Source organism: Caloenas nicobarica, chromosome Z, assembly GCF_036013445.1.
Source record: "Caloenas nicobarica isolate bCalNic1 chromosome Z, bCalNic1.hap1, whole genome shotgun sequence".
Classification (NCBI taxonomy): Eukaryota; Metazoa; Chordata; class Aves; order Columbiformes; family Columbidae; genus Caloenas; species Caloenas nicobarica.
The window spans coordinates 51,749,820-52,038,177 of NC_088284.1; positions in this window are offsets into that span (position 1 = coordinate 51,749,820).

Below are 288,358 nucleotides of genomic sequence, written 5' to 3' on the forward strand. Positions count from 1 at the left end.
AACAAAGGAATTAAGTAGGCCATTTCCATACATACAACTGTTTATTTTATGAAATGAAGTTCACAAGAAATTGAGAGCTAATTGATTTAGAGGAATTAATGTTGGCAATTTTTTTCAACACTGTAGCAAAATCCAATTATTTTATTTTATGCAATTCCATTTCTTATTGTAGCATTTAAAAATGACAACATTGAGTGCTCAATGTATGTTCTGTTTCCATTGCAAAGCAATAGGGTTTGTCTATAAAAGAAGATGAAATGTTTTGTCAGATCCACAGAAAACAGCACATATGCTGATGGCATTTTTCATGGAATAGAAGAAACATCATCATTTTCTGCAAGATCAACTGTTTTTATCTTCTACTTTGAAATTTGTATGAATACTTCTAAATTCAGAATATTTGCTATAATTCTAGTAATCTCCACACAAAAAATGAGAAAGAACATTTTAGAGCTGCTTCAAAACTTTCCTTAAGAAATTGTGTTTGGTTGTTGCTGGGTTTTTTATCACATATGAATGAAATAATTTAAATTAGATGTATTCTAAAACTGTACATAGGGAAATGTTTTTGTAGGTTTCATCCTAATACCTAGAAGCTAAACGACCTTTCTTAGGAACTCATGATTTCTCTTGCCAGTTAAGGCTATTTGAAAATATGTTCATTTAATTCCATCTGCTTATACAACCACTGAAATGCTGAGGAAAAAAAAAAACAAAAACAGAATGCAAAAAATTCTGCTGTTCATTTTTACATTTGGTAAACCAATTTTTATTCTCTGCTTAAATGCTGTTTAGGATTGAAGCTGCCTAAACCAGCGTAAGAGACTTCTCTTTCGATTATGTAGTAATTTTTCAAGAAAAACAAGAAGAAATATCAGGTGCTGGAATTTTCATAGACTAAACATTCATTATCATGCTAATTATAGTATGCATCAGAGGAGATCAAGAGCGCATTGCTCAGTTCATTCAACAACAGTGATGCTTACTATTAAAATGAGTCCTTACAAGTCACACTTATACAAATTACAGCATAGATCCCAAGCAGTACATCTCAAAGCTTTAAATGGTACATACAACCTTTAAAAGTGTGCACTAAAAATGCTTTACTTCTATTTCAGCAATGTCATTGATATGGTGCCTAAGCCTATGGATGAAGGGAAGTTATGAATAGCATATATATGGTTCTGTAACTTCTCATTTTAAAGCAATCTCCGTGCAAAGCTTCAACTAAGCTGCAGTGATTTGTAATTATACGAGACTGAGCGCCAGGTATTGTGATGGTTCACTAGCCACTTCATTCAAAGCACTTTCATTCAGAAAAGCAGTAGACCTCCCTAAAAATAATTAGCTGTTTTGAAGACCACTAGAACAATTCAAGTTGTCATGCTTCACAGTGAAGCCAGGTACCAGCCTTACATCACGTAACTAGAGCAACATTAAATACAGGATAAAAATAAATTGGTGAAACTATTTACAAACGCCTTCTCCTAGCTCCACGCTTAATTTCTGCCTCTCTGTTGCCCCCTGCATAGTGGCTATACAATTATGTGTGTCACTTTATGATTAAAAAAAAAATTAAAATCCAGGTAAACTTAATCAGTTTTGTGCCATACAGTTTCTCAGTTGGACCTTACTCTGATCCTGTTCACTGTGAAAATGGATAAATAGTTCTGGCAGCATGAGACAAGTATGGAAGACAAGTACTCTCTAAACTGGCTTAAGTGCAACATTTGCTTAATATATTACTGTGACATTATGTAAAGCTACATATTGAACAAAAGTCTTAGGCAAGCTCTTTGCAATGACAAACTGGTCTTCTTCCACAATAACTTAGTTTATTTCATGCTCTTTAAGCTGTGCCATTTAATTCAAACTTTTCCTTTGCACGTGCATAGCTTTTAACTTATAAGACATTAACAATATACCTGGCAGACTTAAATAAAAATTAAATAAAGTATTTCAGGACAAAGAAAGATTAAAAACTAGAAGTTTGATCCTACAATGCTAAATCAAATAAGACCTACAAAAAACATAGCATCTTAAAAATCTGTTTTGAACGGAGCATACAGCTTAACAGAAGAATTTGCCCTTACTCGTCGAACCAGCAGAGACTAGAATTAAATTTTGTCAGAAATTGTAAATAAAGAAAAATCCCATTACTATCTTAAACTATAAAGGTATCTACATAATATACAGTACAGGGTGTTAGATAGGATTGTTAGCTCTCTGAAAGGATATTATCCTACTCCTCTAGCTGATAGTGCTAGATGTATCTCAGGGGACATTTTTTTGCCTTGGGTTGGGGTTTGTTTGTTTGTGAGGGTTTTTTTTTTTTTCAGCAACACGAAGTATTTTCTAAACAAAAAAGCAAGAGATGTGAAAGGAAAGAAATTATGAAGAATACAAGTTGAAACTGCAGAGACCTGATGAGACAAGAAACGAAAGGAGCAACAATCAGGAAAAGAACAGAAGAAAAGGAAGAGGGCAAAGATTGGTGGGTGGGGCAGAGGGAAGGAAAAAAGGTAAAAAGAAGTTTAGTGGCAAAGGCTAACAGAAAACTCGTAATGGCAAGGCTATGACTAAAGACCAAGGAAGATAATTTATTTGGCAGTTTGTCCATGAATTGCCTGGTTTTCATCCTGTTCTTCCAGTTTAAGTTCCTTATAGAATGAATTGTATTGCTTATATTTCTGGTTATATACATACATACATATATATATACAAAGTAGCTAAATGGAGTCAGAAATATCTTCTGGAGTCTACTGAAATGATGCAATTTGTCCAGACGTTATCCAGGTCTGATGTCCTCCCTTACTTGCCCCATGCCCGAGGTTCTGTTGTTATCTAACAGTTGAATGAATTCAGTTTTGCAGCCTGAAATTCACAGGGCCAGAGCTGAGCTCTTATTCCCAGGGTGCTCATTTTAATGATGATGCAGAAGTACTCATGGTCTATGCATTGAATCTATGCTGAGGAAAAGATGAGAATAAAAAGAAAAAAAAGAGATTAAGATGTCTTAAAAACAATGAGAAAGACAAGGAAAAACATAATATGGGTGAGAAAACAGCAAGTATTTCTAATCCCTGCATTCTCTCTCTCCTTTTTCTGTCTCACCAAAGGATAAATTAGTAGAAAAAAATTAATTAAAAGAAAAATAGATTTGAAGATATATGAGTAGAAAATAAATGAAGAAAACAAAAGTGTAACAAATGAAATAAAATGGCAAGAAAACAAAAAAAAACAACAAATAATAGAAGAATTGAATGAGATAGTAAAATAACAAAATGAGGAAAAACAAAGCCATAAAAGTAACACTGTTTGAAATAGGCTTCTATTGCCTGAAATTCCATGCATATCTTCAAAGAAAATGCAATTACATCACTGAAAAAGTAGAGCTAAACTTTAGAGAACAATAAGAATGTAAAATACTTACCTGGAGAAAACATTTGTTTACCACAAAAGAAAAGTGCCTAGAACAAATTTATGTGCATTTTTCTCAGCCATCATCATACTATTACTGAAGCATTGCCACTGACCTTTCCAAGGCCAGAGCTCACTATGTGGGAGCACATATTATTCCCTAGGTTTTCCATATCTGGTCTCCTAGCTGATAGGTTTTAAATATGTTAGAGAAGATACCATAGCTGTTTTCACTTCAGACAACTCTTTCCATCTCTATTGTCTCATTCTAAGCTTATTTCTGTAAAGATACCAATTTATACGTTTTTGTGATTATGATTAAAAGCTTTTTTTTTCATTTAAATAAAACTCTTTTTCCTTTAAATAATACTTTCACGAAGCTATTTTCAAATAATCTTAATATTTGCCCCTACTTATATGTAGAAATTGAGTCTTAGTTGACCTTTCTCTGACTCTCAAAAGATTCCCACCTCTTTGTTTTTCCCTCTCTTGCTAGTTTATTTTTCTATTTTCAATACATGACAGCATCAAAACCATCACAGATGCTTATTGCTACCAGCCACAGCCTATGACCTTACCTAGGTCTTTTATTATTTTCACTAAGAATTATTTGCAAGAAAGCAAAATTCTGCCAACTGGCATGTATCAAGTGAAACTTACTCATTTCTTCTCAAACACATTCCTTCCAGTAAAACAATCTCAAGCAGAAAAATGAATTTGCAGCTTGTCAAAAGTTAGCACTTGGGTGCAAAAACTGCAGCAGAATAGGATTTACATGAATTACCCACATCACTTTCTTTTTCCTTTGCTTTGTTTAAATTATTATTGGTCTTCTCAATATATTTCAGTGTCATGGTAAGCTGACTGCAACTTTTGTGAGGCAAGCACTAGTCTACTCTGCCTCATCTTTTGAAAACTTGATCAGATTAACCTTTGCCAGCAAGTCTTCAGTGGGCTCTCAAACAAATCTTCAGAGAACTTATGTCCAATCTTTTCCAGCTTCCTAACTGTGACTAAACTCTGTGGCATTTATGGCATTACTGATTTCTTCTGTTTCTGGTTTGCCTGGGATTTTTGTCTGCTTTTAAACCAAGCCTCTGGAAGACACACAAAAATAGTTTGCCTCTGTAAAAAAATTAAAAATTAAAAATTAAAATTAATGCTAGGAAAAATTATTTAAAAACCTGGTGAAATTACAGCATAAATTTATGAATCTGAAAAACCTATATCTTTTATGAATGAAAGTTCAGCATAATTAGCAGAGCAGGGAACAACTGGTTATTTTTCAAATTGTATACCTTTAGTACATGAGATTCTTAGAAGAAGGTATGGGAAAGCTGACATGATTAAAACCAGTAGACTTAATTCACACTCAAAATACTTCTAAATTTTTTAAACATGTAGTTTGTTAGAATTGATTATAGCAATTATGATTAAAATACCACATCAATATTTCAGTTATTACTATTTCAACAAGTATTAGAAAATAAAACTAAATTCACAAGGTCAAAATGATAGTAACTTGAGATATAATTTTTACTAACACATCTTCTGTGAGCTTTTGTGACATCCGCTTTTAGATTAGAACATTAACTTCATAATTTTAAAGTAGGTTTTTACATTTGAAAGCACAGTAAGTAATTTTAATTTTCTCTATACTAAAAACTGCATTCACTTGCAGTCACAGGCTGCAAGACAATCTGCTGCGGTGACTACAGCACCTCCTTCTCCTCCTTCTTCACTGACCTTGGTGTTTGCAGAGTTGTTTCTCTCACATATTATCATTCCTCTCTCTGCAATTGCCTTTGTGCAGGTTTGTTCTTTTTTATTTTCTCCCTTCTTAAGTGTTATCCCAGAGGTACTGTTGCTAATTGTCTCGGCTTTGGTCAGCAGCAGGTCTGTCTTAGAGCCTGCTGGCATTGGCTCTACCAGACATGGGGGAAGCTTCTAGCAGCTTCTCCCAGAAGCCAACCTGTAGCCCCACTCGCTACCAAAACTTTGCCACGCAAAGTCAATACAGTATGAAAAGCCTAGTTTTAAAAATTGCTGATCACACAGATTTTATTTATTTCAGTAAGAATTATTTTGTTCAGAATTTTTCTAAAAGCAGCAAGATGACAACAATTAATTTTAGAAAAGACTGTTCCTTTAAAAAAGTGATTAATAGTAGTTGCATAGGCTTTAAAATTGATAAGGGAAGATCGAAGAGGACAGGATACCTTCTGGAAATGAATGCTGCATCTACTTCTACACCTTAAAATTTAATACCTTTTTTCAATCTCTTTTTCTCTCTCTTAGAATCACTAACTCACATTGAAGTCCATACAATTTGTTTTTTTGTAATAATAATAATAACCAGAAATGTTTAGAAAATGTATGTCGCCTCTATTAGAATCTTCTTCAGTTATCTAATCAGGCGTTATCAGACTTTTGAATTTTTGGCTTGTGAGTTAAAGGCATTATTACTTATTGAAATGAAAGATTCTAAGACCAATGAGTCTGAGAAGAGCTCTACCCAGCAATCAGCTTCTATTCAGTCAAAGCATTTTTGTTTAGGAAGAAAGCGCATTGCATAAAAGATATACTTAAAGATATAGTTATTTTGTTAACACTTCAGAGAGATGATGCCATATTCCTATCACACCTGCAACAGTCTTGCTTAATTTGGAGGTCTGAAGGTGTGTATCTTGTTACTGTCATTTTTTCCATATCACTGCTGACACATCTAAGGGAGTTTTCTCATAATAGGTCACTTAGTGCTTGCATCATTACAATCTATTACAAAACAGTAGGTTTTGTAGAATGGTTAACTGTCATAATTCACAGACACACACCTCTCTCTCTGATGAGTAGTAAGTGTAGAATAAATAAAGCTTGGGGAAAAAAAAAAAAAAAAGAAAAGAAAAACAAACAAAAAACCAAAGCAAAACAAAACAAAAAAACCCCACAAAACCAAACACCACCACCAAATAAAATTATTAGTGACTGCTCAGACAAATTCTGTTCTCAGTTACACAGATATTTTGTATAATTACAGTTATATGGTAGACAGACATACTGACCCTTTGGGTACTACTCTGATTGTGGTTATTATAAGATACTTTTTATTGGCTGTCATCTTCAGAGACAAATTGTAATTTCAATATCTTACCTTTCACACTAAGCTCCCTCAAACAGTAGAATTTTTGGATAAAGTACTACAATATTTGTATCAGATTATGTAACTTTAAAACAGGACACATATTTCACTCTAACCTATATGCGAATTACTTGAATAAATTCCACCACTCTTTTCCTTATGAACTTTCTGAAGTATTAAAAACAGATGAGAGAAAAATCAGTTTTGCACAACTCTGTAGTCCAAGGATAGATCATAATTATTCCAGCACATGATTCCTCTCTGAAGTAAGATGAGTGGTAAGAGAACTCAATAGTGATTAAAATTAAAAAATAATAATAATTCAAAAAAATATAATGAAGAAACTATTCTATTAATATGTATTATTTATTATTGGTCACACATTTTGTTTATTATTTAGCCACATTTTTGTTCAGAGATGTATGCCAATGAAGTTAAATAAAAAGGAATATACTATCAGGAAAATTAATAAAAGGGAAAATATGAATGTTTAATTGTTTATAAAGAGGAAACAACCAAGACAGACATATGATTCCAAGTGCTTGGCCATACCTGGAATAAATTTGTGACATATTCTGCCTTCAATTATCCACAGAGATAGGAAATCCTCATGGTAGTTACCCATTGTGTTCAGCTGCAGCTATTGTTTGATCTTGCCTAAGAAAATTTATTTTCAGAAAAGAGTTAAAGAGAGACAGAAATTTTTGCTGTGGGAAGTGCTGCCTGTCTTCAGTACAGAGTAAAATGTTTGTTAAAAGCATTAAAAAAGCAATAATATGAGCCATGATTGTGCTAAATGGTCTCTCACTGTTACATACTAATATAAAACATCTGCAGTATGTGTACAGCTGGGGAGTAAAAATCTTTTTCAGTAAGTTTCTTCACACATTATAAAGAAATATATTCCTATCACCCACTGAGACAAAAAGACCAACGCAATCCATAATAATATAATTTCACCTCTGAAAATGAGATATTTAGATATTTTGTCTTTCAGTTCTTAAAAAGCCACAGTCATCATTTGTAGGAGTCATCTGTCTGGCTAATTTTCTTCCTTGATATTTTTTAAAAAACACTTTCAGTAAATGCAAAGTTCTACTCCACAAACAAAAGAGCAAAATAGGCTAGGTTAGCCTAGGCTCCAATGTCACACAATTTTCCTTGTATGCTTAAATTTATAAAGGAAAATAAATCAATTGAACATGTAGGACATAAAGGTGGGAGTTCATGCAAGTTTTAACACCACCATAGTTAGCAATATAAACTACTGTAAGGGAACAATATAAAAGAGAAAAACTATATCTTATGTTTTTTCTTCAGTATTGCAGGAATTTGACTATTAACCTAGTTCTCCCCAATAAATTTGATTACCTGTTTCAGATAAAAAACTTAAATATTTTATACTTTTCTCTACTAAGTCATTTTGGAATTTGTATTTGTAAATATAAACCCAAATACTTTACAGAAGAGTCCATGGAAGTTAAAAAATGACGTGGAAAACTTGCAGCTTCTTACTTTTCCAGTTCATCCTCTTCAGAGCAGGTATAAAGGTTGTGATCAAGTCCTACTCTTCTGTGCAAGTAGAAGATTTATCCTCACCCCTCTGCAGAATCACCTGTACCTTCCAATTTGCAGTGGACCCCACACAAGCCACCAACATCTTGTCAGCCCCAGAAGCACTCAAGCAGCTATATATTCTGCATGGTGGAACATAATGCAAATTCACACTCGCACAAATTTGTAATGATTTGCAAGAATGATAAGTGACAAAGCAAGTACATGTCTATTTATGTGAAAGATTCTTTGAATTTTATGTTCTAAAAATTGTTTTTAAATTATAAAGAAAATAATTATGTGTTTTAAGCTTTATGTATAAGAAAAACTGTTCTAGGACACAGCACCTCCAAATTGTTCAGATAGCTCTGAGGCATAGGTCAAAGGCAATAACAAATGCAAGAGATAGAGATGGAGATTTGTAGTTAACCTAAGAATTGGAATCCACACTCGTTTCCTTCATTAAATACTTAATAAGAAGCAGTAGAAAGTGTAAAAAGTGGGGTTGTTTTCATTATCTTCTCTGCTGGACTAGAAGAACTGGGCTGAATAGGCTCTTATAATTATCTCACTCTTTTAATAAAAAAGTAATGCTATACAGTATTTACAGCTACTAGGAACTGAGGCTTCACAAATGAACACAGTTTATGCTCTGTATTTCTTTTATTTCATCACAGATATAGTGTGAAGCTTGTATTATATAAAAATTATAGGTTTACAGTAAAGTTATTATTAATAGCTCCAACAGCTGTTCTTCAGGAAAAATAATTCTATGGTATCTTACAACCTATTTAGATGTATAGGTACAACTACAATAGTACCTATGGTACCCAAAGCCATTACTCCTTTATTTAGTGTCTTTTCTGTCAGCATTTATGTTTTGAACCATCACAATGAAATAATCAATTTAAATGCCAGAATAAGTACTTCCTGAAAAGTACTTTTCGGAAGTGAAATTAAGTCACACTAAATAAAATGTTCAGACAATTTTGTTGGAAATTCAATCCATTTACTACTAAAAGGTTCGTAAGTCTGTTAAAATATTCTTAAAAACTGTTGATCTTACCCAGAGAATTGCATGGCAATTTAAAACATTCTAATTCAAACAATAACCACCAGTATTAGGCAAGAGTTAAACACAATTATTGTCATAATTGTATAAACAGAAACAGCTGAGATTATGCATGTTCTTTATTAAGTACTATAACACTAAACCAGCACTACCAGTTGAAAACGTTTTGCTTTTAACTCAGCTCAAGTCTAAGCTTATGTAATTTTACTGCACTACCCTCTATACACTGCCAAGCAACACCAAAAGTAAGCCTTAAATTATGTGATTAAACACACACACACAAAAAGAGACAAATAGTGTCAAAGTAAAGAGTTTGTGAACAAGTTGATCTGAAAAAAAATGTTTCTAAATTCTGAATGTGTCTACATATGCTTGGGATCAGTCACTGACAGACAGCAGGAAGCTTAAAAGTTAATCTTTTTCTTCTTAATGAATAATTTAAGGTAAGCTTTAAATTTTGCAGACAGTTATACAATTCTGTAACTTTTACATTGTTCTGTATTCTTATGTTCTTATATGTTCTTTGTTCTGTAACATCATAAAACCTTCATTGGAAAATAAGAGACAAATTGTTCTTACTTTGTGGTTTTTAGTGTACCTTGATATTCATGACATATTTTTCTAGCAACTGTGTGAGACAATGCAAATTTTAAAAGACTCGTGCAAAATAAGATCTCTTTCCCAACAGTTCCTTTCAAGCTCAGGAGCAATTCCTTACCAAGTTAAGCATAGTGCAAACCCAGCGCCTATATATGATTATCATCAGATACTATTTAAAAACCTTATTTAGAGCTATTTGAATTGACAGGTAGAGCACCACAATGTGCAGAACATCACAATAATCATTATCATCATTCTAAATTCATCTCTTTTCTGCTCTCTCTTTGGCTACTAATTATTAAAGCAATAATTAGATCTGCTGGGGATTTTCCATTTAAATGGCTTCTGTCAGAAAATGCTGAATAATTGAAATGAACAGCTTTTGCAAGAAAGTAGAATTTTTCACCACACCGACACTGGAAAAGAAATCTCAATTGTCAAGGAACTGTCATGCAGCCTAAACACTTGCTACTCTGGCATGACTGTTTGTAGCTGAAGTGCTGAAAGTCTGGCACTGAAAAGCTTGAAGAAAATATACAAGTACATAAAATGGGGAAATGTAAAAGTTTCTACCACCATCAGACATAAATATTTAGATTTTTTTCTTTTTGTCATGTTTGAGCTTAGTGCTGACCTTGGAACATCTTATACTTCATCACGTAGTAGGCAGAATCTGTAAATAAGATCAGCAATTAGAGGGCAGAACAAGCTCAACAAATATCAGCTAAGCAATGGTGGTAATAAATAAAGAATCAAAAGCTACAGTCTTTTGATTGTCTTGAACTGCAGCAAGAGCTTGTGTGAAAGGAAACTTCAAAAAGACCAATAACCCAAATACAGAATGATCATTTTACCAAAAGATCAATAAGGAAGTCTTTTGGTGCTTACAATATTAGTTCTACAGATCACGGTCAAGTTCTGTTAAATAGACCTTTGCTTTTACAGGTGGCCCATAGTCTCAGCTGTCTCTCAGCTTTTGTCAGTACATGAGCAAGGCAGGGAAGGAAGTGCATCCTATGCCAGCAGCTTGAAGTACCTGGTGGTTAAACAGATTCTCTGAGACAAACCTTCCCTTTTCCATCCTCTTCCAGCTTGATAAACACAGGAAGGAGAGGTACGATTAATCTCCCTGATTGATTAGCTAATCAGTTATTTCCACAGAGTGCAACGCCTCAAAAATACTACATGCCACTAAGTAGCCATGGACTAGGAACACAAACAAATGAAGTACAAAGGGTTATGCACCTGCTCTGAATTTAGGCAGTCATCTTCTTTTTCCTTAGATTTTCTGCTCAAATACACCCATCAATATTTTAAAAATCCTTCAGCTGTGCAAGTGTTGAATGAGAAAAGTTGGAAATGTTCTAGTATTATGCAGAACAAGATAAATGTTTTCTCCTTATCTCCAATTAAGAACATAACATGATTTTTCCATAGCATTTGAGGGAGTTAATGTCTATGGTTTGATATTTTGTCTTGTGATGCAGGATTATCAGAGCCTTACTTTGGCTGAGAGGTAAGTATGACACAGACAGAGGCTGACTGTAGGGAACTGCAGCACTCAAGGCAATGCAACTGGAAACTGAGAGTGATGAGTCTTAGCACAGGGCATGGGTCACCACCAGACAGGAAAGCAGTACCTGAAACTGCTGGAAATGTACCCCGCTATGTAGACTGAGGGACTGACGGCCTGTGCTCAGACTGCTCTCTAAAACCCCTCAGCAGCAGCTGGTAGGGACAGAGACAACAGGCATGACAGGGAGGAAAGAATATACCTGGTCATCAGCACCACATAAGAGCTGAGTGCCCAAGGAGGAACCGCTGAGTCTTGGAGTAGAGCTGCCACCAGTGAGCCTGACACTGCAGTTGGCTGAAGAGAGATTATACTCGATTCAGTGTAGGAAAAAAAAATTGGTTTTATGCAAAAAATAAAATAACTAGTTCTGATGATGCAGGGTATTCTGATTAATTGGTTGGTTTTAAAGAATTTGTAGAAATATATTTTCAATATAACCTTACATTAATTGCAAGATTATTTTTCCATCAGAGTCATGCAGTCATCTTCATTGCTTACTAGAAGAATTATTATAGTTTTGCTTGTGCTATTGACTTGTAAACCAGCAGTAATAAAAATTATTTTCCTGTGTTTTTTGGGGGGAAAGAGAAAAAAAAATAATTTTCAATTTATGTTTAAAACTTGTAATGCAGTCTTATAAATTTAAATACATTATTCTCAGTTCTATATATCTTCTGCGTACTTGGAAATAAGAGTTTCATTTCCTTTTGCTTCCCATTATGATTTTCAATTACCAGTTTAGAAATACAGCATAGAGTACATTAAGTAACAGCAGCTGCATCTGAGAATAATCTGTAGCAAAAAATGTGTTATATTCTTGAAACAGAGCAGCACGTTAGCCATTCAAAAAGATTAACAGGTAGTTTTGAATTCAATTTTATTTCATCTTATGTTTTCAGTATTAAAAGCCAAAACAAGATGGCAGTTAAATATAGGCAAATATATATCTAGAACAACACTTGTTCTTCCTTTTTTTCTGAAAGCTTCTCTCTTGAAACCCAAAGATTAACACCAAATCTCCAGGTGCTTCACAGCAACTCATCTGAAATAAATTCTTGCTTTTCTTTTCCCCTTCATCTTTGTAGGCACAGCAAAAGTCTTCTCTTAGTCCCTTTGCAGTCAGCAGTAATTAGTGAATGTGCAAAACAAAACATTTAGTGTGTTAAATAAAGCATAATAAATAGAAATGAACAAATGATAAATCTTCAAACTTCTAAAATTATTAACTGTCATCAAAAGCTTTATTGAGCCAAATTAGCAGTCTTAACTCATATTTACAGAGGACAAATTCTCACTGTTTTTTCAGTAGAGATTTTATCATGGCGGGGGCTGGGGGTGGAAATATTTTCCCTTCCCTTACAAAAAAAAAAAAAATCCAAAGAAACCAAGGAACACCCAACAAACAAAAAAATCCCACCCCATACACACAGATACTTACTGTTTGCTTTAATATAGGGTTTTCCTAAATACTGAGAAACGTAGATGAGGGTGAATGTTTCTAAGTCTGTCATGGAATTTAGCCACTCATACAGCAGTGTTGAAGGTAAAAAATTTTAAGTGGTAGTACATCACAATGTTCGTAATTTCTATCCCTCACCACTACCTCCACTTCCATATACCTTACCAGGACACCAGGGGTGTTTGCAGAATTCAGTATATGTTTGAATCTAGCTGAGTGTAATTATATCTCTTTAGACAACAGTGTTTAGATTTTGCTTTTTTTTTTTCCTTTTCCCTCCTTTAACTCCCTATTTATGCAGCTGATGAATAAAAAGAGCAGGAACAATCTATCTTCAAAATATGAGCATATGATTCCTGTTACTGGAAGAATAGAAAACAATAAGGTTTTATAATAAAATTGAAACTATGGTCACACTGTAGAGCCCTGATAGTAAACATCATTGTGGTAGGCCACATGCTGCTTCAGTCTAGTGCATTTCTAGTCCTCAGCAGTGGTTTAATGGTGATTTCACAGGGTATTGACACAAACTGGTTAATGCTTGCAGAGCTAGAGGGTTAGCATCACAACCTGGGAGGAGCAGAGCGAACTAGAGGTGTTATGGCATTTATGGTTACAGTTCTGCAAGGTTGGTTTGCGATTAATGGATAGAGATTGAGATCCTGATAGACAATAAAACTATGATTGGAAAATGAAGTATTTTATTTGTTTTTATCAAATCCATTCCTGCTCAAAAGTGTCAGAGGAAGTGCCCCGTATGAAGGCATCCTGTCCCTCTCTCTCCCCTTCTGTTCTCCTGAAACAGCAATTTCAGAAATGCTGGGGGGTAGCGGGGAGGTGGGGGGGAGGAAGAGGAGATTAAAGGAATTCTCTAGCAGCAACAAGCTTTGAGAAAATTTGCATAAATATTGTTTATGTTATTCCAAACTGAAAGCCACAAAGTGAACGTAACATTACACTCCCCTCAGAGCCATTCACTACTTTCATACAAGGTAATTTCTTTTCCCCGAAAGTATGCAATTTTTTCTTTCCTGACTTAGTTATGTGCCCGCCTATTTTTTCCTTTGCTGCAACTCATTCATCTCACCCACAAAGTCTTAACCCGATATTCTGTCCAGTCATCTGCTTCTTACTACTGCTCTACTCCTTTAATCCTTCTTCCACTTCAAGATTCAGATTTAGATTGCGCTGTGGTTTAATCTGGCAGGCAGCTAAACACCACACCATTGTTAGCTCACTGCCACAAGTGGGATGGGGGGAGTACATTAGAAAAAAGTAAAACTCGTGGGTTGAGATAAAGACAGTCTAATAGGACAGAAAAGAAAGGCGAAAATAAAATATATAATTACAAAAGAATATACAAAACAAGTGATGCACAATACAATTGCTCATCATCCACTGACTGCTGCCCAGCCCATCTCTAAGCAGCAGTTGTCATCCCCTGGCCAACTACCCCATTTTATATGCTGAGCATGATGTCATATGGTATGGAATATCCCTTTGTTCAGTTTGGGTCAGTTGTCCTGCCTGCGTCCTGTTCCATCTTCTTCTGCGTCCCCAGCTTCCTTGCTGGCACAGCAATATAAGAAGCTGACAATCCTTGACTTAGTGTAATCACTTCTTAGCAACAACTAAAACATCAGTGTGTTATCAACATTATTCTCACCCCAAATCCAAAAGACAGCACTATACCAGCTACTAGGAAAAAATTAACTGTATCCCAGTCAAAACCAGGACATACTGGATCAAGGAAAACTCTGATTATGATAAGGATTTTCTCTGCTAACACTTTGTAGCTTTCATGTCAAAGTCACAATCTTATCAGTTGTAGCATTAGAGTCAAAGGGCAGAAATGGACCTTGAAAGGTCATCTAGACAGTGGTCTTGCCACAGGACAAACACAGCAAAATACCAACGTCATTCAAGACAGCCTATCCTCTTCTGAGAAACCTGCAGCAGTGGAGATTCAATAGCAGCCACAGGCAAACTATTGGAATGCTTAGCAGTCCTTTCTATTAGTACATTTTTCCCACTGTCTAACTTAAATTTCCCTTGCTGAAATTTAAGCCAATTACTTCTTGTCTTATCTACACTGGACATGGAAAGCTGATTATTTGCTCCTTCCTTGAATATGGCTTTTATAATTTTTAAGACTGTTATCAGATCTCTCTTCATTTGGTTCTGTTGCAAGCTAAAAATCTTCAATTAATTTACTCTTTCCTTCTGTTTTCTAGATGTAGATCTCTAACTTTTGTTGATATCCTCTTGACGTTTGTCTGCAGATCAATGTATTACTGACCAACGCTGAAGAACAATCCTTTAAAACTTCATTCCATTGGTGTAATCCAAAATACAAAATAATCATGATATTTCATTAAAAAACCAATTTGCTAGTGGAAATACAAAAGTGTAGCATATCTATTAGAAACGTATATGGAATATTTTTTGATACACATTGATGATTTGAAAAAGAACTTTTTCTTTCTGGTTATAGTCTGTCAACAATTACTTGACAGTTAAAAAAAAAAATTGCTGTTTTTCAAAACTCTGGGAATGCTTATGTGGTTATCTGAATCAAAATATTTTGACCAACTGATTAGATTTTCCTTGATGATCCATGTTGTCTGCCCATCATCCCACTGAGAAGGTTAACATCACAATCTTTCTTGAAAAGGCCTCTCACGTAACCTGTTGTGTGTAGTACACAAGGTAAAGCTCTGTAGTAAACCTTATTGATTTTAAACCATTCAGTAATGGTGTTTTCCATCACAGTTTAAAGCCTAAACATTGTGGAGTTCTTTACCAGAGAGCAACACTGAATCTAAACTGCCGCATTACAAGATTCTTTAGAATGAAATGCAATCAAAGAAAATAGAATTTAGATGGCACAATCAAGAAGGGACAGAGAAGAGAGAGAGTACTGTTGCTCCTTCTGGAAAAATCCAAGGCAAAATCTGCTTCCCCATCTGAGACGTGGCAGATGAAGAAACAGTGAATGGCTGCAGTGACCCCCTAGCCCCCAGGCCTGAGATACCCATCTGAGTACTCTTGAGGCATTTACTGACAGCCATGATCAGATGGTCTTTAACTCACAAAATAACAGTTCAGATTTAGCCTTTTTCTGTTATTATTCTGAAGTCTTGACCTTCCTCTTTGATTACTTAACACGCAGATGTAAGTTGTAGGAGTTAGAAGATATTTAAATAGTCTCCTAAAAGCATTTTTTAAAATCTTCTGAATATATTTGTAGGTCAGTTTGGGTCAAAAAGCTGTTAATGTGTATGATAAAGCCATTCCTCCCTCCCGACAATGGTAAAAAATAATAACAACAAGAAAAAATGATGCATTAAAATAGATATAAATTATAACACAGGCGACAAAGTGAGGGAAATATATAACCTGAAGCAAGGCAACTGCGGCCTGTTGACTCCACCTTCAAATACAAAAATACCTAACTCAGGAATAACAAACCTTTCTGATCCTACAAGGCAAATACCATCATCTCATATTTCTCTGACCGTCAAATTGCATATTGCACATACATCACAAGTTCCACAGTTAGGAAATAACCATGTCTGCATAAAAGCAGTACTGCTCTTTGCACTACTCATGCCTGTCATAGGAACCACTGTGGCCCACGAGTCTCCCTGGTGACCCACTGCCACTCCATGGCCCTGCCCCACCAGAGGGATTTACACTGTCTGCATACTACACATTGGATCTACGAGCTGCTCAACCCTGATTATATTTCATTTCCATACCTTGCTCCTGTCTGAAATTTTCCTTGGAAGGCTTCTCCCTTGCTATGTGTTTGCTTCTAGCTCAAAGCTCTGCATCTTTACTTCAGCAATAACAGTTCCCCTGAAGCTAGAGACTTCCCCTAATCCATTCTACTTCCCACAAGGACCGATGCTAAAAGCAAGGAAAGTTTTCATTAACTGGCAGAATGAGAGAAGAAAACAGCCCCTTCCTCTGTGTTCAGTGCTGGCAGACAGACAGGGAGAGAGGCTCAGCAGCAACACAACAGGCAGCTCCTTCTCCCCAGCCTCCCAAAATCTTTTTTCATCATCAACAGGGACAATTACAGTGTATTTTGAATCTAACTATTTGAGCTAGTATCCCAGCACCTTTCCTGATGCCTGCATGAAGACAAAAAAAAAAAAGAAATCACCTCCAGAGAGAACCTGAGTCCATCTATTGGACTACAAAGGAGATGGTTAGATTTATTTAACTTCGTATCTTCTGCAGAGGTGGGAAGCAAAAAGAAAAAAAAAAAAAAAAAAGAAAAAGAAAGGAAGATAAGGAAAGATCAGGATATCAATTCTAATAAAACAGTAAAAAGTCAGGTGCATCATTCTCCTTAGTCACAGAACTCAGTTCACTTAAGCTTTGTATGCAATTTCGCTCTGGTGCAGTAATGAAATATGGGACTTACTCTGTTAGCCTATTAATAATTATAATACTTAGAAAGCAGCATGAATTGAATACAGTAGAGTTAGGACTACACTGCTGTGCAGCAGGAAATATACTGCCTGGTTTCCTTGGTGATTTCTTCCACGTCAACAACAGAAGCAAACACTATCTGAGAGAAATTAAATTAACATTACCAAAGGATTACATTTGTTGTACCCCATCAGCAAGACGCGAAATGCACGAATATGAACAGAACTATTCTTAAATTATGAAATCCTCCCCAGGAGAAGAATTTGGCACCAAAAGTAACATTGCTGGAGTAGGATAAAACATATTTATCAATATTTGAAAAACCTATCAGATCACCTAATCAGCAGATATCTGACCAAATCTAATAATTATTAAAGAATAATGTTATGCAAATGTATAAGAACACATTCTATTTCATTATCTTCAGATTTATAATGTATCTTACCAAGTCTTAATTGGCTGCTGCATTAATTTTTAGAAATCAGCTACTTACACATAGATTAAAACCCGGATATTATTAAAGAAAACACAGATTTTTAGCTTCAGGCAAGCTCTTTTCATCTTAATGGCTTTAAAATAGACACTTTTTGCAATTCTTATTACAGCCTACAAAGAAACTGTAGCTTAATGACATCATATAAAGATTTATTATCTTTTGGAAACATTTCAACTGCAAGCAAATTGATACAGTTATGTTTTAAAATATCACAAATTTTATTACAAGGTACCTCTGAAAGTGATGTGCTTCGCTTAAAGAATTTCAATAAATTAATGAATGCTCTAGGGCTAAAGCCTCTTTCTAGATAAACATTGGTGAATTATTTCATTGAAAATGGATCTCTACTGAAGGAAACTGATCTCTGTAGAAGTCTATAAGGGAAAAACCTGTAATAGGATTTCCCTTTCAGTTGTTATGCCTGAAATCAGATGAATACCAAAGAATCATCAAAATAAAAACAAAGTTGATTTATTAATTAACCTTTTTTAAAGTTATTTTTCATTCATATTCTCAGATACTCTGGATGGGAGCAATGTTTCACAGCTGGTGGATCTTGTGAAAAGATCTATCCCCAGTTTTCCAAGGCTATGGCTACTAAGGAATTGAGCAATTTAAGTTCACTGACTGGTTCTGTAAAACCTAGCAAACATTTCACTTCTCTTCTTATGCAGTAACTCTGTAGACACACTCTCAACCACAGAGACAAAAATAAAATTTTAAGAAGATTAAAGACTTTAAATTGATTGCTTCAATGTGATACTAAAGAAAGGTACAGAAAACAAATACAAAATCATTTCATTATTAAGGCATTTCTTCTTTCTTTTAACAAAACTGTACGTAAAGTATGATAAAGTGTGTTTCAGGAAGTGGCTGCTGGGAAAAGCCCCCAAAGAAAATTACATTTTGAAAAAGAAGCAAGAACTGACACTGAAAAGGAACCATATGGAAGCAGAAAGCATAATGATGTATGTTCTTTCATACCTCATTACTTGCTATTGTTGTGTCAACATCAGCTTTTCAGCATTCACATTGGACATAGTCATCTCATTTTAATATATTTTTACAATTTAGCACTTCAGCTTTTGGACTATGTATTTCAAATATATTTTTAAAGTTCAATTTTGGTATATCAAGCAGGACAGCCAAGCAAAAGGATTCAAAATCCCCTTTCAAAGTCTGGGATTGTTCTACAAGCATCGTTATCCAATTCTTGAAGCATTTTACACACCATCTAAATTAAATCTTTTGCTCCTCATCCACTGTAGTTGCACTGGAAACATCTGAATTTTATTCTGCCCAAAAGACACTCCCTAACTTCAGCTGGCAAATAGATGGAAGTAGGGTGCGTTAGTGCAGCAAAGAATGGCTTCCCAGATGAAATAAGGTATCAGGAAAAATGAAAAACAATGTCTCTTTATGTAGTCCTTAGTGGTGTAAAATAAAATGAAAATGCATATTATTTCTAATTTCTCAGAAGAAAAATCTCTCTGTTGGTCAGAATATATTCTTTTTTCCCCAATTAATTTAATCAGTTTTAATAACATATTCTATGGAAGCAGGAGGAACCCATAAATCTTGAACAACATTAGAGAGATTTTATACCGAAAGGTGGAAACCATACAATGTGTAGGCCAATTTACAGCACTGACACTGTAGTTTACCCCACTTGCTTCATGAACTTCTTTCATGTGTGAGCGCAACTTTAATTTCCTTGTAAAATGTCTCTATTTTAGCAAATTAGGCCATGAATTGCAAATCAGAATAGATCCTACTTTAACATAGCAATCAAAACATGGCGAATTTATTAGTTATCCAGGAAATTTATAACTATTAATACTTAACTGAATTCATTTTGTTTGCCTTAAGATTACTGATCAGATAGATGAATACAAGCAGGATGAAAGGGTGGTTGATATAAACATTCGGAGAGCTATTGCCTCTAAGAATTTGCATGTTCTTCTTTGTAAAAGCTGGTGAGCATCATTTTAAGTGTCAACTAATTCATAGGTGTTGGCTATAAAGAAGTCAAAGAACAAAACAACAGTTAATCCCCCAAAACTAAAACAAAAAAGTCTTATTCCGCAAAATACTTAAACAATTTATTTGGCACATAATTGCAGTGAAGTCCTTCAGCACATGCTGAAATTCATAAAGCAGCTCCTTTCATTTTAAGGGACCAGTATTTTCTCATTAATGGTGAATAGGTCTGAGATTTAAAAAAAAAAAAAAAGAAAATATAAGAAAGGCTGGACAAAGGAGATCAAGCTTTTTACAAAGAGACTCAAAATGATCTGTATGTAGTACAAGCCAACATATCTGCAATTAAGACTAATACTATTTTATGTAGACATTATGCAGACAATAGAACAGTGATATTCAACTCTAGCAATACCTGTACAAAGTAAAATTATGTCATTTCTATTGTTCACATAACATATGAAAGATATTACACAGAATATAAATTATGGGAAAAAACTTCTCTCACCCTTTTTTTTTTTTTCATGACAACACTTGAAAGGAGGAGGTAAACTACCATGCAACCTAGAAATCACCTCTGGATAAATTTAGCTGTGGTTGACATCTCAGATCACTTCTAAATTCATTGAGAAAACCTGGAAACATAATTCATCTGAACAAATTTTGAATTCACAAGGAGGTACTCCAGATGCAGGCTGAACAGGGCACAGTAGATGGGGAGGATAAACTCCCTTGACCTGCTGGTCACACTCTTCTTAATGTACCCCAGGATACCATTGTCCTTCTTGGCTACAAGGGTGCATTGTTGACTCATGGTCAACCTGTCGTGGACCAGAACTCCCAAGTCCTTCTCTGCAGTGCTGCTTTCCAACGGGTCCGCCCCTAAGCTGTACTGGTGCCCAGGGCTATTCTTCCTCAGGTGTAGAACTCTACACTTGCCCTTGTTGAACTTCATTAGGTTCTTCTCTGCCCAGTCCTCCAGCCTGTCCAGGTCTCACTGAATGGCAGCACAGCCTTCTGGTGTGTCAGCCCTTCCTCCCAGTTTGGTATTATCAGCAAACTTGCTGAGGGTGCACTCAGTCTCTTCATCCAGGTCATTGATGAACAGGTTGAACAGGACTGGACCTAGTACTGACCCCTGGTAAACCCCACTAACTACAGGCCTCCAACCAGACTTTGCACTGTTGATCAAAACTCTCTGAGCTCTGCCATCCAGCCAGTTCTCGATCCATCTCACTGCGCATTCATCCAGTCCACACTTCCTGAGCTTACTGATGAGGATGTTGGGAGAGATGGTATCAAAAGCCTTGCTGAAGTCAAGGTAGCCAATGTCCACTGCTCTTCCCTCATCTACCAGCCAGTGACACCATCACAGAAGGCTATCATGTTGGCCAAACATGATTTCCATTAGGTGAACCCATGCTGACTACTCCTGATAACATTCTTTTCCTCCACGTGCTTGGAGATGACATCCAGAATGAACTGTTCCGTCACCTTTCCGGGGGTGGAGGCGAGGCTGACTGGCCTGTAGTTTCCTGGGCTGTCCTTCTTGCCTTTTTTGGAGACTGGAGTGATGTTGGCTTTCTTCCAGTCCTCAGGCATCTCTCCTGTTCTCCAAGACCTTTCAAAGATGATGGAGAGTGGCTTTAAAATAACATCTGCCAACTCTCTCAGCACTCGTGGGTGCATCCCATCAGGTCCCATGGATTTGTGGATGTCCAGTTTGTATAAACGATCTATAACCTGATCTTCCTCAACCAAGGGAAAGTCTTCCTTTTGACAGACTTTGTCTTCTGTCTCCAGGGTCTGGGATACCTGAGGGCGGGTCTTCGCAGTAAAGACAGAAAAAAGAAGGGATTCAGTAACTCTCCTTTCTCTGTGTCTTCCATCACCAGGGCACCCTTCTAATTCAGCAGTGAATGTACATTTTCCCTAACCTTCCTTTTGCTGTTGATATACTTGAAGAATCCCTTCTTGTTGTCTTTAAAATCTCTGGCCAGATTTGCTTCCAAGTGGAGCTTGGCCCTCCTCACCACATCCCTGCATACTCTAACAGTCTCCTTGTATTCCACCCAGGTGGTCTGTCCCTTTTTCCACATTACATAAACATCCTTCTTCTACCTGAGTTTTGACTGGAGTTCCTTACTCATCCATGATGATCTCTTACTCCCTTTACTTGATTTCTTCCTCATAGGGATGCATTGGTCTTGAACTTGAAGGAAGTGATGTTTGAATATTAGCCAGCTCTCTTGGATGCCCCTGCCTTCTAGAGCCCTAACCCATGGGACTCTTCCAAGCAGGACCCTGAAGAGACCAAAGTTCACCCTGCTGAAGTCGTGGTTTTAGTCCTACTTATTGTCTTGCTTCCTCCACACAGGAAAAACTTCTTTACCTTGAGAGTGACAGAGCACTGGAACAGACTGTCTAGAGAGGTTGTAGAGTCTCCTTCTCCAGAGACATGTAAAACCCACCTGGACACATTCCTGTGCAATCTACTCTAGGTGTACCTGCTTTAGCAGGTGGGTTGGACTAGATGATCTGCAGAGATCATCTGCAGGCTCTGTGAATATTCTAGACTTTGGGTTCAACACTGGAGCATTTGTATAAAAATCTGTTTTAAACACAGTGGCTTTTTCCATAAGGCCATCATCTTCTCAAACAGTTTTCCCTGGTTAAAGTTCCTGAGCGATTCGTAAGGAGGAGTCTTAGAGATAAATAATCTTATGTGCTAACTAGCAATTACTGATGAGGAGGAGAGGAACGGTAGCCTTTATTTTACAGCAGGTCTGAGCTGTCAAGTTGGCTGACAGCAGAACTCCACCATCCATATGCTCTCCTCTACTTCATCAGATACAGCAGTCTTTGACCACATGGAAAGACTGACGTAGGTGTGGTTTCTTGTTGTCTACTGTGTTTAATTATGTGTCTAAACCAGTAAAACTATATTATTCTGGGATATCACATATGAAATCAATTCCAAAAGGTATCCTTAGTCTGCTTGGGGATTCTTAGGAAATTTTCTCTCTCTTTCAGCCTGCAGTGGTTCTTAAAATAATGCCTTCAGGGAAAGCGAGTCAAATTTGTAAGCTTGGAGTAACAAGATGACACCATGTCATGTGTGGTAGGTTGACCTTGGCTAGCTGCCAGGGACATACCAAAGCATCCAGTCACTCCACCTCCTCCACAGAACACTTGGAGAAAATAAGATGGAAAAGCTTACAGGCTGAGGAAGACAGGGAAATTGCTTGCCAGGAAACAGACTTGACTTGAGGAAATTAACTTATTGCCAATTAAAAATAGAGTAGGATGGTGAGAAACAAAGACAAAAAAACCAAACACCTTCCTCCCAGTCTCAGGTTCAACTTTGCTTCTTTGTTCCTAGGTCTTTTACCTCCTCTGCTCTGAGTGACACAGGGGGATGGGGAATAGGGATTGTGCCCAGTCTGTAATAGCTCCTCTCTGCTGCTCCTTCCTCCTCACACTTTTCTTCTGCTCCAGCACTAGATTCATCCCACAGGACAGAGTCCTTCATGAACTTCGCCAAGGTAGGTCCTTCCCACAGACTGCAGTTCTTCATGAACTGTTCCAGTGTGGGTCCTTTCCATGGGGTGCTGTCCTTCAGGAACAGACTCCTACAGCATGGGTCCCCCACGGGTCACACGTCCAGCCAGGAAAGCTGGTCCTGTGTGGGCTCTTTTCCACAGGGCCACAGGTCCTGCCAGGAGCCTGCTCCAGCACAGGGTCTCTGTGGGCTGCAGCTTCTTTCAGGCCATGTCCACCTGCTGCAGCATGAGGTCCTCCACAAGTGGCAGAGTGGATATCTGCTCTAGTGTGGACCTCCAAGAGCTGCACAGGGACAACCTGCCTCACCATGGCTTTTATAACGGGCTGCAGGGGAATCTTTGTTCTGTTCCCTGGCTTCTCTCAGTTCTTGAACTCTGTTTTAATGTGGGTCAGTGAGGTTGCTTCTCCCCATCCTTCACTGGTGTTGGTATCTGCAGGATTGTTTTTCTCATCTTTCTCTTACTCCTCTCGTACAGTTGCCATGCAGCATTTTTCACCCTTTCTTAAATATGTTATCACATGAGCTCCACCAGGTTGGTTGGTGGGGTCAGCTGTGTCCTTCAGAGGGTCCATTGGAGGCAGCTGCGCCTGGCACACCCTGCAGCATGCCACCACCACCACAAAAATCTTGCCACTCAAACCCAATACACCATGTAAATTGGTTGTTTCATAGTTTTTGTGCCTAATCTCTGGGTTATTACGGTAGATATTATGAAAGTGTGGGTCCATTAGCACTCATGGAAATTATTCAGATAAATTTTTCATACCTTGCTGAGAGACAGGATTATTTTGTACAATTGTCTATAAGGAAAAATTACAAATTATGGATTCATAATACCAAATACATTGCAATTTTAAAAGTTGTTTGCATAAAATGCATCGTGCAAATTTCTAAATTTTATACTTCAGGTGAAACTGTTGGTCATTTAATGACCTTATCACTAAACACAGTGTTTAATTGAGTTTTGAAATGGCAGCAGTACAGCAAGTTTCTCAAAAATCAATCCAATTGATTTCCATTTATGCAGATGCAGAGAGTTTTACAGTAGGTTAAGTTTTTATTTTCAAGTAGATTAGATGTGCAATTCAGTCCAAATATTCTTGCTTATTTCCTCAATCTTATACAAATAGTTATGAGTCACTCTCTCCAAAAGCAAATTAAAATTGTTATGAAGACTACTGAAGCTCAAATTTGAACTAGGAGTTTTCAGCTTAAGTAATTTTGAAAATGTTAACTTAGATATTATATCCTCTATATATTTATACACACACATACAACATGCTTGCTATATATATTGAAATGCTTAGGTGTTCAAAATATAATTAAGCGATGTAGGGTATATTGTATATATACACTCTACATATACATAGAATCATAGAATCATAGAACTATTTTGGCTGGAAAAGACCCACAAGATCATTGAGTCCAACCATAATCTAACTCTAGCACTAAAACATGTCCCTAGGAATCTCATCTATACGCCTTTTAAACACCTCCCAGGATGGTGACTCAACCACTTCACTGGGCAGCGCATTCCAGTGCTTGACAACCCTTTCTGTGAAGAAATTTTTCCTAATTTCCAATCTGAACCTCCCCTGGCACAACTTGAGGCCATTTCTTCTTGACCTGTCGCTTGCTAATTGGGAGAAAAGACCAACACCCTCCAAGCTACACCTTCCTTTCAGGTAGTTGTAGACAGTGATAAGGTCTGCCCTCAGCCTCCTTTTCTCCAGGCTAAACTGCCCCAGCTCCCTAAGCCACTTCTCATCAGACTTGTTCTTTCGGCCACTCTCCAGCTTCGTTTCTATTCTCTGAACTCTCTCCAGCACCTTGGTGTCTTTCCTGCAGTGGGAGCCCGAAACTGAATGCAGTGTTTGAGGTGCAGCCTCACCAGTGCCAAATACAGTGGGACGATCACTTCCCTAGTCCTGCTGGCCACACTATTGTTGATGCATGCCAGGATGCTGTTGGCCTTTTTGGCCACCTGGGCACACTGGTGGCTCATGTTCAGCTGGCTGTTGACCAACACCCCCAAGTCCTTTTCCACCAGGCAGCTTTCCAGCCATTCTTCCCAGAGCCTGTAGCATTGCCTGGGGTTGTTGTGACCCAAGTGCAGGACCCAGCACTTGGCCTTGTTGAACCTCATATAACTGGCCTCAGCCCATTGATCCAGCCAGTCCAGATCCCTCTGTAGAGCCTTGGTACCCTCAAGAAGATCAAAACTCCCACCCAAATTGGTGTCATCTGCAAACCTACTGAGGGTGCACTCGATCCCCTCATCCAGATGATTGATAAAGAGATTAAACAGGACTGACCCAGTGCTGAGCCCTGGGGAACACCACTCATCACCAGCCACCAACTGGATTTTTATCTATTCACCACAGCTCTTTGGACCCAGCCAGTCAGCCAGTTCTTTACCCAGCAAAGAGTATGCCCATCGTTGCTGTGTGCTGCTATTTTCTCCAGGAAAATGCTGTGGGCAACACTGTCAAAGGGTTTGCTGAAGTCTAAGTACACAACATCCACAGCCTTTCCCTCATGCACTAAGCAGGTCACCTTGTCATAGAAGGAGATCAGGTTTGGTCAAGCAGGACCTGCTTTTCATAAACCCATCCTGACTGGGCCTGATTGCTTGGTCATTTTTTATGTGCTGTGTGATGGCACTCAGGATAATCTGCTCCATAACCTTCCCTGGCCCTGAGGTCAGACTGACAGGACTGTAATTCCCTGGATCCTCCTACTGGTCCTTCTTGTAGATTTGCCAACTTGATATATGTATATATATACCCTTTACAGATATAGATATACAGATAAAGATAGACATATATGCCATAAACATATATATACTTATAAACCCTATATATAGTGTGTGTACACCTTATAATACATAATTGTACTTTGAACAAGTAAGCATTTCAATATATTTGAAATTTCTAGGAACAGATAATAAAAATTAAAATAAAATAAAATAAAATAAACCCAAATTTAAAAAAATAATTAAAAAATAGCATTATTTGGAATACAGTGGGTTTATTTCAATTGCATAATCCAAGGAGAAGTTCTTGCTTCCCATGAGAGGTAAGCAGCAATCCTATCAGTTCACACAAGAATGTTACGAGTTTGGTTCAAGTTATCTTTCCACGGCAGTGAAAATAAATGCAGTAAATCAGGCAACCTGGCCCAAATCAAGTTTTTTTCACACATGCAAGAAGATGGAGGAAGCCTATCCCCCAGAAGACTTTCCACCTCAGGCTCATTTATATTTCTTTATGGGCTTATTCTTAGAAAAGTGGAAACTAAAAGAGATATAGGCAGGCAATTACACATACAGAGCACAATATTGTATGGCTGCTTGCTTCGCACTGTATCACATATTCATGCAACTGAATCATTAGGTGTGCCTATTGCAGATTTCCAGCTAAGACTAGGTGCAACTCATGGATAAACCCTTGAAGCTGAGTCCCACAGTCCAGCACAGGCTGATTAAATATCATAGATTGCAGTAACAGCTTTAGGAAACGGCATTACGCTTGTGAATATAGTGATTTAGACACTGGAATTATCAGAAACTGAATATAGAGTGACTGTGCGACTATGTATTCTTTATTAAATGTAAAGTCAGCAGAACTCACATTACCTCTATAAAATCACAATAAACAGCAAATGTTTCCCTTTGGGTTGATACATGCTGCTCTTAATAAGATTACCCTTGCAGGAGCTGTCTCCTACACTTGACAGAGATTAATGCAACGAACTGACCTTCCTTGGACAGTTTCTCGCTCTTTCTACTGTGTTTTCAAATATAAATGCAAAGTTAACTAGATAGAAGAAACCTCAAAATTTGAAATATGTACACAGCACGTGTAACACATATAGGAGGTAAAAATCTACTGGAGTGTTTAAGAAAGCTTCAGTCTCTGATTTCAATTCCCCTGAACTGCAAGTACAATGCCTTAAGTCCTTATCGACATCCAAACACATGTGACAAATGTACAGAGTTAGAAAATACCTGCACACTGTAAATCTTGAACTGGAAATTCTGTCTGTTTCTCAACTGTTCTCAATTCCACTCTCAGCAAATGGCATGACATGCTAGTAAGCTTTTTACAACTAACAAGTGATGGCAAGGCCTGTGCCATTTTTGACAAATGGTCTGGGGCCATTCCTGAATATAACCTGATAAGGCTTTAGAAATCAGTGTAACCAATTACAGCAACAATAAAATATTAAATTATGCTACTGCCCCTACCGCCCTTATATTTTACACACAATGTGAAGTAAACATGTAAAATGCATTTCCCTGAGATGGAAAGAAAAATAAATAAATAAAAATTATCACCTCACCATGCTCAAAAAAGCTAAACATTGGATTTCTATTTGCAGCTACTGCTTGTATTGGACCAGTTCTTGCATTTCTATAGCTGTACTTTCTTCCTGCAGTGATTGCAAGTACTTAGGAATTTACTGGAAATGCTGAGCTAAAAGGCAGAACAGTTTTTCTTACATCATAAGAAAAAAACGTTAAGACAGGTTCCCAACTGCCCTTTTTGTGGATATAACTATTGTTTTGACTATTCTGGTAATTATCATTAAGAAATGAAAAAAATCCATATTTATAATATTACTCTGCCACCTCTTATTTGCAAGTCAATGCATATATCCATGTATAAATTCACTGAATTACTCCCTATGAAATTCATAGAGTTACTTAATTCCTATTGTATCGTCACCCACATAAGAAGATTCAAAATAAAAAAGAGACCTGGTCTTATAAAATACAGCAGATGTTTTGTCATCAAAGCTGAAGGAACTAGGATGTTGCTTAAAGCTTAGGCTAACCTTGGTGAACTGGGCTGAGACTTGAAGAGCACGTTGAATGTTTGAATGTGAATCACCATTTGAAAATGAAAAAGTTTTCATTTGTGCACAAGGTTAAAGTGACTTAAGCAATTTAAGTATCTTTCCTTCCCTTGCTGACTTTTGCCTGCTCTGGCAAAACGTTCTGAAGATGATAGGGACTGGCAAACAGTAGAAAATAAAACAGCCCAAGTAAATGTGCTTTTGCATGTAGGATTGTATTTAAGATTTTTGTAATGTTCAAAAGACTTGACAATTATTTGCATAGGCAAGAACATTTTCAGGTCTAAGTCTTAACAAAGTCAATGAGAACAGTGTAGCCCTCTGTAATGGAAGATTTTGAACATTCTTCTCCAAATAAACAGCATTTATTATATTCTTAAAACCAAGAGGGGGAAATTGTACACTTAATACTCTGGTACATAAATTCCTTTTGCTATTAAAATACTATCAGAGGGGACACAAATTTAAAAGTGCTGAAGTCTCAAGTTCAAAAATTAGTCATCACGAGATCCTTGAAGGTGCCCTGCTTTTGTTCAACTTCCATTGGCAGCTATTATCTAAGTACTTCTCTTTGCCAGTTCTACTAGTGCTCTCTTGAGTTGCATTAGGTCCACATATAAACATACCTGAAAATGCTGAGCTTTGATAAGCTAGTGTCAATGAAAGCTGAGCAGTTAAGGAACAATGTGATTTTCTTAAAATGCCCCCAGATTAGTGGGTTTATTGTTTTTCTTTAAGATATCAAAGAACTCAGATATCTTGTTACAATATTAATATTTTTAAATATGTTTAGCAGTTCTAGCAAAATTTACACTTTCTGCAAACTGGGCCAGTGGCCTTTTAAGACATGGTATTCATCATCTCCTCCTGGTCTAGCCCTTTCACTGCCCAGGCTCTCCTTGCCCACCACTTGCCCTGGGAAGCAGGGCTTGCCGCTGAGACTACATGAGGTTGGAGGAGGGTGTTGGAGTTGAAGAAAGAACTAAAGCGGGTCTTTGCACTTGCTTCATCTTCATCTCCCTTCTCTCCCACCACTGGCTCCACAATCTGCACCAAAGCCATTCTCTGTCCCCAACTGGGCATGTTCCAGCATTGAATCCTGCTGCCGGGGACAGAGACTGCTCCATAGGCAGATACCAATGCAAGAGACAGGTATCACTTTAGTATCAATATCTAAAATTTTCTGTGTTAAGTACCTTCAGATTTGCTTAGGCACTATGATATTTCTGCTGCTAACTTTGAAATAAGAACTTATTTGAGAATTTTGGTTTATGAAAAAAAAACCCAGTTATAACATCTTATGTGTTATATGAATCTGAAAGGCCTCTATAATTTCTCTTCTGAGCTTTTCTCTCCAACCTACAAGCAGGCACAGCTTAGGTATTCACAGTCAGGATATTTTAAATCATGGGACATGTCCAAAATATATTTTCCAACTAAACTAATGGAGAAAAAATATACAAAACACTTTTTTTTGTTATTTTTCCTTTTTACATCTGTTAAATAGAAAGTAATTTTTATCCTAAACCCCCTATTTTACAAAACTGTTACCACACTTCTAGATTTCAGCCTCAGAAAACAATCCTATCTTTTAACCATACTGATATAAACTGGTTTTTATCAGGCAAAATGAGTGAAAACTGTGATGGCACACTTTAGAAGGTTATATCGATACAACATTTTTCAATACAATATTTTTTGGTGCTTCTATACTACCAATATAGAATTCTCTGTCATTTCTGAATTATTATTTTATTAATTATGACAAATAACTGACTTTACCAAGAACTGCATAGAAAAATAACTGATAGATTTCTAAAGGGGAGATATTATATTTATTATGCATGAACAGTTGTAGTTCAAAACATTAAGGCAATGCTACTATAAAAAGAAATATATACGGAGCATTTGGTGCTCAACTGAGGTAGGAAATGATTAAGAAAAAAATAAAAATGTGAAGGCTCTTACTTGTCATGAGAGTTAAGATAAATCTAGTAGAGAATAAAAGCCCAAAAGAGTCTGTCAAATTAACACTGACAGTGATGTATTTCTGCCAAGAGAACAACTGTTAATATGATTTCCAAGTGCCATAACATCACAAGTTCTGTGAAAGAAATCAATAGGAAAATCAAAGTGAGTACTGAAAATCGAGACACATGATGTTTTTTTCTAAGTTACTATATCATGTAACTGTTGAGAAAACAGTTACTTCATCTCACAGTTTCTCTGTCTCTCATTCCTTTTCTATGTTTCTTAAATGAACCATAAGTTTTTGATAAAAGTATTGCTCCAAACGGGTGTGCTACAGTCAGGCCCTTTTTGAGTTTCTTCATTTTTTATTTTCTTTTTTTCCTTAATACTGCTGACATCTAGTATAACTGCGTTCCTTGTACCCTTCCATGTACCATTCCCCCCATGCCGTGGCCAGTGCCTGCTTAGGGGCTCCTTTGCTCCCTGACGCAGATGTGCATGACAGGGACCTGTTCAGGTACAAAAGATTTCTACGGAGTGGATTAATAACATACAAAGATTTGATCAAGCAAACCAGGAAAGTGAGTATATGCTACTTGACATCATTAACAAAATGTAATTGTCTTTCAGCTGTATTTAATAATTACTTCCCCACAACGGAAACATTACATTACAAGTACTCTGGGAGAATATGGTAACCTTAATTATCTCATTACAGTTTGGACAAACAATTTCAATCTCCAATTGTAAAGGCACAGTTAACATATTGTTCATCTCAGCACACACACACACACACACACAAACCCAAAAAAAACAAAACAAAACACCAAATCAAACCAAACCAAAATAAAATAAAATAAATTTTAAAAAACCCACATGGGGCAATCAAAAATGCAGACACAAAATACAGTGCAAAACATGTAATAAAAGCTGGTTTTGTATACATGCCATCTTTACAGTTGGCAATCCACTTCTTCAAGCAGTCATTTATTTCTGAATTCTTATTGCTGCATACATACATTTTCCTATCTTTTCCAATTTCCAAATGAATTTATCAGAGAATATTGTATCATCCCTCTACAAGGTCAAAACTCTGTGAACCATCAGGAACCAAAGTCTCATGGAACTACTTTTACAATGTTGGATCATTACCACCTAAATATTATACTACTTCTCAACATGCCAGTAAAAATCACAGTTTTTGCCATATGTAGCTGATAGAAAACCTGCAGGTATTTCTTGTAGGCTTAAATTTACAACATAATGTAATGACTTAGTTTTTCCAATCCATGTATACCCACTGTTAGGAGTTGCTCTCCTCTCTTCTAGATCTTTTCCACTCTCCTGTTCACTCTTCTTGCTCTACTGAAAATGGACTCACTAAGAGCCTTATGTCCCTCTAACCCTCCCTGCAGTCTCTGCTGCATTATAGTGGACTTCCATCACTTTGTTCATTCAGCTTTCTTTGCCTATTCTTTCGCCATTTCCTTGAATTTCATATCTCCATGTGCCCATTCTTTCACCTTGTCTTTTCGTATCATATGGAAATAGTCATTTAACATATAGAAGTTTGCAGAACATGGTGTCTGGACATAACAATTTCTTCCAGTGTTAGAGCTTTGGACCCTACGTGACTGCTTCAAATTCTTCCCTGTTGCAGTTAAACAGTTCAAAGATATCTTTAAGGAGCAGAATGCTCTTGCAAGACCTTATTTTTGTATACTTTGAGTAGATATTTTGTGTCCTTTTTCCTACATTAGCCTTAAGAAAGACCCTCTGTTGTTAAACCTGCAGAGTTTTTTAAACCGTAGTTAAAGTGTAGCTCTCCATTCTCCTAAAAGTGAAGATAATTTATATAAAGGTAAAAAAAAGTTCAGCTCTATGCCAAAGGCAAAACACACAAACATGCAAAATCACATTTTGCCTGACCAACTTATCAGCAAAAAATACAATATTAAATGAGATCTCAATCTCATAGCTATCTAACTTCTTAGACAAGAAAATTAGGGTGATTGAAGGTAGGACATTAAACTCATACAGATGCCTTTTTTGTACATGAAGGTTCACTGTAGTTCTGATGGAAACCTCTGATCTTCATTTTAAAACAGCCCCTGCAAATGTGTTTAGTGGCTTAACTAACACAGTTGTCAGCCAAGTGAATTCCATTACAAAGGTGGATGAGTAATTTACTATTATTCATGCAGCCTAACGGTTTAGTCTTTTTCTGTTCATGAACTTTTCATGAAATTGTCTCCACTCTTTAGCCAGAACCACTCAAGCCTCACTACGGCATGCACTTCCTCCTCCTTATGTAGTCCTTTAGTGATGAATGCTCAGGCTTGGAGCTGTGCTCATTAATTGTATAGCCTACGTGGCTGTGATTTATGTAACTAACGAATGCCATATGAGGTTCAAGTTTCAAAATCAAATAAATAAATAGAACTTTGCTTTTAGCCAACATACAACTATCGAAGCTTTAAATTGAATTTAATCAGCATTCACATCAATAAGTGCTGAAACATTTGTGGAAATTAAATATGAAGAAGTTTGTCCCCTAAGGAAATGGCATAGCCCTACTTCTCCTTCCAGATGTAGCCTTGGAAATCTACTTTTCCAAGGGAGTCTTTTCCCTCAAGGAAACACAAAACCAAAGACTTCAAGAAGAAAAACCAGGTTACTTCGTCCTATAATTTCTTTCAGACTCTCTGCACTATTTGTAGAGAAAATAAAGTTATTTGCACCATCTTTAGGTAAAAAACTCTAAAAGAAGGGTATTTATTTTCTCTATACCATTTTCTACATTGCAGTTTATCACTCCTTTATTTTTATATTGTGTTATGGCTATGAAACAAAGACTAAAATACTTCACAGCAAAACAGAGGACATACCATGCTGTCCTAAATCAACAAATTTCTACCCTCCACCACTTGGGGTATTTAGGTTGGTTGGTTGGTTGGTTTTGGTTTTTTGGTTGATTGGGTTTTGGTGTTTTGTTCTGGGGGTTTTGTTCATTTCTTTGTTTTGAGTGCTCTTTTTTTATTTGTTTCTGTTTGTGAGGGGTTTTTTGTTTATCTTAGATTTGTGGGGTGTCTTTAACATATCAAACCTTGTCCAGTTTTTGTTGGCAATAGTTTTATACAGACATTTAATGGTAATTTGAGAAGAAGCAGATTCTTCAGTACTGGATCTGTAGGACTCCCTTATGGGGAAAGGCTGAGGGAGCTGGGTCTCTTTAGCTTGGAGAAGAGGAGACTGAGGGGTGACCTCATTAATGTTTATAAATATATAAAGGGTGGGTGTCACGAGGATGGAGCTAGGCTCTTCTCGGTGACAACCAACAGTAAGACAAGGGGTAATGGGTTCAAGCTGGAACACAAGAGGTTCCACTTAAATGTGAGAAGAAACTTCTTCTCAGTGAGGGTGACAGAACACTGGAACAGGCTGCCCAGGGGGGTTGTGGATTCTCCTTCTCTGGAGACATTCAAAACCCGCCTGGACGCCTTCCTGTGTAACCTCACCTAAGTTTTCCTGCTCTGGCAGGGGGATTGGACTAGATGATCTTTTGAGGTCCCTTCCAATCCCTAACATTCTGTGATTCTGTGATTCTGTGACTCAGTGTAAATCAACATGATAATACCCTTTATATTAACTGGGAATCTGGCTTTACGTTTCCAAATCAGGAGAGGAGAATATAATGTCCTCAAGACATAGCTCCAGGGCACCATTTTACACCACCATTCTGCAAAGCAGGATACTTCCTCCTTCGGTATCTTCTCTCTTCATCTTTTGTCTTATTGTTATTTTTGTGTAACAGCTAGATTTCAATCCTTGCTGAATATGAATATCAATTTCTTATGTAACCTGTAGGTTCAGGTCACCCTGCTGTGTATGAAATATCACATCACCTAAGCAGTCAGACTGTAAATTTTGTCCATTATACAAAAATAAAAGATTTGTCATTTTAAAAGGCTAAGCTGTCATGTGCCTTAGCTTTCATTTTTCTAAATTAATCAAGAACTACTCAGAATTGCTTTTCCACATAAACTGCACTTTTAATCACCAATCTGGATTATGAACCATAAAGTATATACTGAATTATTTAATAATAATAATTGACCCCTTCATTGGCTCCGTATTTGGTTGAGACTGCATACAGAAATTTATGAAACCATTTTAGAGGTTTCATTCAAATAGCAATATAGTACTGCTTGCTTAAAACTCAGAAGTGCTTTTAAAAATTATCTATACATTAAGTTCTAAATTGTAAAATTAACATTATATATATGTATTTTGAAGTAATAAACACACAACATGCATTAGCTAATATTCATTGTCAATTGCAATAAGTTTGAGTGTTTTGATTATAAACTAAGACCACTATGAATATTAGCAATTAGCAAATTTTGTATAAATTGTAGTATCAATACAGAAGAAAAATGAACTAGAACAAGAGGACTAGGTAATCAGAGTGTAAACACCACTTTTCACCAATAAAACTCTATAAATTTGGGGGAAAATATTATATTGATTCATTCAAAGATAATTTAGGGAAGACTAACCCAAAATTTAAGAAAAGAAAAAAGAGAAGGGAGAAGCACCTTACATAAATCAAAATTGAAAAATGCTTTACAAGTATTAATTATTATTTATCCTCTTAAAGAAGCCATTTTCCTCCATCAATATATTTTCTCATGTGGGGTATATGATATTATTACCAACTGTCTTATCTCTGAGTTAGTCAAAACCAAAATTAAATTGATGGAAAACTTTATAATTTACTACCACAAAACATACTTGATTTTCTCCTTAACATTTTTACCATCAGTCACTCCAAGGGCTAATTGACAATTTTTAGGCCAGGTTTTGAGACTGCAATATATAGTTTAGTTTTCCAGAGCCAATCCCAGAGACAGACACTTTTGTCTCTACTACAGAACAGGGAAAAGTCACGACCTTCATCATGGAAATCTAAACACAGACCCACTGCATTGGAGTTCAGTATTATTAATAACACAAAAGCTCTAAATTGACATTGTGTCTCACACTACTTACAGGGAAGCCACTTCATACATGTGAGACTTGACCTTCTCCCTCCACCCTTTAATGGTAGATGCCTACAGCTATTATTTCAAAGAATCACAGAAGACTTATTGTCTTCTTCCAAGCCACTAATGTCATTTTTTTATAATATAGCATAATAAAGTGTTTACCTAGTAATCTCTCCAGAAGACAAGAAGTGGTGAAGGTTCAAACAAAGAAGCAACAGGGAAGAAAATTCTCATGGTCTTCCCAACAAAACATATTCTCTCTCTTTTTTGCATTAATGTCTCAGGACTAAATTACAGAAGGGATTCAGAGAATTCCTGGAGAACTATGTTTGCTGTCATCAGATTTTGCACATTTCAGGGAAAAGGATAGAAGTTTCCTGCCCCTACACCTCACCTTTAGAGTAAGTGCTCTTAAACACTGCTAAATAAGAGGTGGACAGCTCATCATCACTCCTTTAAAAGAAATCAGTAATTTTGCAAATCCAACTTCAGACATTCACCTTTTACACTAGACCTTATTGGAGACCTGGAATAAATTACTTTCTAGATGCAGTTTAGCTTCAAGTAGTACCAGGCTATGAGCTTTCTCAGCCTGTAGTGTACATGGAGGCAGAACTCTCAGAAAATAGAAAACCTTAATCCAATACAAGTAGCACCTAACAGCAGCAGGAGAGAGTTTATGGACATTATCACCTTATACATCTCAAATACGAGTCACCCTGTATTATGTCTAAGTCTTTTATTAGATACAGGGTCACAGATGAAACCTTTAAGGACAGATTTTGATCTTACATTTTTCCAGCACTGCAAGTACATAAAGCAGATGGAGATATTCATAATTGTGCTTATTCTAGTTAAAAGATATTTCTTTAAAATATTTTGTAAAAGTGACAGATGAAAATTTCCAAAACACGTGGTAGGACAGGACAGGACAGGACAGGACAGGACAGCATAGGATAGGATAGGATAGGATAGGATAGGATAGGATAGGATAGGATAGGACAGCATAGCATAGCATAGGATAGAACAGAACAGGAATAGAATAGAACAGGAATAGAACAGAACAGAACAGAACAGAATAGAATAGAATAGAATAGAATAGAATAGAATAGAATAGAATAGAATAGAATAGAATAGAATAGAATAGAATAGAATAGAATAGATTTGGTCGGAAGCTACCCACAATGACCCACAATCTAGTGCAATTGCCTGACCACCTCAGGGCTGACCAAAAAGTTAAAGTATCATATGAAAGGCATTATCCAGATGCCTCTTTTTAAGGCACTGACTGGCATGGGGCATCAACTACCTCTCTAGGAAGCCTGTTTCAGTGTTTGATCACCCTCTCAGTAAAGAAATGCTTCCTCATGTCAAGTCTGAACCTCCCCTGAAGCAGTTTTGAACCATTCCTAAACATCCTGTCACTGGATCTCAGGAAGAAGAGCTCAGCACCTCCCTCTCTACATCTCCTCCTCAGGAAGCTGTAAAGAACAATGAGGTCACCCCTCAGCCTCCTTTTCTCCAAACTAGACAAACCCAAAGCCCTCAGCCACTCCACACAGGACATATCTTCCAGCCCTTCCACCAGCTTTGCTGCCCTCCTCTGGATGCATTCAAGGACCTTCTTAAATTGTGGGGCCCAGAACTGCACACAGTACTCAAGGTGAGGCCGCACCAATGCTAAATACAGTGGGATATCCTCCTTTTTTGACCAGCTTGTTATGCTGTGTTTGATGCACCCCAGGATCTGGTTTGCACTCCTGGCTGCCGGGGCACACACTGCTGACTCGTTGAGCTGCTGTCAGCCAGAAGCCCCCAGAGATCCTTTCCTGCAGGACTGGTCTCCAGTCACTCCCCTCCCAGTTTATACTTGTGTCTAGTGTTCCTCCCTCCCAGATACAGAATCTGGCATTTATTCTTCTTAAATTTCACCCATTGATGATTGCCCAATGGTCCAATTTATCTAAATTCTTCTGCAGGGTCTCTTGTCGTTTAAGAGAGTCAACAGCACCTCCCAGTACATGATTATTTCAGATCTTCTATGTGCTTCCAAATCCAGAAGCTGCTTCCTTTAGTGCAGTATGTGAATTACCGTGGAATTATAGAAGATTTTCTTTGTTTGCCCTATTTTAAAATTGTATTTTATAAGCTCTTCTCTGACAGCCAAATGTGAGCTACTAAGACAGGTCCGTACTTAATGTATTTTCAGAAAATAATAGTGTCTGTTTCATGTTTTCTTTTACTATATGCCTACCCCACCAGTGTTAGTGTGGAATAGCCTAAGATTTGCACTGGTACATTACACTTGTAAAACACATGGTTCAGAATACTCCTTTCTGACCATTTGCAACATATACAATTTTTTACATGTAGGAATTTTCAGCAAAGATTATCATTTCAGAAAACTGAATGTGAACTAGGAATGGAAGCACTCATATCTAAGCAGGCTGACAGAACAGGTAACATTCTCCATACCAACTCTATGTGTGACGCAGTGATTTTAACATCCCAAAATTTTTCTTTTGGATCACTGAGAGCTGATACATGGCTTATTACAGAAGACACGTTCACAAATCTCCCAAAGTAGATGGAATTCTTATTGTGAACACCTTATTACTGTTCCTCCCTTTCTCCTACACACATGAAAGAAAACTGCCAACACAGCAGAATTATTGTCAGTGGAGATATTTAAAGCTAGCCCATAGAGATGACAGTACTGATTAGGTTTAGTTTAGAGATAATGAACTAAATTCTTCCATGTTGCAAATAGATAGGCCAATTAGAGTCCCCTTCTTTTTGAACTGATTCTACAATTTAATGTGCACATGAAACTTCCATTAACAATAATGGGAGTTCTGTGTACGTACTGGGGGGAAAATAAAGCCCTGTAGAGTTTTTCCCTTATAAACAGCATGAAGCAAATGGAGAATGATAGTAATCTCAAAGAAGTCATGCAAATTGCAGTATCTTGAATGAGAATAAAATCTGGGAGAGCATTCCTGGGCAACAGGGAGGAAAATTAAGGAGTGAAAAATGCACAAAGCTAAACAAGACAACAGAGAAGATCAGCTCAGCTTAACAGTAATGTGGATGAGTGGTTCCAGACCATTCTGAGACAGAATATCTATAAAATACATAAACAGATACATTTAAAAAGTTTTAAGACTAAATTAAAGGAAAAAAAAAGAAATAATGTGCTTGTCAGTGGGCCGAAAATCAGATATGAAGTGAGTTCATTCACCTGGATCATACCACATTCAGTTACAGTAACCAGTAGTCTTCTGACTTGTAGATCAAATAGATAACTACTAGTGTTCATGTTCCATACTGTGTTCCATTTTTACATTTAATTCTCTATGCTTATGTTGCTGTAAATAACTAACTTGAGAAAACTTTATTCCCTTTGTGTGTCTTTTGAGGCTGAAGCAGTCTCTGGGCCTGGGCACCCTACCATGATGGTATACTTGCAAATAAGGCTCATAGGACGTGGATGAATCTACTAAAAAATATTGAGGTAAAGACTCCCAGGCTCAGGATGAACATATGTTATCTCAGCTCTTGCTAACACAAGTAAATCTGGAGAATTAATATACTTGCAGAAATCATTTTTATTTTATCATGGGAGCTCACCACCTACAGGGATTCTGCAGAGTTTCTCTGATCGTGCCATTGGGAAGTAATGAATTAAAAATTGAATCTGGCAGTATTTTATTTTCATTTTTCTCAAATGAAGCCAAAGAAGTCTACAGTCAATCAGTGCATAACATGCATAATATACTACATTCACATTTCATTTGCACAGTTTTCCTTGAATTACAGATTATAACCTAAATGTCAGTTATTGGAACCCCAAATAAAATGCTTAATTGCTACGTCTATTATAACTTTTATATTGCATTTCTATAATGACTTTCCATTTTGATGTATTTTCTAATGCTTTTTAAATTCAAAACAGTTATGGCTAAAATATCAATACTAAATAATTTGTCCTTTATATATCTCAGAAATGGTCTTGTAAAGGCCTTTTTTCTTTTTCCCTGTAGTTTTGGTTGGTTATGATCTTTTCCAACAGAACAGATTTGTATTTAGTGTTGGATTAGTGTGTTTCCTTTCCTAAATGGTTACTGTTACTACGATATTATTGTCCCTTCTAAAATATACAGAAAATAGGGATTATAAAGACTACTTTTCTACCCTTTGTACTTTTAAAGATCATTGGTATCCATTTTCTCTAAAACTGTGGTTAAAATCCTCCTAAAAAAAAACAGCCAACCAAAAAAACAAAACAAAGGACAAAAGAAAAAAACAAACACAACACAACAAACACCAAGCCACCCACCTTATTTTATTTTTCTGAAAATCTGATATATCTTTCCCATAAATCACAGGCATGAACAAAATTATATTCAAAATGCATACAATATACGTATTGCATATACACATACTTGCACAGGGTATGTGGGGGTTTAGAATATGTATATTTCTGTCTTTTATGGAACTTGATGATTCATGTTCTATGTTAAACCCTTTATGAGATAAAAAATGTTGTGAACTAAATGTATTTATTTAAAGTACCTATTCCAAGAGACACACTTTAACATTGCTCTCATATATATCTGAGTTTAGGATATGTTGAGACAGAAAAGGGAAAAAGTGAAAAAACAGAACTCTACCTTCACAATATTTCATTCCTTATATGATATATGGTCCTCTATATGATATTTGGTTCTAAAATCCTCTATACTTGTGCTACTAATTTTGTAGTTGCCATTAAGAGCTCCAGACCAAGAAACTTTTTCCATCTTTGTAGAAAATGATACTGCAAAAGGTACTGCAAAGTTTCTTGAACTCACTTAACTGTTTTCAAAGATTGCATGTAAGAGCGAGGCTGATACTTACAGACAGCTAAATTGCCATGCAAAAACCTACAATGCAGGATTAGAAAAGTGAACATATACCAAAAAAAAAACCCCCACACTTTAGAAGTAACATGGGAAACATTAGGTTTTGACTACAATTTTAGAAATTCTATGAACAGTACCTATGAATCAGAAAGCACAGAAAGTAAAATCTAATGTATTTTTCTTAAGAGACTATGAAATACCATCTGAAGGATAATGAACAAAGAAACGCTGAAAAGTGTATCACAAGAAGACAGATCAAATTCTGTGCAGGTTAGCCAAAGGGCTCACAGGAAGGAAAGAAAAAGAGAAAGAGCAAAGAGTGAAAATTTTATCTTAAGAAGGTGAAGATGGTATGATTAAAAGAGAAAATAAACAAACTGTGTGGGGTTTGGGTTTTTTTTGGTCATACAGTATGGGTGCACACATACAGTATGACACTATGTATTATATGTGTCTTTCCTTTTAACACCCTTTTCTCCCCTCACTTTTCACAACCTTCCTGCAACCTACATGCTGTTACCTCCTTAGAAGTTTCATACAGATGCTCCTAAAGAGCTGACATAATATATAACTACTAAACATGTCAAAGGAAGACCGAACCAACTTGTTTAAGATTCTATGTTTAAGGGAAAAAAAAAAAAACAAAAACATATCCTTCTGCCAGAGGTACCCTATTGCCCAGATGATGCATGAAAAACATGTGTCATTGTAGCTGAGAAGTGAGGCTGTGAACAATAAGGTTAATCACTACATCACAAACAGAAAATTTGCTGATGGCTCCCTGTACCAGGAGGGAGGTTTAGCAACCACAGTAACCCAGCTCTTTCATAGCAAGGGTTCAGACTGCAGTATGTCAGGACTCACCTACATGATGCATTCCTCACACTTCACTGCTCTAAAAAACCTGTAATCTCCATTAATGTGTTCCTCTGTAGGAAACATAACTACATAATACTGCCACACTCAAGCTTTGCTCTAAAGCAGATCATGTCCCACATTTCCCCAAACTCTTAATATAAGAATCATATCATAGAATGATAGAATAATTTTGGTTGGAAGAGACTCTCAAGATCACGGAGTCCAACCAAAACCAAACTCTGGCACTAAACCATGTCCCTAAGAACTTAATCAATACATCTTTTAAAAAACATTGAATATGTGTGACTACACTCACACACTCTTCCTTCAGCCATAGTCTCAACTTTCATGGCAATATTAGCCTGAGAACATAAAATTTTTCATGCCACAGAACTGTGAGCCATTAAGCCTATATCTACCCTGAGTCCTATAACTTAATATACTATAAAACACATCTAAATCCATTAACTGTATACCTTGGTCTGAAGCACACCAGACGTGGGGACCACATTTGGGAAACAATTAACAAAGCTAATACTTTCACACAGAGTTTAAGTTTTAACAAGTGGACATGTAGTTTATTCTTGTTTGGTTTGGTTTTAGGGGTTTTGGTGTGTCGTTTTGTTTGTTTGTTCGCTTTTTATCAAACAAACAAAATAAATAAGAATAAAAAATTGTCATCCACAAGTGCAGGATTGAAATAATAAGCCCATTCAGACGAATGACTGAATTCTGGGCAGTTTCAGTGGGACTGGTCCATACTGATATCTGCACAAGGCTACAAAATGTTCCTCTTGCAAGGAGAAGTCTGGTTAGAAAAAGCTGCAGATAAAGGGCAGAATCCACACCCTTCCTCATTGTCATTTTGAAATGAAACATTAAACAATCCTTCTAGAATAGTCTGTTACTGTAGTATGCAATTAAGACTTCGGCTTGCTTACTCTGCTCTATTTGAAGGCAGGGGACTCAGAAATCCCATTAGCCTAACTTTTCCCAAAACTTCATATAGAACAGTCTGCTTTGTCCCAGAGCTGCCCAGTTCCATGAAAAGAATGGGAATACACATGTTCTTTGCCTCTTGTCTCCACAAGAGAGACAACTTAGCCCTTAGCATCTTTAATTCTTTAAAATCAATTGCCTGTGTTACCAGATGAGGTAAGAGCACTGACTGTTTTACCTAGCCAAACACACCCAGGAAGGATATTTCCAGTGTCTCTAAACACAGTGATGGTACAGGGAGAGAAAGTACGAGAGAGGAAAAAAAGTATTTAACCTAGAGAATAACACTGGCTCAAGAAATTTGTCTAAAAAAGCTGGAAAAGTTAAGCAGAGACTAGTTACATTTCAGGAAACACAGGCAAATAAACCAACGGACTTTAAGTGACAAATTTATGATTCATATTATAGGAATCTGTTCCCTACAAAATACAAAATTAACCTTAGTGGTCCAGAAACATGCCCTTACAGTTTCTTGTCAAATATTTCTGTCTTAATTTTCTTAAAAAGAACTTTTTAGTGGTTACTAATTAAAGCCTGGCATGCCCATGTGTGCAAGATTTAAATGAATTAAGTCAGTTAGATTCCTTGTTTGGGGACTATCCACATAAGAGAATTATATAACATTACGGGTTATTTTTAAATAAAAGTTGTCATGGAGTTAGGGTTTATGAAGGAATTGCTGGTACTTCAAGGTCATGTCCATAACATAGAAGAAGCAAGTCAGCTGATGTAATACCATTACTAGTATTTGATTCTTTTCTTGTAATTCATCTCTGTGAAATCAGTATCTTCTGATTTAGGGTGATACTAAATAACTGTATTACACACATCGACCTACTTTGTCACAAGGCAAGGAAACTAGATTATCTGCAACGTGTATTCTGGGAAACACAGGTAGTTTATCCCCCAAAGGAGCGTACTTACATACAGGATTTAACATTTGTGAGGGTCAAGTTGAATAATTACAGTAAGAGTTTTTTTCTTCGAAGACTTCCTATTTCAAAAAGTACCATCCATTCACTTACAGCCCTTATAAAATTTTATATGTATATGTAAGTATGAAATTGGTAAATCTATAGGTTAATCCTAGGTTATAACTTGAGGTTAGAATTGTTCAGACCACATTAATTTATTTTTGTAAAATCTTGAACATCTTCTGGGAATATTGTGGGTTGGGAAGGGGACTAGGCAACTGCTGCATGACAATCCTGACTCAGAACATATGTCCACAGGTATTGTTTCTGGGAATCAAAGTTTTTTTTTTTCCCAAAAATAAATGGGAGGAGAAGAAGAAAAGCAAAAAAAAATATAAAGAAAAAAAGTGTTAAACTGTTTAAAAGGGCAGATCTGAACCTAAGAGGCTTGGTAGAATTTGTAACTTAGATCCAGAGAGAAGTTGTTTTATTGTGTGGCAGTTGTCAATCTATCATGCAAGCAAAGCTGGCATACTGAAAAATAGTGTCAATGTATATTTTAAACTCACTCTAAAAGAAAAAATTGGATTATTATTGACAGAAATTGTTTAGCAAGTACTGCATTACAATAATTAAATTCTTAAAAAATATTTGGGCTTTTAAATACATTGTTAATCCATATGAAGAGAAACACAGCATAGTATGAACCTTAGGAATATAGGAACACTGGGCATAAACATTGTCCTCAGAAACAGGTATGCAAATGGCCTGAGTGAAAGGAAGAGGAAGAAAAGCCATAGAAAGTTATATATCATATATCAGAAATAACTGCAGTCTTTACATTGGAATAATTGTCTCGATTCGCTCACAGCTACAGAAGAGCAAACATGGTAATTGTGCAGGAAAAACAGGGTGGTACAACCATAGTATTCTACTTACCAAGAAGAAATGTAATTTTGTTAAAATCAGATTGAAAATACTTAGTCTAGAAATATTTATATCTGGACATACTTTATTCCTATTATTTTTTGTTCACTCATTTAAAAATCAGATTTTTGCCACGTAAAGGGAAGTGTGCTATGGAAATAACATTGATTTTGACTGAGAGCTGGATGTCTGCTCGTGTTTGTTAAAAACCTTATGATGTGTCTCTAAACTTGTTGGAGTATCTTTCAAATAATGAGATCGATACAGTTTCAATGCTAAGTGCATTTGACTTTTGCAAAATTATATTAGTTTAAAAGGTATTCTGTTTAAAGAACTAGAGCTTAAATTAATATCTACTTCTTGAATGACTCCTAAAATAAGGATTTCTACAACTCTCACAGCCTGAAGTAATGCTTTTATCCATTCCAAGACTTTTCACAGATGAAAGTGTCACTTGTCTATAGAAGAATAAAGAAAGAGACTTGACACTATTCGTCCAACACACTTATGGCATTTTTGATGGGGAGAAAGTAATTACACTGAAGACATAAGAAAGGAGAGAAACATTGAGTTAGAATCTTGAAAATATAATGTATTTAACAAAATTTGATCGCTAAATAGTAATCCCAATGTCATGTCATTTATAAATCTATGATAATAATTTATTTTTTAAATCTGAATATCTTGTATAGAAAAAATAGGATGAAAGGTTTTGTAGCTATTGTACCAGTGCTCTTGGTTTCGAAGTTTAAAATGTTCTCTGGCCACAAACCAAAGCTCTCAGAAAACTTTTTAATCTAAAAATAAAGCAGCTTCCAAACTTCGTAAAAATGGAACAAAGAAGAAAGGATAAAAAGCTGTCTGTTCCATGGGTCAAATCTAAAGTAATTTTGTAGATCTTAATGATTCATGCTGTGAAATGTGTACTTTTCTTCTTTTTCATGTAGAAGTTCAATTTTAACTTTGAATTTCCTATATATAGATTCACATATGTATGTATCTCTGTACTGATATACATAGCTTTATATAGACACACAAATATATTCCTTAATGTCAGCTTAATATTTTTTACAAAACCAAAAAATAACCAAAATACCCTTCTGTTTTATCTTCAAATTAAAGCTAGTGTTGATATTTCTTTGGATAGCAAAATATTATTCATTAAAAATGACTATGCAGTGTGAAATATTAGTTAATTGTTTATTCACACATTTTCAACCTCGAATAAGACTCATTATCTAAACACATTCAATATCACACACACAGCATTTGTGCATGTATTACATTGTGCAGAGCTACATGCAGAAGGATATGATGCACCCCACTTCTCTCCATAAAAACATCTTACTATTAACAAAACTATATCCAGAATAATGGAACTGTTGTATTAAAGGTCATGGTTCCACTGGTATAAAATATGACATAGACAGAAACCCTACCAGCCATGATCTTTGTTCCTTCTAGAGCCCTCTGTAAGAAGAAAAAATCAATTAAAGGAGAACGATTTGTCCAATATTTTTTTTATATTACCTTTTTTCCTCTAACAAATTTTATAATTTTAATTTCAAATTGATATTTAATTCTAATTATTCTTTATATTTCAATATTACAGAGTTTAAATTATTGCGGTATATCTTATTTAGTCAATTTGTGCTTATATCACTTCTGTATCAGTACCGTGTGCATTTTTTTTCTTAGAAAGGAAAGACAACCAAATCCACACACAACTTGACTGCTATGAACTTCTCTCTCTTTCTCTTCCTTTCTACACTACGAAATGTGGGAATTCTTCCCAGCCTATGTCAAACACTCCATCACTTTTTAAAGACACGGCTCAGATGGTCATGAAGTACCCAAACAACCCTTATACTTAGATATCTATTTCAGGCACTGTTCTTCTAAAACATGTGGTTGGTGTTTCTTTGCTTCATATTTCTGTCCTTATGGACTCTGTCTACTTACACTTTCAGGATATATATGCTTCCTTTGGACTGTCACCTTGCTTTCTGCAGAATGCACAAAATGGGGGTAAATTTATTCCTCTTATTCAAAACTTCTATTTGTAGTGCAGAATTTTAAAATACAATCTACAAACCTGGAAATAAAAACTCACAATTATAACTTTAGAAATGGTCATGTAACACTAAATCAAGACATGTGGTAGCACCTTCAAACTGGATCCAGAGGCATTGTCTTTGTTCTGGTGAGATTGCTTTTCTCTTCCTATTGTATATGCACTGAAGTTATGGCTTTATTATACAGGAATGTGTTCTGTCCCACCCAGAGGTATGAGTCGGGGGAGAAATTGCTCAGGTTCATGGCTCCCCTTGGTTGAAAAGCAGTACACACAGTACTTAAGGTCCATAAACAAAAGGCTTTTATTTTGCAGCTTGGCCCAATTGGCATATGATTTGGTGGCAGAAGGATTTACGTTATTGTAGGTTCAATTGGTAAACATAAGATGTTTGCGGCATATGCGGGACTGTAAATCTTACGTTACTTACAAAAAGGGAAAAAAGGGAAGCAAAAGAATAGGAGTACAGGAAAGAACGAAAAGCAAGAGAAAGGTTTCACCATTCTTATGGCTCCAATTTATGTGTGATAAGAGTTCATAGTCTTGGATCCGGCAATGTGCGGCATCCTCCAGTGTCTTGTGCAGTTCATGCAGTGAGACTGGTGGGCAGAGTGGTCCTCAGGATGGTGAGTGGGTGCCACCAGTGCTTGCACAAGGTGGGCCTTTATAGCCCTCTGGGTTGCCCGCTTACGTAATTTTTGGTCTTTTGTGGAGATGTTATTTGGAAAGATAGAAAAGTCTGGGCAGGGCGGAGAGAGGAGTGATTGCGAAAGATTGACAAGTCTTGGGCCATCTTGAAAAGTCTCAGCTTTTCCCTTTGTGTCACGCTGGGCATATCAGAAGGTGGAGGTGTGTGCCCTTCAGCACGTCCCCTACCTCCTACTGTCAGCCAGCCAGCCTTTCTCTGTGGCTCCTTAGCTCATTGTTGGTATGTAAATCGCAATTCACCTTATCCTGAGTGACCCACCTCCTGAGGCTGGAGGAACTGGTTTTGGCACAATGTTTGAGACATAATTCTTTCCAGTCTTTGACAGAATGGGTAGACTTGCTTTTTGGCTGGAATTTGTTACACTGGATGTTCTCTGTACAGAAGAGAAAGTCCATTTATAATGTTCCCAAATTATGGTTAGAATAATGTGATGGATGCACTCGACCTCCCCTTAACCAAATCAGGAGCAGTTTGTGAAAGGCTCCAAAGTAGGTAAAGGCTTATGATGTAGCTAGGCCAATAACTCATTTTAGGAAATCCACAAAGGAGTGGAATGACACAGCGAACACTGATAAGTTGTGGGTACAAGGAATCTCATGCATACCTTTCCCACTGTATGCAATTTGACTATAAGCCAACCACTTTATTCCATAAATACGACATCCTAGCTAAGCCTACTTTGAGCTCTCCCTGCTAGACAGGTGTGGCTCTACGACAATGATCTTCTACTAATCACAAATCACTGGATGAACTCAATTTAAGTTTTATATTAATTCTCCAGCTTAAATAAGTATGTTTTAAATAGAAGGAATCACTTAGAATTATAAGGTCACATAATTTTTAGTATGCTATCCACTGAGCATAACTTAACAGCTAAATTTGCTGAAATCTTAAACTGCATGTTGTAAAGTTCCAGTCATATTTACCAAACTTGTGTCTGCTTGAGCAAAACAAAGCAGCTAGAAACTGTCAACAATACCTGCAGGATAAGGCCTGTTTTGTACCTTACTGAGCAAAACAGGATCTATTCAAGCAAAATAATGTCTTCAAGGCCAGGACAAAGCAGCTACAACCTGTCAATGACATCTGCAGCTAAGCAAGATAAGGGCCTCTCTGAAGACAGTGGAAGAATCCAATGAGAAGACCTCAGACTCAAATATTGCTATTGGACTGAATCATCACATGAGAGGTGGGTAAATTGTCTGTAAGGGTGTAATTACCTCAGGAATTTTATGCTCAGGTTGGCACCTCTTTGAGGGCACACAGCTCAAGCTGACCCTGATGCTGTACTATTGCATTAAGTTATGTATTTCTATTAAATTCAATGCTTAAGAGTTTGTCTCTAGACACCTAGGTTCCAGACTTCAGGGCAACCTGGCACCAGACCCCTAGAGGGGAGGTAGCAGGTTGAGATGCAGCATGACGAAACTTTGAAATCCTAGTCAAGCAATATAAAAGAATGAGTATACAAATAGAATCCTTGGGCATAAACACATATAATCCCTTACCTGATTACCCTTACCCCCTGTATCTCTTAAACATAAACCATTGACCAAGCCTAGGACTAAGTTCAGGTCAGATGTACATAGACTGCTCTCTGAGAAGGTGTTCGGAAAGCAACGGTTCCATTCTGAACCTTGTGACTCAATAGGAGGGCCTCCCTCTACCGTTTCACATCTCCTGTTCCTGTATAAATCATTCTAAAATGACTCTCACATGATTGTCCTTGGAAAATTTCCTCCATGCAGTAAGTAATATGTAAACGTTGCCATTGAACTCTGTTAAGTCACACGTTTCTGTAAGTGAACTAAACATTGCTCTCTGCAGCAAGCAGGACCCAAAATCACTTGTCTGAGATGCATAATAAGCAAGGTGTGAAAGTCCATACCTAATTGCAGCCTTTTCAACATTCCTATTCATGAATATGTATATCTTTGTCTCACAGAACCACCTTTGGGTATTTATCATCTCCAAAGAAAAATCCTTCAGAATTATATCTTCACATGTGAGAAAAATAGTTCATTAGAATTGCTATTCTCTGAAGATTTATGTGGCAACAGCCTATCACAAAATCATTTTGGCACCGTCCTTAATTATTTTGAATGTAGGAAAGGATTACATGCTCTTCAGAGGTTACTTGGAGCTTTTAAGGACCTACCTTTCCCAGCAGTATATGGTTGTCACAAATGTGATTTTTTTACACAGTTTGGGTTTAGCAGCAATTTAGGATTTATTAATATTTTTGAGATCGATCACAAGATTAAGTTGGTTAATTCTTAACAGCACTTAAACATAAGCCGATTTAACAGAATGATGCAAGAGAATTTTTGACTACTGACTAGTGACCTAGTTAAAGATTTGAGAACGGCAAGCATCACCAGAAACTTACAGCAGGGTTTCACACACAGATGGAGGCTAAATCACATTACAGATACACAGACAAACAGTTCTGAACCAAACTGCGCACACACACACAGAGGCTAACTTATGACTGAAATTTCCCTTCTCGTGAGTTTCATTAATTACTGAGTTTTATGATCCAGCATTCATCAACAGACTGTCAGTGAACCTCATAAAATCAGGCCTTTGAGTCCTCGCAAAATTTTCAGTGGACAATATTTCAGTCTTCATGAACTCTACCCTGAGAGACATCCCAGCTCTGGGGGAGATACTGGCTCACACAGCCCGCTGTGGTCGTGGTCCCGGAGAGCTCCAAAGGTCTCGCTTTGGATGGGTGTTTATAGGATCTCAAGATGATTGGCTTTGGTTAGTATTTCCCATTCTAGCTGCAACTCGAGCTGTGTTATTCTGGTATACAATTCACGCAGCAGATGGCCCAGGTGTGGCCATGGGGCGAATGGCCACCCCAGCTCCAGTCTACTGCACTTCTAACCAAGATAACAGTATAATGGGAGTTTTCCCAAAGTATGCATGGTACTTTCCACTAGAACTCATGGCTCAAAGTCTGATATATACACTTTCTTTCTCCGCTTCCCTTTGACAGTATCAGCCCACACCCTTCATATTGCAGTCACAACTTAACATGAGATAAACTTTTCATGAGACAACATTACTTCACAGGTTCTCATTATTGACTATGAAAACAGTCCTGCTGATTCTAGCAGAGGACTGTCTGATGTGGTATGAATATGCATATTAATTACTTCATACATTGTAGTAAAAGAGGAACTTACATATTAATAGCTTTTCTTCAAAAATGTGTGAAACACCTGAAAGAACGCACGTAAGTAATACACTTATTTAGTATCTGTTAATAGATTTTTGTTGTAAAGTCTATCTTCAGATCATTCCTTTTTACCGTTTTTTACCATTTTAAAATGTCTTATCAAATGAAAGCAAGATTGCATTCATTCCTGATTACAGATGAAAACCTTCATCCTCCATCATACTGTTCAGACCTTCTGCCCTTTCAGTCTTTGCTTCCCACCTACAAATTCACGACTTTCTGACATGATAAGAAATCTAGAATATATGTTACACATAAGAAGCAATCAGTCTGAATTTCTAGGATCACTTAGATGTGTTAAGCTACTTTATATAAGAAAGCTTCGTCTGAAACGTTATTGATCTTGGTGAGAAGGCTACACCTTAAAGGTTGATATTGCAAGTTTCAACCTCTGTTTTTGTTTGGTTGGTTGGTTTTTTGTTGTGGTTTTTTTTTTTTTTGTAATTCAAACTCTAAAGTTTTTAATAAACCATGGAACTAGAAGGCACAGAGACTAAATCACAGATTGATCCCAAAGTTTTTCATAAGGCCAGAAGTTTCCCTGAGAGTGTTCCATGAACTGAATATTCACATGGGAAGTAAAATGTATGTACTTTCTATTAGCTAATAAGAAGCAAAGATAAAGATTTCAAAGTTTAAATGTGTACAAATATTTTCTGCTCAAAGATAAGCTCAAAACATCTTCAGAGAAGCTTCAGATCTCTACATTTTTTGAAACACCTGTATAAGGAAGGAAATTATTTTATTCAATTATACAGCAACAAACTTAGAACCATACAAAATATAAAATAAAATGACCTCTGCTTTAAAGCATGACTTTAACAGTTCTGTTTGTAAATCTAGTTAAAAGCAATACAATGAAACCAAGTGTAAATTAACTCAATTAATCGAAGTGTTTTCTAGACATTCATTAGTACTCTGTTCAATTTCTGAAAAACAAACAAAAAAACCCCATGTTTCGAATGAAAATGAGAATGTCTTATCTAGCTAATCTTTCTGACAGAAGATTTAGACATGGGTTAATGCCACATCTATTATGTTTTCCAATATAGTGGTAATTCAAACAAAGCAGGGTGGATCATATGCATCATGGAATCATAGAATAGTGTTGTGTTGGAAGGGACCTTCAAAGGTTATCTAGTACAACACCCCTGCAATGAGCAGGGACATCTTTGACTAGATCAGGCTGCTCAGAGCCTCGTCCAGTCTGGCCTTGAATGTTTCCAGTGATGGGGCATCTATGGGCATCTACCACCTCACTGGGCAATCTGTTTGAGTGTTTTACCACCCTCATTGTAAAGAATTTCTTTCTCATGTCTAGCCTGAGTCTCTACTCTTTTAGTTTAAAACCATTACCCCTTGGCCTGTCATAACACACTCTTCTAAAGAGTCCTTCCCCATCCTTCTTACAGGTTCCTTTTAAGTACTGAAAGGCTGCAATAATGTTTCCCCAGAGCTTTCTCTTCTCCAGACTGAACAACCCCAACTCTCTCAGTCTGTCCTCATAAGAGACGTGTTTCAGCCCTCTGATCAACTCGGTGGCCCTCCTCTGGATGCTCTCCAACACTTCCATCGCTTTCCTGTTCTGATGGCTCCAGAACTCGATGTTGTACTCCCAGTGGGTTCTCACCAGAGTGGAGTAGAGGGGTAGAATCACCTCCCTTGACCTGTTGGCCACACTCCTTTTGATGCTGCTCAAGATACAGTTTGTCTTCAGGACTGCAAGTGCACATTGCCAGCTCATGTCCAGTCTTAAGTCCACCAGTATCCCCAAGTCCTTCCTGGCAGGGCTGGTTTCAATCCCTTCATCCTGCAGCCTGTATTGATACCTGGGGTTGCCCTGACCCAGGTGCAGGACCTTGCACTTGACAAAGTCATGAGGTTCACATGGGCTCACTTCTCAAGCTTGTGTGAAAGTGAGAAATTCTCATTTGTGCAGTTTCTAAGGGTCTTCAGCATATTACAAAATAAAAAGCTCCAGTGAGAACTAATATAAATCACTTCAATGTGGCTTATTAGGGGAAAAGATGAACTGTTCCCTTTACTTTTTTGTTTTACAAAGTTTATTGTAGAATGTTATTTTCCTACTGTACTCTGTTTGCAACATCTAAAAAGATAAAGCAGCCTAACACTGCGAAATTTATGTTGCACTTTAGTTCCATTCTAAAATAAATTTTAGTCTGGAGTAAGGCCTAGTATTTAACACTAAACCACTAAACCACACTAAACCACTAAACCATTTAATTAAGATTTTGCTGGGGTTAATTCCATAGTATCTCTTAAATATATTTCTAATTCATTTCTGTGTGAAAGAGTAAACTTAGTTGGAACAACTGATGCAAGAAAGGTATATTGTAATTAACAAAGCCCCAAAGGCTTCTCTCCATCAAAGAAAATCTCAGAACAGAATGGAGTATAGAAGCAGATGGAGAGCCAACAAATATTTCTACTGTGAAGGACAAACTGAAAGAAACTCAAGTGATAAGGAAGAAATTACAACTATAACTTTCATACAGTAACTAGAGATGGTAATTCAGAAAATCACATTTGGGGATGTGATTGTTTTAGGTATGTTTGCTCCCTCAGCAATGACAGCAATTTGTTGGTGGGAATCCAGTAGCAATTAATTGCTTTGGTTTAATATATGTTCATGTGATAAAATATTTACTTCTTTATTTGGCATTAGAAATCTGAAATAAAATCAAGAAGATTTTAATAAAAAATTAAAGAACAGCTTATTAATCTAGTGCAAATCAGAATAATATGAACAATATGTTAAAATACGGTTTTTTGTGAATTACACTAATTTTTTAAAAATACATCCTTACTCTTTTCATTTTTATGGTTTCTGTAGACAAAAAGTATTTCTTGAGTGCATTAATGTCACTACCACAAAAAAGAGAAATACATTTTAAGAGATTGTACTCAGAGCAAGATAATTATAAACCTGGATTTACTGTCTTATGTCCTAGGCAGAGGCAAATATTACAGTTTTTTTTTTTTCTGCCATAATTCCTGAGGAACAAGAAGGAGCTAAATCTTAGGTGTATGTCTGTCATAAAGTTAACATTTTCCTAAAATCATAAGCTATGCTGTGGGGTTGAGAAGACAGCAGACTAACTTGTATTTATGCAGCTGACTACTACTGAATTTGGATTCGTCAGAACCAGAACAGGCAGGTCTGGAGCACCACAGAAATGCTTTAGAGCACCTCAAATTATATTCACCAGAAGGACCTTGAAGCAAAGGTAGAAGTGAAGAATAATGAAACAGGTAAAATCATTATGGAAAAAAGAAAAAGTGGATATAAATTATAGATGCCTTCATTTGAAGCATCCTGGGAAGATAATATTCAGTGTTTCTCTGGGAGCCCAACAGAGTTCTGAGTGCATAGCTGAGGGAGTGAAAAGACAAAAGCATTTTTTGTGTTATTTTTTCTAGTAAACCATTAACAAATGAGAAGAATGTCAATTTCTCCACAGAAAGCAGTATTTAATGAAAAATTGTAAATGAAGTACAGGAAGTTTTTTCTGGCCATTTTCAAATACCATGAACCAAGAAAGCAGAAATGTCTAGTAGCTTACTTTGAAGAAAGATTTATCTATCTCAGCTATCATATTTTATTTACAGAGCTGGGATGCGATGGAATAGCACACAAGAAGTGTTCCTTAAAACAAGATCTGGTTAAGGTGTTTGGATCAGTGATTTTCCAATTGTTTAACTTCTGGGCTTGCTGTAGTTGTCACACTAATAGTCTGTAATCAACATTTATTAACATGGCATCAACCATATCAAATCTGCTATTTTTTCTGTATCAAGGCTGAACATTTCTTAAACTTCATTCAAATACTGTTTTTTAAACATTTTCCTTAAATATTTTAATGGTTTCTTTTTCAAAAAATCTTCTTTCAAATGAGCGAGTAGAAACTTTCTGAGACACTCTCTACAAGACCAGAGTATAAAGACATTTTTTTTTTAAATCTATAAAAATTTATAGCAAAAAAGCTTGTAGTTATACCCACTGGATTTTTCTTCTGCCACATTATGCTAAAATTCATCATGGTAAAATTAAGAACACAAAGGCCATATACTGCCATAAGAAATAAAGCTAACCCCTATGACCTATACCTTCATAGCCTTTTATGAAGACATAACCAGGTGGATAGATGATGGCAGAGCAGTGGATGTGGTCTATCTTGACTTCAGTAAAGCATTTGACACCATCTCCCACAGCATCCTCACAGCTAAACTGAGGAAGTGTGGTCTGGATGATTGGGTAGGGACGTGGACTGTGAACTGGCTGAAGGAAAGAAGCCAGGGAGTTGTGGTCAATGAGGCAGAGTCTAGTTGGAGGCCTGTATCTAGTGGAGTGCCTCAAGGGTCAGTTCTGGGACCGGTACTATTCAGTATGTTCATCAACGACTTGGATGAGGGACTAGAGTGCACTGTCGGCAATTTTGCTGATGACACAAAACTGGGAGGAGTGGCTGACACGCCAGAAGGCTGTGCTGCCATCCAGGGAGACCCGGACAGGCTGGAGAGTTTGGCGGGCAGAAATTTAATGAAATATAACAAGGGCAATTGTAGAGTCTTACATCTGGGCAGGAACAACTCCAGGTACCAGTATAAGTTGGGGAATGACCTATTAGAGAGCAGTGTAGGTGAAAGGGACCTGGGGGTCCTGGTGGACAGCAGGATGACCATGAGCCAGCACTGTGCCCTTGTGGCCAAGAAGGCCAATGGTACCTGGGGTGTATTAGAAGGGGTGTGGTTAGTAGTTCGAGAGAGGTTCTCCTTCCCCTCTACTCTGCCCTGGTGAGACCTCATCTGGAATATTGTGTCCAGTTCTGGGCCCCTCAGTTCAAGAAGGACAGGGAACTGCTGGAGAGAGTCCAGTGCGGAGCCACGTAGATGATGAAGGGAGTGGAGCATCTCCCTTATGAGGAAAGGCTGAGGGAGCTGGGTCTGTTTAGTTTGGAGGAGATGACTGAGGGATGACCTCCTTAATGTTTCTAAACATGTAAAGGGTGAGTGTCAGGAGGATGGAGCCAGGCTCTTCTCAGTGGCAACCAATGATAAGACAAGGGGCAATGGGTTCAAACTGGAACACAGGAGATTTCACTTAAATATGAGAAGGAACTTCTTCACGGTGGGGGTGACAGAACACTGGAACAGGCTGCCCAGGGAGGTTGTGGAGTCTCCTTCTCTGGAGACATTCAAAACCTGCCTGGATGCCTTCCTGTGTAACCTCACCTAGGTGTTCCTGCTCTGGCAAGGGGATTGGACTAGATGATCTTTTGAGGTCCCTTCCAGTACCTAACATTCTGTGATTTTGTGAGGATCACCTGTTTCATTTCAACACACCTTGATTTTACTGCAAGTAATTTTATTTTTTTAATGTATATTTTCATGGTGGTACTCAGTAGATCAGGATTTCCTGAATGGGAAAACGACTTTTAAAAGAAAATGAGGGCTGTATACAGTTCATTTAGAGCCATACTTTTGTGTGCAGCTCCCATAGTATAGTGTTCCTTTTTCTAGCATCACAGTATCAGTAAAAGTAAACTAAATCTGAGGACTATACATGTGCCTAACTTATTGCTGTTGAATCAACTGTTTTCATGGGTTCGCTGTCACAATCATCAGCTATAGAAACTTTACTCAGGTGCTTTGCGCTACTTCAACTTATCCCACTTGAAATATGGGATATCAGGTAAATTTCGCTTAGTTTAAAATATCTTTTTTGGGGTGTTGTTGTGACTCAGTTGAATGAACAGTCGGTCTCAATTACATTTTTAATGTACTGAGTCACACACACATTCATAGGATGTGAATCCTTATATATATCTTCAGCAGACAGGGTCTGAACTGGTATCATCAACTCCAGTATAAATACATATCTACTGCCCTGAAAATAAAATTGATTTCCTCTGATTTTTGAAAGTGATTTATGGTTATGTTAATCTCAAAAAAACTTGGTGCTAAACTGCCAGACAAACATTTCAACATTCATTCATATGCAGTAATGTTTTGGGATTTTATTGCATTCATTAAAAATTGTAAGAAAGGCCATATTTAAGAAAACAACTCTCTGGCTAGTGTTTATTATTTCTATTTATCTTCCTTTTCCTGTCAGTGTGTGTCCTTCCATGCGTTCTCTTACCAGGACAGCGAGCAGAAATAACAGGTTTCGTGCCATAGTGCTTACTATCTGTTGTCATATTCCACGTAGTTGGCTTATATTGATTAATATTCTTCTTTCCTTCCTTTTCTTATTCCAAACTTCCTTTATTGAGATTTTCTGCCTCATACCAAAGCAGAAGACTCTTCACAGCATGAATTTGTGCTTATCACTAGCTTTATTCAAAAAACATTTGGCACAGACATGTAAGTTACTCTCATTACTTCATACTCACAGAAATCAGATGAACTGCAGCATACGCTATTTTAACAAGGTGGTTTAGTAAAAAAGGCAGATTTTTTTCCCAGACAGTTGCAGTTAATGCCAACTACAAAGACCTCAACACTTGATCTGGGAACATACTCCCATACCAATTTGCCATCAGGGATATATAAAAATTATGTATTCCTCTACTTCTTTCCATCATTGGGATGAGTTAATGCTGTGGCTGTAGCTATACAGCTGTAGAGCTCCTTTTTCACATCATAGATTTATCCAACCTGTACAAATAGTGAGTGTTTATCTACATCGTTATTGTGGGTTCAAGCAAATGCATAATGCTGCACATACCTAATGATGAAAATAAGTGCTGACAGTTTCAAAGCTAACTGTAATAACCATCCTTCATTTTGAGGGTATTTTTTGTCTTGTTCATCAAATTTATATGTGAGTTATACCAAATACTAATATATGTTTGCTTTAAATCCAATGTCTGTGTTACATAAATGAAACAGTTTATGGGGACCTAGATGAAATTAAATCTTCTGCATTATAGATTTTAACAATGATTGACAAAATTAGCTCTTCAAAGTAAGAAAAACAAATAATAAAGAAAAATTCTCTGTCCTCAACATCGTCTTCATACAGCTACACACAAGCCATAACTAATAGCAAGTGACATGTCAACAGAATTAGTAACTGCCATTACATTAGATATTGCTATTTAATTAAAAATTCGTGGAAGTATTTCACTGTATGGATATCAGTGTACACAAACTGTACACATACTGTACTGTGCACAAACATACAAAACACAACAAAATACTGTTGGCCTATTCAGTCTTCCGTCCTCCCACTTCTCTTCCCAAGAAAAAAATGTTATGATACTTTATATTTTACTATATATTACAATAAAAATGTTTTCACATGCAGAAATACTGGTGCAATTTTCTTGCGTTGTCTTTGAAACCAATATTACATCTTTTGGATATGACTCAGCTTTACATATATCTCTAAATGAGTGGGAAGCCATCCCATTCTTCCCATACCCATTGACATCCATCAGTACGACAAAATACAGGCTGCTGCACATTAAGAAGTAAAGTGCAGTAAGAGAAGGCATCTTCACTGGCTGTTCAGTTATGCAGAATAAAAAAGATCAGTCTTTCTGTTTCTAGACACTCCTCAAAAGTTATAGCCAACCAAACCACATTTACAGTACTCTTCAGTTCATTGCATTCATTTACTATGCGTACATTATTCTCATTTGCTTTCAGAAAATGTGTTGAATTCTAAACAGTTACACTGTTGAATTTCCCCACTAGAAACACTCTGTACAGTGACAGCTTCTGAATGCACATATTATCCAGAATTTACTTTTATATTCATTTTGCATACCTTTTTTTTTATCTCCCCCCCCTCAGCAAAATACAGTTTGTACAGACTACTAACCCTGCTTTGCACTGAGTGCTTCTCTGGCTGAAAACAGTGGCTATCAGCCTGGCATTTTTCCTTCATCATACAATTTGTTTTCTTGCCAGTAAAGTTAAGAGCATGCTATACAAATTATCTGATGTAAAATTACTAGCTGAAGATAGATGTCATGCAAATATTAAATCATCTATCCTATTTGCATATTGGCAAATAACCTGCTAGAGCCATCTAAATTACTTTTAAATAGTTCAATGCATAAGGGAAGCAGCAAAGCATACCATGATAAAACAAGGATCCTGAGGGTTTCTACATCATTACATTTCAATTTTGGTTGGAAGAAGAGTAAATGAAACCTGAATTAAGCTGTTCTACAAACTTGTAAGTTGGTAGAACTTTTTCAAATCTTATGTCTAGATGCATTAACTCAGGAAAATATTTTACTAATTAATTAAAAAGAAATCTATGGACCTTCAGAGTAGACAGCAACCAAACCTTTTTTAGATTCTAGATATGCTATGTTAGCACATTTAATTTTTCAGGGTTTGTTCCATCCAATTTCTTCTTGCATGATTCTAGAAAAAGTATAGCCTTGGATATAGATTGCACATAGAATGACAGAATCATTTTGGTTGGAATAGACCCTCAACATCGAGTCCAAACATCAACCTAACACTGACTCTAAACTATGTCCCTAAGCACCTCATCTACGCTTTTTTTAAACACCTCCAGAGATGGTGACTTAACCACTTCCCTGTGCAGCCTATTCCAATGTTTCACAACCCCTTCTGTGAAGAAATTTTACCTAATATACAACATGAACCTTCTCTCGCACAACTTGAGGCCTATTCCTCTCATCCAATTGCTTGCTGTCACATGCAGTACTCCAAATTGTCAGACACAAATGAAGGCAGGAAAGAGAAGTTTTTGTCAATAAAAGCCATAATATAAAGAAATATGAATAAGATTGAACTCTGAAATGGCCAAATAGTGCTTTCTTGTATATTCTTCCATATAGAAGTGCTAAGTGAATTAATTATTTACATTAAACCCTAAATATTAAGAAATTAGAAAAATACAAGATATATTTATTATAAATATAGTCAGACAATATTATATATAATTAAAAATTTATTAAAACAATATAATATAGATAACTAGTATATAACAGAAAATGTATATAATTAGAAAAAATCTATACTTAGAAAAATATAATACCAACACAATAATTACTGAGATCAGAAAAAAAAAATCCTAGCAACACTTTACTGGAAGTATTATTCACCCAAGAGACTATTTTAATCTTCATTTTCTCAATACAACCACTTAGATGTAGAGGACCTAGAGAAGCACCTTGCCCAGTCCATTGCCCAAACCCAGCAGGCCAATGAATATTGTGTGCGCTGAACCATCTAGAGATTTACAAGGTAGAAGGAAATGATTTGCATGTGCTTTTCTGCTTTCAGTTTCAACTACAGAAACATCTCCACAGCTGAGTCAGTTGTTCATTATGTGTTGGCAGTACTGAGAAACTCTCAGCTTGCCTGTAATGAGATGATGGGAGTTTGTTTAATAGAGAAAGGAAATAGACTTCCCCTAAATCAGAAAGCATTTCTTTTGCAAGCAGATGTTGGGACACTAGAAAAATTGCACTTTATCTCAAGGGAGCACTGCATGCCCAGAGAAGCTGTCTTATTTCTACAGTCATCACCAATTTGTTTTCTTTGTTCCTGTGCTACCAGCCAAATATAGGGTCCAACAAGACAGTCAGCACAAGAATTTAATATTGTACATCCAGCAGCTATCCTTAGTGCACCCACATACCAAGGATAAACGCAATGCACATGTAATGGCTGGTGTAAGCTCTAAAAAGGCAGCTTCCACCCAAGATGAACTTAACATAGCTCCATCTGGTACCTTACTCACTGCTAATCAGCTGACTGGGCAGGAAGGGCTGCAAGGGCTGTAGTGTCCAAGAAGATTGCTTAGCGCGAATTATAAACTTGGCTACCTACAATTTCACACCCTGGGAGGTTCTCTAGGGATGATTCTTGTCCCTAGCAGCTGGCTACCTCCTTAGTCACAGAATTACTCACTTTGTTATTAAAGCAATTTAAGAGACGAAGATTTATTTAGTGTAAGGCAATCCTTTAATTGGTGCCATAAAATTTCCTTGAAGGGATGTCTGGATGCTAGAACTGGACCAGAATTCAATTTGAACACGCTATCTACAGGTTTCCTGGCAAAAGGGAAGTATGCAGAACATGCAGAAGGAAGAATATATTCTCAGGACGACCTTTATTTTTTCCAGTAGCAACCAATGTCTGGGCATATGCCAGCAGAAGAAAAGGAGAAGGACAGTCCTGAAGTAAAAACACAGGAAACATTCATGATGAGGACAAGTCCTGCCACATACTATTTTAATTATACATGGTCTAATACACAGTGCTGACAGCAGGAAAGGGGTTCTTTTAGGAACAGTTAGGTTCCGGGAACATTTTAGATCCAGCTGAGCATCAAAGTCAGTCAAAAGAGAGTTTTACCTTGCAAAGCACAGTACTAAAAGGACCAACTGCTACTGCCTGGTGGTTTTCAATAGAAATTTGAAATTTAATGGCTGGCAAGTGTTTTGATGGGTGAGGGGAAGAATCTTCCTCAGTTTTTCTAGAAATCTGAAGAGAAAACTGAAAACAGAATAAAAGGAAAAGAAAGGAAAAAAGTAACAAACCAAAACCAGCTAAGGAATGAGACGAATCCAAGCATCAGAAAACACCAAGTCACAGGCTGGAACTCACTTATCTCAACATTCTTCCTTGTGTGAGGGTATTCATTCTACAATTTTTACCATCATTGATTTTTACTAAAAAATTATGTAATAGAGGCCCTCAATTATGTTTATTATATTTTAATTTCCACAGCAAAATTTAACACATAACCTTGCATGTTGAGTATCCACTGTATTCTCACATACTGGAGCATAACTGATAAGAAACTATAAAAGGAAAAGAGAAATCTGTAGGTTAATGACATAGCCCTGCTAACATATAACAGCATAATACATTATTTTATGCTGCTTATGTTTAAAAGTTGTATTTGTTACAAACTTCCAAATTTCAAAGAAAACAAATGTAAACACATGTAAGTAAAAATACATTTTATTCCTTTTGTAAAGATATATATATAGGAAACATACTTAAGAAACTAAATAATTAATTTTCTGAATTAATATTACCCAAATCTAAGAGCATAGAAACAGACAATAAATATGTCCATATTTAACAAGAGAAACTAGTCACCCCACATCTCACTTCCTAGAGTAACGCTAGAATGAATGATTACAAGCGATTCACATGCAAGTAGAAAACTAGTAAGATTATAAAAAGCCCAGCAAATGTGAATTCATCAGAAAAAAAGAATCATGCTAAACAGCCTTCTTTATGACAGGTCTATTGCATTAGTTAGAGGGAAACATTACTTTTTTATCTAACTAAATTTAACAGAAAGGGCAGTTATGAATTTTAAGAATGATACTGACTTGAAATGCATTGTACCTACCTTAGAAAGCAAGTGTGGAATGAAGAAGGATTTTGGTTGAGATCTGACATAAAAACAGCCAGATGAAATTTAGTAAAGATAAATGGAAAGACCTACATTTGGAAAAGAGGTATCAAATGCAAGAATGGAAAATGAACAATTAACGACTGGTTTGAAGAGCTGAAAAAAAGAACTAGTTGTTGAGCAGATAAAACTGAGTATGAGTCAAAAGTGCAATGCTGTTGATAATGACCATGAGAGGCAACTATCATTGTGTGATGTACTAACAAAGTGTTATATATAAGACACCAATGATAGCTATTTTAATCTACATATACTCAGGAGTTATCATCTCAAGCACGTGTTCAGCTTTGGGTATAGCAGTTAACCATGTAAGCAAATGTATAGAAGAAAATATATGTTGCATCATGAGGCTGCATTCATAGTCTGCTTTAATGCAAAGGCAACTGTAGTTTTCTGTAAAGAAAGTGGAGGAATAACTGTCTTCTGGGACTACAGGTAAAAAATTAAAGCCTACTGAAAATAAAGCAAAAAGGGTAAAGGCTGGCCTGTAAAGGTTGTAAAATCTTTACTGGAAGTTTTTGAAGTGTAAAGTAAACAACAATAGCAGGGGTGATCTAAGAATACTAGTTCAGACCAGGAAAACAGATAACATGATCTCTCAAGGCTCCTTTCAACTCTACACTTCTCTTACCCCAAATACACGTTTCATACATGCTCTAATTGCAGCTGCAATGAGTTCCGTTGCTGGACATGATTTAGCAAGTGTTGCACAGCTCCTCAGGGACTTCCAAACTAATAATGTGAACCTGACTGGCAGAAAAAGCCATCAACTTTTCAAGGATAAAAAAAGACACAAAATTGATGTTAAAGCTTTTTTTCAATAGATTTGAATATATTAACTTTTTACTAACTTTTGTTACTGCTTTGAACTTTTGTCTTTTGAAATGTCTGATCTATAATACCTCTGAATACAGCTCTTCTCTTAACTGTACTTAGCTACACTTATAAAATCCAAATAAATGTACATTTCTGTTTCATATACAATTTTCCTTATGTTACAAAAGAAAGAAATAGGTTGCATAGGTTCTCAAATGAAAGTATTAAACCATTCAGATTGTTAGATTCTCTTTAAATCCCTTAGACAATTGTTTACTGTCCTTTTGATCGAGACCAAACTATTTAAAAAATGAGTTTCTTTGATCCCTACTCTTCCCAGTAAAATCTGTAGAGACAGAATAAATACAGTCCATAGACAGCCTGTATAAATTTTTATGTTTACACCTAGGCAGTCTAATATGATATATAATACCATGCTAACCAAATATTTACTTTGCTAGATGTTTCAAATACCAAAAATGTGCAAAGGGCTGCCTGCACTAAAACTGTGTTTTCAGATTTATTGTCTGGATGCACAGCAAATGCTGTCTTCAGGAATGCACCTGGGCTCTCCAAAAAGCAATACTCAAAAACCCAACAAGATTCAATTTCTTCAACAATAACCATCTAGACTATAATATCTTGGGGCATAAATGGTGCAATTATTTTGTGTTGAAGAATACCACACATAGTTTTTAAGCTTTTATAGGTTAATGTAATTCAAAACTAAAACACTGTAATTTTGAATGTTTTATTGACACATTAGATCCTATCTTGCCATATTTTCCTTCTGATCCCTTTTCTACATAAAATCTACTTATCCCATGGACAAGCAAAGCAGTAGAATGATAGAACTGGCCAAAATTACTCTATCTTGCCTTAAAACAAATTTTGAAAGTACTGCAGTCCAGAAACACAGTTAGCAAGGTATCTAACTAGTGATCTACATGCACAATTACTTTGTTTGCAAACATGCAAAATAATTTAAAGTGTAAATTAGTCAGAGATTCATATTCACAAAATTGTGCAGGTGCATTTTTTAATCCAGGTTCATCTGGATTCAGTTTCTCTCCTTCAAAGCAGAATCAGATTGGAGGGCTGAAGTCACTCCAGTTTCCCAAGACCACTGATGTTTGTTCCATGTAATGTATTGTTACGTGTTTTATAAACTATTCTGTATTTGAAAAAAAAAAAAATCTTCAAATTATATTAGCCATATTATTTCTTGTGCAGCGGTTTAAATGTACAGCAGGAAGTGACTCCCACTTTGGTTCTAAGATGGATGTGAGCCATTTCTTGGCACTGTTCATTTCCTATCACTGTTGGATGGTCTCACGTTTTTTCCTCCACGTCATCTGGGCTGACACCTCTGTGTCAGTAGAAGTTCAGAATTAAAATGGTCTAAACATCAGAACATTAGCTGTCTGCAGCTTGCCATTTTTAGCTGCAATACAGCCCTTTTACATTAATAGAAAATACAATAATGGTCTGATACCAGGTTGCACGTTAGGAATGCCTAAAAATTGGAATTAAGAACGTTTTGTGAAATCAGTAAACGTATTTACTAACAGTCACACAGGCATTAATATAATCTTAACTCAGTGCTAGAAGAGACAACACTATCATTAAAACAAATATTAGGCTGCAAAAGTCACTCCAGCGAAATACAGTGCTCATGGGCTCATACAGGACAGGGATAAAACCTTTTAAAAACTAAAGAAAACCCAGTAACCGCAAATGAGCTTTTCCATGCTAGAGGTTTGTATTCTAACATTTAGACATCTGTAAAGTTTTCACTGAGCTCAGAATAATTACTTTTTTTCAAAAAAAATAAGTCATGGCCTACCTGCTGTAACTCATTAATAACGACTTGTAGTGCAGCTGGCAGTGGTTCTTGGCTCTGGAGGTGTAGTCACTTGTATCAAACGTTAATTCTTAAAGACCACATTTATCCAGGAAGAACTACTTAATAACGTAAGACAGTGAAGACTCATACAAGAGCTCTGAGCTATTTTCTGGGCAGTGCTTACTCTGTGCAGTTATATAGTAGTCCACAGAGCAGTATTTTTGGAAAAACAAAATAATCCTGTTGTATTTGGTTTATGTGTCAAGTGTTGGTAGCAGGGAGGCTTCAGGCGTGGCATCTGTGAGAAGATCCAACCACCTGCACCACTCATCGCCTTACAAAAGGGACTTACTGTAACATGCAGTGATACCAAGGGAATGGAGACAAGAGATGTCTGGAGTGAATCTTGTCCTCTACACATAGCACCAATGATTTAATTATTGTGAAGAAAGTGAAACCTCCAAAATTAAACACAGAAGTAAACATATTTGGACAGACTAACATATCCAGATTCTAAACTGTACTCCCAGGGCTTACTACCAAGTGAAACTAAACACGGGAAAGGGAGAGGAAAGTTTAAATGTTTGTTGTCTCTGTTTCCCAATATTCATCTACAGATAGAAAATGACTAATAACAACCCACCATTTCGATGTGCAATCAGCTATATGGTTACATGCTGCCATTGCAACACTTGGAGCAGCCATCTAAGTACTGGACAACAGAACACAAGGAAACAAACTGGTATTTCAACAAGTATATGCACACTTTAGTTCTGCTAGAAAGTCTGGCAAGAGGGCTGATCCCCTAGAAACCATAAAATATTTCTTACTTCATTTCTACCAGATTTCTACTACTTAGGTAAATTCAAATTGGTCTTCAAGCAGCTACGTTACAAGAAAAGAATCAAACTTTAGATATATTTATCATTTTGATCCATTGTGATTTGTTTTGCTTATAGTACCAGTCTGAAAGCTATCATAATTGATTGTTATAATTGTCCTGAAGAGGCATCACCATTTATATTTATTTTCCTCTGATAAAAACTGCCTCATTGAGTAATTTTCAAAATGCAGTCTTCTAAAATGAAACATGACCTTCTTTTTAATTAAAGCAAGAAATTACATATGTTAGTAATAGAGACAAACAGCTAAAGATGACATAGATACATCTGAAAATTATTCTTAAAGAACCCTAAAAATGTCTTGACACTGCATTAAATGGATATAAAGGCAAAAATTATCAATCAAGACATACAAAGCCCATACCACAAACTTGTTTTTTTTTTTTTAAGTATTGCCATGTTCTAATGAAGCTCCCACAGTTTGAATAGGACTGTTTTATGCACAAAAATATCAGGGTTTTTTCTGTTAATCTCTGCTGCCATTATTGCACATGCAAAGCAGGTTCAAAAGACTTTTCTATTTGCAAAAACACAATGCTAGTGCATACTCCACTGATGGCTCATTTATACAGGCCTTCATTACAGTTACTATTTTCCTGTCCAATAGAAGAATTAAGAATAAACACTTTCAAGTTATGGAGTTCCAATAACATTGTAGCACAAACTCATAGCACATCATCAGACAGACCTTTCCACTATACATCGATTTCCTCCTTGAGAACACAGCTGCCTCTTTGAAAGAAATGACAGTACACTATAGACAATCTTAATATGATCAGATCAATCATATCATATTAACAAATGCAATAGAACCAATTTTCTTATATTAATTGAAAATAATATTGCAATAGCTGTAAAATAATGCACACTTGCTCCAGGAACATGCAACTATAATGAGTTCTCTGAAAAAAATACTGTATTTTGGTATTAGTTTTACAATTTATGGGATTGATGTTTCTTAAAACAAACGATGTTTATAAAATAAATTATGCTTAAATATTAAAGAATCAAATATAGCTTATTGCAATGCCTGCTTTAACATACACAAAGAACGATATGAATATGAAGCTGAATCTTCCATACTTTTTAATGCATTATTTTGGTGATAATAACTGACCACCCATTCCAAGAACCTTCTAAAGAAACAAACAAATTATAATGCTGGGCAAATTAATATTATTAAATATCTGCTTATCATAAAATGCTAGATTCTTTCCATTCTACTGTTCTATTCAAAGTTTAACAACTCGTTCCAGACTGACTTCTTACATTATGCATACTACAGCTGCAAAGAAAACTTCTGTAGTTCATACCAGCAACTGTCCAAAGCATGAGCACGTGTTTTGAACATTTTAGTCATTATTTGAGAGTACATTTTATTCCCACAAAATAAAAATATTAGCTTTATGTTGGCAGCTTCTGATATGGAGACCAAATACAGATTTGAGACACTTCAGACCTCTTGTCAATTTTGTTTAAAATTTAGGGGGGAGAAATCTGTTATCTTTCCATTTATATCATCTGACTATACCATCCTATCATCAGGTCACAAGAGATTTAGTGTTAGATATTATTGTTTAGGTGTCAAGTGAAAATGCAATTTGCATGTCTTTGGAAGGTATAAGTAAATATATACAAAAGTTACAAGTTAGATTTTAATATATTTGCAAGTGAAAAATATTCTCCAGACATACAAAAGAACAGTAACATTAGCTTCACTCTTTTTTTTAGGCTGTGTGGTTTTTTAGAAATGAAATTGAACATACTATGAAAGCAAATACCAGAAATCTAATAGATTTGAGAGAACAACAAAATAAATTCCAGTCCAGCTTTATGTATTCAAATTAACTGAATACAGAGAAGAAAGATACTTTCTTCCAACAGCTCTGGAACAACTAACCAATTATGTTTTACAATTAATAGCACACTTTTCTGGGAGATCTCTCAAAACTAGTAGCATATGACCAGAGAACTGTAAAGTACATGCAAGAAGAAAAAGTCAAGTACAAACCATTACGCTAATAATATTAGGGTACAAGGCTTAAAATCACCTTTGAAAGACAGACTACTTTAAAAAAAAAAAAAAAGTCAAGATAAAAAAGAAAAAAAGCAAGAAAAAAGACAGGGAGAGCACTGTGATAACCTAACCCTGATAGGTTTTTTGTTACAACTGATCTCCCAAACTAGAGAAATTCAGTAGGCAGCTCTAATTAGATTTTGGTATGTTGGCATTTGGTATGTTGTTACATGGAAAAATAGTGGTCAAACAAGAGAAAATAAGGGACTGGTATGAAATTTATAAGGTGAACAGAATTAAACTGGATCCATGTGGTGAAGCTCAAATGTTATATATAAAAATATATGCAAATTCATGGACCTTGAACCTATATTACGATTTTCTACATTTTACAGGAAACTCTGAAAATTTACCTCCATTGATGAAAGATATATATTTTTATTATGACTAAATCATGAATGAAGAATAGCTGTGATAAAGACAAATCATATCTGTAAAGGATATGTATGTAAGGATAAATCCTGTTTCAGAAGTCTTAGGTAAGACAATACCTTGCTCATATCATGCTTAAATCAAGTCTGCAGTCTGGACACCTTTTTTCAAGGTAGGTCAAGTTCAAATTGCAGTAATTGCAAATGAAGTTTACTAGAATGATGAAAGAAAACTCTATGCCCAGGGAAGAGACGAAAAGAGCTTGGCTTCTCTATTGTTGGCACTTTGTCTTGTTAAAGCAAATGTAGCAGAGAAACAAGAACCAAGGAGGAAGGAAAGCTATTCGAACTCAGTAACAAACAAATAACTGAATTTGAATTGGCCATTAATAAATTTAATTTTTATTCTAAATCAACCAAACAAGTTCCCTGTAAAATCACAATGGCTGTCATCCAGAATCTCTTTGGCTCTTTCGCTCCGATTTAGAGATGCTCTGCAAAAGAAACTATGCTGTCTTTATAGAACATATGTAATCATTTGACCAAAAGTCTGTTACATTAGTGAAAACTGAAGGGTTACTTGAATCTGCTGAAGGCAGGTTTTGGACCCTTTCTTACAATGCGTATTTTACTTCAGTGTCAACACATACATGTGCACCAATATACATACATGGTGTCCGGCTGTGGCTGCTGCCCTTGATCTCCTACAGCCAGAGCATCCCCGTGAAAACTGCACAGTCGGGTGTGTGTGCTGCAAAACCCTACACGCTGACTATATCAGCTGTACGAATAAACCACACAAGTAGAATTGGTGTTAATTCTTGTTCTCCAAGCAGCAGCACAAGCATGAGAAATCATGTTTTTATGTTTAAATGAAGAGGTAGTGTAGGAATACAGTATTACTTAATTTCTGAAAAGCAGACATATTCATCATAAGCAAGAATTAAGATAGATACATCAAATTCCAAGTTCTTTTTCTATCTACGAACTGCATGAAATTATTTGCCCTCATGAATACTTCCTAACACATACAAGCCAGTTGACTAAAAAAGAATAGTAAGACCCATCGCTGGATTTTCTGACAGGTTATGGGGGAGTGGGAAGAGCAAGCTATCATAATTCACTGCGAGTAGGGATTCGAAACTCTCAGATCTCAGCACACCCCAAAATATGACTTACCAATATTTTGTCTTAAAATTATCACTAAAAATAAAGTTCCAGGATTGAAAAATTTCTCAGAAGGAGACCCATACAAAGCTCAATCCTGCAAAAACTGCCACACAGCTTAAATTTATTGCTGTAAGCAGTCTTTACTATTCATGGTGGTAAATGTAAATACATGCACAACTGCTGGCAAATTAAGTTTTTATTTCCTGGATAAAAGAAAGATTGTATCTGACAAAAATGTATTAGTCTAGCTTCTTATGATTAGAAGGAAAGTACTTTTCTCTCAACCTAAAAATTCCATCAAAATCTGAAGCAATACCACTAAGAGTTTCTTCACAAAGAATGAAAAAATATTACAAGAACACATTCATTCTAGGCAAATGAAACAGTTCAAATGCTGGAGCTATACGAAAAACTTTTTCAGTGAGGAAACATCAACACCTTAAATAAGTAGTCCTCTTGAACACCACAGCAAAGGAGACAAAGGAAAACTTTTGCTGTAGAAAAATCTTAATGCTACTGAATGTGTGAGATGCAAGATTCAGTTTTTCTGATAAAAATATAGCTCTCAGCAACCTAATAATAAGCATACTTAAATACTCAAGAATTTTCCATGTTAACCTAACAACAATATGGTTATTTTAACAAGAGAATAACTACAGAAAAAATAATTAGCGAGCTGACAAAGCTATCATCCTAGGTAAGTTTCTCTCTAAATTTTATATGTCACTAGTCTCAAACTCACCTGCTCTTTTAAGAAAAATAATTTAAGAATGTGGAATTATACTCAAGTGGAAAATGTCTAGATTGGTCTCACACAAATGTCATAGATAGCACAGGAGGTTTCCCATAGATTAATGTTGCAGCTGTATGCCTGTGTTGTTTTTAAACCCCACTTATAGTTTGTTTTTTTTTTCTAAAACATTACTGCATATTGGAAAATCACACTCTTTCCTTGTCCACCTAGATCAAATTATACTAATCCCCGTGTGATTTTGCTCTGTATGAAAAGACATGTGGTAAACCTGAACCAATCTGCTGAGCAGAAAAGCAGTCAGGAAGAATGAGCAGAATTGTGTGATCCAGCTGCTGTGCTGCATAAAGTTTGAAGGAAGGTATGTTAAGCAAAAATGAGAATATACTCCAAAGGAAAAATCATTCCTCACTGAGGTAAAGCAAGGAGGATCAGACAAGGCATAGAAGCAGCCAGGAAAATCCCATTGATCCGTTCTTCTTTAATATGAATGATTAAGTTATTAGTACTTGTCCTCTACACATAGTACCAATGATTTAATTATTGTGAAGAAAGTGAAACCTCCAAAATTAAACACAGAACTAAACACATTTGGACAGACTAGCATATCCAGATTCTATACTGTACTCCCAGGGCTTACTACCAAGAAGCACGTGTCTTATTTTTTTACCTTTGCACATATTCATTAGAAAGTGTAAAGATCTCTCTTTCACTGTAAAACTCCCAGTAGGCTTCATTAGTCTTTACAGAATAAACTGAGAAAAAAACTCTCTTGCATAGACATCTTTTTTTCTTTATTAACAGTATCTGTAGAGATTGTATGCACTAGGTTCACTGGTATGCTGAGCCCAGACAGAGTAAATGGCGAATGTGACCTATGCAGTTGAAATCTGCTGGTACAAAGGTAGTGGAGGCCTTCTGCTGACTCAGTTGTCAAACACCTGCCAGTTTCTCTCTTCCAATACAGGGAAATACTGACCTTGATTAAACATGTAATGATGAATGACACCCATTTAAGTTAGCTTTGCTTCTACAGTTTTAACTTTTTTAGGCTCCAAGACCCTCTCAGACAGTTGCTGCTGACCCATTCTTCTTTGATTTCAAGAGTCTCTAACATTGTCAAAGTTATTTGACTACAGATAGTCTCATATTGACTAGTAACAATTCTTTCCTTAATTCCTGATGACATCTACTTTCCACTACTCTTTTACACTGCCCCATGAGTTCATGGCTGCCAAAATACATACACAGTATATTATCAGTCCCGTTATCCTCTTTAAATATTAGCATAATGTTGAGTTTGTCCAATCTTGGATAGTAGGTGAGATGTATAATGTATGGGAGATTTATTAAAAAAAAAGGAAAAAAAAAAAGGTTTTTGACATTATCACAATTGTGCCACTTAGCTTCAAAATTCCTCCTCGGCATCACTTGTTAAGAATTTCTGCTTCCATTTAGTCAGTTTTCCTACCCATTAGTCTGAAAAGACACTGAAGATTGCTTTTGTCAATTCACCAAATAGAACCAACCACTGAGATAATCCATCCTTGGGTGAGTTTTAGGTGATGTGCTTCTCTTCTTGAATACTCCTTGTGGCAGCCGCAGCTGCCTGGATAAGGTCTTAAGCTTAAGCTTAAGTACAGCAACTGCTGCCTCTTTCAAGCCTTGTTTATGCACTTTCGCACCCCATCATTCTTGCTGTCACGTATGCACTTTGGTTGGGCACTGACTCGGTCACAACCTCCATTGGCGCACAGTCACTCCAGTCATGCACAATGACCAGCTGGGGAGCGGGAGGGGCAGCACTCCCTGGTCAACAGACAGGGTCCTCAGCCAACAAGATGACTCAACCCAGAGAAGCTTCTGGATCATGGCCCACAAATGACCATAGCTCAGATCCAAGCAGGCTTTAAATGGGGCCCCTGATGAAGATACCTTTTGAGTGGTCTCCTCAGAGAAGCAAGACTGTGATCAGAACCTCTCCCCTTAGGTCAGGGATGCCACCTAAGGAAACTTCCTGGGATTGAGAGTCCTCATCTTCTGCTTGGTGATTTTTACTTCTGGATATATCCTTGAGTGAGCTCTTACCCATCCTGGGCAAGCAATTGTATCTTGGAGTGAGTGTGTGCATGTTTTAGATCATCGTTCTTGTGTGTTGTCACAGAATCGCACAAATCACAGAATGATTAAGGTTGGAAGGGACTTCTAGAGATGACCTAGGCCAATGCAGCTGCTAAAGCAGGTACACCTAGAGAAGATCACACAGGAAAGCATCCAGGCCAATTTTGAATGTCTCCAGAGAAGGAGACTCCACAACCTCTCTTAGCAGCCTGTTCCAGTGGTCTGGCACCCTCAAAGTAAAGAGGTTTCTCCTTATATTCAAATGGAACCTCCTATGCTTCAATCTGTGCCCACTGCCCCTCATCCTATCATTGGGCACCACTGAAAAGAGTCTGGTACCATCTTCTTGACATCCACCCTTCAGATATTTGTAAGCACTGATAAGTTCCCTTCTCAGCCTTCTCTTCTCCAGGCTGAACAGACCCAGCTCTCTCAGTCTCTCCTCATAAGAAAGATGCTCCAGACTCCTAATCATATTTGTAGCCCACCACTGGACTCTGTCCAGTAATTCCTTGTCCTTCTTAAGCTGGGGAGCCCAGAACTGGACTCAGTACTCTAGATGTGGCCTCACCAGGGCAGACTAGAGGGGGAGGAGAACCTCCCTCGACCTGCTGGTCACACTTTTCTTAATGTATCCCAGGATACCATTGGCCTTCTTGGCCACAAGGGCACATTGTTGACTCATGGTCAACCTGTTGTGCACCAGAACTCCCAGGTCCTTCTCGGCAATGCTTCTCTCCAGCAGGTCCATTCCCAACCTGTACTGTGCCTGGGGTAATTGTCATGTAGTAATAATATCTCCGACTTGGATATCAAACCTGCAGTTTGTTAAATCTTATCTTGGTGTCGACTGACTTTGGATTACCCTTGCTTCTCATTGGTTTCTGTTGTTCAGTTTCGAACTGTTGTTTGGTTTCAGTTTCAGCTGCGAATTAAAGTTGGTTTAAGCTTATCGTTTGCTTGGAGTCATTTTTGGGTGCCTCCATGACACTCCTGGTTTGAAAATTTCTAAATCACCTAAATATTTTAATGTATTTTTTTAACATAGGGTAGTTATGTTAGAACCCATCAAGCGTTAGCCCTACCAAGTGCAGAAGACATGTCCTTGTAGCCCATTTGAGCTTTTGAAGGTTTTCCCAAGCCAAATTAGATTGTGCTGTGTGGATCAAATCCATCTGCATTCTCCAGTTATGTTTTAGGAGCTGGGATGGTAACAACTAGGAGTAATGTAGCAGGAACAGATACCTTGCTCTGTTTAAATTCTTTATTCATTAAAGCAGTTCCAACACCACTTCTCTGTCTGTTGAATATCCAAGATTCATAATCAAAGAAATAACCAAAGGTGAACGGAAACACTGTTTTCAGTTGTATGCTAGAGTTGTTTTCAGGTGGATAGATTCAAATGACTGTATATCAACATTTTTTCCATATTAATGAAGGAAGATTCAGTCTTAAATATCTTTTTTTTTTTTTTTAATTCATGTCTTTGAACTAAAGAGCTTTAAAAAAGTCCTTTACATTACTGTGGATTGATGTTAGAAGTAAAAAGAAGTTTTGTTATAGTATTGTATTTATCCTTTGTAATATGAATACAATCAGAAGTAACTCTTGTTACAAATACAAATACAAAAGATTGTATTCATATTACAAAGGATAAATACAATACTATAATAAAACTTTTCTTTTTACTTCTAACAATCAGAAGTAACTCCAAAGAACTGTAGAATCCTGTAGATAGTAGTTGGCAATACTTGATGAATATTTCCAAAAGTTGTGGTTAATTAAGGAGTTTTCTCAATAGTATCTTCCTGTAACCAAATAATAACGAAAAAAGTTATTTCTTTGACAGCATATTGCTTTAACTCCTGATGACAGATAAATACCACACAGCCACTCACTCACTCCCTGCACAGTGCGATGGGGGAGAGAAATGAAAGGGTAAAAGGGCAAAAACTTGTGGGTTTTGATAAAGAGAGTTTAATAGGTAACATAAAAGCTGCATGCATAAGCAAAAACTGCATGCAAAAGAGAATAACACTTAGGAATGGCATTTCAGTGATGTTTGGAAATGTACACAGATCCTCTTGTCAACACCATTCTTTTTTTTCTCTTGCACTTTCACAAATGTTTTATTCTTTCAGATAGATGTACTCTTAATTTTTAATCCCTTCTGGAACTTCAGTCTATACAAGAGGAAGATCAACTCAAGGAGTCCAAATCTTCCAATAAGTAGTTAGAGAAATTTTCTTACCTTACAGAGACCTTTTTTTTTTTTCCTTTTTAAACATATGAATGGATATATAGATTTCATTGTTTCTTCTCTTGTGTGTTAATTAAATTTAAAAAAAAATTGTCATCTTTCCTTTGTTTTAATCAAACTTATCAAAGATGTTGCGATGACTATAACATCTTCCTCAAACTCTTCCTTGGTCTTCCATCTTACATGTTCAAACATGGCTGAATGAATCAGAGCTTCTCTATTCTTTTCACTATTAAAAAATAGCACAAACACTGTTGTACATTTTAGAACATTTTTAGTGTATATTTTCACTCTATTTTTCACACATTTTCTAGGAGAGTTTGAATAATCCTAGTCTGTCTCTGTGTCACAGTTTCCTTGTATGGTTTCTTTTCCCCGTACGGCCTTTTCCTCATATGTTCTCTTTCCCCATATGGTTTCTCTTTCCCTGTATGGTTTCTCTTTCCCCATACAGGCCACCAATTAATCTTTCAAGGTTTAATTGCAAGGTGACAATAAACTGTGGCAGATGCCCCCTCCTTAGATAGGAAAAAGTGATAAGAAGGATAAGGAGGTAGGAAGAGAGACTTTGCAGGGTGGAAAGGTTTTAAAGACTTTACTAATGCTACTAATAAATAGAGAAAATATACAAAATATACAAAACCAATCTTGAATGTCCCAGGGTAAAGTGGCATTTAACCCCACCTGGGGTGGGCAGAGCTGGCATGGCTCCAGCAGCTGCACGGCAGGCACCTGGAAGTCCTGGGTGGGACCTCACAGCAAACCGGACCTGGATTCAGGGATGCGGGGTCTCAGGCCTTGGATCACAAGCATGGGTGGCAGGGTCCTCTTTAGATGCCGGCCATGGTCAAAGAGATCGAGACCCTTGTGATCTTTCTCTTTTATAGGGTGTATGACATGTATGGGATGGAATACTCAGTTGGTCAGTTTTAGTCACCTGTTCTGTCCACTCCTCCTCGCAAATATGTCCTGTTATCAGTTAACCTTGGCTACCATAGTAATAAATCTAAATATGAGATTCTTCTGCATTCCATTGGTCATCTTATCAGTCCCGGAGTGAACAGCGTCTCAAAAAATATGCAGATAACTTCATGAAAGCGCAGTTACTTAGAAGAATTTAGCTGAAAGGAAAATTCACTAAAAGAGAACTGGTCTTGTTTTTAACAAAACCAGGACAGTGTGCTGGCTATGCAATACTGTATTACTTCACATTTAATTCTGGCTAGTACAACACGTTTTACAATCACCTTTACAAAATAACCTTTTAGATGTTGCATTAGAAATAGTTTTCCTTTGGTTTAAAAATTTTGACCTTCTTCCTCTTCTTTACAAGGAACATTGGTATACTGCTGTTCTTTCCTCAACTAGCATCAGAGAGTTTTATTATTATACCACTGTTTTAACTATGGGCACTCCTTCTTTGTGAGACATTTATTATATACGAAAGATTTATCTATTTCTTAAAATATTTCACGTGTATTCTGCATCCACATAAACGTGGGAGAACTCTTATTTCTATGTACCTGACAATTTCAGCAACAAGGCCAGGAGACATTTTTAGATAAAGATGCTGTAGCACCTCCATTCCCATGGTCTAGAAATTCTCTTCTTTCCTTGTTGCACTATGAATTTCCTTGCACACAATCTGCTATTCATACTTTCAATTATCAAAAAGGGTAATGAATAAGATAGAGTAATTATGGATGTAACTTACTTCCCTCTCCCATTCAATATTCAGGGGTATATTTAGGTCCATTAGCAAGCCACAGTAACAACATTATTAATTGAGGGATACTCAGAAAGAATAGGTGAACTAAGTAGCCTAAAGTGGTAAAACATCCTGTAGTGAATCTACAGTTCTATAATCCAGTGAGCATGGTGCTTTTTCCCCTTGAGGTCTAGTTAGCTTGGACTTACACCTCAGGAAGAACCAGCAACAAGTTTTCATTTCTTGTAAGTTGTAGCACAGCTATGGCATAAAATCTTTAGTACAATTAATGAATTAAGCAGTTAAGGTCCTAAAGACAGTTCATTTGACTGAGCGCAAAATAACTGCTTGGTACTTCATGGTTCTGAACTCTCTAGAAGCTGGACCACAGATGTTATAAGCTATACAGGGTCATGGGTTATGCTGCAGACTTTAAAAATTTAAGCAACAACTTGATTGTATCACATGCTCAGGAGCAAATACTAAATATCTGTACAACATATCTATCCTTATAGGTTTAGGCACCAGATCAGCTCTACAGTATGCACAAATGAGGCACTTTCTTCAAAGCTGGTGAAGCCACTGCACCTCTTGGTTTACCACTACAGCAAAAATAGGGCCACCACACATCTTCGAAAGAAAGCTACAAGCAGCAGTGGAAGACAAGCAATACTGTTGTATCCCAGTTGTGATGGAACTGTAAGATCCATCTAGCCCAATCTGATCATTCCTGCCAGGCAACTTCAGCATGTTAGGAAACTGGAAAAAGCAGACAAGCCTACAGTCCTGCTTCCTCTAGACCCTTCCAAAAATATGTAAGGAACCTCTCTAAATAGAAGTCTTTCTCTTCTCTGTTCTGCAGTTTGGGGCAACAAATGTAGAAGAGAAGAATCTGTGAACTCATGATACATTATTTTAATGTCACAATGAGATCTACTGATTTTCTCTTCCAAACCAAGTTGAATTATAAGTGGAATTATTAGCATCACCCATTGCAGAAATTGCCAAGATTTTCTTCAGAACACATCCTTGGTTATAGCTCTGCACTTGATTCAACTACATTTTTACTCTAGTTTTGCAAAGCTTACTTTTGTATAATCTTGCTCCAGGCTTGGGCTGATCAGGTCTTTACTTACATCACAGCTTTTCCATATCTCCCTGGTCCCAGTGAGGTATCTGGACCAGATCACAGAATCATAGATTCATAGAATCATAGAATAGTTTGAGTTGGAAGAGACCTTCAAAAGTCATCTAGTCCAACTCCCCTGCAATGAGCAGAGGCATCTTCAACTAGATCAGGTTGCTGAGAGCCCCATCCAGCCTGACCTTGAATGTTTCCAGGGATGGGCCATCTACTATCTCTCTGAGCAAACTTTTCCAGGGTTTTACCACCCACATATTGAAAAAAATTTCTTTGTTATATCTAGTTTAATCTCAGTTTGTTTAGTTTAAAATCATTGCCCTCTGTCCTTTTGCTATAGGTCCTACTAAAATGTCTGTCCCCATCTTTCTTGTAGGCCCCTTTTATGTACTGAAAGGCTGCAATAATGTTTCCCCATAGCCTTCCTTCTCTTCTCCAAGTTGAACAATCCCAACTCGCTCAGCATTTCTTCAAAAGAGAGGTGTTCCATCCCTCTGACCATTTTCGTGGCCCTCCTTTGGACCCTTTCCAACAGGTCTTTCCTGTACCAAGGGCTCCAGAGCCAGACACAGTACTCCAGGGGGAGTCTTATCAGAGCCCTCAATCCTTTTCATAGCTCACCTGTCTTTCCAATAGAGTAGGGCTTGCACAGAGTTCAGCAAATATGGCCTTGGACCCCAAATTCACCAACAAAAAATTCATTACTTGAACCCCATATATCCTATACAAATAAGGCAGGTATTTGGCAGAAAAAAGAATACAGTATCCTGTATTTAGAAAGTTATCTTTACATGTGTACAAATAAAATGGCTGAAACAAGGTAATTCTAGTTTTGTGTCTCTCAGCTCTTGAGTGATAGATGTTGGGGTTTGGTTTGGTTTGGTTTGGTTTGGTTTGGGGTTTCTTTGGTTTTTTGTTGTTTTTTGGTTTGGGGTGGTTTTTTGCTTTAATAGTACTGTTCTCCTAACTTTAGGCATGTATTGCAGGATACTTCCAATAAAAAGAGTAAGGTGGTCCTTAGCCTTAAAAATACACTCCAGATACGAGTAACTTTCTCAGCCTCCTGTGCGGTAAACATGAATGATGCTCCTGGAGGGATGGGTCCAGGGAGAGAGGGAGAGATGTTCTAAAAAAGCAAATGAATTTCTGTTATTAAATTTATAAAAATGATCTGGGCAGTCTTAACTTCCAAATTATGTTTTATCCTGAAGGTTTCAGAAGTGTCTCAAGCAAATTTCAGTGCATACTGAGAAGTGCTTTGGCAGAACATTTTTAAACTTGTTTGCATAACAGTTTATTTGGGGGATGCCAATACTCGTATTTCATCCACAAATGTAACGGAAAATAAAACAATAGCAACAGATCAGTAACTGAATTCACACAAGAAATCTTAGACAAGCAATGAGATACTTTAAGTATTGTCACAGTCAGAAAGAGCCAAATACAAAGTAAAAAAAAAAAAAAAAGAAAGAGAGAAAAATAGCAGAATTGTAATAGGGCATATTATAGAAGGAAAAAAAAAAGGAGAGATGACAACAGCAAGAAATGTATAACATAAGTTTAGATTCCTATAACGTTGCTGAAGCCTAAAATTTTCCATATCAACCAAACACTAAAGCAATGAAATTAGTCCTTATATCTTTTCAAAATTGGTGTGACTTCACCAAACCCAATGCTACGCTGAAGCTTCAGTTTCAGCATTGGCAATTAAGAATTGAAGAGAGTTTGCTGGACATCTGAACCCAAGGCTAAGAATTGACAGCAAGCCATTTGCCTCTGCCCATATTTGTATGCTAATGAGATAGAAGATGGTCAGTAATAAAAAAATATCTGAAAGCTTTTAAATCTGTTTTTTCCAACCTCTGCTTTCAACAAAACATTTGGATCTTAACTTTATATCAATTAAAATTCACTGTCTTTGAAAGCTGTTAGACGTCTTAATTAAACATACACACCAGAACATAATTTCCAGTTTTTCTCACTCTCATAATAGGCAGCATAGTTAAAAAACATAATTATCAGTTTTCAAGGGTGATCATTGCACATGTGGGAAATGTTTCCTTTTCATTGCTGTGTTAATTTGATGCAGATATTTTGTTTAATTTGTTTTCTACCCATAAGGGATGAGGATTATTTTAAATGAAAGCCAACCTCTCACTGGGTTGAAAAGCATTCATTGTAGAGATTCAGACAAAGCTTTTTGTTTGTTTGTTTGTTTGTGGTTTATTTGTTTGTTTGGTTTGGTTTAGTATTGTGGGATAGATGGGGAAGTGTTTGGGCTTCTTTTCTGTCTTGAGTATTGTTGTAACACTGTTTTCTTAGTAATGATACAGCACTTTAAAAAAATTGTCAATGTAAGTACCGCTCTGTAATTCAACCAAAAAAGAGAGTTCTAGTTTAACTGAGATTAACACATAAGGAACAGTTATACAACTGCACACTCCACTACCTGTACAGAGAAAGCAGTATAAAGCTGTTGTCAAGAATTTGTCGCCTAAGAATCCTTCTTCTCTACAGAAAGTCTACTTCATAGATATTGATTATTAGGAAGTCAGGGAAGACAGGAAGAAAAGACCTGATTCCACGTCTGTTATTTAGATAAATGAAGAATTTACCAATTCTATCTACAGACAGCATTTGTCTTATCGCAGATCAATTTTTGTATGTGGGGAATATGATTCCTGTATCTTGAAAGGAAACTCTATGCAAAGATAAATGAACAAGCTTACTCAACAGGAGCTTTTTGATCTCTCAGACGAAAAGGTGTCACAGAAATACACTGGTTTTGATAGCCAACAGTAGAGAATTGTAGTTTCAACAGCACAAAACTACTGTAAGACAGGGCTTCATCAAAAAAGTTTGGGGATCAAGGCCTTACTACCTGAGTAAAAATCAACTCCAAACTAACAGACTGCAAACTATGGTTCTACTAAAAAGTCAGAAGCAGTAATTTTGGTTAGAGTACTTCTTCTCCACGCCGAAACAAAGACAAAGAATGTTTCATTATTTAGGATCAACAAGAGACAAAAGTAATTTATCTAAGAATTTTATTCCTTTCAGCAATGTTTAAGAACCTAAAAACAAGACAATCAGTTCTGTTCCTAGCCCCCCAAAAAGCCACATCCATTGACTAATTTCATTCTTATTTGCAATAAAAACAAATTAATTAGAACAAGCTCCTTTGCAAGACATCAAAAGCAATTCCTTCAATTATTTCTTTCCAATCTGCAATAAAAAATTCATTAACCTCAGCTTCATTCTGAAATTTCAAAGCCATTTATTCAATAACTTCATTTTAATTCACAAACAAGTTAATTACCACAGGTCCTGTTCCACAGTTTTTCTAAGGCAACTGGCTCCCTTAATTGAATACACACGCCTTTCTCCAAGTAGAAAAGCTATAAATTTGTCTGTTGCATCATTTGAGATGCTGGCTGTGATCAAAGGGCTAGATCCTGAAACAGCACTTGCTGTGTACCAGGGGACTTATGAGCAACATTCACCTTTCAGGATTAGCCCCAAATTGAGCTGTTCTCGCAGCTGTAGTACTCTCAAAGAAAAATTTACAGCAATAATTGCTCCAGCTTGCATGAGTAAACAGCAAAGCAAAGCTTTATGTTTCTATCTCCAATTCTATTATGTTAGCATTGGTGATGTGCAAGCATTGGTGCTGCAAGTCAGACTGAGATACTAGCATTAAGTAATATAGGTGGTTTAATTTCCCCTCCGAAATACTTCACATAAAAATTGAATGTATTCTTAAAAGTTACAAGACCTTGTAATGTTTTTGCTATTTAAGCCTGACATTACGCATACCCATTTCTGTATCAAAATGAAGCATTTATAATTTCCTGTAGATTATGAGGGACTAAAATTTTGGCTTTGAGAAAGTAATTCCTATTGCCTAAATATAAGTTTAATGCCATTAAGATGATTAAAGTACATAGAAAAAACGAAACCTTGAACTGCATATCTGCACCCTAGCCTGAAAACATCTATGATTGCTCAGGCTAATGTTTCAGTACTGTGCAAGCAAGCAGGGAGAGCTGAAGCTGTCCTTTTGCTTGCCATATTTTTGCTTAGGAAGGGGAACACCTTACCACAGAAAATTACTACAGAGGTGCAGATTGAACCAACAAATGTTTATTGAGTCTAGCATTCTTTGCAGAGCATGATTTTCAGGAAGGACTAACTCTACAAAAAGTAGCCTACTGATATATTTGAAGGTAAGAAATAAACAATATCAGTTGCTCTTCCACTTTACCAAATGGCTAGTCCTAGACACTGTTAGAAGAATAGGGAAAAAAAAGCCATTATAAGATAGTGTAATGAAATGGAGAAGTCAAAGACTATTTTACGTAATTTTTATGCAAGATTATGATAAGCAAAGAATAATCCTGTCAGATATTACCCCTATAGATTCTTTTTCTCATTCCTTTAACATTCATCTTTCTTTCAAACATATATGAGCTAGTGTCATTGTGCAATTAAGAAGGTTTCAGATCTCCTTCCCTCTTTACTTTTTTAACTTAGCATTTTCATTAAATGATTATCATTCTGGTATCAAACAATAAGTGATCTGAAAAGTAGAAACAACAGAATCAGTGAAACCTTCCAGCTGCAGGCACAACCCTTGAAAAGCTCCACAAATATTTTTATTAATGCACTTCTCTGTGGGAGATTTGAGGGATTTTCTTGAAAAGAATGGACATTATATGGAACTGAACCGAACAGGCCTGTGAGGCCTATGTGAACAAGAGCAAAACAGCCTACGTGCCTTACGTGACTTCGAGCAGCCTTGAGTGAGAACAAGAGAAAGTGTGTCCGGTGAAGAAATCAAGAGTCAGCAAGTAAGCAATTTTGTAGTGAAGTAACGCTGAATGTTAGAGCTCGTGCTAACTGTTAAGATCCAATCCCTTGTTAGTCTGCAGCGTGTGAAAAGTAGCTGTTAACCAATTACATGCAGCCTGTAAGCGCGTGGACAGAGCAAAAAGATACTTAAGGAGTATTGTAACAAGTAATAAACGGCTTCAGCTGAATTCATATTGGATCGTGTGGAGTCCGTGGAATTCGTCCTCGCACTTCTCTATCAGGGCCAGAAAGCCAATATATACCCAAAAGCTATTTTCAGTGTAGAGGCAATTGGCATTAGGTCAACAAGCTCTAGTCATTACAGAGTCAAGGAATAATGAATCTCATGCCCAGACCTGAATAACTGAGAATTCATCTCCATACCAAACCTTTGCTCATGGGCAGGTCCAGGGACAGGACCTGTTCACTGCTCAGTAAATTAAGGGTACTCATAGCCCTTTGAGCCACTCTTGAGGCAACATGCCTCATGAATGTTAGGGGTTTACAGTTCTTCTGTGGCTTTAAACACACTGTTGAGTACCTTGGCTAATAAGAAACTTGCTGTTAACCTCTCTTTACCCGTCATTACTGAAGGTTACTCTGAAGTCACCAGAAGATAAGAAACTTGTTCATGATGATAAAAAACCTTAAGAGAAACATGATCTCTCAGGCAAATTGATTGATGTATGGACCATTATTCTACCTGAGAATACTAAATACTGTAATGTGTTAAGAAATCAAATTCTTAACCTAGGAAAGAGATCTATTGCAGTAAAAAAATATTGATGGGAGTCTTCAAAGGCATGGCAATAAAAAGCCTCTAATTTTTATTATTTGTACTGTATTTCAATGTTTTGTAATATAGTATATCAAATCCTTCGAATAAAGTTGCATTCTTTTCCTACTCCTACTGCCTTGATTGAAAGCCAAGGTTACAGTGAATAGATATTTATCACATTGCAGTGATACCTGAACTCTCACACTGATTGATAATCTAGCTAGGAATCATTTTGCCTAGCACTGAAATCTGGTTACTTTTTCTGCTCCAATCAACAGTACTCTGCAATAGTAAACACCACCACTGGATTGCTGCTTGCTAGAAGCCAGACACAGGATGTTGTGGAGAGACTGCCAAGGCCTGTCCCATCATATGACTATTACCTCCCACTGTTCTTCCACGTGGGCACTGATGATACTGCCAGAAGCAACCTGGATGATACCAAAAGTTACTACAGAGCCCTAGAGGTGATAATCAGTGCTATGAGGGCCCAGATGGTGTTTTCCTCAATCCTACTGGTAAGACAAAATAGTTATTAAGAAGGCACTAACACTGTGTGTCAACAACTGGCTACAGAGCTGACATCAGCAACAGGGTTTTGGTTTCTATGACTGTGTGATGCTACTTGAGCATCAACATCTGCTTGAGAGAGATGGGATCCACCTCACACAGCGGGGCAAAGGTATCTTTGCCAGCAGGATGGCTGATCTGGTAAGGTGGGTTTTAAAGCAGGAATGAGGCCAGCTGTTTATGAGAATTCACCATGCTGGGTGCCTCATTGATGTTCCTGCACACTAATGCACACAGGACGGGGAATAAAAATGAAGAATCTGTGTGCAGTTGCAGTCTTGTTGGGATCACAGAGATATGGTAAGATGGCTTGTGTGACTGCAGTGCTGCAGTGCAGAAATTCAGGCTCTTCGGGATGGACAGGATAGGAAGTTGGGCTTTATGTGAGAACAGCTGGAATGCATGGAGTTGTGCCAGAGGGCGGATGAGAAGCCAACTAAGAGCCTATGGGTAAGGATTCACAGGTAGACCAGTATGAGCAACAATGTACTGGGTGCCTGCTACAGCCTTTCTTATCAGGAAGAACAAGTAGATTATGGCAACTTGAAGTGGCTTCATGTTCACAGGCCCTGGTCCTCCTGGGGGACTTCATCATCCTGCTACCTGCCAGAGAAGCAACACAGCAGGGCATAAGCAATCCAGGAGTTTCCTGGAGAATATCAGCAAAAACTTTCTGATGCAAAAGACAGAGGATCCAACAAGGAGATGAGTTCTGCTGGACCTGTACTCACAAACAAGAAAAAAACTGATTGTGGGTGTGAAAGCTGGTGGCAGGCTTTAACGAGAGTATTTAACAAGGCTTTATCAAAAGAAGTCTACTCCAGTGAGCAAGAACTCAGGTTAAAATGTCAGGAGGCCTACACGGATGGACATCCTAAGAAAACTCAAACATAAAAAAGAAGTATAAAGAAGGTCAAAGCAGGGACAAGTAACCTGGGAGGACTATAAAGACATTATCTGACCATGCAGAAGAATGCATGGCTAGGAAAGCCAAAATCTACCTGAAATTGAAACTGGCAAGGGATGCCAAAGGCAACAAGAATGGCTTCTCTAAATTCATAAGTGGAAAAGAAAACAGTAGAGAAAATGTGGGCCCATTCCTGAATGTGGCAGGAAGCCACAGGATATGAAAAAAGCCCAGGTACTGAATGCCTTCTTTTTCTCAGACTTTACAAGTAAGCCTGCCCTTCAGCAAGTCCAGAGTTGGACCAGATGGACTCTAGAGGTCTTTTCCAACATCAGCCATTCTGTGAGTTTGTGAGTGTTAGCGCAGAGACGTAGAAATCAGGGAGTTTGGCCTGGCCTGGCCTGTTTACCCAAGACTCTAAACTGATCTTGGAAACCTGAGGAGTTAGCTAAAATTGTGCATAACTAGATATACGGAACAAAGGGTGACAATCTACTTGGAGTGCAGACCTAAGAAAGTCCTCAAAGGAGATGCCACCTAGCAGGGCTGCCAAAAACTTGGCAGTTACACTACATGTGTGACACATGGTGGCACAGGCAGGAGCTGGTGCAAAACCTGGAGTGAGCACTGTCATCAAATACCATCTTACTCATTATAAGAAAGACTGTCTTCAGTTGCTCTCTATCTTCTAAGACCCATGCTATGATCAGCTAGTGTATGACCAATGTAAATCCAAATTACTGCTTTGCAGGATTCACTGTTGTAATTTTGGATTAAACCTGGTGTCGATGGAGTGAAAGGACAGTGCAGCACATATAATGATATCAACATGAATTCCAGACATTAATTTATAATTTCTAAAAGCTTCTAGCACAGTAGAAACAAAGCTACAAAGCCAATCTACTAGGTATTGCCAGTAGAAAGGACATGACAGGACAAGGTATAGGAAAAAATGATCCATGCAAAGAAAGTGTGCTGCTTTTGCACACTTGATTGATAAAACCGTCTTTTTGCCATGGTGGCTCATATGATAATTATCGCTGAATTTTATCAGCTTTTTCTCGCGTGTACATCCTACTTATTTTCTCTTTATTTTAGCTTTACCAACACTGCAGCTGTCAGTCATTACAATGACACAACAGACTTAAATCTAAGCATAGAATGCAGCAGCACTTCTTGTTATTTATAAATAGGAAAAGAGAAGCCAGAGATGTAACCCTGTTAAATCAGCATTCAGCAACTGTTTCTTAGCTTCTGATATTTACTCTTCAATGCATATTCAATGGTGACAAGCCCATTTTTCATCCCTATGTTGAATGATTAGTGTTTATGAAAATGAACATGTAAGATACAGAGGTTTTTTGTACCTGACCTCATTTGTCAGGAGATGAGATCATTGAATGCAATTAGGGTGATGACAGAGACAGATGGTAAATGATCATACCAAAGGATTATAATAGTTTCTTTTTAGTACTGACACATAGTACAGTAAGATACATTAGCTTAAAATGTCTTTGGGAATTAGAATAATGAAATGTCAGTAATATGGAGTTCACCATCTTCCTTGTTTTCCTATTACCAAGAATGACTACCCTAACAGAAAAGACTAAAGAAAGTAAATAAAAAGGAAGAAGGAGAAGGGGAAAGAAAGGGTAAGGGGAAGAAGAGGAGGAAAAGTAAGGGGAGTGGGAAGTGGAAGGCAAAGGGGAATGGGAAGAGGTAGTGGAAGGGGAAGGGGAAGGAAAACGGGAAGGGGAAGGGAAAGAGAAGGATCCATGCTATCATTTGCTTGTGATACCTTTAACTGCTTATTACCTTGTGCCAACACTTGACATTTTCCTTCATTTTTTAGACTTCCTGCTTTCAATTCCAGTGTTTTGTAAGGATCAGCATTGAAATTAAAGGCTGATGAGAGCATTAATCACAAAATAAATGAACTTTCGACATCTTCAGTTTGAGAAGTAAGGGGATGAAATCAAGAGATTTTCAAATACCCTAAGCTTTGTCAAATCTTACTCAAAGATTTTACATAGCAATTAAATGAAGTTTTAATTTTAGGCTCAGATATAATCTCAATATTGTATATAACATATTTATCTTATTTAATAATTGAATTTTGTGTCATTATGTACCCAAGTATGGTTGTAATCAGACCAGAACTCTGCTAGTTAATCAGATAACAGATTTCCGTAGATATTTCCTAAGCCAATATGCATCTTTCTATGTTAATTATGCAGACACCAGTGAGAATCTCTCTGTTCAGATTTGTTGTTGGTCAAAATATGCACAAATACATGTCATTTCCTTTTACCTCTTCACTTTCCATTTTTTCCACATCTTGAAATGTCTAAGCTTTTAAACATGAAAAAACAACACCTTCTTGCAATATCACCACCTATATATGCTTTATATTTTAACAGAGAATTCTGCACTCTCAAATGCAGCAAAATATTTAGAAACACCATACCAGATGCCTATGATTCATGTGATTTGTCCACAAATTCTCTAGCAGTTGTATATATATATGATTTCCAGGCCAGGAAGTCCTGTGAGCACAGAGGAAGCACGTTAAGTATCAGTAGTGATTTTATACTTCTCTGCAGTATGGACGACCTCTTCTTACAAAAGTTACTATAAAATGATTCTTTCCTCTGGATTCAGAGGATGAGGGTCCACACTTTCATACTACTTTAATAAATACTGTCTGTCCATGTGACCATGCCTCCTGTGGAGTCCTTTGTGTAAGACAGAGAGTTGGACTTCTACCTTTTTCTTCCCTCTGTTACACTCTTCACTTTCATTCAAGCAGCATTCAAGTTCCCAGCACCAAGCTCTCTCGTCACCTTCAGACAACTTCAGCCATGCACATAAGCATTTATCTCCTTTGCCATAATAAGAGGCTTTCCCTGTTGCAGTTATTCCCTCTTCCCTGTTTTGCTTTCTGCCTGATTGTATTTGTAACAAGCTGAAAAGCAAGCTTGCTATTGTTCAGAATTTTTCAATACAAATGTTAAAATAACAGCACACTGCGTATTTATAGTACTATATAAACTTTGTGAGCAGTTTTCATTGATTATTAACCAGTTACTCTCCTTCTAGAAGTGCTCTTATATTTCAGTTAATATAGATAATAAGTAATTTTTATATGGAAGTTCTAAGATTTTAAGAGACTTTTAACATTCTGCGGTTGTCCTTTAGTTTGATGCACCTATATATACTCAGATATATCTCAGGAAGTATGAAACACTCCTGAGGGACAGGATGCCATCCAGAGGGACCTGGACAAGCTTGAGAAGTGGACCCATGTGAACCTCGTGAGGTTCAACAAGGCCAAGTGCAAGGTCCTGCACATGGGCAGTGGCAACCCCCAGTATCAACACAGGCTGGGGGATGAAGGGACTCTGCTCTGTTGAGACCCCACCTGGAGTTCTACATCCAACTCTGGAGCCCTCAGTACAGGAAAGACATGGACCTTTGGGAGAGGGTCCAAAGGAGGGCCACAGAAATGTTCAGAGGGATGGAACACCTCCTCTGGGAAGAAACGCTGAGGGAGTTGGGATTGTTCAACCTGGAGAAGAGAAGGCTCTGGGGACACATTATTGTGGCTTTTCAGTACTTAAAAAGGGACTTATAAGAAGGATGGGGACTGACTTTTTAGTAGGGCCTGTAGTGACAGGACAGGGGGTAACAGTTTTAAACTAAAAGAGGGGAGATTTAAACTAGATAAAACATAGAAATTTTTTTTACTATGAGAGTGGTAAAACCCTGGAAAAATTTTCCCAGAGAGATGGTAGATTCCCCATCAGTGGAAACATTCAAGGTCAGGCTGGATGGGGCTCTGAGCAACCTGATCTAGTTGAGGATGTCCCTGCTCATTGCAGGGGCATTGGACTAGATGACCTCTGAAGGTCCCTTCCAACCCAAACCATTCTGTGATTCTATGATTCTATGACAGCAAGATTAATAAAGGAAAATTTTGTGGGACCTCTGATTATTGTGATGATGATAAAAAGATTCCAAAGACAGGTAAGAAATATTATACCAGTGGACATCCTGAATGTATGAAAAATGTATGTCTTCTTTATATTCACTAAAACATTTGTAATAAAATCTTTTAAGACAGTAAATTCTAAATGAGCAAACAAAGGATTTTCATTAATTGACAATGTACTCTGAATTTCAATTTGAATTCAGAATAGACCTATTTCCGACTGGGCTTCACTTAAATGCTATTGCATACCATGATATATAGTGTGTTCAGATGTTAGCTTTGAAAGCTTTAAGCAGCTACTTCATCTGTATGCTGTTTCAGATATTTTTTTATCATGATTCAGAACATTACAGGCCAGTTATGTCCACAGTAGTAATGCTTTTGACCTTTTCAAGAGTTACCTTTGGCTGTCATTGTATCATTGTATTGTTAACCTGAGCTTTGTCTCCTAATTATAGATCAAGCCAAAATGTTTTCTTATGTGGAATATATAATTTTATTCCACTAATTACACTCTAAATTGAAAAGCAGTTTTCAACTGGCAATGTTTCAACAACATTTCAGAACTGCTGTCTAGAAACCAGTTCAGTTTTGATGAAGCCATGCTCTTCTGATCAAAAATTGTGTCAGAAGAAATCTTTATTAGTAAAACTACATAATGCACCTCAGGGCTGGCCTTGTTCTTTTCTGATTTAGTATTTCTCTTGATCTTACAAATGATGTCTAACTTTATGGCACATGAAGGAAAAAGAAAACAGTATATTCTTCTTTCTTGTGGAGACTGTACAATCTAACGATTTGAATGAAGGCCAGAGAAGCAAAAGACTAGAGATGATCTCCCTTCCTTGCAGAAATAAACCAATATAAAGAGAAAGAAATCTGTGTAATTCATTACTGCATTCTGGTTAACAACAGGAATTAAGTAGATTGTTCTAAATTTTAAAGAAATTACTTGATGCATCCCTTTCATTTGTTTGGGTGATTTTAACCTTAAAATGAACACTATGAGCAGTAGCTACTAGGAAGGTATACTAGCCACCTGTTCAAAACCTGTATTTAACCATAGTTACCAGAATCAAGATGTCACCACAATGTTTTCATACTTTCATAAAATTAGTATTTTTCTATAACCAAGTCTGTGATGGAGTAACTTTTCACGCTTCTTAAAAAGGTGCTTTAAGCAAAAAAAAAAAAATTTACAATTTTTCATCCAGGTTAAAATATGTGTTCCACTTATATTCATTTATAGTCATTAATGACCATACATTAAGCTAAATTTTTATGCAAGAGCATAACAAACATTAAAAATTAAGCCTGCTTTGCAGTCAGCATCAAATGTATTGAAATAGCTTACTGCATATTTATTGTGTTCTAATTTTAAGTCATCTAAATTTTGTCAGTCTACACAAATTTCCAGTCAAGTAAGTAAATAAATGCAGTAAACATCCACTGTTTTCACTATGCATTGATGGGTACATAACTTTGTCATCTCCATGCATTTTTATTTGCATGAGCTCTGAATTTGGTTTGTCAATTCTGTAGGGCAGGTTTCATACCTTTTTAATTGAAGAATTCATATTAAGCTTCAGCAGAAAAATCTATCTAACACAATACACAGAAAAGTGCATCTGTCTAAAAAAAAAAAAAAAAAAAAGATAAAAAATACTGGTTCCTTCTTATCAATTAGATCTCTCAATCTTGGTTTTGAGCCTAGTAGCGCGGAAGTTAAAACAGAGCTATAATATCACTAAATAGCCTAAACCAGATAATCTTTGTTGATTCCAGAGGTATTTATCTTAATTTTACCTGATTCTTCAAGTCACTGAGTTCAAATTCGGTACAGTCATGCAGACATACTGAGAATCAATAATGAAACCTAATAATCCTGAACCATTGCCAGGTTACCCTAAGCAAGGTAAAGCATTTGCTATGAAAAAAAGAAAAACAGGTAAATCACAATGATTGTGATGAGGCTGGTTGTTAAAGTCATAGATTTATCATGGCTTGTGGAGAAAAGTGGTTTGTACACATTTATGCAGCAGAAAGATACGGGTGAAAGCTCTGAAATGTTCTTAAATTTCATCCATAACCTTGATCGCTGTGACAGTATGGGGGACTAGTGGGCACTTTTTTCCTGTTTTCTGTGTTTGCAATGCAATAATGAGGAAATAAAACTGTAGAGAATTATGACTAAAAAAAACCTGATATGCAGAAGATAAAACAATATCAGCTCTGAATACATTGGAGAGGAAAGTTATCAGAAATAAAATATCTAATATGTTAAAAGATCATCCAAGGCAATATTATGCAATTACAAAATTCATTAATAATACATATTCCATTATTAATACAAATATATAACCTTTCAATATTAAATTAGGTGTGAATTGTGGAGATTTCTTTTTCCTCTGAAAAACGAAGAACCTAAGAGCTGAAGGAAAAATGAGACAATTACCTTCTTGTAATAGGAAATTTAGAAATGTATGGTGACAGATTCTGGCAAAATGCTGTGATTCTTTATTTTTATTTTTATTAAATGCAATATGGTATACTTTGAATAAATTAATTTAGATATTACAAATATTATTCTCTGTATAATATATGGAAGAGAATGTCATAGAGACAATACTAATTTTTAAATTAAATGTTGATTGCTAACATATGATCCAGAAATCTTCCAGTCACCAAAGCATCCAGCTGCCAATCTAAAGTTTAAAGTGCCAGAGCAGTAAACCTGATGATTGTGTCTCTACAGACAATATCCTCTCCTGTAATTTATCACTTACTTCATTTCCCACTTCTATGAAACATGAGGATGGTAAGCACAACCAATCCAACAGATGTTCAGCATTTTCATCTTTCCCTGAATTAAAATGTTCACATTGATGGTTTCAGGGCAGAAAGTGTTTTCTAATGTAACTCTGTATCAGAATGTAAATTATTAGATTGATGTTATTGCATTCTAATTTTTATACTGTGTGCCCACACTGTTGTTTATGGGGTTTTTTATTATTTCAAAATGTACAAACCATCTCTTAAAAGTTCAGTACTTTATGTTGGTTTTAAAGTTATAAAACTTCATATTTATTAAAAGGTGACATAAATTTAACATAAATGCATCTATAATACTTAATATCTTCAATTATTTATTTTGGCATAGTAGAGGAAATATGTTTTTAGTTTAATAAGTGTCTCTTACTGTATATTAAAATAAGCACATCCATGTGTTACATTCTAAACTACGCTGTTTAATTGATATGTATTCACTTTCAACACTCACTATGTGCCGTAAGATACAGTAATCTCTGCCCTCACCAATGACACACAGTGCCATACCTGCTATCTATAAGGCAAAGAGTCTGTGAGGAGATACTTTCTGGCAAAGGTAATCTGTGGTGTAATAAAGAATATTCAAAAAATGGAAACGTTGGGCTTTAATATCATCCTGAAATAAGTAATAGAGTATACCAGAACTTCAGAAATCAGATCATAAAAAGGTTTTGATCAAACAATTACCTTGGAATACACGTTACTATGGATACCTGGTTACTTAGGTTCCAACTAGACATGTAAAATAATATAAGGTCATGACATACTTGAAAACTCAGAATCACAGTAGGAATCTACACTTCTTTGATTTGAACAAAGATTTTCCTTCTTTGACTACCACTTCAGCCTTTCTACTGTTATCCTTTTTGTGGTGGTTACCATATCTTTTTAAAAAGAATGAATTTATAAGGCTGCATTTAAATGTGTTACCTAAAGCTCCTATTTATTATAATGAATACAACCTTTAAAGAAAATTGTACAGTCAAAAAAGGGATGTAGTTCCTTGATACAGCCTGGGCTGTACAGAAAAACATTGAGGTGAGAAACCCAGCATTGTCAAGCCCAAGAAGAAGGCACGAACACAAGGAAGACAAATTTGGTCCAGCATTTCATTTCCTTCTGACAAACCTATTTTCCATCGTTTTCTCTTAAGATTTTAAAAAATGTGTAGTAGATGCATATTTCAAGTTTTGCCAAGCACTGCATGCCACCAGGTTCACAAAATTATAGAACCATAGGCAAGTTTTACCCACCCAGGTGGTACTGTGAAGAAGTTAGAACAGATGCAACCAGTGGAAACAGCCATACCCATAGATACAGGGTTATTTCTGTTGTCTTCCTTCAGGGATTTTATAAGGATCAGGCTTTAAAATCTAGCCAGACATCTGTATCAATCACACCCTTTAAAATGCCCAAAGAAAGGAACTTTCTCCTGCAGACTTGCCCAACACAAAGCCTTTTACATTATCCAAAAATGTCTATTGTCTTTCAGGCAATTTTTACATTGCTCAGGGCCAAGTGGCAGAAGAACAAGTGTGACTAGATCCTAATGCTTGCCATTAACTCTGCTAGACATGAAGCTAGATGATATCAGAAGGGCTCTGCTGCAGGTCCTAAACCTACTTGTATAACACCTGTCAGTCTGAAAAAGATCCTACACTTCTTCAACCTCTTGAAATCTCTACGGTCAGCCAGTAGTGATAAAACTTACACACATTATGCAAGGTAATGTGTGTATGAACATCCATGCACCTGTACCTGTTTCTGTTGTTGTTGTTGTTGTTATTAATGCGAAGTGATAAGAAAGTTCCTTTTTTGAAGTCTGGGTTCTTTCCAAGCTAAAGATCTGGTGTTCACAAACCCATAAGGACAAAGGCTAGACAAGTTTCATTCATATCTCAAGGAGGAAAGAAATGTTCCTCTCAGTTAACAAAGTTTGTACAAAGTTTATCATGACTAAGGAAAAAAACATTAAGCAAATATTTTTAAAGGAAATACTTTAAAAATAAGAGTAGGAGTCTGGTCAGCTACCCAAAGTGTGAGGAAAACATCATCCTTATTTGAAAATCTTCTGAGTGAGGTATAATAGTTCAAATTGTTCATTATTAGAAGTCCTTTATAAAGTCTGAGTAAATTTAAGGTCAATTTATTAAAGTAAGTTGGAATTTATTAAATATTCTTAATCATAATTAAGCCTTAAATGACATATGAGATCAATGCAATTGGTAAGAAAACATGATAAATTGCTGTATACCACAGCTTAGATATTTAAATATTGGTAGCCTGTAATTTTATGGAACATTAATGACTAATGATCTGGGACAATAAGTATCATACAGCCTTGCTGATATGTATAAAGAAATAAAATATTCAAAACATAAATTAAGCAAATTAGCATATGCCACTAATGGGAACAAACTGAATATTCAAACCCCTGGAAAAAGAAACTCCTACAGAAAAGGTAAATGCAAATTAAAAAAAAAAAAATCCAGAGTCACTAAACCCTAATGGGAATATGATGGGAATTTCAATCTGAGTATTGGCTCCTGCTCCATAGCATGCTCAGCTCTGAAGCACAAATCGATTTATCTTTATTTTAGACAAGAAGTTATTTAAGAAGTTAATACAGTTACTCAGAATTTTTTTCATAATCGAGCTCTCTGGAAAAGAATCTGCGTTTTTGGAGACTGACCCTTTAAAGCTTTAAAAAGACGATAACACCTGGCTTAGATATCTGAGTTTCGATTTGTAGTCCAAAACTATTATTTTGTTTCAAAATATAAATTTCTATTAAACAAACTTACTGAAAAGGGCATTAAAAAAATGATTACTTTTTGTCTTCCTCTGAATTCAGATTTACAGTTTTCAAAAAGGATCTGTCTCCACTTGTAATCTACTCATGTAATCTCCTATCCAGGTCTTCTAGAAGATGAAGAATTGTAAAAGTCAAAAAGTGGGTTCTGTTCTGAGTTCCTCTGAAAGCTGTCTGCATAACCCAACCAAAGCACAACTTTTCCCATTTCTTTCTTTACCAATGTGAACTGCAAAACTGAAAGAAAAACAAGTGTTTCCTGCTTCACATGAACTCTAGTAATGATCCCAGGCATGTGTGGATACTTATCTTTGGGCAGCTGATTCTTTCTCTGGATGGCATCTGTGGAATAGAGCTCCGATGATGGCAGTGCCAAACCAGGCAAGTACCTTAGATTTAGACACCTATGTTTTAAATGTCTAAAGTTGGTTGACATCTTAACAAAGTCCCTGTAACATATTGCTGACACTCAGTGGCCTCAAAGCCTTTCCTCTCCCAGGGGAAAAGCATTTACTTAATTTCATCTATTTATTACTTATGAAAAATAAGTGTAGATTTGAGGTAGTTTAGTTTTAAGGAAGAGTGGAAATGTCTTCTCGTGGGAAGATTTTCTTTTTACATGAAAGGCCTTTTCAGCAAGATTGACAAGACAATCTACTTCAGAGATTATACAAAACATAAAATGTTCTGGTTCCTGCTCATGTAGGTTCTAAAATACATTTTGAAAAAAGGCTAGAAAAGTAGTATAATGATCCAAAGCCTATGAAATGATCAACCCTTTGATCATTTGCAGGTACACATACAGAATTTTTAATACACTTTGCTTTCAGAAGTCTACATTGATATATCATATTAAAACTCCCTGTATTTTGTAGTCTACTTGCACCAAAAGGAACGCTATGAAAACAGCAAACTGACCTCTTTACCAAGTAATTGTAACTTCTACAACATGACTGAAGACAGATTACTTCTGAAAAAATATATGCAAGCAGATTTACTTTATTAACCAGCACACTTCATTTCTTCTTAAAAATAATAAATAAATAAAAATGAAGAGGTTTTTTGGTAGTCGTTTCATAGTACATGATTTTTTTTTCCAATAGTTTTTTAGGATTAATAAGTGTTTTTCAGTGCAACCATTTCCCACTTGTAAAACACAGTCAAATTCTCTTAATAAATGCTGTGGAAATGGGCTAGGTAATATTACTAGGAAGATTCAGAAGGCACTATCAGTAATACACAAACTACTAAGCTATAAGCATAACTTGTGATACATATTTACTGTATCCTCAGTCATCAAATTCTCAGCTCTTGATACGTCAAGGAAAACAACAATAAAAACAACAACAAAAACTTGAAAAATGCCCAAAATTGGATAAATCTGAAAAGACAGATGTATGAAGGATAATAAGATAGATATCACAGAGATTAATGAGGCAGTTTGGAGTAATCCATTGTCTTTAGCAAGCTTACTTAAGATCTTTTACTTTATACGTCCTAACATTAAAATCCTGCCTTTTTCAATCATATAGTAACTGTACAGTAATGCCTGAGGGAAGAGGAAAAATTAAAGTAATAAAATTCGGAGCATCAGTGTTATTTAACTGATATGTGCCACCATCTCTTGTTTTCTGCCAGTTCACTTCACATTAGACTTTTGTATTTTTTTCTCTTCATAGAATGGCAGAGTAGAAGCAAAAGAAGGCTAATAGAAATCCTTACTGGGACTGGGTTTTGTGCACTTTTTCAGTGCTGACCAAATTTGACAGTGGAATTAACTAATGGAAAAAATCCACTTAGGACAAAGAATTGCAGACAACAGTTCCTATCCAGAGGGGACAATAAAATTGCCAAAGTAATTATCGAGACTGGCTCCAAGCTTAACAGCTGAGGAAAAAGAAAGCAGAATAATCCATAGTGTTAGAGATAGCAGGGCTAATAAACTGCGTAAGGTACTGCACAAAATATCTGTACTGATGTATTTGAATTGTCATTTAGAGTTCCACTGAATGGTAAAAACTATGCTGTGTGTACACAGAGGCAAACACAAAGAGTAGGGAGAAGAGGTAAAAGGAAAGGAGAATGGCAAGATCCTTCAATCTTACCCCATAATGAAATGGAAAGGGCTATTTTCCCTCTTGAAGTGTCACTAAAATACACTAAATACCTAAAGTGCACTATATCATTCCTATAATTGAAGTACTTGAGTCAGATAATTTCAGATGATAGGAAATCTGATATAATAAGGATCAAATTCATTTGTATTCAATGGTTATGTTGTTCTATCTTGATTTCATAGCAATAGTTGTGAGCCTTGCCTCAATATTTTAATTGCTCATTGGTTCATTACAAGTGGACAAAATTGCATAGGTATGATAATGCACATCAGATACCCGGTTGAGTTTCTCTTTGGAAGAGGGAGTGGTTTTGTTCTCGACTTCTCTTTTTCAATCTGGTGGTCAATCTCCACAAAAGGTAATCACTGGTTTGCAAATGGCATTTAAAAATTAATCTGTTCTCTCCATTTCAAAATATCAAGTGATGATGATCACAAATATACAGCTAATACATTAAGTGTTGAAGAACTCAACTGCGTTAACACTCTGGATTAAGTGAAAGTTTGTTTCAGACTTTGGCAAATGCAACATTCCCTTATGCCAAACCTAGCCTAATGAGATTTAACAAACTTTAATTACAGAGGTAGCTTACAGTGCTCCTCAAAAATATTGTCATTAGCAAAGTATAAAACTGAATTTTGCCAAATATCTTAGTGATGCTTAGATAATGTGACCTACTTTCTGCTTTTAAGAGACTGTTATCAAGGTAAATGTGCCCTTAAGCATAAGTAAATTCTAAATATCTAACAATCGCCAAGAATTATCATTGCAGCAATTATTTCATATGCAAAATAATTCTATTTTAAAATAATCATACTCATACAAACATATGGTAATTCACAGCAAAGCACAAACCTTAAGTAAAAACAGAGAATAGAAGTCTTTTACTTCACATTGAAAAATGACAATACATGGTTGTTTGAAAGGGGCTGAACTAATGTTGACATTTTTCCACAGTCACCAATATCCAGTGTGTAAGAGCAATAGCAAAAGTTGATTCTAGAGTACAGATTTTTACTACAGAGATTCATCTGCATGACTTTCAGGTAATATATTAATATGTTGTGAATGCCTCCATAAAATTTAATCTGACCTAATAGTATAAAACCTATAGTTTAAAATCCAGTAATTCAGTGTTTTGCCTCTCTCTACAGTCATCTGTCCTCTCAGAAGTGAAATGCTATCACTTAAAAAAGGTACGTTTCCACGGAGATAATAGATGCAGAGCGAGGCAATAAAAGATACTGTCAACAGTATTATAACACAAGCTAAACATCCTGACGCAGCATGACTTTGAAAGCTTTTGAAGCCTGCAGCTACACACACAAACACAAAGAAATAAATAACTCAATGGTGACATCAGCGCACATAGATTGAATGGATGCCAAATTTCCACTTTCCAGTATTCAAATCTTCAGCAATAAATCTGAGGAAAGCAGGGCACTACTACAGACTAATGTCAGTGTTTTATAAAACAAAGGTTTGACATTAAACACAACTAGACCTATTCATTCAAACAATATGACCTATGTTCGTGAAGTTAAACTATACTGAAGTGAGATACTGAACTTTGCCCTGTATTGGAATGTTCGTATTTAAAACATACAGGAATGTTGCTAAGAAGTGCCTGAAAAATATCTGTGTCAGAAACACTATAGGTTGTTGCTTTCTTATATTAGAGGGTTTTCTTAAATAGCCTTATGATTAGCTATATAGCTATTATCTGATCACCGTAAGTAATTTACATGCAAGTCAGGCTTAAAGACTGGTTAACACATTCACTTTGAGTATTACAGTTAAAATGAAATTCAGATGGAAAAACCCAGCCACCCTGCCCAAATCTGAAAAGCCAGACACTAAGAACCTTTGAACATATGCAGACTTGCAGTGCAAGTTTAACTTCCTCTTAAGTATGCGCACATTATCTTGTAATCTTCATTTATATTGTCGCACACCATTGTTTTCATATGACATGCTTCTTCAGTGCGTTGGCTTATTTATATCCTGAAAAATTTTCCCTTCTTAATTCCAGGTAGTAGCTCCCAGAGTAAAATACATAAACTTCAAGGGTACATACTGAAGAGAATAGAGAGGGAAAAAAAAAAAAAAAAACAACAAAAACAAATGTTTCTGAGAGCTACTTAAACTAAAAAATAGAAATAGCACCTGTGCAACTGTTTCTGAGGTGAAACCAAATTTTCATACAGGGAAATGTGCAATGGAGCACCAAATGCCTGATGAGGCTTTGGTATTGCCAGCAGCAACCGTGGGAGATTTAAATGGTTCTGGGGAGTGCAGGCACCCAGGAGCACAGTGAACAGGGTGAGCAAACAGGAGCGCAGCAGTTTGCCCAGCAGTTCATGCAGGAAGAGCACTGCAGGCTACACATAGTTCCACAGCTCAAGGTAGTACTCAAGATCTCTGCCATTAAGGTGAGTATTCACCTCAGAGTTAAAAACAGTGTTCATGCAAAGGAAAGCCCCTGAGACGTCTCATGCTTCCACCCAGACAGAACTGGTAAGGAAGGAGGCTTCAGTACAGGCAGTCAGTTGCAATGAGTGCCCAGACCCTATTCCTGGAAAAAAGGCAAGTTCCTATACAAAGTGCGCATGGATTGATGATCTGCTACGTCTAGTGGCTGAGTTGCTGGGAACAGTTAAAAGGCCGCATGGTTTTAAAGGAGCCAAGATGGAGATAGATAGGTGGTTTCAGAACTGTGCTCCTGTAGTGGACACCACAGAGAATGAGTCACCTTGTACTCTAGTGACCTGCAAAAGCAGGACTCCACGTCAATCTCCACCCTTCAGCATCACAACTGAAAACAGAGATGACGTTTTAACAGATCTAGACACAAAAGAACAAGGTCTGCAAAGCAAAACTGTATCAGCAGCACACAGTGAATACCATGAAAAGAAACAAAGAATGCTCATAGTGTGTTAAAGGGCACTGAAGCACCCATCTGCCATCCTGACAGGGAATCATGAGAGGTATGCTGCTTTCCAAAAGCTAAGATTCAAGATGTTGCTGGGAGAGTTCCAGAGCACAGACTACTATCCACTGCTGCTCTTTCATGTGGGCATGAATGACACTGCAAGGCGGAACCTGGGCAGAATCAAGAAAGGCTATAAAGCTCTGGGGAGCAAGTGAAAAATAATGGTGTCCAAATTATCTTCCAGTTGGAGGAAGGGGTGCAGCCAGAAATACACATGCAGTGCACATTAACTCCTGGCTTTGAGGCTGATGCCATCATGAGGATTTTGTCTTTTAGCACAATGGGACATTCTTCTTTGACTACAACCTGTTAGGGAGGGATAAAATTCACCTGTCTGGAATAGGCAAAGGAATCTTTGACAGTAGGCTGGCCAACTTGGTGAGGCAGGCTTTAAATTGAAGAGCTCAGGGAGTGGAGTCCGAAGTGGCGATGCTCACACCATCACATTCAACTGGGGGATAAGCCAGGCCTACCAAAGCAGTGATAAATATTCCTTAGCTGCCTCCCAAGACAGGAACCAGAAGGCAAATCACCTCAAAGGTATGTATGGCTATGGTGGATACTTCTGCACCCTTCACAGGAAACCCACATGCTTCATTACTTCTGTGAAGCGTGTGTACACCAATGAACAGAGCATGGGAATCAGCAGGAAGAATTAGAGACCTACATGTGGGCGCAGGGCTCTCATTGGTACTACATTGGTACTACAGAGACATGGTGGGACAGCTCACATGACTGGAATGTTGTCATGGAAGGCTGTGTACTTTTTAGAAAAACAGGTCAACAAGGCGAGGGGTAGGAGTTGCACTTTATGTGAGAGAGCAACTGGAATGTATTGAACTCTGCCTGGTGGGGGGAAGAAGAACATGTTGAGCCCTTATGGATAAAAATTAAGGGACGGGCTAACAAGGGGACACCATTGTGAGTGTTTACGACAGGTAACCTGATTAGGAAGAGGAAGTTGATGAGGCTTTCTACAGACAGCTGGAAGTAGCCTCGCAATCACAAGCCCTGGTTCTCATGTGGGACTTCAATCACTCTGACATCTACTGGGAAGAAAACACTGCTAAGCACACACAGTCCAAGAAGATCCTACCGATCACTGATGGTAACTTCTTGACTCAGTTGGTCAAGGAGCCAAAGAGGAGAGGTGTGGTACTGGACCTTGTCCTAACAAACCAAGAAGGACTGCTTGGGGATGTGAAGGTTCTGGGCAGCCTCTGATGCAGAGACTATGAGATAGTTGAGTTTAGGATCCTGCGTGGAGGAAGAAGGGCAACAAGTAGGATTACAATATAAGACTTCAGGAAGACTAATTTTGGTCTCTTCAAGGTCCTACTTGGAAGAATCCCATGGATTAGGGCTCTAGAAGGCAGGGGGGATCCAAGAGAGCTGGTTAAAACTCAAGCATCAATTCCTCCAAGCTCAAGACCGATGCATCTCTGTGAACAAGAAAACAAGTAAAGGGAGTAGGACACCAACATGGATGAGTAAGGAGCTCCTGTTAAAACTCAGGTGGAAGAAGGATGTTTATATAACGTGGAGAAAGGGACACATCACCTGGGAGGAATACAGGAGATTGTTAAGAGTATGTAGGGATGCAGTGAGGAAGGTTAAGCTCCGTTTGGAATTAAATCTGGCCAGGGATGTCAAGGACAACAAGTTTCTTCAAGTATATCAGCAGCAAAAAAAAGACCAGGGAAAATGTAGGCTGCTGAAAGAGGTGGGTGCCCTGGTGACAGATGACACAGAGAAGGCAGAGTTACTGAATGCCTTGAGTCTTTAGTGCTAAGTCTGGACCTCAGGAATCCCAGACCATGGAGGAAGGAGAGAAACTCTGGAGAAAGGAAGACTTCCCCTTGCTTGAGGACGATCAGGTTAGTGATTGTGTACACAAACTGGACATCCACAAATCCATGGGCCTCGATGGGATGCACTGCTGAGTGCTGAGAGAGTTGACAGATGTTGTTGCAAAGCCACTCTCCATCATCTTTGAAAGGTCTTGAAGAACAGGAGAGGTGCCTGAGGACTGGAAGAAAGTCATTGTCACTTCAGTCTTCAAAAAGGGCAAGGATGATCCAAGTAACTAGAGGCCAGTCAGCCTCACCTCCATCCCTGGAAAGGTGATGGAACAGCTCATTCTGGATGTCATCTCCAAGCAGGTGGAGGAAAAGGTGGTTATCAGGAGTAGTCAGCATGGGTTCACCAAAGGGAAATCAAGTTTGACCAACTAATAGTCTTCTATGATGGTATGACTGGCTGGGTAGACAAGGGAAGAGCAGTGGATGTTGTATACCTTGATTTCAGCAAGGCCTTTCACACTGCCTCACACAACATCCTCAGGAATCACGGGTTGGATCAATGCACAGAGAGATAGATTATGAGCTGGCTGGATGGCAGAGCTTAGAGGGTTCTGATCAGTGGTGCAAAGTCTAATTGGAAGACTGTAGCTAGTGCTGTTCCCCAAGGGTCTGTACTGGGTCTAGTCTTGTTTAATCTATTCATCAGTGACCTGGATGAAGAGACTGTGTACAGCCTCAGCAAGTTTGCTGATGATACCTAACTGGGAGGAGTGGTTGATACAGCAGAAGGCTGTGCTGCCATTCAGGTAGACATGGACAGGCTGGAAGACTGGGCAGAGAAGAACCTAATGAAGTTCAACAAGGGCAAGTGTAGCATCCTGCACCTGGGGAGAAATAACCCCAGGCTCCACTGAAGATTAGGGGTTGGCCTGCTGGAAAGCAGCACTGGAGAGAAAGACCTGGGAGCCCTGGTGGACAACAGGTAGACCGTGAGCCAGAAGTGTGCCCTTGTGGCCAAGAAGACCAATGGTATCCTAGGGTTCATTAAGAAGAGTGCAACCAGCAGATTGAGGGAGCTTATCCTCCCTCTTTGCCTTGATGAAGCCGCATCTGGAGTTCTGCATCCAGTTCTGGGCTCCCCAGTTTATGAAGGACAAGGAGTTACCAGAGGGAGTCCAGCCATGGGCTACAAAGATGATTAGGAGTCTGGAGCATCTTTCTTATGAGGAAAGACTGAGACCTGGGTCTGTTCAGCCTGGAGAAGGCTGAGAGGGGATCTTATTTATGCTTATAAATATCTCAAGAGTGGGTGCCAAGTGAATGGTACCAGACTCTTTTCAGTGCTGCCAAGCAGTAGGATGAGGGGCAACAGGCACAGACTGAAGCATAGGACATTTCATCTGAAGATGAGGAGAAGCTTATTTTGAGGGTGCCAGAGCCCTGGAACAGGCTGCCCAGAAAGGTTGTAGAGTCTCGTCTGGAGAGATTCAAAACCCTCCCAGACACACTCCTGTGCAATCTGCTCTGGGCGAACCTGCTTTAGCAGGTGGGTTGGACTAGATGATCTGCAGAGGTCCCTTCCAACCCCAACCATTCTGTGATTCTGTGAGATGAGCACAAGTAATGAATTAATCAAATTCAAGGAAGAATGTAGGGAGCGAATGAGTGTCACAAGGAAAGCTAAAAGTATCTCGATGGAAAGCTGGCTTTCTTCTTTATAAACTTCTGTATAAGTGGATTAACTGGTTATATCACCTGAGTGGTTCAGCTGGTTGTGTAAATGATGGCCTTCACTGAGTTCATCAATACACAGTATTGGTCCCCGAGCCAGCCAAGACCAGCATAGGGAAGTGTATAATTGGCTCAGCCTAACGAGGAGTACAAAAGTTAAAAAAAAATAAAATCTGAACTTTGAAGAGAGCAACAGGCTTGAACCATGCATTGCTTCCTGAAAGGTGAGAGTGTCTAGCATTGTGGTGGTGAGTATATGCAGCCCAGTGATGGGAATCACATTTACATTGTGATACATCTGCATACTGCAATTGCTATATTGTGCTGTATTGCGATTTCAGTACACTTCTGTATCGCTCTGCTAAATCAAAATCTTGTGTAACATGAACTAACTACTCACCAGTGCATTTGTTGTAAAACATTATACCCTCCCTCATGTGGAATATCTAAAAAATCTGGCCAGAGAGCACTGGACTGTGACAAAAGGTACCAAGATTTGCATTTGTCTGCTGCTTAGAGACAACTGAAGGACTCTTGGGGGTTGACTCCAGAAATCTTAATGTATGACTAAACTGTGAGATCAATGATTCAATCACAGTACAGCTGGTTATCTTAACTGATGAGGAAAACTACCCTGTTTACTTCATTCCCAGCTATCTGCCCAAAACCTCCATGTAATTCATGCAGAAGAGGTCTTTAAGTAGATTCCACCAGGACCACATCATTGACAACACAAGCAGAAAGATTAGCCACAAATTAAGCTAAATGTTAGTTTTATTTTTCTCTACAAGGTGAACTGCAAAAGAATATTGAAGCTCTGCTCTCTCCATGAATTCATGAACATAAAGTATAACTCTTAAGAAGGTGTTTTCACATGTTTGCATCTCTTTCATGCACTATGCAAAATTATTGCTGAGACTATTGCAAATCAGTTCTGGTGAAGGATCCTTTTCCAGGTGGACATCACACACGTGTCAATGACCTGAAAAAACAGTGGCAATAACTTTCACACAGGAAGTTCCTTCAGTCCTTTGGTGTGGGAACAAAACCACATTACCTGATTGAAGCAGCCTTGATTTAAGCAAGATTTCCAAACTTCACGTTGTTTTGTTTAACTTTAAAAATTCTGATATTTTAAACCATTTTCAGAATACTATAATGACCATAGAATAAGAAGTAGGTTCATTATCTTTTACCATGTCACAGTAACATTTTGCTTGCAATAATTCCAGGTTGCATGATATTTAAACCAGGACATTGGTTTAGTCACTCGAGTACCCAGAAACCTTGGTTTTGTTTACTTCCTTAGAAAGCTTGCTATTTATGTAATGACTTGGATGAAAATAACAATCCTCTTAATTCAACCCAACATGGAGTGATTCTTTCTTATAAAACAGAGATGATAGCCTTTAAAACTGATGAGAGATTCTTAGAAAACAGATGTTTTGGTTGGGGTTTTTAAAGTAAGCGGCAGACAGTTTTGTCTCAACAATCTACTGTTTACATCAATGCTTTTTAACCCCTTTTTAGTTTAGAGGTATATGAATAGTACACAGAGAACTAATTTTTGTAAGAGAAAAGTGTTGCCTGTAGAAATAACCGTCAGCTTGTATGAGCAGGAAGTACAATATAAAGAAGCATAATATTAAAATCCATTTCATTATTCAAACCTCAGGTACAAAGCTTGATTTAATGTTAACTTTATAAACGCATTTTGTATAGTGCCTGACATGCAGAACACAAATGCCAATGCCAGTGGCATCAAAATGGTAAACATCATTAAGTTACGCCTATGTGTTCCTGCTCCAGCGGGGGGATTGGACTAGATGATCTTTCAAGGTCCCTTCCCATCCCTAACAGTCTGTGATTCTGTAATTCTGTGATTCTGTGTTTGTTAAAATAGTACACTCTACAAGTTTATATATTTTTGTTTGCTGCCAAAATTTAAAATCAGCATGAAAAGATGTTTCTGCATCTATTTATAATCAGAATGGTTTTGGTTACACGGTATTTAAATAATTCTAAGAGCTTCTGGGCTGCTAGAACTGGGGCTTTTAAAAAGTAAAGACATTAATATTAAAAAATGAGGCTAGAAAACCAATATTAATGTAACTAATTCCACAAAGACCTTGACATAATTCTGTTACTTCATTAAATGAATAAGCTATTTCACTAAAAGCATAAAGAGATCCAAAATAAAATTAATACCATAGCAATAGACATTTTACTACCTATAAAAATAAATATAAAACCTACATACACTATAAATTGAAATTGCAGGACTGATTTGGAGACAAATATTTGTTACATTCTTTTTGGCATAGTATGTAGGTAATATGAAAAAAATAACAAAATGTTGTCTCTTCAGCACATCAAATTTCATCTTCACTAGAGAGACAAAAATGTATCCAGTCCTGACACTGAGGTACAACGGTTCAAGTAAGCCCACAGGTGAAGCCTGTGGACTTGCATCCCACTCATTTCAAGGCAGTTAAATTGTGAAGCTAAACATGTTATTAATGCTATTCTATACAGTGCACTTGCTGGGCTGGGAACATCAAAATACTTCCAGGACATAGGGCCCCCAATAATTTTTTAAAATTTTTCAATAGTTCACTCAACAAAAGGGAAGTATTTCCAGCACAACCACTTATGATTTATAAAACATTTAAGACATAGACACATTCATATGCCATAACAGTTCAGCACAACATGAATACTTAGTACACTAAGCACATTCTGCTTCTATCTTGAGGTAGTAGTTGCAGTAGTCATTTAACCTGTACTGATTTATGTATTTACGTACACTTAATCCATTTTCTTGTTAGCTACGCACACAGAAGATAGTAGATGTTGCTATATTTCTAAATAAAAACACTAAAAAAATCATAAGCACCTAATAACTTAAAATGAAATATTTTAGGTTGTGTGAGTAAATATAGTTAGTCTATAGTTTCAGACTTCAAACGTATATTGTCCTAGAAGATTTGATCAAAATAAATATTAAAAAAGGCCTTGTAGCATGTCCCAGGTTTCCAGCACTATGTTATGAAGACTGCTATGCTAATGCACAGCAATCTTTTTCAAATAACAAATTTATCATCTATCATGAGCAGTTTCGTAGCACTTCTAGCAGGTACATGCTGAACCTGGATGTCTGAGCATACGTCTAAAATTAGTTTCATAGATAGCCTATAGCACACACAATTTCTGAAGAAGACACAATCTTATGAATTTAAAAAAACTAAACTCTGTTGTAAAAAAATAGAAACTTGAGTCTTAAATTGGTAGCAGAAAATATTCTCACTTCTGTAATTTCTTTTTGCAGGAGTTTAAAGTGTCCATTCTTCTAAAGAGAGAATTTTAGTTAAAAACAACTTGTCAGAATTATAGTAAAAAACATAGTAAATTGTAACTCAAAGCTTTTCATTTCATGAGGCATCTATAAAAATTAAATTGCGACATTTTTCTAAATTTAAAAAAAAGTTCAAAGGAAAATTATAAATATGGTCTAAAAACAGCTCTTTAGGAATTTTTTAAATGTTTATTTTTAGAACTTCAGATCTGAAAACTCACAGTCCTTCTTCATAGGTTTCAGGAACTACATAGACTACAAAACAGTATTAAAAAATACCACAGTAACTTGGCCTTTAACATTTGACCTTTAACGGTTGGAAACCAGCAGTGACACGAGTGAAAGGCATACAAGCTACAGATATGCAATAAGAATAATGGTAATACAGAATTTATGGTTTAGGCTTAAAGTTCAGACTTAAATATTGTAGGCAATTTTAAACCTTTGCAGCTCACCCTTTGACTAAAACAAGGTCTTCACTACTACAGCTGTCACTGCAACATCTTTCATTATCAATGACGTCAACTTCAAGAATACGCTTTCAATTTTATCTTTGCAATCTGATTTTCTCAGATTTTAACTTTTTCCCCTCTAAAATGATTCTGTAGTTACCAAAATTAAAATTGATTTAACAGACACATGTTAACTTACTGTATTAGAGAGAAGTAAATTAACATTATTAGATTACTGTGACATATTTCTGTCACAGCTTTGTTGGGAGGTCAATAATCTTTAAATCAGTCAACAAAATGGTTACAATGATGCTAAACTCTAGCAATCCTACTGACATGAAACCAAAATACATCTTGTGGTTCCACAAAGTCTGTAGCTTCCAGAAATCAGCTTTCACAGTAGCCAACAACCTGGCTAAAGCTAAACTCACTTAATGGGTAACATTATCAATCCGACATCATAACACAGAGGAACATCACAGTGCCCTGGACAACACACTGAGCGGATTAAAAAAAACCCAAATCATCTTAGTCTCTGCTCTCACACTCCCTATATAAGTCATTTGACCTGGTGTTTGCATATTCTCATCTTCTTTGCAATTATATTAACACTTAACTGGAGCACCTGAGTTTACAGATGTTTAATGCTTTGCCAAGAACTGTTACAACCTTCAATAACACTCAAAAATGTATCCTACTTACACTTAAGAGAAATATGTTTCTAACACAGGATCAAGTACAAAGAAGATTTCCAGTTTCCCTGCAGCAAAAAATGAGAGCTTAGAGTTATTTCAAACTTTTCAAATCTGCATTAGAATTTTAAGGTGTCTTACATTACCTATTTAAAACTGTATATAGTGCTATAGTGTTATAAAAACAAGGCAATAAAAAAATTATAACTCTCCTCAAAAGTATTAAGTTCTGCTACAGGAGTTATGAGGATCAATCCTAACGTTTGGAGTAGAGTATGTACAGTAGCTTTAATACCTACAAGTGAACTCACTGATGACTTAAGGGAATCACAGAAGTCTTGACTAATAGAATAGCTACTTATCTCAAGAAGGTTTTGACACAGATCTTTGACTATCTGGACCTTAATTGCTTCTGAAAATGTCTGCTATCTACACATGTCCTCAAGTACTTTGAAAATAACTCTAAGTTTCAGGAAAAAAAAAGACAGTAAAAACCAAATTAAGAGGTTGTGGCTTTATCTCATTTTTAACCATTAAAATTCTGAAGTGCATATAAATATTCACAAGCCGTAAGCACATTTTTAAAAAATGTCTTTATAGCATGTGATGGAAAAGATATGGGCTTTATCAAGCAGCAGAATAGTATCATTTTTCCTCTGGCTCAGTTAACATTTCAGGACCATAATATGCAGCAGGTTAAAGAAATACCCACTAGACATCTGTAGGTCATGAAACACTGATCTCTAACAGTGAGGAAAACAAAACAATGAGTTAATATCATTTATATATTCCAGAGTCAAGAAATTGATGCTTTTAGAAAGAATTTGGAAATAAGAAGCATTTTGCAGACAGGCCCTGAAATTTCCAAATCAGTGACACTGAGTTATAGTACTATCACTGAGTAATTGTGTTTGCATAATAAATCTGTCCAGCCGCCAGCTGTTGGGACAATGTGAAATTTAATCAAAAAGGATCATAATAATAAATTTTAGGTAATAAATCCCCAAAATGCACCTGGTGTCCTATCTATCTGCATTGGGCTTACATGTAAATACTTATAACCACATTGTTTAGTCATGGCTAATGCTGATTCTTGACAGGATGCATAAATAAATCTTTTGAACAGAAGAATATTGGTTGAAATACTTGAAGAAAATATTGATCGCAGTACAATTTAAATATTTCAAATGTAGGAATTATTTCTACAGAATTGGAACTTTTTGGCTCTTGAGGTGTCATTCCTTTTTATAAATGGAGTTATTTTACATTTACTAATAGCATATGGCTATAGAAGTGTGTCACATACGCAAATTATTTGTGTTTTAATGGAAAGACAGAGAAGTGTTAAGGTACAAACAGACTCTTGCACTCAATTTCTACAAATACTGGGTTGCCGCTCATATGACAGATAAAACCCCTTAAATGAAATGTTCCATACATACCTCAACTTTGGTGCAGTACGTATCTTTAAAATTGTGACTATTAGAAGTATTTGCTGAAAGTGACACTTAAAAATTCATTTTGGCAGCAAATAATATAACCACCAACTCAGTAAGGGATTGTTGAATCTATCTGACATTCATTAATGCTACAGGAATGTCTATTTAGCATCATTTTCCACCAAAACCAATTTGGGAAAACATTGCTATTCAAGAAGCTACTTCAACTAAAAACATTTATTTGCAATTTGGTGGTGTTTTCAAAACACTTCCAATCCTTACTTGCACATTGTACATTTATGGAATAGATTTCTGTTGGTCTCTTCTAGCTTAAAAATTTAAATAGCTTTATTTTGCTTTACAGTTTTCTTAATTTGAACTATCTGGCCAGATCATCATTTTACTATTAGGGTTTACTTTCAAAACTATTACCTCAATATTAGAATTAAATTATTAATATTATCTCATAGACTTTTATTTTCTACTAATAGAACCAAAAAAAGCAGTTTTCGTGGTACCCATGCATCTGCTGTATTGAGAAAGCTACGCACAACAGAAAGAAATGAGGGACAGATGGTAAAATCTGTCCAGAGTACTGCAGCTATTTCACTATCCTAATCTGGAGAAATGGCTTTCTGGTAAAGATTGTGTTGTAACTGGGGAGAATAAGGAAGAGTGACAGTCAGAAAGAAAGAAAGAAAGAGAAATACATATTTATTATTCCATTTATAAGTAAGATAACAAAACAAAGTTAAAATAAATCTTATGGGGTTCTCATTCATTTAGAACAGAAAAAAGTCTGTAACATTTTATGAGAAAGCATAATTATTTTCTATTATGTAAGCAGTATTTGCTTTCTTCAGTCAATCCACTATTGCATTTTCTCAGAACAAATGTATTTAGAGCATGAAACAAATATCAAGTGATGAAATCTACATTGCTATTTATAGACAGGCAACACAGTTAATAAAAAGCACATGTATGCATGGCTTCCACTCGCTTCTCAGATATTACACAAGACAAGAACTGACAAAAACAAACAAAAAAGAATAAAATTTTGTTCTTGAAGATAATGAAGATGCAGTTACACTGAAAATCTATTAAAACTATTTCTTTGAAGAAGGATGAAGTCAGCACATTGTATAAGCATAAACTGATTCAAGTTTGTCCTTACCTGTGTTACCATTTATTGGCCAGCCTGCCTTCTAAAAGCCTCATAGCCTTTTTGATTTTTAACATAAATTTCCACTTTCTTAATTTAGATCCTTTACCTTGGCCATATTATCTCTTCTATTACATTCCCTTTCCTTGAATCACATTTTAATAGGTTTCTATTATAATAGCTTTAATCACATGATTTCAAGACCTTTAAAAGAGTGAACAGATGATCTCTAGATTCATTTTTCCACAGTCCATACAATTCCACCACATACCTTTGGCTGAAAAAGAGCATTAGCAAGGTTTAGCTGTTCAAACAAACGTAAATAAAGAATGTATCTACCTTTTCCACATCTGCAAGTCATAGTTGTTGCAAATACATAACCTTCTCACATGGCTTGTTCTTCAGTATGATAATTCTGATGCACAGAATTAGCAATTGGTCATCAATAATTCATGATTGCCTGTCATCTCAAGGTTTTCCTTGGTTCTCTTGATCTGGCCCTTACGCAGATATATCTCCAAAATAACAGAGATCATAAAACATCAAGTCTGACAATAGATATTAAAGTCTATTTAATTTATAGTCTGAAAAGTTCTAACACCCTTACACACAAATTTCATTATCAAGTTGGAGACTGAAGAAACGCATGTGCATTTTTTGTATTTCAGGAAAGTATTTCCAGTGTGTGCGTGATAGCTAGTACTGAAACTATGCAACTGGTTCTGTGCATATGGCAGATCTCATAGAGGATATAATGCTGCACATTATCAAATTGATATCCTTTACTGGCACTTTAAGACAGTATTGACGCTTAAGACTGGCAGCAGCAAAGTGACAGAGGCTATGTAGATAATTAAGTGGTTCAGGTGAAACTAACTTTAATGATCCATCGAAGAATGTGTGATTCACATGATGTTCTTAGCTCATGGACACTAGAGGAATATAGGTTTACTTAAAAAGGAAAATAATATTTGCTAATATTACACAAATCCTATCATAATCACTTCATTTTAGCAGCCCTTTGTGTCTGTGCCCTCATCGTCTATTTATTTACTTATTTATTTGCAAAGCTTTCCTTCTGCTCTTCACCTCTGTTGCTCTCTCAATTCCTATCTGTCTTCTTGAAGTATTGTCACACCTCTCAGAAGGTAGACAGAGCCGATTTCTGAGTTAGAAGGGCTCCTGCTGATGGTTGCACTAGCAGGGTACAAGGGCACATGCAGCTGACAAGCAGACACAGAACCTGGAGTTTTTCACATCCAAATGCAGGTGGATTAGGCTACCCACCACCCACAACAGATTCTCTCCTTCACAAGGAGCTCTTCTAAGCTCATCTTAGCAGATTTCAGGAGGGAGGTCTGGGACATCTATGACCACTCGTTTCTTCTGTGGCTTGATGTACATGCATGTCAAAAAATATGATTTTTTAGCATGAGGTCAAGAACAGAATTACTTTTGAACTGGTAAAACACTCCAGCATAAAGAGAGACAAAGACTGCAACACTGACACCTCCAGCTTCTGCTTTCAATATTCACATGCTTAATTGTTTTTTTGAATCAGAGTTTCCCAGTCTGCATTTGGTTGTTAGCAAAGTTTTATGGCATTCTTCTGAAAATATGATTAAATTATGTTTTCAGATGTTTGATGTTCCCCTACTTTATGTAACTTTTTACTGCCCTAGTCATCACAGGTGTTAAAATTAAGGCTTTCAGACCTTCTGCCTTCTATAAAAGAAAATTCATGCCAACTGCAATTTACTTTTGTTTGTAAAATGTGATGATGATAAGGAAGCTGGAGGAAGTCTCTCTTGAACTCGTAAATAAGGAGATTTGCCTACCTCCATAAGCCAGTATTTCTGATTCCCAACAGAGCTCTTTAATATTGAAATCCAAGTTTCACTAGGTTTCTAACAAATTCTGGAATCACTAGAGGTACATAGTTTAAGCTCCTCTTAGCATTACCAGTTGTCCTGGTTTTGTTAAAAACAAGTTTCTCTTTTAGTGAATTTCCCTGTCAGCTAAAGTCTTCTTACTAACTGCAGTTTTCCTGAAAGTTAGGTACATGTTTTGGTAGACATAGCAATGGAATGCAAGGTCATTGATAATGATGCATCTCGTGAGATGTGCAAGCAGGAGGTGAACTGAAAATTGACCAACTAAAGTATTCCATCCCATTCACGTCATACTTCATATAAAAGTGGGGGATCACGAGGATCTCGTCCCTTTTTCCTTATGGCCAACATTGGGAGAGGACCTTGCGAGTTGTCCCTGCGAACTGAGGCCCAGTGATAGACTGAATCCAGTTCCGGTTGGCTGCAGAGTCCAGTCCAGGACTTCGGGTGCCAGCCCTACATCTGCCAGTGCAGTTGCCGGGACTTTCAAGATTGGTTTTATATATTTTGTATTATTTTCTCTATTTTATTGGTAGCATTAGTAAAACATTTTTAATTTTTCCAACACTCTTCTCTCTGTCCTTCTTTCCCTCCCAATCGCCTGTCCTTAGTGGGAAGGGGGGAGAGGGAGGGGCTGAAGGAGGAAAGGGGAGAGAGAGAGGGTTAACAATACATCTGCCACGGTTTTATTGTCACCCCGCAATCAAACCACGACACCAGTATATCTTCCAAGGAAGATGGTTGCTAACAATTACAATGTTAGGAGAGGAAACTCTGAAAGTCCTTTGGAGGAAAGAACTTCAGCATCACAAGCATTGTTCTCTCCCACCAGCTTCTCTAAATGTAAATTCCAATTGTGATTAGAGACACCACAAGATGGAAAACCCACTGCAATTGTTTGACCATGTAGGAAGGTGGTAATGTATAGACATAGTAATACAGAATGTGTCATTTCTTCACTGTCCTGTAAGAATTCCAGAAAACAAGTCAGATGGCTACACTTCACTGGAAATAAGGATTAAGCTTAATACAGTGTTAAGCTTCTGATATTGCCATTTCTCTATATAATTTATCTAAACAACATAGAATTATTTTCTAGATCATGCCCTGTTAATGTTTCTGTGTACACAATAGTTTTGGTAGGGGTAGTTGTGTTTGGCCAAAATTCCCACTGCAATAACAAATCCAGAAGCAGGTTTGCCTTGCAAATGAGCTCAGTCAAGAAGGTGGTTGTGATGGTGGTTGTTCCTCCTCACCCAAGAAGGTAATTACACTGTGTTCCAGAAATGCTGAGGAAATCCGTATTTCACATGCAGCTTTTCTTCTCTGTATGGCCCTCTTTGTTGCTGGTTGAGGCTTACTCATGCTTTGATATACACTAATGAAACTTTGGGTTTAGACTTGAGTTCTCACTTCCTTCCCATCCCTCAAACACTGTCACAGAGTTTAACAGTCTTTAGTTCAAGGAATATATTTTTCCATCACTTCCCACATCAGTCACAAAGTAAGTTCTCAGGCTCTCAATACATTCCAGAAAAATGCTCCAGAGGATTAGCAATAGCACAAAAAGATCCTTAAATTTATAGTTAATAATAGAGATTAAGATAAAGAGTTCAATTTCCCCTTTGTTCTGCTGCTCTGAACCCAGTGAGCTATAACTTTGATTTAACCAGGGTGGGCAAATTGCAAATGATAACATAGCTATTCATAACATGAAACAATTTGATTTTGCATAACATTTTCTGATAGCAGTGCTGAATTTGACAGCATAAACCATCAAAACCAAAATTAAGAAAAAGTACATGATGTGCATAAGACCCATTAAGGACTGTGTAACTTACTTTTAATGTGTGCTGCTGAAAGCTAATAAAAAGCACTGTGTCTGAAAATCGTCATCCAGACACAGAATATTGATTATTGTCACAGCAAGGCCATCAGAAGGGAACCAGAGGTGGATTATATGTTTCACAAAGTTTACTCCTAACAGTTTTTGGTATGCTGTTGTTTCATTTCTTGCACACCAGCAGTGAGATCTTATCTACCCAGGTCAGAACACCAGATCAAAAGATAAAATGCAGGTTTTGTTTTAATATCCCAGTAGCACTACAGATTTTATGCTGTGTCATGAAAGGAACCGTGTCATGGAGAATCTCAGCAGAAAAAAATTTGAACATATAAGCAAGGATTTTTTTGTATGATCTATTTTGTGAGACCACGTAACAAAGGCAGGCCATGCATCACGTAAGCCAAGTCCATCAGCTACCAATTAGATGTTAAAAAAAGCAAATGGCATTCAGAATACAAGAGAATTGAGCCACACTTGCATGTCATGTGAAACATCTGATTTTCGTCCTTTTCATCCTCCTAAACCAAAAGTTATGTGCCCTGTAAAAAATCCCATGTTTCATACTAACATTCTCTAACTGAAGCGTGTCTGACACACTCTAAAATTATTTTTACTAACTTTTTTAATTGCTTTCAGCACAAATATGCTTATGACATTCAAAACTGTGAAAACAATGTTGCCTTAAAAACTCAGTGTCCGCTCACTGTGCCTTACCTTGGTCTTATGATTTTCTTCATAATTTATATGCTGATCAACAACAATAGTCTCAAATCTTATCTGATCCTGTAAATAGATTTATGACAAATAAAATGTTGGAGTGAATCTGTGTCTGGGGAATGAAAATAATTTTAATAAGAAAAAATAAATATATATTTTTAGAAGGGGATGAGTTTTTGCCTCTGCAAATATGCAGGGTAGTTTCCCCCCTAAACTCAGGCCATATAATTTTTTTAGCTAAAAACATATGAAGAGTTAGGAAACAATCATCTGTATGATAAATGCTTTATAAAGGAAGTGATGACTCTTTTCAAAATCTTATTCAGTTTAGTATTTTTATATATATGAAAGAACAACATTAAAAAATGCCCACAAAATATATTCGATATTTTTCCACCAACATTTACACTAAGAAAAATTTGTCATCTTTTTTTTTTACCTCATGAAAGTGCATTTCTCTACAGCCCCTTGAAAGCATTCCTGTTATACATTAAGTCATGCTTAATCACCAGATTTATACACAAAAGCTCAGAATTTCTTCAGAAGAGAAGGATATTTTGGAAATTTAAGCAACTGCTACTTTTAAGACTGCTGGAAGAAATACAAGAACAGCATTATTCTGTTTTCATTTGACACTTCAGCTTTATGGGGTTGGTTTGGTTTGGTTTTTTTTTTCTTAACTGGGAGTTCTGAGTAAAGCAACTTAAGACAGATACCATTCTTAGTTTTACATGAGGTATTCTGCAGAATCCACTATCAGTAGACATACAAATTATTAATTTGCGTAGAAAACAAGTGGAAAAATTGACCTTGGCCTCTTTACAATAGGTAAGTTGGAAGACACTACATCGAATGTGCAGGTGTAAAAGAGCAGAATCTCGTCCTGCGTTTCTATAAGCAGTCATCTTTTTGTAAAAGAAGCCTTGCTTTGTTTTTTGTTGTTGTTGTTTGGTTATTTTATTTTTTATTTTAGATTTTTTGTTTTCTCTGGATACTTAAAATGTCTACATCCTCCATGAAGCCTCCATGAAAAAAAGTAATTTGAAAAATTGTATAGTTTTGATTGGTTGAACTCACCAAGTCATTTCTGCTGGTTGTCTTGCAGGTTTGTACTAGCTTTGTTAACTTAAAGGTGGCTCCTGAGACTAGCGGCAAAGGTGACTGTCACTTGATAGTTCTCCATTCTTGTGGAAACAAAAATTACTAGAACACAGGTGCCAAATTCTTCCTAAATTTTCATTCTGCTCACTCACAGACCCCATTGACAATGTTTTTTAAACAAGTAGTCGTACTGTGTTCATTTAGTAAAGTGTCAAATTGGAGCAGAGAGAATGAAATATATTGGTGTTTGGTTAAACCAAACATACTGGGAACTCAAGACAAAGCCAACTGAAGTCAACAGGAATATTTCCTAAACAGTTCAGTGAGCATATACCCAACTCGGTATCTACATTTAATTCCGTTCAAGCCAAGGCTATTCCCAGCTCATTTTAAAAACCATTAGACTAGTAGAATTCTCTGACCTAGAATGAAAAGTAAAGTCATATCAAAATTATTGATTCACGGCCAACTGCCTGCAGTCACAGAAGTCCTAAAATCCTGCAGATTCATCCTATTGCTTAGGAATCTGAAGTTTTAGAATGTACAAGTATGACAAAAAGAACATAAAAGATAATAGTTTTACTAACAGGTTTGTCATTCATGAACAGAGATGGTCAGCACTATCAATGTAAATTATTTAATCCTTAATTAGAATGAATCTGAGGAACAAGTACCAGTTTCTCAGCTCACCAAACTAATATGCAAGTTCTCAATGAAATCACAGTGAGAAAGGTCACTGTTGACTGAAACTTAGCTGCAGATCAGAAAGAAGTTTATTAGTCCCAGGTATTACTGTAACATTAAAATTTAATTAGTGAGGAAGCACAGGATGGTGAAAACCCCTTATTTATAACAGACATTACAGTGAAATTACCTCAAAGGAGAATACAGTAAGGTTGATTGATGTCTACTAGTAGTAAATAAGTGAAACTCACAGTATACTGTTCTGTTTCTAAAAGCTTCTTCTTAGAACATGATATATTTAATTTGATATGGACTTTTCTAAAGAACAAAATAGAGGTAAGGGGTTTTGCTATAGGAAAGAGGTTTCCCCACACATACAAACTGAAATTGTGTGTTAACCCTTTCTCACTTTTGTAATACTTTTCAGATTGCCATTTTTTGTTGTTTTGTTTTGGTTTTAATTATCTAAAATTGAGGGTATCTGAAGACACATCTGCTGCATAAGTTATCTTGAGACCTCTAGTGCATCTATCAAGCTTACACGCAAGCAAGACATTTTATGCTGCAATTTTATTGATATTAATTTAACATAAAGCAAGAGATACTCAATATTTTGGAAGCAACATGTAAAATGAAAGCTGCATATAAAGTGACACGGAAGCATCCCTAAAATAATGGCAATAGCAGAGCTAAGTACATATCTAAGAACAAATCAGCAATAAGAAAAAAGATAATGCATGCAGAGAACTGGACAAAATCGCCTAAAGTTTCTCTAGTCTGATCCTCCTTTATTGGATTTTTCTCTAAAACAAAACAAGTAAAAATAGTAAAGGAAGAGAAAATTATAAAATTGAAATATTCCATAGTAAAGATAAAAAATAGGAAAAATATCAAATAGTATAGTCTAAAAAACCTAAAGATTTTTCTAAAGCTCTTTGTTGCCTTGTATGAAGAGGCTATAGATCTTTAGCAGTAGCTAAGGAACCCAAGTCACAGATGAAGAACCATTTCTACTACATGCTGTGTAAACACAGAGGAAAAGAGGAAGTAGAAAATGTATATGGATTATGCTACTAATTTGCAATTGCAATATACTGAAGTTGGAGCTTGCTGATCTTTGACTCGCAGCAATCCTACAACGGAGTGATCCTCCAAGAGGCCTGGCAAGGTATGTAGCTGTTTAATCTTCTCTGTATCCATGGTGGATACACCAAAACCTGTCAACACCCTTTCACATCCTTGAAGTACTGAGGTAGTCTACTTCAAGAAGGCTTGGGGCATCTAGGTTGGTTACAATAGGATGATTTTGCCATTTGTACCCTGTTAGGTTCACTTCAGCTTCCAACCCAGACAACTGTTGATATCTCCCTGTCACTTCAGAAATACAGATAGGCTCCTCATCACCATATTCTGATGGCATTATGGCACTACTGTGCACTGGTGTCCACTAAAGCTTAATACTCACATGGACCTGATGTGCCAGGACATCAGACAAATACACACAGCCCAGTAAACCCAGTTATCCCTTTCCTCCTCCTGGCATAAGGCAGAGACCCCCTATTCCTGGTCAGAGTATTCACTACCTGGCCATTGCAGTGCCAGACCTGAAGTCCTTTCACCACAATCAAGTGAGGCATTCTCAGGCCTTCTGTGTATGGGGAGTCATTGGTTGCCTTCTACCACTTCAGCTGGAGTGATAGCCTTCTTGGATGACCCCTTTCTCAGCAGCTGCCTTCTCACTCAGTTCATGTATGTGGGCTTCTAGCTTAAAGGTAGGTTCATCAACCCACTTCCTCATGTCCTCTCTCTTATCACAACAGAAGAAAACAACAGTGCCACGTAGCATGGTTAGGATGTCGCTAACTTTCCTCATAGCAGCTAGACTCAGTACAATTCCATATTCACATGGATTTTTTTGTTTCCACCACCTTGACTGCAAGGTCACATTAGTAAAGTTATTACAACAGCTTTAAATATAAATATATTCAGACAATTTCCTGCCAAGAAGGTAAATCAATACACTTATAGGTATGGTCACATAATAAATAGAAAGTGCATCACTGCCTGTCATTTCACATCCAATTTGATGAAATAAATGATAATGTCATGTATTCTAAGAAAATAAATGTGTCTAAATCCATTTCTCTTCTATTCCTTCCCCATATCTCTCATTGGGAAAACAGTAACAAATATAAACTACTTTGACTACCCTATGAGAAAATACAGTGCCACTTGACACAGTTCAAAATCCATACTGTCCTACTATAGTATCTAAAATTAACTTTCACTGTAGACAATGCTATTCACCCTTACTTAAAGACAATAAGAAAAAATATGTCCAACAATGACAAGTGATGCAATTTACCACACTGTTTAAAGTATATAACTGCCTATTGAAGTCTACAATCATGATTTAAGCATGGACGGTTTCGAGGTGCTAACGAATCCTGCAATTGTACAAGCAGGACCTTAGGTTGGCCTATAAGGAGGCTGGAGAACCTAAAAGCTTGAGCTGCACCATGTGAGGACTCAGGATATTAAACACTATTTAACTTTTTCATGATCATCCAGATTGAAACTTGCACTTTCTTCATCTGCACAAGGCGGGTGTGTTGATGGAATAGGAATAAAAATACAGTTTTCTTTAGTCGATGTTTTGCCTTTAGGATAGAGTAGTCTGGACTCAGTAAATACATCACTGAATCTTACTAATTACATTAGCTTATCCCACTTTGCATGAGTTATGTGCACAGATTTGTTGTGTCAGTGAATTCAGCAGTGAAATCATTCAGCTGGAAAAGCGACTGCATAGCTTTAGACCTCTGTTGCACTAAACTTGCTGGGAAATAAAATGAAATACAGATTTATATTGGCAAAACTGAAGGTTTGGGGAGGACCCAGCACCAAACCCATGAGTTCTCCAAAGGCAGAAGGGGTCTTCGAAAAAAGAAAATTAAGACCTTGGCTGGAGGAAAGATACTGGAAGTGAGAGAAGATGACTTCTAAGTCAGAGACCTATATGGAGACACATGTCAGAGATGCCCAAGAACCTTAATCCCAAATGCCTGAGACTGTGAGCAGGAACCAACACAACTTTCTCCCCAGCTATTGCAGGCCACCAATGACCTTCCTGCTGGGCAGGGAAGTCGAGACTTCTTGGACTTAGGGGCAGCTGCACATGAACAAACAAGTTAAGTAAGGTACAAGCTCTACTCTCGTTACTCAAATAAACTCCAGTATCCAGATTCCCTACGGACTGCTTATTCCCTACGGCCTTTGTGGAAAAAGCTTAAAAATATGTAAAAATGAGGAGGTACTATAAAAGTTGCTTTTATCTGCTAGAACATGAAATAAGCTACTGGATGAATATCCTTTTGTCGTGTTCCTTGAGTTTTGCAGTTCATCACATATGTGGTCTTTTATTTAACAAACTTTTAAAGGAAATTAATAAATCAACAAGCAGCTAGCTAGAGACACAAATGTCTCCTGTCTACAGGAGTTACATTTTTTTTAAAAAAGCACAGAGAATGTGGATTCAGCTGAACTGTAAAACAAACAAACAACAAACTCAAACACCTGCAAGATAGGAACCATGTAATTCTCAGCTCTCCAAGAAAAAAATGAGTCTTTAACCTAAAGAAAATTCAATAGAGTCATCATTTGAGTAATGAGATCTCAGATCTCAGGCTGCATCACCCTACTTGACCTGGGCTATAATCTGGCTTCTCTTGAAATGGAAAGGGTTGTTCCTGAGCTGAAAGAAGTTGTAAATCCTATGTGTGGATAATGTAACCTTATTAAAATACATAGAGGTTCATTTTTATCTTTTCACAGTGACTCACCAGTTCTGTGGACAATAATCAGACCCTCCATACTTCTGTAGGCTTAGCATTTTAAAGAATCTCATATTTGCATAAATAGCAATAGCTCCCACTGAGAATCCTGAAGCTTATTTTTAACACTCTGTTTACCATCAGTACACTATTCAAACCAGAAGAAAGTAATAATTTAATCTATTTCAATGAAAGAAATTTACTGACTCATTTTTTATTTTATGCAAACCACAAAAAATATACTGGTCACTTACTGGTGTCTAGCTTTCCAAAGACTTGATTTGCCTCTAGATTCTGTTTTTTTCCTTTATTTCGGTTTTGCTTCTGATTCCATAAGTACTGCAGGTTCCATGTCTGCAGATACACTCATTTAAAATAATTTTCAGAAATCTAGGCAAAGACAAAAATACCATTTGGCCTCAAGTTATAACTTTTTAGAGAGTCAGAAGTGGGAGGAGAAAGAAGGAAATATTTTTAGAACACATCAATAAGTTGTTCTAAAAATGCATTTTCACCTTTCATGTCTTTTTTTGCAGTATAGAGAAGGACACTCTCCAAATGTAATTTCATTTGTACTTATTGCAATGAACAGAAAACCAAAGGGATAGTTTGATAGCTGAAAACAAAGGAACAATCTTCACTGACTAAATTGGTGGCTACGAACCAGATGACTATTGTCATCAGGTAAATGTATAAAATAGAAACTCTATGTTAACATTCTTCATTAATTTAGTAGTGCTTTGATAGTCTGGGAGACTAGGCTCATCCATCAACAGAGCAGCTACTGCTTGGAGAAAAGGTGTGCAAACTTCTCCACACTGATACAACTTCCACAGTTACAGCAGTTAGCACTGAATTCTACATCTGTTACTATGTTATGATATCCTAGACACTATAATTTTGTAATCAATGCAAAAGGTATCAATAAATGCCAAGTTTATAATGACAATCACTGTAATTCTCTGTGGGTTACTGCTGTGGAATAGGAGTATATCTCGGTCTCCGTTCAGATATTGCTTTCTCTGCTATTTCTTCCATTCAGCGATTCTCCCATTAAACTACACAAATTTCTCAGAAGCTTTTTTCTGGTAACATTTTGATCAATACCAAGATTTGTTTGAGGAGTTAAAGACATTAAAAATCATTGGTTTTGTTGTATACAGCACACAAGCTATGCCAACAATTTATGAGAACTGCAGTACTTACAGAAAAAAAAAAGTTGCTCATAGCGAATGATTTCCAATTGCTTCTTGATTTTTTTTTCCCCCACTGTTTTACAGCTCCAAATATGTTTGTTTATTTCTATCTTGAATACTCCAGTCACACATGGTCCTGTATTTTTATGACCTCAGAGACAAAAATCATCTCTGGCTATGAGTTCATGCTATAAGATAACCTTTAAAAAAAAAAACAGACTAAAACTATTTCCACCCTGTTCAAGAGAGAAGGATGTTACAATATATGTTCACTTGGATATTATACTTGAGAATTACACACCACTTGAAGGTTTGTATCTCTTGAGCACCGCTTACTGGCATATCAAGTTATTTGTAAAATGTAAGTTACTTTAAAATTAAATTCATGCTGTCTTCCTGTACGCTTCATAGTCAAACACCAGTAATTGTTCCCCATGTGTAACTGTTCAGATGCTAATTTTAGATAGCTGAAAGACAAACTGCATATTGTTTAACTATGTCGGCCTATTTTTAAAAGAATGTTTATTGGGAAGATATGATAAACTGGTCAATAATGAGAACCAACAGTGGAGATGTAATTACACATTACTTTGGATAATTGATTACTGTGTAAACTTCTTTTCCTCCTTTCTTTTCTTTGGTTGATGAAGAAAGTCTATCAGTTACGTTTCAACCCCTCAGCCTCCCTTGTATACAGGAAAAATTCTAATTCATATATATATAGGTAAATAGATGTATATGGATGTTGTTATTTACAGAGAGTAGGACAGAAACTTGAGGTCCATTTCCCTGATGGGACCACCTAGGCCAGTTCCTTCCTAATCCACTGAGGCTAACAATGTACACTGGGTTTAGCCAGAATAGAGTTTATTTTCTTCATAGCAGTATCTATGGTGCTCTTTTACTCTTCCGATTCTCTCCCTATTTACACCATGGGGGAATAAGCAAGCAGCTGTGGGGGGTTTAGCTGTTTACTGGGGTTAAATGAAAATGGTCCTTTTTGGCACCCAGTGTGGATGAGTCCACAGCAGAGTAGGTACACCTCAAAGCCTTTTTGGCCATGGATATGCCTGTGCTGCAGCAGGTACACCCCTGAAGGGATTGTTGCCCAAGGATAAGTCCAAGCTGCAGCAGGTACACCTCAAAGCATCTGTGGCTATGCATAAGTCCACATAAGTCCTACCTGCTGTAGCAGGTACACCCCTGAAGGGACTGTGGCTGTGGGTAAGGTAGCACTGGAGCAGGTACACCACTGAAGGGATTATGGCCCATAGATAAGGCTGCAGCAGAGCAGGTGTACCGCAAAGCAACTGCGTCTGTGTCCACGCCACTGCAGGTAAAACCTGAAGAGACTGTGGCTCATAGACAATGCTCCACTGGGAGTGGGAACACCCCTAAAGACTGTGTCTGTGGTGAAGTAATAACTACCTACCAGAATTAAACCACGGCATGCTGCTATTCACTTAATTTCACAGAGAAATACACCACTCCAACATAGCACATTTAGGCTAAAACGGCAACAAAGAACATGATGTCTGGCCCATGCGGTTTGAATCAAAAGAGCACGGACTAGATAGCAAGTTCAGGGAATGAGAAAGAAAGACTATATAGGGAAACCATAAAAATAAACTGTAAAATTGAATACTTGGAGAAAAAGTAGGTACACAGTAATAAATAATACCTAGCTTGTTCAACAAGAGAAAAAGTCACAACTATGAGACCAAATGGGATATCAAAATGGAGGAAAAAAGATAAACCAAACATATTTACCCTTGAAATAGACCTCAAGGAAACACTTCTATTCACTGCCTCACATTTCCAAATACTTACCTATATGCTTGACTTTAAGCACCGGAACAGTTATATTTAAATAAATAGGATGAATATCCTCATTTCAGTAAATGGGACCACTCGTGCTTAAAGTTAAACATGCATCAGAGTGAAAATTATTTTCAATACTAGCAGAGAGATCCACTAAAAAATTAATGGGACGTTTCCTAGGTCATTATGCCACAGGGGTTTTTTGTTATTTTTAAGTATTTTAGATCAGTCGTTCAAAATCTGTAGAAATCTAACAAAGTCTTATTCACCTAAATCTTCCATAAGCAGAGGTTTTGTCTGGTTTGGGCGTTATTTTAGAATCATAGAACAGTCCAGGTTGGAATGGACCTTCAAAGACTATCTGGTCCAACATTTCATAGGAGAGGGAACCTAGACAAGATTATCTTTCAGGCTGTCAATTGCATCTTGAGAACCTCCAGTGACAGGGACTCCACCACATCCCTGAGGAGATTGTTGAGTGATTGATGGTTCTCACTGTAAAAAATGTCTTTTCTCATATCAAGATCAAACCTCTCTTCATGCCACTTGTACCCATTTCCCCTTGTGTTCCTCCTTGTCTTTTTTTAAACAGATATTCAGAATGATTTGGAATGGATTAGACTTTAGGAACAGATACTCCCATATGCCAACAAATTTATTTGGTTTGTTGCAGTTTAGTGAGAAACCATAGTGTAATCACTGTTATAAAGCAGCTTTTCCATAAATATATCTTAAACTAAGGCCTGTGCATCACTCAACCATGTCTAAAGCATCACCTTTTATTGTGTAATCTGGAAGTATTTGTCGCAGGAAGCAGTCAGTTACTATCTCAAGAAAGTTTATCTCTACATCAGCAGTGCCTCACTAAGGACATATACAGTCCCAGAGCACTCAAAGAGAAAAAGCAGTGTTTACTGTCACCATGACCAGACATAACCTCCAGATGGCTCATGAGGATGGGGAAAGTGATAGACAGAGCCCTGGCTGGAACATCAGTGCATGTGTAGGTTTCAGGATCAGGCCCAGTGAGGATACCCAGAGTCAGATACATATGTGAGATGACTAGGCAGGGTCATGGGAAGGGATGTGCTGGCAGTTCAGGTAAAGCCCATGGACTAGACTAGAGAATAGAATAGAATAGAATAGAATAGAATAGAATAGAATAGAATAGAATAGAATAGAATAGAATAGAATAGAATAGAATAGAATAGAATAGAATAGAATAGAATAGAATAGAATAGAATAGAATAGAATAGAATAGAATAGAAGCCAAGAGTCTTGCCTTAAAAAGCTACTTCCAAGTGAAAGGGTTCAGAACAGAAGCTCCAGCTGAGGCTTCTTCACAGCTTTTTCTTCACATTGACTGAACCAAAATTAGGCACCATCACTGTATTAGAGACCTTGCCTTGAGTGCAGGCAGATAAAAGTTTAGGAGGAGAAGGAACATGCTTGACACCCTTAACACTTTGTCATGGAGGTACCTCAAAAGTCAATTAAGTCAGGCAACAAGCTCCAGACCTTAGTCTAACCAGAGCTGTTTAGCAGAAAACCAACTACAAAAGGGGTTTATCTGAAATTATTCAGCACTCCAACAACATTATACAACACAGGTTCAGATATTAGTTAGAAGTTCAATTATTACACCACCAACTCAAAATCAGAGGGATCAGATCCCAAAACTCTAGAGTGATGAGTCAAAATGCACTTCTTCCCACTCTATGCCAACGTGAAGACTCAAGGGTATCCAGATGATCACTTACTGGGTCAGCAAGGTGTTTCATACCCCAGGAAATGTTCCTTAGATGGCCATGCTAAGGAAGAGAGTCATCAACCACTGACCTGCTGCTCCAGGAAAGACCAACTCAAAGGGGGTCTCTTGTGGCCTCTGTTTATACCCAGATGAATCTGAGATTTGTTAATTTATGGTAGTAGTCTAGAAACGTCTCTCAGCCAAGGCATCTCATTGGTCAAAGGCCCTGTCTGTCAACTAAGGGGCATGTACATGACCATAGTTGTTCATCAGCCTAGAACTTTTCTGTTGCTTTCAGGGGCAGGGGAGAGGTGGAGCTGTGTCTGCTACACAGTTCCTCATCTGTATCAATATACTAGTCAAACATTTGGTAGTATCAGCCAAACATTACATTTTTGCTATTAGTATTTAGATGCCCAACAAAAGATTCCATCTCCCTCTCAAGGGCTAGTCTGGACCAGGTCTTTCTGTTCACGAGCTTCAAATGCACGTGAATACGTGTGCACACATGCATTCACACAGGTAGACCTTCTTTTGAAGTTATTTTTAGAGCCAGTATCCTGTTTATTTTAAGGTACAACAATCCTTCCTGTACAACTTCTTTTCCTAAGAAGTACCACAGCTACCAAAATGCTTAAAATGCCATTCTACCCACCACTCAATTGTTCATACACTGAGTCATGAACGACTGAGATCGGAAGGGACCTCTGAAGGTCATCTTGTCCAACTGCCCCAGCTCAAGCTATATCAAGAATAAATAGATATTAATAAGCAGCAGATCTCTGAAATGAACAGGTATTACAGACTGTCTGTCAAGACCAGACCCTTTTAAGTTTTAATCCATTATCTGTGGATGTTTTCAGTGATTCCAAGGAGACAAAATTCGGAGAGTGATGAAGCTGTGTGCAAACACCCTGCTTTATCTTTCTTATTGTGCTATTGGCGACAGAACATGCCCTTAGGTGGATTGTGCTCTGAGGTAGTGTGGCATTTTTTATATAGTAGGTTACCTAAAACAAGTTTTAATTTTAAAGAAGTTTTGTTCTTTTCACACTGTTCCCTGCAAGAAACAGAAGTGGCATCCATCAGATTCTCTAGGTGCTACTGTGGAGATGACATGGAGTATGCCTCTTTTTAAGAAAATGTGGGAAGGTATTCAGTCCAGCATTGCTTGCAGTCCAACCTCCAGTCCCATGAAAGCAAGGTGGGATAGGATTTGCCAAGTGCTGTGTCACTCAACTCCCCCATGTAAAAGTGTCCTGAACAGCATCAAAAGGAGAGACCATAGATGAGCATCTTCCCATTTCAGGTCTCAGGACCCTCTCCATGTCAAACCTTCAATGATTCCCATTGACACACTTGGAGGAGGTAAACTAATGACCTGTATTTGAGACATAGGTTCCATTTGTGTGTACAAATTTACTGTACCAAATCTTTGAGAAAGGCAAGCATGTCTTGTATCATTTGTGTGCAAATAATACTGTACATCAGTACTGCAAAGTCAAGGGAAAACTCAGTGTTATACATACATGGAGTTTAATCCTTGAAAACATCACTTATTGCATCAAAACCCAGTTAGTCTAAAAGCAATTAGACAACCATCCTGAAAAGAAAGTTGTATAACCCGAAACCCACACAAAATACCATTGACTTGAGTGACAATTTCCAAATGGAAGCTCAGAGTTCTTCTAATGAGGTGTTCAGAGTCTAAAACTAGGCAGCAGTTTTATGGACTACTCACTGTTTCTTTTTAACATGTGTCTTCACTTAGGCTCCTTTTAGACTGCCTTGTGTTGAAGACAAGATATCAAATCTTAAATGTGTCCCTTTATTTATAAAACTAATTTCCTGTACACAGAATGACTGTGTTCTTTAAAAAATACGTAAGGAACTATAAAAAAGGTTTATCATGAAAAGTAAATAGTTGAAATAGGCAAATATTACAGCCAATGAACATCAAAATGTAAACACTGGATATTTATTTATTTAAACAGTGATGGATTAACAATACTTGTCTAACATGTATCATAGAATGCAAGGATAAAAATAAGGTTAAGTGTGTCTATATGTAAACAAAACCTGTTCTTGTTCAATTCAAAATATGTAGCATCCACTTCATTTCTCAGATAATGAGCAATGCTGCGTATAAATCAGTCCAATTCCAGACTAATGAAAAGCACAGAGGAGAAACTGACACAACTTTAGAGTTAGGCAATGAATGAAGAAACACTAGTTGAATAATTAACTAGAAAAATATCACAGTACACTGAATAGATTATTTTGTGAATATTATTCAGCTGGCTTTAGCAGTGAGACTAGTGCATCGTAGTCTAACACTGAAAATGACTGCTTCAATGAAAATGCATATTTACTAAACGTTACCTCTGAAGAAGTCTCTGTTAAGCAAGTTGCAAATCAAGAAGATCCATGTGAAAAAAAAAGAAATTGCTCAAAATACCTTGGTGGTAGCAGTCTAACAGAGGTAAACTCTTTAATATTAATGAAATTGCAGGTGTCAGAAAAATAAATGAGAGCTCAGGAAATAGTAACAATTATCCATTGACTAATAACAGAAACATTCAGTAAAGTAACTTGCTTAGAAACCAGGAGCAAATGTGACCTATTAAGGCTCCGACATCATGGATTACCCAGTCTCTGAATGACCCTCGCCAGAAGAATATGGATGCAGTTTGAGTCCTGTGTATGTGTACCGAATCAGTTACATTTTTAAACTATTCTCTAGGTAATAGAAGTAAGTCACTTTAAATAAGACCTACTTTACTTTGAGATAAAACTAACAAGACTACGACATGAAATTGCTACCATGGTATATACAACTCGTCTAATGCTTTAACATCACAGTCTTATGGGACTACATGCAAACTAGGTTTCCAAGTCCAAATGCTCTTGATGTTGTTTGGTCAATTACAGGTGTAGGCTTGCTCTCAGCATGAAAAAGCAATCTGAATCTCTTTTAATGCTAAGAATTTTTATTATGCAGAACACAGTAATAGAGACAGACTTATTAAAAACCATGTTAGGATCCAAGTTTCTTATAGTCTTTGACAAACATCCAAACAGTGCAAAATGCCATCACCTGTGCAAGTAAAAAGAAATATCTTAGTACCGAGGTGAGACCAGTGTCAGGTGATAGAAGATAAGTAGGCTGCCAGGTATTCATGAACAATACAGGCTTGTGAAAAATGTTCTCTCCTCAGTAACGCAACAACTTTGTGTGTTGAATTTTGGAAAACATCGCACATTAGAAAAACATAACTCTCAAATTCAGTGTCTTCAATGGGTGGTGGTAATAGACAGTAGAATAAACTTCACAATGTTAGTGGATTTTTTTTTGTTCTTGCTTATGATCTCAAACCTATTGTGAGGGCATACTCAAGGGAGAAGAGGAAGACAGCTGTTTCAAACTTTTGTTAATGTCCAGAAAGCTTTCAAACAGCTTAGTTAGTGCCAGTGTAGTCACACTGCTTGAGCAAAGTGATCGTCAGGACCCAGATTTCCATGCTACCCGATTAAACAAGTGGATCCATTTGAAACTCAACTTTTGTGTCCTAAAGCATAACCTTTATCAGAGAAGATTGTCATAGGCACAAGTAAATATGTATTCCCCTACCCTGTTGTCCACATATCTGCTCTGGAAAAAGATGTTTAAAGTCCTAGGATGTAAAAATGACATTTCACAGCTCATCATGAGGTACTATGAATGGATTAGCAAATTAACACTGAAGGAGAGAAAACAAAATCAGTTTCACAATTAGGGTTGCAACACTGGCCTTAATATGAATGTCTTTCCAGGATGCATGCTGTTCTGGACAGTATCTAGATTCAAGATCTTACAGAAGAGGCCATATGCAAGCAAAATATCCAGTTTCCCATTCCATGGTACCTTTCACAGAATCACACAATGGTTGAGGTTGGACAGGAGGAAGTCCAAAGCCTCTGTCAGGCAGGGCTACCTAGAGTGAGTTGCCCAGGACCATGTCTAGATGGCTTTTGAATATCTCCCATGGAGGGAGACTATACAACCTTCCAGGGCAACCTGTGCCAGTTCTCAGTCACTGTGTGTCAGTCTGTGCCCATTGCCTCTTGTCCTATCACTGAAAAGAGCCTGACTCCATCCTCTTTTCACCTTCCTTTCATGTGTTTATATACTTCAATTAGATCATCCTTCAGCCTTCTCCAAGCTGAACATTCCAGCTATCTCAGGCTTTCTTCATATGTAGTATTAAAGTCTCTTAACCATCTGTGTAGCCCTTCGTTGTACTCTCTTCAGTATGTCCATGTTACTCTTGTACTGGGGAGCCCAGGACTAAACACAGCACTCCTTGTGTGGCCTCGACAGTGCTGAGGTAGAGGAGAAAGATCAGCTCCCTTGATCCGCAAGCAACACTCTTCTCAATGCAGCCCAAGATCGCATTAGCCTTCTTTGCCACCAGGGAACATTGCCAACTCATGTTCAACTTGATGACCACCATGAATCCCAAGGCTTTTTCTGCAAAGCTGCTTTCCAGATGGTTGGCCCCTGGTGTGTACTGGTGCATGAGATTCTTCTTCCCCATGTGCAGGATTTAGTGCTCTCCTTGTTGAACTTAATGAGATTCCTGTTGGCCTATTTCTCCAGCCCATCAAGGTCCTTCTGGATGGCAGCGCAACCCTCTGGCACATTAACCACTTCTCCCCGTTTGGTTTCATCTGTAAAGTTGCTGATCATCCAGAACTTTAATGAAGATGTTAAACAAGACTTGACCCAGTATTGACCTCTAGGGTACACTGCTAGTTTCTGGCCTCCAACTATACTTTTTGCCAGTGGTCAACACCCTCTGGCACTAGCTGTTTATCACTTTTCAATTCAACACATCGTCTGTTCATCTAGCCCATGCGTCACGTGCTTCTTTCTGAGAATCTTGTGGGATACAGTCTAAACAAATTCCTTACTGGGCTCTGAAAGGTAATATCACGACATACAAGGAAAAAAATGGCGATGAGTCACAGTTTAAGATCATTCAAGTTCACATTACCACAAGAAAGGAATGTGATAATAGACTGTGGCTGTACTGGTGTATTACTGCCGCTAAGGGAGTGTAGTTCAGTGATCGTGATTTTATGTCACTTGAAGGACATTCTAGAGCTTGACGTTAGTACTTCCATTGCTACAATAAAGGCAATTTTAATGCCTATGTCAGCAGACTCGGCCAAAGTTATTTCACTTACGTTTTGTTATACTGTGAACTTGATGTCTCTGGCAATGACTTGCTACCTTTAAACATCTATTCAGATAGCCTTGTTAAGGGCATCTGGTAATATCCCGAATATAGTGGGTAATAAAAGCAGCCAGCTGAAGCATTTTACCTAACACTACCTAACTGGATGGTGTGCTGGTTTGACTGAAAATGAGTTCATTTTCTTCACACGGTTAGAAACCTTTCTTTTTCATAGCTAGCACAGTAATTATTTGGACTTAGTTTGATAACATCCTGGGACAGAGTTAATGTTTTTAATTGCACTGGTCTGAGAGCCAAGGATATTCTGAGCAGTTTACCCACAGGTGTGAGGCATCAAGGAAGGGGGACATGGATGGGGCAGAACTTGGCTGACATCCAGACTGATCAGTAAGAGTATTCCATCCCATTAGCATCACGCTTCATATTTAAGGAGAGTCAGGATCTTCTGATCCCTCTCTCACGTTCTTTGCCTTCTTCACTCTCTTGTGGGAGCTGGGGGAGTTCTGTTTAGGACTTTCATTAGTTCGGACTTTTTTCATCCTGCCATTTTGCAGAGACCTCTGGGCCTTTCTACTTTTTTTCCTCCTTTACCTCTCTCCAGGATCAGCTGTTGGGACCAGGTGCTGTTTCTTGGGACTGACTGCTCAGTGTGGATGAAGTTAATGAGAAATTGCATTGAGTATCATTTTATATTCTATTTCTATTTCACATATATATTTAGTATTTATTAGTATTTTGTTATTTTATTAAACTGTGTTTATCTCAATCCAATTCAATTCTGTCCCCTATTTGGGGGAGTAGGGGGGGTAAGGGAGGGGGGTGACTGAGCAGCTACGGTGTTTGTATTGCTAGCTTGGGTTAAACCATGACAGATGGTAAGGAAAAAACCCTACTAAAGCAACAATAAGGCAAAAAAAAAAATGCTTTGCAAGAAATGCCAGCCTATTAAGCTCTTGTGGAACTGAGAAGGTAGTAAGAAGAGGTGTGCGGAGACATGCATTCATGTTTTTACTTAACTTATATTTTTCTATAAGTATTACAAAAATAATGAGCTCTTTTCAACCATATTTGATGTACTTTGAATTCTGACCTAAATATTATTGCCACTATGTGTACTACAGGCATAAATTAATTGCATCCATAGCAGAGAACATGTTGAAAAGATTTGTCCTGATAACTTCTCATGCATTCAGGGAAGACAACAGATCAAATGTGAAGGATGCAGAATATTTCTGTCCTTAAGTGTGGAAAGACTTGAAGCATGGAGCAGTGTTAGAATTTCAAATAGAATGCAGAGCTGTTCTAGTCTGATATGTTTTAAGCAATTTTTTCTATCTCAGAAGGTGGAATTAGGTAAATGAAGGAATCTGTATAAATAAATACCTAGTCAAAAGTAGAAGCCTTTTTGACATTCTTAAAACGCAGTTTAGACTGCCTAGTCGCAGCTAAATGTATAATTTAAAACTCATAACTTACATAAAATTATTTACATTGAATAGTAATTGCTGTACACAAATTATCTAGAGACCAGTAATTATTTACAGAAAAAGATAGCAAATTAGTTAAAATAATAAAGATCTAATGATTTAGTTAAGTAGTTGCTGATGACCCACAAACCATGTAAAGCATTCTTAATAAAGTATTTTTGAATTATCATCAGCCTTTATGTTTGGTTTGATGGTTAAAGGGAACAGCTGTATTTACAAAATAGTTTTCTTAACAAATGGCATAGAACAGGAAAAGTGACCAAGAATCCTGAAATACTTGAATATTAAGGGGATTACATAAATACAAGTCATGAAGAAATCATTAGATTCTCTCACAGTGATATTTTTGTTGCAGTCTCAAGACTATTTTTATTTCATTTCAGATTATATTTGTTGGTGTTCTCCAACAACCGAGTGGGGATGCCTTATGATTTCAAATAGTGAGATAAAATGTCTCGTAGAAGTTTTCATGAAGTTTGAGGAAAAAATGTAGACATTTTAGCTTTTGAGAACTCTGCAGTACTCTTTCAGGAGAAAAATATATGTCTATTAGAGAGCAAATTCTGACTGGATTAATAACATGAAAATCCTTAATCCTGTTTCACAAAAATCTTTTGTATCACAATATTGAATGTGATTTCCCACTCCTATTATGTTATCTATCCAACAAGATTAAATAATTCTCCTTTCCTAAGTTTCTACAATTTTACGACCATAGAGCACAGTTTAGAGACCTGCTTATTGGCTGTTATGTCTTCTTATGTCCTATTCAGAACTGCTTTGATGGTGGGCACTGTAGAAATTATGAATGGCTCAACAGAAAATTATAGTGTGTCAAATATAACTATCCAAATTGACTCTCCACCAAATGGGCAGTAAGAACTTATTCAATCAGTATTGCTCTTACTTTTCCAGTCATTTCTTATCAAGAAGAAACTTTACAGTAAGTAAGTCGTAACAGTAAGAACTTATTTAATCTTCCTTCAGTACTGTTTCAGTAGGACTGAGTGGCATAGGAGCTTTCTAATGGAGTTTGTAAAAGAAACCAAAAGAGTCAATACTTTCTCACTTTGAGGCTTTTATATCTCCTGTTTGTATTTTATTTGTAAGACATTTTTAACTGGACAGGTGATCAGGTGGATCTCTTCCCTAGAAATGACAACCTATCTCTGTTTCATATGTGACTGAGAAAGCAATGTTTACTCAGCTTCAACACTGCACAAAAAGAGGGCAAAACTGGACTTTAGCATATCATTCTGATATAGTAAGAAGTCTCACTGGAAGAGTACATCCACCATGAAAGAGACTGTGTGGTAGCCAGAAGGATGCATGTAAGTGAAGCGTTATTGCAGACAGAGCAATTATACCCAAAAGACACAGAGGCAGCTTATAAATATTAACCTATAGAAGTAAACTATCAGAGAATCCATGGAGACAGCAAACACGGTTTGTGTCTTCAGGGACCAGGGGTGCAGCCTGACAGTTTGCAGACAAGAAGAGTAGAATGGGTGTGGAGGCATCAACCAGAGTCAGCCATGAATCTTAAGGACTACCAGCGAAGTCCACAATGATATGACATGTCCAAGGACAAGCCAGAAAAGACAGGATGAGCACGTCCAAGGCAGGCCAGAAGCATAACTACAATATAGCTCAATTCCTCAAGCAAGGAGCAAGAGCAATGATATTGATGTAAATGCAACTCCCAAAGCAGATGGAGGGTGCATGGGTTGTTTTCCTAGCTCTTTCTCACACAGGTTTTTTCCTCACATTAGCTCTTTTTCAAGCAGTCTGACCCCAGGTTTCACAGCTCCACCATATCAGAGCTTGAGCATAAACCCTGACAGGTGGGCAGAAGTTGCTGGGATTCTCAGTGCACTCTAGCATAAACAAAAGAAAATACATTTGCGAATAATATATGCAAAATGTCCTAATTCATTATCTTATTTTGTTATGCTACAAAGCCTGTGTTAAATGCTGTTGAACAGAAATAATCCATAGGTTTGTGGGCAATTGCTTTGGTAAACTAACCAGTCTATAACCTAGGAATCCTTTTGACCCTCCTTTCATGATTCTGTCCTAATTAACCTGCCTCAGAACAAAACTCACCAAGTTTCATTTTCAGTTTCACCAAAGCTTTTATTAACTGACTATTCATCAGTATAACACAATTTCTAACAAATGGATTAAACTATCATAAGATAAATTATTGTGTTCTTCATATTCTATACTGGCATATGACAACAACTTCCAAAACTTAACACTTCAAAAAAAGTTTTTATGGAAAATATTTGAGAGACAGTAAACCTTAGGCCAGTCCTTTTCCTAAGGAAAGCAATAAAATATGGAGGTCATCTAGTCCAATCCAATGTTCAAAGCCAGCAAGCCAGATCAGATTGCTTAGGACCTTCTCTGTGCTGGTTCTGAAAATCTCAAAGGACATTCCATTGGCTCTTTGAGCTACGTTTTCCAATGCTTAACCACACACTGCAAATATTCTAGTTTTTCTCCTGTATCTTAGAATTTCCTTTTTTGCAGCTTGTGACAGTTGTGTCTTCTCCATTTGCTTTTCATGTCCAAAAAGACTATATCTTCTCCACACCTTTTCTTTATTGAGAATTGACATTACAGAAAGAGTAGGCAGCATTCCGCAGATCCCCTCTTAACCTTCTGTTCTTCAGGCTAAACAAACCCATGTCCCTCAGCCTCTTGTACATCAGGTGCATAAGCCCCTGCTCATCTCTTACTGGCCCTCCACAGAGCATGCTGTGCTGAAGACAGGACCCAATACTCCAGATGTAGGCTCATGAGTGTTGGGCAGAGGAGAGTAGCCACCACTCCTGACCTGTTGTCTGCAGTCCTGTCAAAACAATCTAGAGTTTGTTAAAGTCTATTTTTCAAGGTATTTCTATGCTTGCTTGCTAAGAGAAACTACAGCTTGAAATACTGATGCAGTTATTTCTGCTAATCATTTGGGTTTTTGTTTTGGTTTGTTTTTTTTGCTGTTTATCCTGAAATTCTGAACACTGAAGTCCTCTGTGTTCCAAGCCTCAGACTGGTGTGTGCCTTACCTAAAGAGGTAGTGACTACGCAAATAAACAAAGTCAATGAAATAGCTGATGCTATAAATATTTGGAGACTGTTTATAAAGCAGATAATGTTTTCTTTTAACTAGGATTCAGAATTGTAACTCATGGATTAGGTGGTTTCCATTTGCTTTATTTGGAAACAGAAAAGATAGAGGAGGATATATCCAAAGGTCAAATATATAAAGAGTAATCTTAAGATGTATTTATTATGACAGATACAGTTGCAGCAGTGCTATTAGTTGATGTAATAGATTTCTTCTCTTTCAAATGCCAAAGATACTGGTAGGAGGAAGATAAGATATATTAGCCTAATTACAAATCCCTTTTTTTTTCTAATACACACTGAGAAAACTTCTAAAAACCCTCGTATGCCCAACTTAATATATGACAAAACCTTAAGTAAAATTTAAGCCGTTTATAATAGATCTGTATGTTGCGGGTTTTTAATATATTTAAAATTCTACCATGCACCTATTTCTTAGAATTTTCTCAGAAAATTCGTACCAAAAAAAGAAATTTCCGTCTATTTGCATTTTTTTCCCAATGCTGCTCTCTGTTATAGTTGATCATTTTTTCTACCTACAAAATAAACTAGAATGTTTCCTGCATGAGTCATTCTGGACAGAACTATAAATGTGCAGGGAACACTACAACACCAAAAGAATAACCATTTAATGCTACTTATGCTCTATGTGCACTCTTCATAAAAGTTGCTCTTTTTGTCTGGATTTTTTTTTGTTTCTTTCACTTCTTTTTTGTAAATGTATTCCTATATTGTAAAGAGGCAAAGGAAGTGTTGATACTAATCAGAAAAATGAGAGAAGTCACGATCATGGTTTGGGACAGAGAATACCATCAGAGGAGCAGATAGGTCTAGATAGGGAGATAAATAGGGAACTTGTAAATCTTCTGCTCTCATAGGGAACACATAGAAGAAGCCAAGAGAAAGTAAAGCACCAGTGAGTGTTTGGGTTTGTTTTTTGTCAAAATAGTGAACTGTAATATATCCAAATGATGAAATAAAAGTGACATTTGTTAATACCTAATCCTGGCACATTTTAGTAAGCGAGACACTGCAAAATATCATACTGAATCTGACTTCATATATGACCATATATGGAACATGGGACACTGAGAATCAGCTAACCAATATCTGCTGGCTTTACCAGTAGTATACATCTGCAGAATGAGCAATTGAAAATTGGTCCACAAAGCAAGAAGAATTTTGAGTCACTGCCATTGTGGACTCTGGCCCTGTATTTTGCTTCCTAACCACCCTGAGAGAGTGAGTGTGTATCTTGTGGAGTGTGACACAATGCCTGAAGGAAATCATTCAATTGACTTTGGTGAACCTTTAACTCTAACCTCAATGTTCCTTTCAAGGAAGTCCTATTGATATTTTCCTTCCTATATAATACATTATGGTGCACTTAGAACCAAAGTAAAACAGTAAATAAAGACACTGATCAATAATACAGGAAAACAGAATCTGCAGCACCCCAAACAGAAGTTAGTAAGAAGCCTAATCATAGCATAAAACGCTACAATAGCAAAACCAGAACTGATCTGGCAAATTTAGCAGCAAGGATTCTGAATTCATCAATTGCTGTACAAGTTGTCCCACACTGCAGAAAGCAGTTCCTCATTCCTTTGACAGAAAAATAAAGCAAGGGTATATGTGATACCGTGGTCAAGTGCGCATACACACACCCACACACAAAACCAAAAAAACCCAAAACGACAAACAAACCAACCAAACCAAACAAAACCAACCAACCAAAACAAAACAAAACAACAAAAAACCAACAAAAAAAAACCCACAAACCAAACCACACACACACACAAACCAAACCACACACACACACAAACCAAACAAACAAACAACAGCCATGTATAAGCCTAGGAAGCTTCAGAATTTGTACACATCATGTTCCATCATACTTGGTGGGGTGAGGGCAGAGTTAACTCTTAAATACTCTGACCAGGAGTAACCACAATTACTCAAGAGGTTCAACTAAATCACCAATTTACTTAAAACTCAGTGGAGTTACAGCAAATAGTGGCTTGGCAAAAGTTTGTAGCTATATCACAAAACAAGACTTGAATAACAAAACTCACAACAATATTACCCTTATGTGTCCAGGATAAAGCTAGAAAGAGAGATAAAAGAGAGATTAAAATATCAGAATAAAGGTAAGATTTCACCACTCTAAGGGTCTGCTGATCTGGCGACAATCTCTGTAGCTTTCTTGGTGGTGAGAGCAATGAAACTTCATCATTAGTGTCCCAAGTGAGAAGTTTTTATCACAGAATCACAGAATGTTAGGGATTGGAAGGGACCTCGAAAGATCATCTAGTCCAATTCCCCTGCCGGAGCAGGAACACCTAGGTGAGGTTACACAGGAAGACGTCCAGGCGGGTTTTGAATGTCTCCAGAGAAGGAGAATCCACAACCCCCCTGGGCAGCCTGTTCCAGTGTTCTGTCACCCTCACTGAGAAGAAGTTTCTTCTCAAATTTAAGTGGAACCTCTTGTATTCCAGCTTGAACCCATTACCCCTTGTCTTACTGTTGGTTGTCACCGAGAAGAGCCTGGCTCCATCCTCGTGACACCCACCCTTTATATATTTATAAACATTGATGAGGTCAACCCTCAGTCTCCTCTTCTCCAAGCTAAAGAGACCCAGCTCCCTCACTCTTTCCTCATAAGGGAGATGCTCCACTCCCTTAATCATCTTTGTGGCCCTGCACTGGACTCTCTCCAGCAGTTCCCTGTCCTTCTTGAACGGAGGGGCCCAGAACTGGACACAATATTCCAGATGAGGTCTCACCAGGGCAGAGTAGAGGGGGAGGAGAACCTCTCTCGACCAACTAACCACCCCCCTTCTAAAACACCCCAGGATGCCATTGGCCTTCTTGGCCACAAGGGCACAGTGCTGGCTCATGGTCATCCTGCTGTCCACCAGGACCCCCAGGTCCCTTTCCCCTACACTGCTCTCTAATAGGTCATTCCCCAACCTGTACTGGAACCTGGGGTTGTTCCTGCCCAGATGCAAGACTCTACATTTTCCCTTGTTATATTTCATTAAATTTTTCCCCGCCCAACTCTCTAGCCTGTCCAGATCTCGCTGGATGGCAGCACAGCCCTCTGGCGTGTCAGCCACTCCTCCCAGCTTGGTGTCATCAGCAAACTTGCTGATAGTACACTCAATTCCCTCATCCAAGTCATTGATGAATATATTGAATAGTATTGGTCCCAGAACTGACCCATGAGGCACTCCACTAGATACAGGCCTCCAACCAGACTCCGCCCCATTGACCACGACTCTCTGGCTTCTCTCCTTCAGCCAGTTTGCGGTCCACCTCCCTACCCGATCATCCAGCCCACACTTCCTCAGTTTTGCCGTGAGGATGCTGTGGGAGAAGGTGTCAAATGCTTTGCTGAAGTCAAGGTAGAACACATCCACTGCTCTGCCATCATCAATCCACCTTGTTACGTCTTCATAAAAGGCTATGAGGTTGGTCAAACACGACTTCCCCTTGGTGAAGCCATGTTGACTGTCCCTGATGACCCTCTTATCCTTGATATGTCTTAAGATGGCACCAAGGATAAGGTGTTCCATCACTTTCCCAGGGATGGAGGTGAGGCTGACCGGTCTATAGTTGCCCGAGTCCTACTTCTTGCCCTTTTTGAAGACCGGAGTGACATTTGCTTTCCTCCAGTCCTCAGGCACCTCTCCCGTTTCCCAAGACTTGGCAAAGATGATGGAGAGCGGTCCAGCAATGACTTCAGCCAGCTCCCTCAGCACCCGCGGGTGCATCCCATCTGGACCCATGGATTTATGGATGTCCAGATTGCTTAACTGGTCCCTAACCCAGTCCTCATCAACTGAGGCAAACTCCTCCATTGCCCTGCCTTCCTCTGGGGCCTCAGGGGTATGAGGCTCCTCAGGACAGCCTCCAGCAGAGTAGACAGAGACAAAGAAGGCATTCAGTAATTCTGCCATCTCTGTATCTTCTGTCACCAGGGCACCCACCCCATTCATCAGTGGGCCTACATTGCCTCTGGTGTTAGTTTTATCTGCCATGTATTTGAAGAAGCTCTTCCTGTTGTCCTTGACCCCTCTCGCCAGGTTTAACTCTAAGGAGGCCTTAGCTTTCCTAGTTGCCTCCCTACATCCTCTGACAACAGCCTTATATTCTTCCCAAGTGGCCAGCCCCTCCTTCCATGATTTGTAAACCCTCCTCTTCCACTTGAGTTTGCCCAGCAATTCCCTGTTTAACCACACAGGTCTCCTGGCTCCCTTCCTTGACTTCCTGCGCGTCGGGATGCGCTGATCTTGAGCTTGGTAGAAGCAGTCCCTGAATGTTAACCAACTATCTTGGGCCCCTTTACCTTCAAGCAGCCTTGCCCATGGGATTTCCTCCAGCAATTGTTTGAAAAGGCCAAAGTCGGCCCTGCTGAAGTCCAGGGTTGCAATTCTGCCTCGGTATTCTGCTCCCACCACAAGAGATTCTGAACTCCACCATTTCATGGTCACTGTAACCAAGGCAGCCCTCCACCTTTACTGCTTCAACCAGACCCTCCTTGTTAGCGAGGATGAGATCCAGCAGCGCACCTCTCCTAGTCGGCTCCTCCACCATTTGCATCAGAAAGTTATCGTCAATGCACTGGAGGAACCTCCTAGACTGAGGCTGGCTGGCTGAGTAGTCCTTCCAGCAAACATCAGGGTAGTTAAAATCCCGCATAACAACCAGAGCCTGTGACTGTGAGGCCACGCTCAGCTGCCCGTAGAAGGCCTCATCAACATCCTCACCCTGATCTGGTGGCCTGTAATAGACTCCCACAACAGTGTCACCCCTGCCAGCCTGCCCCTTAATTCTCACCCACAGACTCTCAACTTGCTCCTCAACCGCACCTGGACAGTACTCTATACATTGTAGTTGCTCTCTCACGTAAAGAGCAACTCCACCACCACGCTTGGCTGGCCTGTCTTTCCTGAAAAGGACATAGCCATCCATGGCCACATTCCAGTCACGTGAGCTGTCCCACCATGTCTCTGTTAATGCCACCAGATCATAATCTCCTGACCGAACGCAGGTTTCTAACTCCTCCTGCTTACTCCCCATGCTGCGCGCATTGGTGTACAGGCACTTCAGGGAGCGAGCCGAGTACACCGATTTCACCCTAGGGGCCTGAGGGGCCTCCTGGTCTTTATCGATTCCAGCATGCTGCCCCACTGATGCAAGCCCAGCTACAACCCCATCCCCCTTCAAATCTAGTTTAAAGCCCTCCAAATGAGCCCTGCTAATTCCTGTCCCAGCATCCTTTTACCCCAGTGGGATAAACCTTTCCCACATATCACTGACCGGACTGGTGTCTTATAAAACCAGCCGTTATCAAAGAACCCAAAGCCCTGCCTGTAGCACCAGTCCCGAAGCCAGTCATTTACGGACTTAATTTTTCTATTCCATCCCACATCATCACCCAAAAATGGAAAGAGGGAAGAGAAGATAACTTGAGCCCCAGACTCTTTCACCATTCGTCCCAAGGCCTTGAAGTCTCTCTTCATTCCCCTCAGACTACGGGATGCCGCTTCCTCCCCATCTGTCTGGAAGATCAGCAGTGGGCAGTAGTCCGTTGGGCGCACCAGGTCGGGGAGCGCCCTGGCGATGTCCCTGATCCGAGCTCCAGGTAGGCTACAAACTTCCCGATGCTGAGGGTCAGCTCTGCATATCGGGCCCTCCGTCCCTCTCAGAAGGGAATTGCCTACCACAATTACCCTTCTTTCTTTTTTATTGGAGGCAGTCCTGAGGAGTGGAGTCAATCGCCTCTTCCTATGTGACCTCGTAGGCGGCCCTTGCACCACATCCCCACCTACATCTTCTTCAATATCCAGGGCCTCAAACCTATTACGGAGGGGCACCCGGGGAAGCAAAGCAGGTAGGGAGGGGGGTTGCCTGCGACGCCTAACTGGAACTTGCTTCCAACCATCCTCAGCTGTTTGGCCCCCTACTTCTGCCCGACAGTGACAGGGCAGGGGCTCTCTCAGATCTTCCCTCTCTGCCCGACAGGGCAGGGGGTCCATCACCTTTTGGGGGGTTCCCCCTTGGGGCCTGTCTGCCTGGCACGCAAGGGAGTTACTCCACCAGTCGATCTCCCTTTCACATTCCCTGATGGACCTCAGTGTCTCAATCTCCTCCTTAAGCTTTGCAACCATGACGAGCAGATCTTGCACCTGCTCACACCTCACGCAGGCTGAATGCTGCCTCCCTCCCCTGGCAGCAGCAGGCTCTGGCACTCCCTGCAGCCGGACACCTGGACAGCCACGGTTCGAGGCAGTAGCTCCGTCTGAGTCGACACAGTCTTCTTTAGGCAAGCCCTCTTCCTGGAGGAGACCATGGTCGGCAACAGTCAGGGACACTGGCAGTAGGTGAGAGGGTCTAACAAGCGAGGAGTGATAGTCTCTGCGCCCTACTGCACGAGCTACTCCACCTGCCGCTGCAGCACAGTGTAGGTGATACTCACCCGCGTCACAGCTGGTTGCCTCTCCCAGCGCCTAGTCGCTGGGAGACACGTCGCTGCCCTCCTTGAAGCTTTTTCAAGGCAAGGGGCGGGGGTGTGATCGCCGTCCCCGTGGTAACGCCCATGCCACGTCAGCCGCTCTCGCAAGGGCTGCAGGGGGCTTCCGGGTCAAAATGGACTTTAGTCCATTTACAGGTGAGATAGGAGAGGGACAGCTCATCTCCTCCCTCTGCTAGCTCTTCATGCTAATTAAGGAGATTGTTGCAGAAATGAGTCAGTGGACCAGAATTGCCTAGAAGTGAGTTGGTTGGTCCTGTAGGGATAAGGGATAGCTGGTAATTCGTTATTTCCTCTAGATGGTCAGTGATCGCTGAATGACCCTGCTTTTTTGAAGCCAAATTAATGAGGGCTCAAGGAAGAGATACCATTAATGAGGCTTTTGTTTTGCAAAGAATAGGTGGTCCTCAAGGAAGACACAAGTCCTATCTCAAGAGCACTCACCTCTTCCTCTCTGGCAGAAGTTGCAAGAAACAACTGTTTAAGCCTGTTTAAGGTGCATACCATGTCCATCACACATCAAGGTGTAACAACACTGATTTCAGCTCAGGTACCTAAATTCTACTTCAGTTACACTTTATGTCTCTCTACCCTTCTTGGTTTCCCCATGACTAAGTCAAATCCAGATGATTCTACAAAGACTTTATCAAGTCAAGGATGTAAAATGGTCATAGCTTATGAACATATATTATACTTTCTGCCTGCTGTTGAAATTTTGGATTTCAACAAGATAGAAGAATAGGCTTGGAAGGTATGTCTAGTTTTCTTAATTAACTCAAGAATGAGAGAAATTTGTTTCAAAATCTTTAATAATACAAGTCTCGGTTTCTCTGTTTTAGCTATAATTTCTAAGTATACAATTTTCAAGGGATACTTTCAACCAGCTACTTCTACGGTTATGTTTTAAACAGCAGACTAGTTTCTTTCCCTGAGGAAAAATGGTCAGTATTTGGTCTTTCCGCCTTGTCTGGGAATTACTGCATGGTATAAATCCCAAGAAATTACAGTCTAATTGTCTGATGGCTTGTTTAGGTCTCCAAAAATGTAAGCAGGTGTAAGTTTCAGTGTTGCAAGAGGAATCACAACTGAATCTCTTTTTTTATGGGAATTACATTAAAATGTACAGGTAATCTTGGATGTTTCTACGTGCCCTAAGAAGTCTTTTTCAGGTCTTTGGAAATCTTTGGATTCATCCTAGGGACTCCCAAGCCACCTTTATGTCACTGATAGTCTTTCCAGAATGCAGTCTTGCAAACTAGCTACTTTATATCTTCAGAGAGAAGTGCAAAATCAATTAAATGCAATTCTTCTAAACAAGTACATTACTGTCTGAGGATGCCTATTGCAAAAGTAGTAACAACACTAATGTTAGGAAAATACCTTTATTCAATGATTTGAAGTATCTAGCCATATATTACAAATGTGATATCTTTCCTTGACAGCCTTTTGTGTTCACTTCAGTGTATGCTTACTGCTTACCCATACTTCAGATTGACAGTTCTTAATAGATCTCACGGATTTGCCAACTTGTTTAAGGGGAATAAATAATGTTGAGTAAGTCCAGCAAAACCTATCAAGATCACTAAATCTTTGTCCTACAATCAAAATATTTCTTAAACTGGAAAATAAATTTTAGGGGGATGGAGGCCCAAACAGCACATTTTTTTCTTTCATAGTCCTGTAAGACTTCCCAAATGTCATGCAATTCGAAATGTCATCCATTACATCAGCCAATGGGTCTATTCAACTCTTTCATAAAAAATGCTGAAGCACTTGCAACAGACCTAATCTGCATTTTGTAATCCTCCAGTTCACAGTATAAGCACCGGTAGACTCTTATGAGTTGATACATATTTGGGCTAGTTATGCATCTGCTGGTTGTGTAGTCTATGGCTACATAGACTGGTATGGCCAGTCTTGTGTATGAATATGCTCTGAGTGTAGCAAAACTGGCTCTCCTCTACTTTATTGAGCTGAAAGGAAAATAGTAAGTCACACTTGTTACTTTTTAGCCAAGATATTAATTAACATCATTGGGTAATTTAAAAATTTCTCTGTAGGCACAAATTTCTCTATATGGCAACATTGTGTTGCCATACATTTCCACTTATAAAAACAGTGAAACATCTTTCTAATTTAGCTCAGCAATGAAAACTTTTAAAATTAGAATTCCTTTAGAGAACAACTAAGCATTGCTGGTTCTTACTGTAGTAAAAGATGAGTAATTTTACAGCAAGAGCATGGTCTTTTACAGCATTCTAGAAGACTTCTTACATCTGATTTCTAACTACAGTCACTTTTTGTCTGGGTTACTAACATTTAAGGCAACACAATAGCCAGCTAGTCTCCACATACATACAATACAAAAAAAGCTTCAGCAATAAATGTGATTAGAAAAATAGAAAGAGAAGATGGCAAGAGAACACGAGGAAAGACTACTATTCCTTTAAAGGTTCAGGTGTTCTACCCAGGAACAATGACACTGACACATCTGCAGAGTCTATAAGACAGGGGGAAAATAAGCATCAATTTTTCAAGACTTAAATGCTTCCACTAGACCCTCCTGTTTCCTGGGGAACTGCTCATAAACTTGGTATATTCTGATGCCATGGGTTTTTGTTTAGAGAGGAAATAACAATGCTAGTAGTAACTCTCTCTTTCAAATATTGTCCTATTAAAAACAACAACAACGACAACAACCTTCTCACACGATCTTCAGATTTTTAATACCAAGAAGAATGTAACCTTTAGAACTTTCAGTATAGGTAAATCTTCTCATCAGTCACCTCGAAAGATCTGCATCCCTTTGGTTCTCCATCTCTTAGAGATGAAACTGTTATCAAATAATTTTAAAAATTCACGATATCACTGGGCTACAGAATGTATAAATCCTATTTCAAATACCTTTAATGTCATCACAGAACAATCCTGCCTAAAGATCCCTAAAAGAAGCAGAGAGTATCTTTTCTTCCTCCTGTACAACATGCATTTACATATGACAGAATTATCCTGCAGAGATAAGTGGCTAATCAACCAGTTGTATAATTCACACATCAGACAATCACCAGCCTCCATGAAGAGATCTCACTTTTTAATGGAAAATTAGTGTCAATCCTGCACATCTTTCCCTCACCCCTACCCCCAAAAAACCCAGCGAATCACAAACTGAACAAGAAAATGTTAATGATCTCCTCAATCCATGACTACCAGCTTCCTTCTTCACCTGAAAAAATGCAATGTGTGATTCCAGTTGCTCTTCCCAGTAGTGAGTGAGCACATCAAAATTCAAATTCCTTCAGAGAAACAGAAGTGAAGCTTCCTGAAATACATCATAGCCCTTTTGTAAATCTAATACCAGTACTGTGTTTTAACCTTAACTCTATAGATCTTTTGAATGCTTACGCAGAATAAATTTGCTTATTCTTAATCATTTTCCCTTCCCACCCTTAACTTTGCTTTTCAAAGGTCGTTCAAAGAGTGAAGAAAAAAAATTCTTAAGTGTCAGGTACAGTGGAAAACACAGAGATTCAAAGATAATCTTACTTAGATTTTGTCTTCTATGATTTCTATCTCTCTAAATGCAGGGCTCAATACTCTGTATGTGAATAAGGGAATTTTGAAGCCAACTTATCTTCAGAAAATAAAAATTCAGAAAATACACCACCAAAAAATGAATCGTCTTCCTCTGTTGTTTTAGACCTCTATCCATGCCCAGTGCTAGGCAGCCATAAGAAGTACCAGAGGAGATTTTAGCCCCAGTTGTCTGTATAGAAAAACTTTTTATCTACACTTACAGTTCCGTACATTGGCATGCCTAAATGAAATATTAAAATTCATTATATTTATTTTAGCTTATCATATCTTAATTCATTTGGTGATAAATGAGGTATGTGTTTAGACTAATTATTCTACAAAAATCACTTTTCCTCAGTCAAGACTGTGGGCAGTATATTAGAACTACAAATGTGAAACCAATAGCCTGCTTTGATTGAGTTGTTTACTGTAGGATTCTGAAGACATTTATTTCACAAAGGTCTGCATAATACTTAATAACAGACTATTCACATGGTCACATGCTCCAGAGAATGGGGAAAAATATTGTTTCAGTCTGGTGGAGATTCTGTGCATCTACTCAGGTTTAACTTCATTTTAATATACCTTTTTGGTGTAAGAGTACTCTGTTCTATCCAAATTTAACTTTATCCCAAAGAGCTAAGAGAGGTTCTGGCTTTTCAGATAAATACTGCCAGGGTAAGTCAACATAAGAGTTAATTTTCCAGCCTACAAAGGCACTGTGATGATCTCTGTAAGAATTTCTCTCACCAAGATTCTGGCTCATGACAACTAGCAGGGTAGCTAAAGACTCAGAATAAGCTCAAAGTAAGGTAATGATTATGAGGCTCCCCTTGCAGAGAAAAGACTTTTTTTCAAATATCTGATCAAGTTATTTAAATATTAATCTACCACTTTTCCACTCCTTGCCCTTTGAATTATTTTACTATTACAGCATGCAAGAATGTTATGAAAGAGAAGACAAAAAAATGACCTGATGGAGTACCCACCTAGAGAAGACGTGGGTTCAAATTCCTATTTCAGATAATGTTTAAATTATGTGTTCTAATAGAAGTTCAGTACAAGAGATTAACAGTAAAGCACCAGAATTCCCAACCAACTGATCCTTAAGGTGGAATCTCCTCTCTCAGAGGAATTAATTGAACATTTCTTTCCTGAGAACTCCAACAGTGTTCATCACTGGGAATTTTATCAATTTAACTCAAATGCATATAAATTGAACACGGTTCCACTTTTAGGTTCTTTTTGAAGCCTCTGGAGAAAAACCCCTTATTTTCAAAAAGGCCTATTTTTCTTTCAGTAAAACTGAAAGGCAGGAAAACAAGTCATTTAGCAACAACAATAAAAATACTTCCAAAAAGCCTTTTTAAAAGAGCTCGTGAGCAAATTTTACACTTTACGCTGTATACACGTTTTGGGTCCAAACATTATATCCAGCTCAACAGCTCTGCTCTGCAGCAGACAAAGAAAATCTTTCTCAGTAGAGATGATGCCTAAGGAGCTTGGTGCCTCCTCCACACATAGCTGGCTCCATCCCAATGAGAAGGAAACAAAGCATGACTTTCACACAGAACTATTAACTAGTAACTCTGGAGAAGGTAAAATTGAATCAGAGAATCCAGAGAGCCTTGAGTTTATGTTTGCCTAAAGTGAGAACAGGCCAAAGCAGGAAGCCAGTGTCCCACACAGCTGAGTCCTGGGCTGCTGACATGGGCAGGAGCATGACCAACACAAGGCTGGATTAAGGGCCCTGTGCCAGATGCTGCGAAGTCTTCAAGAGATGAGTTTCTCAGTGAAGCACAGGAAGGGAGAGAGCAGAAAACCATGCAGTCAAGAACAAACAGTACGGCTTTTAGCACCATAGCTTCTTACTTCCAGCTTTTTAATATTTGATTGCAAGACCAAGAGAACACCTAGAGGTATTAAAATGAAACACTTTCAAAATTAATGAGTTCAGCTGTTTTGATGTGTAAAATAGTATTAATAAGTAGAATTATTCTCTTTGCAACAGGTTATTGATTTAAGTAGTTAACTATACTTAGAAATATTAAAAAGGAAGAATGACTTCTGCACGTACCTTAAGTAGGGTAAATAATAAGTGCATACTATTTGTAAAAATATACTTTCCACTGTATAAATAAGGAAATGAAATTGAATTGTTAGTAATAAAAGACAGAACACTTCAGAATCTAAACTAATAATCAGCCTGACTTTTAAAAACATTCATTAATGCAATTTTACTCAATGAACTACATAATAGGAGTCTACACACACCCTTGAGATGATGGGCATGTCAGGTTTCATTAGCATTAATAAAGGAAAGTTTTCAATACTCCAGTTGAAGTCTTGAAAGAGAGGAAATTATTTTCTCAAACCCACCACTCTTGTTGCCCAATTATCTCTGTGAAACTTGAGTCCTGTGGATGTACCTGCATGTAGGATCTAGTAATCTCTAATCTAAGAGATACAAGCAGATGTGCTGGGGGGTATAAAATAAACATTAGGGTTTTAAAAAATGAAGCTTGCAGAAATTCAATGTCAGAATTCTTTCTTGCAAAACCATTTAATTCATATTTCTGCTAGATATGTGCAAGGTTTGGAGGTCAGTATGCTCCAACTCAGCTACAGTGGAGTTGTTTGTATACTGTATATTGGTATTTGAAGCATTTATCTGACTTTCTTTGGACTACAGCAAGATTTGAACATACCCTTCTTTTCCAGGATTAGAAACAAACAACAATGAAAACAGTTAAAGGCATATCCATGTCCTCTGAAAAGATTTGGTTTTCTGTATCCAGTCTGGTCAACTGTCTACAGATGTCTTTAGTATATTAGAAGATTACTTGCTCCCCACAGTGAATAAACCTTATACATTATCACATTCAAATCCTTCCTCTATTTCTCAAAAACTGACTCAGCATATATGTAAAAAAGACGAGGGCACAACAGAGGGAAAATCCAGACCTTGCAGCTTTCACTGTTTTATCAAACCTCTGAGATACATGCAAATTAAAGTTACCAACATTTATGTGCTCCTAAAGATATTCCAATACAGACAACTTCTTCTGCAAATTAGCCAGGTCACAGAGGGGAACAGTCCCTCAGTTTCCTCATTTAAAACCTGCAGCCTGTAGATTACTCATCAAAACACTATGTAAGGATATTTATCTAATTATTTATATGCCCTCCACCATCAGGAAATTTGAATCACTGCCAAATGCCTTGAAACAGACTTTCCTTAATACTTTGTAGAAAAAAAAAAAAAAGAGGAAAAAGAAAAAAAAATAAAGAGATTTCTGTATTTGTTCCCATTTTCGTTTTCTTAATTTTTGTGCATTCATGAAAAAAAAAAATTTCATGGAAAAGTTGACTGCAGAAATTAGTTTTCCTCTGAAAGTAAGGAGATCTCATTCTTAGCTCTGGCAGAAGTGAGACAACAAGCAATATTTTTGAAAGCGAAACAATTTTACAATTTATACAAAATTACTAATAAATTGAGTACTATAACCAAAGTGCAAACTGGCATAATGAGATCCAGTTTTACCACTTTCAAAAGAGCTGGGAATAAAAGTGAGCAGAAAGTTCAGCTTTATCTCAGTAGATTCTCTGAGATAATGTGTAGCTGCTATTACAAAATCAGTTGTGGTGAAAGATCAGCCTGAGCTTCTAGAGTTCGCAGTACACTTCTCTACTCAGAATATTTATTTACAAGGAGATTGATGTTGCCCAAACACATTTGATTCTTGTTTTGTCACTGCTTACACACACTCATATTTTTCTACACAATTGTTACTCACATTGTGTTCAACAGAATTTCACTTACATTCACTTTAAATTTGGGGGAATGAAAAATATTCCCCAAAAGTATTCACATTCCTGGTGAAACCTCTCCTTGTCCATTGACTCAGATGCAAGCTGAGGATGGGCAGGTTGCAGCACTCACAAGCGGTGGCAGTAATGGCTTCACCCTGTCTGCGTTCCTGTTCTGTGCATTGATGGAGTGGGTTAACTACCCACCTATGCTTAAGTACCTACCAGCAAATGCTGTAAATGACTTCATCTGCCACCACTAAAACCGTTATATCAATCCATTCAAGGGATGCTAGAAGTTGAGTTTTGTGTTGTTGCTGAGGGAGAAGCATGAGAAGAAGAGAATGACAAAGTATTTGCTTCTGCAAGTGCAACGGTCTCCCTTCATAAACAGAAACCATGCTTAAGACCAGTATAAATAGTGGTCAAAGGCATTCAGGGAACTTCAGGATCACAAAAAATACCATAGGACTCCTTTTGCAAAAGTGGAGTCTTAATGTGCAGCCTTTCCTACACTAATGTTTACCTTTCGTGAAATACAAAAGGCAGAGGAAAAGGAAGGTACCCTCACAAAGAATGAAGCCTCTGAGTGCTAGTTTGTTTTGTTAATAAAGTGTTCCTTGTTAACAAAACACGGGCCACCCCTGACCATTAATATATTTTGCAAACTTTCTCACCAGCTATTAATTTCTGCTACAAAGAGCAACTTTGAGGATTCCAATGTGGAATTTTTTTTCTAAGTGCTCACACTGTCATGGTTTTTTTATACTGTAAACACATGGCAAACTTCTCAATCCAAATAAGAATAGCTTCAAATTTACTCACTCAATAGGGCTGAGTGACACTCAGAATTTCTGTTCCAGAGAAAGCATTGTTTACCTTAAGAAAAGCTGCCCTATGCTGGCCAAAGAGCCTTGCAGCCCGCAGTGCTGCAGTTCCACCTGCCTAAGGGGAACCTGGCCTGCCTGTCACTGAGCTTTTTCTAAAGCCATTGCAAGAGAGAAAATATAGAAACCCAGGTCAGAATAAAAGGAACAGTACAGCCTTATCCATAGCATTTCTCGTCATTCTAATATGTAAATGCTGGACTTAAAACAAAAGCTGATATGGTATCAAATCTGTAAGTCAAAACCTAAATTCAAAATAACTACAGAAAAAAAATCATTCCTTCTATTCCACCTTATGGCCTGAGTCATTACCGAAAGCAGTCTTAAAATTTTCTTTGAACTTCTAGACCAATAAAAATAAAATTCTCCCTTAGCAGAAATTAGTTGATATAAGCAATGCACACATCTTATTTTGGCTCCCTGTGAAGAGAAATTTTCACCTCAAATGCTTGACACCTTGGTATACAGCTCTGTTTTGCAGGACGAGGTATAGCTGTTTGAACATCAATTGTATAATGAAATGTATGCCAATGCAATTAATGAAAGGGGAGACAATAAGACACTACTTCAGGAGAAATGATTCTTTTTCTTTAAATAAAGATGGCTGTTTTACAACGGTTAGCATATTCTGTCTAGTGCTGATGTTAGAAGTCCCATTTGCAGGGTCCTGTCTTAGTTTTGATTTGGGTAATGAGGCCCTCTTCTGGGAAATGAGAGAATAATATATCAAACAGGGGTTTTTTTCAGCCTTTTAAATAACTTCTCTTTGTCACTTCAAAAGGCCTGGTAGGTCATTCAGGCACTTGGGAGGTTTTTCCTATTCCATTTCATGTCTCTCACTAATTCTACTCCGTCCTCACTTGGAGGCTCTCATAGATATCAGTACATTGTCAATTCGATTTTTCTTTGAAAATAGTCAGGAAATTCTTCAGTGAATGAGGATCCTATCCTTCCTTTTAATGTCTCAATGAGTGAAACTACAATATGCTTTAAAACAGCAGGTGAATGGACTCCTAATCTGTGTTTAATAAATCATCACAGTATCTCACTGTAAAAAGGCTTGATCTCTTTTGAAGATGTCATCATACTTTGCAAAGTTCTTCAGAAGTTCTTGGAGAGGTCTGAGCGTATTTTAACTTAGGAGCCCCTATATCCATCTGTGTGTGACTCATGCTATTGATGCCCCTCTTTCAGAGCTCAAGTGATAAGTATTACAATTTGATTTAGCTAAAAAAGGAACACCTTTACAGCTGAATGCTGCCAAGGTGAAAAACAGGTCCTTCTTAAAATGAATGTGTTGAAATAATTACTGGTGAACTTTGCAAAACTCCAAGGGTCTCTGAGATCATACACTGATGATAACAAATGAGAGTACAAGAGTAAACTATGACACAATTGGGTTACCTTCATTGTTCCTGAGATTCTTTGTTAATTAGAGAACTCACAGGATTCTATCTCAAACTATTTTCTTTAGTAATGTAAAGTGGATGTCTGACTGATATATTTTGTTGCTTATCATTTATGAAAAGTACAGTCAGATGTCCCATGCACAGTAAAAGTTCTTGGTAGTTCAATGGGCATCACAGTCGCTTGACAGAAAGCTGGTCGTCTGTGAGAGTTCATGTTCTAAATCCTACTCAGCAAGTGACTGAAAAACAGAAAATGCAGCCACTATTTCTGACCTCTCATTTGTCCCAAATTACCAGACATCCTTACATTGGGCTTAGCTCTCATCTAGTACAACGTGCCTCAACTCATCAAAGCTGGACAGAGCCCTGCCAATAAAAATCTGGCACAATAGGTTCAACTGGCTGTCTGGTCACCGACAGCACCCCGATCTTCTATTAACAGTCCTCTAAGTAGTTGCCTCCATGTGGGGACCTTCTCTCTAGCTCTGTATGTCCTTGCACAGAGTGATGTTTCTGTTCTTCGTCCACCCTGTTTCTTTTTACCCGTCTTAGTGTTTGAAAACTCCAGAGCATGGTAAGCAAATCTACATCATTTACTCAGTTTGGGAGCTGTCTTCATGTGAATAAAATTGATTACTCTACAATGGGGTGATTTTCTGTAAGCCCACACTTACTTCACTTTAAGTCATATAGTCTTGAAATATCAGTGGACTTCATATTGTCTTGCAAAAGAGTGAGGACCACTGCTGTCAACATGACACCTTCCACATGTGGGCTGCTAATAGTCTCCATGAAAAACAGAAGGAGAATGGGATTCACAACTGTTTCAGGATGAACAGAAAGCAACGGGAGGGGAGCTAGGTGAAAAAGCAAGGTCATAGCTGATGGGATGCACATCTTTGGCACGTGGTAGTTAACCAGTATGTTTTCCACTGGTTTGGTTTTAGTTGGCTGGTTGGTTTTTTTGCCTCGTTTTCTTCCACCCTTTGTAAAATTTCATTTAAATTGCACATTTGTTTGTGTGTCTATCAAAAGAGAACCCTTACTTTGAACTATCTTTTAATTAAAAATACTGTCTTGTACCACTACTCGTCCTTCTGCCACTTTCTAAAACAATTAATTGTCATCATCAGCCTATTCATCCATCATTTAGGAAACAGATATTCTTCCCTTTTTAGCAGAGATATCACCAGTCTTTTTACTCATTCTTTCTACTCACTGAAAGATAAGGTTTTATTTAAATGGTGTCTCCCTGTCTAAAGCAGTGGCAGATGCCCAGCCTGTCCCACAGCAGTGATCACCAGCCCCTGACCAGCTCTCCCAGCATCACCTCATATGGCATGGAATATCCCTTTGGCCAGTTCAGGTTAGCTGTCCTCTCTGTGTCCCCTCCCAGCTTCCTGCATACCTCCTCACTGGCAGAGCATGGGAAGCTGAAAACTCCTTTACTTAATGTAAGTACTTCTCAGCAACAACATCAGTGTGTTACCAACATTATTCTCATCCTAAAACCAAAACATAGCACTATACCAGCTGCTAGTAAGATAATTAACTCTATCCCATCTGAAAGCAGGACAGTATAACAATAATCATCTATGTTGTGCATATATTAAAACGTAGTGACATGAAGGAAATTTATACCTAGATTAGCATGAATATGTTAACCACAATTTCAGATAGAATTCCTTGTGATAAATACAACACACAACAGAGGGCACTGGAATATGGGCAGGAGGCCTCACACTGCATTTATTGGACTGTGCGCCTGGAAGGAATAAATGAACTTGTTACCCTGGTCACTGCAGAGCACAATTGCTATATTTGCATTTCTAAAATTGTTTCAAACCTAGGAAAGGTTTTTCTCACTCAGGTACAAAACATATAATAACTTAATTTCTAAACACTGCTTAAACTCTCCGTTAAGAATGCACCATCTATCTCGTATATGATCTTAGTGAATCACACTGTATGATAATGTTCCACTTAGGCTCTGTAGCTGAGATGATCTTTTGCAAGTTGACTTTACCTTTCCTTTTTCTCTATTTTCTTCATGACTAACTCCTGCAATCGTGATTTGGCATTACACTAGAGTGAATCAAGTCTTCAGAAGTTGAATATAAATTCAATCCAATACTGCTCTTGCTTGGAGCATATCTGATTTATGGATAACAGTAGAAGAAATATACAAAATAAGCAGGGATTTTTGCATTCACTTGGTAAAAATATGATATTGGAGTGTTTAAAAACAGTTTGAGAAGAAATATGTTTTAAATCCTATAGCATACCAAACAAACCACTGCAAAATGCATGAAAGTCTTACAAGCACTAGGTTATGGCTTTGCTGCTTACATTACTGTAGCGAACAGGCTGTGAGCCTTTCCATTAAAAATCCTATTTTCAATACTTTATAAGTCTGCTGTAAAAATCACACTAGACTGAAAATCAGAATAAAAGATTTCAGCTTGGAGATATGCTTTATTTTTTTTTAACAGTCTCTAATTTGTATTTGTAAATGCAGAACAGAAATAAAACAGCTCTTAAGGCATTTTGCACACGTAGAACACAGAAAAGTAACCCTACATGCATTCAAATGTGATTGATACTGGCAAAGTCTAATTTTGCATATACAAGCTGCACATTCAAAAATATTAAAAAAAAAAACAGGCCAAATTTGATTACATCAGGGCTCAGTTTTGCCGCACCTTATAACCATGTTCCCTTCATGTTTAAACTAAGAGTACTGTTGTATGTATATTTTTGTCAGTGATAAAGTATTTTGGAATAACTATTCCATTAACATACAGCAGTAAGCTGTATCTAATCAGAGTTCCTAAAGTGTGTATCAGGATTTCTCAATGCCCTGATTTACATCATATTTTCATTGTAGATTTTAATGTCCTGCCCTTGACTTATTTCACATAGTTTGCTTTTCAGAGTACAGAAGTAATCTCATTTGTGATCCACCAAGTTCACATTTGATAAATTAAGATTTCAAAACAAACCTCATGTTCTAGACCACTTTCTGGGTACAAACTGAATTGATTACTTTCACCACTAATACAAACATGAAATCCAGAAGAGAAAAAAGTGTTTTGTCTTCCGTATCTGAAACACTTTATGTTTCAAACCTGGGGAAGTGATTTAAAAATTTAAATAATGAGGGCAAAATATTTTTACCAAAGTTATTTAGAGCATAAGGAAAAAATTTAGAGCATAAGCGAAAAAAAATGACATCAGCGTCAGTGTAATTCCCTTCAAAAATCCTTGAATGCATCTTTATCCTTGCAATAAGAAGCCACAAATAGAAGTCTTACTTTTCTCTCATTATGTTTCATTTGTCTCTTCTCCATCTGTTCATACTCTCCTACATTAAATTGCATTAGGTAAATATATTAAAACACTAATCCTTCAATTCTTAGAGACTTTACAGGTGTAATTACAATTAGCTATCCTAGATGTTGTCTCAGCTAAGCTACAGAATATTGACCAAATTATTGACTATCAGTATCAAATGTAATCAAAGTATTATTAAAAGCTGATTAAAATTCTGAAGTGATAATTATGGATGTGGAGTGTTTCTTTAATACCAAACACAGAACTTGTTAAAAGTTCCTTGTCAGCTCTCTTGATAATGCCTTAAGTGTTGTATCTGAACAAAAACTGACTATCACAGAAGTTCCCCAACATAAACTTCATATTTTCATCTGATTTCTTCCATACTTGACAGTGTCATTTCTCTTGCCCATTGCCACAGGCTACTACTCTCTGTAGTAATTCTTATGATAAAGAAGGAAAAAGGGAAACATAGCAAGTGTATAACTCGATTTAGATGCTTTTTCTAGTTTTAAAAATCGCATTGCTGCTGCCACTGCTTTTGCAATTGCAACCAGCTTGTTCACTAGCATTTTTTTATATTTTTGCTGTCTGTTCAGACATATCAATTTTGATAATTAGAGATCCAGTCAAACACTCACCGTAGAAAGCATTTGGTATCTTGATTACCTGAGCTCTATTTCTTCCTAGTTTTGAAGCAAAATGTTCTACACATCTAATTAGTTTCATGTCTCTAATTGTCATGGTTACCTCATGCACTTTTATATGCTACGCTGTAACCAGCACCATTTTTATGTGGTAAGCATTTTTCAAACTAATTAATTCTGTCAGATATGAGATGATATGTCTTATTACATATACACATAAACTGAGCTTTGACAGGAAATAATACTGTATTCTTTGTTCCTATCCCAGTTAACACCAGTTTTTACTCTCCATACTTACAGTATCTCAAAAGGATTAAAATTCTTTATTCTCTGGCCAAATTTCTGCCTTCATCTTTGTACATGAATAATCCTTGCAGGGTAGATTCCAATAAAACACATCTGTTACATTTATATTTCTACTTTAGTCCAGCTCTGTGCTCTGAACCATTGTGTTTTGATGCAATGCACTATTAAGAAACTTCTGTGCTTTCCAATAGAGGAAGCTATATATCACTGAATGATTAAGTAAGCCATTTATTGATGGTATTAATATCAGTATTAATACTTTGTCCTAGGGCCTGTATTGACCTTGTGCCTTGGTTAAATTCTTCCTCTGCTGAACTGACTGATGCTTTGATACACATAGTTATCTTTCACAATAAACAGAACACTGGCAAACTGTAACCAGAAAATACTGTGATGTTTCAGGGAGTTGTCAGCAGGGATGTGGAAGGCTGAAAAATAGGGTATACACTTTAAAAAGAACACAGAAGCTAAATGTTATTATCTTCCTTTAACAGGCACTATATTTTGCACCTTTTGTGAAAACATATAACTATTTCTGGACGTAGCTTTCAAGTTTCTTAAATAGGGCATTTTATTATTATTTATGTTGCAAGACTGACACCACTTTTTCTTGCTGACTGGATTACAGGTTCTTCTGTCAAATATATTGCTGCTTCCTGTGAGAAAATACGTGAATGCATTTATGGATTCTATCATAGCTGGCTTCCCTGGCATATTAAAAAATCAAGTTCCATAAAATCGGAATGCAATGACTAAACATGGAAAAAGCAAGTCAATAACATTTTATACTACATTCAGTTACCTGTGCTGTGGTTTAACAACAGACAGCAGCTGAGCCCTACACAGCTGCTTGCTCATTCCCCCCACATTGGGATGGGGCAACAATCAGAAAAGTAAAAGTGAGAAAACTTGTGGGTTGTGATAAAGACAGTTTAATGGGCAAAGCAAAAGCTGCACACACAAGCAAAGCAAATAAGGAGTTCCCTCGCTGCTTCCCATCAGCCAGCAGATGGTTAGCCATTTCGAGGAAAGCAGGGTTCCGTCATGCATAATTATTACTTGGGAAGACAAATACCATAAGTCCAAATGCACCCTCTTCTTCTCTCTCCTCCATCTTTTATTGCTGAGTATGACATCATATGGTACGGGTTAGCCTTTGGTAAGTTGGGGTCTGTTGTCCTGGTTGTGTCCCCTCCCGGTGTCTTGTCCATCTCCAGCCTGTTTGCTGGTAGGGCAGCATGAGAAACAAAAAAGACCTTGATGCTGTGAAAGTACTGTTCAGCAATAACTAAAACATCTCTCCTTTAGAGCACTGTTGTGGTCAGAAATTCAAAATACAGAACCGTATGACCTACTAGGAAGAAAATTAACTCTATCCCAGCCAAAACCAGTACCCTGAGTATCATAAGAAATCAAAATCTCTTTCTGGAAAATAGAATGCTGCTACTTAGAATGCTCTGCTGTTTGCCTTTGTCCGATGCTGAAATAAAATTACATTTAAAGACTGATCGCTCTGCAGATCCAGGGAAGGTGATTATAAAGCTTTTCTATGGACATCAGACTGACTTGGAACTGCAGTTATAGCCACAGGTCTTATTATAATCAAAGGAAATTATATTCCAACATGTCGAGGCTGAATTTTGCTGCAATTACTGTACATGTAAAACCTGAATAAGGCTAGACACTTTACATATGAATAAAGACTCAGTGGACAACCCACAGGACTTACAATTGAATCTTAGACCTTGTACTGTGAACGAGAGCAGAAAACAGTAGACAGAGAAGGCGAATAATAATAAACTTTAAAAGTTCTTTGAATTCGTTAGAACAAAATCATTATGCTGATATTTACTTTCTCATCATTTGTCTTTCTTTTGACTTGAATATATTACAGGTGTTATTGTGTCTTTCTTTCAGACAGAAAAAGGGATTTTTAACAAAACAAAACAGTTTTCACCAACAGTGTTTATTACTGCTGCGGAAATTGCACTGACTGACCAAAAGGCCCAAAGTTACTTTTTCAAATTGAAAATGATTTTGTTAGCATAATTCCAGGATAAAATTTTCAAATGAAAAATCATTTGACTTAGAATTGTCCCTTCTTCATAATAAAATCTCTGCATAGGGAAAGCTCTTGATCACAATCTCCTCTGATCATAATCTGTATGGGAAAGTCATCATTTGATCACTCAGAGAAAATGAATTCACTTGAACCAGTACCCTACTGGTTAATCAGATTTGGAACATGCTAAAACCAGAAGTCATGAATTTAAATCATTTCACCATCAGCCATTTGTCAGTGGTTTTGTTTCCTGTGTGTTCTGCAGACCCATGCTAAGGTGAAAAAAGCAGCTGTCAATACTTGCCATTATTTTTTCTTTATTAATTCAAACACACCATCTTTGTACTAATTCAGTGTTCAACATTCAGGCATGACTCAAAGGGGGAAGAAGGATGTCAAAGTAGAGGATGACTGCATTGTCATTTCAAAGTGAAACTTTTTCTGTCTTGTATTCAACATGTTATTTTCATCTCAGCTAAATTATGCTGTTCCAACTGATACAAGTATAATCCCCATCCTATTATATGAAGTAGTCATCCCAAATGAACACAAAACAACAATTAATAAACCTAATAATTATTTGCAAAGATGTCTACTACTTAATCCTTTCCAAATAACAGAAGCATAAAGGTGAAAGGAGAGACTGTGCCATCTCACAGGTTATTTAGCTGTTTGGTGGACAGGACTCTAGTATTGTCCAGGAACAGTTGGTTGCCTAGGGCAACAAAACAGCAGGGCTGCAAAGTGTTTGCTGGCTGCTCGCATGCCTATCTAGATGCCAGGCTGCAGAGATGTTTTCCTGTTTGCTTGTGGCATTAGGGCTCTTAGGACCAGACTAGGCAATAACTAAGCCTGCTTTTATTTGTAATGACCTCCTCTTCCAACAGCTGTTATACCAGCAATGTCCTTTCTCTACTCAACTAAGTTCATTCTCTGTGAAATTCATGTTGCCGGATGATGATGTATGGCTTAACTAAACATGCCTATGATTAGTGGAGCCATTTGTGAACATGCCATCTTTAATTGCACTGCATAGCAGTTTGCTGCAAGTCTCATGGACCTCAGATGATGCTGGGGCACCAGTAGCTCAAACTCCTGTAGGGATTACTCCCATACAGAGACAAAGAGACAATCTGCAGCATTTCTCCCTGTGCTGACATCTGCCCCAGCGGAGAAACAGATCCAGAATCTGCATTTGGTGCACACTTAAAACGGTCCTGAAATGCAAATATAAAACACACACCAGGGTGTTCTTAGTTATCGAATCCACACAGATCAAAGTCTTAAGCTCTGTAAAAGACTACAGCTACATCAGGGGTAAGTTTTAAGTATTAGAAAGCCACCAAAGTGTTCTCATAGTGTGAAAAATATCTTCCACCCTCACATTCACATATCTTCATTTGTATGCTTGTTTTCTGATCTCATGGGTAATCCACCTTTAGCCTGTATAAATATGTCAGATCAGCTTTGAGTTGTAAATGTTATTTCTCCAGAATGTTAAGGAACTCTCCTTCCAGAGCTTGCATGTTTAAAGTCTACTTGTTACAGCCTTCTTATATTGTAAAAAGCTCTCCTATAAAATAAGCAGAAGAATTATTCTGGTCAGTGCTATTTCCACGTATGTCAGCTCTGTTCTGGACAGGGTTTTCAATTTCAGAAGGTTTACTTGTTGCGATGGAGTTTATGTATATATACATACACCATAGAAAAATAGAGATAAAAAAGTGAAACCGGAATAAAAGAATCATTAAAAAACCCTTCTATGCTTTATAAAAATGTCACTTTTACAGGAAGATGAAACTTCCATCATAGCAACTTTCTAAATATGCTCAGCAGTAAATATATGTTCATATTATGTTTATAATTGTCGTAGTTTGATCGCGGGCAGACAATCAAAAACCGCGGCAGATGTATTTTCCTTAATCCTCTTCCCCCGTCCCGTTTTCCGCCCCCCTTCTCCTCCCCCTTTTTCACTAAGGACCGGCAATTTTGAGAGGAAAGGAAAAGAAGAACAGAGAGAAGAAAGATGGAAAATTTGAAAACGTTTTACTAACGCTACTAAATAAACATAGAGAAAAATAAAGCAGAACAAATATTATAGAACCAGTCTTGCAATTCCCAACAGCTAGTCCGGCAGGATCCTTCAGCCGAACGGAACTAGATTCAGTCTGTCACGAGGCCTCAGCTTGCAGGGGTAGCAGAAAAACACGGAGACGAAGCAAACCAGCAGGAGACCCAGCAGAAGAGAGAAAGAGTCCTTCGGGTCCACCTTTTATATCCGGGAAGTCGTGAATGGGATGGAATACTCCAATTGGTCAATTCGTGGTCACCTGACTCAGACCGCCTCCTCTTATTGCTCCCCGCAATGACCCAGGACAACGATGTAAATTTCTACTGTTGATTGATTGTACCAAATACCAGAGAGTACCTTTTTATCTAAAACTCCAAAACATGAAAATTATTAATCCACTTTAAACGCTAACAGCATTCCCAAAATGGAGAAAGCCTTCTGCTGAATCATTAGGTACAGCATTATGAAAAGGAGGCACTATTCTTTAAAAGCTTTATATTTCAATTCTTTCTTAAAGGAAAACCAGCAGTAAAAGAAAGAAAGCACATCATCTGCTTGAAATCAGAGCCTTCTTACAATACCCTAAGGCTATATTTTGTTTCCAATTAATGTTGGCCCTCTTGGAACCATATACAAATCGTTTTTATGTTCTCCATGCATAGTAAAGATGTCTAATGATTTTCTTATCGTATTCTAGTCCAGATAAAAGCACTTAATTGCTGTAACAACATTAACTTCAGAAGTCTAGCATTTGTGACTAGCAGCTACCTGTTTCTTAAACTGTACTATCACATACAAAGTGGAAAATGCAAGAAATCTAAATAAATAGAATACTTTCTACTTAAGTTATGGCTCCCAGTCCCTTAACACAAAAGATCAAGTAGCAGGTATTTAAACTGATGAGTTTCTTGCTGAATTTGCCTTTTTAGGAATTATGATTTATTTTATAGTTTGAATTCTGGAAAACCTTCTGTCCTGGAAGCCTTGCAGAAGACATTGTACTTAAGGAGTTATATCTGCTCTATTTGGTCTTGCACACAGGGCTTGAGAAACCTGTGTATTGTGAGTAAAACCTGTAGCTTACAAGATCTTTGTGAAAGTCAAACTGTGAGTAGTTCCAGGTGTGGAATGTAGTGATCGTAACCAGAAGACCACTGCGCACTGGAGACTCACTGATCCATGTTGCAGTTAATCTCTCTCCACAGAGGAGATGTGTGAAGTACAGTATAGAAAATCCATCTGGAGGCTGCAGGAATGCAAGGGTTACCAGTATCTGAAGGGAAAACAAGGAAGTATGTAGCCAGGGATATACAAATGTATATTTAAAGGAAATTCATTATCATGAGTTATAAATGTATTTTCTGGGTTCTTTTGGTCCTCTATAAAAAACAGTATCTGCAAATTTGTGTTACACAATATTTTACTTTTTTCTTTAGTAAGTTTAGTACCATATAATAAAGAGCTTAAAAGGGACATTTTCTTAACAGTGTCATTTTTTACTATTAATTTTTTTTATCCTATTTACTGAAGTACTATTGGATACTGACATTTGATTTCCTTAAATAGATAATGCAGAATAAGAATACACTAAATCAAAATTCATTGGTCCATGTGTATAGTCGAATTCTGAAATCACACAACCCTTCTCAAAAATTCTGTACTGACTACAGAGAGAATATTACCATTTTGATTATCTGAGTAATAATGCTTCTGTTCACAAATTTCGCCTCTGAAATCTCTGGATGCTTTGAGTAGAAAATGAACAGATGTAATCCAATACCAAATTCCATATTTTTCAAGTCTATAAATTCTTGTTTCTGGAAAGACATGACAATAAGTGACATTTTCCAGTCTGTTAATAATTTGAATTTAATCTTTTACCTGAAGCTGAAATCAGAGGAAAAAAGAGAACAGGAAAAGGGAAAAGGTAAAAAAATGAAATGAAATGAAATGAAATGAAATGAAATAAAATGAAATAAAATAAATAAACCTTACAAGATTGTAAATGTTACATACATCTTTTTTCTTTCTTATTTAAGTGAAAAACTTGCAAAGTATTCTTAAACACAGTCTTCCATCACTACTCAAGTAGGTCAGAATTATTCACACTTCACATAGTTTATACTAGTTCAAAACTGCAACCAAGCACTAGATGTGAGAATGAGAAAATTTCAGTGTATTATTGTTTAGAACAAACATGGTCAAATGTCTCATCTCAGCTAACATGAGGGGTTAAAATCACATACATACTTGAGATCAATGCTATCTAATAGCATTGTTCAACTCCAGCTTCTGAAACCTGTCCCAGTTTAAAAAAGTATTGTAGATATATCATAATCTGAGTAAAGTCTATACAACTCATACAAAACCAACAACAAAGAACAACAAAACCACGAACACATGTTATTACCTAAAGCTGGAGTCCAAAAAACAGAGTTGTGATGATAATCCTATGGTCATTTAAAGAAAGCAAAGTATCCCTTCCTGAAATAAATTAATACAAATGTAATGGGAAAAGCTGTCAAGCCTATTCTGGGAAATCAGCACACTTGGCTGCCTCTGTGAAGTGCCTCTACACTAATGAACATAGCATAGGAAAAACACAGCGGGAGTTAGAATTCTGCGTGCAGTTACAGGGCTGTGACCTCCTTGGGATTACAGGGGTGTGGTGGGATAAATCGCATGACTGGAGTGTCACAACAGGTGGCTACAGGCTCTTTAGGAAGCACACGCTGTGAAGAAAAAGAGGGTATATTACACTTCATGTGAGAGAGCAGTGGAATGCATGGAGGTGAGTGGAGTGCATCCGATCCTTGGGACTGTTCAGAAGCCAGTTGAGAGCATACAGCTCAAGATTAGCAGGCAGACCAACACAGGTGCTGTTGTGGTGGGTATCTGCTATAGAGGTCCTCATAAGGAAGATGAGGACTTTCTCAAACAACTGAAAGAAGCTTCACATTCACAGGCCATGGTTTACATGCAAGACTTTAATCACCCTGATATTTGCTGGAAAGTAAACAAAGATAACTGGACATGCTGGAGAAGTGGGCAGAGAAGTGACTCATGTAGTTTAACAAAGGGAAACACAAAGCCTTGCACCTGGGAAAAATAACCCCTGGCACCGGTACATGCTGGAGGCGTACCAGTGGGAAAACAACTTTGCTTTTCTTTCTTTGCAGAGAAGCACTTGAACATCCTAGTGAGCAAGAAGCTGATTATGATCCAGCCATGCACCCTCACAGCAGAGGCAGCCAACAGCCTCCTGGGCTGCATTAGCAAGAATGTTGACAGTACATAAAGGGAGGTGATCCTTCCCCTGTGTTCAGCACTGGTGAGGCTACACATGCAGCACCGTGTCCAGTTCTGAGCTTCCCACTACAAGCGATGTCTGGACATGTTGGCGAGAGTCCAATGAAGGGCCAGAAAGAGCACTTGCTGTATATTGACAGGCTGAGAGAGCTGAGACTGTTCAGCTTAAAGAACAGCCTGACTGGGGGGATCTTATCCATGTGTATAAATACCTCATAAGAGGAAATGAAGAGGAGATAGCCAGACTCTTCTTGGTAGTGTCCACTAACAGGACATGACACATATTTTGAAAAAGAATTCCATCTGCACATAAGAAACCACTTTTATACTGTCAGAGTGGTCTAACAGTGGAGCAGATTGCTGAGAAATGTGGTGAATTCTCCATCTGGGGAGATATTCAAAACCTGAGCTGGACATAATCCTAGGCAACCTGCTCCAACTGTCTCTACTTGAGCAGGGGCATTGGAATAAAGGATCTCAAGAGACCCTCTGTCAACCTCAACTGTTCTGTAATCAGACCCTTGTTCTGTCTTCTCTTTTGGGATTTTAATATCTTACTGAAAGTACATAACTTCCAGAAAATTAATAATTTGTTCAGTTGTCTTAACTAAAAGGTATGAGAAATAATAAAATGAACAGTGGATTTTCACATTCCTAAGAATGCAGGAATACTGTAAATTAAAACAGTGCAAACATTCTCAAGTTAAAATACAAACTTGGAGACCCGAATAAACTATGTAGTAATAACACTATTCTATGGTGTGGCTTATCAAAAAAATCATTTATTATTCATTCCAATAAAACTAATTACAATAAATTTATTTTCTGTGCCTATCAAAGTAACCTGATTTAGCATAAGTTAATAAATATGTAAATGAAAAGTTACCAAAGCAGGGCAAAAAATAATTGGATGTTAACAGCACTCCATCTCCTTTGGTATTTTGTAATTATGTTGACTTTTGGGGTTTGGAAACTTCATCACTTCCCAGTTCCATAGCAACTTGCCCTTGTTTGCTGGTCTCATTAGTACATCCAGACATCTGTACACAGGGATTGTAGACCAAATCAATACATCTACATGGCTAGAAATGGAAAAAAACTTAGAGAAAAGCAGTTTCATTGTCATCTGTGTGAATTACAGAAATATCTTTATTTGAACAACTGATCTGTCATAATCAATCAAAATGCTACCAGGTCTTTGGTTACATGAACTTTACCATTCTTGCATCAAAATTCTAGCTTCACTGTTGGACTTACAGCTAGAAAAACAACCATGATTATTCACAGCCAATATATTCTGGAAAAAGTACTGGTGATATTTTAAAAATAAGAAAAGAAGAAGAAAAAAAAAACCTAGATACTTTCATAAACAGGATTTTTATCATTCTGAAAAAAAATGTTGTGCAAAAAGAAATGACGGAACAGAGGTATATACTATCTCAAAGCAGGAAGTTTGAAGTAATTAGTAGCAATCAAAAAGAGGTTCCCTAGGCTTACAGCTAAGCACTGTATAAGGTGACCTCTAAAAATAGAAGTATGGAAGACACTAAATTGTGAGAATGTTTTCATGGAAGCCAAAAATTGCCCAGAAAAATTACTCTACAAAAAAGTTTATCAGGTGTGTAGCGTAGTGAAAAGTAGTGAAGTTAAAGGTATTTGTCCAACATTTACTCTACTTTCGTTGTGTGTATATATGCATACTAGCACAGCAAAAGTTATTAAGAAGTCCACTTCTATTTTTACAAAATTTCTTTACCATTATTTGTATTGCTTGGCAGAACACAGGCAGTAGAAAACATTCTTCCTCTTTCATGCTGGCCACAAGATCTATCGCTTGATGTCAACTACATACAATGATGTAATAGACAAGATTGGATTTTTATAGACCTTATTTTCCATGTCCATCTCCCTCTTGTAAGCTTTCTGAACTCAATTTAAATGTGGGTTTCAAAGACATTCCGTCCACCCTTGAAGTAAGCAGTACCGGGCCCTTTCTAAAAATGGCCTCAGCTTTCTCTTTTTGCTAGAAAGCCCTCAGAACACTCCACCACCTTAGAATGTGCACAAATTACCCACATGCCCAGCTCTAAAAATTACTTGAAATTTAGCACAGACCTCCTAAGAGAAAGGCCTTGCATTTGGTACCCAACATTGAAGTGTCAGGCAACCCTGGCAGTGTGAAACTGTTACCTTTTCTCTCACTGGGCTAGAATTCTTCATCTGCAAAAACTGAAACCTACCATTGTCTTTTTCAAAGGAGAACTGGCAAGATGAGTTTGTTCATATTTGCTAAGTAATCAGAGACCATGCTGATAAGCACCCCAGGAAAAAAGAAAATAAAAAGGAGAATTAAGAATTAATGAAATTCAGGATTCATATGATGTTCAACAAATAAGTAAAGCCACATAGTGAATAATGATGATCAAAGTAAATACTAAACTTCTTTCTCATGATGCAGTTTAGCAGAAAATACAGTATCTGACAGTGTAAATATAAATCCAAGATCATTATATTGTTTTTATAGAAGTTGTTGGCTAACGTCTCCTTATTGGTAAGTACTTGGTTTTGCAGTATTAATATCCTTCCTTTTTCAAGTGTGTGTTTTCCAAATGAAAATATAAATGTAACGCATTAGAAGGTACATTACCTTACATGCTAACTTTTAGACAACATGTCCTCTTACAGTGCTTATCCACAGCGAAACGAGTCTTTATTTGAAACTGAAGTATGTTCTGCTTTGAGCTCTGGAAAACCTGGGTCTCTGCTCATCCATTTCACAAGCATTGCACGTACACGTTCAAACACCTGTTTGTCTAAGAGATTTCCCCTACATGCATAATGCAAGTGGTAAACACCTGAAAGATGTTTTGTTAATTATCAGTAGCTAATTGCAACCTGGTGCAGAGAATGGGTGACACAACCATGCACTCTCTCAGAGTGTGGGAAGAAACTGTGCCTCAGCATGACTATCGCACGTTACTAAGGCATTGTAAGACAAAGAAAAACACAATAACATAATGACACACAACATCAGACTGAATCTTTAACTTTAATGAATTCCTATTTTTGGTGTATAATTTTTCAATGTTTCATTCCATCTTTCTTTGAGGACTCATAGCTAAGATTACATCTGGCACACAGAAACTTTATTGCATTGATATTCCTCTTTGATTATATGTCTTATGTTTGCCAGTGGAATCATTATATAAACAAATGGAAGTTTCACTGCATCTTATTATATTGAAAAAAAATTTTAAAACACACATTATTATGTTATTGGATCATTACTGCTGTATATGCTCAACTCATGATCACTGTCTATTCAAAAATGAGATTAGACCACTAGGTGATCTTGCATTGATTTACTATCAAAGGCAGGCTGCTTGAAGGACTGTATGACAACAAATTTTAATTCTAGTCATTACATTAACGAAACTGTCCACAAGAAATATTTTTCTATGCTTTAATCTAAATTTTATTTTTCCATTTCTATTAAAATATGTATTTTTACGTAGTAATCTATAACAAAGTATGTTTCATAAAAACTGAATTTCACAAACTTCATTAAATGGTCTACTAGTGACTAACAAAGCCAACAAAGTCAAATTAAACTATTTTAATTATGTGTTTTCCACTATGCTGTCTATGTCAGATTCCAGAGATTCAGGAATTACAAACAGTAATGGATTTGTTGACACAGAGTTTTGACAGAGAAGACGTGATTGTGTTTGCCCTTGAATTTGCTAGGGGCTGATCAATGCAACAAATTAAGGACTGTCAAAAGGAAGGATCTTGTCTTCAGTAATTAAATATAACGCTATAGTGTTGTCAGTATCCCATTTCATGATTGCTTAGTCAAGTCAGATTTCAGACAGACCTTTTCTAACACAGTGCATTAAAAAGGAATTACCAGACTTGCATGTGCCCAATATCCTAAGGAAAGTGAATTTGCTTTCTATTAACTTTTGAATGCTGACTGTTCTTCAGCAGAGAGGAAGTAATTCTGGAAATAAACATACACAACACACTGACACAAATATTCTATCAGCCATTAATGGCAAAAGGATGCAGTCAGAAAAATCAGCCACATGAGACGCTTGCTCGTATGTTTCAAAATACAAAACCAGATCTAGCTATGAAGAAATGAGGATGGGCAGGTTGGAGCGGGGGAGGAAAGAGAAGGCTTGGAGAGGTGCCATGGACACACCAAAAAAAGAAACATAAAGTATAGCAGTCTACGTTTGGAGTTGGAACAGCTCTACTGCTTAAAATTTTAAATATTTGGATGGCTGGACAGACCAAGTCTACATCGTAACATAATAAGGCTACTTAGCAAGTGTTTGGGAAGTCTGATTAAAGGTTTACATCAGACACTCTCAAGAGCCAAGTGTTAGGTTTATATTTCAGTACTGACTTTTCTTGAATCAAATCTCTCACATGAAACTCTGCTGTAGTAAAAATCTTCCTGCCCAAAAGTTCGTCCAAACATTTGGTATAGTCCCAAGGAAAAGGAAGGAAAAAACAAAACCAAAACCAAACCCACCATAATTCAACTAGGTGACATTTTCCTACCAAAACCAAAAGTGATTAAAACTTACAATCAATTACTATAGAGACCAACTGAAACAACAGAAATCAAATATAATGTACCATGTAGATGGAAATTATTAATCCGTCAGGTATTACAATCAAGGCAAGCGGAGACATTCATCACTGAAGTGACTTAGACCAGCTGATATGACTTCACACTAATATTAATACAGCACTAGGTGACTAGACTGCATTACTAAAGTTCTTCCTACACAATGCTGTGGGCCAAAATCAGCAAGGTCATGAAAAGAGAAAGTGAGTGATGTTTTTATTTTCCTCAGAATTCTCTGATACAAACTAAATACATAGCCCAAGTATTTTACAAGCAGAGCAACTGGGAATATGTAAATAATGGAACATTTAAAATGGTAAACATAACAAGTATCAAATCAGACAACAGGTTTCCTCAGAGATGAGAGCTCCAGCGGATTTTGCTCAGAAGACATGTTGTCTAGTTAAAGGAACAAGCTGTACCCAAGACTAATCTTCTCACAAACTTGATATATTGGGTTTTAAACTCTTCCTTGTTTTAAAGAGATATAGACTTGATGGCTGAATCTCTAGCCTTGCGATACTCATGTTGAGCTGCTTTTCATAAAAAATACCACATTTGACAAGAAAAATCTTTCTCTAGGCCAGCAAAACCAGCCAAGATAAACAGAACGCAGAAGCTTATCAGAAAAAACAAACAAACAAACGAAAACACACACAAAAAACCCACAAGCAAAAAACTCCCCGAACAAACAAAAAACCCTCACAAAAAAACAAAAACAAAAACAACACCAAAAAAAACCAAAAAAACCAAACCAATCCAAACCAAAACAAAACAAAAAAACCCCAACAACAACCAACAAAACCACCAACACCTTCTATAGATAATATCAACATATGTTTAGAAAATTAGATCTGCAGGTTGATTAAGTAATAGCAAGGCAAAATAATAAACTGACTTTAACACTTTTAAAGTGTACACATTTTTGGAAGGCAAATGTTGACCATGAGAATCACTGAGCATTAAAGGGAGAACTGGAAAACAAATACATCTTTCCAAATATTCTAACACCATTATTTATAATATATTCCTATAAAAGCTGAACATTCAAAAACACCCAAGAAATTTAAGAACACAAATGCCATTTAATTTTAGTTCAATTACTTCTCCTGGGTACCTTAGTGATTTTGAAAATCTTCCTTGTAGATAACTAGTCGCTTTATATTTGCATTCAACAGTTTTCTGCACTGATGATTTTTAAAAATCTTTGCGTGTGTGTGTGTGTCAGCTGCATACAGTCAGAAGAAATAATTGTCCACTTTAGTTGTTACTTTGGCACTCAAGCAATTTTCTGTCAGAGTGTCATAGCTGCAAACAGTGTTGTTGGTTAGTTTGTGGTTTTTTTAATCAAAAACGTGCGGAAATATTGTATAGTGAAAATAAAGATCCATTTTGCACATTTCTTCTTTTTGTATATGAATCTTTCACACTGTGTCAGCTAAATATTTTTTGATAAAAATAAAGGAAGTAGAAAAATTTACCCAACATAGCTTAGCATAAAGCTAGCCACCCTTTTCAGCCTCCAAGGAGAATATTCTCATTGTGAATGCATGCTAACTTCAATGAAACATCTTCGTTTTACATGTTGTATAAATACTTTGCTGAAAATGAAAGAACTCTCTAAGAAATTTTTCCCATCAATATCACGTCTAAACACAAGAGGTATCACCTACTAAGGACATAATTCAGTACTTCAAATTACATTTAAACAAAAAAATAGGAAGATACAAGTAACTGGTATCTGGTGGTAAATGGAGATCTTCTGCATATAGCTCAGAGGAAAAAGGGGTGACTACTAATATTGCGTATTTAATTTTGCATCAAAATCTTAAGAATGACACTCTAATCATTTACCTTGTTCTTAATTTTAATCTTTCCTTTCGTTTACTACAATCATCCATAGGACTTCGTCCAAGTTTTGTCCAATTAGCACTGAAACACTGAACTCAAGTTTTGGGTCATATTTAACAGATATCTGTCTGAATTCAGACACTTTTCTCATTTTCATTCGTATGGAGGAATCCCAAACTACCCTTTCTTTTGGTATATTATGTCGCCATCTCTCTGACTCTCTCTGAACAGCAAAAGTTAGAATCAATTAAGTGTTTATTACCCTGAGAACCTTACTGGGCCTCTTCAGCACCTGCAAAACAGAGACTGCGCAGTGGAAACAGCTGAACATTTCTACACACCAAACTATTTAATAGCTTTTCTAGACTGTCTTTAAGATGTGTTCTTACTATAAAAGCGAAATGTCACTACAGAGTTACAAAACAGTGAGAATTTGAACAAAAGAGACAACCTATGTTGCAGTGTCAAGTTAAAAACAGGGAGTGCAGAAGTCAGAGGTGGTTGTTGTGGTTTTTTCCTGTTGTTTTGAAACAAAGATCTTTTCTGGGTTTAATCTTTTATACAATCATTAAAATTCTATTCACAGTCACAAGATCTGTAATCAGTTTTGTTCTTCCGAATAAAGAACTTTTTAGAGCTGGTATTTAACTACGGCATATGAAAGAATCCACAGAATTAAATCTGACAACTGTCCAAAATTTTTTTTTTACGTTCTCCTCATTTTGCTCTGGTTAATAGTCCCAGATGATATTTGATTGACAACAGTAAGCCTGCACATCTGGGCTTCCATTCACTGTAGCATTTTGAATTAGAATTTTACTTAGTGATGACAAGATTGGATAATTCTATAATTCTTCAAATAGAACCATTATTTGCAATCTTGCATAGCATAGTGGTGATGAGTTACAGTTATTGCATGGGCTCAAAAACTCATTACCCAGCAGCTTCTGGGTCACACCTAACCAGGCTTCAAAAGATATGCACACTTAAGTGACTTTTCTTTCAATCTCTTAATAATCACTTGCTTCCATGGTGAAAAACAAACTTTCAGAAAAGCTATGAACCACATAGCCATGAGATACACAAAATGTTCTAAATGAAAAGGTTCGCAGCTGTGAAAGCTGTAGTAGGTGCAAGTCTTTCTTTTGGATATAATAAATTTGATGTTAATTTTAGAGCTTGCAGTGTCTTTGATACCGTCTCCCCACAGACATCTTTGAATTGCCTAACAGTCCTCAGTGATTAATTGCCTTTTCTCAAAATGCTGCATCACCTAAAGAAGGTGACACACGCTTAACACAAAGAAAGTGCAGAATAATAATTTCAAAGGCAGTGTTTTAAATAAGGTAATACTGCAATGGTGGTGTAGGCAGCTCAATGCAAGCCCACAAGTTTTTTGAACCAACTCCTGAATCTTAAGAGTTGACTGGAAAAAAAAAAAATCTCTTTGTTTATAATGGTCTGTTTTGTACAGTAAATATTTCATTACATAATTCCACTGACTTCACTGATACTGAGAATTTATCCAATATCAGACACTAAATACTATTTGTAATCAATGTTTAGGGAACTAATGACTTACTCACGGCAAGTTGATTCTAACCAATGGTTATATTAAATTTGCTATAGCTTAGGCAGCATTTTCACAACATATGAAATATGATATATCTAGTGGTTAATATCTAAAGCAAGCTGTGTGTTTAAGAAGAACCCAAAGTCACAGATTCAGATTAGAATCAGTGGAGTTATCCAGTATTTGGGTAAGTAAACTTAAGTTGCGAGGAAAAAGACATTAACTTCCTGGAAAAGAGACCATGATCAACAACAAAATAACATTTCTAAGATAGATCTCTATGACTGATCCAACCTGTATTTCTGTAGTACATTCAAAGCTCAAACTGCAAGCTTGTTTTTCCATGATTATATTTAAGATTAGTGCTGTGAAAATGAGGTATTTAACTTGATTCCAAATGTTTCACTGTGAAAGCCATAAAAATATTTTCAAGGCTCCTGTGGATACTTTAGCAGAGATATGCTGTCAGTGGCAGAGACTTATCAAGCTGCTTTTACAACTTATCGTATTTATTTTAAATCCATAGTTTCATTGTTTTATGCACATCCATGAAGTTTTTTTTGTCTTTTAAGGACTGCTCAGTCAACAAAAATACATTCCTAGTACCAATTTTATGATGTCAAATTTTAATGGTTCGACACCCTGCTTGGTATGTAGTTGTGGCATTCATTGGAGAAGCAGGAATCTACTTTCTTTATTTCATTCATTCAGTAACAGTGACTATATTCCACTAACAATGTAGTGTTTCTTTATAATAGTTTCTTTTTTCTTCTGAAGAACAGGTACATACATTAAAACATCCATGCACACAGGTCACCAGTGAAAATGCTCTCTGATATATGTTCATAGTCATGAAAGTAGGAGGCATGTATTACCTTCACTGCTTGTAATTTTTACTGCTAAAAAAAATCTGACATTTCCATTTAGTATATATGGTATCTTGACTTAAGTCATCTAGTGTTTAAAATAAGCTTTACATTAAGTACTTTTTTATACCTTATTAGTACAATAAAAGGATTTTTTTTCCATCTTAATCACTTCTATATACATCATGTGGACAGCTCACCTGACATTACATAGAGAAGTAATCATGCTGAAGGAGGCTCATTTATTTGGTAGGAATACCTTTATGTTTCCTTGTCAAAGATAATTTTTCTCTGTGGAGCAGTTTGCAACCTGGGCTCAACACAATGATGGGCAAATTTCAAATTCAGGGTTTGAATTCAGATTGTTACTTTTATTTATGTCAGCTCCTCCATTAAATTTATTTCTCTACCTCATCTAAATAATGTCAATATATATTAACACATATCAAAAAACATAGTCTGGAATCATTACTTGCACATCTTTCAAAACCTACAATATGATTTTCTAGCTTGGCGAAATCTCTGAAGCTGGAAAAGGGTTCATCACATAATCTCCCAAATCTCTTCTATGCAGTCCTAAATTGCATTTGTTGTTCAGAAATTTCCTTCTGTAAATTCAAAAATGGGTAGAAACCCCTTAACAGTATTAGCTTCCATAGCAACTGTCTCCCAACCATAACATCTATAGTCTTTTTCACAAAGCTTGTCAAGTTCTAATTTGTTTAGCTACTTTTTTTCTAACACATTATTTATAAGTACAGCGTAATAAATTGGAAATACTATATTACTCAAGAAAAAGCAGTCAGATAGAGATGTCTGTTTACCTACCTCTAATTCGTTTTCTTAAATCTTTACCTGTTAGGGATGCTGTAGGTGAGATAAAAGGTGACATCAGTCACATTTATGACTTATACCTACATGAGTAGTTTACACACTATTAGTGTGGGTAGATTTGTACATATGTTGTATGTATGTATGGTTTTGTTTGTGTGTTTGGTTCTTTTCCAACAAGTAAGTAAATACAGCAAAATTTCCTTGTAGGTTCTCCAAGGTATTGAAAATTTTCTAGGGAGACTAATTAGTTTTATACAACAGGTGCAGCTTTATAGTTACAGTTTTCATCCAGCCTGTGTTTATTTTGCACATGTGTGGGGAAGAAAAAAACAACAACAACAACAAAAACACGGAACCAAACAAACAAATAAAAAACAACAAACCCACCAACAAAACCTCCAAACACAAAAACTCCCCAAACAAACTCACCCTTCCCTGAACAAAAACACAAAGTGCAAAGCAGCAAAATGCTAAACCTGCAAAACCATGTTTTAAAGTAAATTAGCAATTGCTGATATAATATCCATGCACATTAAGGGGAAGCATACAGTAAGACAGCTGAGGCATTTGATTTTCTGAATAGAGCCAGGAAGAGTCCTTGTTAGCTAATTGTATGAAAGTGGGAAACAATCCTTTAAAAATTATCTGAATGATATAAAATTATCTGACAATTAAAGAAAAATATTTATTTCCTGATATACTCTACTTATTTAGAAGTCGTTTCATCTCACAGAGATCTTTTTAAATATATTGAGCTATTATCAATGTATACTTGAGTTTTCTAGATTAGTGTCATTGATAGTTACAAATTAAAAAACTAATTTTGGAAGTTAAAAAAAGAAGTCAGACATTTATGATCAGCAGGTACAAAATGGTACAAATTCTTACTACCTAGCAAGAACTCACAGACTTGTTTAGTTAAACTTTACAGGATTTATGAGTATTTAAAACTGATCCAGCTCTCGAAAGGAATTTAAACAGTTTTTGACACCATCACAAAAGCCCATCTTTCCTTTAGCAGAACAGGCATGCGTGTGACCCAGCCTATCTAACTCACATTTCCTGTTATAGAAAAAATTCTGTTTCAGTTGCATAAAAGTAGGTAAGGATGATGTAGTTACGTCACATTTACAACAGCAAAGATGGACCAGAATTTAGCTAATTTAGTTAATTCCAGTGGCACTTGCATTCAAATGTATACCAAACAGAGAATGACACTTCATAGTAAGAACATCAATTTGCTGAAAAATGGTAAACAGGTGTTCTGGGGCAGACAACATGAAAAGTTTTGAATGTCAGATGCTATACAAACAATCTTCACAATATATGACATAATTTCAGTTTAGGATTAATTTACAGGCCATTTATTCTCCTACATTATCCCTCTTTGGGTTTTTTGATACCTGGATAGGATAACTGCATATTATACCACAATAATACATAATAACATAATAACATATAGTAACAGTGCATACTGATTATTTTAAAGATGTTAGAATTACTTTCCTCCTTCTTCCAATTTTTTTCATTATTTATAGGTAAACAGAGCAAGTAAATACAGCTGATGCAAATTACTATGATATGCTGCTTTAGCTGACATCAAGGTATTCTTCCATGCAGTTAGAATCTTTCCTTCTTGGTAGCTAACACAGTCTTTTGGTTTGGACTTAATATGAGAATAATGTGATAACGCACTAGGTTTCCCAGGCTTTGCTGGGAAGGGCCAACTTCTTCCTTTCGCGTAGCTTTCCAGTGTTTAGTATTTGTTATGAAAATAATGTAAGAGCTCACTGATTTTTGGCTGTTGTCACGGAAACCAAGGACTTTCTTAACTTTCCAGCTGCAGGTGTACAACAGCTCGGAGAGGCCACAAACAGGACAGCACCTAGACTGACATTCAGGTTGAAATGAAATATTCCCTTCCATTAGTGTCATGCTCCGTATGTAATTGGAGTCAGCTTTTCCGGCTCGTTAATTCTGTTAGATTATTTAGTTCTGTTCTGTTCTGGAGTTCTGTTTGGAGCTCAGTGTTAGTTCATTTTTTTGCCATTCTGCTGATTTGCAGTTGGTTTTTCACCTTTCTGGTTTTTGCTTCTTTGCTCTCTCTGGGGTCAGCTGTGCTGGATCACGGTGCTCTCCTTTCTGGGACTTACTGTTTGCCACTACTGGAATGTGTGAGCAATCGCACTGGGTATCATTTATTTTTTTATATATATACACAGTAGTAGAATAATAATAATAGCAATAATAATAACAACAATAATAATTGTAACAATAATAACAACAACAACAATAATAATTGCAATTATTATTGGGGTTTTTTTGTCTTCGTAAACTTTTCTAATCTTGACCCACAAGTTTCTCCATTTCCTTTCAGTTTTCTCCTTCACCCCACCTGAGGGGTGGGGGGATAAGTGAGCAGCTACCATAGTCCCAGTTGCAGGCTGGGGTTAAACCATGACATACAGTTCTAAGGAGGTTAATGGGTTTGCCCTGGTTTAAGACGACAGCCCCTGGACTACTCCATAACACTAGTCATCTAGTATTCAGAAATGCACATGTGCATGAATCACTTCTTGCTCCAGAAGGTCAGGTGGAATACTCCAAATATTATTATGAAAAATTAAAACCAAATTATTTCAGCCTCTGAAATGAAGAAAACAAAAACTCCTATTTACCTTTTCCCTTTAAGTTCCATATATGTTCCTTCGACTTGACGACTCAGAAATTATCTTTACCCTTAACAACCACAAATGACATATTTAGAGTCTCAAGTTGCCTACACAAATGGTTTCATCTTTTGTAAACATAACTCACATTAATTTATAGCCATATTCTCAACAACTGGAGCATATAGTCAAATGCAGATTTATGATGCAAGAGTTCATCTTGAATTCTATATTATAGTACGCACTGTCAATGACACTGTTCAAACGAATCATTTTAATCGTAAAAAAAAAAAATGGACTCCACAGACTGTAGGATTTTTTGAAGAGTGCAAAATAAATATCCAAAATTTTGTCATGGAATAACCAAGAATTAGCAATCAGAATGCCTAGGGTCTGCTTAACTGTTGGATAATAGTGTTCACAAACATATGAAATAGCAGGCTCCACCTCTTTTAAAATAAATGCACTTTTCTTAACATAGTTTCAGTTAGAAGATTTTTTAAATAAATCGTAATCAATGTGAGTTACAACTACCATTGCCAGTATAATTATGTTTTGCTGCTTTTGAACATCTCACCTCAAGTGATAACGCTAGTTATGCCTCATACTGCGTATTCCAGTTTACTCTGCAAAATATCTGGATATTTGTGGAAATGGTCATTGTTCTCTTTCTCTGGGAGTTAAGGTGGAAGCAGAATTCAGTATCTCAGTAGCAATAAACTGGAATAGGTTTTGTCTCTGTGGAGCACCAAAACCACAATTGTACCTAGCCTATGGGCCTACAGTCTGTTTTGGTTTAGGTCTAACGTTAACAGATGGCTTGTAGCTTGGAGGTCATCTGAACAGACAAGGTACACAACTGAGGATCAAGACACAAAATGACAGTGAGCATGTTAGGTGACAAGATACCTGCTACACTATGTTGTTAAAACAGTGGTATAATATATCCTGATCCCTAAGACCTAAGATTCCAATTTGCAATCAAAATTCTTAATTAAAACCCTAGACTATCCTATTTCCAGGTCTTTACATCAAACAAAACTGAGAATTCCTTCCTCATGAGTTAAATTTCAACAAACATTAAGTAAGTGTTTCTCTATACCATGGATATTTTTCCTCTTGATTGGACTGGACTATCAAAGAGCATTATATAAAGCCATGTTATTTATATATTGTTATTATTCACAGACTCAAACGTACGATTTTTGTAGAGTCAAGAGTATTATTAAAATCACTGTAAGACAAATGTCCAATGAACTTCAGATATACAGAAGTGCATTCCTTAATTCTATTGAAGTCAGTGTATCTTTCCTTGGGACACAATCTTGAATCACATGAGATAAAGACTTTATTTCATTGTAGAATCACTGTGATCTGATTTAGCCAACTTTGTCTCCAGGTCTGTTCAACTAAAGGGACATTATTAGAAAAAGCAAACAAGATAAGGTCTAACACGGGCTTTGTCCTCTCTCCAACCTGTTTTCTGTAATCTTGTCCGTACTAAAACTTGGACTAGAATGCAATAGGAAATCTGTACAATTTTCTCTGTTGACACAGGGTACATATCATTTCATTATGGTTGAACAGTTTATCATGCCATAGGTTATGTATAATTTCGTTTTGGCTTGAGCACTTTTGTTAGATGCAAATTTTCACTACATTTTTCCAGCAGTGCAAGTCAATCATTAGATTCCTTATGCTATCTAGAGTTGTGACCTGAGTGTTTGAGTAGTGAGAAAAGGCTGTTTTGAGTTTTCTATTTTCTCTTCCTCATGTGAAAAAAAAAAGAAAACTATGCAACTTTCTTTTAATATTACTCTGTTACTTCATATTCAGAGTGTAGACCAACATATTAAAAACAAACTAACAAACAAACCAAACAACCACAATTTAGGAAACTAGACCAAAATTGCATAAACATCAGGTATGTTCATTTCAGGGTCAAATTGCTTTACACTGCTAATTCCTTCACCCTACTTTTAACAGTGGAGTATATGTTTTTCTTCATGCATCTTACAAGATATGATTGGTGATGACATTTACATGTTTTCACTAGTTAAGCTACATTGCCTGAGCTGTGCATGATTTGTAACAGATTCTGTGTTTTGTTTTTCATTGTCCATTTCATGGAGTAAATCACCTTAACATGAATTTTAGACATTGATCTGCCTTCCTCTTTTGTGTTGTCCTGTATTTCATGCTAGTAGCAGTGAAGAGTCCAGACATGACTTAGACTGAATTTTATAGTGCCATAATAAATTTGGAAGAGGTTAGATTTCACTTAAACATTTCTACTCAGCTACTCTGTGTTGAAAGGCATTACTGTCTAATTCTTTACCTTACCCTATGTATCCTAAAGATCTAGTGTCAAAGGTGACTGATGACTAGGAAAAAGCTGCATCATGTTGCCTCAGCAAGGTATATTTCAAAACAAGAATCTTTCATTCACGTGTGGTTGTGTGATGTCATATACAGTTTCATTAGGTTCTTGCTGGCATGTAACATCTACAGTGCTGGCATGCAACATCTACAGTGTCAAAAAGTCACTTGACAGGAAAAGCGGGGCACTGCAATGCTTTGACATCCTATCATCTGGTCCATGTTCCAATAGCTGTGATTACAGGATTTGTAAGTGAAGAATGGCTTTTGCACACAAATGTAATGAGACAACTACAACAGCTTTGTTTCTCCTGAGGAAGGGATTATCTCAGTTTGCATTTCGTAACAATCAAGCATAGCTGTTTTTTCAGATAATTACTAGACCCAAACACTTTAGGTACAAATTTTGACCTTAAAAAGTACCCATCTTTGTTATATTCTACTGGTTTAGTTTGCATCATGCATACCTTTGATGCATGTATGTAATATTTTTGTAATATAAGTGCCAAAGTTCAGGAACTGCAAATAAAAGACATGACCTTGTGGGGGGAAAAAAAAAAGAAAAAAAAAGAAAAAGTTCCATAAAGCAAATACTAATAACAGTGACATAAATAGGCTCCTGGCCTACCAGAAAGTGTGATGTGCTACGAAGGTCCATCACAACCTAAAAAATGTTAGGTGAGTGCTGCTGGTGATAAAGAAACAAAAAGGTCTTTCCTTAAACTTCATCTCTAGGGATTTTTTTTCTTTACAGAATTCTTTCTCCAGATGCAAGGCCACATTCTTAATGAAGGTTTTAGTTTACTGAAATACAAATATTACCTCTTTTTCTCTTTTCTTCAAGATGCAAATATTCCAAAATTCTTTTATTTGATATAAAATACAAATTCCAAGCCTCCTTCCAATAAATACTAAGTCAAAATAACTCATTTACAAAACAAGAACAGCAAAAATAACCCACACAACTGTTTTCTAAGGAGGATAAAATTTGCCTTCAATAACGAACAATTTTTTTTCTACTACCAGTATCCTTACTGAGAAATGCATCTGTAAGTGCTCCCAAGAGAGAAGACTGGACTACTTAGCTTCTTTGTAGAGAAAGGAAAAATATATCAAAGGCTACAAGAAGACAAACAGTCTTCCAGTCACTCGTCATTTAATTCTCTCCACAACTAATTTCAGAAATATTGCCTGGTCACAGTGTTTCTGAAAGCCCTATAAGGCAGCTGCGCAATGCACAACACTGTTCTCCAGCATGAGAAGGGACTCAGACGAGGCAGGAAATGATGGCCCCCAGCAGGTTTCTGTGCTTCGGTTCAGGTATCACAGGAAGAGCCTGAGAACTTCTTCTGCTCACTGTCCCAACCAGAAGAAGAAGCTGGGCCCACCCAAGAGCTCAATCAGTCAAGATTTTATACTTGAACAAACTATAGCAGTTATCCTTTCTTCCACTCCCTCCCAGAACTTATCCTACATCAGCAGGAGAGCAAGGAGGATGGGAAAGGAAGATAAATAAATATTTCAGAGGTTAGGTAAATAAATGGTCAGGTAATGCTCTGAATTTTCATTCTAATTTCACTTTCAGCAGCTAGATTCATGTCTAAATATTATTATTATTATAGCTGACAACTATGCACATAGGGGAAGCCTTCTAAAGCAGTTGTGGATAGCTCAAATTAAAAGTGAGGCAGGAGCTCCTGTGCTCAGATCCCATGGACACCTGTGAACAAAACAGAGTAGGCAATTAAGGCAGTTCTTCCTCTCTTCCTCAGCCCGGGCTTAGCAGAAGCAGTACAATAGCCATCTACACATTGTTTGTTTGCAGGTTTTTTTCCCACAGCTTCCTAAGTTTGAAGAGTCTTATTCCGTATTTATTTTTCTTCCTAATAAGTTGTTTGTCTTTCCACTCACCGCTTTTGTGATCTGACAGCAGAGTTTGCCCTGTCTCTCCTACTTTTGATTAGCTTACTTCAGATGCACTCAGAGCCTTGAAACTCTGGAGCCGAATACAAGGCAGGATGCTGCAGAGATGCCATGCTAACCTTAAAACAAACTTACTCATCCCTTCTTCCTAGAAGTGAAATTCAACCTATCACTTCAGCAAAACAAAACTCCAACAGTCAGAAACTTTATTATACTGTTTCCCACTCTCTTATAAAAAAGAATAAAAAATTTTGTAGTCTCTAATTAATATCACATTGAAACCATATGTCACCAAGGTGTAATGACACTACCTACAACATTACCCAAGACAACACACCACAGTTCAAGAGTGACAGTAATGTAGTGTAGTAGAGTTACTGTATAATGTGACAGATCTGGATTCTAGATCATTCTCCTATCAATGTACAGTATATATAGCGTCCAAACTTTCAGTAGGTCATTTTAAACTGTAGAATTTAGAGAAACGGTGTCAATATATGTATCTGAAGTATGATGCAGTTCTCAAACCACCAAAGAATTTCCATGACATGCAATGAAGATCTTGAGCTATAAGGTTTTGCTTGACCACTTCATTGTAATGGGCTACTTATTCTAACTTATGATATGCTCCCATATAACTGGTGAAATTTATCCTTAGTACAAAGCCAGCAGCTAGCATAACTTTGCTCCAAGGATAAATTAGGAGCCCTGTGATGTACTGTCAGCAGTAGCACCTTAAAACAGTTGTTTAAAATAAGAAGAAAAGTGCATTCACTGAGGATGGAACTGAAACACAGTAAGAACAAATAAATTCTTGTTCCTTTCTGATGGAAAAAAAAAAAAAAAATCCAGTTCCTTTTTTTTTTTAGATAGCAGTCTCTTCAACCAAGGGGAAAAGCAATGTTGTTTCTTTTGGTTGATTACAGAGCAATGTATTTTTTGATCCTTTTTAGAACGTTGTTATGACTTGGGTATTTAATCTGTTCATGCATATTTACCCCTTTTTTAAAGAACACCTAATGAAAATTGCCTCTCACCTTGATTAAAAAGACCTTTAAGTATCTAAACTTATACTAATAAATATTAATCTGCATCCCAACAGGAAATCAAAACTGTCTTCTCATGTTTAATATGTGTTCCCCCTTATTTCTCTAATTGTTATTTTGCAGACATTCTATAATTTATTTATTTTTTATTAGCAGAGTGATAGCATAGCCTTCAAACAGACAACTAGACTTTTCTCTGGCACTGCACAGCCCCTCAGTTTCATAAGCAACTCGAGTCTCACTCATAACTTCTTAACATTTCGTTTGTAGACTGTAAATGTTGTTTACCTGTTACTTCAAAAGGAAGAAGTTAAATGAAGTGACAGAAATGGGCTCAGTACTATACAAAGTGAGATCCTTCCTGCTTCCTAGCTAACTTTTTCTTAAAATCCAATTCTGCGTTCTTCTTATGAGATGTGTATTTAGTTGAGAGGGAATTAAACACTTCACGTGGGTTTAGAAGAAAGATTCAGCATTGTGCAAGGCTTCCCACAGAAATACTGCCGCAGGCTAGATCTTGAAGGAGGAGCTGTCCACTCAGGTAGTAACTATGACATTTGGTAGAACCTCTTGAAAACTAGTAAAAATGCAATGAAACATTTTTTTCTACATTCACTATTGCCTTCCACTTCTCTTAGGATGTAGTTTAAAATACTGAGAAATTTAGAATACAATTTTAAATGCTTTAAAATATTTAAAATGTAAATGGTCATCTAGAGAAAAACAAAAGTCTTACCTTTTCGTAAGTACACAAAGACCAAAATATAACAGGAATGAAAAGAGGGCAAGTCAGACAAGATAAACCACCACCAAGAGAAGAAAAACAGCTGGAGAATTAAAGAGTGCTCAGGAAGGATAGACCTCCATTGTTTTGAAACTCCACATGACTTTTCAAGGGCAATACTTAATAAAAATAACCTTTTGTCTATGGCAAAACAATACCTCCAACAATAGGGTAGAACATCATCACATTAACAAAACTAAGACCATTCTTTGACATCATCTGCTGTTTTGTTAGTCATCAGAAATAAGACATATTTCATCTGACTTCTAGACACTTGAGCTAGACTAGACACTCTATGCTAACTTGATGCTTCCATTTCTAGTCAACAGAGAGAAATAGGTACTTCTAAATTCCACGATTCATACAAATTATTTTAGTTATCACTCTTAAAATGAGATTAATTGCACTCTGAAAAAAAAAAAAGCCAGTTTCTCTCCACTGTTTACAAAGGGAATCTAGAAAACAAACTGGATTTCAACATCTACGTTGTAGATGCCTGAAGTTAGAGAAAATGTATCCATTCCTACATACAGCTAGCAAGAAACCAAAACACAACCTCTTATTTTCATTTTTTTCCCATTATCCCTATTTTATGCAGTATAAAACACTTTTTTTCTCATCACATTTGTACCAACAAAAAAAATTGCAACCTATTTACTTGCAAAAGTTATGTTGCATACATTTCTTTTTAATGAGTTTTTAAAAAGTATTCCAGAACAGGCCATAAACAGTGAATGACCCTGTCCTTGTTAGTCCTCAGCAATGCAAGCAACAGAAAACGAGACAGGAGATCTGAAACTTCTGACAGTGCTTACTCATTTACTTCTCATACCATGCAGCCACTTTTTAAAAAGGCCTGGTGGAGAAATAAAAAGAGATGAAACTTGAATCATGGTTGTTCCAAAATGAAAGGTCAGACTATTTGAAACAGGGGTAAAGAATAAAGGAAGGAAAAGGGTGGAAATTCAGTAATTCTGTGTTACAGACTGCAATTTCCTTTCATTTTATCTTACCCAATCACATTTTTCTTTACCATTTTGGGGAATTTTTGAAGTACGTCTGTACTATACATTTGCAAAACATTCAATATTTGGATATTTTAATGATGTAAATGATAATCATTCTAAGGTGATCTGTACACTAGAAGAATTAATGAGTTACAGTTAACAGAACAGAATCAAACAGAAACAGGAAGAGATTAAGGCAGAATCAGAATACTAAAGTATTCATGTGAGTTTACATATGAACCTTAGAAACAAGTCACTTATCTAAATGGACATATCACTGTATCATCTTTGACATATCAACACAACACTTTTGTGTTTCCATCCATTCTTTACACTGCTGGTGTGATTTTTACCACATTTTAGGATGAGTTCCAGGACAGACACTTCTACCTAGCTGCTATGTATTAACATATTGCTAGCATACTGTTCACACTAACACAATAAATATTCAGAATAAAGGTATCTGTTAGATATGGTTCTGCTACTCATCAGATGTTTCTGTACCTGTACAGAAAACAACTAAAAGTAGAGAAAGGAAAATAGTAATTAAAATTTTAAAATTCTAAATTTAATTGACAATTTAGTACATTAAATACTTCCTAGTCTAACTGTAAGAGTAATTATTTGTTAAAAAACAAACAGACATAGAAACAAACAAAAGCAGCTCTATAATGGTTTAATGGTGATCATGTAACACCAAATAAATTGTTTCTTTAAATTAAGTTTTCAATGAATAAAAGAGTAAGTAGGTCCATAGATCATTCTATATATGAACAATCTATGTGCTCTTCTTAACCAATCGAATCTTGGTTGTCTCCATCTGTATTCAGCATAATTCTCTTGTTTATGGGCTGTGGATTGACTTAAAGTGCTTTGAAAGATGAACAAATGAAAGATGGGTAACAAATTCACTCCACCGTGAAATTTCAGTTTCATTCTATCATTTTTTTTTTTTAATATATTCCTCAGTAAATGGAGGAGAGGAGAGTGGCGAGAGAAGGCAGTGAGGACGGAAACAGAAGAAGTGATCTTAAAGTGGTGCCTCCTTTCTCTTTACAGTCTTTTGGACTGTGGAGGCAAAAAGGTAGATGGCTTACTGTGTGACCATTCTATAAGATCGTCTTTTGTTCTCCTGAATCCACTATCAAAATGCTGTCATATTTTTTGACATTAACAGTATGGTTTCTTCAACATATGGGTATAGGTTCTGACCGCACTGCCTGCAGGTTACATAAGCATGGAGACCTTTTTCTCCCAAGCATTAAAACAAATGACACAATCTCTGTTACTAGCACAACTTTCCAACAACTTCACCAAGAGTCAGACTAGGTCCTTGACCGTTTTACATAAACATCAAAGAAAGAAAATTTATAACTAATTGTTTAACATTCTTATCTATCCTTACAGTCTTTGCCCTCTTAAAATAAGTTAAGGCAAATCGTTAAAAATTAGCATTCATGTAAGCTTCCTTCTCTAGATGTGTACATACATCTAAAGCACATAGAACGAAGATCTTTACTTCAGCAGGAATGCAGCCCAGATTGTTACTTATCACAGGAAATTTTACATCATCCTCTTTTAAAAGTACCTGCCTGGCTTGAAAAGGCTGTCGCTTTATGTGGAGAAGACAGCAAAGCCTTATAAGAAAATGGTGTAAGACTGATGGAAGAAGCAACTAAAAAAATGAAATAGAAAAACTGATATCTTATAATGAAATCTTCTCTTGGTAAAAGTTTAGTGGTGTTTTCTGCAGTAGCTGTTCCCAGGATCCAAAAGGAGATATAAATAATAAGGCTCAAGCTGACCGTAAAATTAGCATTTTCTCTAGCTACTAATCACTTCAGGAAGTGATGTGCCCAATCTTCATGCTGCTCACAGAATCACAGAATAGTTGGGGTTGGAAGGGACCTCTGGAGATCATATAGTCCAATCCACCTGCTAAAGCAGGTACACCTAGAGTAGATTGCACAGGAATGCATCCAAGTGGATTTTGAATGTCCCCAGAGAAGGACACTCCACAATCTCTCTGGGCAGCCTGTTCCAGTGCTCTGTCACTCTCAAGGTAAAGAAGTTTTTCTTTGTATTCAGATGGAATGTCCAATGCTTCAGTCTGTGCCTGTTGCCCGTCATCCTATCACTGGGCACAACTGAAAGGAGTCTGGTCCCATCCTCTTGACACCCACACTTGAGATATTTATAAACATTGATGAGATCCCCTCTCAGCCTTCTCTTCTCCAGGCTGAACAGACCCAGCTCTCTCAGTCTCTCCTCATAAGAAAGGTGCTCCAGGCCCGTAATCATCTTCATAGCCCACTGCTGGACTCCCTTCGGTAATTCCTTGTCCTTCATAAACTGAAGAGCCCAGAACTGGACACAGTACTCCATGTGCAACCTTATCAGGACAGAGTAGAGTGGGAGGATAACCTCCTTCAACCTGCTGGTCACACTCTTCTTAATGTACCCCAGGATATCATTGGCCTTCTTGGCCACAAGGCCACACTGTTGACTCACAGTCAACCTGTTGTGGACCAGAACTCCCAAGTCCTTCTCTACAGTGCTGCCTTCCAGCAGGTCTGCCCCTAACCTGTACTGGTGCCTGGGGTTATTCCTCCTCAGGTGTAAGACCCTACACTTGTCCTTGTTGAACTTCATTAGGTTCTTCTCTGTCTAGTCCTCCAGTCTGTCCAAGTCTCCCTGAATGGCAGCACAGCTTTCTGGTGTGTCAGTCCTTCCTCCCAGTTTGGTATCATCAGCAAACTTGCTGAGGATGCACTCAGTCTCTTCATCCAGGTCATTGATGTAAAGGTTGAACAGGACTGGACCTAGTACTGACCCCTGGCAAACCCCGCTAGCTGCAGGCCTCCAACCAGACTTTGCACCATTGATCACAACTTTCTGAGCTCTGCCATCCAGACAGTTTATGATCCATCTCACCATGCATCCATCCAGTCCACACTTCCTGAGCTTGCCTGTGATGATGTTGTGAGAGACAGTGTCAAAAGCCTTGCTGAAGTCAAGGTAGACAACATCCACTGCTCTTCCCTTGTCTGCCCAGCCAGTCATACCATCATAGAAGGCTATCGGGTTGCTCAAACATGATTTCCCTTTGGTGAACCCATGCTGACTACTCCTGATAAACTTCTTTTCCTCTGCATGCTTGGAGATGACATCCAGAATGAGCTGTTCCATCACCTTTCCAGGGGTGGAGGTGAGGCTGACTGGCCTGTAGTTTTCTGGGTCATCCTTCTTGCCCTTTTTGAAGACTGGAGTGGCGTTGGCTTTCTTCCAGTCCTCAGGCATCTCTCTTGTTCTCCAAGACCTTTCAAAGATGACGGAGAGCGGCTTTGCAATAACATCTGCCAACTCTCTCAGCACTCATGAGTGCATTCCATCAGGCCCCATGTATTTGTGGATGTCCAGTTTGTGTAAATGATCTCTTACATGATCTTCCTCAACCAAGGGAAAGTCTTCCTTTTGACAGACTTTCTCTTCTGTCTCTAGGGTCTGGGATACCTGAGGACCAGCCTTAGCAGTAAAGACAGAAGCAAAGAAGGCATTCAGTAACTCTGCCTTCTCTGTATCATCTGTCACCAGGGCACCCTCATCATTCAGCAGCAAACCTACATTTTCCCTAACCTTCCTTTTGCTGCTGATGTACTTGAAGAAATGCTTCTTGTTGTCTTTAACATTCCTGGCCAGATTTGCTTCCAAGTGGAGCTTGGCCTTCCTCACCGCATCCCTGCATACTCTAACAGTCTCCTTGTATTCCTCCCAGGTGGCCTGTCCCTTTTTCCACATTACATAAACATCCTTCTTCCACCTGAGTTTTTACTGAGCTCCTTACTCATCTAGGCTGGCCTCTTACTCCCTTTAGTTGATTTCTTCCTCACAGGGATGCATCAACCTTGAGCTTGGATGAAGTAATGTCTGAACTGTTTTCACAGTGCTTTATAGCAGTAACTGGCCACAAAAGATGTCTGTTGTTGATGAGTTCAGAATAAATAATCGAGTTGTCAACAACTGCTATTTAGATGAAGTACACAAATAAGACAATTATTGTAAAGTACATGAACAATTATGGTACATGAACAGTTACTAATGTGTATGCATAAGCAATCGTGTGCAAATAATAAAGAGTACCTCATCTCACAATAACAGCTTTAGTGATAAAAATTAGTCTACAGGACGCCTTGACAAAGAAGAAATATTATGTGAGGCAGCGCTAATCTATTTATAATGGTAGAACTTGCAGTTATAGCAGTAGATGGGGGTATGGCTTGTCATTAACAATTCCAAGCACTTTCCGTGAGGAAACATATTTATAATACCTTATAAGTTTCTCAAGCCATTCATAACGTCTTTCATATTATATCCCCATTGGGGGCTGGATTAGGAAAAATTTTCTAGAAAAAAGGCCACAGCTTTCACTCAAAACTCAACAGGATTTTTATGCTAGAGTGAGGCACATTGACTCTCATACTGCTTTTGTGTTAGAGAGGTCTATATCCCTTTTCCTTTGAAAATTTATTAGCAGAATTTATTACCATCAGTTTAGAAGTAAATTTCCCAGATGCTTAATAGAGCACCAGTAAATTAGATTCTGTTTGTAACAGGCATGATCCAGGCTGTACAAATGCATGACTTGCCATCCAGCCACATGAACTGAGAAAAAATGGACTGGTCAGTGATCTCATCTGAAGCTCAAACCCGACAGAAAGATTTGATGATTTGAATGTAGGAGGTACAGAGGCTGGTTATTGAATGCTTAGAATAGTAATAGGCTAGAGCAAGCTGCCTGAGTAACAAGAAAAAGGAAAAGAAACTAAGTTGGGTGTGCATATGGTGGGTCCAGAACTAGTGAAAGAAATCAGATCAAAGATACTAGAAGGGGCATAAGGGAGAAGGAGATAGGAAATGAAATGACAAGAGGAAGCAGGGGTATGTTTGGAATTGGGAGTCCTGTGCATGAGAACTACTGTGATAGCAGACAAGAAACTGAACAGAGAAGGATTGAAAAGACAGAATAGTTACCCAGGTATACCAGAAGAAATACATCTAGCAGTGAAAAAAGACCAAAATAAACCTACACAGTGCGAGTAAAGGAAGCTAATTCATAGATTTGGATAAGAAAAATCAGAAAGGAAATTAAAATGAGATCTGGGGGAGAAGGAATGTAAGTCACCATGAAAGTCATCTTGTGAGGAGAGCAAAGGAATGGAGTAAGGGCCACAGAATCACAGAATGGTTGAGGTTGGAAGGAACCTTTGGAGGTCATCTTGTCCAACTCCCCTGCTCAAGCAGGGCCACCTAGAGACACTTGCCCAGGACCATATCCAGGTGGCTTTGAATAGAGACTCCACCTCCTCTGTGTGCAACATATGCCACTGCTCAGTCACTCTCGCAGCAAAAAAAGAGTGTTTCCTGATGTTGGGACAGAACCTCCCATGTTTCAGTTCATGATCACTGCCTCTGGTCCTCTCACTAGGCAGCACTGAAAAGAGCCTGGTTCTGTCTTCTTTACAACCTCCATTCTGGTATTTGTACATATCAATAAATCCTCCCTAAGCCTTATCTTCTCAAGGCTGAGCAGTCCCAGCTCTCTCAGCCTTTCCTCCTATGTGTGATGCTCCAGTACCCTAATCATCTTATTGGCCCTTCGCTGAACTCTCTCGAGTGTGTCCATGTCTCTTTTTCACTGGGAAGCCCAGAACTGAACACAACACTCCAGGTGTGACCTCGACAGTGCTGAAGTAGAGGGGAAGGATCACCTCCCTTGATCTGCCTGCAACGGTCTTCCTAGTTCAGCCCAGGATACCATTAGACTTCTTTGCCACAAAAGCACATGATTGTCTCTTGTTCAACTTGGTGTCCACCATGACCTCAAGGGCCTTTTCTGCCAAACTGTTTTCCAGCTGGTTGGCTGCCAGCATACACTGATGCATGGGGCTGTTCATCCCTACGTGCAGAACTTCGCACTCCTCCTGTTGAGCTTCATGAGGTTCCTGTCAGTCCATTTTTCCAGACTGTGAGGGTCCCTCTGGATGGAACCCTCTGGTGTAACAACCACTCCTCCTGGTTTGGTGTTATCTTCAGACTTGCCAAGGGTGCACTGTGCCCCATCATCCAAATCATTAAAGAAGATGTTAAATATCTTCATTAACCTACCCCTAGGGTACATTGCTAGTTACTGACCTCTGACTGGAATATGTGTCACTGATCATCACTCTGTATGTCCAGCTAGGTTTCAATCCATTTGGATTGTGTTTGGCGAAGCCATGCTGACTTCTGATGATTTTCTTGTCATTAATGTGCCTAGAAATGGTTTCCAGAATCAGATGCTCCATTATCTTCTTTGGAATCAGGGTGATGTTGACCAACATATTGTTTCATTGGTTCTACCTCTTCCTTTCTTGAAGATGAGGGTGACTTTTTCTTTCCTTCGCTTTTCAGACACTTTTCCCAGTCACCATGACAGGTCAAATATTATCAAGAGTGGCTTTGCAATGGCATTAGCCAGATTATTCAGCACTCATGGGTACATCCCATCAGAGCCCATGGATATAGGTATACCCAGTTTGCAGAAGTATTGCCTGACCTGATCCTCTTCCATCAAGAGTACATTGTCAATTTTTGAGCCCTTCCTGTCCCATCATCCCAAGCCTTTTTGTCACTAACCCTGTCTATCACTCCTTCATAAAGATGCTGCTAACTCTCTCCCCCTCAAGTCATTCCTAATTTAAAGCCCTCTTTACCAAGTTAGCTATCCTACTTGCAAAAATAACTTTGAAGCCCCTTAGTGAGGTGGAGCACCTCTCTCCCAAGCAGGTAATCAGGTGGTCAGAAAAGGAATGGGGAACAGCTAAGCAGCCAAAAGCAACAAAAATACAACACCGAAGGACCACAGGAATAACAGGAGTACTTACTAGGCAAAAAAAGACTTGGAGAATATGCCAGAATTCATAAGAGGTAAAATAAACATCAGGATGCTTTAAGAGAAAGTTTGTCCACCCAAGCCTGCTTCCATCAATATACAGGCAAAAATCTGAAATTCTGAAGTCCTGCCATCTCTTTCTCATCAGTAAATTCACAACTTCCTGACAAATCAGGTTTCTCCAGAATTGTTCAGGTAGGTTACAGAGGGAATAAAGATTGAAAGCTTGGGAGCCTTATCACTTGATTCCTTAGCCGTGTGCCTTACTACTAGCAATACAACATGAAAGGTAGCTGGAGAACTTCAAGTTACTGACTTGTCCTCTCATACCTTTGTGGTAATCCAATCTGATTTGCTTATGGCCCATAATTCAGTGCTCAATGAAGGTGACATTCACTTCAGATATAGCGAACCATGTCATAAGTGTTTGTGTACTGATAACATTGAGATAATGCCAACCACTTCAGCAAAGAACTATAAGATATAAGTACCAGGTAACAAACCCTTGCACAGAGGTACAGTATAAGCATACCATCCTGCCAACATATCTTAACGGATGCCCTAATTCTGGCTTGTAATTGAAATCTTTAGACTCTACAGAAAAGAAAAAAAAAAAAAGAAAAAAAGAAAAAAAAAGAAAAAAGTAAAAAAAAGAAAAAATCAGCACAGGTGAAATAACTGTTCGCCTAATGTCTTTGTCCATTTCATTATGTCTAAGTACATTGGCCCTTAGTATTGTAACACATCAAAAATATTATAAACAACTTTATAATACTATTGTAAAATATTTATTTAAATTTATATTATGTTTCTATTAAATAATGTTTATATTATTACAAAATAATATATCCAATGTGTCAGTGTCAAACCTAGACAGGTAAGTGCACAAATCTCTGAGTGTTTCAGAGGGTAATTGAGAAGGCTCTCTCCCAAGATCCTAAATTGCAGAGATTCTAAGTCATATGTCAAGAGTTAGAAAGACGACAATGGCTTCTCCATCATCAATACATCATGCCTCACCAAAGCATGTTTGAGATTTGTGTTCTGACATAATAAGAGATAAAAGTCATAATCACTCCAGCGATTGGTAAAGTGCTGGGAAATAACCTTAGCTATCCAAGGAGACTGAGGCAGTATTAAATTATTTATTTGAATTGTAAATATGTTTGGAGTTACAGAGTCTTAAAATTGTTTCAAGCAAGACACGGGGAAGAAACATCCAAGGAACTTCATTTTGTTTTTAAGCGTATCACTGTTTCAGAGAATGTAATACTAAAGCCTCCTACAAAGACATATGAAACACAAAAATCAAAAATCACTGAGTTCATAGAGTGTAGAAGCTACACAGCCTATACCAGAGTCTACTAAAAAAATGTTTTTAAAATGTGTTGATTTTTCTTTTTTATCAGGCTGTGTTTTCCTGGTCACATTGACACATAATTAAAGGGTCACAGCTGAAGACATTTTGCAGTGAAGAGGAAATCAGCACATAGTCAGAATATGCAAGACAGCCAGGTGCTGACAGATTCATTAGAACATCTTTCCTCAGAATTAGTCTTAAAGATCAAGAGAACTTTTTTTTTTTTTTAAGGCAGAGGCACCTCTAGCCATCTCCTGAAGAAGGGAGCAGATGATGTGTGCTGGAGAGAATGACCTGCAAGCAGAATGATTTGTTAGCTATTAAAACTAAGGCAAGAAAGCATCAACTTGATTGTTTTCCTACAGTTAGAAAGAAAATCCACATAAAACATCATGAATTACTGTTACTGATGGTCTCTACTGGCCAGCAAGAGCAAATGGTCATTTAGTATTTTGTAAATAGCATTCCAAATTAAATTGCATGAATACTGAAAACAGCAGTTATATAACTGATCAAATCCTGATTATTTAAAGACTTTATTTCGTTACTGAATAGCCCAGCTTGTGACAGGACTTAGCATAAGCCTTTCTGTTTCCCCAGAAAGGCTGGGAAAGCAGTAACAGGCTTATAATGAAAACAATTCAGATCCAAACAAGAGGAGGACTGTAAATTCTCAGTAGTCTTTACAAAGGAAAAATAAAAACATACCTTTTTTTCCAAAGCAACTAAAACTTAAACTTGACAACTTTCAGGTGTAAAATGTGAATGCATAAATTTTAGGCAGGGTCGCACCAAGCTTCCAGCTCCCTAAAGTCATGGAACTGGACTAAATTTCAGCTCTTTGATTACACATGCTTGGTTTCATTAGAAAATAAAATTAAATTACTACTTTAGCTCTACAAAATTGTATTTTATCAGGAGTAGCCACTCTTTTCCCCTACATCACCTCCTCCTTCTACCTTCCTACTTTGCACAGCATCCTTCAAAATCCATTTAGTACTATAAAAACAGCATGATCCCTATCTCTCCTGAACTTTCCTGTTGAAATTGTGCTTACCCAGTAGACCCAAGTGCAGATGCAGAAAATGCTAGCAGACAATGCTCTTCTACTAGAACAGTTTCACACATGACCTAGTCATATACATTTAGAAAGTATAGCTCTTTTCCATAGGGCACAGTTGAACAGAATTACATTGGCAAAGAATCATTGAACAGACAGGTAAACAGTTCTGCTTTCTCCAAGCCAAAAAAAAATTCTACTAAAACTTCATACTGTTTAGGCTGAAGAGCTGTGGCAAGAATTGTCAACAACCTCATATATCCCACTAAACATGACACAACATTATACATTGTTCTAGACTTCATCACTGCAATTGTACTTAATTTCTGGGCTAATGGTCACAGCCCTTGGATGATGCATGAGATTCTTCTACTATGAATCCTACAGTGTGTTCAGGAAAAGAGGGCTACGTGTCAGTCATCCCAGGTCCACTCCAGGTTTACTGTAACTCCAAAAGCCATTCATTACAGTTTTGACCATGCACCATAAACCAACAGAAATTAGCAACGTATGTTTATGCCACTTAAAGTTTCCATCAGTTACGATTGTCTGTGTACAAACGGATATATGGCATAACAGATATGGAAGGATGCATTGCCCACTGTAAAACAGTGGCAATACGTGACAGCTAAATTGCTGCCCAAAAGGAAAATCCTCTTTCCAGTGCCTCATCACCAGCTGCAGGACACCTTCTCTGTGGCTGTTATCTGCTTGATTAGCCCAGCTATAATGGGAAACGTCAGCTGAAATGTGCAGCTGCACAAGAGTTGAGCCCATCTAGCAATATGTTGCTGCTGGGAAAAGGCTGTTCACTTTCCTTCCTTCCTTCCTTCCTTCCTTCCTTCCTTCCTTCCTTCCTTCCTTCCTTCCTTCCTTCCTTCCTTCTTCATATTTCCATTCTTTTCCTTTTCTTAAGCAATAAGGTAATGTGCTGCAAACTTTTTATGTTTACCAATTGAGCCTTAATAACGTAAATCCTTTTGTCACCAAATCATTTGCCAATTGGACCAAGCTGCAAAATCAGTATTTTGTTTACAGACCTTAAGTATTGTGTATACTCTTTTCCAACCAAGGCAACCAATGAATCTGAGTCATCTCTCCCCCGACCCATACCTCTCGGAAGGACATGACAATATTTGTTTCATTTTTACATAATCAAATTGTACAAACACATGTATCTTCATGTTTCAGGTATGAGCTTTGCACAAAGGTCTCTGGCTGAACTTTTACCTCCAGTAACTAGCCATGTTTTGCTCTGAATACTAATTTGCACTTTAGATTAGCTCAGCCTTCATTTTCATTAAATACAAACAAAATCTAACTTTTTTGCCTCTTTTAGAACCAAAAATTCATGGGTGTGTCACTTCACAGAGGGAGTTTTTTTGCCCCATTGTCCCAGAATTACATCTCAACTGTTCAACAATCTTTTCACTGTGTTGTACCACATACATAAATGCAACCACAACACATTATCTTCAGGTAGCAAGTCCTTGTTATTTTCAATAACATATGGCAGAAATCTCTCCAAATTCAAAATCTTACATTATTCCACACTGCTGGATTTATCCCATTTTAGAGCTTCTGTACTCACTCTGACCTGTTAACTATTGATTGTTATTCCTCTGCTTGTTGCTGTATCAGTGACCGTTCAATCACATATTGAAAGAAACATTCAGAAGCCTCCTCCTCACAACCAGAAAGTAGTAAAATGCCAGCCAGCTATATATTCATATCCATGTCACCACATCTTCATAGACCTTTTGTGTACACATACTTTCTTGCATTATTGTACACTCCTTGAAAGAAAGCACAAGAGATCAGAAAAGAAGAATTGATCATTCTTGGTTTCATTTCAAATCATTATCATTTTGGGACATCTTGCTGTATGTACTGGTACTAGAAAAAGCCAAATGTAGCTAAAAGCTGGAGATGATTTGGATTCAGAATATGAGAGCTCAGAAGCTTTTAGGATAATTGCATCAGATGTTATTTCTTTTAGACATCTGAATGAAAAGTTTTTAGATCTGTGGGATTTGTATAAAGTAAAATGAAATTCAGCAGATGCAGAAACCACTTTTCAAGTGAAATATTACAAGCGCTCAAACAACTAGTCAACAACTAGCCAGCCCTGGCTTTACATACGGACTGGGGAATGAGAGCCTGGAGAGTAGCTCTTCGGAGAGGGATCTGAGGGTTCTGGTTGAGGGCAAGTTGAACGTGAGCCAACAGTGTGCCCTGGCAGCCAAGAGGGTCACCCATGTCCTGGGTGCATCCAGCACAGCATGGCCAGCCAGGCAGGGAGGTGATTGTCCCGCTCTGCTCTGCACTGGTGCGGCCTCACCTGGGGCACTGTGTGCAGTTCTGGGCACCACGGTATCAAAAGGATATAAAGCTACTGGAGTGTCCAGAAGAAGGTATGAAGTTAGTGAAGGGTTTGGAAAGGAAGTCATATGAGGAGCGGATAAAGTCATTTGGTCTGTTCAGCCTGGAGAAGACTGAGGGGAGACCTCATGGTGGCTCCAGCTTCCTCACAAGGGGAGAAGGTGACCAATGACAGGACACGAGGGAATGGCAGGAAGATGCGTCAAGTGATATTTAGGTTGGACAGTAGGAAAATGTTCTTTACCAAGAGGGTGGTGAAGCACTGAAACAAGCCTCCCAGGGAGGCAGTCATGGCACCAAAGCTGACAGTGTTCAAGAAGCAATTGGACAATACCCTCAGACACATGGTGTGAATTTGGGGGTTGTCCTACTCACAGACATCTTTCTCTTACTGTAATGAGAGTTAGACACTTTATTCAGAATAATCAATAACCAATTGTCTTCCTAAATCCTACTAAAATTTTGTGGCCGTTGTAGTTACTATACTGGATAGAAAGTCAGTGGAAAAACTAAACTCATCAGAAGACTGGAGGAAAAAAAGGTCTATTTTCTCTTGTTAATAGTTAGATATGTGCTAAGCCGTAACTCAAACATTTCCTATGTCTGATCATCCATCAGCTTTGCATATCTTGGAGGCACAGGTGTCTAATTATAAGTGCTAGCCGCTCTAATTCAAGACACATGGTTCAGATAAGAAAAATCAATGCCATCATAAAGAAAAAAGATTTCGACTAGTGAAGCTAATTTACCAGCCAGTTTTTCCAGTTTAATTTCTAACATGAAAATATGTTTTAGAAAGCATTTCCCCACTTACCTTTATTTACAAATTTCTTCATTTAAATATTTGTAAAATACAGTTAGACAACTTATTTTTCCTAACTGAGAAATTTTATGTATTTTTATATTCCTATCAAGGTTTCCTCCAAACTAAAGACCTGATTTTTACCTATATGTTTTCCATTTAGTTAACGTATGGTCGTGATTTATCTATGAGATGTTAAATGAGTCAATAAACGCAACCTGAAGTTAAATAGATTATATATCAACTATAAGTCTGAGTTTATTCGTAGTCACGATCATAAGAAAATAAAGTTCTCATTAGATTATTACTAATTACCTGAAATCCAACGTTATTGTCCATTGCTATATAACACAGTAAAGTACATTCCTTTTAATATAAGAATATTGAGCTACAAATTCTTTGAATAAACATAATGTTTTACTATGAACATGACTCAATTATCCTGTAAAAACCTATTGTCTCTTTCTTAATTTAAAAGCATATCTAATGGAGATATGGTTTATAGTCTCCTCTTAAAATAAAAACAGATGAAACTAAAATCACTTCAAAAGTACTCTTGAAGAACAGATGGCTTCCATGTGAATATGAAGTATCTTGCAATTTGTGTACTATAAATTGAAAATTGATTTTAAGACTTCCCTGTGGTTTTAGGCTTACAATTTAAAATCAAGGGGGAAAAATACTTTTGTTTTCACAAAGGGATTATGAAGTTACTGTTTATATTTGTTTACTTCTTTAACACCAACCGCTATTAGTCTGCTTTGTTGCATATAACAGTTTTCAGCAAATTTTAATCTCTTCTGCCTCTGTGTACATGTGTGTACAGACAAAATATACAGTATTGGAATTCAGAAATATATATAGGACTGCATTCACAAAGGAGGGTAACATTCAGGACACATCTGACATCAGAGGGTACCAAATGGCTATTTTTAAAAATACAGCTGATGATAATCATTGGACCAAGTTCAAGATTATGTATGTCGGATGAGTAAGAGGTTAGTCTGAATTTGAAAGGGACAACGTGTGGTTTAGATCTGGGAATCAGTGGTTATATTTGGAAATAGGGCTCTCACATTAAACTTCAGCTGAGGTCAGAGCTGACAAGAACATGAGTGACAAACGTTCAGGATTAAGAGTGAATGTAGAGCGGAACAGTAGCTCAAGGCTGCTGGCACTAAAACCCTCACCAAGATGGGCCCCAGGGTACAACTATAGGGACGTGTTTTGGGCAGAGGAAGGGTGAGAGAAACTCCAAGGGCAAAGTCACAAATCTATAGGCATGAAGTTTAATAGCTCACTGGGACTACCAAGTGAGGTTATAGTTTAACCATGAAAAGCCAAAAAGACAGCTAAAGCTGAATAAAGTGAAAGGGGGTACAGGAGCCATCAGGCTGCATAAGACACCTTCACTCCAGAGACCAAAGAGGGCTGCTCAGCAAAGCCATGGTTAGGAACAAAGTTGAGGTTACTGTGACACTGATAGGTGGGATAGGATAATTGCATCAGATGTTATTTCTTTTAGACAGCTGAATGAAAAGTTTTTAGATCTGTGTGATTTGTATAAAGTTAGTATAAAGCAGGTACCAGGATATGTTTTAACAGTGACATTATTTCAGGCCAGATGCCTCAGTTAATATTTGTAGTTCAAATTTGATTTGCTACTGTGTCAAAACCAATGGTTAATTTAGAAGAGTCAGGAGCTGATGCTCTAGGAATAGAGCTTAGGAACAGTACTAGATAGACAACCTTGGTATTTCCACTGCTGTGGACAAAGGGGCCTGGGTCCAGAGGGACAGGGTGTGCCTGGGCTGGACAGGTGTGTTACCTCAGTGGTCACCTGGGCATTCTTTAACCAGACATTAAGCTAAGATTAGGATTGAGTACAGAGTAGAACAGAAATACCAGTTTAATTTTTCACACAGTGCTTCAGTGTTTTCCTGATCCAAGAGGGACAGGTCAGAGTAGAAAGGCCTGTACCTGTCCCATGTCTCATTCTTTGCAACTTGTGTTTCTTATTCAAATATTTGCCAAAGGTGCTGCCACATTTTATTTTAAAATAAAATACTTCCGGTGGCAAATCACTGATTCAGCTTGATAGGATTCTGCCCCAGCGTAATTACAGGCAAGAGCTTCAAGTGCTTCCTTCAGGTCTACTGTGACAATATTAGCTCAAATGTCAAACACAAAGATGAACAAAATAATCAGAAATTGCTAAAGATTCCGTCTACTAAAGCTGCTACTTCTACTGTAGCAGCTGCTCAGCTTTCTCCAGAATATCACTGGTTATGCCATTCTCCAACTACCCATTGTTTCCTGTGTAAAAAATTATAGGAAGCAAAACACATGCAAATTTCTAATAGAACCTTGATATCAAGGTCTTGGCATCTGCCACTAAATAAGTCTATTAAACTAAGATTCCTCGTGGTTTTCCCCTTTTCCCAAAACACAGATGTGCATCTGCTTGTGGCTTTGATTCTCTCTGGTTTGCATTTAATTTTCCTGCTAAGTGCTTCTCAACAACACCTATCCAATATTTGCAAGCAAGGGAACAGAATAAGACATTTTTGTAATTCCACATTTATAATTGCTGACACCAACATAACCCCATTGATATGACATACAAATTACTTCTCTGTAAGAGAATCACACCCTTTATTCTTTATACCTTAATAAAGGATAAAAGTATCAAAACAGTAAATGTTAATGACGGAAAGTGATTAACAAAATTGTTGAATTGTTTAAATGGAGGACATCAAATCCCAACATATGCTTTTCTTCATCTTATTTATTGCCAGGCTGAGTTTCATCCCTAGTGATGTTTGTATAGACAGCAAGAAAGTCCAGGTATTGAGTAGAAATCTCTTTTTTGCATCTAGCCTACAGCTGGCAAGCATTGGAAAATAAAATTATTTCCAGCTACAGTTGACAAACTTGCATCATATTGTTAAGAGGACTTCAGTATTAGAAGTGTATCCAATTGCAGTATATATATATATACATAAGCAACCAATGGGGCACTAACAGATATGTAATTGAGAACATGAACCAATGTCTTTGCTGAGACAAGTCAATGCACTTCTAAGTTGTCCTGCTCCAAAATGGGGTGTGTTCTCTACACGAGTGTGAAGAATTCCTTTGTTTGGCAGTTTACATGTAGACAAAATCTCTAGGGGCTCTTAGGGGCATTCAGTTAACAGAGGAGATGTTTAACAGCTTAGAGCACTTGAGAAACCTGGTTTCATTTTGCTAATAGCCTTTTCTACATACTCTCCTTTAATGTAATTTTTACACAGTTCAAACTTTTCTTGGATCTCAAATGGTTGACACAAAGATAGAAACAACGGTGCTAAATTTCCTCATAGGTAACTCGTTCCTACCTTTCCTTTGTCTCGTGTCCACTGTGGGAGATTTAATTGCATGGTATGCAACACCAGGAGATCACAGCTGCTGTGGTGGACAAGTATGGCACCAAAGCAGCATCAGCCTTCAGGGTAAGTTCCAAAATACTTACACATGATTTGTACTTTGGCTTGTGTTTGGAGATGGCAGTGAACATCAACTGAGAAAAATCTATGGAATGACTCACAAGGAGATTTGATCCCACGAATTGTTAGCTACTACAAATAATTTGTATCCATTACCTTGAGAATTCACAAGTTGTTCAGAAGTGTTTGGTTTATTCCTAGCTGTTTCTTTCCCCTGCCTTCCCGCCCTCCCTCAAATGTTTTTTTTTTCCCTTCCAAACCTGTTGTATTTGATTACTGCCGGCCAATTAATGTTACTATTCCTTTCACAGTATTATCCTCACATCCTCATTTAAATGTTATTGCTGCTCTGTTGCCACATGTCAAAAAAATAAAAGGGCACTCATGGTACCTTCTTCTCACTATTATAAGTTCGCCAGTTTCTAAAGCCACAACCAGACCTGCACATGAAACTTTTTAAAACATTAAGACCTTTTGCCAGCCACTATCGTAGATACCGTTTCAGCTCCCCCGTAGACCAAATCAGTCACTCGAACAGGAGCTGCTCGTCTATACTTACAGGTTGTTCCTTGCAGTTAATAGAGTCAAAATTCTCTTCCTTCATTCAATAATGCATAAAGGCTATACTCATTTGCAATGAAATCACAAACCTTTAGGGTAAATTAAACATTTGTGCTGTTGGAAGTTATAATTATCTTTTTAGGTCTCAGAAGGGTTTTCCCTCTCTTTTCCTCATCTGTGTCATGGACCTAACCCTTGGGGGTAACACATCTAGCAGCCACCATGCAGACAGTTTGTCAGCTCCTCAGGCAATCTGTCAGTTAAGTTTCAGTCATCTGATTTCCAGTCCTTTCCTAACCATGTTCCTTCTTGTAGCTGCCCAAAAGCCAAAACACCATGGCAATGACACACAGTCTTGAAATCCACTTTGTCATCTCATGCTTAGAAAAGTAGATTCTAACGTTTTCTTTCAAGCAGTTGTTTCTGCAGTAGGCTGTATGGGATTTAAGAAAATGTATCCAGGATTGTATGGCAAATAATCATGTATGAAATAGTATTGATTTTAACTTATTAATTTTCATTTTAAAACATTACCCAGTCTTGAACTAACTTGTTGATATTTTTATATCGAGAAACAGATATTTGGCATAGGAATAGGATGATAGTAGGAATTTCACAAAGCATAAAGAGAAATTTGAAATATTTTTTGAGAAACCCATGTAACTGAAATTCTCTCTGAATTACTCTGTCTGAAGTTCACACACACCTTTGATGCTAAACTGATATTTTTAGGTCCGTTTCCTTGTTTATGCTTTGGGATTTCTGTGTTAATCAACTTATAAATTGCTAAAAGTAAAAAATTATCTGAGTAAGCAGATTTAAAAAAAAAAAAGATCAATTACAGGTTAAACATCCATATAACCAGATAAAGCTGATATTTAGAATTATTAGTTCAGGGTAAAAAGCTACAAAGTAAAAAATAAGTTTCTGTAAAGCTAAGTAAGCTTTAAGCATAGTAATAAAGAAACAGGTTAAAAACTGAACTGTGGAATTTCAAAAGTGGTTTTCATAGGAACAATTTACAAAGCATCTTGAAATAAAATGACAAAACAATTACCCAGTGAATATTTGATTATTGCTAGTTAATAAATCTGTGTCTGACATATTTTCAATTTCTTTATGTGAACATCAGCATACTTTTGTGGAGGAAAATAAATTACTACTTTTTTTGCAACAATCTGTACTTCATAAAAATTGAGCCTAAAGAAAGTGTTCTTATGGAACTTACAGAACAACAGAAATTACTAAAATTACTCATTAAAAAATTAAATGTCTGAAAAATGAGGAAAATGCATCCTCCTTCCTAATATTTGCCATTTCATTTTTGAAGTGGAGGACATTTTCTTGCAATAAATGTCAGTGTAAATTTTGAATAAATTTTTCTCCTAATTATTTGGACTTTTTAAGTGAGCCTTTTTATTTGCAGACTTTTTTCCACTCAAAAGTACAAGCAAGAAATTGCTAGCTGAAAAGTATTACAAAAAAATGCTGTAGTCTCTTGATTTAGAACTAACCTAATCTGGAAATAGAAATGTGTGTAATCTTTCCAATAAAATAGATTTGAATTTCGTATATCTAAAATGTTTCAAATGAATTGTTTATAAGAAGGAGTTATTTGCAGAAACTACATTGAGAATAAAACTGAATAATATTATTAGAGCAATATCTTTGCAAATACAATTTCCAAACAGAAAATGAGGCAAAACATTCAGTATGAATAATTCATTCTATTATCGGAAAATTCAGTTTTAAAATTAACTTCTATGTCAACACTTTTTTATATTTTTGAGAGACCAGGTAGAGTACAATCTTTATTCTTGTGAAAGTTTGCAAGTGAACTAGAAAGAATTTGTACGTACATTCAAAGACCCCACCAAAACCCAAGCCTCAGAAAGCATAAGATCAGCTTCAGACATGTTCTGTGATACACATTTCACAGACATTTTCTTGTCTAAATGTCAGCAATGTACACACTTATCAGATAAACTGTCAACAACCAAAGAGGGTTTGCTATGGCTGAATGTCATCTGCAAGTTTTTAGGAGGCTAATCTCACCATGTGACAAATGTTAATGGTTTGGCAAGGCAGCAGATCCATTCAAGGAAGAAATATTCCCTATGAACAGAGGAAGCATAAATGAGACCCCACAGTAATAACTGTTAATATGACTTGCTTATGCAACAGCAATTTCAATCAGTCTTTATAAATCCATGTCTAATGCAGACATTTATATTTTCTTTATTTTGCACACATCTACCTGTATGAAGACTGCTCAATCATTCATATTCATGTGCACTGAAGAAATAAAGCTGCGAAAAAAAAACCAAACCAAACCAAAGCAAAACAAACTGTGACTGTGATAGTTCCTGAGCTAGAGAAATTAAATCAGTTGATTTGCTTTTCAACATTATTTCATAACTTCAGGCAAACAGAAATAAATGACAATTGCTGTCCACTGAAGAGTGAAGCAGGCAAAAAGCACTGCTTTTCACAGCTCCTATTAAATTCTATGTAAATCCCTCATTGTTTTTCTGAAGATGCCTCAGTATGTTTGTAACACACTGGTTTTACTTTTCTTCTTCACAGAGCTTGTTTTCAAATGACAGGCTCTTTCTTACCAACCTAAATGATAAACTCAAACCTGAATGGATTATTATGGGTATTATCATTGTGAGATGGATGAATTACCTCAGGGCAGGAAGAAAAGATGAAGGAGAAGGGGATTAGAATCATAGAATGGTTTGGATTGGAAGAGACCTTAAAGATCATTTAGTTCCAACCCCAATGCCATGGGCCGAGACACTTTCCACTAGATCAGGTTTCTTAAAGCCTCGTCCAACCTGGCCTGGAACACTTCCAGAGATGGGGCATCCACAACTTCTCTGGGCAGCCTGTTCCAGTGCTTTATCATATTCACAGTAAAGAATTTCTTCATAATATCTAAACTAAATCTACCCTCTTTAAGTTTAAAACTGTTACCCTTTGTCCTATCACTACACTCCCTGATAAATGGTCCCTCCCCATCTTTCCTGTAGGATCTCTTTAAGTTTAATGTGTGAGGAATAAATGCTGCGTCATCTCATTATAACGATAAAAGAAAACTGTGACAAATTGATATATACTTTTAACAATATAGATTTGATCGTCAGAAAACACCAAGCTCATAAAACCTTCTTTAATATGGCAAAAATACATTTTTATCAGGAAGGGAGAGTCAGGGTAACCTTAGTCATACACAGCTTTATCCTCTAACTCTTTGTAATTAACCTATAAGGTTGTAGGTCACATTCACAATTAGTTTAACTGGAAGAGGAAAAAAAATGTTACTCATTTTCTGTGGATTGACAATTTGAGAAATAATTATTTTAAACAGACCTTTGTTATAACAGTAATTCAGTTTAAAAGAACCTATCCACTTAGTTGCTAAGGCTTTAAAGAGACATTTATGTGCTTAAAGTTTCATAAATTTTGCTATTAAAATTTCTTCCTGCAACTAATCTTTTCTCTTTTTCCTATCTTTGTGAGTGATCCTGCTTTTTTCTTTCCTTCATTGCAATTTTATAGCTTAATTCAACCTCTTTAGATTTTTGCTATTGGCCATCTACCTCTTATAGTTTCTACCTTTACTTCTTGGTTTGCTGGGGTGGGTTTTTTTCTTCTTTTTGAGCATCACTGGAGACAGACAATTAATAAATCTGAATTTAAACTCTTTTATTTGCTCTAGATATGTGGAGTTGAAGAGACACTTAACTTGAACAATTGGTAGCCTTTTGGTCTTAAATTCCTTTTGCCAATTTTCATTTATTCTTTCTATAGTATTAAGTAAGTCATGTTATAGGCTCAGACTCATCCTGAGAAAAACTAAGTCATTTCTCGTCCTGCTTTTGGCTAAAACAGGACCAACTATCTTTTAGTATTTTTTTTTCCTTTCAGTTAAGTTTCTTTTAAATAACTTTTGATTCCTATTAGCTGGGCAGGGATCAGTAAAAACTTCCCATAGGAATTTTTCACTGTACATTGTAATCACTATACCTGTGGACAAGATTACTAAAGTGTTGCAGAAGTGTTCTTTCAGACACTTTTTTTTACATAAGGGTTCATTAGTTTCTTAAATTATTTTACTAAATAGTCAAATTTGGAGGATTAAGAAAAGACTTATTTAACAGAACAAATGTCAGTATGATCTTAGAGAAGGGAATTGCTGCAACAAATGAAAGACTGAGAATAAAATCTAAACATTTTGGTAATTAAATTTATAGGATCTATTCCTGATAACATTTTTCTTTCAAAGAAGAAGAGAATATTACAAAATGCAAGCTTCTTTGCATGCAGATAACCACATGCTGTAATCAGGAGTATTTTCAGAACTTTTTAAGCATTTCAAGATACTTTTCAGTGTTTCCAAATGTATCGAATTTGGCAAAAATAAATTCCAAAATTGTATTTCTAGTCTCAGCATGGTCCTTATCTTTTCCTGTATTTTTTTTCCATTAATATATTATATTTATCTTGAGATAGTTTAGGATGTGTATTATTCTATTCTAAAAGCCATTTTAGAATTTCACTGCCCTGATAGTTAGAAAACTTATCCTAATCCTGAGCCATATAACCTTGCCACATTACTCTAATGTACTGATAAATCTAGTCATTTTCCCCATCACTTTTGTTTTCTTAGGCTCAGATTAAGATAGGGATTCAGAACTCTATTAACTTATGGAACGAAATAGTAGCAATGGAAATGTTATGCAATGTGAACACTGTCTACTGCAGAAGTCTCTAGGAATGATAGCTGTTAGACTTCTCCACCAAATACTCACCTGGATGATACTTTGGATATATTCTAGTAATTCGTGAAATAAAAAAAAATGGCAAAAACTCAGCTTGAAAAATGCTCTCAGATCAAGATATCTTGAACTGATTGAATACATTTTAAATAACAGGACAGAAAAACGTGGAGTTATACATAAGGTTTAGTTATTTCTGTAAACACATATAAGAGAACATATTTTGATAAATTCAGTAAGTCACCTGTTGAGAATGACTATACTGAAAAGTTTAATATTGAGTTGGAGAGCTAAAGAGATTTGAAGATAAAGTAGTACATAATTATATTAAATATTGAAGCCTGTCTCCTAAGTAAAGGAAGGAGACTGGTGTGCAAAGATGGGTTGCCTAGATGAACCATCTCTTTGGAAAAAATAGTAAGAAAAAATAGAGGCTGTTGAAGACAGTATCTGGCAGCAAGGAAACTACATATGGACAAAAGGCCATTCCAGCTATGCCTTTCCAAGAACAATTTTGTTATTTTCCTCATGTAGGGGAGGAAAAAAAAAGAACAAAGGAAAAAAGTGGAACCACTCCACACTGACATATGGCCTAAATGCAAGCTCAATAATTAACGTCGGTTTGCGTTAAGAAGGTAAGATATTATAGTAATTATTCCCCTAGTAGGAAATATGAAAACAAAAATGTCCACAGCTGAGGTGGAAGTAATTTATACTCTGCTCTTCAGGGAATGAGGCAGGAGAGAGGGAAAAAGGAGTAAACCACTATTCCAAAACTATGGTTGCTGAAAAAACAGTCTGTCATATTACAAGAAAAACAGCTATGGATCTGGAGCAGGTAGTGGAGAACTGTAAAACAGCAAATATGGCATTTATTCACAAAACAAGAAAAAACAGGTGTGGACAGATCTCAGATTGAAGTCAGATCTATGCACACAATAGTTTTTGAAGGAGACAATAATCAAGGACATTGGAGAAAAATGGAAAATGATATCAAATACAACACTATTTTTATCAAAGGTCAGACTTTATGATGTCAGACTAACTTAATATCTCTTTTTGATAAGATAATTCATTTCTTAATCAAGAGAAATGCAGTAAATGTTATCTAGCTAGATGTAAGTAAATCATTTCATGCAGTGCCTCAGGACAACTTATCCTATAAGGTGAGAAATGCCAGAATTAATGCAAAACCAGTGAGATGGTGCATTGTGTGTCCTTGGCAAGGTGCTGGCAGCCAGGGGCCAGTTTCAGCCCCTTCCAGATGCTGCACCTGGTTCTAACAGACCCACTGTGCAGGACCCCATGCTGCAGCAGGCAGACACGCATGGAGAGAAGCTGCAGCCCGTTGAGAGCCCACGCTAGAGCAGGTTTTCTGGTAAGAAGTGTGGCCTGTGGAGGATACTCACTGGCACAGGGGAAACGTGTGAGGAGGAAGATGCAGCAGAGAGGGGCTTTTAAGGATTTCCTTCCCCTTTTCACCTGCACCACTCAGTGGGGGAGATAGAGGAGTGGAGAATGAAAAAATGAAGTTGAGCCTGAGAAGAAGGGGGACAGGTGTGGGGAAGGTATTTTAGTTTTTGTCTTTTTTTTTTTTTCCTGACTGTCCTTTTCAATTTTTAATTGGCAATAAATTAAATTAATTTCTCCAAGTCATGTCTGGTTTGCCTGTGATGGTAACTGGTGGGAGAACTCCCTGTCTTTATCTCAACCCACAAGCTTTTCCGTCTTATTTTTTCCCTTTTCCTGACAAGGAGGGAGAATGAGAGACTGGCTGGTGGGAGTCTGTCATCCAGCCAAGGTCAGCTCACCACAGATAGTAAACTGGCTAAGTTCAATGAAGAATATTGAAAGCACATTTATTACAGTAGTTGAGTTATGGGGGGACCAAGCTGTCCCTCCACCATTTTCACTAGTTACTTCCATGCTGTGTGCACCTATAACATTTATAGATGATAAAGTCAAAAGATACAGGCTTGGTTGAAGAGCTTGCTCAAATTTGGTAGTCCTGCAGCCTACACTAACAGAACAGGAATGGCATGTATACACGCAGTTTAAAAATTGCATTCTTAGGTACCAATGACCAGACATGCATCTTTTGATTCTGTCATCATATTTCTGGCCTTTTCTTGCTCCTCTCTCTATGTGCCTCTTCTCCATGATTAATTTTCTCTCCCCTTATTCTACTGAGCAGAAAGATTCATGCTAAGGGAAAGTATTTTGAAAGACCAAGTTTTCATCATTGAACAAAAAAGTCTGGGCTTCTATCTGAGTTGTCCTAATAGCAGTTACTATGGTAACATGCAGGTTGCAATGGTGGCTCTGAATCTCTGTCATTATTTCTATCTCCATAATAAAGGAGTTGTTATGTCTGTGAATGGCTTCTGATGAGCTTTCTTTAAGGAAACACTCTGAGGCTCTAAGCACTTCCTTTTCTCCTACCATTTGTGTGGATAGATTATGGCAGTCCCCATGTTCAAGCTAAAAATCAAGGTAGAGGCAAAGGCACTTATTAATTCCTCTCAGATGATTGCTTTGGTAGATTTGGCTGCAGTAGAATAGAAGAAAAGGGGAAAATCCAGAATAAGTATAAGTGGTGTCCAAACAAAGCTCTATTTTAATTCCCAGCTAACCCTGTGCTGTTTGCCTTGCACTGAAGTTCTTCCTTGCATGCAGTGGTGGCTTCTACACTTCCCAGCCTGGAACTACACACATGAAAAGGCATCTTATCTTTCTAGTATTCAAGATAATGTAATAAGAGACCAGATGACTGTAGAACTTCAGAGTGGTTACTGTATCATCCTATATTAGGACTACAACAAAACAAAGAAAAGGATAGCTATTTCTATCCTTTCTCATCAATATCCTATTGTCTTCCCACCCACTTTTAAGTTAAGCAGCAGGCAAGGAACTTCAGGGTTAGTTTGCAAGAGCTCCATTGTTCAAACAGCCTAACATACTATAGGAAACTAAAGTAATTCATTTCCTGTACAACAATAGCTGTTCCACCCATGCTAATGGATGCGGGCTTGAGTTATTCTTGGACTAAAAGAGATTAACAGACTTATTTTTAAATAATATATTTATGCTGCCTAGGAATCACATGAGCAAAAGCAATGTGTTTAATGTTGCCTTGCAGCAACATTTCCAGTCTCATCTAAAACATGTCAAATGCCAGTTTATTACTTCCAACAGCCAGCCTTTCTCTGGAACAGCCAATAAGTAGAGCAAAATATGTCATTAAGTGTCATCTTCCCCAGCTAGCCTTTACTTAAATACTTAAGGACACATATATTCTAAACCAGAACATGAGAAAAATACACACTCAACCTGTATCATACAGAGATTCAACACCAATTATAAGAAAATAAAAATTAGAGAGCTGTCAGGACTTAAAAGGAAACAGCAGTTGAATTTGTTACTTTATATTCTTTGAGAGACATGGGACCATGTCTCAGAAATAGGAGGACAAGCTGACAAATAATAGAATAAAGATCATCAGCAAGTTCAGTGGCATCTGCACAAGCCATGTGTCATCATTGCATAGTTTTAATGGAGCTGAGCCAACTGAGACTTATGCCACAGCTATACCTTCCACATTTTTAACAGAGGTAGCTACCAAGAAGTAGAGGTCAACGAAAACAGAAATAGTTTGAGCTGCATTGCTGCACAGCTCTACATATTGTATGATCTGCCAGGTATGAAGAGTTTCAAGTGAGAACATCCTTGCCTTCCTTTCCTCTGTGACTTTGCTTAGCCAGGAGGCATGCTTCCATTTTTCCCCAATAAAAAGAATAATGTAAGGCAGCATAACCACACCCATTTTTCCCTACACTGTTATTCCCCCTGCCTAGTTATACAGCCAGAGACCTTGAGTAATGGCATCTACTTCTGTCTTAACTTTTCCAGAATCATTCTGATTTCCATCTCTGTTACTGAATGTATCTCAGTTCCCTCTGTTAAGTGTTGTCTATAAATATTTCGATTTGAAAATATTTTTAAATTTTTCAGACATTGCTAGCTTTTCTTTTCTTTTGCTCAGTAAGTAGATACGACTCCTGCAAATTGTTCTGACTTCAGTAGAAGAGTTTCGTGGTGGCTAACATTCTGACTACATCTCAATACTACGTGTAATCCTCCTGCACCTGCTGCTGACATAAAATAGCAGTTCTGGGGAGTATTGCTTAATCGTGTCTCTATTATTTTCTTGTTCTCACTTCTTTTTCTAATTCTAAATCATAGTCTCACATTAATCTGAATGCTCTTGGAGAGAGCTTGAAAATGAAAAATACATAATTGTTCTATCAATTAATTTTCTTTTCTCCACTTAGTTAATTGTATAGCCTCCAGAATGACTATCTGACAGGATCTTTCTAGTTCTACACAGTCATTAGAAAGTCATCTTCAGGCTATGATGGAATAGGAATATAGTCTTGTGTAAAACATGCCTTGGAACAAATTGGATGTGACAAGCAGGGAGGATCTGTAGATTACAGGTTTGAAATCATAAGAGGAATGGCCATACTATAACCCATGCTTGTTACAGACTTTGCTAGGACGATAGACGAGTCAAGTGTCATTTGCTGTTCTCTTCACTGTCTTTGTCCAGTATAGGAAGCATTAAAAATATAACTTCTAACAATATCATGTCAAGCAAAACAGAATGTAATAATAGGAAATTACCTTGGCCTTTTCACTTCTCTGCAGTTTGATTGTCTGGTCGTTATTTTCCTGCCTAATATTTCAGTGAAGCTGTAAGCAGATAAAGAACTACAGTACCAGCTAACCATGTTATTGAACAGGTCAATGCATCATGACACACTTACGTCCTGTTCATCTATTTTTCTCCTGCAATATAAATGCTGGAACAGAAACTGTGAGAGACAGATATTTTCCCATTTTGTCCTTAACTGGATCATAGGTAAAATTGTGTTTTAGCTTTCCTTCAGGTTCAGAACAGTTGATCTGTGATTTCTTTTCACCAAGGAAACTGAACCAATGCAGGAAGACTAGACTTTTATTGGTTTCTGTGATTAGAAAATAAATCTGTTAGGTGTAGTTAATATTTCTGTCTTCATATAGTACATATAAATTTTACATATAAACAAAATGGCTTCATATATAGTACAATCTTTCCTATGTTCTTCAAAACCAGAGAATTCTTCTTTAATCCATGCTACATTATTCAGTGATTTAAGACTTTTTTTAAATTATCTAAGATACTAGTTAAATGTGCTGGTTTGGCCAAATTGAGGTAATTTTCCATGCAGTTAGTCAATTTTCTTCTTGGTAATTACCATGGTCTGTTGGTTTGTATTCTGTTCAGGAATAATAAGATAGCACCCTGGGATAAAGTTAATGTTTTCTTCAAGTAGTTTTCCACTGTTTGGTGTTTGGTATGAAAGAATGTAAAAACTCACTGATATCTCGGCCAGGGTACAAAGGGCTTTCCAACTGCTCAGCCAGAGGTGTAAGAAAGCACCACGGAGAGCAAATACAGGATAGCTGACCCAAGCTAATCAACAGGAATATTCCATAGCATTAATATACCATTAATACCATGCTCCATATATAAAGAGGAAGTTATCAAGGACTGCCCTCTTTCCTTGATGACCACCATCCTGGAGGGCTCCTGCTCCTTGTCCCGTTCCTGCTTCAGGCAAAACTCCATCTCTGCATCTTACTGGACATGCTGTCCTCATGGTGTCTGCCCTCTGGCCTTCAATGCTGGGAGCACACATTCCAGCAGCTAAATATTGCATTGTAGATCTGTATTTTTTGTTATAGTTTATGATATTCAGTCTGCTTTTATTACTGTTTTATTAAACCTACTCCTATTTCAACCCACGAGTCTTTCCTCCTTTTCCTTCCTCCTAGGGAAGGAAAGGTGAGAGAGTGTGTTTGTTTTGCTGTTTAGCCACTGGCCCAGTACTAAACAGTAACACTACTCTAATTTTCCAGTACTTTATCACTCCCAAAGGTCTGGTAGGGTCTCTCCAAAAGACGAAGAGAGCTGTCTCTTAACCTCTGAATTTCCATTCTTTTACGCATGCACATAACTTCCATCATGTGACTGATGATTATTGTTGCCAAAGAATGTTGAATGTTCACAGATTGTATTTCATATGTAGCAGGAAGTAAGGAACAATGAAAGGATACCTCATACCTTATTCAGAGATACAAGACTGTGATTTTTCAGTCATTGATGTACATTTGTATATGCCTCCCTGCTTGGAAGTATGAAGCTTACCCAGGTATGATGATAGCACATGAGGAATTTTTTCCCAAAATTAGCCAGACCACACAACTGAATATGTATGTGTCACTTATGTTGGAAAAGAACATAAACTCTTCTGGGGCAAAGTCACCACTTAACACATTCTTTAAATAAATTTGAGTCAAAGGAGTGAATTTGTACTGCTTCAATGCTTTTTGCAATGTGAAAACAATAGGCCTTTGTCCCTACTATGTATAGGCTCCAGAATTCATGAGACAACCACAGAAATCTCATTCAGGTGTTAGACTATGAATATTCCCCAAATTTAATAAAATTCAGTTTCAAACAAATATTTTCAAGGCTGAGAGAACTGTAATACATATTAATTTTTTATTATTCCCCAGTACTTAACATAACAGGGTATGTTATTCTTAAAACACTTATATCTGGCTACGAATGCCTAAATAACCACATATTTCACAAAAGACAGGGTCTTGCTCCTTCTCTGTTCAAAATAATTGCAAAATGCTTGTTTACTGAAAACACAAACAGGAACAACTAGGGCTACAGCTGGTTGGAAAGTAGTAGACACTTTCCATTGAGAATTTAGTGCACTATATTTTGATATTCTATGTCTAGTGGATTAGTAAACTAAGCATCCTGCATGAATTGATGTAGACTAATGTTTCCACAAAAAAAGACATGAAAGTAGCCGATGACACTGCTATGAATTTGGTTTATAATATTGCTCCCAGGCATAGTGCCAGGTTGAAAGCTAGAGTAATCTTCTACTTTCTGCTAAATTATAACATCTTAAGTGTATTTTAAGCAGAATTGCTGACACAACCTTGATCAAAACAGTCTGAAATGCGTGGCTGTAATACAGCTGTGCAAACATTTTCATTAGCATAAATGTCTTCTGCAACACAAGCAAAACAAAACTCTCCATTCACTGAACACAGCACAGTTTTGTGTGTTTTTATCATTTATGATTTATGAAAAAATCGATCACATTAGAAAACACCAAGCTTTCCAAAAGACAGCAAGTGTTTCCACAAATTACTTTTAAAAACTGAAAGCTCAGCTCAAGCTCAGGTGACCAACTCTGGTCATAATTTCTAGTCAGGGACTTAAAAGAAGATCTAACACATTTCCCATGCTTGGCTATAAAACACCAGCTTTCTTATTGTTCTCTGGATCTCACTCCTTGTGAATGAGTGAAGAAACTGCTTAGTTAAGTATACTTAGCAGAGATACAGATACAGAGTAGTATCAGAAACTTAAACTACCTGTGACTTCAGGTATCATAACAACAGAATGTGGGAAGCAAAATAAAGGCTAAGCAGGGGAGGTACAAAGGCATACCAATAGCAAAGGTTGCTAATGCAGCCTGCACTAAGTGCCCTTTCCCAAAGCCCAATTTTGAGAGGTAGCAGAAAGCAAGAAGTCTGGGATTCTCTGAAACACTGCCATTACCTCGGCTACTAGAAGTTTGTTTCTTCAGGTAGGTTCATTCGTTGCATCTCCAGTCATATCTGTTTTCACCAGCCTGCCCGTCACCTGGGAAGCCTGACCACAGGCAGGCTGTGAACCTATTGATGCTCTCACAGACCCCTGCAAAGTGTCTTTGCGCTTGGAAATCTTCCTTCTTACTCCATGTTTCTTTCCTGTGAAGCAAACTCATTCCTGGCCTCCATCCCTGGCTGCATGCATAGTGACCAGGACATCCTGGCCAGAAACACAGCCTGAGCAATATATACCAACCACATTCCCTCTTCAAGGCATTTCTGCTCATATTCCTCAGCTTCCAAGAGGAGTAACAAACTCACATGTGGCATAAGGGATCACTGTGTTAGGTAGAATTAGACAGCTAGGTTGGATTTCAGAGCAGGAACTTCATTTTGTTTCCTGATGGGATATTTCACTTCCCAGGCTTTTTTCCCAAATCTGTCTCTTAATGAGTTTATGCCTCTTCCCCCTTCTCTCTCCCCTTCTGCCCCTCTCTTTTCCCTTCTTCTTTCTTGCTTTCAAGCAAGAGGATCATTTACTCTGCTTGTCTTGTGCCTTGAACCTAAATATGTCATTGTGTAAACAATGTCTATTAAACCGGTAGACAGCAACACAGATATTCTAATATAGTTGCTGTTGCTGCTACCACTATTAATGCAACATAGAAAACCAAATGGATTTTTTTTTTAAGCACCACATAAGGCAGAAAGAGAAAATGAATTTTTTTCTCTTCAAGTGTAGAGTATTTATCTGCCAAAGAGATATTCCTGATCCCCTTAAAATTGTATTTAAAAGTTCCTGATCTGTCCTTTTGCTGCAATATTAAAGTTCCAGTGGCACTCCCAGTGTTTTAAGAAGCTGTTTACTCCAAACTGGAATACAAAGTATTCACCTACAATGCCATAAGAAAAATTTAAAATCTATTTTATGTGGGACACTTTAATTAGTTGGTTATCTCTGCAAAAAGCAGTGTCTGCAATTTCTATATGTGTTACCATTCAATTTAATATGCTGCAAAATTGTAGCCTTCCTATCTAAAAATGAACTAGGTGATATATCCAGTACCTCAGGTAACACGAAGGACAAAAACAGCCAACGTCAAACATTTATAATTGCACATTTTTTGGCATTGATTGCAGAAAGAACTACCTCAAGGCAGAAAATTATTACTAGGCTAGAGAGGCTTGACAGTTATTTTAAGCTTTGACCTTCAAGAAGGCGCATGAATGAAAGCTGGCATGCTTCTAGGATATGATAGCAATGACTTTTAAAAGAAATTAAGTGATTGGAGTTGAAAGTAACTGTTGAAAGTAACTTTAAACTCACTCACTTCTTTAAAATATTTTCAATGGGGAAAAAGTATGCTATCAGTTTGACATTTTATTTATCTGATTTTTTGAGTTTTGTCCCTCTAATCTTCCAGAAATGGTCTTTATTTGCAGCTAGAAGTGTAGCAAAATTAGGAGGGTGTCCTGGCCTCTAAAAGCAGCAAGTGAGAAGCAGAGTTCAGAGAAAGTAGTGGGTGAATCCATTATTACAATCTGCAAGAAAGGTTAGCCTATTCTCCATAATAAAATTCTATTCTTAGTTGTTTATAACAAGTTGACCTTGCCAAATTGAAATTAATTGAGCTGAAATTTTGAGTCACAGCTCATTTTTATCTTTTTTTCCTGACAACTTCAGGAAAAAATATTTAATTTTATTTCAGTAAAGAAGTACTAGATTTTACTCATGTTAAAAATTATGGTTTCTTTTTCCTCAGACACTCCAGTACTTTGGAGGATGGATGTGCAATTTGGCTGCGTGTTGGCCTTAGTGGAAGTAATTATGCTTTTAGTCATCTTTGGGAAAAAGAACCCATGTCTAGGCAAGTGGGTAAGTTACTTAAAAACAGCTATTCACACTTTTGCATCATATTCTGTAGCTCAATTCTTCAGTTTCACTCTTACTAACTGTGATTTCTTTTGCTTTCTTACAGCCACTAAGATCCTGTTCACAACAGAACTGGACAACTGAACATGCTCTAATATAAATTCCTTCTTACAACTATTTCACAAAACTCAGTTTAACTGGTCTTCAGAACTACACATGGGAGCTCCCTTTTCTTTTGCTAATACAGAATAGCTGGTTTTGGAAAGGGGTCTGGCAAGACTGAAACAGAAAGAGGGCCAGCCCAGTTGTGATGATTAGCTGGATGACAGATTAACACAAAGAGCAAAATACTGGGAGTGGATCCGATGGTCCCAAACCAAGCTGGTCCAGTCTGGGACTGGAGGGAAGGGAGAATGTAAAGGAGGAAAAGCCTGTGGCTACAGGAGTGTTTGAACTTCTAGAACTGGGAGCTCTGAGCACAAAAAGCTGAAGCTAGTTTCTGAGGGAAGAGTTTGGGCTGGACACACATTAAGTGGTGGTTGCTAAGAGGCAAGATTGAGACTAAATACCTAGCACTTGTTCAACAAGGAGGTTGCCGAGACTGTGACTGATTAGGCAAATAGATTACAACGATGTTAGGTGGAGAGAGACTAAATGGATTCTGACAGGGAGAATTTCAGGTCTCCATTGGAAATGAAATAAAGGTAGAATAAAAAGCCAGCAGTTAGAAGTTTGTCTGGAAGAACAAGCAGATTAAAGGGAAAGAGGAGGTATAGATGAGGGGAACTATATTGGCTTAACAAGGATACAGGAATGAAAATCAGAAGAGAAAGAACAAGTGGAGTAAGAGAAGGCAGGTCCTTTTATAGCAGAGAAGATGGGTATGGCTGCAGTGAAGATTTGTCCTGAAGAACAGAAACTGGGAGAAGATAAAGGCGGCAGGACTGGGGAAGGAAACTGGGTTGGGCAAGAAGATGGTTGGAACAGAGGAAGACAAAAGAACAGAAGTGTGTGCTTATGACGGCACATTGTATCAGATATAGGGATTGAAGTGGACATCTTCGAATTTCATTATGATTCTGTCATCGGCAAATATAGAAAATGCATTGGCAGACTGACAACCAGCTGCTGTCATCAGCTGTTGGATCAGCTCCAGAGCTGCACTCCAGTGTGATAGATCCAGTGACATAGATAACCAATGCGGGTGACCATATATTAAAAAATTTATGCATGTTACAGCAACGTGGCTGACCTTATATTTAATGTTGTTTGGCTACTATAATAATGAGGGTGAAAGGAAAGACTCCACAGAAATTAAAATTTTGAATAAGATGCAGTAAAGAGGGCGAACATTGATGAAGTAACATAATTAATAACTGTTCATTATAGGAACATCCTGTGCACTTACTTGGCAGAGGCTCCAATGGAAAAAATAGCAGGATATTAAATACTGTGTGATAACATACATGTTATAGAGTTAGATTAAGCTTCTTAAAACTACCTTCAACTCTGGCACTTGCTCAGTTTTATTATGATAGATTTCCACCTTAATGAAGTCATTTTAATGTAGCTATCTGAGCAAAATGTTTTTAAAACAGCCTTTTCTGCATCTTCTTGATTCTTCAGCTCCCCATCTCCAGCTGTTACTAGGTAGCATCAGTAAGACAGCTGCATTTTTCAGAGGCTCAGAGCACTCTTAACTCTAGGCAAAGTCAATAGGAAATGCAGTTTCTTTGGTCCCCTGAAAATGTATCCTATTAGTGCCTGAGTTCTATTAGTGCTTTATCCTGAGCAAAATGCTAAAAATCCTCAACCCCTGCTGAGGTTAGTGGGAGTTATGAGCACTCAGCATCTGCTGGATACAAGAAGGTTCTGATTAGAGCAGGCCAAAAAAGAAAATGTTGAATGTGACAAATTTTGACTGACAACAGTTTTCCTGGGAGGAAAAAAAAAATTGCTCCCTCCTTGCTATTTATGAAAGCATTTAAATGATCATTTCATATACCAGCTCTGTTTCTGATTTACGGGAGTGTCTGGAAGAAACTGGAAGAATCAAATATTCTAGGCAGTTCTCAGACTGTTGATACCAAGCAAGGAGCTGTAACCTGTCAGCAGATTCAGCGTAGACTTTGCCCCCATTGAGAGGATGCAGCAACATGCTGCTGCATCCCTTTTTCAGCTGGATCCTGCATATCAACCTCTATTGTCATATTCCAAAAAAGTAACTGAAAATGTAAATAGGAATAGTATATGAAATAGTATTAGACATAACCACCTGCCAGGGCTTTAGAAGAGAGAATAATCCTGAAAAATAGGCAGCTCAGAAAAACAGAGAAAAAAATCCCAGAATTTTAATTTGTGACCTTAATCACTTGACCCCAGTTTACAGCTAGGCTGTAGAGGTGCTCAAATTAGAGAACAATGAAGGGCACCAGTGCATAGATGAGGAGAGACAGAGCAAGACAGAGGGAGAGAGAGACTCTTACCACTTTGAAAGGTTGCACTCTTTTTCACAAACTTTTGTACATTCATACCTCCAGCACATACATATATAAGATTCATTCACCCTTTCTTGTTGCCACTAGGGCATGCAGATAACTGTCATTTAAATAGTCTACTTTAATTCTCAAATACAAGACATCACAACTGTAAGTAATAGTGTTTGGGACAATTACTGTCTAACCTAGAATTTTTTTAATTTTTTTTTAATTTTTAACAGTAGCCATATGCACAAAAATGCAGAACAGTGCATGCACTTCATTACAGCCATGCCAGAGTGAAAATTAAAGCTTATATCGCCCTCTGGAGGCTCCAGTGACTAAAAGAAAAATCTTAAACCCTAATTCTTCCTTTGATGACAGAAACCTACAGGATAAATTAAGTAGACTGCAATATAAATGAAATAATGCATTCATAAATCCATCCAAGAAGGGACTGAAACAAGTAAAATATTAATGTTTTTATTGTCTTCAATCAGAATGATGAAGTGGCAGTAAGTCATTTTTGTGCATGGGCTGGTGATTTTTGTGCGTGTTTGCAAGGCAGGTATATGATAGGTTTCTCCTCTCTGCTTAGAGCAAGGAGGTGATTATTTTTGTTCATCATAGACTTAGGTTATCACATAAAGACATGTCTGTACTTTCTTCTGTCAACATTTACATACATTTTTTTAGAGCATCAAAAATACCATGCTTAGCACTTGCAAAAAGTTCCATCAAAAGCTGCATAAAAATAAGATTAAGAAGCTGTTGCTGATATGAGTGAGAAGAAAAAAAAAAAGGCAAAAAGAAAAAGAGACACATTATAAACTAACACTGTATACAAAAAAAAAAAAGTAAAGGTAAATAGGGAATAAGGGAGCAACACATTCACATTGTGTAACAATGTCACTTGTCAACAGCTGACTTTTTGACAGTATCATCACATTTCTATTCCTAAAACTAACAAAGATGAAAAACAAGTCATAAAATGTTTCTAAAGGTTGCTTGTGTCCACTGTACTCATGTGATCTCTGTCACAAAAGAATTTGGTCAACTCACAAGCTTTAAAATGTGGCCTTCAAGTCTCCCCACTAAGTAATGAAGTATTATGTTACCCCCAGATCACAACTACGTAAGGAAAGATTTCAGGTCAGAATTTTCACAGGCACCCAGAAGTGTTAATGACTTCAAAAAAGCGTGTAGGTATCTCAGCTGTTGAAATTCCCCAAGACTTCAAAATTCACTAATAGCAATTTGGCCAAATATGTGACAGTTCAAGTACAGAACCAGGCCAAGATGCACTATATTACCCTTCCTTCCTTAAACATAAGGTGTTATGTGCAGCTACAGTAAACTTTTCCTTCTGTGCCATCAGAGAGGCTTTATGCTCCAGTGTTGCAAAATATAATGTTATTTTATTACACTTCCTTGACTTACCCCTCAACATCATAATGGGTCACTGTTTTATTTCCTCAACTCTAATTAATTCCATCTGAGCTGGCATGGTTTCAGACAACAACAAAAATAAAATATCTGCAACTATGAACTCTCTAAATTTTTTTCTAGTTTTCCTTAAACACCTAACAGTTAAGCTTCTTTTTCATCCTGTGGCAATACAAAGGAAAGATATGCCTGTTAGAAGTAATAACTTTTTTCCGATTACTTCCAAAATTAAGCCAATGCAAATGCCACATTTCTGACAACTGTCGTAATTTCAAGGAAGAATATAGAGAAAAACATACAACATTTCCTCTGTTCTGTTTTCCAGGACAAGACTGGTCAATCATAAACTATAGGATATTCAAAACATCACTAAATTTGAAACGTATCTCAATACTTCAGTATATTATTATTTCAAAAGAGCATAAATCCAGGTGGAATTAGAAAAAAACAGAATTACAACAGAAAAAAACATTCTGCAGAATTTCTCCTGCTTAAGTAAAGCTAATCCATTTTTTTTCTCTCCTTCATGTCTTTGTATGTCCCACAGATTTCTCGTTGCTCTATCTTTTGTAAACATGCCTGGAAAAATATAGTTCCATATGTCATAAAATAATCTTAGACTAGAAGCATAACTTGAGCCCCAAAATATATGTCAGTGTTTTGGCATCCAAGATCCATCTACTGGCTTAGGACTACAGATAACATCAGATTGTGACTACAATGCAATCAAAGGCAACATGCAGAAAGACAGTTTTATACTAAGTATTATATCATTCCATTGGAGTGAAACCAGAGGTGCAAATCTTGTGGGTGTAGAGAGAGAAATAGCTGCAAATCTTAATAAAGTGTCTTTATTTCAAGAATACCAAAAACCAGAAAAAGCTGTTCTCCAGGTCTGCCATGTTGTTGCTCCTCTCCCTCCTCCCCAAACATTCTTTTAAAAATAAATATTAATCATATCAAAGTTTGGGATCAAAGCACGGTGCTGTTTTACTGTCATCTTAATAGTGGATCTCTTCCTCAAAGATCTCAAGTTGCATTTAGTCCACATTTTTGTACCTGAGTATATACTCATAATTTACTTCTTGCAGACTCCTAGCCAGCATTTTTACTGATATGGATGCTTGCTTATGGAGCCATTCTGCATCCTTTGCCAAGCTATCTTAGAAAACCAAAATCTAAAAGAGCAAATTCAGCTAAGTGAAAAATACCCTTACTGTACAAATGGGAGCTGCATGTTGTTCCAACAAATACTAAAGGCTTAATGTATTATTACATAGATGCATACACATATTTTTTTTGCGGATGCATTTCAAGGTACTGATGTATACTGTTGCTGAGATACTCATATGTATTTTGATTTAGTGGAATTATTGGATTCTTATCTCACAGGATCACAATATAAACTCTGAAACAAGAAGTCTTAAACAACCGTGATGAAAAGCAAGAATTGCGTTAATCCAAAACTATGAATATGAATAAATATAAATTTAAGTATCTATATTGAGATTCAAGTTACTATCTCTAGTCATGATCAGGAGAAAATAATGGAGTCTAGAGCATTACAGCATCATGTGAACTCTTGTAAGCACTTGATGTATATAGACAATAATCAAATATCTCTGCCAAATATATTTCCACTTGTTGGGGAATACTTATGGAGGGAAAATTTCAGGACAAGTGCTCATCTTCCTATAGCACCTAACCACCTTTTGGTACAAAATATTTACCTGGCTCTAAATTATATTTGTTTCTCTGTCATTCCAAACTGAGCAGGAAGCAATAGCTGGATTAGCATGAAATTGGATTGTGGAGATGGAAAGAGGAGATTGCTTTCTTTTCCATTCAGCCACTGAATCTAAATGACTGGCTACAGGTACAGCTCTGACTTACACTGACTGTGGCCTCTACCTGACCAGGTTTCCAGCACCCTGTTTCTGCAGCAGCAGCTGAAGCTAGTGCTCCCTCGCTTGACTTTGTTTCTTTGATACAATGCCAAAAGAATGAAATGGATGTGCATCAGATAAGAACACTTAAACAGAGACAAGCTACATTTCCAGCTTTAAAATTCCTCTCAGTGTAGTTAGTTTTCCAAAGATATAACAGAAAAATAACTTTTCATAAGCAAGGAGCAAGGAAAGAAAAAGAGTTGAGAATATCATTATGCCTCCTCCTGGTAGAATGGAGAGCCTTTCTCCATCAACAGGCTGGGTAACTCCTAATAGCCAGTTATCAATTACAGGCTAGCATTTAGTCAAGGATTTTTGAAAACACAAACTCTGCTTCTGAAATCAGCACAACAAACATCATTTTTCTTGTTGGGAGGTTTCTAAAATGTATGTATTCAGCTCATCACAGAAAAGTGCAGTATCGACAGTATAAGCAACTCGATAGAAAATTACATCTACCATTCCTTGATTCAAAGTTTTGAAAAAATTATAATGACCTTAGAATGACTATCATTTGTTTTACTGCTGTTCTCAAAGCTAGCAAAGGGGAGAGGATGAAATGGCTGTGTATGTATTGACATTATGAGTGCATTGCAGTTTTATGCTCCAGAAACTACTCTGAAAGCAAGATATAGAGATCAGTGGAAGGGGATAATGATGTCAATGTCTTGAATATTATTATTGGTAGAAATACATCCAGGAATATCTTCTAATTAAGTAATTACTGGAATCTCAGCCAGCCACTAGCACTAATTCTGACTACCCAGTAACCATAAGATAGTCCTGGAGACAGTAGATCAGCAATTACTAAAACATGGTGCATTTGTCCCTGTTTTGCCTACAGAAATGACAGGCATGATCCTTATTTATTTCATTAAGTTATTCCTTGCTGTGATTTCCAGTTGCTCTAAGAGAAGCTCCACCCAAGCTCATTTTCTCCTATAAGAAAGGTTTTCAGAGCAGATCCTATGAGAAACAAAATCTTTGGTGTTATAGCTTAAATGACAATGGAATCCTACTTAAAAACCCAAATATTGATTCCTTAACATCAAAATAAATTACCAAATGATTTAATTCATAATCTTAGACATCTGAGATATCAGTGCATGACACTCTGTCTCCACAGTCTAGTGTTGATTTAAGATCTACTCCTGCACCAGCTTGCACAGTCATCTTCAGTAACCTGAGCTTTCAGAAACAATTCAAGGCACAAAGATGTTAGAAGTCAGTGTGCCTGTACTCCTGAAAGTACTGTCCAAATCCATTATTCTTCACCTACCAGGGAAAATACTTTCCTTCATCAGCTGCGATACATATTTAATTTATTTGTAATGATGCTGCAAGGAATAAGCAACCTGATGGTCTTTCTTTCACAGCTCCATAGAGGAAAGATAATGACTTTGGACACAAAGAATTACAATAAGGTGTTGACAGCAGACTCACGGGAGATGCCAGCTTCTACTAATTTGAACAAATTCAAATTTAACAATCAGAATGTATTTTAAGATTTCAAAGAGAATGAAAAAGTGTAAAAAGTATAAAAGTATAAAAATATTAATACAGTATGAATAAATGTAATTCAAGAACAGCGCATTCTTAATTTCATTGGGTTTTTTTCCAACAGATCCACATCCAGTTCCATGGTTTGAACTGGAGAAGGTCTAGAAAAGGAACTCGAAATTGAGCACAGTTCAGCCAGAGGTTAACCTTTATCAGTGGAAATGGTTCAAATGGAAAATTGAGACAAAAGGAAAGTTAACAGGCATGAAAAGGGAGTTATGTACTGGTCAGAACTACAATGACAAGCATGCAGGAATGTTGTATTCTGCCCCGCCACTGGCAAATCTGCACAAGTCCTGAAATTTTCCATCCTTCTTAAGCTTGCTTGAGAGACTGAATGATATTATTCTGAAGGTTGCACTGTGACTTTTTGATCTTAAAGCTGGTAAAGGCTGCCTCACATGTGCATGTTCTAATATTCTCAGATAATCTGACTTGAACTTCAAGGCTATAAGACCTTGGATCAGTGATTTGCAATTCAAGTGCCTCAGAAAAAAAAAAAAAATCAGCTTAGACTTATTAAGTGTTATTGTAAAGCTATTACAGGCAAAGTTTTTTTAAGCAGCTTTGAAGGTTCTGTCCAGAGTCTTTGCCCACATAAACACACACTGAAGGTCACCAATTTCACTGTGTGCTCCCTTGGGTCTCCTTTTCCCTCTGCCACTCCATAAGAAAGCCACTCAAGATTTTAAATGAGACTTAATCAAAATAATAAAACACTCAAGCATGTAACCTAAAGAAAATAGGACAGAAGGATTTACTTTTCCAGCTGCATCCTGTAGCTCTGCCCCTTTATTGCTTTATGTTGCTTTTACTGCAATACAACCTGGTAACCCTTAGGCAAGGATTGCCATTATGTAGTGTGCTGTGCGGAGAAATAAAAAGGAAAATAATGTTAAAAACTTGAACTAAAAAGATGATACACCAACACTGAATTATGAACATAATGCAAATCATACAGAGACAGCGTCAAATGACCTGATATTTGTCTGTGTAAATCCATTTACCTTAGAAGACCAGCTTCATTGACAAGAGGTCTTCCAAGGCTTGATCTGCCCAGTCTGGGATCAGAAATGTCCTCAGTGGATCGTGACTGCAGTGTGGGGACAATGCTGTATTGAGTCACAGAAACTGTGCACTTCTCTGAAAAAAATGGGAATGGCTGAGTCTACAGTTTTTGCTGCGTACAAATCAAGTCATGCCAAAGTTCAGTCAGACTGCAATACTACTTTATTTCTTCTCTGTGTTTCTGTCTTTCTGTTCTGTCTCCTTTGGCCTTCTTCACATTTTATATTATTATCCTTTCTCAGACACAGCATTAAATAATGATGCCACTTTATCTGTTTGTATTTAATCACTGTTCTGTATTTATATATATATATATAATTTGGAGTTTGCATCAGCAGTTTTCTTCATTAGTCACACGTGTGAGATTAAATATACTGATTTTTGCCATTCAAATTTGTGCTTCCTAAAGAGCAGCATCATACGTATTTGAACATTGTACTTGAAAGTACATAACAAAATATAGAAAACAGTACTGAGTGCACACAAGAGAAATGACAAATTATGGATATTAGGAGATATACAGCCTTCAACAACTTCATTTTCTTAGGTGCTTATAGTAACAGTGCACTAGATGTAAAAAAACATTCTTCTGAAAGATATTGCTAAGCAAATCAAAAGAACTCATTATTTGTGGTGGCCAGTTTAAAGAAAGAACAGACTGTAACCTTAGGATCATGTGTAACAGAAGTCATTAACAATTTAAGACACTTCTAGGACATCAAATAGTTGCCTACTGCTACAGCCTTCAGTGTCACAGAGACTAAGAGGATGAACACTAGGAATGGTAGAGATATAATAATAATTTAATATCTAAATACTTCCTGTGCTTCAATAAGAGACTTCATTGGAAATTAAAGCCTCACAAATAGCAGAACATAACAAAAACATATAGAATGAACAATAGATAAAACTAGGGTTTGGATTAAAATCAGATTATAAAGAGACTTTACAGTAAGAGCTGATTATATTGCTTCCTATTACACAAAGTCAATCAATAAGCAAGCTGCTTTAAGTTTCCAAAAGTACAAATCACATACATCTTTATCTAGTTTTCTTGGATAGCTATATGTGATCTTGACTCTTTTTGAGGAACAAAAACATCTTGTGATCTGCATTTTTCCAAGCGGAAAATCAGCCTGGGCCCCAAGCCCACCCCAGTACATTAAGCCAGAGGTTCAGCCCTGAAAGTTGGCCTAGTGCCCCACACCTTGCTGCAGTGGAGCTGCAGATAAAGGAAAGCTTGTGCCCAGCGAAGGCTATGAGGCTCACTGCCTCAAAAAAAGCACCATGTAGTTTGTAAGATCTGTTTCATTAATGGACATATGTCCGCATTTGAAGTCATGAAAGAACTAGGCATTTTCTATATTTTTTCTTGAAGGAGACCACCCATGACAAAGGCTCTTAGCAGTAAGCAATTTTTGCAGAGGAATGTATAAAAAGTAACATCACACAATTGCAAATTTTGCAAGTGCAGTATAATATGTAGGATTAGACCTTAATTGTGTTCTCTAACTAAAAGTTACTGTACAGTTCCGTCATTGGAGTTTAATAGTTTTCTTATAATCTCATAAATATTTGGTACACCTGTGATTTTCCTTTTTATTTCCCTTTTAGCTACTTTCATTAATTTTATTTCTGCACTGTCTATCACTTTCAAGTGATAGTTGCTGTTATTTTGTACTGTATTTTCTCTTCTTTTTGTTTCCTCAAGCAGTTAGGTCTGTCGTTTAAAATTACAACTTCTTTAGGGCATGGACTGGGGGCCAGACCCAAACATGATAAATCTTCACCTTAAACTCGGTTTACAACACTCTGTAGAAACACATTAAATAGATGATAGATGATAGATAGATAGATAGATAGATAGATAGATAGATAGATAGATAGATAAATGTGATGTTACAATTAACAACTACAAGGCTACAAAATTTCTATAATATCAATAGGAATGCCATGTGCAATAGGATATAGAATTGTATCATAAATTCGGAATGTAAACCACCTTATTCTGTTCGTAAATTCATGGACTTCAGTCAATTAATTTTGTTTACTCTTCAGGTCACAATAGGAAACAAACATTTTGCCCTTTTAATAGAGACTTTGATAAAGGGGATAGCAGCTGTTCTCCAAGCTTTTATCCCACAAGGCATCTTAAAAAGATTCCACATCTTTTTCTCTGTAAAAATAGTTGAAAGCTTTATATGTAACTGTGCAGTAGAGGTGAAATTGAAGTTCAAATTTGATCAAGTGTTTTCTACTTAGAAAGGCTATTAAATGTTCTTTATATGAATTTTTGTATCTCAAAAGTTTAATTTGTGTGACAAAAAGCTAGGCAGAAAAATGAAATTTACTATTATACCATAAATTATTTTTAAAATAAAATTTTAAAATTAAGATAATATACATCAATACCTATACCACTTATGCACATTCCTATATGTGTTTTATACAACAGAACTTTATAACACATATATTAGAGCTGTTCATTGTGATTAATTTGTTCAAGAGTTGTTCACATTAGACACGTGCTAATTAATTATTTCATTTCAGGGTTCTATTCTGTCTATTTACCGAGTAAACCAGTGTATCACATTAGACACGTGCTAATTAATTATTTCATTTCAGGGTTCTATTCTGTCTATTTACCGAGTAAACCAGTGTATAGCAAACGCAGGGAGTAGTTAAAAAGGATTTGTAAAATATATCAAATCCATAGCTAAATGCTTGAAAAAGATAAGATGTAGAAGCTCCAGTCTAGATGCAACAGCATAAAATATACGACGTATACCACAATGTATGTTGTTATCTGTATCTACATTTTGAATTATAGTTTTCTATCTTTATATTTTGCTGAAAATTACCATCTGAGTGACAGTATTTATGGGTTAGTTTCCCTATTTGCCAATTAATGGAAATAAGCTTCTCCGAAATATATTTATTAATGTAAGTAGATATGTTTTAATGCTAATGTTTGGAAGCATGAATATGATCTGTTACTAGTGATTTCCCAAGAATCTTTAATGACATTCAGTTTTGCAACTCACTCAATTCAAACTTTTCTAGAAGAAATTCTAGGTACCTCTTTATTAAATGCAGGCAAGTGCCAGCTTCTCTCCTATTATTCATAAGGCAATATGTTACAAAACAGACAATGCAATCAGAGAATAGATAGCAGACCTACTCTGATTTCTCCAGTACTGTATTTTTTGTCATTCATTTTTCATCCTTCTGTGTTTCTTATTTTGCAGAAAAGGTGTAAAAAAAATTAGACAGACCTTGAGACTTGAATTTTACATGCAAGGAAAAGTGAAATATGAAAGTAAAGAATGAAATGGCAAATAGATAGAATGGCTTATTCATTTAGTATAGATGGTGTTAGCTGATTTCATTTATCACATATTTCCTCATTAAAGTGTTTCTTTCTTTCTCTGTTAAGTGGTAGCCTTTCATAAAACATGATTCTGTGAAATAAAAATCATTGCAAAGTTTAATGTATTATGATACTTCCTGGCTGAGTATGAACTCTGACAAAATTATTAGAGATTTTATATGTTGGAGGCTAAATGTGACAATCATCTAATAATTAACACAAAAGAGAAGACATAGAAGACATGAAAGACATGCAATATTAGGGGAAGATATATAGCTTACACGTCTTGGTAATGTGTGACGGTCATATATGAAACAAATTTACCTGAAATGCATGTGTAACAGATGTCCACACAGTTCTATCACATATATTTACAATATTTTTTTTAAACTAGCAACTCATATTTTTCCAACACACATAATTTAATGTATGTTCAATTTTTTTTTCTTTGGAGATAATATCTTTTTATTAGGTGGGCAAATTTATTACAACTCTGAATACCTCACAGTGTTACTCTTTTTAACATATGAAGTATCATAGTCTCCATTTTATAACAAGACTAAGAGGGTAAGAGCCAGATCCACAACATTTCTTGGACACATAAAAATTCTGAAGCTTAAATTCACTTGTAAATCTCCACATCCACATAACCTCATCTGTCTAAAGAACAGATAAACCCCATAGTGCCTTACTGTTTACTTCGGGGTTTTCCAGGTATTTGGTTGTCTCTGTGACCAGTATCTAGTCCATCTCAACAGGTCTTTAGTATCTAACTTCCATAATCAGAAACTATAACTAGGCTATGAATCAATGATTGCAAACAGCGGAGTCCCCAAGGCTTGATAAGTTACTAGTCATTAGCCAAGACACATGAGCTATAATTTTCCAGATCACTGCGGGTGTAACAGAAAACAACTTAATTTAAGACACTTCATTGTGTGAAGGGTGTGTACAGAGTTTCAGACAAAGCTAACAGCTCAGCAGGTAGGTGTCAGGTCTGTTTTAGTCCCCATCATTTTTTTTCCCAACACAAGTTTTGATTTAGAGAACTGTAACAAGAAAGCACAATCTATTCTAAATTGAGACCACTAGAATTCAAACCTCTTTGAACATGACAAATTACTACCAATAACTGTTTATCTGCAATCATGAAATACTTCTAAAATACCCGAAAATGAAATGAGATGTAGGCAGTACTGGCATTCTAGTCTTACTTTGTGATAAGTGTTTATATTTCAGCATCCATTTTGAGTATATACTTTATTACATCCTTCAATATATTGAATTGTACCTTTAGCATTAAGTGTCTGGCTTTTAATAAATGAAAAATGAACTTTAAATGTCTCCTGCTTAAGTGAAAGTCTAAAGGATGCTTGTGTTTCAACACTATTTTCTGTCTCAACTGGTGAAATATCAGTAGATAAGTTATGAGAGAAAGAAAAACAGGGAAAAATCTCATCTCAGACATAGCCTGGACCTAAGATTCAGAGAAGAGGTAAATTTTGTTGCCGGAAGACAAAATACACTGTGCCAAAAGGCAAACTGTGGATGTGGGCATGCCTGCCTGCAACACATTTGTTTCCAAAGAGAATTTTCTGTATTCTTTACATGATCTGCCACATATTTCCAAAGGCAGCTGTGTGACAGACTGCTAACAAGAGCAGAGCTCTGCGAAAAGCATGCATAATGTATTGGGCATGCTTAGGAAGACTCAGTATTAATCTTGAGAAGCTAGCATGGATTTGCATATGCCAAAGAAGGAATATCAATTAAGGAAAATGCACTCCTGGTTATTCCCAAAAGGTTGCACTTGAAGGGATTGTCCAGACTGAGTTAAACTCAGTAGGTCCGGAAGAAAAAAATAGGATCCATCGCTGCCGTGGACAGATGATATACAAAGTGAAGATAAACAGGAGAATGTGTCTCTGTAGGTTTACTATACGTTCCATTTGTATTTACCATTTCAGTACAATAACAAGATATTAAAATTCCACTGATTTATGAACATGTCCAACACTCCCCAAACATTTCTTCAAATCCTCTCTCTATCCCATCTCTTTTCAATAATATTATATTGTATCACTGATGCAACATTAACAACATTGGTGCCATAGGTTGGATTATTTTCCTATCAGTTTTTACACTGATAAATATAATTGCAATTGTAAATATTGCAAATAAAATTCCTGTGGTCACAGTTCTCAATATTGGGTGCATTTAGTAAAAGATGTTTTCTCATACAGAATAGGGTGTAGATTGTTGTAGTGAGAAGGTTTTAAATCCCATCCCATCCCTTGCTGTTCATGGAATGTGGTGTTCTTCCTGTCATGTCACACCCATCTGCTTGGCCAGCTACACATCTTTACGCATAGACTCAAATCAGCTGTATTGATGTGGCAGTTGTAGAAGGTATATGAAATATTGACTAGTATACAAAAACATCAATGCTTTACCCTGAAAAGCATTGGATTTCTGCGGGGCCTAACTCTGCTCTTTTGTGTGTAAGCTCCCACGAGGTTTCATGGTGAAATGCGAATATTTGAGAATTCTTGATTAGGTTTGAAAATGCATATATGATTATACTCCTTCTAAAATACACATGCCACTAAAACATCCCATGGGTTCCAGATATTTTATAAAGTCAGTTCAGAACTGTGGCTCTGCACTGCAAAACCATCTCTTTATGTGAAGACTGAAGTTTATTTTCTAGAGAACAGTATAATCGTGGCCTTCCAAAATGCAAACTGTCATTGCTGAAATATTTATCAGATCTCAAAAATATTAAAAGTCAAAAGCTGCCCACCACTCATCTGTACCCAGAGATTCCTACACTGAATTGGCTTCAGCACTCTGAGTGGTATATAAGTGAATACCAATTTGAATGTAGTGGCAGTGATTTATGTTTTCCTATCCAGAATCTTATTATTTATTTAAGCATATCTTAGGATCCAGGACTAGTACTGAAATTGTTTCAGTTGTATTGATTGTCCTTACAGCACTGAGTACTTCTTATCTATCCAACTCTGCTGTTCTGTAATTAGCCACTCATCATGAGAAATGACGCACTTCAATTTAATTAGCTTTGAAAAACATCTGCATTAATCTGCTGATATTTTTCATGCCAAGTGCCCACACAGTCTCGCAGATATGTTACAAAGATATGCTTTTACTTTTTTTTGTTTGTTTCTTTGTTTGTTTTCTGCATCATAAGGCTGGTGCAGAATCACAGCTGCTAACAGGTATTATTCACTGCAAAAGGATTTTGTTCAATTATTTAATGTCTTCTTCCCGATTTAAGGAACCCACATTAATTATTTAATTAGCATTCTGCTATAATTAATTGAATGCTCACAAATCAATTAAGAGCTGCTTACCTTTTGTTAGTTCAGTAACTTCAAAGGAGCCTTCTGAGAAAAGGCAAAATTTACATAGTACAGAAAATCCCATCCTCACTTCAAAAGCCATGTTGGAAACACAGTAGTCTGTCCTAGGCATTGCACTTCCATTCTGTGTAGCACAACAGCTTTCTAGAGGTCTGAATTCACAGATTCTCCTTTGTGAAAAAGTAATCACAGGAAATTCACTTGGCATTCAGGCAGATGTTCTCTGCTCTTCCATGTTTATGCCATGATAATTACTCCCACTGAAGAACAGAGAGGAGTCCAGCAATGGCAACTTATTGATGTAACATGGATGAACATTTGAAACTTTCTGCTTTTCTGCCTGCATTTTAATACAGATGGTTTTCAGCAAGCACCTGACCCACCAAGCTTAAAAGCCAGTGAGGAGCAACATCGAGCAGTTCTGCAGAAAAATGGCTCCTACTTCTCTGCACGTAGAGTTCACTGACTGTCTGGCCCTGCACCAGTCCTCCCATTGGTCTTTATTTGGTAGAAATTTCATTGCACATATTGAGTGTTTCAGTTTCTCCTGAAGAGATATCAGAGTATTAGAGTAGGAGACAGGCTGAGAGAGTTACGGCTTTTCAGCCTGGAGAAGAGAAGGCTCCAGGGAAACTTTATAGCAGTCTTCCAGTACCTAACAGGGAGCTAAAACAAAGCTGGAGAGGGACTTTTTACAAGGGCATGTTGTGACTAGGACAAAGGGTAATCACTTTAAACTGAAAGAGGGTAGGTTTAGGTTAGATGTAAGGAAGAAATTCTTCCATAGCAGCATGGTGAGGCACTGGAACAGGCCACCCAGAGACACCGTGGATGTGTTCAAGGCCAGGGTGGATGGGGCTTTGAGCAACCTGGTCCAGTGGAACGTGTCCCTGCCCATGACAGGGAGGGTGGACTAAATGATCTGTAAGGTCTCTTCCAGCTGAAACCATCCTGTGATTCTTTGAAATAATTAGGCTACCACTCTTGCTTAGGTCCCTTCAGCTAGAACTGGGACCCTTTGATAGGAAGTAGTAGGCAGAATGCAGTTGCTTAAACATTACACAGCAGCCAATGTATTAGAACAGCAGCACAACGAATTGCTTTTACCATTCTATGTTTCTTTTGTATTTAATGCAATGAGAGGGTATTGTGACTGTAAAATGAATATCTTTCGTCAAAGACAAGGGATACCTTTAACTCCTCAGTGCAACATTTCTACTTAAAGCAATGTGAAGGAGGTATATACAAGCTACAAACACACCGTTTATACACAGTATGGATTCTGCCACATGCGGCCCAGTAATTTGTTACAGGTCAACAGGGAAGAGTGTGTTGCCTCTGCTCTCAGGTCAGTGTGTTGGTCTAGAATTGTTCTCCACTATTAGGTCAAACAGAATTTCCATTAATAGTTCTCCACTACTAATCTCCACTGGACTTAGGTCAAACATTGTAAAAGGTGATAAGCACAACCTTTAAACAAAAGTGGATGCAAAAATCTGAAGTGAGCTATAGTGCTGGTTAAACATGTAAGTGTGTCTGAGACAAGAAATTGTAGCAAAAGCAGTATAGAGTTAGCAGAATGAGAAGCAGTATTGGGAATGCACCCCAAGGGGCTAATACTACTAAAAGCAAAAAAGAGTTAGGGACAAAAAGCCTGGTATTTTATTCTTACTTGGGCATAAGGAAACATACTTTTCCTATTTGAATAAATAATACTGCAAAAAATACTAACGTCAATCTATCCTCCCAACAGAGGCAGCCTCATATAACTTTAAATGCCCTGTTGATACACTGAATGTGGCCCACCTTATCACAAATTTTCAGACTTAAAGAACTACATTTTTAAGATGTTTAGCTTTTTGCCCCCAATGCTTCTGTTTGTTTGTTTTTCTAACAATCATAAACTTCCAAGCCACATTTATTTTAGATGAGTTGTTATTCTGTTAATGTCATCCTTTCACCACAAAAGCTCTCCTTCTTCTATTGTGCTTACCTTCTGACATGTTTATGTGCATCTGTCATATCCCTCTCAACCTTTAATTTACAATACTGTAGAAACCAAGGTCTTTAAATCTCCTGTCATGAATAAGCTCTCCATTCCCCTTATCTTTCTTGTAGTACTTCTCAGGTAATAGTCCAGGCTAAAATCCATCTTTCCTGAATGTGACCTGAACTGTATACTGTACTCCAGATTTAAGTCTCACCAATGCCTTATACAAAGCCATTGACTTTACTTCATCTCTTCAAGAAATACCTTTTCTTATTCATTCCAAGTGTGCTTTACAGGTTTTACAGTCTCATCGCACTGATATTCAGGGATGAGTCAGAAGTAGCCAGTCACTCAGGCTGTTCGCCATGACCATCACGTCTAACTCCTCAGGTTATGGTTGAAACAACTGTGAATAGATCGTAAGTATATAATTTTGCATTGTTGCATTTTATGCCTTATCTACTTACAACACTATTCCTCATCATTTAGTTGTTTCTTTTTTCTTAATGCTTTACTGTACTGCTGATTCTTTCCAGTTTCTTCATCAGATGTCATTTTTCCTGTTTTTCTTAAGATGATTAATGAAAACTTTAAGCTAGATCTGCCCAAACATTGGTCCATGAAAAATTCTGCATCTGACTTCTTCTATATTTATTTTTTCAATTTAAAAGTTATGTATACTCTTTTCCCTTTCACTTGCTTTGCATGATACAGTTTTCCATACAGAATCATATATGTTTGCAAGGTGTAGCTAGACAAGATTTACCATGTCTCCTGTGCCTTGAATTATATACTGATGAATTCTGGTGCAGTTGGCCCAGCAGTGGTAAATTCATGATGCATTTTAAATCTATTCTTGCTTTATTAAATTCTATGGAATTATAATTTCCTTCAACATTTATTATCAAGCATTGCATACTACTGATGACATGTTACCAGCTTTGTAGTCAACCAGAAAACTGATTCCCACCCCACTATCTTATTACAGCCACAATGTTTGACACCATATGCTCTCCTGCAAAAAAATAATCACACTTATTGAAAGTAGGGCACAACAGTCACTTAAATTTGAGACACCATCTTGAACTTCTATCCCATTCTTGGTACATAATCACCTCCTTTCTTCCTCATTTGTGTGGTTTTTGTTTCTAGAACTAAAGAACCTTCTGTTACTAGTTTTAATAATTTGCAAAGTCCAGTTCCATTGACCTATGACAGCTTCCTATTTTAGGGCTTATCCCTCTGTTTCAGCCTTCTAAAAATGTTTTTTTGTGATGAGTATTGCCTTTATGTTTGCACACTGAGGCTTTTTTTTTTCTATTTCAGAATTTTTATGCTTCTTGAGAAGGCAGTTTTCTCAGATTTTGGAAAGTTCTTTCCCACAAGCTTTTTGCTTCTTTCTGGAATATGGATGTTATGGCACTTAATATTACAGAAATTCAGTGGTTTTTGCTTTTTAGTTCACAAACTCCTAGTCTAATACACCTTTCTCAACTAGTTCCCTTGTATGAGTGATTAGTTTTAGTGAAAGTATCTTCACTGTTTCTTACGATTTCATTTAAATTGAATCCATCTGTGACTACTTCATTTAAACCTGTCATCCAAAACTCATTCTTTTCTAATACCCTAATTTCATACCTAAAGCTGAACCTGGAGTAATATGTTATTTCAAATGTCTTTCTGGGAAGAAATAACATTAATGTAACAATCAGTACATTTGTTCCTTGTCATAGTACATATCATCATCAATATCTCATTCTACAGCATTGCAAACCATCATTCACCATAAAGCGTCTTGTCATCCTTCCACAATATTGACCAAAACTGGTTGTTTCCTCCAGTCTATCTATATTCATTTCATTACAGCCTATCAAAACACAAACTTTCAATGAGTCCTATTACCTGAAACATGCCTTAGTGCTCTCTTTCCTGGCAAAAGTCTACCTACCCCAGTGCATATGTTCCCACCATTATTACTGTATCACCATACCTTAATTCTGCTTATAATGTCACTATCGACTGTAGCTGGCCTGACTGCTGACATCTCTGTACTAATATTTTCATTATTCCTAATTTACTCAGCTGTTTAACCAACCATATCATAAAATTTACTGTTCATAGCAGCACACATACTGACTTTTTGCTTCTTCTGGGAAGTGTTATTGATGACAAGTGCTTGTTCAGTAGTTTCTTCTCATGTAAAGTATTGAAACAAATCAATCATAGTAATATCTCATGATTTGTTAGCGTAACATCCCTGGTGACTATAGTCAGTTCTGACGCCCATCATTTAGGAAAAGTGCTTTCTTCAGGAATGTCTCCAACAGCTCAACAGCCCAATCCTCCTTACAGCAATAATCAATACAATAAAAACAACTTGTGTGTTGAAATAAATAAAGAACTATCAATCAGTGCTTCAAAAGACAGCACTACCTGTGCTCCAAGTTGTTCTAATAGTCAAATTCTGAATATATTCAACACTTCTAGTTCAGAAGCTGGAATGCTATAGATTCACACATAGATCTTTCATTTCAGCCAAAGTGAAATAATATTCTTCAGTTGTGATTTTTTATACTGCTAAATCTTTGTCTGTTGAACAGCAGAGCAGGATAGAATATATGGTCCCACTCAGTGGGATGAGAGCAGTTAACTTTTGAATACTCTGTGCAGTAACCAGGAGTAACAGCAATTACTCAGGAAGTTCAATTAAATCATGAATTTACTTAAAACTCAGAGGAATTACAGCAAATATTATCCTTAGTTGTCCAGAATAAAGTTAGCAAGAGAGAGGAAAGAAAGATAGATTAAGGTACCAGAAGAAAGGTAATATTTCACCTCTGTCTCATCCCACCTGGTAGGATGAGGGCAAAGGGTTAATTTTTGAAAACTCTGTGTGGTAACCCAGAGTAACAACAATTACTCAAGAGGTTCAATTAAATCACAAATTTACTAAAACCCCTCAATAGAATTACAGTGAATAGTGGCTTGGTAAAAGCTTGTAACTATACCATAAAACTCAGCAAGGCTTTACCAACAAAACTCGCAAGATATTACTCTTATGTCCCCAGAATAAAGTTAGAAAGAGAGAAAGAGACAGTGAGACAGTGAGAGGAAAAGGAGAGATAGATTAAGGTATCAGAAAAAAGGTAAGATCTCACTATTCTGGCGATTGGCGTGTGTGATGAAACTCGGTTAATACCGTGCAGCACACACACACGCACACACACACGCAGGCACGTTAAAAGTGTCCCAAGTGAGGAAGTTTTATAACCCAGTCCATTTGCATGTGGAATAGGAGAGGGTGGCTCATCTCCTCCTTCTGCGTGCTCTTCATACTAATTGAGAAGATTTTTCGAGAAACAGGTAAGTTGTTTTGTCCATTATGGGTAGCTGGTGGCTCATGATTTCTCCTAGCAGTTGATTGTCCACTAGATGACCCATCTTGGTTCCAGCCCAGTTAACCAGGAATGAGGACTGAGGCCTCAGTAGGACCTTCACAAACACTGGTAACTGTCTTTATCTCAAAAACTTATGCCTTCGTTTTGCAAGGACTTGAAGAAAATAGACACAAGTACTGTCTCACCAGCACTTTAATTTATTTCTGTCGGAAGCTGCAAAAACCAGCTGTTTAAGGCATAACATATACGATTAACAGGTCCTTTGTTTTGCAAAGGATAGGATGGCACTTCAAGGCTGTCACACACCACTCCAACAATCCATCAATCCAGCAATGATCTCTGTAGCTCTCTTTGTGTTGCCTGTTATGAAACTTCCCTGCTAGTGTCCCGAGTGAGATGATTTTTATACTTTAGTACATTTGCATGTGAAATAGGAGAGGGCAGCTCATCTCCTCCCTCTGCTCAGTCCTCATGCTAATTAAGGAGATTGTTTCAGAAACAGATTGGTGGTCCCAGAAATAGGTTGGTAGTCCCAGAATTACCCAGAAGTGAGTTGGCTGGTCCTCTAGGGGTAGCTGGTGATTTGTTATTTCTGCGAGCTGGTCAGTGATCACTGAATGACCCTGCCTTTGTTCGAGACCAATTAATGAGGGCTCAAGGAAGAGAGACCATTATGAGGCCTTCATTTTGCAAATAATAGGTGGGCCTCAAGGAAGAGATAGAAGTCCTGCTTCCGTAGCTCTTAGGTCTTCCTCCCCGCCAGAAGTCGCAAAACCAGCTGTTTAAGGCACAAGATGCATCCCATGTCCATCACATATATACTTTATTTATAGAGATATATGGATAGATAGATAGGTAGATAGGTAGATATGTAGATATAGGTAGGTAGGTAGGTAGGTAGGTAGGTAGGTAGGTAGGTAGATAGATAGATAGATAGATAGATAGATAGATAGATAGATAGATAGATAGATAGATGATTGATAGAGATATTGATAGAGATATTGATAAATATAGATTAGATAGATAGATATGATATAGATACAGATACAGAGATACAGATATAGATATATTCATATATAACACAGGAGTTTGCCTACACCAGCAAATTCTCCATATAGTCCGCATCTGATTTATTACTAGTTGCTGTAGGGATCTCTGCAAGGACAGATGCTGGAGCCATACTGGAACAGAACTGATACAAGGCAATAATTTTTTTGTATACTTCTGAGTGAACATTTATTGGTGTTATTTGGGGATTACATAACTGACTCTTGATTTTAGTCTGTCTTGTTAGTCTTTATAAACATTACATAAATTACCACAGACATTTGCTTTACATTTTTGGCATTTTAAAATATGGTCTTGCTTAGTGAAATAATACAGTCTGTGTAAAGTAGAAAACATGCAGATACAGTCACTGACAAAAGGCATTTGCCTCTACAAAATTCTAGCAGGTACAAAATGAAACTAACAGTAAGTAAACTCTATACAATAAGTAAATACACATATAAAACAGATATAGTAATCTGATTTCTTTAAACTTTTGATCAATTATTCAAATGAAAGAAAGACATTTAGCTCGAAGTGTCCATTTACTATAGGAGAACTAAGAAAGTTTTGGCATTTATGTACAGATGTTCTACTTTTCTCTTGAACTTCCTGAAATCTCAGAACAATATATTGAAGAAACTGAAAAGTACAACAGAGAGAAAAGCAGCCATCAATTCCAGTGCAATGTGACACTGTCTAATAACAAACTGTCTAATGGTCATGGAAGAAATAAATCCAATATATATTTACTACATTGATAGTCAAAGGCATACCCTTGTTTAACTGACGTGCTTATTTTTTATACAGTCAGCCCACATCTTTAAGACAGAAGTTTCAAATAATATTACTCATGTCACCTTCCAGGAAGTATATATTCTATTAGAGTTCATATTTATTTGAAAAGTTGTTAACACCGGCTTTCTAAAGGACTTTTGTTTTCATTCAATAAAATCTGGAAAGAATTATCTATTTATTATTTGTAGGATAATCATGCATAATAGCCATTGACACAGGGAAGAGTCCCACTGTGTTAGATTAGACTAGACAGATCACTGTTCTCATCGCAGTATTTCTTTCATTATTCAGGTGTGCTAGAAACAAATTACTATCAGGCTCATGATGGGAGAATATTTTGAAAAAAATCAAAAGGCTCACATCTGCATCCAAGCCTAAAATCCAATTGTATACAATATTTATGTTTGTCCTTGTTTGTATTAACCAGGAGGCTTGATGAACACAGTTAAATTTGCAATGATTAAGTTTCTGGTTCCATAACAGGTAGGTTAGCTGTAAGTGCGACAGACAGAAAGCTGAATAAATCATCCTTTTTCAAAGTGGTTTTATGTATATCTACATGAAGTATTCTCCATAATGTATTTTTTCTTTTTTTTTCCCTGAGATAAAAGTGTCCTATTTCTAAGTTCCTAACAGTACTAATTGCAGTTTATAACAACATAACAACTGCCCGTTCACTTAGGCACTCAACAAGTGCAGAAGAACTATTATAAGGTAGGTAATCAAATTCATTGCTAACAAACACACAAATAAATGTAGTCAATTTTATGCTGATAATAATGTCCTGCTTGGTGAGAAAGGGTCACAAGGGAAATTTCCACAGCTGGGCCACAGCATGGAGCTATTTTGAATATCATTTATTGATATTGGATGAAAGTAACTTTATTGTGCCAAATCAGATGATGCCAAGCTAAAAATGGGTGTCAAGAAATAGAAGAGATGCCAGAAAGTCCTAATGAAGAATCTCAGTCAAACATGTATTAAGTAGCCTAGATAGGAACACAAAATAATATGGAAAGTATATGAAATGCAGTTATTGAGAACATATAATAAAGCCATGGTTACAGTGTATTCACTTTTAAACCACCACATAAGAGATCTTTGAAAGAAACTGCAGCATTCACTTGAGGAAGAAATAGGCTAAATAATTCATCAAAGTATAAACTGAGCTGCTTTTTATGTCCTGTGCACTGCATGTTTTGAAGTCCTCTGATAAATATTTTGCTCATCTGCTGTGCAAAATTAGTCAGAAATGGTTGTAGTCCCTGTCTCCTGGAAGGTAATTCTTCCTTTCTTTTCTAGTGGAGCAACACACATAAACACAAAAAACCTCCTTAAGAGAGTCTTATTTGCACACCAAAAGGCAAAGATTTTAAAATCCAGAGCTCACCGGGTAGTTGTCACAGTTCGTGACTTTTTTTTCATCTCTGCATCTCCACATGGTTTACTACTGTTGTATTCCAGAGGACTCCATAATGCACACCACAAGATGTGTTGCTTGGACTTGGGAAGTCTTGGGTTAGCTGATTTAGGCAATTGTCACTATTACTTAGAAATACATCTAGCTGTTTAAAGAGTGTAGTGCAGCACTGAAGAAATCCTCATATGACCAAGGTAGGACACCTTCTCTCGTGTTGGGTTTTGGATCGTTTCTTCACCTAGTCAGCTGCCACTCCAGCAATCTTGTTGGTGCATTAGAACTGCATATAGTAGCTCAAGTTAATTCTGGAAGGACAAAAGCTAATTTCAACAGCAGTTGCAGAATATCTTTTAATAGTATATTACTGCTAAGTTATACAGCTATTATGTTATTTTCATGCAATGATGATAACAATTGTCATTACTATGCAGCTTATAACAATAAATTCTACCATAACTGCCTTCTTCACTGACTTCCAACAGACTGTGTTTCATCAAGCAGCAGTGTGAATAGCCTTTGCAGCAGCAGCAGCATTCAAATACAGAAATAACCATATCAAAACACAAAGCCTGTGTCATTGAGAGCCGGTCCTTCCTTTCCAGATAGTTGATTTGAACATGTTTTTCTATCTACCAATTTGACTACAGATGCTTCCAATAAAAAATTTGCCAATCTGCCACTTAATTTTATATGGTCAAGATTTTTCCTGAATACCCACTACCACCAAGAATTATATCAACTCTCTGACCAAATATCAAGCTCGTCTTTGCTCGCACACTCAACAAAAGTTTCTCCTTCTGTGTTGACATCCAGTGAGGTTTTATTAATGCTATTATTTTCCCTTTGGAAGGGGAAGAAAAAAGGAAAAGCAAAACCTATTTTAGCCATGACTAGCCATGAAAGGTACTAGAAAGAAAGTATTGACACTATATAGTTCATCACAGACTTAGGTACTCTTCAGATCAATCCAGAGCTCTACTGAGATACCCAAAGAATTTCACACTAACACATACAATAAATATACTACTTTTCTTCTTACAATTTGTTAGACCTATTCCTTCTAGACAGCATGCAACAAAAGTGCTTGAAGATTAACCTGTTCTGTACACAGTATTATAAATTTTGACCAGCAGAAATACATATAAAATTTTGAAATGAGGCCTCTTTTAACAAAAAAATATTTAGACACATATTTTAAGTGTAATTCCCATTAACACCAAGGCTGTATAAACACTTTCTTCTTTATATCATGGCCTCCATTTCTCAGGCATGAGTTTTTTAAGGAGTTGCCTCTTTATAACCTTTATTTATGTCTGGAATTTGAACATTTCTGTAGCTGTGAAGGAGTCATCAGGAAGTGACCTCAGTGCACCATCAGAGATTTACCTAATCCTCCAGTCTAAATAGCTGGACATTTACTTGGTTTGACTAGGGATTTCATGAACACATGAACTGCCCCTTTGTATTACTTGGAAAGCTCAGGACATGCCAGGAAAGTTCCCAATCGATAATTTGACTCTGTTGGGATTTTTATCAGAGTGACTGGGTCACAATCTCTGGCCCAGAAGATGTTAGTGGATAGACAAAGAAGGTAAGCAAATAATAATAAATAAGTAACTAAGGAGTTTTCGGCAAGTGGCTGCTTTTCAAACCAAGCTCCTCCTCTTAAGCTAAAGTGAACACTTCTTACACATTTACAAATCTCCTAGAGACAGTAGTGACCTGTCTGGATGTAATGGTGCTTTCATTGTTTTGGTTGGATGTCAGACCAAATAGCTGCAGATATTGAAGGGTCTCTTGCAATGCCACCAGAAAATATTTGGTTTGCTTCTTCTCCAAAGCCCTTTAATATGTCACAAAGCAGTCCTGCTGGAAAAAAAAAGAAAAAAAAAAAGTGTAAAAAAAAGTAATTCTGAAATATATTTCTTTCCTTCCTCTTTGTTTAGCAAAAAAAAATAATCATGAGGTTGCATAAAGTGTATTTATCTTGTCAAATGCTAAGTGCATGAAGTGGAAACGTATATAAACAAACAGAATGCCCTAAGAGAAGAAGAAAAAAACTAATTGCCACAAAGTCACTTTTGCCACAAAGTGAACATTTCAAGCATTTTTAGAAATGCTTGGCTTCTTCTCAAAAATGCAGCCACAGGCTGTTTTCCAGTCTTATTTACCATTTACCTTTTTTCTTCCTCCACCTCACAAGTTTGCAGGTATTTCTAAATTCTATTGTATCCCTGACTTTTTTTTTTTTTTTTGGTCATCTTTATTCTTGAAATGCATCTGAGACTAACCTAATTTTTCCAAAAAGGAGTTTTAATTTCAGATATCAACTTAAACCAACAGCATATCTTTGCACCAGCAACAGTAATCATTATCTCAGCACTAAAACAAGACACACCAAAGACTATGTTTGCAGGTTGTACACATGCAGAAAAATTCATATTTATGCCACTTTAAAACAAAACAGATAATAGGCTTATTATAAGGTTAGGGGTTTGTTTTGCTTGTTTGGTAAGAGGCCCTAAAAATAGATGTGACTGTATTTACTCAGCCTGAAAATAGTGAATGTAATGACCTTGATCAGGGAGACAAAATGGGGTATACTTCACTTTCAAAATACATGTTAAATACAACTGCTTATTTATCATCTAAATCATCCACTTAGAGTCATGGAGTAGTTTTACCAGCATGAATTTGAATGATCCAGGCTGATCAATGAACATATTCCATGCCATTAGCATCATGCTTCTTATTTAATGAGAGTCAGGTTTCTGGCTGGGGAAACTCTTTCTGGTTCTGCTCTGTTTCAACTGAGTTCCATTCAGGAGTTTTCTTTTAGTTTGATCATTTGCTGTTCTGCCATTTTGCAGTGGCTTCTGGATCTTTACACCTGTTTGGCCTTTTTCGTCTCTCTCCCAGGATCAGCTGTTTGGGACCAGGGTGCTCTCTCTTCCGCAGACTGGCTGCTCAGCACAGACAGAGTTTGTGAGAGGTTGCATTGAGTGCCACTTATTTTATATTTTATTTTTATTTAAGGTATAGTAGTAGAAGTAGTATCAGTATTATTTTGTTCTTTTACTAGACTGTTTTGTCTCAATCCATGAGTTTCTCCCTTCTCTTTCAATTCTCTCCCTTACTTGGGGTTTGGATGGGGGAGAGTGAGCAAGCAGCTATAGTGTTTTGATTGCCAGCTGGGGTTAAACCATGACAGTGCGTACAAAAGTGGGGTTCGATGACATTTTTTTTTTTTTCAGAGTAGGTGAGAAGGGAATACAAAACTGTTCCTGTAAATTTAGAAAAAGCAGCCTCCTGTTGCTTTATGTCCATCATTATGTATATTTAGAGTTACAATACATGAAGTGGATATACTCTTTGGAAGCAGCAGGATTTTGCTATGCAAGTTCTATGACCCAAAGTAGGTCAAGTTTGGTTCTTGCAGCTTAAACAATTTCCTTTTATGTGCAAAAATCAATATTCATTTTAAACCAGGAAAAAAAAATATTTCTATGCACAAAATAGTGCTGAAAGTACACATTTCAATAAAGAAACTGCCTAAAGGAAGATAGCCAGTAAGATTGTAAGATCTTTTACCTGAAACAATATATTTAGGTTAATCATTATCCTCAGGTCTTGACCAATATAGTACTAAAGGTATAAAACTGATTGTCTTACTTTAACTGACTTTAAATAAAGGGAGCAAGAGCTTTAGCAAACCCAAGTCTTGCAGAAAATGGAGAAAAAAATACCTTCTGCTAGGCTGTGGAAAAGAAACAATTCCCTTCTTTGGTGCTGCACACATTTACGAAACAGGAATGAGTGTCGAAGACTCGGATTTATGCACCCACCAGCTTCTCACCTCTATCCACTCGCAGTCATACTAACAAGCTAAAGCATTTAACTGGCAGCTCCAAATAGCCTTCTCACCATAGCAATCACTCTTCTCTCACAAATTGGAAAAACAATCCTAGCAGCCATGCTTAAAGGTTTCCCTAGAGGAAAAAACCTTAGTCAGGGGAAAGAGAGATCTCAAGGAATTACACTGTTTCCCGCCTGTCGCACATACCTGAGAGTCACGTTGAACAAACATTGGGCATTGGTTTTCTTTGTTTGTTTCTATTTTTTTCTTGTTTGTTCTCCTGTTTTTAATGGAAGTTCAAATGTGTGCAATGATCTCTGCCTGGAGCAGCTAGTCATTTGGATTTCTGTCCAATAAAGCAGGAGCAATACCTCTAGGGGCAGACATAACTGAAGTTGCTAGGACCGTCCAGGATGAGGAGAAGAGGAAATTATATGCAAGCCCTAATGAAGATTGAGTCAACATAGCCCAGACTTTCAATTTTTCTTTTCCTGACTGTGCACTGCAGTATAGTCAGAGGAGCTTAATCCAAACCCATTTCGAGCAGAGCAATTTCAGGAGAAAGAAAGATCACCTGAAGGAAAGACCACAACCACAAACAAAAACTACTATCTATCCCTCTCACTGCCACAAGTTCTCTGGTTATTTTCTCTTGCAATCGTTCCTGTATCTAGATTTGCTTCTTTCTGGATGGAACTTGACTAAAACACAAACTGTGTTTCTAGAATAATTCAGGATTAACATTTTTTAGAATATAGGCTGTTTCCTTTCATTGTTTCCCAAACAGATTGTGTGACTAAGTCAATGATAAGTTTCCTGAACAAAAGAATTTTTGAATGAGAGAACCTCCAGCCATAAGAAAGCTGAGGTGTGCTATCTCAAGCATAACATTCATTTGTGATACTCATCAGACTTCTTAAACTTTGAAACCTTCTCACAGATTTCTGTACCTTGAATATAACATCCTTATTTAAAAAAATAAAATAATAGTAACAATAATATTTTTACTGGAAATCTAGCTATCCCTTTCTAAAATTAAAAACAACTGCAATAAGGCAAGACCAAAGTAAAGCCTCCTATTAAAAACATTATCCTAGTGTCCTAGCACCAGTGAGTCACAGGATAAATTACATGTCAAGAAAATAATTTGAAAGAATTAGCTGAAAAATAAAAATGTTCTCACACCAATACAATGAACAGAATCTTTCTTTGCACTGTTGCCATCATTTGAAAAAATGATCTCCCTAAATTTCTGCCTCTATCAGTTTGAGTCCACATATAACCCAGAAAAACTCAGGAATAAAACAAACAAAAAAAAGACAAAACCCAGCCTGGGAATGAGTGGACAGGTAGGTCTCTTTATACACAGATTTTACACTCATATTCTACATCTACTCAGAATATTCTGTTGAAATTTGCACTATTTTTGGAGCCAGTATGACTAAACAAAATCAATCCGTAAAATAAAACAGCAGGAAAATTACAATCCCCAGTGCAACAAGGCTCCTATTCCTTCTCTAACCCAACCTATCTTCCATTTTCATGAAGTCTTGTAAGAGGATAAATTCTAATAAACAGCCACAGAGAGGATTAATACAAACAGTGCCTACCATGCCACAAAAATCTTCCTCAGCAGGCTAGACTATCCTAGAATGAGCAGACCTGCCAGAACATCTGTTTTCTTTGTATATGCCTCTGCCATAAACATCTTAAACTATCAGTTGTTCTAGACTACAGGACTCTGTAGTGATACATTTTGCATGAGATACCTCATCTGCAAGATTTCAACAGTAAAGAGAAAGGAAAATATAAAGGGCAGTGTATATCTCGCATATCTTGCATGTGGGTGCGAACACACTATGCCTGAGAAACCCACAATGCCCCTCTTCTGCTCCAGAGATGTGCCCAGACTTCATTTGTTCACAAATATTCAAACGTATTACAGATATTGATGGACAAATTGATGGGGCAAGCTAAAAGTCTCCATAGTCTCTTCCCTCTACAGAACACATGTGAAAGCAGCTGTTGTGCCCACCAGCCCAGACCTTTTGTGTGCACACACACTTTCTGCGGGTCATAAAATAGGGAATAATGTTTTTTCCTTTCTCTCTGTGGAATATCCACTCCTCCTCACTTGGTAATATGGTCACACAACCACTCAGTCTCAAATTTTTCATCAACTAGTTATCTGAAAGCTAACGATTATTTTTTATGCTCCACCCACAGTTGGTGAAGATTTCTCATGTCTACTGCTCTCTGCACTGCCAAAGCCCTCTTTCTAAATGTCAGATGGCTTGCTGAGTAGAACAGAGCATTAGAAGCTGTGTTTTAGGGCAACTAATAATGTTTGTAAAAGAGATGATCACTAGCATGAGTAAAATGGCAATTAAGTTTATGAAATGTATGAAGTGCCAAATACATTTTACCACAAAAGACATTGAGAAAGATAACTTTTATTACTGTGCAGCTCTCTAACAGGTCCATCAACTGTAATTTTTTACTATTGTTGAGTGATTAATCACCATCTATGTGGAAAACCCATGTGGCATTTTTATTGTGATATTACAATCATGAATGATTAAGCATGAGGAATACTCTTGGATTTACCTCCTGTCTGCAGTTTTCCAGATCAGTCCTGCACTGGAAATTAACCACTGAGCTAGTTCGTCACATCCTGCTCCACCTTCTTCTGTTGCTCAAGGGACAAGGAAAAAAACCAAAAAAAACAAACAAACAAATAAAAATGCTTTATCTCAGAGCAGCAGCGCCAAGCCACTCTGAATTTTCTCGGAGCAGATTCAAATCTGGATTGAGCCTAAGATTAGGAGGGTAGAAAATTACTTAGAAATTTTTTCTTGTTTCCACTAATATTTTTCTTCTTCTGCATCATATGCTGGGAATATGTTGTTCTGATAGCAACCAATAATGAATCCATCAAGAAAGTAATACAGCCAGTAGTTCTTTTCAATGTCTCCTTGGGACTAAATTCAAGATATGGTCTTTATTGCCAGATTTTACTACCTGACTGGACATTTTGTGGCCTTGAAGAGAACCCTAGCACTGACAAGCTAAAGCAACATGGTGCTTTTTTGGTGCCTGAAATTCACTTACATAAGAGATCAGCATCCCTTTACACCTCTGACACCTGAGAGTGAGGCATTTGGAGAAATCTATACCATGTGGTAAGCTTCATTTATTGTTTTGTTTGAAAACAGGTTTTTCCTCCTCTGATTGTACACACAGCTGCTGCTATATTTCAGATTCACTGTCTGATTAAAACTGATTGTCTGACTTTTATATAATGTATTAATCCCAGAAAGTTCTTGTGCCATTGAAAGAGTTGTTCAGTGAGTTGTCTTGGGCAGGCTGTGCAGTAGGTGCGAGGCTGACCTTACCCAACATTTCAGGTGTGCACACAAAGGCCACTTTCCGAAGCACTTTGGTAGCACTGACTGTTAGCTGAAGAGCTTTCGTCAAACGTGGATACTGCAAGCAGTGCACCTTACACCGGTCCAAGGGGAGCACACTGGCACCATTCCCAGAGACAGGATAATGCATACAGATACAATGACTCTGGTGTTTCTGGGAAAGCATTTCCCAGACTTGAACCACAATGTACCACAATGTACCACATTGCTTCCTGCATCTGTTACGCAGAATACCTGAAAAAATTATATTGTGCTTAGGTAGCCTGTTTTTCTCAGGTTTCCTAAAATGAAAATGCTAATTACTTTTTTCAGCCTAGAAACTGAAGGTAGTTACACAAACATTAAAGCATTTTGGGTGAAACTAGGAATTCCCAACGAGGACTTTGGGGACTGGGTGCAGAGGTGCACAGTTTTTCCCTATGACATAAGAATACTTGGGGAAAAGAAATCATTATTCCATTACTCCAGTGAAAACTATAAAGAGAATTTGCCTGCTCAGGTGAGCAAGAAAAGGATAGACTTGTGGAATTATTCTTCTCATATTTACTGTGCTTAGTTCCCAGTTTAGGCTTTCATCTGAAACTTGGATTTTGACAACCTTGCTACAGGCAACATTCTGCTTTTATTAAACGGTTTCACCAGCTATCAAAACAGGATTTGAGGTGTCAGTGCTTCACGATGACTAAAACACATGAAAAGCAGAGCAACTTTGTCAGGTACAAAAGCAAACTGCTCTTTTTGGAATTATGGCTTTGTTGCTATTACGTTGAAAAGAAAATGACAGGGACTTGTAATTATCTATATACGTGTGTGTATATGCATATAAAAAAGATATATGTATGTGTGTGTGTATACATATGTATATAAAGTCAACCTTTACACTTTTTGAAAAGAGCCAGTGTGTAAGCAACACCCAACAGTCCTTAGCCAAAAATATTTTTACTGAAGAGAAATAGCAAAGAAGGCTCTTTCTAGTTTCAGATCTGCAAGTGCCATATGGGAATCCTTGTTGTCCTGAGCACCCGCAATTAAAGACTGCATTGCAATAATAAGTAACAGCTGCAGGGGAGGTGGGAGCGTTGGATAAAGAAAGCAGAGGGGAAGGTTTTTATCAATTCTGGCAATGCTGACTGCATCAGGGAAGGCTATAGCACTGTTCCTAGATGCTGGGAAGACTGCAGTAGGAGGATGTTTCCTCTTGTAATTAAATAGGTGTACCAGAGGGAATCTTTCCATCATTCCCGCATGGAGGAACGTTGCCTTTGAAAGACATATGGTTGCCAGGAACCAGGGCTCCAGCAGAGTAAATCCTTCCCCTTCCCAGCATGGCTAAATGTTAGGAGAGGCATAATTGAGTATTCACAGTATTAAAAGGTGGGACGGGGGAAGGGGGGTGAGGGGAGAAGTGCTGGGGGGAGAGGCAGGAAGTTCATCTGGCATCTTATCCAAAGCACACTGAATTTAATGGAAAAAATCCCACTGAATCCAATAAGATTTTGGTCAGACCACAGTGCACTTAGACAAGACTTTTTTTTTTTTTTTTAATTCTTTGACTACATACTTTTCCATTTGCAACAACAAAAAACAGGTCAAGGAACTATGCAGAGATTAACAGTATACAGGTTACCTTTTAAGTTCAGAGATACTAACATTAAGATAACAGGTTGGTTTTCTAATGTTTGTGTTCATCTAGAGAACAAGCTCATTGAGAAAACAGGTGAATCTTGTACTAGTGATCTCTTCAGTTGAGAAGAGAGATGTCGAGTGACTTAAAACCACAAAACTCTTGTCAAGGGAAGTAGAGAAGCTCCCATGGGTCAAAGGGTGGGCAAGCAGGAAAGGCTTGTTGAGGTACAGACACTTACAAGCAGAATGAGAGGTCAATGAGTAGACAGGAAGATGAGTGTATCAAAGTTTATTACTTGAGAATGAAAAAAGAGATCAGAAAGGAAATTCAACAGAAATAAAAATGCATTTTACATGCTTTGAGGAAAAGAAGGCAAAGATGCCATTTGCAGTTTTCCACACATATAGTTGGACCACATAGAAGAGGAAAAATAAAGAAAACAATGTAGGCTGAAGCAGCTGATTAACACTACAATCAGACCCAGATTACTGAAGCTGGAAACACATTTAGCAGGGAAAACACCTCTAGATGAGGCACTATGAATGAAATGGTAAAAAGGCTTTGTAATATCAAAGCAAAACCTGTGGTGATAAATGAGAAGATGAGATGAGTCATTATACTGAAAGCTGCTTTTAGATTCCCTCTTACTAAAAGCAGAGATTGCTGTACCAGAAGTTACACTCAAAGGTTTGGTGATAAAGCTAACTGGAAGCCTTGCTGTGCAGTGAGATTATCCATTGCTTTATCATAGAGGTTAATTATTTATATAACACTTCTTCTTCCTCAGAAACAAGGGGCACAAGACTAAAGCTTGAGTCAAACCTGGTCACATACCTTTCAGAACAGAAGGCTATTGTTGGGTCTATTCCAAGTGGTTTAAGATACACAGCTTGCAGTACATTCAATTTCTCACATTCTTGACTTGATTTTTTTTTAGTAACTAAGCATTTCAGTACTCACTTTACTTAACAGTAGTGCAAGAATGCATGTAGTTTCCAGTATTCAGTAGGATTTCCTGATGTGATCTCAAAACTAGGCACTACTTTACCCAAATTGTTTCACACTTTATAAATATGAAACAGTAGATTGACCTGTCAACAGAAATGAAGCTAGATCTAAGCCCTGAGTAACACCTTAAATTCCTAAGACCTATAAGCTATATACTGGGTCTACAATAACTGTACCCACCAACCCAGCAGAACAACTCTGACGAATGTAAACAGAAGATGCCTCCACACCCCTCTCTCCATTTGGTGTTGAGAAAGGAAGTTGCCATCAGACCACAGTTACTGGGGCATTGCAGAAAACCTGCCTGATACTACAACCCTTTCATAAACTTTCTGGGTTTCTGAACGGGAAAAGGGGATGAAGAAGGATTACATTTCATATATTGTCTTCAAGATTTTTTTATATTTCTGTGAGATGAAAATTTCTTTAGGTAGCAAGAAGCAAACACATGGCTGACTGCTGCTTCTACAAAATGAAAGAAAATTTGGTATAATAGGTTAGCAAGACAGAATAGATGCCCAAATGGAACTGACTAATGTTAGGATGTATTGAGGCTACATTCCCATCATTTTCAGTCCTCCCTCTTGGTCTCTTTGAAACTGACCTATTTGTAATCACTTTTTGGTTTTGACCAATTATCATAATCCTATTCAAAAACTTAGCGTACAGGCAGTCCCTTAGAGCAGGCCAAATTTATTCTCCCTCCACTGATCCTTGTCCACCTGCCATTTTCAAAGAAACACTCCTGGATAGCATAGAAAGAGCACCACAGTCAATGAAAGCAAAATTTCTGCAGCTGAACTATCCAGCACTTACCAAGAAGTCAGAGTGCAACATAGGCAGTTACCTGGCTGGTTAACACACTGTATGTACACCTTAGCTATTCCACAGTATCATGTTTGCATATGCATCCATTTGCTGAAGAATAAGAACACAAATATCATACCTCTCTTTCAAGAAACAGTCATTTCTCATGAAGACTCCTATGGTACAATTCAAAGACAGTTCAATGGATCCATAATTGAACTGACAGTAGATATATGACCAGAACATCTTCATTGTGGGCTCATATCTCTGTCCTTCTAAAAAGGAAGACTATTGCTTATTAAATGATCTATTTTGAATTTGTGTTCCAGGTGAACTGTAAGTAGTAGGAGGCATTGCAATTGTCCAATATGAAGGTGACAAATAGATGAATCACCATTGCCAGACCTGCATCCAAGTGATAAGTGTAGCTAAAAGGAGGAAGCCCATATTTTGGCTACTGCAATATCGTGGGAATAAACAAAAAATTCCCTCACGTACATTTATAGCACCCTCTCTTTTTCCAGCTCTAATGGAGTCCTGATGTACCCAGAAACACCTCTCAACCATATACCTCTTTGTATTAATTATCAGCTATTCCAACAGAAAATCAGAAGCAGTATAAGGGCACCTGATTTCTCATGGATAGAGGAAAAAAATAATCAGCATGCATATATTTCAGCCAGGAGGCAACAACACTTACTTGAGTTCTTACAAAATTTTGTACCAATTCTTCAAGCTTCCCTGGACAAAGCGCCAGGTCACTGAAGCTCCAGCAGACGGGGAGTTTTTATACAACAAATAGGTGACAAAATCATCATTAAACATGAGTTTACATGGCCAGTAATATGATAAGAGTTTCCACTGTCAGTTTCTGAGGAACTTTATTGTGTGGATGGGAAAGGAAGATAGACCTAAAGATTTTTAGATTATGTAAATCACAAATGAACATGGTTTGTTCTAGTGCAATTGCTCCATGTTCTACATGTTTGAAGCTTGCCCTAAAAAGGTCCCTCCTCCTCCATCAACACAGTACAAAGATTTAATCCTGAAGTCATGTATATTTTTCTATGGAAGTTTGATAGACTCCCACAAGCAGGCTCCTCTGGATCTACCAGAGCTGTGACACAGTAAAACAGACTGGGGAAAACTACTTCTTCAAACTAAAACTCAAAAAACCAGCCAGTAGGCATTGCAGTAGCTAATATTTAAGTCACATATCCCTCCCTAAAACCTTTTGAAATAGTAGTAGCTGGGCCAATGTCTGGACCAAATGGCTCAACAAATCCAGTCTTCAATCTGTGCCTTTATCTGCCTGATCATTCTTACCTTAACCTGCATTTAATTTCCAGCTCCAAGTTTATAATTTAGTTATCCATCCTGAGAACAATAATTTCATTCTAAAATTCATTCCTTGAAAATCCTAAACGTATTTTTTCTACTATTATTCATGAAGGTTTAGAAACAGAGTCAGGTAACTCATAATTTTAAAGTTTCCTTCTATTATTTACAGAGTGTATAAAAGAAATACTCAGCCTTTAGTAGTTTTCTTTAAGTATTCTTACATTTGATTATTTAAGAAACTAGTGTTCATCACAGAAAAGTTGACCTAAAAAAAACTAAGGATCTGTATTGAAAGAATGGTAAAAGTTTGAGGTGATAGACCACAAATTACGTGTTTTAATAAAATACAGATCATATATATGAAAAATCTTAAATGCCCTTGTACAATACCCTCCAAGCTTCTATTCCTTCTCCTTAAACAAACTGAACACACCAAAAGGGACCACGCAAAATTATTTTTATTATATGAAATGTACGCAACATGACTAGGTAGAGACAGTACAGAATTTTCCTAATGGTCAAGATCTCAAAAAAAATTACCATTGCAACTGACACTAATTAGTTCCTTTACTGGCAGCTTAAGAAAAGAAACCATGGCTTAGTCCAGCATAGCTAATAATCCTTGTCCCTGGCAAAAGTCTCTACAGGTCAATGTTGCTATGTATCAATTGAACTGTATGGGCAGGTTTGCACTGCCACTGCCTGTTTCACGTCTGTACTGCCTGCATGTTTCTATCTTCCATGTACTTTTTAAAGAGCATCTGTGTACTTCACTGGAAATGTAGATGTGCCTTAATCACCTAAGTTGCACTAAAAGAAAAAGAGAGCAGGAATTTTTGAGAGCACAACATGTAGAAACTGTGCCAGTTGCATGTACCCTGATAAGGTCCAGTGCTTTCAACGCAACAGCTGATGGCTTCATGGCTCTTTAGCACCTTTTATGTCCCACTGTGGCTGTCCTCATGTACACACTTCAGTCAATGCCAACCGTGATGTATACCTGCCCCTGGCTGGGGGAGCAGAAGATGCAGGACTTCTGGTCAACAGACAGGGTCCTCAGCCAATGAGCTGCCCCAGGCCTAGAGAAGCTTCTGGGCCATTCCCATAATGACAACACCCAGATTAGACCTGGCTATAAAATGGGGCCCCAAACAAAGACCCCCTTGGAGTGGTCTTCTCAGAGCAGCAGGACTCTCCTTAGATTACAAATGCCATTTAAGGAGGCTTCCTGGGATTGAGAGCCTTCCATCTTCTCCTTGGTGAGTTATTATTTCTCCTGGATATATCCTTGAATGAGCCCTTGCCCTCTCCCATGCAAGCAGTTCTTTCTTCTAGGTAACCTCAAGTGACAAAGCCTTCTCTTTTGAGTGAGTGTGTGCACCCCGAGGATCATAATTCTTGAGCGGTCGCGCGGTAATAACGTCCCCAACTGGTACATATCAAACGTGAAGTTCGGTAAATGTTCTCAGAGTGCTGACTGATATTGTATTAGCATGCCCCACCCTCCACCCAGGTCCCAACTTGCACTGGTTTCTGTTGTCTGGCTTGGTCTGTCGTTTGGTTTCTGTTTCAGTTGAGAATTAAAGCTGGTTGAAGCTTTTTATATGCTTGGAGTCATTCTGGGGTGCCTCCATGACAGAAATATTAAATAATACTGTGCATACTCTAAAAAGTAACTAAACACTTTGCTGCAAATCAGGAAAAGCCAAAGACTAGATTAGTGTGGTGCCTTAAGTCGGAGATAACAGACAGCCATGGGAAGAAAAGTCTCCTTCAGCTGACTAGGAGATACCAGTGAGGTTATGAAGTGTAATTCATTCAAAAGATCTGCAAACTCCTGTTAACCTTTACGTCCCTGAAACTGTAATTTAAATAGGACCAGGGCAGCCACAAATATGCAAATTATATTGTCTTTCAGACACCTGGATGTCATCCACAGGAGGTTGCACAACTCTCAGTAAAATGATTTATAATCTAATCCAGAGCATCTTTATCGATTTCTTTTCCCAACTTCTTCTAATTTGAGGTAAGGGCAACCATCTTAACGAACATTATAATCCTCCATTATACATTAAACACAACCCACTAAAAATAAATCAGTTTGACAGATCTGGGAAAAAATAGTCCAGACTTTGCTAAATCATAGTGAGATCAGATGCCATTTGAGACTTTCAAATATATCAACACAGACTCTACCAAATTAATCTCACCACTGACTAACAAGAGCTGTAATATTCACTTCATCTGTTGACATCCACCAGCTAGAGAGGGGATGCTGCTTTGGAGCAGCTCTGTGAAACGGTACTCAGCCTCACATCACCCTGAAGTGAGTCCACCACTCTACATGCTGCAGGCAACTATCACATTCCAAGGCCAGCCTTAATTTCTGTGCCCAAATTTAAAAGCAATTTATAAAATATTTACTTAATACTGTGAGAAATGTTCTAATATGCCCATTCTGCTTCTCATTATCTAAAAACAGTTAATGATGGCATCCCACTTATCTTAGAGATGCAAAGAATTCTACAAGGAATTTTAAATAATTGCTTTTTCAGTTGCCCTTTCTCTTCACCAGGCCCTTATATTAGCGTTCCTTTAAGAATAATTTTTATTAAGATATTTTCCAAAAAATGACTAGAATTTTCTTGATTAGAAAGCCTTCATCTACATTAAGCTTCCATAGTTTAGCACATAACTTTTAATAACAAAGACTTTGCATCTCTAAATGATGTCTGTATTTAGCCTTCCCAGGCTTTAGCAGAGAGCTTCAATATTCTTGATTTGGGTTTTTCTTTTTTTTTTTTTTTCCCTCTTTTTAAACAACACTTGCTCCATCTAGTGGCACTTTCTCAAGGCAGAAAAGAAAGTCCCCACAATGACAGTGAGCATAAAATGCAGCATGTAGGAACAGAAATCTCGAATCAAAATCGGGAATATTTCCATTCAGAAAATTCGACCTGTTTCATAGCTTTTCCCTTTAACAACTAGTCAGAAAGAAGTAAAAAACATATGACAACATTTTATCCTTATCATAAAATAAAAAGATAAACTACCATGGTGTAAAAATTCACTGCAGTTTTTCGTGTAGCATCATTAGCAGATACATGAAAACAAATTCTTCATTTTTTAACTCTACGAAGACACACTGCAACCATCTTTAATATAGTGATTAGCTTCTTAAAATGATCTCCTTCATCAACAAAATGCCTTACCTTGCTGACCCATCCAGCTTTAATTGGCTGATGATGTCTATTTAGCTGGGCCTATTACCTGCAGCACTGTTTCAGGTACACAAGGGGGACGTTATTCTTAAACTAATTACACTGACTGCATGATGAGTAAAACCTCTTCTGGCCCAGCTTTGTCTCAAAACAGTCTCCTGGTAAGCATCTGCCAGAAGATCTGTAAATTATTTTTTGATGGCAATAACTGAAGTGCTAACGGCTGGAGATTACTGTTTCAGCAACCTTTTTGTTTATTTTTTTTAAAGTATCTTCCATATTAATTACAAGATGTACTTTTTTTTTCCCATGTGTTAAAAGTAATCATTCTTGCCAAAAAAAACCAAAAAAAAATCAGATGCTGAGACCATAATTTTTTTTTTTTTAATATTTTCTGCAACAGTCTACTCTGAAGAAACACAAGATTCATATTAGCATATCTATACTCGTCTCGGTCTGTTGATTCTCTCTCATCTTCTCTGCTTGAAAACCTGGAGAATTACTGCCTACAATTCTGAACTTGAATCAGGCATTCTGTGTTACATATTTTGGCAAATTGGATTAGTCACTAAATTTCTCCATATCTGTTTCCCCATCTGTAATATGCACTAGTCATAGTAGAAATTAATGTTTGAACAACTATTGAAACTGACTGATACTAAGACCTCCTCTAGTTTTCCTGAAGTAAGCCAGGATGCAACTTTACCTAACTCAAAGCTTTAAAAAAGAAAGGCTAACTACTCCACAGAAAAATGGGATTTTATTTAAGTTCGTTCCAAATAATGCCATTTTTGTTTGACTTATTCATAATGTCATTTTAATTTCACTTGTTCATAGAATAGGTTAAGTGAAAATGAAGACTATTCTGTCCAATAAATGGACTATTGAGAAAGGAGGCCACAGAATATCATAAGCAATATACCATTTTATAGACATGTTCATGTCCCTCTCTGACCAATCTACATGAAAGCAAAATGTGCCTTTCTGTTTGCAGACTATGCCGTGCTCACTGAGGAGAGACAAGAACTCCAAATACACATTTCAACGAATGCCTGACCAGCCAGCTCAGTTCAAGCCACTGCTGTTTTTCTGCAGTTAGAAAATATATCCATCAATTACAAAATATGTCCCTAAATACTGTTTGCCAGGTACACATTCTAACAATTCATGGTATAATATTCTGCCCCATTGCATATTATAACACTTGTTAAAGTAAATTACTTAGAAGTGTTGCTACCTTTTTAATCCAAATTCAGTTACTCTGAGCTTATTGAGCCAAAAATACGCTTGATTGCCTTGAGGATGTCACACTCAGAGTATATCCACAGATTACTAGAAATTCTATTGTGCTGCGACTACTACAGGCAATGACAGCCCTTCCTTTACCATCTGTAACCATTGGAAATTTGTTTTCTAGCCCTCACACTTTTTGTTTTACTAGGTAACTGAATAACTGAGAAATACAATGATACAAAGGCAGAGATAACAGTCAGAAGATTGCAAGAGGGACTATTCTTCAAGAGTGCAGCTAAATTGAAAAAAATATTGTTTGGGGCTTAACACAATTTCTTCTTCCATTTCTTTGATGGCAGAAAATGAAGTCTTAAGATAAAAAAATGCAATATTTTAAATCAAAACAAAGCGAACAAACACTTGAAAAGCTAGACACAAAAACATTTATCTTTCAGTCACAAAATCACAGCGGAACCAATACATAAGGTATGAATTAAGATATTCCCTTTTCCTCATGATCAGAAGATTTGGTTTTAAGTGTCACTAAGATGGGACAATGTCCCAAATACCCAGACACAACACATGGCATCTCTGCTGGAGCTTGCGTTAATATCTGTGCATTAGTGGAAAAACTGCTACCTGAACATCCTCCTGCCAATGAAATATGGTATAGGTACAAGCAAATACATTTCCTGCATTGAAATTAATTTTTTATTGAACATGAAACATTTGAGAAGGACAGCAAGTGATATTCCACAAAAAATACTGCATGATCCAGTATTTGAGGCCGTCTTCTAAGATGCAACATTTGGGATTCCCATCTTTGTTCTAATCAGAAGATATACAGACAACTCTAAACAAAATGGGGACAGTATCTTTCTCAAATGCATAGCAGCCATCTCCTTTCTCAATTACAGTCCCAAATATCTATCAAATACACTGGGCTGGGGTGGGGGATATCACTGTTTTGAGGTAGGTTTTTTTTCATTCAAAGTATCTGCAAACTAGCTTAAAACTACGATTTGGCAAACAAGCAATCCATCTCTTTAGGAGTGTTGTTATAAAGCTTTGACACTTACAATTAAGCAATTCTATTGGTTTGAAAGGTACTTAGACAAAGTATCTGTTTATAATTTCTCAGTGACTTGTTATTCAAATAATTCTTTGGGAGCTGCAAGTGACCGATACCTCTGGGAAGAGGACTTAATTGCTGAATTAAGTACATGTTGGTCTACTTTTCTGCTCAACTATATTTTTAAACAACAAAGAGGATGTGTTTGTGACCTGCAAATAAGCCAAATATAAGAAACTAATTGATTAAGGGGATTAAGCTGCATAGGAACTAGTGCAGTTGTATGCCAAAAAATAGATACCAAAACATTTCAGCAACTACTGCTTTTGGTGTCTGTTTTCAGTCTGGGGTATTTTTTACCTCACTGAAGCAAGTTAAGAAAAAAGTCACTTTTTACCTAATGCAAATTAAAATCTGCTTTATTTGGCATTTAGATATCTTTTGTTATTAAAACCATCATCCCAGAAGATAAAGGAGATACAATGCTCTCTGTCCTTGAACATTATTAGATCTACCTCAGATTAACCCTCCTTCAGAGTTTATGAGCATGGTTTTTACAACACTAAGCAATGCCAAACTGGAAAAGGCTCAGCCATTAAGAGAAGCAAAAGTAGTAAGGGTAACTGGAGTCTTGCAAACTGAATAGAATACTTCTCATTAAGACTGTAAAGAGATGAATGTTCTTTTATATCCATCTCAAAGAAATTAGTCATATTGCCACATTTATTGGAACCAAACCAATACAATTCTACTTTGCACTGCTGTGTACCAGAGTATACAAAGGATTGTTGTATACAACAGGTATATCTGAAGCAGTTTTTAAAAGGAAAAATGCTGCTACCAAAAGAATTAAGCCTGTAGTCTGTTTCTATCTCAGTTTAATCTCCTAAAGCATTTTTTCTTCAGGCAAGAGTGGCAATTCTCCTTCAAATTCCCAGTGTCTTGAGCTACATATAGCCTCCCCATTAACTTTCAGCCTAAACTTTTGATGCATTCCTGTACTTGGCTGAAAAAGTATTTTCTACCTCTTTTATGTTAAAAAGCTTGCAGTTTCTAAATCCAGCTGCCTGGAAAATGGCTGTCATACATTCCCATATGCTTGTCAGCACATTTCCACATGCAGAAAGCCAGATTTCTTGTTCTTAATTCAGGGTGCAATTTTCAATTGCCTACTCATGGCTCCCAGCTACACTCTTGGTTTTCTGCCTGCATATACCCCCAGAAACCCCTGGCCTGTCGTGATAAGAATCAGTCCTGTCCCAGAAAATAACAGTTTTAAACTTCATCTGAACACCTCTTCTCCTCTTTGCTTTCACTGTGAATATCTTTCCTATTCTGGCCTCATGGGTGAAAGATTTCATTTATCCACTGCATAATGTTTCTCTACCGTTAATCTGCAATTCACACCATGCTATCAACTTGATTGTTTCTTCTCTCACACACACACTTTGACCATTTAAATGTGTTATTCTAAGTTTTAATTTCCTGTTTCTTAAAACATTAGTTCATGATGATTTTTCTGATACAAATATAAATAAATAAATAAATAAACTCTCTACTTTAGCTTCTGTCAGTCTTTTTAAGTTATATTTGACAGATAAGCAATACAAGATCCCTGACAGTACTAAAACAAAGAAACTTTCCTGAGTGACTTCCCCAGCAGTTCAACAGTGTCAGCAAACTGATGCAAGAGAAACTGGGAGATCACCATTAGTCTTTGAGTTGCTGTTCCTGTGGACAGAAGTAACATAAGTAGTACTGTTCTTAACCTGTCAGAAATAATACCAGGGTGTCTTTCATATGTCATACCAGCTGTATCACAAAGCTCATGGAGGTGCCATGTTATTACCAGAAACTCATATCCACACTGAAGAGACTGATATAAACAAGCTTCTGAAGAAGCTTCTCTCAAACTTTCCCTTGGATCTTTTGTAATTATTAACCGTTAACACAAACAAGGACAGGACAAGAGACTATTCAGGTTTCAGAAGTATCTCTTGTCCCAGTTCCACACAAGATGTATGAAAAATATACAGTGTCTTGGTTGTGAGATGCAATATTTTGTTATCGTGGATCAAACAAGAAGGCAAAAGAAGAGGAACAGAATGTCAATTTTTTAAATGGTAGAAGGTTAACAGTGCACTGCCCCATGGCTCATATGAGATCCTATGCTTTTCAAGGATCTGGAAATAGAGAGTCATGAGATTTCTTTGAAACCACAGGAAAGAAAAAGCAATTTAGATTCATCACAAAAAGATGCTGTAAGGAACATCAGGGACAGCCCTACCTAAGTTAAGTGGATGGGCAAAAGGATGGCAATGGAAATTAGGTGTTGACATTCACAAATTATGAACACTAGAGGGGAAAAAACAAAGTATTCATATACCTTATCAACTCATAAAAAGCACCTTGCCATCTCTGTGAACAGCATAATGATAAGTTTTCTTCAGTGTTCCAGCCACAATTAAAAAAAAAAAATCTAAATACAATGTCAGTCTACATGGCTCACAAAACCATTTAAAATAAATACTTTTAAAACATGACCTGTAATTAGCTGTTGAATGTTATTGACACTGCAGGTTGCAAAGGACAAGAATTTAAACACTAATGAAATGAGTGAAAAGGGATTAGATCTTCGTTTGAACATCACAAATAACCAGTGCAGTAAATGTAGGCCTTCTGCCAAGCACTGGCTGGCAGCAACAAGGATTAGAGTCAGCTTTGAGGGGTCCTTATTAAATTATGTAAATATCAGTGGGAAAAGCCACCATCACAGAAACCAGGATGTTTCCCAGTCTGTAAATTACACCACAGACAGTGTAATGTGGGAGGTAGCACTTCCCCACTCAACGACAAAGTTAAGGAGGATCCAACATAAAAGAAAAAAAATATTTTTAAGAGGAAGAGAATGAAAACAATATATTGATTTGAACAAAGGCATTTTTCCACAGAGGGCAAAACTCCCACCCCAGAACATATCACAGAGTCCTGCAAACATGCCTGATCATGGGTAAGTGAGCCAAGGTTACTATTTTGGACTGGTTTCCCAGCCACATAATTTCAACCTTTCTGTTCTCCCAGATCCATCTGTTGTGGTCTATTGGGTCACCTTTCACAGAAACTCTGCTAGGGTTTTGGTTCAGGAGTGCAACAGCCTTGAGTATTCACAGGCGTCTTCCTTATCTCAAAAGAAGGAATACCCATTTATGACTCTCTTTTTGGAAAAATATACAGATATACACACACAAGAGCATACAGTGAAACAATCTCTCAAGAGCTGCCTTTTAATGCATTTTCTTCACTCCAAGGCTTCTCAGTTAAGGCGAATGGGTAGACAAGTCAGCTTTCCACAATATAACTGAAAAAAAAAAAATCCTAAGTGTTGCCACAAAACCCACCTTTGCTGTATTTAACAGTAAAATCCAGGCATCCAAATGCCATCTTCCCTCAGGTAGCTCTGAGGTCTCATGTTCCGGTAGTGCTGGGAGCTCTCAGGTCTCAGGTCCCACCAGTCTCAGGTTTCAGGTTTCAGGTCCCGGTGGTGAATGGCCCACCCTCAGGGGTCAGGTCCTAGGTGGTGTGCGGGCCACAGGAGGTCTCCACAGGAGGTCTTTTCTCGTGTGGCTTTTGTGGCAGTTGGTGGCAGGTGTTGCCTGAGCACACTGCAGGTCTGGTGCCAGATATCACTTGAGCTTCAAGTTTGTAACCATAATAACTTCTTGTTCCCAGCAAACATAGAAAAAAGGGTTACTACTCTGACATTAAAACAAGACTAAATACTACTCTAAGCATGCTGATTTTTTTTGTGCTAAGCTTTACATTATGGCAGCAGCACACACACCCAGAATGCTCAGAAGTTGTTTGTTCCCTTGATCAGTGAGTAACCTCCCAGCCAGGTTAAATGTATTAGATCATTTTAGCAGCACTTGCTTAGTCAAAAGGTTTAGTTATCTCCAAGGTATATTTCCATCCTTCTCCAAAAATTTAATATCTTTATCAATTTGGGTGCTGCCACATCAAAATATTTGGGGGAGAACTTTATTCAAGAGTGAAAGAAAGCAGCAATCTTCAGAGAGGAAACAGATGGACAATTCAGAAAAGAACGATTTTATCAAATTTTTTTTTGTTTTTTTCTTGATAATCTCTGGGATCTTTTCCTGTGGCTTTCAAAATACTGTTTCTAACCATTTGTGTTTAGAAATCTGCGCATGCACCTACACAATTCTCATTTGAAGACTCATTTTGCAGTGCAACATTACAAGGCAAAGTCTTAGGAAACCTAGCCTAGAATGTTCCATTCTCTGCTGAAAGAGTTGGTTTTCAATTCTACAGGCTTCCCCTAGATACAGAGTCAGGCAAACATCTACACAGGTTTTGAAGATGCTTCCTTACACACCACAGCACAGTGCCATATTCCAATCAATTGATTAATTCTGGTGCATGGGAAAGCAGCGACAATTTGTGGGGATAGTGCACCATATCTTGTGATACCTCATCTAGTGCCTCTTTGAAATGCTGCACTGTGCTGAGGGATCAACCAGCACACACAGAGGCAGCTCAAATATCCCCAGCCTGTGCAGACTAGGACAATGCCACTCTTATCAACATCTTACTAAGCTACAAAGGCAGTATCTGTAGTACTCACAAAAGCTGCTTATATGAAAATACATATATTTCTTTCCTTCAAGTCCACCAAATCCAGTTGGCAGCTGGTCACGAATGCTGTTCCCCGGGACTCAGTACTAGGGTCAGTTGTGTTTAATCTCTTTGGCGATGATCTGGATGAGAGGATTGAGTGCGTCCTCAGTAAGTTTGCAGATGACACCAACTTGAGTGGCAATGTTGATCTGCTGGAGGGTAAGAAGGCTATACAGAGGGATCTGGACTGGCTGGATCATTGGGTGGAGGCCAGTCGTATGAAGTTCAACAAGGCCAAGTGCTGCGTCCTGCACTTGGGTCATAACAACCCCATGCAATGCTACAGGCTCAGGGAAGAGTGGCTGGAAAGCTGCCTGGCAGGAAAGGACATGGGGGTATTGGTCAACAGCCAGCTGAACATGAGCCAGCAGTGTGCCCAGGTGGCCAAAAAGGCCAGCTGCATCCTGGCTTGTATCAGGAATAGTGTGGCCAGCAGGACTAGAGAAGTGATTGTGCTACTGTACTCGGCACTGGTGAGGCTGCACCTTGAATCTTATGTTCAGTTTTGGGCCCCTCACTGCAAGAAAGACATTGAGGTGCTGGAGAGAGTTCAGAGGAGGGTGACAAAACTGGTGAGGGGCCTGGACCACAAATCATATGAGGAGCAGATGAGAGAGCTGGGGCTGTTTAGCCTTGAGAAAAGGAGGCTGAGGGGAGACCTTATCACTCTCTACAACTACCTGAAAGGAGGTTGTAGCATGGAGGGTGTTGGTCTCTTCTCCCAAGTAGCAAGTGATAGGACAAGAGGAAATGGCCTCAAGTTGCACCAGGGGAGGTTTACATTGGATATTAGGAAAAAATTCTTCACGGAAAGGGTTGTCAGGCATTGAAACAGGCTGCCCAGGGAAGTGGTGAAGTCAACATCCCTGGAGGTGTTTGAAAGGTGTTTTGACGAGGTTCTTAGGGACATGGTTTAGTGCTAGAGTTAGGTTAGTTATGGTTGGACTCAATGATCCTGAGGGTCTCTTCCAACTGAAATGATTCTATGATTCTGTGATTCTACAAATAAAAAGAAACCAATGTTTCACCACAAAAAGTATCCCTTGTCTCACACTGCTCCCATTGAAGACAGTGTTAAATCACCCGCTAACCAGAACAGCAGCAGAGCTCAGGCATTATTAAGTATTCTTGAAAAATCCTGGCCTTCATCTCTAGCATCTTGAGAACACACATAAGAAGGATAAAGTTATTACCTTATGTGGGTCATAACATTTTCTGCAAGAGAGGTCGCTGTTCCTTGAGTTTAATGAGCTGTGACATTTGGTGGTGCAATCAAACCTGTTGCTCTAAAGGTTCCTACTATGCAAGCTCCGATCGAGTGAGCAATTGAGGATTTAGACGGAACTTTCTCCATCATACTGTAGTATAAAAGAAAAAAAAAAGTCTAAATTACATTTTCTTGTTTTCCAAGTTGTGTTTTCTTAAAGAATGCCTCTCAAACCCTCGGTTTCCCTTAGTCTCACTCTCCTCAAACCTCAGGCATACACCAGAGAAATATGACAGCATTTTGAAACCTCACAAGGCATTTTGGGCTGGGTTGAAAGCCAGACCATAAGGTGGGGCTGAAAATACTCCAGCTGCCACTCTCATCCACAGAACTTTCCTTGCACCTCCACCACAGCATGGATATTAACCTTTCTTTCCGTGGACAGCAGGCTTGTTGGATGTGTGGACAACTGGTTCCCCACACAGGGTCCACCAGCTCAACCCGTCCAAGCAGCCCTGCTCTCACCACTCCTCTCACTGTGCCTACATTCACTAAGCAAAGAAGAGGACATTCATTACTGGTAGGTGGTTTTCCACAGCAGCTTTGCTGTTTCTTTGGCTCAATTTTGAGAGCAGAGGCTGGTCGGTGTGAGTGGGAAGCAAGGGTGGAGGAGAAGGAGGTGGCAGACCTCAAAATCTTTGAGAAATATCAGTTCAGCTTAAAAATGCCTCAGGAATTAAACTAGCCAGGAGAAAAATAGAAAGCACTTGAGGCACAAATATTGTATTAGTTTATTCTGATAATCTATAATAAGAGGAATGAACAGAGTTGTTCAGCAAAATTTTCAGTAAGAAACTTTAAGAATCCATAATTGAAGCAAAAAGGCAGCTGTGGAATTTAGAGTGGTTCCTGGCTCAAAAATGATAAAATCCAGAAAGCACTGACTGACAGTCAATGCAAGACTTCTTGAAGCAAACAAACAAGAATTTCATACTGATGATAAAGTTTTTATTTCTGCAGGAAGAGAAAAAAAACTTCTTCTTTTACCAAAGTATTAAAAAAATACTATGCACCTTCCTCCCACTCTTTCCAACTATATTAATTAGGCGATTTACAAGTCAACAGCAAATACAACGTAACTTGCACACATGCTTTGAATGAGAAGATACCAAGGGACCGAAGGTGGGCAGTGAAGGGCTTTTGTCTCTGTGATGGTTTTGAATGGGACAGAGTTAATTTTTTCCTAGTAGATTGTGGTTTTCTCCTTCTCTCAGAAACCAAAGATACTGCATTTTCTAAACCAATTTATATACAATTTCAAAACACTTCCCAAATTCAGCAGAAATTTTCTAGTTCAAAATAGCATTTGTTTAATTTTAAATATTACTTGGGGACACTGCTGAAGGGAATAATAATTATTTCAGGCTTGAGGATAGATGCTGCTCCCAGAAAAAATCCATTAAAAGAGTCTTTTTGAATATAGTGGCATGAGGATCAGATATGCTATCCTGCATTCTTCTCTTCAACAAGACAAATTGTGTCACAGTGCATCTGAAGTAACCACTTTACAATAACAAAAAATTTATATTACTATTGTTTCTACTGCCTAACCCTCTGGCTGCATTATAGTACAGGTCTCATTATCTTTAATAGATTAAGAGTAAATAAATTATGTAGACAGTAAATCTAACATAATGACTGAGTAAAATGAAGATATCAGTGGGGAAAAGTTTGAGATTATTAAATTATTTATGTGTCGTAAAGGCAAGAGAGAACTCTATGCATCTCAAACAAATGTCAATAGAAGTGTGAAATCAACAGACACCTGGTCATATGTTTTGTTTACTTAGGTTGTGTTTTGGAAAAGTTTAGTTAATAAATGCCAGTAGTACTAATGCTCATACACTCCAGCTATGCAAAGCTTTTTTCAAATCTATGTAATCTAGCAATATTTCAAAGCTATTAATTGAAAAGTGATAAGATGTGGTGGGTTGACCATGGCTGGATGCCAGATGCCCACTAAACTGTCTCTGTCATTCCCCTTCCTCAGCTGGACAAAGAAGAGAAAAATATAACAAAAGCTCACAGGTTGAGATAAGAACAGGAAGACATCACTCGCCAGTTACCATCACAGGCAAAACAGGCTCAGCTTGGGAAAAAAATAATTTAATTTATTACCAATCAAATCTGAGTAGAACAATGACAAATAAAGCTAAATTTTAAAATTCCTTCCCCCCATGTTCTCAGGGAATTTTTCTCTACCTCATCCCTGACAGCTGCACAGTGGGATGGAGAATGGGAGCTGTGGTCAGTTCATCACATGTTGCTTCTGCTATTCCTTCTTCCTCAGGGGGACAACTCAGAATCATGGAATCATTTAGGTGGGAAGAGACCCTCAAGATCATCAAGTCCAACCATAACCTAACGCTAGCACTAAACCATGTCCCTAAGGACCTCATCTATATGTCTTTAAAATACCTCCAAGAATGGTGACTCCATCACTTCCCTGGGCAGCCTGTTGCAATGCTTGACAGCCCTTTCCATGAAGAATTTTTTCCTAATATCCAATCTGAACCTTCCCTGGTGCAACTTGAGGCCATTTCCTCTTGTCCTGTCACTTGCTATTTGGGAGAAGAGACCAACACCCTCCATGCTATAAACTCCTTTCAGACAGTTGTAGACAGCAATAAGGTCTCCTCCCAGCCTCCTTTTCTCCAGGCTAAGCAGCCCCATTTCCCTCAGTTGCTCCTCATCAGACTTGTTCTCCAAACTGTTCAGCAGCTTCATCACCATCCTCTGAACTCGCTCCAGCACCATAATGTCTTTCTTATAGTGAAGGACTCAAAACTAAACACAGGATTAAAGGTGGGGCCTCACCAGTGGTGAGTACAACAGGAGAATCACATCCCTAGTCCTACTGGCTACACTATTCTTGATGCACGCCAGGATGCTGTTGGCCTTTTTGGCCACCTGGGCACACTGCTGACTCATGTTCAGCTAGCTGTTGACCGACACCCCTAGATCCCTTTCTGCCAGGCAGCTTTCCAGCCACTCTTCCCTGAGCCTGTAGCATTGCACAGGGTTGTTATGACTCAAGTGCAGGACGCGGCATTTGGCCTTGTTGAACTCCATACAACTGGCCTCCACTCAATGCTCCAGCTGGTTCAGATCCCTCTGTAGAGCCTTCCTACCCTCCAGCAGATCGACATTCCCACACAACTTGGTGTCATCTGCAAATTCTCTAAGGGTGCACTCAATCCCCTCATCCAGATCATTGATAAAGATATTAAGCAGAATTGGCCCCAATACTGAGCCCTGGGGAACACCACTCATGACCAGCCACCAACTGGATTTAACTCCATTAACCACAAATCTTCGGGCCCAGCCATCCAGCCAGTTTTTACCCAGAGAAGAGTACACCCATCCAAGCCATGAGCTGCCTGTTTCTCCAGGATAATACTGTGGGAAACAGTGTCAAAGGCGTTACCAAAGTGTAAGTAGACAGCATCCACAGCCTTTCCCTCATCCACTAAGTGGGTCACCTTGTCATAGAAGGAGATCACGTTGGTCAAGGAGGAGCTGCCCTTCATGAACCCATGCTGATCGATCCTGATCACTTGGTCATCTTGTATTTACCACATGATGGCACTCGGGACGATCTGTTCCATGACCTTCCCTGGCACCAAGGTCACACTGACAAGCGTGTAATTCCCTGGATTCTCCTTCAAGCCTTTCTTGTAGATGGGCGTCACATTTGCCAACCTCCAGTCAACTGGGACCTCCCTGGTTAGCCAGGACTGCTGAAAAATAACTCCTCACAATCTTCCTCTGTTTCAATGTGGGGTCCTTCCTACAGGAGACAGACATCCAGGAACTTATCCAAAAGGTGTCCTTCCCACAGGAGACAGTTCTTCATGAACCGCTCCAGTGTGGGTCCTTTCTATGGGTGCAGTTGTTCAGAAACAGAATGTTCCGGTGTGGGACCCCCATGGGGTCACACGTCCTGTCAGCAAACCTGCTCCAGTGTGGGTTCCTCTCTCCATGGGTCTACAAGTCCTGCCACGATTCTGCTCCAGCGTGGGCTTCCCATGGGGTCCAGCCTTCCCCAGGCCCATCCATGTGCTCTGGCATGGGGTCCTGCCCAGGCTGAAGGTGGATATCTGCTCAACTGTGGACCTCCATGGGCTGCAGGGCACCAGCGTGCCTCACCACCATCTGTACCATGGGCTGCAGGTGAATTTCTGTTCCGGCACCTGCAGCACCTCCTTCTTCACTGACCTTGGTGTCTGCAGAGCTATTTCATGTATTCTCACTCCTCTCTCTGGCTGCAACTCTTGCACAGTAACTTTTTTTCTTAAATATATTATCACAGAGGTGCTACCACCATCACTGATTGGCTTGACCTTGGCCTGCAGTGGGTCTGTCTTGGAATGAGCTGGCATTGCCCCTATCAAACATGGGGAAAGCTTCCAGCAGATTCTCACAGAAGCCATCCCTGTAGCCCCCTGCCCTGTTACCAAAACCTTGCCATGCAAACTCAATGCATCAGATAAATACTGATATACTAGAACTGCTAAAACAAAACCATTTGTCATAAAGGAAACAAAGTGATCCAGTACCTCACAAGGGCCAGAAACATACATTACTACACTAGAAAAAGTCAAATCCTAGCTTTTCAGTGCAAATATTTGTAATGCTGTTCAACCATACAACATGAGACAAAAGCCATTCTAGAACAAGTTCTGCTCAGCAACGAAGTAGGACTGATAATTTCTGGTGATGCCAGAAGTGAACAGTAACTTTCAGAGATCATTCTTTATGGTAGACCTATGTCAGAAAGAGAAAAAAAAAGAAAAACTTAAAAGGAATTCAGAGGTTTTTGGTTTTGTCTTTACAAATACAAAAATAACTCCAGCAGAGACATATTAATGAGAAAATTGCAGGAAAGCAGAGAAAGGGTTAACATCAATTTCAGTGGTTGCATGGTTTTATAAATTATACTTTAAGTACAAATAAGGCTTTCACAAAGCAACATATAAGTTGTACAAATTTTAAATTCCCAGGGTGTCTCAGGGAAAAGATATCTGTATTAAACAAGTATCCAATTCTTAGAGTTCAGTCAACCTACATAACCTAGGAAGAAAAAGCAGCTTTTAAAGAATTTACAATAAACTGGAAGGCATCCTACATTTATGGAGTGAAGAAAACTTAATGAGCAGAAAAATGTTAGGTGTGAATACTGACCATTTTCAAGTGGTACCTTCTGTCAACATGGACATTAGTCAATCTATTACTGGCATATGTTTCATGTGTTGACATATATATGAACATATGTATCAACTGCTAAATCAATATGGGGAATAAAGCTATTAATAGATGGTGACACTAACAGAAGCAGAGAATAATGAAGACTAGTTTCATAATTAAAAATATTGACATTTATGTATGAAGTCCCATACCTTGTAGCACTGCTGATTGCAGACAGATTATTAATTTGCAAATTTGCAAGTTTGCCTTCAGGATAATTAGAGATAGAAGCAATTAATAATTGGCTGAAGTATCACAGAAACAGAAGAAAAATCACTGTGAAATGGAAACAACAGACATAAATTAAAAAAAGAAATCCAAAAATAGATCAAAACCAAACCTTCTTAAATATCTTAAATATGCACAGGTATGCTTTAAAGCATATTTTAGTAGGAAATTTAGGAATACTAAATCAGAAAAAAAAAATACTCAGGAACCAAAATACTTACCAAACTCATGCATACCTATAGTCCTTTTATTGTTTAAAATTATGTTATGTCCTTTTTTTGAGTTTTTTATGTTCTACACAGGAAATGTAAGATACACTGTAGATATTTTTTTTTGAACTGAACCAAACCCAATTAAGAATGTAAAAACATAAGTATCCTTTCTAAAATCCTCTCAAAAAATCATTCTTCTTCTACCATCTTAACACTAAGACTTGTCATAATTTGCCCCCAATTATGGAAGACAGGCTGAAAACAAACAAACAAACAAATGAACAAACAACACACCTTTGGTAGTATTGCTACTAGTTCCCACACAATTTTTTCGAGGGTTTGGCTCTAAGTTGAATTTCCCTTTAGAAGACTTTAAAATAATTTCAAGGTCAGAGACTTCAACCCTAGCATTCGTAGGATTACAACAATCGTATCATTCATAAAGTTGTCACAAGTTAAATTTTCCTCAACAAGACCATCACTTCTTAAGGCACATTTATATCATAATAGTCCTTTCAGAAAATAAGAACTGTTCGGATGACCCTCCCTCACTGGAAATAACAGGTTCAGTTTAATAATTAATCTGAGCAGCAAGACATTTCCCAGAACATCATGCGTGCTGAAGCCAATTGTGACATGCCCATTTCCATGACTATGAATTAGAAGATTCTTGTACTACTTTTACACCTCCCTACTAGCAAGAAGGCTTCTGACTCTTTGATGTTAGAAATTTTAAAACAATTTCTTCTAGATCTAAAAGTAGCTGTTATCTTTAAAATCTTACAGATTTGGGGATTTAAATGGTTTCTGAAGCAGACAATATACTGATGGCTGCCAGCAGACCAGCAAGACTCCAGACAGTTTGAAACTGAGCAGAAGAATAACACCTGGGATAGGTAACATGGGATTTATTAGGTAAAAGAACTTGAAAGGACCCTAAGAACTTGAAAGAACTTGGAAGAATTGTAAACATTCAAGTTGCTTGGATGAACAAGATCTATACAGAAAAACATATCAAAACCTTTGTGCAAACTAACATTTTGTCTAAAGCATAATGCATTCAAAGTTGTGATACAGCCATTCATAGCGTTAGAACCAATTTTTAACAAATTCAGAAAAAAATGCAGAAAAAGACAATGCAGTTGATGCCATTGGTGACAGTTGCAAATTCCTGAGGATAATTGTTTCTAAAATAGTCCTCTTGGAGATTAAATGTCAGATCCACAGAGGACCTTACAGCAATTACAGTTCCCTCACATTCAGAAATGCAAGGCTAAAAAACCTTCTTCAAGCTTGTGAGTATTTGATTTTAGAAGACAGACTCCACGGACACCAGAAGATCTGTTCAGTCATGTTATCAAGAGATCTTCAGGTTTGTTAGTCAGGAGTAGATCCTCTTAGACTGACAAAACAGACCCTTCCTGTTGATGTCTCCCAAGACAGCAGATATACTTAAAGCTGGCCAAACACACATTTTGCATTAACATAAATCACAACAGGTGGTTTTGTCATCATACTTCAGGGTGAAGTGTCTTTTCTCTGTTTTACACAAAGTTTAGCATTAGGAACATCAATTTGCAATGTAAATCGCACTTTTTACTCAGCCACAAGCATTTGAGCCTACTATTCCCAGAATTATCCTCACGAGTCAGAGACTACTGTAAAATTCTGGGAATGAAAAAGTGAGGCCTTGGCCATCCCATTGTTTTTAGTTTTGTGCAGAAGAGTTCAGATGTCCTGTAGGAGGGTAAGAAAGAGAACTCTTTACTCTCCCAACATTTATTTAAATGCCAGTTAGGGTATTAAAAGAATGGCACTTGTGACTGGGCTGCACTGATCTATTTCAATGATCTAACAGTGTAATAAATTCAACTAATTTATTGGTTACATTTGGCTTACAGCTAATACTTGTTACTGACAGAAACTCAATTTGTACTGCAAGTTCTTTAGGTTAGAGACTATCTTTTCCACTACATATTTTTAACATGCAGGTCAAAAATTTTGAGCTTCAGAACAGAAATGACTGCAACAGCAGCAGACAGAACCCACTTGTGAATCAGCTTGACATTTGCTCTAGACAGCTATTTCAGAGCACTGCTGTTTAACTTTGGGCCACATGATTAGACTCATAATAAGTATTTACAGAGTGAGCCTCTGGTGGCTTTGCATCGCGTCCAGAGCAGATAAATTACAGGTATTTCTGCATCAAATTTGGCACTGAAATATTTTTTCATTCTTTGGATTGATGGAGACAAGGAGAAAGAATGAAAATGCCTCTTCCTGATCGGCTTCTCCAGTCTCGTCCTCAATCATTTTTGAGAGTTTGACATTTCATTATCAAATATGCCAACTACAATTTTATTAGTCAGCAATGCCTCAGTCAGCAAAGCTAGTCTGGAAAGTTTGCCATTATGAAGAGTTAAATAGTGTTTCACCTTATGGAGCTGTAAATATCAATGCTACTCTTACTAGTCTTTTCTAAAATGAATATGACAGATTGGATTTTTTATATGATGTATAATACAGCATCAGGTTGAACAGCTGGAAGGCTAGAGCTTCAACTGCTTACAAGGTTTTCTGAACTATTACATGAGAAATTTCTTTACGATAGAAGCTATTTTCTTTCCAGTTATAGTCAATAATCTCAAAAATAGAATAGATCTCAATTTTAAAAATAAATAAATACTTGTGCATGTGGGGTTTGTGTGTGTTTGTGTTCAAACATTTATAACGTATATGGGGGACTGGGTTTTGTATGTATCCATATATACGTGTGTGTATATGTTTACAGCCTCTCAGACACATGCACAGAAATCACTGAAAGTAGGTGTTTGGTGTTGGTTTTGGTTTGTTGTTTTTTTGGTTAGTTGGTTGGTTGGTTGGTTGTTGGGTTTTTTTTTAACTTCAATGAGGTTTCAAGATGCCTCTGTTAGGAAATATAGACTGTCTTAGCTTATTAAACTATTTGGTATATTGCTTCTTATAGAACTTGCTTAGAAACTGCTTATATAGAGCTTGGTTAGCATAACTCACTTGGCAGAAGTGACTAAGTTTGCTTAGGCCACAAGCTGTGAACTTTCAAACTTTCTGCCTAGTTAAGCAAAGAAGGGCCCCAGAGTCAGTTCAAGCTAGAAGATGAGGGGAGTTTTTGATCATCAGCAGGAGCTGCATCCCTAGCATTAGGTAAAGGGATGGAACAGTGGGTCTAAAGAAGATAAGAAAAAGCAGAATGTGAGAACTCTTTTTGGCTGTTGCCAAGGACTTCTTTTTCTTTCCAGCTGCAGGTGCAAAATAGCAACTGATGGACAGGATCTAGATTGACATCAAGTCTGGTCAGTGAAAGACTAACAACTACCCACAGAGATAAGAAGGGATCCAATGAAGAATGGGGAGACCCCAGACTCTAAATTTACAATTGGCTCAGATTGACACGCAAGGGGTGGGAAGCATGGACTGCAAAGGTATAATTGTCCAAGGTTTTCTTTGCTCCCTCTACAGAGGCACCCAGCTTGAGATGCTCCTATGCTGTGTCTTTCAAATAAATTATTTATTTAAGAGGATTTTCTAGAATCTATGCCTGAAACCTGTCAAATTTCTGACTTATCACCCTTCCACAACTTCCTATAAATTATTCTCAGGATTTATGCAGTATGAAATCAAATGAATGGAATGGGATGGAATGGAATGGAATAGAATAGGATAGGATAGGATAGGATAGGATAGGATAGGATAGGATAGGATAGGATAGGATAGGATAGGATAGGATAGGATAGAATAGAATAGGATAGAATAGAATAGAATGGAATGGAATAGAATGGAATGGAATGGAATGGAATGGAATAGAATAGAATAGAATAGAATAGAATAGAATAGAATAGAATAGAATAGAATAGAATAGAATAGAATAGAATAGAATAGAATAGAATAGAATAGAATAGAATAGAATAGAATAGAACAGAACGGAATGGAACGGAATGGAACGGAATAGAATAGAGTAGAATAGAATGGAATAGAATAGAATAGAATAGAATAGAATAGAATAGAATAGAATAGAATAGAATAGAATAGAATAGAATAGAATAGAATAGAATAGAATAGAATAGAATAGAATAGAATAGAATAGAATAGAATGGAGCAGAACACAACAGAGCAGAGCTGTTGGAAGGACCTGCAACAATCATATAGTCCAGGGGTGTCAAACTCATTTTCACCAGGGGCCACATCAGCCTCACATTTGCCTTCAAAAGGCCAAATCTAATGTAGGACTGTATAAATGTAATTACTCATACATTTAGGGTGTTCGACCACCCTTTTGGTAAGAAATGTTTCCTAATGTCACGTCTGAACCTCCTCTGACACAGCTTTGAACCCTTCCCACACATCCCATCACTGGATCCCAGGGAGAAGAGCTCAGCACCTCCCTCTCCACATCCCCTCCTCAGGAAGCTGTGGAGAGCAATGAGATTGTCCCTCAACTGCCTTTTCTCCAAACTAGACAAGCTGAAATCCCTCAGCCACTCTTCACAGGACATGCCTCCCAGCCCTTCCACCAGCTTTGTTCCCCTTCTCTGGATGCATTCCAGGACCTCCACATCCTTTTTAAACTTTGTGGCCCAGAACTGCACACAGTTCTCAATGTGAGGCTGCACCAGTGTTGAATATAGCAGGATAATCACCTCTTTTGACAGGCGGGTTACACTGTGTTTGGTGCACCCTAGGGTGTGGTTTGCCCTTCAGGCTGCCAGGGCACACACTGATGACTGGTGCTGAGCTGCTGCCAACCGGCACCCCAGATGTCTTTCTGCAGGGCTGAATTCCATGTGTACCAGTAAATGGTAAATCAGAAATATAAATACTGTCACAGATTGCTCCCTAGATAAGGCTGTTTCACCTTTATAAATTCTTGCAGTTCTAGTAGATTGAAACTCTACAGAAAAACCTAGAATTAAAACACAACTCCTTCTTCCAACAGCACACCAACTCACTTTCCAATCTTCCTTTCCCTCTCCAGTCTACGTTAATACAGGATAGCATTTTTGGTCTTTACTTTTGAACATTAGGAAAAGCTAGAGGGAAGGAATGTCATCCATTGAGACCTTGGCAGGCTTGAAGAGTGGGACTATGTGAAACTCAAGAAGTTCAACAAGGCCAAGTGCAGAGTCCTGCAGCTGCGTTGGGGCAATTTCTAATATTGATACAGACTGCGGAATGAATGGACTGAGAGAAGCCCTGAGGAGGAGGGCTTTGTAAATTAAAAAATAGCTATGACCTGGCAATGTGCACTTGCAGCCCAGAAAGTCAACCGTAGTCTTGGCTGCATCATAACGAAAGTGGCCAGCAGGTCAAGGTCTTCCCCTCTACTCTCATGAGACCATATCTGGAGTACTGCATCCAGCTTTGGCACCCCCAGCACAAAATAGACAAGGACCTGTTACAGTGGGTCCAAAGGATAGCCATGAAAATTATCAGAGGGCTGGAACACCTCTGCAGTGAAGAAAGGTGAGACACTTGGGAGTTGTTTAGCATGGAGAAGAGAAGGCTCTGGGCATACATTATTGCAGCTTTTCAATGTACAAAGGGGGCTTATGAGAAAGACAGAGAGAGACTTTTTACCAAGGCCTGTACTAACAAGACAAAGGGCAACATTTTTAAATTGGAAGAGGATAGGTTTAGATTTGCTATGAGGAAGATTTTTTTTTTAACGGTTAATGTAGTGGTACACTGGAACAGGTTGGCTGGGGAAGTTGTGGATGCCCTGTCACTCAAAGTGTTCAAGGTCAGGCTGAACAGGACTTTGAGCAACCTGATCTAGTGAAAGCTGTCCCTGCCTGTGGCGGGGGGGTTGGACCATATGATCTTTGAAGGTCCCTTCCAACTCAAATCATTCAATGATTCTACAAAAGCAGATCCTTGAGAAAGAGATTTGAAGTTCAAAAACCCTAACATAAATAATTGGCTAATCAATTAGAGAAACTGCAAAAATCCATACTATTCCAAGCTTTCTCTTCCTTTTCCTTTTCTCTCCAATATGAAGTTTGTCAGCTTAAAGAAAAAAATGCGAAGTGTAACTCTGGTCCAAACAAGTCAGGGCTACTTAAGCAGTGTATTCTGGCATGTGCCCAAAGCACAAGCACGTTTTGCCTAGATCTCCTATGCTTGCAAAGACTCCTCCTCATCCTCCAGGAAATGTACTTCTTTTAATTCCTTCAGACCTGGGCAGACCTACTCTCTCAGCTGTGCAGACACCACATGGCATTTGTGCCACTTGGAGGAGTGGCAGCTAGTGATCAGCTTCCCACTGAGCAGGCTTCAATATAAGCTACCCAACAAACTCAAGTCTGCCACAGGAAACAAATATAGGTCACTTGGACAGCCTGCTTTAAAGAATTTTTTGGTTGGGGAGTTGGGGGCTAAGGAAGAGAAAGAGACTGACTCTAGCTCTACATGGATTCCTCTTCTACAAGGTGGAGTAGCACATCTTTATCACAATACTACATCACAGAAGGCCTGTATGTATCATAAGAGTCACGTATTATATTATTCGACCTTCAGTAAACATATAAAAGGTGTCTGCAGGGAAATTAAAATCTGTAGTCCTCTAGTTTCATGAAAATTTTCACTGCTGATAGAAAATCTTACACAGAAGTAGAATCTTTTACTGAACATCTGCACCCCCTGCTAACCTTGGCCACATTTACCAAGGATGATCAGCTTACTCGCCTCATAAATATTTACATGACCTATAAAAATGTTTATAGACTCACTCTTGATTCCAGTAGCATCTTAGAATATGTTCTGCAAAACATCTTAACCCATTTAGTGCCCTGTAGCTTAATGGCTAGCAGTGTAAATTCTTGCCAGCCATAAAAAATACAGATAAAAGATAATTGAGTGGTACAGCTGTGCCTGTCATCAGAAAAGCGTAAAGAGTTTTATCCAGATGATTTCTCTGAAGACATTTTGACAGTCATGATCCCACTTAAGAAATGCCTCTTCTACTATATTTTAGTTTAATCAGGGGAGAAAAAGACCAATTATAACATAGAAAACCTTGGAAAAAAATCACAGAAGGGAAATAATGTCCATTTAGATTTTGTAAAAATGCAGCTAAATGGTGCATCTCCCAGCATGCCTGTGGAAAGCTGACCAATTTCCTTGTCTTCAGAGCTGCAGAGCCATTTTGTTGGCCCTACTTTGCTTTTCTAGTGCTAGAATATCAATAAGCATGGGTCATCACAGAGGGTAGTTTTGCTCCTGGAACCAAGTCCTTTGATAGAAATCCTTTATAGTCCTATGTGAATGACCACCAGCAATTCTGAGAAAGGAGAGACTTAAAAAAACAAAACAAAACAAAACAAAACTGGGAAACACAAAAGCTTTTAAAGCAGTTTATCACAAATCAGACAATGATATTTTTAAAAGAATGATCTGTGCATTATCAATTTTAACGAGAATTAACAGAGCATTATAGCAGCAGGTGGTCAGGGAAAGCCTGTGGAAGTCAAATTTAAGACCGGCCTGGTATCTTCAAGTGAGATTGGGAGGTTAAATATATAGCTATTAGACAACTTACTTTGCACAGCTGCAGCACTGCTGGACACAATCTGGCTGTTGTGTACTTCCTTTCTAAGAACACGGGTATTACTTTTTTTTTGGTTTTTTTTCAGTCAATACAGTTCAAGTTAAACATAAATAAACTAAAAACTAGATAGCTCCTTTCCTTTCCTTTCCTTTCCTTGCCTTGCCTTGCCTTGCCTTGCCTTGCCTTGCCTTTCTTTCTTTTCCCCAGTTCATAGCCATAAGTCACACCAAACAGAAAACATTGCTTTTGATGGCTACAAAATGCCTTTTCATGTCTCATCAGTAGGCTGGAAAGAATAAGGGTAGCCAGTCCTATAATTAACAAGTACAGCAATCATCCTCCTTTTCACACTTGTTAGAAGACATATTCCAGATGGGCTCAAAATTAATGAAACTCTAGTTAACAAGTGTACATCAATGTGTCCTTCTAGTCCATTTTTTTTTCATAGTACCTCAGCCTGTTGCTATGTTTGTTCACCTTTCACTGGGCTACTGGGATGCATTTTCACTTTGCTACAACCTGTCAATATCATCATAATACTTTTTTTCTTTCTGCTGTGAATATCATCCACAGCTTCAGTTTAGTACCATCTGCTGTACACCTTAGGACTCCCAAACAAAAGCCTTTTCCTTCAAAACAACAATCATTTGGAGGCATAAAATCCCCTACTGTGTTGGTATAATTTGGAAAGCATCACACAGTCACAAATTTCATTTAACATTTCTCCACTGACTATTTTACTTACATTTTTTTGCTTTATCTTTATTAGCATTTTGAGCCAAAGTGTGCTAGATAGAATTGCTTTCTCTTTTCCTGCTGATTTGAAAGTGAGAAAACATAAAGAAGAGACAGCATAAGGAGGGCATGTTAAATTTTCTGTGCTGCTGTTTGGACGTTTACAAAGAATGGCCACCTTTCTGGCTTTGTCCTCTGTTCTCCAGTTTTTAAGGACAAGGAAAGAAATAAGGGTAAATTCTGGTGCTGAACTGGCAACTGGTTTGAAGACAGCTGAGTAAAGACAAGGATAAGTAAATTATTTTTTATATCCCCTGAAAACAACATTTAGAAATATACTCAGGTTTGACTGGTCTGAAATTATCTTTTTCAGAAATTTCCCTCAAGTTTGAAAAAAAACTTTCACAACCCACTAAAATATGCTATATTGAAGAAATAAAGTATAGTCACATTTTCAAAAACTTTTCTGAGGCAGCTTTATGATGATTCTGGGCTAAGGCAACACCAAGCCCTTTGAAATCAGAGGTTCAGCACCTGGGATGTGTGTACTTCAGACAGTGGTACAGGTACGTAGCCTGTATTTAAACAAGTGAGTTTGTACCAGAAACCTCTAGCAGTGATTGCACAGAGCTTCATATCATAAGTGGGGTAAAACAGCCTGTAAAGGTAAAAAAAGACTATAAAAGGAGTCATTCCAGTGTCCAAGGTGGCTCAGTTATCTCTTGTTTCTTCTACAGTTTGCACTATAACTCATCCACAGACAAACTGAGCACTTGGGAGATTTGTTTAGTTCTCATTAGTACCCAAAGCATATCCTAGTGTTGTATCTGTGTGCATACACAGCTTTTGCCTGTTCCACAGTTCAGCATCACAGAGCACAAATACTCACTAGACTAAACTGCACTGCTGCTAAATTAACAATGTTGCTAGCACATGGCACTTCATTGTGGCCAAATATCTCACTCACCCATACAATTGCATGTTCTTTAATTTGCTTATTTATACAGGAAACTGTCAAAGAAAAAAGAAAAAAATAAATTAAAATTGTCTCCAGCTCTACTGAAAACATAACTAGATTCCTTATTATTTTGTCAATTCCTGACTGAAAGTACACTGTACCTTTTTATATTATATAAAGAGAACAGCATAACATGATTATGAATTAATGCATTGTGTGAGGAGATATGACTGGCTAAGTTGACCTTGCCTACTTTAAAATAAGCAGAACTGCATTTATGGTCCAGCACACATATTTCCAAAAAGACAACAATAGGCAATTGCCTTTGGACACAACATATGTAAAATTATAATATCATAATGTACCTCATGCTTTTTTTTTTTACTAGATATCATAGATGAATGCAGTTTGACTGAAAAAGTCAATTAAATAAAATCCCAGGAATCACTGCACAGTAACTGAAACCTACACTAAGTTCAATGAGCTGGTATGAGATGTATAATAAAATTATCTCTGTTTGAAATTATTGCTCTAGATTTCCGCAGCTGTCATGGTGTAGAAATAGCAAAGATATTCCTCTTTCTTTTTGTATTCTTTTTTGGTTGTTCAGTTGGTTGGTATTTTGTTAGACAAAAACTCTGCTACAAAATAGAATTAAGAGATTTGTATCTAATCTTGATCTCTGCCACATCACACACAGGTGGATGAATCGGAACAAGAATCATAGAATCATAGATTGGATTGGGTTGGAAGGGACCTTAAAGATCATCTAGTTCCACCCTGCCTGCCATTAGCAGGGACAAATTCCCCTAGACCAGGTTGCTCAAAACCTCATCCGACCTGGCCTTCGATACTTCCAGGGATGGGGCATCCACAGCTCCTCTGGGGAACATGTTCTGGTGTCTCACCACTCTCATGGCAAAGAATTTCTTCCTGATATATAATTTGAATCTACCCTCTTGCAGTTTAAAACTGTTCCCCCTAATCCTATCAGTACATGCTGTTGTAAAAATCCTTGTCCATCCTTCCTGTAGGCCCTCTCTAAGTACTGGAAGAGTGCTATAAGGTCTCTCTGGAACCATCTCTTCGAAATGCCACAGTTTTAAACACAAAGTAGAATTTGTCTGGGTTGGACATGCGCACGTAGAAATACATTATACAACCAGCTTTAAAAACAAGAAGACATTTTATTTGCAGCTTGGTTTGCAGCAAAACGAAGATCCTTTTAATCAGTTGTTCAGTTTGTATTGGACAATTTAAAGCCTATGAAAAGTAATTTTATAGAAAATTAATGAATTTGACAACTTAGTCTTCACAAGAAATATGGCAATAATTTCCTTTTATACTTTCCAGAGGAAACAGAAGTACAAACAACGGAATATTTTGTTGTCTTCCTCTCCTTCACTTCCCTTATCCAAAAGATGTAGGGCATCTCTATCACATGATCATAAACAGGAGGGGGAAAGATTGCAGCTAGAATTGAAGCATGCCTTCCCTGAAACAACCACAGGAGTCTGAGTCTCACCGCTCAACTTGTTTCTGTAGTCCGGTTCTTCCAAATTTGCTGTAGGTACACACATTGACATTCCTGGATATTCCTCATTTTGCTAAACAACCTGCATTGTGTTGTTAAACTCTGTTTTGTAGAGCTTCCTCATTTTTTCCCAATTTTTTTTCTTGTTGCACTATCACATCATCTAGTCTATAAAATATGAACACAGAAAACTACAGACTTACTTCATTAACTATATTTACAAAGCATCCTGTGCCCTGAAGTTGTCTCCAAATAGATTTCATAGTTACTTCAGGCTCTCCAGTTTGGGGTTGGTTTTTTTGTTGGCTTGCTTTTTTTCCAGGTGATTCTTCCAATTTTTTCTGAAAGAAAACTTTGAAGTAATGGCAGGAAAATGGAAATACAAACTAATGCTGAAATTAGCACTATTGGGACTGAAAGCTTGGGGAATCAGCAATAGGAGATAAAGCATTTAGCTCCTAAGTAATTTTTTATCTTGCAAAATCCAACTCAGCAACAAGCCTGGAAAAGCTGCAAGAAAGTAATGGTTTTATTAAAAGCATAAAGGTTGCACAGGTAGTTCCTGGCAATTCAGTCAGTGTCCAGTACAGAGTGCCCCTAATAGGTACCATAACTGAAATGTGTAGCCTTCTTGCAGCTTGAGAAAGATCGCTGGGCAGTGATGAAGGATGGTCACCTTCACAGCTCAGTTCTCTGTGACAGAGTCAAGGTCTTGCAACAGGTTGTGGTCTATACACAGATTTTGTATTAAAAGCGAGAAGCGGGTGTACGGGAATGTAGCGGAAGATTTGGCGAGCAGGTTAGTTAAATGTAAATGCGCTCAAAGTGACTTGCACCTGTCTGTAGAAAAAGCACATACATCACACTAATTGTTTTACTGACCGTGGGTGCTTGATGAGTAGAACCTCTGTGTTAGATAACACAGCCCTGTGAGAAACTCGAGGCACCTTATCACTATGTCTGAGATTCCTGCTTTGTTGCGAGCAAGAGCGGGAGGCTGCGCCAGCCTGAAGCCTTGAAATCCAGGCGAGCTCAGCAGGCCCAGCGATCTTCCAGCAGGGCTGAACTTACCAGCGCCTGCGTCCCCGCTTGTGTCACCTCTGCCTGGGAGCTCAGGTGCCACTTCGGAGACCCCCCAGTAGAGAGGTGACTAAAATAAAACTTGCTCTTTGCAATGCATTCGTGGCCTCTGGCTCTTCTTGCGACGTGCCTGCGTATGTGTACACAGCAGGGAAAAGAATTATTTCAGATTTCTTGTAGCTTTCTATAGAAGGTGGAAATCAAACACTGTTCCATTTTTATTAATAATATTTGCTTTTTTAAGTTGATAAATAAGTCAGTATTCATGAAATAAAATTTCCAGAAATGTATATGTATTTCGTATTTCATATTTGACGGAAGTTCTGATCAACTGAATAAGTCTTTAGATATCATGACTTTCCAAAAGCGGTTTCCCTTCAGCAGTGAATTTTTTAAAAAGCTTCAGGACTTAACAGCTTACCATTTACTTTGAAGACTTGTGAGAAAGCAGTTTGTTGCCTCATGCTCTCGAAATAAGTTGCAGCCTTGTGCTCTTGGACAATTTCATACACATCAGTGCCCCTTAACTTTACTTGCTCTTTATCTTTCACTTCTTTTTCCAGGGCAGTCATATGCATCCTGTGTTGACTCAGTAGTTACTTCTTTTCATGTAATGAGTAAAGTTTTTTCTCTGAAGATAAATACATCTTGTTTAACCTTCTGATATTCCTATTAAATGAAGAGACAGCAGGAGATAGTAGCAACATAGTGAAACTGCATGTTAGAATCAACAACAAATTATCTCTGACGACTGTAGCTGAAAACATTCAGAAAAGCAAAGGAGAGGAGGTTAAACAGAAAACATTTTGGTCTTCTTTTTGCAAAGAATGAATCTTTTCAGGTTTTTGTGTTACACTATCACCTAACCTGACTTTTCTCATAACCCGTTAACCTTTGCCTGCTTCAGTGGGAACTTTATAAAACTGCATCTTACTTTCAGCCGCAGTGCCAGAAAAATGCATCGGATGCTTCAGCTCTATAACTTTTTAACTACATTTAGACCATAAGTTTTTTTAGTACAGGTATTACACCTCCTAAGTAGAGCCTAAACAGAGACTATACAAGGTGTCAGTTTAAAAAAAAAGATACAAACTTATTACCTATAAATCTCCCTGGAACATAGGAGGCTCTCATACTTAGCATCTGAAAGCCACTGCTTAAAGCAAAGAATATGCTGAAGTCAATTTTCATTTATCTGAAATTGAATATGTGCTAATCTTTTAATCTCTTTATAAATTGAAGCAGTTATGGTTTAGGTGTTAATTCTTCCTGACCTCAGAAGTCCCAAGAACCCTTGCACAAATCAAAACAGGTACACACAGAATCCTGTACACAACAGGGTAAACTGTCACTCTGATAAAGCATCAGACCGATCATTGCATTGGTGAAGACCATAGGAGCTGGCTATATGATGCAGAAAATCGCATAGAAGAGCTTGAAGAACATTTGGAAAACAAACAAAAAAGAAAATCTAACAAAGCACAAACACAAAAGATAGCTAAGTTAACCTTTGACAATAGCTAATGCTCAAAAACTTCAGTTTCCTTGTTTACGTTCTTTTTTACCAAGTTAAAAATATTGGGTTTTTTTCTAAAAAGAGGCCCACCAACAAAGTATCCATTTCATTTTATGGATGAATTCTACTAAGAAAGTAATAATAAAAGCAGGAAGCATTTCTATTGTGTCATCTTCAGAATAAATGTAGACTGTTCTGTCACGTACCTTAGTTAGTCTGGGTCCTTGTACAAATAAGTGCTTGTTGAAAGTGGAAAGAGGAGGGAGAAATAAAATCCTCTTACTAATTGCAAACAAGTCTCTCTCTGCTCAATTAAAATTTAAACTAAGTGGAATAATTGTACATATGGCATGCATAATAACAACAGTGATAACATCCTGTTCTATTCACTGTAATGGAAATCTACTACTGCTGCTAATGGTATATCATAGCACCAAATTAAAAGAATTGAATGAAATAACAGCTAAAAAATATAGTCCCTCAAGAAGCCCCATGCAAGCAGAGAATCACTACCTGACAGGGCCTCAAAAAATAAGTTTGTGACCGTAAGATGGAAGAAAGTTTAGCCAATAATGACAACCTTCATTGCACAGTCCTTAGTTTCCTTGTCTTTGCAATAAACTTCTCCCAACGTATAGGGACCAGAACTCAATTGCAACAGTGCCATACTTCTAAACTTCATGCATTCGAGACTCCAATACAGTAGGAAAGAAACACAAATTTTGACCCACATCAGAGTATATCAAATACCATGACCTCTACAATTAAAAGTTACATAATTCAAAAGGGCTGCTTATGAGAATCTGACACCAAACTTCATTGTGTTTCTTGCTAACTGGCTAGCAAATATAGCTGTAATTCTGCCATAGATAATGTAATGGTTTTGCTTATTCAGAACATCAGTACCTATATCAAAATTTTCAGCCCATTTTGCAAACCTAGGCAGCTCATTTCCAAACGAAGCTCCTTGTCAGTTAGGATGCTCTGAAATAATACTACAAAATTAATGGACATCACCAATGGACATCTCATTCCTCAGTATCTGTTTAGCTGTCTAGTGTGATCATGTGCCCTAAGCCATTAGGTCCAGGCATATCAATATTTTCTTCCTTGATGTCCATTCTTTTTAACTTATTTAAGCCTGCTAATACATGTTTTAGAAAAAGCTGATGATCTTTATATCTTAAAATAGGTTTCAACTGATTTAAAACAATAGTAGTTTTAAATAGAAAACATTGTTCTAAGCTGCCATGACACTATTCCAACTACAAGACAATTGACAAACATGACTATATATTGGTTTTAATCAATGTCAGATGAGCTGTGAAAAACTATGCATTTAACCATAGTTAGATGTGTTGTCAAAAAGAATAAACCATTTATACAGCATTTTTTATCAGATTTTCACATTAGTTTTCACAATGGGACCAAAACCTTTCTAGCTGTTTAATGGTTTATATTATTCAGATTTCTAATCACATCAAAATTGAAGACTTGAAGTTCCATAAAATGATTTTATTACAACTTATAGCCAGCTGGCATCTACCTTGCAATTCGTTGGTTTCACAGAATCATCTTTTTCATACTGATTATTTAACTCTATATGTACAAAACAATATAGCAATTTCCTTTTATTCTTACTACCTTTTCTATTTTGTTCTGGAAATGGATTTTTGGTCTGTTCAAGAATTTTGATATACAAAGCAGTTGTATTACTTCACATGCACAACATGGTCATCTAGATCAGAATGCTGAAGGGAGAGAGGAGAGAAAGGGAAAGGAAGAGAGAGGAGGAAGCACCAAGGCATCAGCCACTCAGTCTTAATTGATTAGAAGTTACATTTAAATTTCTGAGGCAAAGAAAAACAGTAGGCATGGAAACAAAAAGTTCTGGCATTGCTTCAGGGGAAGGACAGTCTGATGGCTATAGCCAGTTAATGTGGAAATATCTGATAGGCACTTCATGGTTATTTGGAAATAACTGTCTAATAATTATGCAAATGAAACCTGCCTCAGTCAGAGTGCAGGGATTTGCATAATTGAGAAATAAACACGCAATTGTGGGTCAGTAGTGGCACGGCATCAAAGTACTTGAGAGGAAACATTCAGTATCAATTGTATTTGAACCAAAAATGTGGAGTATTTGAAGCGAATATATGCAACAGGCTAAGCCTATATGAATATGAATCCTAAGAAAAATTTCATTCTACACATCAGAATAAAGTACCAACCCTCAGCTGCTGAGCTTCACTGATTGAAATGGAGTTACACTAATTTCTATAGAAACACTAAAATCTACTTTGATACTCATCTGAAAGTTGGTATAAAACTAACTCACTTCAGTCACCAATGTAAAAAAAAAAAAAAATTATTCAAAACAATCATTCAGATTAAAGCTCCTAGCATCAGTGCAAATACAGTGAAGGGAGAGCAACAGATCTATCAGAGAAAATGAGAACGGTTTAATGAAACAATGTTGCTGCCAGTATGGATTAGAGAACTATGTACAAGGACAGGAGAAAATCTATTTAAGGCCAGCCTTGGTACAGGACCAAAAAAATACTGACTGGACTAAAATAAGAAGGGAGAAGGAAGTGTCTAATTGTCAGACTGACAGAAGTATTAGAGAGGACAGATAACAAATGAATTCAGGAAAAGGGTAAGGAAAAGAGCTCCTGCAATTTCAGATGGAACATGCCAGTTTGCAAGAGAGAGCGTTACAAGCATTATTTTTGAGTGAAGTAGGCCTGAGCTTGAAGGATATGCTTTCCAGTCCTGCATGTCAAAACACCACACTGCCTGTAGCACAAAATCTACAAAGGTCTTCCAGGAATAACAAACATGATGAGATGCACTTCACTCAATTTTTAAAACTGTGTGCTGTTTCTTGAAGAAACTGATAACAAATATTTTACTTCTGAAATCTTTCCTCTGGAAATTCATCAACTGAAACATGCACTGCAAGTTATTGTCAAAGTTAAATTCTATGCAGCTGGCATTGTGCAGAACAGAACAGTCTCCTATGTTTTAGAAAGTTAAAAATTGCAGGAAGAAAGAAAGTGTGATCAGGAGAAGCTGTAAATCATGTATTTGTTCCAACTGGAAAAAAAAAAAAAAAAAAAAACAGTAATTGTAGTAATAAGGAACACAGTAGGTAAATATTAAAAGAATAAACCTGAAAATATTTGTCGAAGACTGGTGGCTTCAACAATGTGAGACACTCCACAGAAGCAAGAAAACACAGAAAACGCCCGTTTCTGGGGTAGTGGGGTCTGTAACATAGTTTGGTTAGAAATAAGTCACAAGGTACTTCCATTAGGAGTTACAATCACTATGAAGACAGGAAGAACATAAAGTCTGCCGTATGCTAATATCTTATGAATCTAAAGTTGAACAATGGACCTGAAGGAGACAGTAGCAGCAAAAGCTCAAACTAGAGGGAAAAAGAAATATCTGTCCAGCTCCAGAACTGTTCAAAGTCATCTGATCATGCAATGTAACTATGATACTGTGAATTTACACTTTTTAATTTTGTCATTTTACATAAAAATTCTGGCGGGAAAGAAAAGCCCTACTTATCCACCCGCATAGGCTGTTCCACAGTGAGGGATGTTTCATCTAGATACCTTAAACTTATCTATGTTGCCAAACAATACCTTTCAATCAATTTCATTGCTATGGTGTACTCACTGCTGTAGTCTTCTTCCTTCAAGAGTACTACTACAAACACCTTACTAAAAAAAAAAAAAAAAAGTTAACATAAAATTCATGCTATTTTCTTTAACTAAACTAATCTGGACAGACATTAAATGCAGACAGGTATCTAGCCTAAAGCCTGTTAATGCTAAAGAAATTAATGTATATGAGTGTATGTAATTTCCTGAAAAATTCTACTATAACTTCAGAAGTCAAAGTAGATCTTGGGAACCCTTCTTAATTTCCAAAGTACCACTGACTTCTGAGGCATGAATTATATGGAATCAGAGTAATCACCTCAATGCCAGATAGCTTCCCTCCTAATAAGCCTTTCTACATCTAGATTATGACAAGGCTTTAAATTAAAGTGCCAGATATTACAGCAATCTTCAGTAACAGTAATACTGGGGAGGAAAATCTCTGTGTTCTATAATGTACTTACTAAATGTAATTGGCTATAATTTTATCAAAGCCTCTCTCAAGTAGTTGTTAAATAAGGAATAATAAAAGTATGCAACATATATTTTTATACCTCCAGGCCATAACACAAATGCCAAAAACAAGGCAGATGGCCATACACCAGCATTTGTGGTGCACAAGCCACTTTTAGCAGCTGCATGCCAGTCTTCAGCATACATCTTGTCTCCAGCCAGGCAAGGAAAGGTCATGAAATGCCAATGAACTGAGGTGCTGACAACCTGCTTTCCCCAGCCTGCACTACAACCAGAGCAGGTTGCAGGGCCACAACAAACAGGATAAAATAAGACATTTTAGGATTACTGGGTGGGCTGCAGTCCTGCTTTGTGAATGTGGGGAGGTGGCTAGGGATGGATAGCCAGTGTCCCATGCAGGGAAGAAGACAGAGGAAGGTATAAAGTAGGAGTGGGGAAAAGGGGCTGGAGTATGGTACCTGGCTCCTACACATGGGAGTAGCTGTCATCTCTGGCTCCTTGAGCCTCTTCATGTTCACACCACTTGTGGTTCCTACGTTTGTCACATTTAGGAATCCATGCACCAGAGCAGAAAGCAAGTCTCTCTTGCACTCGGCTGTCATTTTCTCAGTGCTCCACTGTCATGCAGAAGACACAAGAGCTGCTAGTTTTCTTGTCACCACAGAAGTCACCCAGACACACCACTTCTTTCAATACCTGCCCTTACAGTCAGCCTCTACGGTCCACTTATGTCTCCCACAAACCAGACGCAGTCTACATCCAGCTGAGCTGGAAATCGTCCTGTGCTCTCTCTTAGTGGTCCCCACTCTGCGTCTGTGTGTGACACAGTGACTGCATTAAATGTCCTATTCACATTACAGAAGACAGAAAAAGTGTCCTAAGTCATGGAACAAATGGGCCTAGTTGCCACACTTTCTATGTATAGCTACAGCCTGCTGTAAAGTTAAAATGGAAATCTCTTTCCCACAAGGATGGGATCACAGAGATTGAGGATAAATTTCCTTCTTGATGCCCAGACTGTTCTACTTCTTGATATAAAGATTTGTTGAAAGATAGCTGGCTAATTTGTGTCTTGAAGTGACGCAAATGAGAAGGTGAAACTAAGTCATCTGGACTAAAATTCTGCCTGAAATCTCAGAAAGAAAAGCTTCTACAAATTTGGAGGCATTTTTTTAACAGAACACTGGTAAGTGGTAAGTTAATAAAAGCCTTTTGTGCTGAATGTAGAGTTTACGCTACCATGCCTAGAGCGGATGGCAGACAGTCTTTTTTGCAAGAAACAACCCATGTGACTGTGAAATGCAGTACCTTGTCCAGCATCCTTCTCAAAACCGCACAGGTCCTACAGTCTCTGCTGTCCCTGCATTGCAGCATTTCTGCTAGCTAGTCAGTCTTTGTTATTTGCAAAAGATGATGAAATTTTACCTACAGGAAGAGCCAGATAAAATCAAATTCTAATTAGCTGGCTGCACATTATACTTTGCCAGAGCTGCTGCTGCATCTGGATACAGGCTTCCAGGATGCTCCTTTTGGTCAGAATGAATACAAAACATTTGTCCAGGGAGTTGTTTAAAAAAATAGTTTTATCTCAGGTTTTGTTTTTGAAATGTAGCTAATGTTGTAGAGGTGAAAATGTTGTAGAGATGAAAAACGTTAAGCAACTAAAAAAATAATATTCTTAATCTTAAATTCAGACGCATTTTAAAGCTACATAGTATGTCAGGAACAAAATAGTAAGGGTGCCATGTAGGGTGAGGCCCACAGAAGAGATAAAACAAGAAAAAAAATAGCTGACAAAGGCATTTGACAGGACTAACCTTGACTGAAATAGTCAACACAGCTTCAAAATACAGGAGCTCATCCAGCCCTCATTAAGCTGTTACTTTATTTCCATTATTGTTTGGTTTAGTTTACATTAAAACTGCTTCTGTTAGTAGGGTAGAAGAGTAAAAATTGTGCTTCCATGTGGAAAGACCTACATAAGACTTCAAGCTGGAGAGCTAGAAAAATAGCTGTTCTAAATAGAAATTAGACAACTTAGCCAGATCATTTATAGGGACGAGAGACATACGTAACTCACACCCAAATTCCAGTGCACCTTTTAAATTAAAAATCTTTTTGCGGTATTCCACTATGGGCTGGAAACACTTTGGACTTGGAAAAACAGATCTGTTTATGAACATTAATCAGAATAGAAAGTCATGGGTTCAACAGGCTTCTGGCATTTTTCAAGGAACAGATCCCAGTAAAAAACTTCCACTCTTCTATCAGAATAAAGAGTGGATCATTTTTCCCACTTGCTGAAGGAAATTATATCCAAAGAGACTGAAAAAGGAAATGGTTCAAACTACAGTTGGTAGAAGTCACAATACATTTTGAAATGAAAAAGTAGTCCTGGGTAGAGAAGTAAGTTTATGGTACTTTCTGAAACTCCTCTCTCATGTATCATGCAGCGATTATTTCTACAGTATTTACAGCCACCTAAAACAACAGCTGCCCACAAAACAAGTGAAAACTTTGAAGCCTCAGACCCATGTAATGTATCAACATAAATTTAAACCTTTCCAAAATACTCAAGTGTACAGTCATGCCTTTCAGACAGTAGAAAAATACTAATTTTGTTTAGAAACAACTAGAGAAACACCTCAGTTTTGTAACCTTTTTGGACTTTCTCTCACCCAAAGCCTCAAGCTTGCCCCTCAAATCACATCGTTTGTCCTGCAAATACCTCAGATTTCATCCAGAGGTTTAGAAAATAAAACAGAAAAAAAATGCCATAAAACTGGAAGATCTTGAAAAAAGTAACTCTGCACTTTGGATTGCAGTAACAAATTGAACAATGGCTTCAAAGTGAATACATACCAGTGTTTCCTTCCAATCAGCTGACCCTTGATGCTGTATTCAAAATTAAAGCCTTGAGCTTATTAAAAAAATGTTGAGGACACAAGATTATTCACCCATTTTCCCCACACATAATCTATGAAATCACTTTTGATTAAATTGAAAGTTCTGATGGAAACTTGCTCCAGAAATATCTATCTCCCTCCAAAACAAGTATAAAAGTGATTGGTGAATTTTGGTCACAGCTATCATTGCTCAGGCAGTGGATAGTCTGCCTTGGGTTTTCTTTATTTCCAATATTTTTATGTCTATATGAGTTTTAAATATGTCATAAAGAATTCATTGTGAGCTTTTGAGGACAGGAAGTAAAACAGTCAACCAGATATGAAAGCCCTTGTAATTAGGAACTGCACAAAGCATGAGGGACAGTGTACAGTTCCCAGAAGATTGCATGTAAAATACAATACTTAAGTACCACAGCTGTGGCTCACATTTTGTTTTCCAGAGTTCATTCCTATTCTCATATTCTAGAGGTGCCAATTACAATTGTTATTCTGATAGTTCACAGTGACACTTCCCATGTGTATCTGCTACATTGATTTTAAATAGATCACAAAACGTCAGGAGCCAGGTCTAACTAGATAACCTACAACACCTTCACCACCTGGTTCCTAATGCGGCAAGGCTGCAGTTCACTGAACATTTACTTCAGATGTAATACTGGAGTTTCTTTCCAGAGGAAGTGCTCCCTAAGCCTCTTGTAATAGTAGATACAGTCAAACAGACTGAGGATCTGATGTGAATATAAAAATAACCCACAAAAAACTTAGCCCACATGGGTTCCCTGAGGGGACAGAAAGCAATATGAAGAACTAATTATGCTGACACTACCAGGAAAATAAATGACTGTCAAACTCTGACCAGGATATCTTATTAGTACCTTCAGAGATTTCCTCTGAAATTGTTCTCCCCTTCACTTAGTCTTTTATATTTAAAATTACTTTACTTGCTGACCTGAGCCTGTCAGTGCTCCTCGTATTTCAGATTGGATTTTAAACACAGTCAAGAGGCTGCTTTTTTTTTTTTTAACACCAAAAGCAACATGCTCTAACAAAAGCTGTAGTGTCCGAGCACACCAAACTAATTGTCCAATTGTCCACTTAGCTGTTTGTTCACTACACTTACCAGAAATCCCTGTAGTGCTAACAAGGAAAAAGGGAGTAGTGTAAAATACAGGCCATTTGGCCATTTGTTGTGCAGCTTCCACTAGTCTCAGCTAATCACGGATAAGATGTAGTCCAGAGGCCATACTTTACCAGGAAATCCAAGGTGCGACAGCCCTTCTCTCCATTCAGCACCAAGGAGTGCACAGCAGAGGCCTGAAACATTCCCACGAGGGTGCAAAATGACAGCATCATTTCAAACTTCTGCTGAGCTTCCTTACTATACTCACACATATTAAACTAAGGACCCGATGCACAGTATAGTGATTCTGGTTTCCACAGACATAGAGAGAAGCAGTTCTAGCACAGACCAAATTGCTCTGTTTATTGAAGTAGCTTGTAATATCTGCAAATGATGATGAATGTCAGACAGTATTCACTCGTGACTTAAGATATTATTGCAGTCTAGTTCTCTTGCACACTACAGCATTATAGAAATGTTCAGTCCGGATTTATACTCATTGTGTCAGGGTTGACAACACAGCAGATAACACTCTTCCATTAAACCTGCCATACTGAACCTGCACCCTGGCCATACAAATAAACTTTCAGTAGTGCTGAAAAACTACAGCTGGAATTAGCCACATGAAGCAAAGCAGCTTTCAGGACACCTGTCCTGCCCCTGGGTCACAGAACGGTTGAAGATGAAAGGGACATCTAGGCATCACCTAGTCCTACACCATGTTCAAGCAAGCTCATCTAGAATAGATGGCACCTATGCCAGAAATCTTCTGAATATCTCCTACGGATGGAGACTCTAGCACATCCCCAGGCAACCTGGGTCAGTGCTCAGTAACCCTCACAGTAAAAAAGTGTTTCCTCATGTTCAGGAAGAACAACCTGTGTTTCAATTTGTGCCCACTTCCTCTGGTCCTGTCACTGGGCACGACTGGAAAGACCCTGGCACTACCTTCTTTGCACCCTTCCTTCAGGTATTTATATAAATGGAGAAGATCCCCCTGAACCTTCTCCAGGCTGAACAGTCTCAGCTCTCTTAGCCTTTCCTCAGAGGAGAGATGCTCCAGTCTCTTAATCATTTTAGTGGCCCTTCATTGGACTCTTTCCAGCATGTCCATACCTCTCTTGTAATGGGAAACCCAGACCTGGACACAGTACTCCAAGTATGACCTCACCAGTGGCAAGGAGAGGAGAAGAATCACCTCCCTTGACCTGCTAGCAAGACTTCTCTTAATGCAGTCCAAAATACCACTAGCCCTTACCTTCTTGTGGCAAGGACACCTGCTGAGTCATGTTCAACTTGATGTCTACCAGTATGCTCAAGACAGCTGTTTTCCAGCTTGGCAGCCCCCAACCTGTGTTTGTGCATGGCATTGTTCCTGCTCAGGTGCAGAAATTTACACTTCTCATTGAATTTCATGAGTTTCCTGTCAGCCCATTTCTCCAGGCTGTTTCTCCAGCCCACTGAGGACCCTCTGCATAGCAGCTCAAGCCTCTAGTGTACCAGACATTCCTCACAGCCTTGTGCCATCAGCAAGCTTGTC